This window comes from Camelus dromedarius, chromosome 28 (assembly GCF_036321535.1).
Source record: "Camelus dromedarius isolate mCamDro1 chromosome 28, mCamDro1.pat, whole genome shotgun sequence".
NCBI classification, from domain to species: Eukaryota; Metazoa; Chordata; class Mammalia; order Artiodactyla; family Camelidae; genus Camelus; species Camelus dromedarius.
This window is the reverse complement of record NC_087463.1, coordinates 27159664-27362275: the sequence shown is the minus strand read 5'-3', so window position 1 is coordinate 27362275 and position 202612 is coordinate 27159664. Positions and strand designations below refer to the sequence as shown.

General features: G+C 48.8%; 2 protein-coding genes across 9 annotated transcripts in view; both read right to left on the bottom strand.

Moving 5' to 3' along the window:
• Positions 1 to 13044: 13044 nt before the first annotated feature.
• Positions 13045 to 168742, bottom strand: ATP9B (ATPase phospholipid transporting 9B (putative)). Of its 8 annotated transcripts, none has more exons than XM_031441712.2 (29): positions 168488 to 168742; positions 156476 to 156649; positions 147376 to 147526; positions 144597 to 144710; positions 137914 to 138022; positions 127821 to 127879; positions 121182 to 121233; positions 112539 to 112633; positions 105423 to 105503; positions 98412 to 98487; positions 96946 to 97022; positions 73777 to 73937; positions 62200 to 62342; positions 54689 to 54801; positions 52104 to 52352; positions 37929 to 38090; positions 37128 to 37220; positions 33931 to 34014; positions 33569 to 33739; positions 30930 to 31028; positions 29124 to 29213; positions 26446 to 26590; positions 26268 to 26332; positions 25583 to 25738; positions 25432 to 25496; positions 20958 to 21066; positions 16957 to 17014; positions 16029 to 16232; positions 13045 to 13438 (listed from the first exon to the last, which is right to left on the bottom strand). In XM_031441712.2, the coding sequence occupies exons 1-29, from the start codon at positions 168610 to 168612 to the stop codon at positions 13302 to 13304; spliced, it is 3417 nt and encodes a 1138-aa protein (XP_031297572.2). In that variant the 5' UTR covers positions 168613 to 168742; the 3' UTR covers positions 13045 to 13301. The 8 variants fall into 8 exon arrangements, with proteins under 8 accessions (XP_031297572.2, XP_031297573.2, XP_031297575.2 ...); XM_031441713.2 differs by having other exon boundaries at positions 25583 to 25693; XM_031441715.2 differs by lacking the exon at positions 144597 to 144710 and having other exon boundaries at positions 168488 to 168694.
• A 28688-nt stretch (positions 168743 to 197430) lies between these two features.
• Positions 197431 to 202612, bottom strand: part of SALL3 (spalt like transcription factor 3) — a 19495-nt gene continuing 14313 nt past the window's right edge. The window contains exons 2-3 of the mRNA XM_064480457.1: positions 201569 to 202612; positions 197431 to 200445 (exon numbers count right to left, since the gene is read on the bottom strand). The exon at positions 201569 to 202612 is cut by the window's right edge and continues 2420 nt beyond it. Of these exons, the coding sequence (XP_064336527.1) occupies positions 200014 to 200445; positions 201569 to 202612 (1476 nt within the window). The 3' untranslated portion in view covers positions 197431 to 200013. The remainder of the gene's footprint in view (positions 200446 to 201568) is intronic.

Here is a 202612-nt window from a genome sequence, read left to right as displayed (position 1 = left end):
GCTGAAGTCATTATGTAAAATCGCAGGCTTCCCCCGCTGTGGAAATTTGGAAAAGCGCTTCCACTGGCAGGCCGGAGAAAGGAAATTCCCATCCCGCTAAATTACTAACAGATTGCATGGCAGTCCCGGGACGTGGAGTTATTGTCATTTTTATTCTGTAAATATCTGAACGACCCAGATTGCCTGTTGCATGGCTGGCATAGCGTGTGTGGGGAGGTGGGGGGGGCGTGGAGAACCGCGATCCCCACCACGGGCTTTCAGCCGCCGGCCAGTGGCCCGCCCCAGGGGGTCAGGGGCCTTTGGGGGTGCGCGATTTTCGGGTTTCTAACCAATGAGGGGTGGGGGCTGGTCTGCGAGCCGAAAGCTGGTGCTTGGGGAAGCCGCTCCAACGCCGGGCTGTTTCACTTTACACTTTACGCTTTCAAACTCTCCTGCTTTTCCTCGGCGCAGTTCAGTGGCCAAAACAGGACCATATTTGTGTGTTGGCCTTGGATGGAAGGGACTGGAGTGTTAGGGCGGCTAAAATGTATGGTGTACAAAATCATAAATCTATTGCACGACACCCTATGTGGTTTAAAATAAACCTAAAGCAAAAGACTTGTCTGCCGCGCGGACCAGGAGGCCCGCAGGACGCGCGGGTGGGTGCTCGAAACGACTCCATGCCCGGGACCCGGGGAAAGGGGTGGGGGTGAGACATTTGACCCAACAGTGGTTTCGCTGGCTCCTCGGGGTGCGATATTAAATAATAGGAAGGGGCCCAGAGGGAGCGATGCCCACGTCACCTCCGCCGTTTATCGGTTCCTCCCAGCGGCGTCGACTCAACAAGGCTGAAATTTCTTGTTTCAGGCACAGGTCTCCCCTGCGGGTGTCTTGTGGGTGTCAGAACACTTTTCTGGTGCCACCACCTATAGATCTGCTCCCACACCAAGAGCGGGGCCTGGCACGCGCCTCGTGCCCAAGGCGCAATGAGTGGGAACCCAGAGTGGATACTGTGGCTGGGGGCGGGGGACCCCGCGAGGACTCTGAGGCTGAGGAGACCCCGCGAGGATGCCCGACTGCGGGGGTGGGGGGCGTGCATCCAGCGCTGGAGGCCGCCAGGGGGCGCCAGGGCTGCGCCGCCCACGCCCCTCCCTCGCCCCTCCCTTTGAAAAGATCTTTCTGCCGGGATCCTGGCGTCCGCAGACCCGGGTGCCAGGATTTTGCGTGGAGAGTTCCCGCCCCACTGCCCGCCCCCCTCCCACCTCAGGACCGGCCAAGACGAGGCGGCCGAGTCGTAGGGGGGGTTGCTAAGGGAGGTCTGGAAAGTTGTATTAAAATAAAGACTGACCCCCACACCCTCCCGTCCCCCCTCTCGCGCTTTCACACGCGCGGGGCCGCCCCCCCCCGACCCAGAGCCCGCGAGACCCCCTCGGCCCGGGGCGCCCCTTGGCTGTGGAGGGGCCGAGCTGGGGGCTGTTGGCCGCCGCTGCTCCTCCATCTCATCCTCTTCCTCCTCCTCCTCCAATAAATAATTTTCACTCCATCCAGAAAAGCTCTTTTCCTGTCTGCTCTCAATGCGCGCCTTATTCCCCCGCCCGGGTGACGGAATCCCCGTCTGTTTCCCTCTGTTTAATGCCGTTGCCGGGACCACGGTGGCCGCGCGCCAGGGCGCAGGGAGTTCCGGAGGCGGCGGCGCAGCTCCGCGGCCAGCGCGCCCCCGGGTCTGCCTCCGGCCGGTCCTGTGGCCACCGCGGGGCCAGCGGCCTCCATCCCCGCGGCCGCAGCCCCCCGCGCTCCTCTTCCTCCTCTCTGGGTCCTCCGGCCTCCTTTCGAGGTGTGTTTATAGCTGCTACTAGGAGAGACGTTACACGGATTTTATTTTAAGAATTGGTGATGACTAACGAAGTTAAAAGGAGCTTAGGACAGAAAACAAGACTATTTTTAGATTACTGTTGTTTCTGTGGATTATTGGGGCAAATACACCCAAAGAAGCTTACCATTTTCAAAGTCCCTTTGGATGCCAGGTCCTTTCTCCTGGAGCACACTTGAATCCATCCACCCTGCCGAATTATTTTCTCGAGACTCGGCAGTCGCGTGGCTGGGTTCTTGTGTTTAAGCACAACTGCTGTGGCGACGCGGTCCTCTGAGCTGTGGGCGGGCCGGGCCGGGTCAGCAGGACCTGGGAAGCTCGCCCCGGCCGGAGCTGCCCTGAGGCGGGCGCTCTGTCCCTGGGCCTAGGCGCTCTGCTGGGGACCGGCTTGGCCCGCCTGGTCTGGGGCTTCCAGTCGTCTCCTGTGGCGCCTTCTGCAGACTCGGGCCACAGGCTGTCCTCAGCAGGTGCGGCTCCCCGGCCCACCCTTTCTTCCTGTTACTCAGCCGCGCCCCAGGTGCCATTTCTTGCTCATGGAAATGCCTCAGACATCTGCAGGGTGAATGTAAATGCTGTGTTCTTGCCGGACCCACAGCCCAGCCACGCGGAGCCCGACTTACACTTTCCCACTGACAAGCACTTTGCACATCGGACTCCACTGAAGCACAGGTGTGCGTCCTTCCTGCGGCGCCTCCTGACCGGCGGGCAGGAAGCACACAGGTTGAACAGAGGTGCTGGGGGTAGGCTTGGGGACACTGGCATTTAGCCAGAGTGTGGACATTGGCATTAAGAAATCAAACTTGGGGAGAAGTTATTTACTTTGAAGTAAACTTAGCTGAGGTTTTATAAAAAGTCAGTGCAAGTAAATCTCCTGGCTGTGGCTGGAGTTGAGGCAGGAGCTGTACCCCTGTGCCAGCACCTTCAGGCTTTCCTTTTCAGTCTGGCGTGTCCTTAGTGGTCCACGCATTTAGCCATTTGGCTTTTACCTGTGAAAGCTCTGTCACCCACTCCCTCTTACCTGGAACATTGCAGAGGCCTTCTCTTCCTGCCTAAACTCACCTGACCACCCATTCCAAGCTCCACCACCAAGTCTAGAACTGTAATTGTTAATCAATCAATCAACCAACCAACCAACTTCCCTCCCCTAAGCACATGGCCAGGGCGTCAGGATCCAGGCCCAATACTCAGCACGGCAACGGACGTCCTTCCCCCCCCCCCCCCCCCCGGAGCACAACCCGCCCGTTACTGCTACCCACCTGAGTCAGTCCCCCCTCTGCCTGGGTCCTCCTCACCCCTCTGAGAGGTCGTTGCCCACCGCCACAGCCCCTTCCCACTGCCTGCTCGTGTGGTGGCCTTGGACAGCTTGCATTTGCTTTATGGCCTGGAACACAGCCTAGGATATTCTCTCTGGAGAACGTTCCATGTGACCTTGAGAAGAAGGTCTGTTCGGCTGCTGTTGGGCGGAGTGCCCCATGGATGTCCAGGAGGCCTGGCTGGGGCGCCAGTCTTCTGGTTTCTTGTTGGTCTCTTGTCTGGTTGGTACATCCGTTACTCAAAGTGCAGTACCGGCAGCTCCCTCTACGGCTGTGGAGCTGTCTGTTTTTCTCTTCCTTCCATCAGCTTGTGCTTCGTGTACTTGGGGGCTCTGTTGTGGGGCACACGTATGTTTGTGATTGCTATGTCCTCCGGGAGGACTGGCTCTGTTATCATGATTAGATATCCCTCTTCATCTTTGATAGCACGTTCTGTGTTAAAATCTGTTTTGTCTGACATTAGCGCAGCAATTCCAGCTCCCTGTACTTGTTCTTTGCATAATGTTTTCCACCCTTTTAGTCCGTTTGTACTTTGAATCTCAAGTGTGCTTCCTGTAGCCTGCTCTTTGCCCAGGCTGACAGTCTCTGCCTTGTGGTCAGCTTGGTAAGTGCGTCCACACTCAGTGTCATTATTGACGTGGTTAGCTCTGTTGCTCCCATTTCTCTGTTTGTTTCCTATTTTCCCATGTCTGTTTTATTCCTCTATTCCTCCTTTATTGCTTTCTTTCATGCTGAGTGAATATTTCCTAATGCAGCATTACGAACTCTTTAATGACTTTTTACTTTTCGTTGTTGTTGCTATTTCCTTAGTAGTTGTCCCAGGGTTTATCACATACATTTTAACATCAGAATCGGCTTCAGATTTACACTGGCTTAATTCCAGTGATACGTATGAACATCAGTCCCACGTGGGTTTATTCCCTTTCCCCTTCGAGCGGTCTTATGTTATAGAAACGACAATTAGTAACACTACAAGCCCAGCGGCACACTGGAGTCATGACCCCTTTGCCACCTGGAGTCATTTCCTCAGTCCAGTCCAGCTCTGCTCCACCCACTTCCTTTATACTGTTATTGGCACAAATATTGCACGTATATTTCATTTCCACTAATTACAGGCCTTACAGTGCATTAGATCTATATTACTTTATACAATTGCTTTTTAAGTCAGTTATGAGAAGAAAGAAGAAAAGGTACATTTGTATTGCCTTATAAAATGACATAGTTACCTTTACCAGCACTCTGTTTCTTCATGTGGATTCAATTTCTGTCTAGGGCCACTTGGTTTCAGCCTGAAGAACTTCCTTTATTTTTTTAAGGTGGTTCTACCAGCAGCAAATTCTCAGTTTTTGTTTATCTTGAAAAATCTGCATTTCACCATTTTCTTTCTTTCTTTCTTTCTTTCTTTTGAAAGATAGCTTTGCTGAGTATAGGATTCCTGGTTGACAGTTTTTTTTCCTTTGAGCACTTTGCGTATATCACCTGCTGCCTCCTGGCCTGCACTGCCTCTGCCTTAGGGGGTCCGTCACAGTGGGGTCCCCTTGTGAGCGACACATCAGTTTCCTCTCAGTTACTTTCAAGATTTTCTCCTTGTCTTTGTTTTCAGTGTTTTCACTGTGATGTGGCAGTTGGCAGGTCTTTCCGCATTTATCATCAATCAAGCTTCCTGGGAAGGTAGGTGATGGTTTTTCCATAAATTTGTGACGTTTCTGGCCGTTATATCTCTGGATACTTTTCCTTTTCCTCCCTCGCTCCCGCTTCCCTCTGGCGTCCCCATCTGCGGGCTGGCGCCCTGGGCTGGACGCTGTCCCCCGTGTCCTCATCTGTTTCCTCCATCCTCAGCTTCCACAATCTCCGCCGATCTGTCTTCAAGTCCACTAGCTCTTTCTTCCGCCAGGTCAGACCTGCTGTTCAGGTGAGTCTGAAGACCCCCTGGTGAGTCTTTTCCATCAGTTGTTGTAGCTTTGACTCCAGAGTTCCCATTTGGTTCTCTTTTATGGTTTCCGTCTCTTCACTGACGGTCTCAGTTGATGGGATGCTGTCGTCGCACATCCCATTGCTTCTCCAGTCAAGCTTTCCTTTAGTTATGTGAGTACACTTGTTGCAGCCTTTTTCTGTTAAATCCAGCATCTGTTCATTTGCACAGGCAGCTTCTGTTGCCTGATTTTTTTTTTTTTTTTCTGTTTGGATCATGCTCTCCTGCTTCTTGGCATGCCTTGTAATTTTTTGTTGGAGACCGGACATTTTAGATGATGTGTTGTAGCAAATGTGGGTCCTGGTACCCTCCCCACCTGGGGCTTGTTGTTAATATTTGCTTATTTATTTGTTCAGGAAGGGGCTGGATTAGTTTAGTGCCATCTACTCCCCCTCCGAGTGTTCAGCCTCTGCTCCTGTTCCTCAGGGGACACAGCTTGGTGCTCAGTCTCCTCGCGGGAGGGGGCAGTGGTGCTGGCCGGTCCTTCTTTACCTGACTTTGGGTGGAACCGTCATTTCTGAGGTCAGTGCTGATGTGCGTTCTGACCCCAGGACGGCTCCTCTGGCTGACCTGCGTCAGTCCTCCCCTGCGCGCTGGCCAGCCCACAGCCCAGGCCGTGTCTTCACTCAGTCCCTGCATCCCCTCCCTTTCCTTCAGTGCAACCTCCGCTGCTCTTCAGACACCCTTGGGTTTGAACTTCACCGCCTTCTGTTGCAAATGAAGTCAGTTCCTCTGGGAATTGATGGGGGCGTCTGTTTTACAGTCTGCTCCCCCCGCCCTGCCCCCCAGGGCTGTGCCAGGGCTGTTGACCTGGGGGTGGGGCAGTGGCAAGCCCGTCTTTGGTGACCCCCATTCTCAGCTGAGGCTCTGCAGGGGCGGGGCAGCATGCTGAGGTCCTCTCTGCTGCCACTCCTGGCATGCGACCACCCTCTGAAGCCCGGGCAAGGGTGACGGGGCTCCCAGTGTTCTCAAGGTGCCTCCACTCCCCTGCGTGAGGTGGCGCTGGGCGGAGAAGGTGCCCCTTTTCTCAACTGCGCCCCCTGGGACTCAGCCCACTGGGGGCAGGGAGCCCCTAGTTCGTGGCTGCAGCCTCTGGGGTGGAGCCCCCTCCTCGCTGAGTGGGGGGCTGGGGAAGGCCTGGGGCAGGGGGAGTTTTGGTTCAAATACCAGGCTGTCCTTTTCTAACACATTTTCATAGATTTTCTTGAATGGACGTTTCATTTGATGTTGTCCTAGGACCCCTTCCAGGGGCTTCCAATGGCTGTTTTCAGTTTTTCTCAGGTTTCACTGTGAAGCAGGTCAGCTGAGTTCCTCATGGTCCCACGCCGGGGTGGATCTCAACAGCCTGAGTGTGAATTCCCGCCCCGCCCTGCACCCTGGGAGCCCACCGTGAAGGGCCCTCCTCTAAGGCTGGCTGTGAGGGTTCAGTGAGGTGACGCCCGCTCACCTCAGTGACTACCCCCTACTAATTGCTCAACAGATGTCCCCATTATTTCAGAGCAGTCCTGTCATGGGGTGAATTGTGTCTGCCCAAAAGAGGTGTTGGAGTAACCCTGCCACCTGTGAGTGTGACCTCATGTGGAAATGGAGCCTTTGCAGGTGGAGTTCGTGAACAGGAGGTCACTAGGGTGGCCACTGTCCTCGTAGGAAGAGGAGGTGACAGGGACAGAGACGGGCCACTAGAAGGCGGGAGAGGCAGGAAGGACCCTCTCCTCCAGCTTTCAGAGGGAGCACAGCCCTGTGGTACCTCGATTCCAAGCTTCTGGGACTGCGAGGGGACACGTCCATACGTTTCTCTTGGCTTAAGGCCTCCAGGGTGTGGTACTTTGTGTGGTGGCCCCGGGAACCCACACAAATGCCAGGGGATGTTTCCTTCCTTCCTTCCTTCCAGGACGCCCGGCCGCATCACACGACACTGTCCCCTTCCCCCAGTGCCTGTGGCCCAGGAAGTGCCCTCCCCACAAAGGACCTGCTGTGGAGCCCAGCCGACAGCCTGGGGGGCACCTCTGACCCCCCAAGATGTCCACCTCCAGGCAGCCCCCGTGGTGCCACCCCAGGCCCCTCTTCTCCAACAAGGCACCACCATCAGACGACACGGCCCAGGGACCCCTCCATGTGGGTCACAGGCCGCCCCCCCGGGGCTCAGGTCTGGTGTTTCCTGAAGCTTCGGGGGTCATGGGAGATAAGGCCCCCTCCAGGGAAGCTACGCCCACTGGGGCTGAGGAGGAAAGTGAATCCAGAGGCAGGTCCATGAACTGTTTGGTCACCAGGACGCAGAGGCACCTGAATGCCCGCCCGGAGCCCCTCACGTGGGTGGGGAGACAGTGCCCCTTTCTGGGGAGCCGGTTTAAGGTGGGATTCTGCGGCCGCTGTGGGAGTCCCCGACCACACGGCAGCTGTGCCAGGAGACGAGGACGGCAGGTGAACACGGCCTGTCCGGTCAGGAGGCTGTGGGGGCCCAGGCGAGCCCTGCGCCCAGCGAGGTCCTCACCTGCACCTGATCCTCGGGGGTCCTGCAGGAGCCCCTGCCCTGGGGCCCCCGTCAGCCTCCTTCAGCCCTGGGTAGTCGGGGGCCTGCAGGAGAGACGCGCACCCAGCCACCCCGTGTGGCCGCGCAGGGCCGGGCGTCGTCCCCTCGGCACCCGGGGCAAAGCTGGGCTCAGGCCCTTTCCTGGCGCTGCAGCAGCTGCTCTGGCCGCCAACCTGGCCGGTGGACGGTCGCTTCCACCTTTTGTTTCTGGCAAGATGTGGGGTTCGCACCTGTGAACTCACAATGCTTTCCTTTTGCAAAGTTAACAGTAGTAATAACAATGGTTTCTGATGGTAACATGGAGACTGTTCTCTCAAATCCACTTAATTAAGCAGAAACCCGAGGCGTTCTCACCCCCAGCCCTGACGCGGCGGCTGCCCTTGCATCTGTTGTCTGTCTGTCTGTGGTAAATGACTTTTCCCTCACACGCGGTGTGGTTTCCTGCGGGGGACCGCACAGGCACCCCCTGCCCGGCCCCAGGCTCCGACCCAGCGTCGGGATGGAATCCGCCCAGGGCTTGGGTCGGCTGAGTTTCCCAAACTATTTTTAAAGTGTTTTTGGTTCAATAAAGCCCTAAACAAGTTTTGCCAGGCACTTTTTCCATTAATTTTTAAGCCGGAGTGAATTTCAAGGGAAATTTAATCCATGTGCCCCTGATTCATTCACACTTAACTCATCGAGAGGCTGTGTCGGACCCTTTGATGTCCAAGCAGAAGGCAGCGCTTTACAAGCCCGCTCAGCCTTTTTCCTTCTTGGAAACAGGAAGTGGCATCTCGCCAAAGTGTAAGTGCATGTGAACCCTCAGCGGTGATGCTGTTTCAAACCCACACCCGAGAGCCTGGGGCTACCACTGGGCCGGGGCAGGTGGGCTCCCAGAGCCAAGGGGCCGACACCCCAGCACAGCCCACCAGGCTCCCCAACTGGGCCCTGGTGCCCAGGCAGTAGGAGAGCCTTTACCGTAATTTTCTTTTTGAAAATTGTGATCAATATGCAGAACAGAAATTCACCATCTCAACGTCTTTAAGTGACAGCTCACTGGATCCAGCTCATCCACATTGTGCAACCATCACCACCATCTGTCTCCAGGACCTTCTCTTCTTCCCAAACCGAGACTCTGTTCCTAATAAACACTAACCCCCAGCCCCGCCCCTGCCCGTCACTCTCCGACGGTGCGCTGCCCCTCGTGGGGCGGCGTCCGGCAGGGCTCACCCCCTATGACGGCGGGTCTCACAGAGTAGTGTCCTCCAGGCTCACCCAGGGCGGGGGCCGGGCAGCCCTTCCTTCCTCTTCCAGGCGAATCATATTCCATTGCGTGCGTGCCCCGCACTTCCCTCAGCGGCTCGTCCGGGGCGGGCGTTGGGGTGGTGTCCTCCTTTTGGCTGCACTGAGCAGGGTGCAGAGCTCTCGGCGATGCGCCCGCAGCCGGGCTTCCAGGGCCACCCCGGGGTTCTGTGCAGCTCCGGGAGCGACCACTCGTGCTCCCTGGTGGGGGTGACATCCGTTCCTCTGGGGAGGGTCTCACGAACTCCGCTGGAGGCTCCGTGCCCTGGGCGAGACCTTTGTGACCTCGTGGGCCCGATGCAGGGGGAGCGACCTCAGGGGCCCAAGGCTGCTGCCCTGGGTGGGGTCAGCTCAAGTCCCAGGTGCCACTCCAGAGGCTCCACAGTGCCCGCAGCCCGGCCAAGAGAACAGGCCCTCCTGGGGCCCGAGGGCAAAGGTCAGCGCTGCGTCTTCGGAGGCTCAGGGAGCAGCACAGGGAGTCACTAGGGAGCAGCAGCTGGCTGCCTCGTCCTGGGCAGGAGTCATTCTGTGGTCAGGCCCTCTGTCTCCCAGTCCCTCTGTCCCTCTGTCCATCTCATCATTTCTGCTTAATGACCCACATCACTGGGCCCTCACATTCGGTCCTCACAGAGGTGTCCTCCAGATCTACAGTCGGTCAGGCTGGGCAGGGAGCTCGGGGTAGGCTGGAGCAGGCCTCGGTGGCCCCGATGGGGGTGGGGATGCCCAGGGGGTCCCAGGGCAGTGGTGGTGGTGGTGGTGGTGGTGCTGGGGTCTGCAGCTGAGGGGCTCACCCACCAGCCCAGGGGAAGTCATTGATGAAAAGGCTGCAGGTTCCCACCAAGCACACCAGCTGGGTGTCCACTGCCTGCCCACCTTTCCCTTGTCACTGGGACCCCTGTTTTCCTCCGGAGCCTGTGTGGCTGCCCTGAGTTGGAGGCTCTGGGACGGGGTCCCTGGCTGAGGCCAGCACATCCTGCAGACCATAAAGCTGTCTTGGTGCTTGACTGACAGTGTCTCTCTACCTTCAGGGCAAGATGTCCGGCCATCACCCACTGTGTCCAGCCCCCGTTCACATCCACCCAGAATCTCGGGATTTGGAAACAGTCTTTGCAGATGGGATTAGTTAAGATGAGGCCGTCCTGGAGGGTGGCCAGTGCCCGTTGTCCTCACGGAACCTGGGAATTTGGACACAGACGCGCAGGGAGCCCCCAGCACCCCTCCCCTGGGGCCCGGACACTGTCGTCTCTGACTCCTGGCTCTGGGGCTGAGAGGGAATCTGTCTTTCTGCTGGGTCAGAGAGAGCAGACACCGCGTGCGTACAAACGCCTCCGGGCGAAGGCGAAAACCCCCAGGTCCCTCAGGGAGTCACACTCTCTGGGACTTGGCTGTTCCCGCCCAGGGAGACAGCCAGCTTCTAAGGGCCGCGCTGTTAGCCTGGTCCCGCCGTGGCTGCGGGCGCGTTTCTTAGCTTCCAGCGCCACCTTCTGGAAGCTCCTGAAATTACAGCCGCTCCCAGTGGCCTCTGGCTTCCTGCTTACCCAGAGCCGCCCCGTCAGGGACTCACGTGCCCGCCGGGCCCAAGGTGCCCGGAGATTCTGGGTCTTAGGAGAGCAGCTGCCAGACCTGCTTCCTAAGGACACAAATCGTTGCCAGCTGCCCAGCGGGGCCTGGGCCCTTGCAGTCTTGCCCAGAAGCGCCGGCACCTGGGGGGCAGCACACACTCCCCGACCTGCGCTTCCCACGGTCAGGACACAGGGACCTTCCGGCCCACAGGGACTGGCACACTGGGAGGGACGGATAAGGACATAATGAGAAGCTGGGGAGCCTGGCACAGTCCTTCCTGTGTGACGGCCAACTCCCTGGGTCTGAAATTATCCCGAGATGAGACTCAGAACAGAACAGGCAGGAAGGTCCCCCCTACAAGTGAGGACCTGCAGGGGGGGATTGGGGGGGCCTCCCTGGCACCCCAAGGTCTGGCCTGTTTAGGGGACACAGGGTCATTTCCCAGGCAGAGTGAGGTGAGTGGAGGGGCTTGGTGGCTGCAGGCCTTGACTGTGGGGTCCCAGTCGGGGAACCGGGTGGAGTCGGTGAAGGACCCTTCCTGCCCGAGCCCAAGGTCCTGCGGTCGAGGACAGGCCAGGCCTGCCCTGCTGTCCATGGTCTCCCCAGCCAGCCCCCAAGCCAGGGAGCGGGTGTGTGGCCCCCATGGAGAGGAGGTGGCTCTGGGGAAACAAAGCCTGACCCTGTGCCTGACATCACCAGGGTGACCCGTCCCCCCCCAGCTGTGTCACCCACGTTCCAATGCCCCCGTCCCCCACGCCCATGTCCTGCCACGGGGTGGGGATGTAGCCATGGGCCAGGTGGGGAAAATCTGGGGAAGTCACTTTAACTTCCCGGAGCCTCCCTCCTCCACTGTCTGCCAAGTGTTCTGTGAGGCGTCAGGCAGCTGGTGGTGTCCTGGGATGGGGACAAGGACTCGGGGGCACGGGGATAGGTCTGAGCTCTTGGGCCTGGGCACTGAGGTCATGCAGGTGGGTCATCTTGGGTCGTGAGACCTTCTGGAAGGTCTTGCACCTCTTGGAAAACTGGGGGCCCACGTGACACTGATCCCTGAGGTCCAGCACTGCCAGGCCGCGCAGGCCGGACCGAGGTCGCGTCCCTGGGGTCAGTACCACCTATGTCCTTCCACGGAGAAAACCACCAATCCTGGGCGGGAGGCCCGAGAGCCCTGGGCGCAGAGGTGACCCGCCAGTCACTGCTGTGGGCTGTGGGCGCATCTGGGTGGACACACCCTGGCGTTGAGGGAGGTGGCCACGTCCCAGGGCCCAGGGTGGCCCCTCGCGGGTTCTGCACACTCGGAGCCTGGGGGAGGCAGAGGGCGCCGCGCCCGTTCGGGGTCCAGCCCTGGTGGGACGTGGTATGAGGGGGCAGAGCTGTGGGCCTGGGGCCCGGGGTAGGGGGCAGCAGGCCCTGACCAGGAGTGTGGACGCGCCCCTAGTCTGGACAGGGGGGACTACCTGCGGAGGGGAACAGAAGAGCCTCCCACCCACTACCCACCCGCCCACCCACCGCCCTCTCCCAGGAACGCGCCGCCGCCAGCGACTGGCTTCACCTGACATCCGCTGAAGGGCGCTCCCCTCTCCCGCAAATGCTCGCACCCCTTCCCGCTCCTGAGAACCTGCGCCCAACCCACCGGCCTGCCGACCCCAGACACCCCGTCCAGGTGCCTCCACGCGTGTCCTGACCTCCAGTCCAGCCCCGCAGGTGAGCGCCGCCCACCGGCCGTCCACACAGCCAGACCCTCCGTGAGGGCCCTTCTTCCCGTGCCCCCCCCTCGTGGCCCCGCCCCCTTCCCGCGGCCCCGCCCCCTTCCCGCGGCGGGCCCGCTGCGCTAGTTCTCCCTCCTCCTCAGGGCACTCGGGCGCACAGCCCGTGGGCCCCCTTCACCTGCTGCCTTTCTGGCCTCACCTGTCACCTCTCTGCCCTCACGTCCCTCCAGCTCCCCTCCCGGGGCCGGAGCATCAGCAGCTCCGGTGAATCCAGGTCCACGCTGACCAGTGACCAGCGAGCGACCCGCGGGGCTGCCATCACAGGAGGCGGAGAAACCCGGCGGCTAAGAGGAGCGGGAACAGCGCCGCCTTGTGGGGAGCGGGGGACCGGCCGCGGGAGGGAGCCCGGAGCCGCCGGGGGCGGGCGCGCGGGCGGGCCGGCCCAGGAAGGCGAGCGGGGCCGGATCCCGGAGCCGCCCTTGCCGAGACCCCCGCTGGTCAGGCCAGGTCGCAGCGCCGCCCCCGGCCGGGAGCCCATTTAACAAAGGACGCCGCCGCCCGGGGAGGCCGGGTCAGCCTGGAGGACCAGGCGCTTCGCCCGCAGGCCAGCGCGGCGCCGGGCGGCGGCGTCCGGGCGGGACCCGGCCGGAGCTTCGGCGACTTGACAAACACCAAGGGGACAGGTGTTGGGCTCCGCCCGAGGCCCTGTGCGCGCAGAGCGCCCATCGCGAGCAGCACACCCGCCTTCACAGCCTCGAGGTTTCATGCCAGTTGCGCAGGACGGCTTCCCCTGTCATGACAGCAAAGAACGAACGTGAACCCCAGGAAACTGCGGAATGTTAAGTAAACTTTAATTCACTCCTCCGGACACCAGAGTCAGATCAGTGCTTTACAGTAAAGGTGAAATAATGACGGCTCATTTTCGATTTGGAAATTAAGTTCTGGAAAATAAGGAAGGAAGGAAGGGAAACCTGCGCCCAGCAGATAAGGCATGTCGTCCGGGTGCCCGCTCCTCCAGGCCGCCCTCCCGACCCACTCAGCGGCCCTGCACCCCGAGCGTCCACTGAGCCGGGCGGGCAGCGCGGCCCTAGGAGGTGAGCTTGGAGTAGCTGGGAGGGGACAGCTTCCGCCGCAGGAACTTGAGGGTGTAGAGGGGAAGACAGCTGACGACCGTGATCGCTGACACTTTCCACACGAAGGTCACGGTTGTGATGAAGGCCACATCTGCAGAGAGAACCCGGGACAGTGTGAGAGGCGGCGGGGCCACGGCCCTCCGCCGCCCAGGGGCTCTCTCCTGCGCCCTGACCAGAGGGCCCCACGGAGGCACCGCCTTCCCTGGACGCCACGTACAACCGATTCCTTTAATACGACGATGAATTCCTTTAATGTAACAATGAATGCCTTTGATATATAATGAAATAAAACAATTAGATTAAGACACATGAAACCAAAGTACTCACACCAAACGCTATTTGCTGGCTATTCAGGGCAGACACCACACAGCTCGTGGGGCTGGTCCCGGAGGTCACACCACGGGGCGTGGCCTCTGTGGCTCATTCACACTGTCCAGGCCACCCACGTCCTCCTGAGGTGCACGTGCCATCTTGCCATCACAGGGGACGCGTTCTCCAGTCGCCCTCAAAGTGCCCCTGGGGCAGATCTCTATTCTCCATGCAACAGGCCAATATAACCCTCACAGTGGGAGGAGCCCCAAGAAAAGCCGACCCAGTGTCTGATCCTGACCCGAGGATCCCAGCCTGGCAGGAGTCGTGGGCTCAGACACGCGGGGCGTGGGCTGCACTTAAACCCTCCAAGTGTCTTCCAGTGGCTCAAGCCTAAAACTTCAAAGGCAAAGTGTCGTGGGGACGACACCTGGTGGACACTGGATGCCCAGCAACCCCCCCACCCCCACCCCCACCCTAAGGGGCCACAGAACTAAACGGGGCCCAGGGCCTCCGGGCTGCCGCTATGGGAAGAGCCCACGGCAAACGGCAGGAGAGACGGTGACTTTCATCCGTCACGCGAGCTCTGCTGACTTCCACACCCCGGGGAGAAGGGGCCCCTGCGCGCAGCTAAGAAAGCACCCAGAGAACCCTGCCTCCCCCCTCTCAGAAACAAAACAGGAACAGACCGCACAGGGCAGGCTGGGGGGAGTCAGGCATTTCAGGCGCCCGGCTGGTGAGGACAGACAGACACGATCACAGGAACCACAGCGGGGGAGGCACCGTCACCGCGGCGCGGGCCCAGTGTGGGTCACACACACCTTCTGAGCACAACTGGACCAGCCGCGACCCCAGCAGGACTGCAAAGCACGGGCACCAACACTCCATCTTGGACCTGCACCTGGAAAGCTCCAGCTGGTCCCCAAATGCAAACATGCTTGCTCCCGGGCACCGAGATACCACGGCCCCTGGCCGCCCGGTTCCCACACCGAACTCGACACGTGAGCGTGTCCCTGTGGCAACCCCCACGCCTCCAGCTCCGGCCAGTTCTGTCGCTGGTCCACACCACCGCCCACAGCGGCGCTGCACCCCCCACCCCATTGGTGGCTCTGGCTCCAGGCCTACACGTCGGTGCCGGAGTGGGGGCCTGGGTCCAAGTGAGAGGCCCCGAGGTCGGAGCATCGCTCACATGCTGACCACACTAACTCACGTTCACACAGGAAAACAAACGTTTACCCTTAAAACAAAATAACTGAGCGATGACCATGTGAAAATAACCATTTCTTACGTGCCAGAGCTATTTTTTTGGTGACTGTGTCTTTTAACACAAAAATACGCATTTTTAATATTTTCCCCATCTCTTCGCCCAACTTCTACTTTAATGACCATCTTACGTCTCTCCCATTTATAATGTTAAAGTTACGGAAAAGGAACAAAATTCATAAATCCCTACGTTAAACTCGCCTGAACAGACACCAGCTAACCAGCAACCCGGAGTGAAGGAGGAGATGGTTCATAATCCGTGGCTGTTGTTACAATGACGCTGACCACAGGACCACGGGACACTGCTTCCCCCCCTGACGGGCCTGGAGGCTCACCTCTCTGTCCAGGAAGTCTGCCTGCCCTAGACGGCTGGTGTCCGGAACAGAGGGAGCTACCCACTTTGCCTCAGGATGGCCTCTCTGATGAGGGAGGGGAAGAGCTGGGTCTGATCAGGGTCAGGTGCGGGGGGCCAGGAGAGGTGGGTCTTGGGAAGGGGCTGAGCACGTCTTGCAGGGGACAGGCGACGTTGGTCCCCTGAGGGGCAAGGTTGGGGTAACTCCTCGGCTGTCAGGGAGTGAGTCTGACCACCCCATCCTCCGTCTGCGGGGCCGGGGGAGGCCATGGTCACCAGCCTGTGCCCAGTGCACACACAGTGGACAGGCTGCTTCCTTGTGGTTGCATGGCCCCGACTCCGCTGCGGTCTGCCGGGCAGCTGGGCTGCCCAGGGTGGAGCCTCAGGCACAGTGCCCGCGGCCTGGGGGGAACAGGGCGGCAGGGAGGGTGGCCCCTGGGGTTCTGGGCTCCGTCCCTCTCCCCTGCAGCCTCAGCTGCTTCTATCAGGAAAAGGGACAAACAACATGGCTCTTTTGGGAGAACCAGCACAACTTCAGTATCATTTTAAAGCCAGCCAAGAGTGAAAACCTGAGTTTTACGTGTCCCTGCAGGAAGTTTAGTCCTTCACAAAAATAAGAGTCTGTGTTGTGAGGCTGTCTGATGTGGGTTTTATTCAGATCCACAGTCTAAGATAATGTCTTAAGAAGTGATAACAAGAAAATGTTTAGAAAGCAGTAACAGACAATTATTCAAAAAAGAATTCCATGGCAACTTACCAAAATATTCATTTAGAAAAGCAAGCGAGGCCACGTAGCAGCCGAGGCTGAGGAACTGGGCCACAACCATCAGCCAGTGCCACGTCCTGACGGTCAGGGCCACCATCAGCAGTTCCGTGAGGATGAGGGCCGTAAAGGAGATGGCTACGACGTGCACAAATTCAGACTCGAAGAGCACCAGGGCCCCATACATGAGGATGCCGCCTGGAAAACAGCGAGGGTGGGCAGGGCTTCTGACGCCACGCTTTTCACCTGGGTGGACACTCTGTTACCGGGCAAGTGGCGGGAGGGTGCCCAGGGAGGGAGCTGACACCAGCAACACTGAGGGTCTGGGGCTGCGTGCGTCCATGGTCAGCGATGTGCTTAAACTCTGCATTAGGAATAGGACAGACGTGGACTGGCTGGATCAGCCAGAGACATCAAACAGAGGCTTCCGAGCGCTGACACCTGGAGGGGAGCATGCCCGCACTTGTACTACCGCAGCGGCTACACGCTCAGTGGGACCCGGTGGGCCCGCCTGCCAGTCACACAGCAGCCGTCTCTGGTTTGTCTGGGACACCGAGTGAGCGCAGCGGACTGCTTCTGACTACATAATTCAGATGTCTCCAAGTCCTCCTGTCACGTCAGAAAGCAAGCCACTGTGTGGGGCAGACAGCGTGATAAGTGCTTATTAAATTTTGGGGACTGTCATTTATTTAAAAACAGGTCAGTTTTTAGGTGACAAGCACCAGGAGAAGCTGCCAACCCACGTCTCCTGTGAAGCGGTCGGCAGCACCAGCTGCTGGAGGGTCGGTTTACGAGATCAGCAGAAGGCAACGCTCAACTGCTGATGACATTCCAAGCTTTTGAACGTCAGCCAGGAGGGGAACACAATGCTGCGACTGGAGGACAAGAAACCTTCAGTCCAGGAGGGCAGGGCCCGTCTTACCTTGGTAGACACTGATTAAAACCCAGACGAGGAAGGTCTTAAAGGATAAGGATCTCCCCTGGGGAAACAGTGGAAGAGCTTGGTTACTGGAGCCGAATGCACTCTCAAGCCGCTGGGGGCAACTTCTAGAAAGACCCAGGCCCCCAGGCAGGGAGGGCAGCTGTGACCCAGGGCCCCAGCAGTTTCCCTGTGAGGGATGGACCACCTGCCGCCCAGGCTGGCGTGCGGGTCCTTCTGCCTCCAGCCTCCTGGGGGCTCCCAGACGCTCCCCCAAGTCACCTGGGGCCGTTCCCCCTCCCGTGTGGTTACATGACTCACGGCCCACGTCTGCGGTCAGGGCCTGCAGCACAGTCTGCACCTAGCTCCTGGGTGGGCGGTTCTGTGGGTCCTGACACGCAGTCATGCTCCCACCACGGTGCCGACGGGCCGTCCTTCACCCCCAAGCTTCCCCACGCTGCACCCTTGCAGGCACCCCTCACCCCCCGTCTCTGGCAGCCATTCATCTGTTGTTCCCTGTTCCCGCAGTTCTGCTTCCCAGGGGGCATCGCACCGGCCGCGGAGTCTGGTTCTCAGGTTCTCTGAAGGCTCGCCCGTGGTTCCTCCTCTGTTGGCCAACCGGACCCTGCTTAGCGCTGCTCCCGCCCCCCAACCCCCACCGCGTGAAGGGCGCCTGGTGGCTTCAGCCTCTGGCAGGTAGACCAAGCTGCCGTGATTCTGTGTGAACACGTGTTCTCCTGAGTGTGATGGCCGGGCCGTGAGTGTGACCTTGACAGGAGTCCGTGGACTGTCTTCCAAGTGGCTGTGTTCCCAGCGGCACGAGGAGGCCCCAGGGCTCCGGCACCGGCGCTTCTAGGAGCCGTGGTGCCTCGCACTTACTCCCCGATGAGAAACAGTGCTGAGCATTTTCCCACAAAGTCGGTAACTGCCGTCACGTTTGGTGTGGTGTCACTTCAGGTCTTGGCCCATTTAAAACCTTGGGTTGTCTTCTTTTTGAGTTTTGAGGGTTCTTTATATATTCTGGGTACAAGTCCTTTGTCAAAAGTGTGATTTGCAAATATTTTCTACTGGTCTGTGGGGTTTTTTTTCATTTTTTTAAGTGTCACTCACAGAAAAAAAAAGTTTTTAATTATGGCAAAGTCCAATTTATCAGTTTTCCCCTTTGTGAATTATGCTTCTGACTGCGCACCTGAACACGCGTTGCCTAACCTAAAGTCATGCACATCTCCTTCTGAATTTTCTTCTAGGAAGTTTATAGTTTTCCATTTTCCACTTAGGTCTGTGGCCCACTTTGGTGAATTTCTGCGTGGGACCTGAGGTGTGGGTGAGGTTCTGCTTTTGCCGATGGGTGACTAGTGGTCTGAACCCTCCACTGGGTCCGGCCAGGCTGGCCAAGGATCTGGCTCCCGAGGCTGTGTTTCAGGGCCCTCTCCTACTCCACTGGCCTATGTGTCTGTCCTTTGCCAGTGAACAGGGCACTGTGAGTCTTCCAACTTTGTTCCTCTTTTTCAAAACTGTTTTGGTCATTCTAGTCCCCTTGCCTTTCCACATAAACTCTAGGACCAGCTTGTCAACATTCAGCAACACTGAGCCTTCCGATCCACAAACATGCATTTATACCTTTTAAAGACTTCTTTCAGTGGTTTTATAGTTTCAGCACAGAGATCCTGCAAGTACCTTATATCTCACTTTTCTGTGCTATTATAAAGTGTTTTAAGATTTTTTTTCAAACCTTAATTGTTCAGAGGGGAGGCTTCAGCTCAGCGGTAGAGTGCCCGCCTAGCAAACACAAGGTCCTGGGTTCAATCCCCAGTACCTCCAACAAAAAAATAAACAAATCTAATTACCTCCCACCACAAAACTCAACTGTTCACTGCTACTATATAGACTTAGAAATAATTAAAAATATTTCCTCTTGTATCCTGCAACTTTACTAAATTTACTAGTCTAGGATGGTTTTTTGTGGATCATTTGGGATTTTCTACATAGAAAACTATGACATGTGCAAACGCATTTTTATTCCTTCCTTTTCAATTTCTATGCCTTTAATTTCCTTTTCTTGCCTTGTCACTTTTTTAATTACGTAAGGATACAAACATATACGTCAAAAGTTAAAACCTTTCTGAGAATATTCAACAGAAAATACAAGTAGTGAAGTAGTTCTAGCAGCTCAAGGTCTAGGGCTTCAAGGACTCGGACGCAGGACTGCTATCTGCTGGCTGTCTCGACAGTTGGTCCAGCTGTAGCTCACATGTCTCTGCAGTGAGTGAGCAGTTCCATTCATCACGACTACGCCACGACGCACTGGCAACTGAATTCACAGCTTACAAGTCCGAACTATCTCAGGGCCACACAGGCTGGCTCAGCTGACCAGGGGTCACCGAAGTCCTGACCCCTGGATCTCATGTGCAGGTGGCTTTTCCTAAGAGGCCACAGACCATTTAGGGTAAAGTCAGTCATCTGCAGATTTAGGAAGGATGAGGCCCTAAGCTTCCTGCCATGCTGGCAATCCCCAGGAAACCAGAAGTGACTGTACTCATCATGAGAAAAGCTTAATAATTCAAAGCCAAACTTGACCTCCAAAAGAGGAACACCAAGGCATTGTTACCAACAAACCCTTCTCTGTAAGGGAGGAAAACCACGTGGTTTTAGGAAGAGGAAGGAAAAGTGGCCTTTGTTTAATTGATTCATTTCTTCCCTGTGAATCCACCAAACAGTCAGCGAACAGATACTGTGTGCGGGTGAGGTTTAGGTCCTGGGAGAGGACTGGCTGATCTTCTAGAGCAGTAAGTCAGATCTGCGATGCCTGGAGTATATACACTCTTAGTACAAAAAGTAAGTGTTAAAAAAGGGCATTTTACTGCACACTGGCGTGCCTTCCCCTGTTGCACCTGGGTCGCCCTGCCCACCTCTGAGGTATAGTCCGTGAATTTGCTGAGACCTCAGGTTTCTGCCCGGAACCCACCAGATAAGCTATTTCGGGATGAGCGCCTTGCGCCCTGTGGCCGCTCTCGGCTGGCGTCCTACGCGGCTGCTCGACTGTCAGTTCGTTTGTCCTGAACTCCTGCTTTCTCTCCCTGGCTGAGCGTAGGCGTGGTGAGACCAGCGCGACGTCCCCTGAGTCTGAAGCCCCCAGCGCAGCCCCGCACGGCGCCGCCCGCCGAGGCGGCACAGGGACTGCTTGGGCCAGCGGGCGCAGGGGGCTGTGCTCAGAAGCAAAGTGAAGCTGCCAAGGGTGCCTGTCACTTCAGTGAGAGACACACTCCCTTCGATCAGGTCAGCTTGCTGAGCTCCCTAGCGCTACCCTGCTTTTTAAAGATGCACCAAAAAGACAAAAAGTACAGGTTTGGGGTCTTGAAGGAGAAGAACCTGGAGAAGACGAGTGACTGAGCTCTTGTCACAACAACGTGGGCCGGCGTCCCGCCTCCAGGGAACTGACACGTTCAAACTGCTGGTCATCTGCACAGAAACGGACGCCGGGGCCCGCGGGGAGGCCGGCTCACTCAGGGCGCTGGGCACGCCCTCCATCTTGCTGTGAAAACAAGCTTTCATAAAGCACGCAGCACATTTAAAGCTTCTTTGGGAACACCCAGTCCTAACAAGTGCGTCTCTGGGCCGCTGCGCCCGGGACTTTTTCTTTAGCAGTATCATTGCAAAGGCAGCACTGGTCTCAGGGACAGAAACGTGTCGCTGACTATTCTCCAGTTCCGAAATCTACACCCAGAGAGGATCAGAGGGAGCAGGGCTGAGGCTGCGGGTCCTGCGTGCTGCGTCCTGTGCCCGGCGGGCCTGACCTGGGGCAGCAACGCGGCCCAGCTGGAGCCACAGGTTGGAGGCTCCCTTACACAGAAAGAGGCGAGAGCTCCCTCAGCCACTGGGCCCTCACTCCCAAAAGTCACACGAGGGGCAAGGCACACCCTTTAAAACGACCACTGTACACATGACGTCAGAACTGGACTGCACCAGCGTGAGAAAACACCGTCCCCCCGGGTCACTGGGCACACCTTGGTGAGGTCCTTGTAGAGTTCAGGATAGAGCATCGCCGTGTCCGGCCTCACGTCCTCGTCCAGCACCAGGGAGAACACCGGGAACATGGTGTAGACAGTTGCATACCTGGGAGGGAGAGCAGAGGCAGGTTACGAGAGGGACCCGGCACCACGAGCACACACCTCTGGAACCAGAGGCCAAAGGCGTGAACACCAGACAGAACAGAAACAAGCCGGCAACCTGTGACACGCATGGACCCACAGCTCAGGCCCAGGCCCACAGGCCACAGAGGCCCAAAGGCAGTGGCATCTGCTTTTTCCTAATTAAACCTTCTATTCTGAGGTCGCTGCAGACTTGCGTACAGTGATTAGCAGTAACAGAGACCCCGGCCCCTTGTCTGGGGCCCCTTCTCCCACCCTCCTCAGCCGGCAGCCCCCGAGCTGTGCTCCATCCTGTAGCTCCTGTTACTCCAGGGGACCCAACCTGGTCCCCTGGGGGCATCCAGGTCACGCGCTCAGGCTGTGGGCACACAGGTCGTGCACCCAGGTCACTCACTGAAGGGCTTCAGGTCATTACACGTCTAAGTGCTATGAACATTCACTGCACAGGCTTTTTCATTTACTTCAGGCAGGAGTGCTGGCCGGACCGCGTGGTGGGCATATCCAGTCTCAGAAGAAACTGCCGACTGTCTTCCAGGCCTCCTGTCCCACCGCAGGCACGAGGGTGCAGACCCTGAACTCTCACCGTCGCTGGGCACAGGTACTCCCTGCCACTGTCATCCTGGTTTACACCTGCACTTCCCGGCGGCCGGTGGTGCCGAAGCCTCTGTGTGGGCTCCTGGGCCGCCCCACGCCCTCTGCTCAAGCCCTCTGCTCACCTCCCGGCTGGCCCCTGACTGAGGAGGACTGAGCTCTCCCCCGGGGCTCGGCTGAGTGCTGTCCAGGCCCCGGGATCCCCAGGGCGCCCCCTCGCCCCTCTCAGGCCGTCGTCCGAGTGCTCCGTGTGGCAGCCAGGATCTGCAGCGGCCTTAGCGGGAGGAATGAGGACAGGACATCTATCCCATCTCCCTGCAAGTGGGACTGGGTTTTTTCCAACAAGCTCACTGCAAGGGAGCGTCCAGGCTGGGACGGAACCAGTGGCAGAGGACCAGGAAGGAGAATCTAACGGCGCTGTCTCACCTGCCAGCGCCGTGACACGTGAGACCCGGGCACTTCTGTCTGCCATGTCGGGTTCCTCGGTCACCAGCGCAACTGCTCTGACTCTCAGACCACCGTGGGTCCCGGGCAGCACGCTCTCCAGGGGGAGACATCGGTATCTGCTCTCAGAAGGTGGACGTTGCTAGGGGCACAACTCCGGGCCTGAGTTCTTTACCAGAGTCAACCTGTAATTTCTTCATCAGGTTGACCAGAGTACTTTCTAACTCCTCCACATCTTCAACTACTCTTGTTAGTCTCAGAATGCAGGGACTCAGGGTGCCCGGTGTTCAGGAGCCCCCGACGACCCGGCAGTGCCGACGGCCGTGCAGGGAAGAAGCCCCGCGCACAAGGCCCGACCCACGACCCTCGCGCAGGTCCCGTCTTTGTAAAGTGCGCCGACAAGGCCTTCCATTCTTACTATGCCAGAAGTTTCTCCAGCTTCTCAATCAAATTAAAAAAAAAAAAATCACCACTTTTATAAATGAACTCACCTGACTGTAACTTCCAGCCTGCCGCCAGGTCACAGGGCAGAGCTCCCACCACCCAAAAGGCCTGCTGACCCGCCCCCGCCCCGTCCAGTCTCTTAACTCGGCCTCCGAGCAGGACCTCACAGGGCTGAAGTTTGCATTTCCCGTAACTAACGACATTGATATATTTTCATGTGCTTCCTGATCATTCTTACATCTTCTTTCGTAACGTACGCTCAAATCTTTTGCCTTTTCTTAAAAAAATGAGTTGTCTGGACATCACTGAATAGTTGGGATACAAAGTTCTTATCAGATACACGTACTGAAAACAGTTTTTCCCAGTCTGCATTCTTATTTGGTTAATAGTGTCTTCAGAAGAGTGAAGACTTCTCGTTTTGATGAAGTCCTCTGTCAGTTTTTTCTTTATCAGTTCATGTATCTTGTGCCTCAGACGTCTTTGCCCCCAAGGTCCCGAGGGCTTCAGGGACTGTTCTACCAACGTCCCTTCTCCCGGCCGTCAGTCCCTACTGCCTGCTGTCCACTGTCTGAATAGTTTTCCCCATATTTTGTCCTGTCTCCCAGTGTGAGCTGGAGGGTGAGGTGCCCAGTGGCCGCGGTTGTGCCCTTGGTGACAGGCCTGAGCGCACAGCCCCCGGCGCATGCCCGTCCTCCCCGCCTACAGCCAGGTCTCCCCTCTGCGGCCACTCACCCACCTGGGCTCCCCGCTGAGACGGCATCTGGTAGTTTAACAAGTGCACCCTCACTGCGCTTCTCCATCCCAGCCCCTTGCAGGGACCCACACCCTGGCTGGCTGCTGCCTTCCCCTAGGGACACCTTGGCTGGAGTGGACCGTGTGTCCCTTGGGGTACTGCCTGAACGTGGGCGTCAGTAGGTGTTGGCGAAGACGGGGTCTGGTTTGATGATGTCGAGCAGGTCTTTTGGAACCTTCGACGCGCTGACAGGCAGCCTGAATTCTAAGGGGCCATGATACACACGCGGGGCTTCCGTGAAGGACCTTGACAAGGGGAGGCTTTTTGGGGGGCAGGCAAGGCCTCTCCCAGGACCTCAGTGAGGCGGGCAGAAGCGAGTGTGGGGAGTGGGCCGCATGCCGCCAGGTGGGCTCGAGGGGGCCGCAGGGCTGCCTCTGCACGAGCCCCAAAGTCACCACCAGCCCAGGCGGGGCCTCAATGGGGCCATCAATTCCTACAGAGCTAGCAACATGAACGAGGATAAAGACAGTGGGACAGGAGCAGCTGAACCCTAACAACTGCCCTGCAGGTTTTCCACCACAGAAGGACGTTAATTTGCTCTGGTTGGATTTAATTGGTTAGATTTTATTTGATAAAAATATCATCTTGCTTCCTGACCCGTTCTTTATATTTGTTTTCCAGGCAGGCAAACCGTTGTATTGTTTATTTGTGAAGAAGCTTAACTTGAAAGCATCCCCCTCCATTCCTACCAAAGCCAGGGTCTGAGAGCTCAAGAGAATTTACAGGTGCCTTATTTAAGTGACAGACATGCAGAGAAACTTCTTTAAAGTTTCAGTAAAAGCCAATAAAATAGGAGCTTTAAAAACGCAGGTGCTCACAGTGAACTATATTCAACATCTTGTAGTAACTTACGGTTGAAAGGACTATGAAAACTAATATGTGTATCTTCCTACGTGACTGAAGCGCTGAGCTGGGCACCAGAAACTGACACAACACCGTAAACTGACTATATCGCAACTAAAATATATTTAAAAAACAGAAACAAAAATAAAAATAAAAAAAATAAGAACACAGGTGCCGATGCGGACAAGGCTGCAGAGGGAAGCACGGCAGGTGCCTGGCGCTGTAACCCCGTCGCCCAGGGCACTGCTTCAGAGTACTCACCACTGTCCCTTAAACTTCCCTTCACAGTTTCAGGTCCACACTTTCAAAAACAGAAACAAAGTGAGGAGGTGATGCTTCCGTTTGGCCTCCAAGGAAGACACGCACCTGACAGACTCCAGCTGTGCTCGGCGCCACTGCGCACATCCTGCACGGTTTCAGGTCGTCAGTGCGATCGTTATGACAGAGACTTAAGCCCCGGGAAAATGTGGAAAAACGCCGGAGCTTTCTGTACCTTTGGGCCTCTCCTTCTCTCGGGGTAATCTACGAAACAGCGCTGCGATGAGCAGCAGGCGGCTGGGGCCTGCAGGTGGCCGGGCGCAGCGCCCAGCGTGGGGGGACTTGGGAAGAGCCAGCGTGTGTTCTCTGGGGGAGGGTACACTCCAGTCCTTCTAAGAACTTGACTTGTTCAGTAACTCAAGGCACACAGGTGTGGGGGGGCTGCACCCCAGACCCCACACCACTCTCCGAGGTACCTTCTGAGCTGCTCGGCAGTGTCTCTGAGGCTTCGTCACCCTAGGGAGACCCCATGGTGCCTGTTCTGGAGCATCACGTCCCATCCCAGCACTTCCTGACCATGGGGGTCTTTGCTGCTAACTTCCTGTCCCGTCCTGAGGAGGAGGCAGGCTTCAGGGGGCCTCCTCTGTGCTGGGATGTGACGGTGTCGTCACCAGCCCCCCTCATCATGCCCTGGAATGCTTTAAAAACCCTCGGATCCGACATAGTCCCTGACACCAACGTGGCTTCCCCGGGAAGGTGAAATTCCATGAGAAAACTCAACAGCAGGATGGAGGAGGGACAGGCAGACAGGGGCTGCCTCCAAGGTCCCCCAGTGAGTGGACACGGGCTTCTTGCATCCCTGAGGGCTGAGCGGGTGAGCTACTTGAGTGAACCCTGCGGGTTTTTCCAAACCCCACGTTCCCAACATGGCTTGGAGTCCGCGGTGACGTCACTTACCCAACCATGAGGAAGCCCTGGTACAGGGGGACGGACGCAAAATAGAAGACGGAGGAGAACACAGCCTTGGAGAGAAGAGAGCAGCCCCTGAGTCCCGGCGGCCGGCACGCGGCCCAGACCCGGCTCCCGCCGCCGCGCAGACCCCGCGCACCTGCATGGTGGAGATGATGAGGCCGCGGTGCATGACGAACTGGCCCAGCGCCGCTGACCGCTTGTAGCTGCTGCGTCCATGCACCACCAGCAGCCGGCCGACGTGCCTGAACTGTGTAATGGAGAAGTCGGCCGCCAGTGAGGCCTGCCTGCCCTCCTGGAACCACAGAAGCGCTGTCAGGATGCTGGCACCCCCACTTCCCGCAGCAGCGGGCCACGAGGACTGAGCCCTCTCACACACGCTGAAGGGGCTGGCAGCCTGCGCGGGGCAGAGGGCCAGCAGGGTGGTGCGCCCACCCTCGGAGGCTGCCCGCCAGGACAGCACAGAAATCAGCTCCGGCATCGTCGGGGCCATGGGAACTAAGCAGAGACCTTCAGGACAATTCTCCCAGCCAGGCACCTCACAGCTGAAACCGCCACACCGCTCCCCTGCCCAGCTGCTGAGGGTTAGACGCCGTGACCTGATCCATGACCGCCAGGTGCCAGGCTGGGGTCAGGCTTGTGTCCGGTCCCTCTGGGTGTGTTTCCGGAGCTCGGAGGACAGACCCCAGCCCCCAGTTGGTCAGAAGACATGAAATCCGCACAGGGGGCCGTGGGTGAGATGCAGGCAAGGAGCTGGAGGGGCCGAGAGGTCTGCGGAGCCCAGGGAGGGGCCGCGAGGACCCGTGGGTCCCAGACAAACGCACCTTTCCCTCAATGCCGATCCCACAGTCGGCCGCCTGGATCATGCTCACGTCATTCCCGCCGTCACCTGGGAGCAGGGAGAGTGCGGGAGATGGGAGCCTGGACGAGCTCGCCCCGCTGACTGGCAGACGACACCCACCCTGCCCTCACTCCCAGGCCTGCATCTCCCCCAGCGCTCACCAATGGCGCAGGTGCGCCTCCCCGTGTGCTGCCGCAGCAGGGACACGATGCGGGCCTTCTGCGTGGGTGAGCAGCGGCAGCAGACCACGGCCGGGCACTGGCAGGCCAGCTCCATGAACTCATGCTCGTAATACTTCAGACACACCTGCAAAACACAGCGTGACCCCTCCGTGGCAGGCCTGGGACTGGAGGAGCGAGGCCTGGAGAAAAGCCTGCGGCCCCTGCCGGCTGGCGAGGCTCACGCGATGGGCGGACAGGAGGCTGGCGCCCAGGGCCTCGGCGGGAAGGGAGCGGTGGGCGTGTGGCAGTCGGGGACACAGAGCTCTCCTGGTTCTCTGTCTCCTGCAGGTGCTTCAGCCCCGCCGTTCCGGTGGCCGGCTAAAAAGAGCTCTGATCTCTACCACAGAACAGTCTCAGCATGTCAGCTCGACCGCCTGCCTTCGGGGAAACAAACTTCCCCACAGCTGCCTGGAGCGTGGGTCCGCTCGCTGGGCTGGAGGCCCGAAAGTCACCTGGCGAGGTGGACGGGCCATCAGAGGGGAGGGTTCGGAGCCCCCGCAGCGCCAACCACCATGGTTGCACGTTTGCCTGCGGGGACCCTGTGCCCCGGTGACGGGCCGAGAGGTGATTCCAAGCAGTTTGCCGCTTAAAACCCAGGAGGTGAGCTAAACCCACGTTTATGGCAGGTGCTCAGCGAGAAGCAGGGACCAAGAAGGAAGGGCAGCGGCCGCTGCTCCGGGAGCAGGACCAGGGAGGCAGGCGGGGGGCTCACGCGCTCTCCACCTCCGTCTTCTCCAGTGCCCACCGGCTGCCACGTACAACACGTGAATTTAGGGACTAGATACAGCAAAACACACTCGTAAAGGCTGGTCCCCCCCCAGCTCCCGTGAGGGCAGCGGCAGAGACAGAGAGCTGTGAGGCAGGCAGGAAGAGTGGAGGCAGCAGCACAGTGCCTGGACCCCAGGGGGCGGGCAGACAGGTGGTGGGGGCTCGGCAGTGCAGAGGAGCCTGGGCTGGGGAACGCAGGCCCAGGCCTGCAGGTGTGGAGCCGAGACCCACCTTCACCCTCCAGCTGAGGGGCGGGAGGTGGAGGGAAGGCAGGAAGGCAGGAAAGTGAGGGGCCCAGGCCCCGCTCCGTGAGGCGGGGCCAGGCGGGGGGACGGCCATCGCTCCTCCCCCAGACCCGGAGACACGAGTTAGGAGGAAGCAGCAGAACCACGGCACATTATTGCGAACTGGAGGGCACTGGAGCTGGGATGCAGCTCGGGAATCCCAGGGGGACAGCAGGGCACCCCTGCACCAGCACGGCCCAGCCCCCAGGAGCAACCCCCCAGCAGGAGCAGCGGCTGGGCAGGACCGGGGGACCGGAGGTACAGACACCTGCAGGCCGGGGGACACAGGCCCTGCAGCACCAGGCCCAGCGCCTGAGGCACCGCCAGAGACAGGCCTACCGCCTGGTGAGGCGGGGCGCTGGGAGAGAGAGAACAGAGGGGCCTAGTCCTTCAGGGGAGCAGGGGGCACACGAGCAGCAGGCAGTGGGGGATAAATGCCAAACAGGAGCTCCGTGGCCATGTCGGCGGGAGTCGGGGGACAGAGCACATGTCAGATATTGAACGGGGTGCGCAGCTCTGGTAACCCCCACCACGCAGTAAACACCGGCAACGCCGGCACTGCAGAGCGGAGACAAGCTGAGGGGGAAGCTCGGTCAGGCCCGGGAGAGTAGGGGGAGCACCTCCAAGTCCTCCACCCCCAGACACAGGCCACAGGGCGGCAGCTGGGGGCGGCGGGGCAGGGGCAGCAGCCCCAGACGCACGATGCAGGGAACCCACAGCAGTGTGGAGGGGCTTGCTGTGTGACGCGGGGCCCCCCCACCGGCCCCCGGGGGAGAAGCTGCTCAGGGAACCAGCCTCTGCACTGCACAACCTGTGCGGCGCGTGGCCTTGTGAAACTGGTGTGGCTCACGGGGGCATGGCCATCATGCCCCTTCTCCGGGGGAGGTGTGGTCTGTCCCCTCCCTCAAGCCCGGCTGGCCTCAGTGGCCTGCTTGACCACCTGAGCGTGACCAGAGGGACAAAGGCCGGGCCTGCTAGGTGCAGACCTGAAGCAGAGCGGGGAGAGAAAGGGCGGGAAGAGAGGACTGGCCTGGACGCCCCAGCTGCCTAGGCCCCCGCCGGAGCCTCCAGGCTCCTGTTTCCTGTGTCCCAGGCACAGCTCTGGAGACTCAGGTTTGGACAAATCAGGACCAGGACTGTGGGCACCAGAGTCAAGACCAAGGCCCGCCGAGCGATCAGCAGGGAGTGCAGCTCTGAGTACCCGAGCAGAGCTCTGATGAGCCTGAAACAAGCCAGCGCCGAAGCACCGAGGGCCAGCTTCTCACCCTGACCTCGTGTGATGCTGCTGCAGGCAGCCGCTGGTCCCCGCGGGGGCACAGACCTCTGCCACCAGGGCACTGGGGCTGGCAGAGGCTGCTGAAAGCGCACCTGACTCGGGAGCCCAGAGTCAGCCAGCAGGGGGAGCAGGCAGGGGCCTGGCCGAGACAGACACAGACAGACAGACCCATGCTTGGTCGAGACCAGCTTCACTTCCAGGGAGATGGACAGACATGTGCTTGGTTGAGACAGACAGACAAGTGCTTGGTCCAGACAGACAGACACCTGCTTGGTTGAGACCAGCCTCACCTCCAGGGAGTCCCCGGATATGACCAGCGCACAGTCATGCTTCCTTCGAAAAGCATTCAGCTCCAGGTGGGCCTCTCCCCGACTGGTTACCTGCAGGAAGGGGGAAAGGACCCAAATTACAACGTTTCCAAATCAGAGGCACCAACAGGTAGGCCCTGATTTACAAATCACAAGAGACATTCAGACACTTCCAGGACAGAAAGGTGTTTACACATGAAACTGACAAACAGCTCTTTCCAGCTTCCTCTACAGCTCCGGGAATAAACGCCTACTTAACACGGAGTATTTTCCAATGCACAGCAGCTCAACGGGAACCTTATGTGGCAAAGTGCAGGGCAAGCACCACAATTACAGCAAGAGAAAGTGGACAGAGAAGCTGGCTTGTCCACAGAGACACCCCCTCGCCCCCGCCCCCACCACGGGCTAACAGCTGTCTCTGTGCAGCTGGGGAAGACACGGCTTTCATCAGCGTATTTCAGTAAGAGAGCAGGATCACTATTAGTTGAACGTTTCTGTACTTTCAAAGGGGTAGCGGGTGGGGGACTTCCAACGCGAGGGACGCCGGTCTTTGGAGTCACAGTCCCACTGCGGTGCACGTCAGCCAGGAAGCTGAGTGCCTCACGGCACAGGGGGTGGGGCAGGACACCGAAATCCTCAAGGTTCGTTTAAAGATGTCCTCACAAGGCGCCAAGTGACACACACGGCTTATAAAGCTATCCCTGTTGTCTCTGCCATGGGTCTCAACTTACTGTTAGTTCAAGCAAATAAATGTCTGAGGATTTAAGGATTTAAAGGAGTGAAATCAGGTCATAATCTCGAAATATCATTAATTTTAGAATGAAAACATTTCAGAAACCAACATACCAGTTTCTGACATTCTTCCTGTGGAGATTTTCTGGGACATAAAAGAAATGACATATGACAAGACTGAAATAAATCAGAAGTTTCACGTGGTCCAAATTAATCCCAGACTCATCTTTAAATAGGCAGGTTTTACTATGGAAATGCTATCGAGGTTTTATTTGTGGTGCTGCAACACTGGAAAGTCAACAAAAACTGATCTGAAGTTTTATCAGAATCATTAATAATTTAATTGCAAGTAGTAGTCTGCAGGGCCTAATTTGTGATTCCGATGCTTGGAAATGAACTACATTTACATGTAAATTATATTCACATCGCAATTTCTGTAGGTGCACAGGCTCCATTTGGAGGAACAAACACACACAATGTCTGTTAGGCTGCCATCAATCAAGACCCAAGAAACTTTTATTTTTTGTTTGAATCAAATTTCATCATAACTAACAGATACAGTAAACACATAAATTTAGACAATTTCAACTAATTTTCTTTGGTCCATTTATGGAAGAGCATTTAATCTGAAAATGGTGGTACACTGAAAATACATTTCTACTTTGTATTTAGAGCCGGTTTCACACAAGCAGCCCCCGGACTATGTGTGTGTGTCCTCACACTTCCACAAACTGAACCGAAAATGCCTGTGGTGTGTCTGTTTTAAAAGCGATATTTAGCTGTTAATAAATAATTCCAATAGTACAACAGAAAAATACTTTTGAATTTAGAACTTATTCCACACTATCAAAAGCAGCTTTTTGTTCACATTTAATATATGTAACTAATAGCAATCTACTTCATCATGTTTTTATAAATTGAGTAAGAAAATTATTTCTCTTTTAAAACAGACTTTTAATAATCGATCAATAACTGCATATACATTTTCACAAAACGAGTAATTTTAATTGTGAGAGAAAACATTCAAATCTGGACGTCACCGAGGCGGGCACTTACCGGTCTGAAGATGTGAGTGTCCTGCGTTCGAGACACCAGGTGGGAGCTCTTGGCAATGCAGGTGGCCGTCTCCAGTTTGTCCCCGGTCAGCATCCAGATCTGGGAGGAGTTTACGCTGGTGAGCTCCAGCTCGTCACACCGCCACCCTTTGGAACAGTCTACCCCTGAGCAGGTCTGCACATCCACATTTACCACGCCACGACTCACAACCGCCAAAGCGCCCATCGGTGGACGACAGGTAACCCAAACGCAGTCCGTCCACACGGGAATACCGAAGGGCAGGAGGTCCTGACACCTGCTACCACATTATGCTGAGTGAAATGAACCTGTCACAAAAGGTTCATTTTGGACAAACCCTGCACCCAAGTGAGGTCCCCAGAGGAGCCAGAGTCCCAGGGACAGAAGGCGGGACAGTGGTTGTCAGAGCTGGGGGAGGGGTGGGGCGGTAAGTGTTTAATGGGGACTGAGTTTCGATTTTACAAGATAAAAAGAGTGAAGGCAGACGGATGGGGTGACGGTTGTGCAACAGCGTGAATGCATGTGATGCCCATGAGCTGTGCACTCAGGTGGTGAAGATGGTAAGTCTTCTGTTGTACTCATTTTACCCACAATAAAAACGGCCCCACCAACTTGCTTAACTGACACACACGAGAGAGCAAAGTGAGGTGTGGAGGCAGCTGAGGCCTGGAGGCCTGGATGGCTGGGGCCTAGGAGCCTCATGGCTGAGCCAGCGAGGACACCTGTGCACGTCAAAAGGTGGCGTGTGCACGGCCCTGCAGGCCAAGCAAGCAGGCTGGAAAGGCCACAGGGCTGGGCTCGCAGGGCTGGGCTCGCAGAGCTGGGAAGACCCTGAGATCCTGGCTCTGACTTGCGAATTTTCAGTTGAAAAGTGAGGTTTAAAATGGGTAAGTGGGCAATGGTTAAGCCGAAAGTCATTTGTAGCAAATAAGTCATGCAAATAACACCACGTTACTTTAAAAAAGCACAAACGTGCACATATTATGTATATAAACATGCCTAGGCCCAAAAGAGAGCAGAATCCGGACGTTTAATACACAGCAGGACGGTTTATCTGTACTTCACGTATCAGCAGGGAATGCTCAGTAATGTCTCACTATCAGCCAGATCATTCAGACGTCTTACGTAAATGTGCATTTTTTGGAAACAGGAAACAGAAACCTTACATGGTACACTGACCATCTGCTTAGGCATGACCTACTTGTGGCTCCTTCAGAGTCTGAGGATTTGTGTTTTGTATTTATTTTGCATTTATATTCACTCTACTGAGCCTGGATCTAAGATTCTGACACATCATAACAACACAGTTGGGAGCAGTCAACACAGAGGACAAGAACTCCGGCTGCTGACGAATCGGGGTGTGACTCAGGAACAGTGTGATCTGGCCGGGGCGCCTCATGCAAGTGTCAGAGGACTGTCTGAAATCCCTACACTACAATGAGATGAAGGAGTCTGTTTCTTCACAGAAAAGGTACAGGAAAAAGAGCAGAACTCCAGAAAGTCCTCGAGTTTAGCAGTCAATAGATTCCCAAATCTTCACACAAGAAACCTTTACCACTCAGCCATGCTGACAGTCAAGACCTAGGAGACTGGAAGCTGATGAAAAACTGCAGGAAAATGAGCAGGTCGCCTGCCTCTAATTAACCACTTCCTGGCTGTACAGTCAGTCAGGCTGAGATCGTTCAAGTGTTCTGAGTCTGAGCGGCTCTGATTTGAACTCCCAGCCAAACGGTAAAGCAGAAACCAGAGGTCACCCCGACACCCCGCCGGGGCCACCTGAGCTGGCGGACAGTCTCGGGGTCCCTGCTGCCCACACCCTTCCTGGCACGGCACTGTCTGCATTGGGACTGGGTGCAGTTTGACTTGACGCCGGCCCAGTGCCGCCTCTCCGGTCCAGCCGGTACCAGTAACCAGCCTGCAGTCCTCTTCTCCATCTCAAAGAGGACGGCCGGTGCTCAAGGCAGCACTAAAATTAGTTTTCTCACCTATCCCTAAGTAATGGACCTCTCAGCTTCCATGAGAGCATGTAAGGTAGGAAAGTAGTTCCCTGAAAACGGACCCGCGGCACCCGCGCTGATTCCCATCATCAGGAGAGGACCACAGGACAGCGAGTGGCAGGCGGGGGCACGGGCCTCGTGCAGTTTACGGGGAAGACCACCAAACACTGATAAAGTGAGTGGGTGCAGTGGTCTCTGTGTGACCTCGCCTTAACACCTGGTTCTGCCAGACAGAAAGTTCTGGAGGGTGAACGCGGAGCATCCTCAGGGAGGGGACCGGTGCCCATGCCAGACCCACGCACTCTCGCCCTCGCTCATGGAGGCTCCAAGGACGAGGAGGCTGCTGTGGGGAGAAGCTGAGCTGGGAGGCCGGCTTGCGGACGGGCCACTGGGAGGGCAGCAGAGGAGCCGGACTCGCCCAGGAGATGGGAGGCGGCCAGTAAGGGGCGGGGTGGAGCGCCCGAGGGACCGCTGTGTCTGAGGGACAGTGGGAGGGGCTCGGGGTTCTGCAAGGGCAGGTATGGGAGCAGGCAGCAACCTCTGCTCAAGGAGCCCCCACACCTGCGGCCTCGTCTGATGGCACAGGATGCCCTTCGGGGAGCGGAGGCTGGCCCGGGTCATTACCTTGATGCCGGCGTTCCGCAGCATCTCCAGGGTGGGCCGCACGCCCGCCTGCAGCTGGTCCTCCACCCCTGTCAGGCACAGCAGCTCCATCTCGCGCTCCAGGCTCTCCACCACCGCGGCCACCTTGAGCGCCCTGTCGTGCAGGCTCAGCCTGGCCTGGTTGTATCGACTCTGTGGACGGACGGGCCTTGCTGTCGGCCGCACAGGGCCCGCCCGCCCTGGAGGAATGTACACTTTGTGCCTCGCTGGCGCCCCTTCCCCAAGGAAGGAGGCTGTGGCCGCACGGGCGGTCCGAGCTCTCGAGACAGGGACGCCAGGCCTCTCACGGGCAGGTGACCTTGGGGGAGGGGGAACGGGCTCACCTCGAAGTCCTGGTACTGCTCCTCCGTCAGCGACTTCTTGGCCACCACGAGGGTGCGCAGGCCTTCGCGAGCCATGTTCCCACACTGCAGGAGGAGATGCGGGTCGCACGCAGCCCAGCCCACCGCGACCACGACAGGGTCCCACGGCTGCGTCCGCCCCTTGCCGCGGGCGACCTCTCTCATCCCCACGCCCCGGCCAGTCCCAGTGGGAGTGGCCCTGCTCTTCCTGACTCGGGAGGGGACGCAGGGGGACTAGCCAAGAAGGCACACAGTGCCAGCCCCAGATAACGCTTCTCTTCCACCTCAGACCAGGCCTTCTGAAAGCCAGCGCCGCGAGCGCTGGGTGAACCGCAGGGCTCCCTGCGCGGCCCCGGCTGCAAGAGCAGCACAGGACAAGGCGGGGCCTGGCGCTGGGGCGGCAGCACCCACGTGGCCAAGCCCCGGCCCTCAGACCTTTCCACACACTTGCTTGCGTGCTTGGAAACGACCCACTTCTCTGTGCCTGTTCCCTCGGGGGCAATGCCGCTGGCAGGGCAGCTCCTCGCCACAGGCGGGGGTCCTCGTGCCAGTTCCCACTGCGCTGCTACTTGAATTTGTAATAAAACGCCTGTTGGTCGGGTGAGCGTGTGGGCAGCTGCAGTGTCTGGTGGACACTGGGCAGAGCTCGGGGAGCAGGGGGAGCAGAGGCCAGTGGGTGAGCCAGCTGGACCCAGAGGGGCGGTGGGGGTTCACCTTGGGGTCGAGGCCCCGTCCTGCAGGTAAGGGAGAGTCAGCAGGCCCACGTCTGCACTTAGAACAAGCAACGGGAACGCATTCGACAGGCACGAGAGGGATGTCCGCTCCGCTCAGGCACAGAGGCCGCCCCAGCTGCCAGGGGAAAGCGGGGCAGCTGTGCTGCTGCTGAAGAGCGGACGGGCTTGTCTGAAGCGAGTGGGCTTCTCTCCAAATCCTCACAGCAAACACCCCTGACAGACAATTCCACAGCGAGACATTCAAGCCGCCCTTGCAGACGCAAACCGCGGTGCTCTGCACGGTCGGCCGGGACGAGCCCGTGCTCGCTGGGACGGTCCAGGCTTCAGAGTGCGCGGAGGGGCAGGGGCGTGAACCGGGGGTGCTGCAGAACCCTCCCTGGCTGAGGATGCTCTCGGGCGGGGGCAGTGATGGGGGTCCCACGAGGGTGTTTCCTGCAACCACCAGGCCCGTGTATGGCACCCCCGCAAGGCTGGGGATGACTGCTCAGAAACGGTGCCTCCAGCGCATGCTTAGGGACTTGCTTGTGTGCTGAAGCAAACAAGCCCCAGACAAACCAGGAAGCTGCGTCCCTCAGTGAACAGAAAATCAAGCTCTAGGCAACGTGGGCTTGTGCAGGAAGAGGAGGGCCGCACAGACAGGGCCGCGCACGGAGGGGAGCCGGGCCCCAGGGTCGGCGGGGCCCCCGGAAAGCCCGCCTGGCCCAGGGACACTCCCCACGCCCTGCCCGCCCACGTGGAGACCCCAGCATCCTGTCCTCCAGCGACCCCTGGTGCAGAAGCCGCCTCTGCGGTAATTGCCCCCCTAACAAAGCTCACTCACTACACCAGGAGAAGCTGACACCTGCAGAAACACAAAGCAGAGACCACCCGGGGCCCTGAAACTCCCTCCTACTCCATCGGTGACCAGATCTGGTGCCCGCCCACCCGCCCATGAACACGCAGACCGTGACCCGCAGGAGGGGCTGGCAGGGGTCCCAGCTCGTGGGGCCCCACCTCGGACGCGCTCGGCCCGGGGGAGCCAGGGCACGCCGGGGGGAGGGGGTCACGGTGCCCCTTCTAGCTGCCCCACCCGTTCGAACTTCCTGTTTCATTCGCGACAAACAGCATGTCGGGGCGGGGGGCAGAGAGCAGGAGGCCGACCCGCAGCACCTCCCCTGCGGGACACGGTGCCATCAGACCCTGCGCATGGGACAAAGCTGGGCCTTTCCATTGTATGAGTGAAAGTGTGGGTTAGGGTTAGTCTTTTAGTATTTGAGGAACACAAGTTTATAGCCAAGAATCCAACGTGGGCGTTGTCCTGACACGGAGCAGCCCCCGCGAACGCAGGCCCCAAGAACCTGCTGGCTTTGAAACAGAGCGAAAGGCCTGCAGACGGTAACAGTGTTACAACAGAGACACGGGTGGAGGGCCAGATTTATCTACGGGAGAAAATACAATGTTGGAAATAAAGGGACAAAGGATTTTTAATAAAGTTATCTTTGTGAAAAACAATCTGACATTATCTGTCTGTTGCAAGACATTTATCGATTTGACCTCATAAAGCTAAATAAATTAAACAAGTATTTTATAATTAATTGCACATCATTATGACCAAAAGTAATTTTTATGGCATGTCACTAGGTCTTCAGGGAGTTTAATTTATTCATGGCTCTGATTAAATCCAGCGCCTGAAGGAGCTATTGACTCATATTGCCAATAACCGCCGAGGACGCGGGGTGCGGCCACTGGGCTGCCAGGCCGTCTCGGGGCCGGGGGGACATGAGGCCCGTCAACAGCACACAAGTGAAGAGCGCTGTTTGTAACTTCAATAATTTAGTTTTACTCTGAAATCTAACTTCTTCTTAACACATCGATGTAAACAACAAACAATATAACCTCGTGAAGCTGAACATGTTACGTTTGCTCAGGGAGAACTTGAGGAAATACAGGATCGGCTACACTTGCATCTTATTTTCTGTGTTTAAGGTGAATCCTATGCACAAATCAGAGTGAGATTAAAATCCTAACTAAAATCTCCCTGCAAATAACTTAGGTTATAAAATAAACTTCATATTAAAATATAATCTGGACTATGCACACAGTATTATTTCAGAATTTTTTAGTGAGTGATCAGTAACGCCGTTTTTTCACTAATAAAAGCAAAGTATCTGCCGTAAGGGCCCACCTGCACATATGTGCACGCACTCACACAAAACCCAAATGTTTACATGGAAAGTAAACTGTGAGTGAACAGCACTCCTGTCCTTTCTGCTTTTCAAAATCGAGAGGGACTGAAATCTCAGATGATGTGTCCCTCCCTGACAGCTGTTGTGTCTGGCTGGCAAGCGGGGCCTCAGCTTATCCCGGCGACACCAGGGAGCGTCAACACCCAAGAAGGTGCTGCGTTCCTGCCTTGGCCCCCGCGTCGCGCAAAGACATGCTGCTCGGTGGACAGACAGCTCTTACCTCCTCCTCCAGCCAGTCGTTGTACTGGACAATGGTGGACATGGCAGTGTCCGCACCTTTCATATAGAAGGTGATCTCAGCTGTGGACTCGTCCTGCAAGCAGACGGAGGAGACAGGGTAGAGGCCACGCTGTTCCTGGCAGGTTTCAGCTGCTCCAGCAGAACCGTGCCAGGAAAAGCAGTTCTCCGAGCAAACCCCGCGGGGCGTACTCCCCAAACACCCTTCCACGCAGGGCTATGTCCTCCCTGGATGCTCGGGCACTCAACAACCCAAGAACATAACTGAACATAACCACGGATCTCGAGACACTGTGCGGAGGTTTTTGCAATAAAATTTGTAAGTGAATAGATGCCTTGGACTGCAAGGTAAACATTAATTCTCTCAAATTTTCATGGTTTGATTCAATAAGCTTCCTCACTTAGCCAACTGCCAAGATGTATTTGTGGCATTTGCTAAAAAAAAATTTAATAGGGGTATATTTAAGCAACTTTATGGCCATAAATCATCCTTCAGTTGAACTCTGTGACACGTCACTGCTGCGGGAAACGAGACAAAGCAGGCTGAGCCGATGTCAAAAGTTCGTAAACAACCCCGCCTGCTCTCCGCTTTAGTCTCAGGGGGTGGATTTAAGTCACTACCACCAGAGCCACACCGGCTTTCCAGCATAAATGATCAGCCTGGACTTTTTTTTTAAAAAAAACCCGTAACAAGCGTAAAGCACTGAAGCGAGTCCCGGGGACCCAGTGCGGCATCCTCCCGGTGACCGTGGCTGAGGGCCAGCTGGGGACAGGCCAGGCCTACCCTGACGATGACCCCCATCCGCTTGCTCTCCGAGGTGAATGGGAAGGTCTGGAGGAGGCAGTAGGTCAGGACCTGGCCGCTGGGCGTCCTCAGCTGCATGGAGGTCAGGTCCCTGTTGACCAGCGTGAGGCCGACACTCTCCGTCCACTGCACCAGGGCCACCTGGGGGAGACCAGCGAGAGGTGAGGCTACCAGGAGGCAAACTCGGCTGCGTCCAGGGCCTGACTGTCTCTGTGGCCGTGTCTAGTGTCACCTCTGCGGGGAAGCCATTCGCAGCATGATGGAGTGCCTTGGCCTCGCTTTCGAGTGATCACACCTCTGTGGCAGTTTGTGTTGACCAGCTGCCCAGAGCCAGGGCTTAACATCTACATGGAGCACACCTGCCAGGCTGGGGGCTTGGAGCGGGTGGGGCTGGGTCCGGGCACACCACGCGAGAGGGAGCAATCAGAATCCCTGGTGTACCTCGACCAGCGGTGAACAGGCGAACGGTCAGCTCCAGGGCCAGCATGTCTACCGGGGGGTGGGGCCTGGGGTCCAAGGCCGACCCAGCAGTAGGGAACCGGGAGCTCGGCCTTTGCTGCTGTGCTGAGGCTCCCGAGAAGGAGTGCCTGCAAACTGCTCCAAATGGAAACGGCCCGAGTAACCCCCTGGTGTACAGCAGGCACTCAAACACAGAAGCGACTCTTACGTGTGATCACTATGAAATGCGAAAACATCATTGGAAAATAACTTTCAAAGTTAACAGTTTATGAAAAGTATTTTTTATGTCAACAAGTATTTTCTGAAAAAAAAAAAAAAAAAAAAAAAACCTCAATGCTTTTTTAAACCTCATTGCCAGAAATTCACGATGGAAACAGGATGTGTGGCCCCTCCTGTGAGGTAAGGAGCAGGCAGGGACCCTGTGGCTCCGCCGGCTCCCTCCCTCCGCTGGGCGGCGCTCTCCTGACCCACGGCCTCCCCCACCACCTCTCTTGACCGGGCTGCTCATCAGAGCCTGGAAACAGGACATGAGGGGGCTGCCTTCTACTTCCTAGGGAGGTACAGCCAGTCCCAGAGACAGACGGAGCCAAGTCGACCACCACGGACAAGACGCCTGGGAGCCCTGCTCCTCTGCAGACCCGGGCCCCTCGGAGGGTGTCCTATCCAGGCGGCTGCTCTGCAGCAGATGGAAGGACGGACAAGGCCCCTCCCCCGTCCTCCAACAGAACCCTCTGAGCCCACGTCCCATGTCCACCCCACCAGCCTGTCACTGGACACAGAAGTCTGCCTTCTGAGGCCACACGTGGTGTGTAAGTTTCTCCTCAGCCCCAATTTCTCATCTAGAAACATAAATTTCATTCAAATGAATAAAACCATACAGCTAGCTGATTTGTAAATTCAGGAAGCAAGACATCACAAGTTAAGACTGCCAACTGCAGAATGGTGTCATCTCGCCAGGAGCAGCACCGCAGGGCCAGCGCCAAGGGCCCGGAGCGGGGCGGCGCCCAGCAGTGGGCCACGCGGGGGCAGCCGTGCACCTGGGCTGGGGAGGCCCGGCTCAGCGACTCCGCGGCGGCTGGGAGGAGCTGCCCTCGCAGGAGGAAGCGCTGCCCGTGAGCTCCTCCTGCTGGTTCTCCTTGACCCCCTCTGCCTGTAGCCGGACTGAAAGACTGAGAGGCGTCCTTAAACAGGGAGACCTGCTTGGCGCTAAAACCACTGATCAAATTTGAACACTCAGGCGCTCAACGGCGCAGAATACGGAACGTAAAGAGAAGACAAAACATAAAACTAGAAAACGCCCTGAGCCGGTGCCCAGCCTGGGCTGCTCGGCCCCTCGTACCCCTAGTGCTGGGCCGAGCTGCGCTGCGTCTGCTGAGAGACGCCGGACCTTAGCTTTAAGGACCTGAGCTCCCGCCTGCACCGTCGTCCAGGATTCTCCCAGTTTTGTGGGAAACACATGAAATGGGCAGATTTTCCTTCTGTCTGTCCTGACTGACCGTCACAGTGAGACTGCCGCGCTCCCTTCCAGAGGATGAATCACACAGCCACAGACCAAACGCTTAATGCTTGTCAAGTTCTGTGAGGAACCGCTGTCTTGAAATTTTTTACTCACAATTTTCATGTTCTGACAGGAAACAGTGAAGGACCTGCCCACTGAAGATGCCCAGGAGGTGACCTCGGAGCGCGGGAGGGGCGCTGGGGGCGTGCGGGCCGCACCGCAGGGTCCATGTGCACGCTGCGCTTTCCGGAGGGGCTCAGCCCCCGCGGGGCTGGGGACTGAGGTCGGCCGCGTGGGCTTCAGTTGGGTCCACACAAACGACCTCCGGCGGAAAGCCCGGGACTGCGGGGGTCTGGTGGGCCTCCAGGCTGTCTGCTGGGAGAAGCAGGCACTGTCCTCACCCCCGTGGGGAGAGACAGCTGGAAGCCATGATGGTCTCGGGGACCTTGGCCCAGGCATCTCTCCTACTGGCTGATTTCCATCATAACCCTGACTCTGCACGCAGCAGCCGTGCAGAGTTCCCTGCGTCCTGGGGGGGGGGGGGTCAAACCTGAAAAGGTCTTGGGGCCCTGGACCTGCAGCGGTGTCTGAGGCCAGCCCTGCGCTGACCTGGCTCAGAGTACGTGTCCATCACCTGCCAGCCCTGAGCCTCCCCGACGAGACCAGGTGCCCCACGGAGACAATATGGGCCAGGCCAGCTCAGAGTGAGAACCCCACCCTGGACCAAGAAGGAAGTGGCTAAGCGGTGACCCTGAGCGCTACCGGCACTGCCCTGGCAGAGTCAAGGAAGCAGCCTTTTAACTGGGTCAGGACCTCCTGTCGCTTTCTAGAAATACCCAAGTAAGGCCATCTAGAAAGGAGGCGTCTCTTACTCCGGGAAGGATCCCAGTGATGGAATCGGGTGACCTGGAGGCACTGCAGAGCTGAAGGAGGGCCGTTCTCCCCACACAGTGCAGACCACGGCGGGGCACTCGCACACGGGAGGCTCCAACACAGGAGAGGGACAGAAGGACGTCACAGCCAACGCGCCCCCTCTGCCGGCCGCCGAGCACCAGGAGACGTTCGCTGGGCTGGCTGTCCCGCCCAGACATGGCGCACCCACAGCTGCCACCTTTCCACGCATGTCTCCGACATGGCCACTCCTCCATGAGGCCCCAGGCAACAGCCAGCGTCTCCCTGCGACACCCCGCACCGGGGTGGGGGGTGAGCCAGTCCTGGGTGGTTTGTCAGCAGCAACTGCTCTGCTCCGGGGGCTGAGCTGCTGGCTTAGAGGAACAAGGACAACCCTGGGCCCTGAAAAGCGTGCTCAGCGTCACGGTGAGTCACTGAGGAGCTCGAGCTGGAACCCGTGCCTGCTGGCTGTCAGGTGTGCCCCCCCGGGACGCTGCAGGGCGCCGGGGCCCGCCACGCCCGAGGCTGCAGCGCTACATTCGGGCGCCAGCACCGCGCTCCGACGACGGCTCCAAGAAACCGCAGGCGGACGCTGGCACAGCGAGAGCACACCTGGGGGCCGAGCGACAATTCTGCAAGCCCACTGTGAGCGCAAAATGAAAGTGAAACTCCACGTGCTTTCCCCACACAACTTCTCTGTAACCGGCAAACGGGCCAATACCCAAGTTAATTTTTGGCTTGCACAGTGAAAGGTTACTATTACAGCCTGACCTGTGAATTGTATCTTCTTGCAAGCGCCCCTCACCTGGCTGTGCCCCGCCGCAGGCAGGACGTGCGCCTTCTATATTTGGTGACTCACATCTCTCTTATCTAGTCTACGCTTCACTTCACAGCCCACGTGAGGCAGCGGCTTATCACGGAAGTCAGTTTGGTTCTGACACCAAGCCTGGCACCCGTCCAGCTGTCTTTAGTCAGCGATCACTTTGGGGAGTAAGCATCGACGCCCACCAGAAGGAGGATCCAAAGTCCTCACGCGACAGACGCTTTCTTTATAGTGCGACGCAGGCTGCTTAGTGCTGGGCAGAATTCTGAGAATATAAAATTAAACATTTCTGAAGAGGCCCTTAAACAAACAGCCCAGAAGGACGGGCATGAACCCGGGGAACGTCGGCGCACCTGCCGCTGCCTCCTGCCCGGGCTCAGCACCCCCACCCCGCCGCCCACGCCAGCGGGAGGGTCTCCCAGCTTCCAGCTCCACCGTCATGTCGCAGAGCTCAGGACCCTGCTCTCTGTACAACTGAAATAAATACACTAGTGGCGCTCTTTTCCGAAGGCTCTTAGGAGTAACTTACGTAAAACCAGTGATAGTAAGTGTAGAAATTAAAGGAAAGAACAATTCTAAGGTATTGACAGTTTGACTCTGTTTTCTTCCTAAAGATGTTTCAGCAATGAAAGCAAACACCTTCCGAAAGCACATAAGCCGCCTGCTAACGCAGAACGAACAGCATTGCCACGAGGCGTGAAGCGCTCCCTCGAGTGATCAGAGCAGACGGCTGGGAGTTCAGGCGCTCCAGCCAAGTACTTCCCTGGAAGCCCGCACACACGGATCCGGGGAAGCAGTCTACGCCGGCGAAGCCGCCGCCCCCACCCCACGACCCCCGCTGCCCTCCTGCCCCCTCCGCGGGCCAGCTCCTCCCGGGTCACCCCCACGTCACACTCGCACATCGAGGCCAGCAGCCTTAGCACCCCTGTGTCCCGAGGCCCCCACGTCTGCGTGTTCACTGCTCTACACCCAGGACCAGCACTGAGGACGCTCCTGGAACCAGCGAGAACTCAGTGTCTTGTGTGAGGGACGTGGCCGCGGGAGGCCCAACGGGACGCGTCAGACAGGAGTGCACCTGTAACCACAGCAGCGCTGGAGCGTGTGCGCTGGAGCGCGTGCGCCGTCCTGGGCCCGGGGAGGGCCCGGGGGTGAAGAGCTGGCCCAGCGTACTCTGGGTCTCTCCCTGGAGCTACGCGCACTCCCAGTGTCATTTCTCCACGTCAAGTGCCAGGCACCCGCGGGAAGCAGAAAGGCCCCCTGCACCCCGGCCGGTCGGGCTGTGTTCACAGCTGCTGGGGCGGTACAGCGGCTCACATCTGCTGCTGCTGGTTAAGCTGGTGGTTACTGTCCCATTCCTGGGTTTGGGGAGTTCTTTATACACGCTGGTTACCAGTCATTTACCAGATGTGAATTTTGCAAACGTATCCTACACATCTGTGTTTTGTCTTCATTTTCTTAACAATGTCTTTTGAGGAACATACGATTTTTACCCTGGAGTCCAATTTATCAACTTTTCCTTTTACAATTTGTACTGCTTGTGTCCTACAAAATTACTGCCTAGCTGGAGCCTACAAAGACTGACTTCTATGTTTTCTTTTAGAAATTCCATGCTTCTCAGTTTTTCATGTGGGTCTATGACAAGTCTGAGTTAGTTCTGTAATGGGGAGAGAGTGTTACTGGCTGGGAGTGGTACTACACACGGCTGTTCAGTTGTTCCCCGCTTATTTACAGATAATCCTTCCTGTTTTGGATCTCCATGGCATCTTTATAAGAAAGCCAATTGACGTCTTGGTAACAGAAAGTCTTCCAACCCATGAACACAAGGTACTTCCCGTACACAGACCGTCTTTGATTTTTCTTCACTGTCTTACACTTGTCAGCATACAAATCATATACATATTTTGCTAGGTGTGTCCTTACTTATTTCATGTTTTTCGGCGCTTTATAAACAATCTGTCTTAAAGTTTCAATCTGTAACTGTTCTTTGCTAGTGTATATAAATACAAGTAATTTCTGTATACGGCTATCATAACGCACAGCCGTGGTAAATTTACTTAGTAAATTTTAGTGGGGTTTTTTTGATGGAGACTTTGGGATTTTCTGCAGAGACAATCATATCATCTGTTAAAAAAAGAGACAGTTTTGTTTCTTCCTTTCTGATCTGTATGCCTTTTACTTCTCTTTCCTCAGCGCACAGCTCTGGCCAGGAACTCTGGGTGAGACTGAGCAGGTGTGGCCAGAGGGCGCGTCTCGCCTCGTTCTAAACACTAGGAGCCCGACCACGTCTCCTCTAAGCAGCACGTTAAGTGTGGGGTTTTCACAGCTGCTCCTGAAGATGTTCTCTTTTACTCCTAGTTCACTGAGAGACTGTATCAAGGATGAGTGTTGAGTTGGTCAGGCGCCCCCTCTCCCAAAGCTGCTGAAATGACCCGTGGGTTTCCCCTTCAGTCCGCCTGCTTTGCTCGTAATTACAATGCTAGGGGGCCCACAACTGCCAAGCTGCACCTGCGCTCCTGGGATCAGACCCCGGACTTCGTTGGGTTTTATCTGCTTATATTTTTAAACAGACTTTTGTGCCTGTGTCCATAAGTGATTTTGGTTTGTAATTTTCTTGTAATGCCTTGGTCTGATTATGGCATCAGTTTAGCATCAACATCCCAAACTGAGCTGAGAAGTGCTTCTTCCCCTTTTATTCTTCGGAAGAGTTTGTACAGAGTTGGTGTTACTCCTCCTAGATGTTTGGTAGAATTCCCACTCGAGACACTTGGACCTGGAGATTCCTGTGGGAAGGGTTCTAGCTACAAACCAAATTTCTTTAAGAGATATAAGACCACTGAGATGTTCTGGTGACTGTTAAAGAGCTGGCCGGTGGGAAGACCTGAAATCACTGCTGCACAGAAACACGCACCCCCTTCTCCGTGGGCGGGCACACCCAGGTCTGCAGAAGCAGGTCTGCGGGCTCCTGCCCGGCACTCTCACGGGGGTCTCTGTGCTGGTAAAGTGTGGCTCACAGGAGGGTCTAGTGTGAGAATGTGGGCCTGCTCCTTTCTGTGTGTGTTTTTTGTCTGTTCATGGGGGAGGTAATTAAGTGTTTATTTATTTATTTATTTAATGGCAGTACTGGGATTCCAACCCAGGACCTTGTGCGTGCTAAGCACGCGCTCTACCACTGGGCTGTACCCTCCCCCTGGACCTGTTCTTTAACCTAGAAAACAACGTATGCTACACCATACACTTTTAGGAAAAAAACTGTAATACAAATGAACTGTTCTAAAAACAGACCCATTATTTAGGAATAATATAATCAATTGGAAGGGGATTTTTAATTCTACAGATTCTTCAGTAGGTTTCAGAGAAATCCAGGCATCACAGGATTTCTGCAGGGTGGCCAGGGTTGACCATTACCTGAACAACTGTTCTGGCATAAAAACAAAACTAAACAGAACTTTCCTTGCCCTTACTTTATGATATAATTGCATTTTCTGTCTTGCTTTGCTCGTAATTAAAATGCAGGTGAGGCAGAACAGCGCTCGAGTCCCAGCAGGAAGAGACCAGCGTTTGCTGCTACTGATCACACGACAAGCTTCCCCGTAAGTGCACGGCAAGTGTCTTTACTGCTGAGGCTCTGCGAACGGGGTACGTGTGGTCCTCAGGGCAATAGGCTGTCGTCACCGTGGAAGGGAGCTGCCGACTCTCGCTGTCCCCAGGGCCGCCTGCTCAGGTCCCGCGCGGCCCAGTGGCTCTGCAGAGGGTCTGTGAGCGCTCGGGGTGCAGCCTCATCACGGGCAGGTGGTTACTTCCTCTTAACAGCTGTGTTGATTTTTCCTGAAACATGTCTTGGATGGAACTTTCAGGCAACGTGAAGTGGCAGAGGTGACGGCAGGCAGGCTTGCTCGCGTGTCGCCTGGCCGACTGCAGCACACCTGCTGTGAGCGAGCCCTGGTTTAGGGCTGGTGTCAGGAACCGTGGTGAGAAAGCACCTTCCTATTTTAAATCCACTACTATTGGATGGGGGGGCACTCTGTTTAGGTCAGGAAAGGGTATTGAATTTTTACCTTAAATGCTTTTAAAGCCTCTAATGGAAGTGAGATTATCATGTGACCTCCAACTTACAGACATAAAGCCATACTAATGTATTTTCCAATAATGAATCATTCTTGTATACCTAGAATAAATGCCACTTGGTCATGTTCTTTCGACACACCATAAGTTTGATTTATTTGCATTATGTTTTAGAATTTCTGTATCTCTAGTTCGTAAGATTCATCCATAAATTTCTTTTTTATTGTGGGTATATTTGTGTTATTTTGGTCAGATTGTAGAATTTAGCATTAAGTTAGATTCATAAAATGATTGAAAAGGCTCTGGAATTCTCTCCTTGTTTCAGAAAAGTTTTTATAGTGTAGGACTTATGACTTACGTGTGGGTCAAAATAACTGACCTATAAAACTGGTCCAATATTAGCATTTAATATTCTTACAAAACTTTAAGCTCATTTGTCTATTAATATGCATAATTTTATCTGTGCATACTTAGTTTACACTGTTTTGTATTATTTACTATTTTTGCCAGTAGTTTTTTCATTTTATTTACCTTTCAAAGGATCAGCTTTTGAATTTACTGTTTTCTCAATCATTACTTTTATGTTTTCCTTTATCTTTTCTTTCTCCTCCTTTGCTTGGTTTTATCTTTTTCTTCTAAACTTTGTAGTTGGATGCCAACTTCGTTTATTTCATTTATTCTTACCAGACAGAGCCTTGGTTTGGTTTCGAAGACAGTGCCTACAATGTCAGCTGGTGAAGGTGGAGTTTCTGTCTCGTGACTGCCCCCGGTAGGTGATGCCTGAGTGGGAGCTGCCCAGTGCTCACATGGAGACCTCTTCTGACCTCTGACCTCCCCAACCACGGCTCCTCTCAGGATCTCATCCTCCACACTGGGTCAGGTTGACACTAAGCATGGTGCTTCTAACAGGACACACACAGAAAGAAAGCTGCCGAGGGTGGGTGGCATTTCTAGGTCTTTGGCTCAGAATTCATCTCGGGAGCAATTAACACACTGCTGCCTGCTTTCCCCACCGGTGCGGACCTCACGGGCGGGGGGGCATCTTCTCTTGCTTCCTTTGGATGCTTTCAGTGATGGCACAGGCCATGTAAGAATGACTGTTTCTCTCACTTAGCTTTGGAAATTTCTAACGATGTGATTATTGACAATAATACAAAGGCCAAAATAATTAAAATGTAAATGTAAAAAATATATTTAAGTGGGAGCCTGAGCCTCATCTCACCCACAGGTCACACTGTAGCAGCTGAGGTTGACCTCTGTCACAGGAAGTCTGTTCACGCTCACACTTCTCCAGGCTAAGTGCCCAGGACGGGAAGATATTTCCACGAGTCCTAACAAGTGACAGGAAATATAATGCGGGGCAAGATTCCATTATTAATTTTTCTATATAATTCCACTGTTCAGAAATTTCTGTGCTATTACTCTTGAAGCGCTTGGGGGAAACTTCTCTGTTGTATCCGCAGCTGTACGCACAGCACTGTCAGCTGTGCTGAGGGACACGTTTTCTACCACGCACTTCATAAGTCACAATCCATCACCGACACGTCTTCACTCTCAGTTGTGGTACTACCATCACTGCTATAATTTAATAGAATTACGAACATAAAATGCAGTCTGACCGCCTGGAAAACTGCCAATCAATCCCCACACTGGCTGAGTGGATGCTTTTTGCCCTTCTCCTAAGGGCCACGGAGGAGGGCTCACGTCACCGACGGGGATCTACTCCCCACAAACATGTTGACGACACACCACAATTAGTCCTGCTTCAATAAACACACACGATACGGTGAGTTTAAGGCTACAGCATGCTGCATACATTAGAGCGCACTTCTTACTTCGGTAAATCCAAAAGCAATGCTGTTAAGGAAGGGATGTTCTTCTGCTTTTAAATAATCTGCTTATGATTCGTCATAAGTTTTAGCTGCTGCTGGCACACGAAGGCCCACGTGGCAACAGGTACGCCCTGAAATAATATTAATGCAGAACTTAACGGATGTGAGACGATGTGGCCAGAGGAGAAAAAGCGTTACCTACAAACAGCAAATTAACAAGTGTCAGCAGTTGTCACACATCACAGCCAATCAGTCTCTCGGGACCAAAGGGGCCAGCGGTCGAGGAGGCTGTGTGGCCCTGGGCCTCGCTCCCCTGCCCAAGGCCCGGCCTCCTGAGCTGACACGGGGCCAGTGCCGGTGGGGATGCTGGCTGGCTCAGCTTCCTGCACTGGCGGGACACACGGCTCGCGAGGGCTGGGTTTTCACTTGCCCGGGAGCTCCCGGGAACACTGCACGTGGCCAAGCTGGAGTTTGCTTTGCTGAGGCTGCAGACACAAAGCGACAGGCGAGCAAGCCTTCCTGCTCTCCTGGAGAAAATGAAAGATCGATCACTTATCAGAAGAAACAGTGATCAGGGCCTAAGTAGGCGCCACACGCTGAATGTGAAATCACCGACTCGCTCGGACCAGCACTCCCTGCATGTGAAGAACCAGAAGTCCTCAGCACCGCGGGTCCTTGGCGCCTGGCTCCCCGCGACTCCGCCATCGGTACAGTTCACGGTGCGCACGCACAGGCCGGGCAGAAGAGCCTCTCCGTCTTCGGGGAAGGGGAGGTGGAGAATGGCAGCAGCACAGCAACAACCCCTCGCACGCTCCCTCCACAGACCGAGAGACCCAGCGCCACAGACAGGCAGGCGCGACCGAGGGGGTGCTGGGCGGAACCGACGGCCCCGGTTACGCCTCCCGCGCAGCAGGGCTGCTTCTGAGCTGCATTCGCTGCGACAGGTCAGGGTTGGGGGGCGAACAGACAGCACCAGCCAGCTCCCTGAATGCAGCTCCAGGGTGCAGTGGTCTGAGCACCTTATTTAATCAAAAATGCTTCTAAAACAGTACTTCAGTGACGGGGCGACAATGCCATCATCTGTCAGTCGACTGCAGCAAAGTTCAGTAAGCCAAGTAGCGAGCGTTCAGATGTCCCCATAGCCTCCGGGGACCTGCAAACGCTGTGCCAGAGGTGGCTACGGTGACGTCTGCTCTCCTCGCTTTCAGGGTTGGGGACTTCTCACAGGTTATTCAACGGCTGCCACTTTTGATCACTGTCCAATTTTCAAAGCAGGAAGAAACTTTAAACTAAAAAATTTTAAATACAAGATTAGCACCTCCAACTTAGTTCTGGAAATCTTCTAACCAATGAACCCCCTCTCTGTCGTGAATTCTTAACAGATCAAAAGTGTTATCACTTTGAAAAAGCCCATGTACTTTCAACAAAATTTGCTTTTATTTTTGGCAAGTAATAAGGCAAATAATGTAATGCAGTATTTAAAACTTTCAGTAAAATTTTCCTTGGGAAATATCTGTGGTCTGTTTCCCATCCTCAGGACTGGGAAACAACATGTTTCCAACATGCAATCACATGGAGCTAGAAAGACTTTCTATAATGTTAGGGTACGAAAAACAACCCTTTCTTGCAAGAAAAAGGGGGTGGTGTGTCCCCTTCTGAGGAGCATCCTGTCCCTGGTGACCTGTACCCCAAGGTCGTGGCAGGAGTGACACAGGGAGCGAGGAGGTGGCAGGTTCGTAGACACGTCTCTGTTGGGATGGATGACCCAACAGGAGTGGGGAGCTGTTCTCAGCTTTCCTTGTTTTATAAAAGCAAGCTTTCATCTTTCTGGCTGTTTTTTCACCACCTTTAAGCTCTTCTATGACTAACAACGTATCGTAATCTCTAAATTGGTTTATTTCAGTTAGAGTCAGACAATTTCTTGTAAAAAGTCAAGAGCTGGGAAAACCGGACAGTTCTGTGTAAAAGACTGAAATCAGATCATTCTCTAACACCACACGCAAAAATAAACTCAAACTGGATTAAAGACCTAAACACAACACCAGAAACCATGAAACTAGCGGAAAACACAGGTAGAACTCTCTCTGACATAAATTATAGCAGTATTTTTTGGAATCTGTCTCCTAAAGCAAAGGACATAAAAGCAAAAAAACTGGGACCTAATTAAACTTAAAAGCTTTTGCACAGCAGAAGAAACCATTGACATAAATAGCTTGTACAACCCAACATCAAAGAAACCCGACAACACTATTAAAAAATGGGCAGAAGACCTGCATAGACATTTTTCCAAAAAGGACAGGCAGAATGGCCTACGGGCACATGAAAAGAACCTCACCAACACCAATCCTAGAGAAATTCAAATCAAAACCACGAGGTATGACCTCACACCTATCAGATGGCGGTTATCAAAAAGAACAGGAAGAGTAAGTGTTGGTGAGAATGTGGAGAAAAGAGAGCCCCGTGCACTGTTGGCGGGGATGTGAGCTGGTGCAGCCACTATGGAAAACAGGATGGAGGTTCCTCAGAAAGCTAGCACTGCCAAATGGCCCAGCAAGTCTACTCCTGGGTATGTATCTAAAAAATCAGAAAAGATACAGGCCCCCCAATGTTCACAGCAACATTATTTACAATTGCTAAAATGTGGAAGCAACTCAAGTGTCCATCAGCAGATGACTGGATAAAGAAGATGTGGTGTAATTGTACAATGGAATACTACTCAGCCATAAAAAAGGATGAATTTTGCAATTTGCAACAACATGGATGGACCTGGAGGGCATTATGCTAAGTCAAGTAAGCCAGACAGAGACATATAGTGTATGACGGCACTTATGTGGAATCTAAAAAATACTCCAGTGACTATAATGAAACAGAAAGAGACTCACAGATATAGAGAACAAACCAAAGGTGACTGGTGGGGAGTGGGATGGGGGAGGGTCAACATGGGGCATAAGGCGTACAAACTACTGTGTGAAAATAAATAAGCTTCAAGGACGTACTGGAGGCCACGGGGAACGCAGCCCATATTTTATAATAACCGCAAGCGGGGCATAACCTTTAAACACCGTGAATCACTACACTGTACTCGGTAGCTCATATAATGTTGTAAATCAACTATACTTTAATCAAAAAAAATAAGGTAAAACTTATATCACTGAAGTTTCAGAAATAAATCTGGCTTCAAAACAAACAGTGGCAGGAGCTCCGTGCAGCCGAGCCTGCAGGTCCCCAGGGCGTCTCCTGGTGCTCTGGTGTCAGGGAGGCAGACACGGCACCCGGGCCCCGGGGCTTCACCTGGGCCGGGGGTGGTGCACAGCCGAGAGCTCACCTGCTTCTGTCACACGGCAACGTTTGTCTTTTACCCAGAAAGGACGTCAAAAGGAGGGATTCACAAGATGCAGGGGTTCTCGGCTGTGGGTGCGACTTACTGGGTTTTCAGATTTTGAGAATGGAGAGATGTCCAGCCCCACACAGGCCGACTGCATAATCAGCGTTTCCAGAACTGAGCATGGATGTAGAAAATGACAAACACAAAACTGAAACAAAACTCGTGGAGTGGACAAGATTAAGAACCCTGGGCCCGCGGATGAGGGCGCGAGGGCACCTTGGGAACGGGACCCGCTGGCACGCAGGCGGCAGGCTTCGTGGTGACAGGAGGGTGTCACTGCCGAGTGTGCGCTGCTCGGCCCGGGGCACAAGCGGGGACTGGCCCGTGCGCGGGGCCTCCGCTCTCGGCACGACCGCGGCCCTCCCGGGGCGGCGCTGTTACCCAGAGGCTGTTCTCTTTGGAAATGAACTTGTTAATGGGGATCAACAGGCTCTTCTCTTTAAAACATGAGGCCAGATTTTTAAGACTACGATTAGCAGTACTTTCTTGAGGGGTTATTTACTTACAGGAGCCAGTTTTATCAAGTACTTGAAGAAGTCTGTCGGCGTACACCCCGGGCGTGCTTGGTTGGATTACTTTACAGAAATGTCTGCTGAACTTTGAGAGCAAAGAGCACACAGGGAAACTATATAAAGTACACTAAGACTGTACAGGAACTGGACAAATTAACTTAATAGTAACTCTTATCAGCCTAAAAAGCAAAGGATGACTGATGTCGAGTTGGAAATGACTGACTTACCACATGTAGGATTTTACCATTTCTGTCGTCTGCAGATTTTTGAAATATTTACATCCAATTCCCTTTCAAAGTAGATACACTGTATCTAAACTCTGCAAAAATAACTGGAAATTCAACCTGCAAACCCGATGATTCATTTGGAGATAAGAAAGTACTGGGTGACGTAGCCCATGGATTTTATTAAAACCGGACTTGGTTACAAATCAGTTTATGGAATCAGTAAGCTGCCTGATTTCTCTTGTGGTTCCTCCTGTGCCTAAGACGCTCTGAGATGCGTGGACACACGTCCGAAAGGCGTCGGTCAGGCCGGAGGTCACGCCAGGAGAACGGGACGACCTCCTGCGCTACGTCTAGAGCATCAACACTACGGCGCAGCCCCTCCCCACCCCACGAAAATCTGCTCCCCGGGCCTCGAGCCCAAGGCATCCACACTTGGAGGACGACACCGGCCGGGCCCCGACTGACCTCATCGGGGCTGGAGGCCTGGTAGGTGCGGTTCTCGTCACTGAAGTCCTGGTCCACCTCGGCGAACTCGGCGTCCGTGGCCGCGCCCGCTCGGGACTCATACACGGGGGTAACATTGTGGCATAGGGCCACGGCCTTCACCGCCTCGTGTACCCGGCTGCTCACGCTCTTCCGAACCTTGGGAGCCGAAGACTGGGCTTTTCTCGGTGGAGTCGAGCTGGTGGTGTTTCCACCGGCTTGAGAATGCGTCTGTCAGAGAGAGAGAGACCAAGCAGCAGAGCTGGTGTCGGAATTATTAACAAACGTGACTCCTAACTAGTGAGGGCTAAAAGAGGCGGCTCAGGTGACACTTCCCAGTGGGCGGGCAGTGGGACAAGTCGCTCTTTTGTCCTCATACCTACGAAGCGCTCTGATACGTCCTGGTTGTCAAGTACACCAAAATACTTGTTTCGGATTCAAAGTCTGACCGCCTCCTTTTACCAGATGCACCTCAGGCGTGGCACTGATCTGCTAAGCCCTTAATAATTTCAGTTTATTCATTGCTTCTAGAAGCACGGTTAACAGAATGGAATGGAATGCTCACAACTGCTTTCATTTTCCTTTAAAAAGAGCCGTGCACAAAATGGTATAATGTGCATAAAATGTGCATAAAAGCAGGGGGAAAATGTTTCTGAAAGTCCCCTTAAAACCGTGACTTCACGCAGCCCGCAGTAGCAGTCACTGGTTGTTTTTCAGACGCAGGAACCGCTGCATCCTGGGGAAACAGCCCTCCGCTCAGCCTGGCCCGTCGGCCTGGCCTCCGCCCGCGAAGGGGTTGACTCCATGCCGCCTCCTCCGCGGGGGAGGGTTGGGGGCCCCCAACTCCGAGGCCTGGCGAACACCTCCCCCTGAACTCAGGGAAACGCACAACAGTCCCCAGAAAGCCTGTCGCGCTTCTGGGCGGCTGTGCAGCCACCAAACTGCGCCTGCTCTGCCCGCCAGAATGCAGCGCTGGCTAACGAGGGGGTCACTCTCTGCTCAGCTGGTCCCCGTGACCCCACACCGGCCTCAGCCCGCACCGCCAGGCAGAGCCTCCGTGGTTACGTTCAGCGCTGGCTGTGACTTCATCTCCCACTGAGTTCTTTCAACCCACTGGAGATCATGCCCTGTGCCACCAAACGCTTCCAGTGGGGAAGCATTGGGTGCTACAGACCCGTGAACGCCGGCGGAACTAGCAGACTGCTGCCACCTCAATAACAAGACAGAACAGAAGGAATAAACTCGGTTTCACAGGAAAAGTGCCGTCTAACCAGCTAACCACCACATCGCTTTTAGTGAAGAAGATTATTACAATTCTCCTTAGATGGAATATTACTTCCTGTATTTGTAACAATGGCTCATCTCTTCTGCCTTTAGTTTTTTTTCCTAGTAAAGTAACTTATTTGGAGCTATTGAAATCGTATTTGTGGAAAACGTAAGTTAAGGTTTTAAACACCGGACGTTACTTGGTACTGCATAACGCAGACACAGATGACAAGAAGGAGTCTTACTCCTGCTCCTCTGAATCTCGTCTTCCGTTAATAAATATTCCAAGTTACAAAACACTCTGTGTTAAAACGAATGACGTCCAAACTAGTAAAGTGCTTGGTTTTGAATGCCTGTGCGTGGCAGTGGGCTGGGGGTGTCCAGTCACAAGTGCAACAAACATACACACCAATCAGACTTTTTCACTAGACGGCATCTCACAGGCGCAGTGAGTACACGCCCGGCCGCGTGTTACAGACCAAAGGGGTGGTGAGCACGAGGCTGACCGGCCCCGGAGATGTGTCGGGGAAGAACCGTGAGGGTGAGTGTGATTCCGGCCAGTCTGCGCAAAGTCGGGCTGGAAACCAGAGACCGCGGGCACCGGCCTCCGTGCGCAGGTCGTCCAGGGGCCTGAGCTGTCACCCCCGTGGGCACCCTGCACTTTCCACCTGATACACCCTGACATCATCACGGGGGTGGCAGCTCCACAAGTCCCCAGGGAGGTGGAGAGACTCAACAGGATGGCAGCCCACACGCCGTCACTCAGACTCTTTCCCTTGGGTTGCGGGGTTTGCACAGAATTGGTGGTTCCAGGCTATGTGACAAGCAGGAGGAAATCCAGGTGAGTGGAACACGAGCTCCACTTGGGGACGGGGCCGCGGAAACCACAAGGCCTGAGATAAACGGGAAACCGCCCATGCCGCCAACCCACCGCTCATCTCAAGGGGACCTGTGCACACGGGGCCCTGGGACGAAGGACGTCAGGAGAGCCTGGAGGGAGGAGGACTCCAGACGCCCTCGCCAAGAACTCCTGCTGCAAAGTGTCCGCCAGGTGCTGGGCTGCTAGGCTGCGCCCTTACGGGAAAGAAAGGAGTCCTGTTCTGTACCCTTGGGGGCACCTCCAAGGCTCCGGTGGAAAACACAAGATTCAGCTTTTGTTAAAAAGAAAAAAAACCTATTGGAGACATGGACAAAGCGTTTACAGATGAAATAATGTGAAAGCATGTTCGAATCTGACTTCAGAACATCAGGAGGACAGGGCGGGGACGGATCACGGACAGGACCGACCGGAGCCTGCTCACCTGCGAGTAGGAATCCACCACGTGGTTCTGGATCTCGTCCATCGTGTCTGGCCCGTACGACACGGTGCCCAGGTGCAGCCGCTTAAACACCATCTCGTTCTGGGTGAGGGTTCCTGTGACAGAAGTGACCAGGACGCGGTCAGCATGGGCGGCCTGGCCGCGGGTGAGGGTGCAGCCCGCTGGGCCTCTGTCCAGCTGGACGTCCTCCCGCCCCAGCCATGCGCTCCTGCAGGCGTTCTCTGCACCGCCTCCACGTTCATTCCACTAGTGAGACCAGAACTTTCCTCCCAGAACGTCAGGCTCCCTTTCTGGTAACTCTTGAGAACGGGATGGGCTCTAGTCTGTGAGGAAAGTCTGCCTTTCAGTTCAGTCTGTTATTTGTACAGATGCAAGTCCTGCCCGGTCTGAGAGAGACGGGTGGGAACCACGTGTCCACACTCCAGACCGTGGACCCACCCAGCCCAAATCAGCGCATCTGACCCTTCCAAATAAACCTATTTTGAAAAATGAAGTATTTCTCATTGAACAAAACAATGCGTTTAACGCCTGGCGTCCGCTTGTACGCAGGCAGAGGAGGTGAGAAAGGAAAGGCACCTTCTCTTGAGCTGGTTTCCAACCGGTGAGGCCCTACTCCTCTGTCCTCAGGCCCCGGCGCCCCCGGCCAGACCCCAGGGGAGCGGGAGCTGGGACGCCCTCTCTCCTGGGGTGAATCAAGGCACCCTGAGGAGCACAGCAGGTCAATTTTATGAGGTTTCCTGGTTTCAGCTTCACGTGTATCAAAAAGACACACAACCAATGCGGTGAAGTGCCATCATGAACAGAAAGAAGGGGAGGCAGATATGACGTCACACATTTAAAAACTCGGTGAATTTTCATTAAAAGTGGCACATAAACTCAGAGTCATTCACCTCCTGGCTCTGAAGGAGACCTGAACGCTCCACGTGCATCCCCTCACCTGGAAATAATCGCACAACACAGGTTCTTGCTTCCCAGGTTTCACAGCAGGAGGGCGACGGGGCAAGTGCCCCGCGGACCTGCAGGTCCGGGGCCTCCCTGGGGTCTCTGCGCTTGTTTCAAAGCACAGAGAAGGACTGTCCACTGACACTGACGAAGTTGTAAGTGTGAACACAGACAGATGAGCGATCACAGCACGAGCTGGACTTTTCACGTGGCTACAAAACATTCGAAAATACTAATTCTTGTTTTCTTTGGCTCACGTGATGCAGAAAGTACAATACGGAGTGTTTACACACCCCTCTCCGACTCCACACACGCCTGTGAGGACTCACGTTCACAGCAAAACAGCTCATCTGACAGAACCCCCATCAGGCACAGAGGTCGTTTCAAAGTCAAAGGAGAGTCTACAATTTACAGTGATTATTTTAGAGGCTGTTTGATAAGCCCTGTCAAAAGAATGTACAAAATGTATCAGAGTTCCTTAAATCTCAAAGAGCAGCTCCCGTCAGGGACACACGTTAGCTTCACAAATTTTGCCTTTTACAAAACTCTATGCAGCCCCTCTACCGCCCTGAACAAATGGCTCCTTTGATTAACATAATCAAAGCTACATGAGAAATGCATTTAAAGGGTTTTCTGGTTATGCCAGTTTCATTAAATAAAGAATAATTAACTTAAACTTGAGGTTATATTACATAATGTCACCAGCAACAAGTCGTCTATCTTATAACAGACTTTTAGGGGATTCCTTAGGAGTTTCTACACAGAGACCATGTCACACAGATAGCTCCACTTTCCTTCACAATACGGATGTCTTTTTCTTTTTCTTGCCCAATTGCTTTGGCTAGCACCTTGAATAATTCATTGTAGACAAAGAGCAGAAACAGCTCTAATGTCCACCAACGGATGCATGGATAAATAAAATATGGTACATCCGTGCAGTGCAATGTTATTCTGCAATAAGAAGAGCCCAGGCACTGACACAGGCTACCACGTGGATGAACCTCGAAATGCTGTGCTGAGTGAAGGAAGCCGGTCGGAAGAGGCCACACAACGTACGGCTGTGTTTCTGTGATGCATCCAGAACAGGCAAATCCCTGGCGGTCAACTCAGGCTGGGCAGGGGGAGGGAGAGCCTGAGTCCGCTCTCCGGCTGTGGTGGAGGCAGCACCATGGCTGTGCCGAGTGCTTGAGTGACAGCCAACTGACCCAGACGCTGTCGTGATACCCGCTGTATCGCTGAAATGTCTAAGTTGCTGAAAAACCATGTTTCACGTGGCTCAAAATGACGTATCTAAAGAAATGACTAGCATTTCCCATCAAATAAACAAGAAAAGATTTGTCATTTTACCCTTTAAACAAGTATGCTCACATTCTGTTGGGTCACAGAAACTGGAATATTTATGCTAACATTCCTTTATGCGTCTCGTACAACTACTTAACGTATTAAGATGAATCATAAAAATATTTTCTAAAATTTCAGTGATGTTTTTACTGTGCAGCTGACTCTGCAAAGTGCTGAGGGGGACAGTCAGTGCTAGTCCCCGACCTTCCGGGCCCTCTTGGACAGCAGAGAAGTGTAAGGTTAAACCAGGTATTAAAAGAGTCAGTAATGCAAAATTTTTTCAAGTCTTATCTTAAATGATTCTTGTGATTTGTCATTTGATGGTTTCTACAACATGTGTCTTCTTAAATCAGCAGAAGTTGGTACGTCCCAAATTGGAAACACTGTGAAGGGCAGGGCCAGCTGCGGCAGGGGGGCTGGTAGGCCGCCACGTCACAGAGCCTCACACCCCACTGGGCACCACGACAGCTCCACGCACAGGTGCCTTTCAACAAAAGGCTTGTTTTGGATTTCTGGAAAAAAGAAAAAGCTGTAGTTCTTTAATGAAGCAGGGTTTTGTGAACTACAACGAGCCAAGCAGGCAAAGAGGAAATTAGTTTCCAGGGAAAAACTCCCCCAGGGACCATTCTCAGGGTGGTGACAGAGGTGACTCCCAGACACATGGAGCAGACGTCCGAGCAGCAGATGCAAGCTTTCTGATCAGATCTCCCGAGACTGTGATTTGGCTTCAGACCCCAATGTGACCTCGTCACAGGAGAGGACCTTCATCACAGGGCAGGCAGCTTGCCTGGACGGCACAGACCTCCTGTGAAGACTCTAGTCAAGCAAAGTGGTGACCATGCAGATCAGCGGCCATGGGGAGGGCACAGCTCAGCGGTGGAGCACGTGCCTAGCATGCGTGAGGTCCTGGGCTCCATCCCCAGGGCTACCCTTAAAAAATAATAAATAAATAAATAAACCTGATCACCACCCCCCACCAACCAACCAACCAACAAAAACCCCACAGCTACTTAGACCTTAAGATGAAGGAATGGAAACAAAACTTCTAAGTGACTAAGACTGATTTACCAAACTGTAAAGGTCATATCCAAATAAAACATATCTGACATCGTTTAATGAGAAGTCACATGTCTTCTCTGCTGTGTGTGAGGCTTTCTCGGAAGATCGCGTGTGTGGATGTCCCAGCTGGAGCACGACGTCCATCTCGCGTCCGAGCACACGGCTCAGCAGCAACTGCCCCAGCAGGACGGCTTGTGCTCTTGTAACTGGAGACATTGTGGGGAGAGGCTGCAGGACACTCCGAACCCCCGAGAGGCGGCAGCTCTGGGGCCCTGGAAACCATGGAAGCGACGCTTCCCCCACGATGATGCCAGCCCACGAGGCTTCCGTGTGATTCGAGTCTAAACAACATGGCATGATGGGTAATGGATGCTACAATTAACACGAGTCCTAAAACCTGTTGTTTCAGTGGGTGTTTCAGTAATGGCTTCGTTCCACGTGAAGATAAAAACTCTGAACAAAGGAATTAATATATTGCTTTAATAGGCTGCACCTGAGTTAAGTTTTAAAATTTATGAGTTCTCTGAGGCATTGTTCTTTAAACAATGGCTTTGTCAGCGCGACCAGGGGGAAGATGAAAGTTCTCCGGCAGATGAAGCACAAATGATCTGTCCTCCAGTTTCAGCATCGTTTGCTCGTTCATCACAGAACGTCTCGTATTTCTGGTCAGCGTCAATACGCTCCGCGCCCTGGCAGCTAACAGACGCCGGCTCTTGTTGAGTGAATTACTTTATGTTTCACGCACTGGTGGCTGCAGATGTGTCACTATAGCAACATCATTAATTTCAGATCTTACCGGAAGCGTGCGCTCCAATCACACCTAATTATACCACATCGCTTCCTCATCCACACAAGGAAACTGTAAGGCAGTCACTGGGCTGCTTCGTTCTCTGTCCCGCTGTGGCCAACGCCAGCGTGCCGCCATGGACACGACTCGTCACAAAGCTCGTTGTGAACCGAAGGGTTTTCCGTCGGATGGGGGCCGCCTCACTCTGTGCAGCAACGGCCGGAGCCCCACAACAGCTCCCTCTTAGCCAGCCCGGCTAACGCCCGGCCACTGAGATGTCCGCACACCGCCCCCCTCCCCCCCGCCCAGGCGCCCACCCGCCGTGGGATCACTGAGAAAGGGCCTGAAAAACTCCAGGTCAGAACATTTTAAAAATAGTGTAAATGACTCCACTCGGCTTCAACATCAGAAAGTGATGGTGAGAATTTCCCCAGTGACCCCAGCACAAAACGGCCATTCAGAAATCAAGATGCAAATACTTTAATATATTTTACACATTTTTTTTGTGATTCTTTTTAAATCTCAGGAACCAAGATACTTTATTAAGCTAAAAACCATAAGAAGCACTGTTTTTGCCTTTTAAAAGCAGCAGAGTAAACGTGGGGAAAAGGAGGTTTTGCCTTTATGACTCCGGGCAAAATCCACTTCTCCTCGCCCCAGTGTCATGAAAATTCAACAAAGAAAAATGGAAGAGCCCAGAGCAGAGTACTAATCTCAGCTTTGTTTAAAATGCAAAATAAAAAATCAGTCTTCTGAGGATGGATGAAGGTCACAAAACCTTTACTTTCTGATTTCAAACAGCCAGAGACGCAGAGACTCCGGTTTACACTGCTCTCGGGCGTGTGCTTTCTGCTCATAAATGAAGATGAAATAAGAGTCGGTCTCCTTCCAGGAGCGTTACATGCACACGTCAAACGGCCACAAAAGCACTCATGATCCAGACAAGACCTGCTCCTCCTGGACAAGCACGACCGTCCTGCGACCACAGGAGGCCTCTGAAAGGTGGTGCAGGAAGGCGGCTGGTGTGGGCGCCGAGGCCGGGGGCAGCACAGCGCCCCCTGCCCCGCAGAGGAAGGCCCCCCCCAACACCCGTGGAGCTCGGGGCTTTCCTCGGCATCAACCCCAGGGGAGGCAAAGCTCTGCACTTGGTGGTCACTGCTGCTCAGTGCTCTCGTAAGGACAGCGCAGTCTATCCACTGCCCTGGGGGGGCTTTTTGTGTGATACACTCAGTTCGTCTTTGTAGCCAGAACAAGTCTCATGTGTCTCCTGGTGCAGATGTTTCCTTAGGGGGTAGATGCTGGCGTGAGGAGGCGGCACTGACTGATAAAGCCAAAATCTGCTTTACAAGGGGGGCCAGGTAACATGCCCACCAGCTCTGAACAAAAGTTCCTGATGCACCCTGTGCTTGCAAACATGTCAGGTCTTTGTAATGTGGGGAGGAATGATCCTTTATCACATTAAGATGCCCTACTCATGAAAACAGCGAACCTCTCCATTCAATGAGCTCCCTGTAAGGTCTTTCAAACTTTAACAGCATACAGCCAGACAGGTCTGACATATTCTGTGTTAAAATTTATGTTTGATTACTTGGAACTTTTTTTTGCTGTTGTAATTGGCATCTGCAGAATTAAGTGTCCTGACTGGTGTACAGAAATGTGGTTTAATTCTGGTACTGAGTTTATATATCATAAAACTCTTACAATTCTAAAAGTTTTCCTGGTGCTCCGCTAGGGTTTCTAGGGGGGACAACCACTGAATTTGGTTTCTTGGGGACAGTTCTCCTGTCCCTCTAGACTTCACGTGTGGCCCCTGGTCTCGGTTACACGTGTCAGGGGAGACCAGGCCGGGTCTCCTCAGCTGGCAACCCTGTTGGCTTTAAATTCAGGATTTCTTCAGGACTCTGTTCTGGAGACACTTCCCTGCATTTCTCTAGAATCTCTGTAGGAGCCATTCCGAGTTTGAGTTGGCTGTCCTCTGGCTTCTCCAGCTGTTTTCCAGAAATAACTCAATTTCTGCACCCTCAAACGGTACTGTTCTCCAGTATTGGTGGAGACTTAGTCTGTAAATTTCCCCATCAGCGCAGCGAGGTGGGAAGGGAGGCTGTGAAGGCGTTTTCTTCGTCTACCCCTGACCCTGAGCCCTGAGGCTGTCATTTCTGACTCCCCCTGACGTCCGAGCGTTACTTACAGGGCAACTCCTCAGCGTCCCAGGAAGACAAGTCCCAACCAAAGCCAAACACAGCTGGACAGGGTCCTGACTGGACTGGAGCAGATGTACAAATTCCTGGGAACACAGTGCGCTAGGGACCACAGCACGGGCCCCCTGATTCCGGCCCTTTCCTCACAGACACCCCGCTGCTCCCCAAGGCCGTGTCCGTCCACACGCTGCACGGGGCCCTGGTGCTGTGGACAGGTCTCCCTCCTCCAGTCTACTCCGCACATAAGGGAGCTGCTTCTACTGCTTTGCTGTTTTAACCTGTGACCGGCCACTGCAGATTTCTTGATTTCAGCAGTCGATCTCCTTGGTTGGTCATTATCTGTGAAATATTTGCTCTCCTGGCTGCGTGTCTCATTTCTACTTCCCATCTCACTGCGGTGGCTGGAGTGACAAATACTAAACAAAAATGTGGCTGCAGGTGTGTCTTCTTCCAAAAGAGGACATTTTTAATGGTTTATTAAAAATAATATTGAATTTACCATTTACACAAATATTATTTTATTTCTAGTTTGCTAAGAGTTACTGGGAATTTAAACCATGACTCAGTCAGTCAAGAAGAGTTTTAACCTTAGATGTGGCTTTTCCTACAGTACTGGTTTCAATTAGTCTTTTATTTGGTATGTTAGAACTGACAAAAATTCTTTGATGAAAAAAAGGAAGTAAAGACAGAGAACTTGGGGCACGGAATCTCACGGTGGTTAGGTCATCTGTAGGAAGAATCTCTCGGAGAACGTTACTGTTAAAATACCAAGTTCACGTGGCTTATTAATTGTTGTTTTCTTCTAACTGCTCACAACCATCATTCTGTGATGAACAAGCCATTTTTGCCCTTAGGAATCCACTAGAGAGGTGTAATAAAGGCAGTTAAACGGAAAAACCACCGTAAGGCTGTGGAAAACTCAAAATGCAGAAACACATGTTTTAAGTCTCCAAGAATGTAACATTTTGCTAATTCTGATGATCCCGGAATGCTGGAAGAGGAAGAGGAGTGGGAGGCCAGGGTCAAGGGCAGAGCCTGGGACATTCCAACTGTGACTTCAGCACTGTCTTGCACACACACACGCACGTGCACACACACGCGCACACCCCCCCAGACACACACGGGCACGCGCTGGGGCTGCCCCTGCTGAGGAGCTGGCAGCGTACCTGTCTTGTCTGTCAGCAGGTACACCAGGCGCCCCAGCTCCTCCGGGATCGTGCTGGTCCGGACGACGGTGCCGGGGATGCTCTCGTCCCTCATGATCATCCAGCCGTATGCGGCTTTGCCCATGTCCAGGTTCACGCGCAAGCTGCCAGACAAAACCCACCGTGGTCGTTAGGGAGCCCAATACTTCACATTCACTGTTTCCGTACAGACTTGTTCACTTACATGCGGTGTCTTTAATTTTATGTGAAGTAGGTCATACCGAGTTTTAGACTAAAATAAAGCAATGTGTAGACATTTAAGTCAACAGACCTTTTTACAGCCCAGAGCATGTTCGCAGGGGACAGCAGGTGGGTTACCAGGCTGCCCTTCAGCCTTGTGGGTGACCTCAGTCGTACTGGGGAAGGTGGACTGTGGCCAGGGGACGGGAGGGGAGAAGGCCACATCAAAGGAGATCGGCTGTGTCTTGCTGGGAATAAATATTTGAAATGGGTCTTAATATCCATCCGCCGCTTTACAAGAACTGACAGGATGCTTTCCCATGGAGACCACTGCCCTGCCGCGGAGGACCAGACAGGCTCTGGGGGCAGGACTGGCCGGGAGGTCCTCCAAGCATGCAGCTTCCGAGCCAGGCGGGTGCCCTGGCTAGAGGGGCAGAAAGGCAGTGTGGACGTGACGGTGGGAGCAGGTGGGTCAGACCGCCTCAAAGAGCTTGGGTTTCAGGGTCAGAGCCATGGAGTCCTGAGCTGGCGCAGCCAGGGCCCCTCCATCACCCCACATACCCTGTCTGCTGGGGCGATGGTATGCTCGGCCCCGTGGACAACCACAGGATGCCCGGCACGGAGTACCTGTTTGGAGAGCGCTGTCCTTCCAGAGGCCCCCGCCCCCGGGCACCAGACCCGCCGGTGCCAGGCGGACACACCACGTGTTACGTAACCCGAGGAAACGTGATCAATAACCACAATCGAGACACCGTTTCTCCACTTAAGTGAGATAGAATGTTCCTGAAAGGCTGGGTAGTGATGAATTGTTTCAAAAACCATTGCTGATGAGGTGTGAGTGAGGCACAAAAGATGAGAAGGAACTTAACTCCTCTGGAAGCTTCTCACTCAACAGACCTGTGAACATCTTTTTCTCTGAACCTTAAGGAAATCCAAAGTGGACACGACAACCAAGGCACCCGGGCTGCCTTCATACAAGACACACCAGGGCCTTCAAACCGTGCTAGGAGAGGCCAGGGCCCGACACCGAGGCTGCCGGATGAGCGTACGTCCCTGTGAATCAAGTGGATGTAAAATGTCTGAAGTACACGTGCATAATTCTTTAAAATCTGCTTTTCTCGCTGGGCTATTTTGAAGTGGTCGGGGTGGAAGAGGGAGGCTGCCCCCATGCGGGCAGGTGACCCGGGAGGAGAGCCTGCAGGCAAGTCTCCAACAAAGGTTAGGACGACAATTTGCTATTTACTGTTGAAACTTTCTGGAAGCTCAAACTTCAAACACTAGGTTGACAGAGTCATCACCAGCACCGTACTGAACTTGCTTTTTAGTCATGTTCCAATTTTAGGGGATTTTAAATCCTAGGCCTCTATTCGACTAGTACTTTATGGTGACGTGATCTGTGAACAACAAAATATAGCAAGCCTACGACCCTGAGCGTCACGCTAACACACTGTCATGCAACCAACGCGTACACAGTTTAGGCGCGTCACACTGCTCGCTAAACAGCTGTGACACTACCTGGACCCATCCCGAGCGAGCGGAGAAGCCGCCCGCGCTGTCGGGCACTCCCTGCACCAGAGGCGGCTGCGGCCTTGGCTGCTATGAAACAAGAAAAGTGAAATAAACTATCTGATCTGATCGAGCTAGCGTGCTCAGGAGCGTCACCGAGAAGAACCTGTGTGAAGCTGGTCCACACTATGGTAAGAAGACACAGGTTAATTTTAGAACGTAAGGCTGTCTGAACAGCAGTGCTTTCTTGCCCAAATAATTCATCTTGCAGCTTCAAAAATGTCTGAGGAGGTAACTTGGATCCTGAATCAGTCTGAGGTGCACCTTCTTGAAACATGCAACGCGGCGCCAGCAGCGCCCCCGGCGGGCGGCCGCACTCGGTCTGTGCCGATCAACCTGCAGCGTTCAACAGGGCAGGCGAACCCGGCCCCAGCGCACACCAGGCTCCCCGCGGCATGAAGCTGCCTGAAATCATTCACACGTGTTCCCCCACGAGTGAGATTTAGCTTCAGACCCAGAGCCAAGCAAAAGAAAAGGCATTTAAATTTAAACGGCACGTTTTATCAAAAGTAATCAAAACCTTTTCCTGTAAATTGTCATTTAAAGGAAAAAGCACATTTCCTACTTTCCCTGCATCCCCCTCAATTTTTTCATTCTGTGAGTAAGTTTTCTATGACACACCACGGGTGGCACAGGACAGTTCCAAATGTCTTCACGAGGTGGATTCACCGGCCGCTGCGCGCTGTGAAGGCAGCATTCCAGCCTCTGCTACTGGTTTGAGCCTTTCTCCTGGGCTTCAGGTGGTATACTCTGTTGCCTGCAGGTGCCTCACTCTACATTTCACAGACACCTCTAAGTGACTATACACACCATGGAGGTTAGCTTTCCTACCTCCTCCTCCCCCAGTGCCAAACAAAGAAAAAACAAATTTATTCTCGCTCAAGGAGGAGGAGCGTCCTCTGACGTCAGTGAATGGCATGGTCCACCCATCAGCCCAGGCCAGAAACTGGGAATTATCCCAGGCCCCTTTTCCGAATAATCGGCTCCTGTCAGTTCAACTCCCTGAATGCTCTTCAGTCAGCCCCATGGGAGGAAGCGTGGGTAACAGAATTTCACGGGTTTGATCTGACGGATGACTTGCATGGATTCCTAGCTTCCAAATTTACTAGCTCCATGACCTTGGACTAAAACAGACGATCATTCTGAGCCTTGGTAGCAGCACCTGTAAAACGCCGCGTGTTAGCATCACAGTGGGTGACTGAAGGTTACGTTGGTGGAGCAGATAATCTGCTGCCTGTGAACAGTCACAGAAGGTTTTACAGACAAGGCAGAGCCAAAGTGGAGAGCACAGCGTGGGCAGCATGTTAGGACCCCTCTGGGAAGGCAGGCTGGCCCCCAGGCTCGAAGAGCAAAAGGTGTGGCTGTTAAGTAAGGGGAAAACAGCGGATAAAGACTCAGACGTGCCAAGAGCCCTTCGATTTGTATCCACCGCAACACGTACAGGACGAGCAAAGTGCAGTCTGGGGTCCTCAGGAGCAGAAATCTATTAAGCATGGGAAGTACCAAAGTTGGTATAAGCAAAATTCCAAATCACATCATTACACTTCTGAGTGGGTATGGGTGGACTGGGGATTTGAAATAATGTGGTGTTTCAGGAGAGCTGAACTGAGCACCCATGGTGAAGGGTTAGGGTTAGGGTAACACCTTGCAGGACCACAGCGCACTCTCCAAACACAGACCGGATGTTACAACACAATGAACTCCCACACAGACTGACCCAGGTTTTGCCAGTTTTCACTTGCACTCTCTGCTGTGTGTCCCTCAGACAAACTCCCGCCAGCATCACGCCCACCAGTCTCCACCGGGATGCAGACAGCCCCATCACGCAGACACTCCTCCTGTTACCCCCGACAGTCGTCCCTGCCCCCACCCTTCCCCCGGCAACCAGAGATCTGTTCTCCATCATGCTCCTTTGGTAGCTTCCAGAACGCTACAAATGCCCAAGTTAACTGTGTGTGTCAACAGTTTATTCCTTTTTATTGATAAACAGTACTCACTGTATAGATATACCATAGTTTGTTTATCCAAGTGATATTTTTTAAAAGCTTGCACTTCCCAAGTGTTCCACAACTATGATATAGTTGTACTTGGTTGTTAAAAGAAAGCTTGATACATTTTCAAGAATAAGATTTATCACAGCTGGGGCCTCAAAATGTTACCCCTGGAAGTACTGCCCTGGAGGTTAACCACTTAATCACAGTTGTCTGACTTCCTTTATATAAAATCTGCAAAAAACTTCCGTGCTCTTGGGTAATGGGAGGTATCTTATTTGAACCAACGTTCCCACTGAAAACAGTAAGAAATACTGCATAATTTTTTAAAAAAAATTCTTAAAAGAAATAAGGCAGAGGTCCAGCAAGAGGTCCTCCTTCCCATGACTGGCAGGGCTGTGAAGGGTGATGCCCTCAAACTCTGGAGAACCAGGAACCACGCACCCACGTGCAGAAGGGGAGACTGAGTAACTCGAACTTGGATTAAGACATTCCAGGGCAGGAGGTACCTCCAAGTACACAGTTCAGGAGCAAGTGTGTTTGTCTTGGAAAAACATACTTTCACTTTTATCTCAAATGATTCCCATAACTAGTTTTTCAAATACAGTTACAAACAAAACCCAAATAAACCAAAACACAGCATGTGGTGAGACAACACACCATGATCAAGAGACGGAAACAAAAAACACGAGAAAAAGACCGAGACAGGTGTCCGACAGACACAGTGTGAACAGCTGGATACACAAGAAAAGTCAGAGAAGTATCTGCATGGACTAGGCAAACATAAAAATGAAACCACAAATGTGATAGAGAATCAAATAAAATTTCTGGAACTAAAAAATACCAGTAACCAAAATTAAGCATTTGACTAGTTTGGTGGCTAATCAGACACAGCAGAAGGTGAAATTAGTGACTTGGAAGGCAGGTCACTAGGAATGATCAGAATGAAGCACAGAGACAAAAAGGTGAAAAAAAACAACATAGGAACGAGAGAAACAAAGGGCACACGAGGATCCGACGAGCCTTGGCAGAGAGGCAACAGAACAGGGCAAAGGCAGCATCGGAGGAGACACACTGGGAGCTTCCTAGGATGAACGAAAGAAACCTCCCTACAGGTTCACGAATAACGCTGTCCAGACGCGACAGCAGAGAGCAGAGCACAACAGTGCAGAGTAAGGGGGGAGGGGGAGGAGGGGAGGAGGAGGGGGAGGGGAGGAGGGGAGGGAATGGCGATTACTGAACACGGAAGCCATGAGACTGAAATGAGCGTGACAGCTGAGAACCCGCACGTGGCGAAACTACTTCTCAAGAAGCAAAGCCAAACAAAAACCGAGAGCGTTCCCAACAAAGACCAGCACTGACCAACAGCGAAAAATAAACCTGACAGAAGGAAAATTATCCTACATGGAAGGCCTGAAAGGCAAGAAGAAGAAGGAAAATACGGGTGAACCAAAATAAACAGGAAACCTAACAGATAAAAAGTCCATACCGTACAGCACAGGGATCTCTACTCAGTATCTTGCAGTCACGGTGAAAAAGAACGTGAAAACGAATGTATGTGTGTTCACGTATGACCGGAGCACCGTGCTGTGTGCCAGAAACTGACACAACGTGGTAAGCTGACTCTACTTCAATTTAAACAAAAAGAGGAAATGTGTAAAACAGTAAACCTTAGGGTTGAAGAATAACTAGAGTCAGTGACAAAATGGCATTAGGCCAGAAGGGCTGAATCGAGTTAAACAATCCTCAGGTGACAAGCAAAGGAAATGATTAAGTTTAGACTCTGAGAAATTAAAAATGCTGTTAACATAACCATAAAAAGAACAGAAACTGCTTGTGAAGCTTACAAACTACTAGAGAAAAGAGTAGAATCATCAAAAGTAATAGATGAAACAGTAAGAAAGGAGAAAACTATACAACAGTTAAATCTTATTAAAAGCACAAAACGATAGATTTAAACTAAAAATGTAACCGTGCTACAATAATCGCATATGCACTAAATAGTCAAAAATTATGAGTCAATAAAAATTAAACTTTATGCTACTTAAAAGAGACACATATAAATATAAATACACAGAGACGTTGAAAGTACAAAGATGGAAAAAGACATGCCAAGCAAATTACAGCCAGCTGGCATTACCATATTAACATAAAACAAAGTAGAATTTAATGCAAAAAGCGTTAGCAGAAATAAAGAAAGTCACTTTATCATGAGAAAATGCCTAATTCAGCAGAAATCTGTAACAGTTTGATTCTGTACGTCACCAATACCAAAGCTACAAAACACATAATACCAGAAACAGAATTCCAAGGAAAAACAGACCCATTCACAATACTAGTGGGAGCTCTTAACATGACTCTCAGTAACTGTTAGAAAAGGCAGAGGAAAGGAAAATCAGGGATATAGGGAAAAAAACAGGATGAACAGTCTTGATCCAATGGGCGCAGACGAAACATTCTTTTTAACCAACAACTCAGATTCCACATTCTTTTTAAAGGACACAGCGAATGTTTATAAAAATCAACTAAATATCAGACCCTGTAACTAGTTTCAACAAATCTCACAGATCTGAAATAAGGAAAAGTATGTGTTCTGACAGCAATGCAAGTAAGCCAAACAGGAACAAAGACATTAATCAGAAAACTCAAATACGCTTGTAAATTCAGAAATAACCTTGCAATAACCATGAGTCAAAACAGAAACCACAGTGGAAATTAAAAAGTATTCTGTCGTCAGGAACAAAAATACTACATATGGAAACTTCCAGGAAGCAGCCAAAGTAGTTCTTACTGAGACACTTACAGCCTCAACTGCGTATGTTCACAAAGGGGGAGAAGGTGGGAACTACTGCGTCAAGCCTGTATCTGAAGAAAGGATAATACAAACCACAGAAGGCAGGAGGAAAGAGACAAAGCAACATCAATAAAACAGGAAAACACCCGCACGGAGTCAATACAGACAGCACCGAGCCAGCGAGGACCGACCAGGAGAAGAACAGGGGAGGGCAGAAAAGGCACCTAGAATGAGAAGAGCAAGACCACAGAGTCGACATAGAAAAAGGGGGAACAGGAAAACATTGTGGCAAGTTTAAGTGGATAAATCTGAATATCCAGGTACAGTTTTTGAAACCAAGTTTTCTACCTATTTAAACTAACTATTTAAGAAATATATTTAAATTCGTAAAGAAATCCACTGTCAAACATCCTTCCACAACAAAAGGTTCAGCCTGACGTGGCCTCCTTGATGTGCAAATGTCCAAGGAATAAATAACTAAAACTGTAAATCAAACATGTTAGAGAAGAGAGAAGACCTGTTGATGTATTTCATGAGACTAGCACAATCTTGATACCGGACACCAGAAGACAGACCCGCGAAGCAAAGTGACAAGTCGGTCTCTCTCACGTAAACCAGTGCAAGAATTTCACAAGAAATACAAGCAAGTGGAACCTAGGAACACATGGAAGACCAGTGCACCACGATCGAGTTCTGCTTTTCTCCCCAAAGACTACAAAGTAGGTATGGCATTAGGAAAGGCAATCAATATAATTTCTCCTATTAATACATTAAAAAAAATTTAAAGATAAAAAAATCATCTCAATAGATTTGGTAGAAATATTTTAAATAATACATTCATGATTTAAAAACAGCTTTTAGCAAAACAGGAATAGAAAAAACTCCCACTGTTTATTACAGTAAAGGGCTCCATAAAAAGCACAGCACCCTTGTGGGTGAAATGGTGAGTCTGCCTCTCACTCGGGGAACAAAGGAAGACGGCCCATTATCATTGCTTCTCCTTAACATTATACCAGAAATCGTTGCCACAGTGACAAGGAGAAGAAATAAATGGTGCAAAAAATTGAAAGGAACAAAGCTGTCATTATCTATTGATTACATGATTACCTACAGAGAAAATCCAATAGATTCCAGACCAATAATTAGAATCAATAAAGGCTTACGAAAATTGATGGGATTCAATCGTTTTACAGAAATCCATTTTATTTCTCCATAGCAGCAACAAATATGTAGGAAACAGTTCTTTCAAAAAACAGTATTTACAACAGCATTTTAAAACTACCAAGTACCTAAGAATAGCTCTAAAGAAAGTTGTGCAAGATTTTCATGGAATTTTTTAAAAATTCTGACATAATAGAGAAGACCTAAAAAAATTAAGAGATGTGCCCAATTCATGGTTTGGGAGATTCAACATTAGATGCAAACGACCGAGGAAAGCAGAGGCACTCTTAACACAGACAAGGACGAAAGACTTGTTTTCATCAAATACTGACTTACGATGAAGGCGTGGGAATGAAGGCAGTTTGCTACTAGGTCAGGAACAGACAAACAGACCAAGGGAACGGAACAGGGGACCCCAAGCAGACCTGCACACATGTGAACACTCAGCACTTGACAGGGGCCCAGACTGCTGGGGAAAGTCCTTCCTGTGAAGGGCGCTGAGACAACCGGTTGGTGAAAAACTGGTGAAAATACTTCACACCATTGAAAAAACAACAAACAGCAACAAAAACACTGCCGGTGGTCAAAGATAAGATGGATTACCTTTCAGAAGTCAACACAGGAGGACAGCTCCACAGTCCTGGAGCAGAGGAGGGTCCCTAAGCGCGAGGCTGTCAGCAAAACACAACTGGAAACGACCTCACATCCAGACACGAACAGCGGCTGACCACCCGGCAGGACAGACTCCACAAGGGCTCCAGAGCTGAGGGGCTCCTCTGCGACCCTCTGCATGGCCCAGGCCAGCTCTGCCTCAGAGCTGTTCTTCCTTTCTCCTGCGAAGCAGCACATGTCTGCAGCCAGAGCTCTGTCAGCTCCCTTCCTGCCTGGAGACATCTGCGAGTCGGACAGGCTCCTCTAGTCTTGTCCTGTCTCTGCTCCTTCCAGTCCAAGCCAGCAGTGTTGCTACTAATACCACATTCTCAGAAACTCTGTGGGTCTCCTGTGAGTGACAGGAGGCTCCTCCACACAGCTCTCTCGGATAACCCCATCTACTCCTGGCTTCTGCAGAGAGGGCTGAATGGCTCCGTAAGTCACACATCTAATCTCTTCAGCAAAAGGCTGAAGGCACACCCTCGGGCTTCTCTCCCGCGCCTGCTTCCAGACGCCGAATGTTCTAATGAATGTTCTAATGCTAGCGTGTTTTGCATACTGGACCAGCTGCCAATTTCCCAAACCATCAGTACCTGAATGTCAATCCTGGGTCTAAGTAAGGCTGCATACACTCCTCTCCCCGAGCGTTCTACCTGGAAAATGAGGCCTTACTAAAAATGTCTGGTAGGTTAGCGCTAGCCTGTAAAACGCTACAGAAAGGGTACCTGACCTGTAAACAACTTGATAAAAAGCTCCTAAGAACTTTCCTTCAATAAAACTTCAGAAAGTGAATTTCTAAATTCTGAAGCAAATTTTGTACCTGCTTTATCTAACATTTTCTATGTTCCATTTTTTGTGTGCTGATGCTCTGAGCAGAGCACTTGGGGCATCTCCCGGGCCCGCCTCCTCCGCACTCACTGCCGTGGCTGCCTGCCTCCCAGGCCACACAAAGCCCTCACTTCAGTGCTTTACACACAGCGCTGTAGCAGCAAGAGGGTCTCACGTGTTTCTAGGAAGGAACACAGTTACCACCTCTTCAGACACCATTTTGCTTCTGTCGCCCACATTTGCCTCCTATCTCCCTGCCCCTGCACTGACAAGAGTTTTTTTGGGATTATCCACCAGACTGTGATGTAGCGTTTTAAAGCATACGAGCAAAAGAAGTAGAAACTGAGACAAGCAGCTGTTAGCCCCCGAGCTGACAGGACTTTACGTGTAGCATCAAGAATTCTGATGGTCTGTTTTCTGCCACGAGTGACACAAGTAACGTAAGGAACATACATTAGTTTTAGAGTTCAATCTTGTAACATTTTCCTTCAAAGGCAAAGTATATCAAGTGACTCAAAATCTTTAATTCTGTGGAGAACTTCTTTCAGCTTTACTTTCTTAACTGGACAAGCCTCTTAAGAGTATGAGGTCAGTAGTGGAAAAAGCACCTTCCCTTTCAGAATTGTGCACTGCTTTGCAAAACAAAAGAATATTTAAAAGTCTATCCTTTATTAAATTCAGAAGCATATTTAGTAAATACTAAACTGTATCATTAGTCACAATTCAATGGAAACCTTGCAACAGGAAAGCAAACTTGGTTGAATCAGATGTAAACCATAAGTCCCTAAGTCAAGTGTCCTCTATAATTTTTACATTTTACGGTTTTCACCTTCTGCTAAATCTGTATAATTGCATTCTCAGATTGTGAAAAACGAGGAAAAGCAGCATTGTGAAGCAGGCATGAGATATTCTGGAGCTAAACAGGGGTGCAGCCATAACTCTGACTACTAGTCTCTCCAAGCTTGACTGAACATGTTAAATTCAAAAATGCTGACGGAAAAACTAGAACAGGTCAGCCTTGGTAGAAAGTCTGTACCTTCCTCAGTCTGTAACCAGACTTTTTAAAAGGATATACAGAATTTAAAAAAAAAAAAAGATATGTGTGTGAATGTTGGTGTATTTATGTATACATAAATATGCACATTCATTCTTCTAAGTCTGTATGTATCCCCACATCTGAAAGGCTTCTCAGAATTTATCAAAAGTTACTGAGATTACAGATAATGCTTTTTCCTTCTCTTGTTATTCGGTATTATCTAATTTTTCTATAAATAAATATAACCAAAATATGAAAAACAATAATTATTTTAGCTTAAAAATGCTTACAATGCATTAACTTTCATGACCATAATTAACATTTCCTGTTAATTTGATAAGGGGAAAGAGTGTCAAGGCTCTCTGCATTGTCAGTTTACTAAAGAAATAAAGACAGTCCACATAAATAATACATTGAAGAGCTGTAATAAAATGTAAATACTGTTCAATGAATTCTATCAGTTAAAGACAGAAGAGCCCTAGAAAAAAGAAGGAACAGCACTCTTACCAGGCCTTTAGCATCACACAACAGAAGCGGTCGTGAAATGTCACCGCACATTTGAGAACTCATAAAAGCAACAGAAGTGGAGAAAAACAAGATTAGCGAGAAAGCAAAGAAAACAAACTCGGGAATTCCCAAGAAAAGATGTGTTTGCTTGAGAGATGGGAGTAGGTGACATCTAATGGCAGCTGCGGAAGGACAGCAGAGAGGGAGTGGAAGGGCTAAGACGTGCAGGGGGACCCGGGCGGCTGAGCTCGACAGGGCAGGGGGCGGGGCTGACACTGGGCGCCCCCGGGACATGTGCAGCGCCCTCGGCTGTCGGGGGTGCAGGGCCTGGACACCCACCCCGCTGAGACGCGCAGTCTGGGGGGCACGTCCTGCCCCCGGTGCACCTGTTTCACAGAGCGGGTGAGGGACGAGTGTTAGGACTCTACTGTTGCTCCTGGAGTTGCTGCTAGTGGAGACCCCAGACCACCGATGGGACCCGCAGCGGCCCCCACCCCACCACGCGCAGCCCCGCCGCGCGCGGGCTCGCCGTCGCTGTGTCCTCGGCCTGGAGCTCGGCTTCCGATGCTCAGACAGGCCTCGCGCCTGCTCAGTCACTGCCCACCGCCCCACCTGCTGACGATTGCATTACCAACACATTTCTATGAGGAAAAGCATCCGATTTCCAGGTTAGTCTAACAAAAATAATTTTGCCCCCTCAAATACTGTTTTCTAATACAGGCTAAAGAAGGCTCCCTGAAGCTTCAAGGAAGCCATTTCTTCCACATGGAGAAAAACACATTTCCATAAAATCACATTCAGTAAAACCCAAAACTCAGACCTACCTTATGGGAATGATGTAGGAAAAGAGGAGGAGAAACCGGAGAAGATTGCGGTACCAGGGGCCCACGAACCCTTGTAAGGTCACCATGACAACCGAGAGGGCAACTAAAGCCAAAAACAGCGCTTTGGTCAGCTGGTTGAGTTCAAGGTCCAACAGGCCAGCCTGAAAGAGAAGCACGGAATTAGGACAAACCACAGGGTCCCTAAGGCCGCGCGTCTGAACACACGATAGGGTGGCGTTCTTCAGCCTTCTGCATGAGCCTTCATTACCGCGAAACACAAACATGTGTGAGCTTTCCACTTTCTCCCGCAAACTTCTCCTTGTATTTACAATTTCTCCTGAAAAGCCTCTTAGAGATTCAGGCAGGATTTCTGAAAACAAGTCACGGTCCCAGAGTGTTTCCAGAAAGGGTCCACTGAGAAAACACGAGTCCAGAGTATCCGACCACAGACAATGCAGGCCCTTCCCCTACGTGCAGAGGCTGCGACCACCCGCTGGACACGGGGACGCGAGGGGGCAGACGCCAACAAGGCCTGGAGGTCCGGACGGCTCTTCTGAGCACACGCACATCTTCCTCCGCCCGGGCCACGTCAGGGCACCACTTAAGATTTTACTCGGGACAGGACAGTGTGTCTGTCGTCACTCTGCCAGGAGCCTCTCTGAAGAGAATTCTCTTCATTAAGGAGAAAAGCAGCGGCGGGAGCAGTTGAGCAGTGACTGACGACAGGCAGCACAGGAGCGGCGGAGAGGAAACCGGCGACGATGCTGTTAATCCTCTCCCTGTTGCTGCTGCTGAACATCTGGCTCTGACTCGCTGCCCCTCACTAACTGCGGGGCCCTAGGGAATGTTCTCACACTCTTCAAGCCTCACTTTCCTCACGTGCCAACTGCGAATAACAGAGGTGCCCGGAGGAGCCCAGACACGGCGGCTCCCGGGGGCCCTGGGCACTGGTGGGGCTCGCTGTCACTCCTGGTCCCCCCAGGCCAGGGCCCAGCACGCGGCTCACAGAACTGCCTGTTCACACTGTATGCGACGCTAACGGAAGACCGAGCCCCACCAGGTTATCCACCTGCCATCTGAGTTTCTCCTGAATCTGGTACAAATTTTGAGAGTAATTTAAAAAGAAAACAGGATTACCAAAATTTTGATAAAATAATAATTTTGATAAAATAAGTACTATAATTCCCAAATTTAAAACTTTTAGAATTACTGAGCTCATTAATAACAGTTCATTTTGTAGTGCCTTTTGAAATACCATTATCTTTGGCCAATAAAAAGCTAGCCTTTTCCACATGTCACATATTTAGTTTACATCTGGTTTTGATTCATATTTGCCACAAACTCTCATGAGAACATTAGAATATGTAGGTAAAAAGAAAACACAAAACTTTGTCAGAAAACCCATTAAGTGCAGCTGTGAAGAAAATTCATTCATTAAAGAAATAAGTTTAAATGTCTACTATGTTTTTTGCTAAACTCGAAGGTTATAAAAAATGAGTAAGCTATGAGCTTTTACATGCAAGAAACAGACAACCTAGTAGGAAAAATAAGACGAATGTTATACCAGTAACATACGCCATAACATAGAAATCTGCTCTAACTGGGCCTGTGGATGAAGCCACTGCTCACAGCTGACAATCTGCTGCTGTCGGCTGGCACCTCACGGCCTTCAATGAGGGCGCAGAAACCACGGGACCGACAACATGGGCCAGAGCAACACGACCCGAGTCTGTCGAGAGCAGGCATTGTGCTTCCACGCCAGACACTGCAGGGTCTGCGTGGGAGGCCAGGGGCCACTGGGCCCCGCTGCAAAGACCCGTGGGGACCACGTGCGCGGCGGCTCTGCAGCCCCGCCCCACAGGCCCCCCTCGCCAGGCCCTGCCCCCTCACGGGTGGCCCAAACCCCGGGAAGGGAAGCCCCAGGCCTGTGCACCGCGCTCTCCGCATCACTCGCTATTTGGCCTCCTGACCCGGAGGCTGAGCACGTCCCGGCGATGCGCTATCGGGGACGATTGTCCCCGTGTCCGTGGCCGCAGGTGAGCCCCTCCTGGGCCGGGCGGGCACGTGGCCCCGTGGTCCCTGCAGCCCAGCGTGCGAAATGGGGTCCGGGGCCGGCCCGGCAGTGGCGTGGAGCCGATCCGATCCAGTCCCGGTCCTGGTCAGTGGCACAAGGGGGCCTGGAAGCCACAGCTCTGGAAGCTTCGGCCGCGCAGCCAGCAGCCGGGCCCACGGCGCCTGATCTATCAACTCCATTTACAAACCAGCACGAGGGGGACAATTCCCTCGCAATTTCCACTCCTCCAACTCCTACATAGTTTATGCTTGAATTATTGAGAAAAATAGGGTTTTGGATTAAAATGAAGAAAAATTAAGCCAGGGAAGTGGAGCATGTTTCAAAGCCCAGATCCCTCTGCTGTGACAAAGGCAGTCTAGGATTCCGGCCTCGCTGAGGGTCGGATGAAGTCATTACTCATTCAGTCAGGGAAAAAGGACTCAATTACCTCAACGTAAAGATGCTATCAACGAATGCAAAGTGCATATTTTACTCTATTCATCCAAATCCCATTAAAAAGTGAAAGGGATGATTTAATCCGGCCTTCCAGAGTCGGTCCTTTTTTGTAACAAAATAAAGAATCACCGTCTGGCAAAAACGCACAACCACTTCCTCACGCTTTCCCCGGCATCAGCAGCGAAGGGCTGTAAAAGCGGGGACAAAAACAGTCAGGAACGAGTACAAAGTTTCCTTTGAAAACAGGCCACGCATAGGATGGAAACACTGAAAGCAGCCCACTGCACACTGATCCGCAGCGAATTCAAAGTGTTAACACCTTTCCAGTTTCCAGTTGACAAGGACACGCGGTCAACCGCCTGATGATGAACACGCCCGAACGCTGTCTTCTCCAAGTCCCTCTAATCGGAAGGACGCAATAAAAACTTTAGCAGAGAAAACACAGCTTCTCAGTGAAGAGCCGTCCCCTGCTTTCTTTCAGGAGCCTTTTCTAAACTTCGACCATTCTTCCTGGAACATAACTGCTACCATGCTAGAGCACATACTATGAGCCTAATTTTTTTTTTTTTCCGGTCGATTCTAACAAAACGCAGTGAGAAGAAAAGAGACATTTCAACTATTTTTTAAAGTCCACTTTCAATTACTATTTATACCCATCTCTCCAGAACACCCTTAAAAGTTTCTTCAACTTGTCTAAAATGCAATCTGAACTCTTAAAAACTATTTAACATAAAACAGGTTAACTTATAAAGTTACAGATTCTATAAAGAAGGCAGTAACTTGAATTTTGATGTGAATCTCTTGCTTCTTTAAAACATTTCTTAAAACACCTGAATGGGCCAGATGCCTTTTACTGTGACTTCAAAAGCGTTTCACCCTCAAAATATATTATTAATCACTTGAAGTAATTATGACTGTATAAGAAAAGGTAAATTAAGCACACTAGCAAGTAGTTTTCAACATTTATTGTAATTTCCTGTACTAGTAAAGCAAATTTTCTTCTACTTGTCATAATATTTGCTTTATTTGAAACAACTGTGATAACAAAATTAAATACGCTACTGGAAATTTTAATCTCCAAGGGGAAATCTGTGCATAACGTCTAAGACACCACAATGGCTCTGCAAAGGGGCTGCTCCTGGGTAATGAGCACAGTAATTGCCCGGATAATCTAAAACGCTACTAATGGCACCATCACAAACCCACTTAGCGCCTTTTTAATTTATGTACCAGGTTTTAAACAGCTAATGGTTCTCAGTAAAATAATGGTTGATACCAACAATGAAGGATAAATACGGTATTCTCCTGCTTAATCAAGAAAAAGATCAGTCGGGTTTTTTTTTTTTTTTTTTTTAAGGAACCTGTGAATGAGTGAGACTCCACCTTATCGCAGTAACGGAGCACGGTCCAGCCCACCTCAGTCCACCTCCCATCCTGCGCCTCAGTCCCTGAGAAATCAACATAAAAGTCTCATGTTAGAAAGACTTGGTAACCGAGAAAACAAAAGGCAGAAATAAGCATCCCCAACTGCTCAGCACGTGCTGTTACCCCTGGCTTCAGTCACGTGAACACTGAAGTGCTTTAGCCTTTCTTCTCAAACTCATATTCACTTATTTGCTACACGAAGGTATTTTAGAACAGCAAAATAAGATGAAACCTGTCAAAAAGCCAATTTAAACTCTTGCAGAAAGCTAAGTATCGTTTAAATTTGTCCTGTATTTTCCCTGTAAATACATCTCAATTTGAAAAACAGAAAAGCCTCCCATCTAACCGCAGATTCACTCAACATGGCTCCACACGGGCAGAAGTGCGGCGTCACGCGGGAAGGCCCACTCGGGGGAAGTGAGAACCTTACTGTCAGCGCTGCTCCTCCTTTGGCAGCTGCGCGGCTCTGGGACCAGCCCCCCGGCCCCCTCACCCCGAGTGCGCACTGCAACTGCAGAACCGACACGGGGCCACAGCTGCACCACAACTGAAACTCCTACAAAAAGCATATTCCTTGTAAGTGTCTTTGAAACAAATCAGCCCTGTATTTTCCACTTGTAGAAGAATCTTAAGAAATAAGAAAAGAATAATTTTCAGACGTTCACTTGTACTTCTGTATTTCAAGTAACTGAAACACAGACACTAAGTCTGCTCAATCGTGACAGCAATAACTTTTTCCAGTTTGGAGTTTTTAAATTAAAAGGTTTCGTTTTTTTAAAAAAGAGCTACTCTAAGCTCCTTTTCCTTCTTCTCCAGGTTATCCACTTGGCTCTTTCTGCGCGGGGATGCCTCGTCCTGCCTGCCCGCGCGCAGGCGCCGCCCGCTCCGGACATGTCTGAGCCATTGTCGTTTGCGGCCCCGTGAGCTGCGAAATAAGCAGCATTTCTTCCAACCGACCCAGTCTGTTGGCTCAACAATCTGTGCTTCAAAAGCTCCCTAAGTAAGTGTCAGCAAGATAATCCTCAATGTTGCAATATATCACTTTAATTTTTAAAAGTCAGAATCTATATTTACACAAGAACCCTGCAACAGTCTACTCTAAAAGAATATTTCATATTCTACATTTTTATCGACAAATTTTGCCTATTTTATATTCAGCATTTAAGATTTTTTTCCTTGCTTACCAGAGTTATTACAGAAGACATTTTTTTCCTTGAATATTTAACATTTAAAAAGAAAATGGGGTTGCTATATTTTTTATATAAACAAAAAAGCCTTCGTGCAAAGCTCAGGTACTTAGCAAGGAAGCGAAACCACTGCCCACACTGACGTGAGAAGCCTGGAGATGAGGGACCCGATGTGAGCCCCCGAGTCACATAAGCTTGGTGCCAATCGGCCCCAAGTCCAGGACGACACAGGCTGTGTGGTCACCCCGTCAGCAAGACCACAGTAAACACGCTGGTGGGGTGAAGTTATCCCTAAAACCTGCTTAGCAAGTACTATTATCTGCTAAGCTTGAAGGGGCTTCGTGCATGCTGAGCGAGGCTACCTCCTGCACCTGTGACCCTCCAGATCGTCAGAGAAACGTCAGCACTGGCTCTGGCATTTGCTGTGACACACGTCCACTCACAGAGCACTTCTAATAACTGTCAAAAACGCAAGAACACAGCACACTCTCTATGGACATGCGCACAGACACACGCATGTCAGGTCTGTTTCTGCGCATGCCAGCTTACGTTCACACTCACGCCTGGCCACCTGGTCCAGCCAGTTCGTCTGACAGCTGGTCACAGCAGAACCTTTATTAAAGGATAACCACAGTATCAAAAGCCACCAAGTTCAAGCAATATAGTGACTCAAAAATAAATGGTAAGTTAAATTTTGGGGTTTTAGTAATTACTGTAAATTATTTCAAATAGTCTCAACTTGTGACACCTCAAAGCCATATTTAAGACAAAAATATGTAGGCATAAATATGCGAAAAAGTCTGGAAACTATTTGGAAATTTAATTTGCACTCTTTGTACACAGACTACATTAAAATTCAGCACTGAATATTTTTAAAAAACCCATACTTTTTCTAGTGTGCAGTACCCCTGGTTTTATTTTACAATAGTCCGTGCAGTTTACTGAAAACCAGGGCTGTGAGCAGACTCAGCCGGACGGACCACGGCCACCACGAACCACAGGGAACACAGCTTGAGCGTGGCCAACTGTCCCCTTCCCCCCAAGGCTGTCCCTGCTCATTCATGACACGCCCCGACTAGGGGAGAGAATGGAGAGGAAGGGCTGCACTCCCTGGCTTCGCCAGCAGAGGGCACTCAAGTTTGATGCTTTTTTTTCCCCTGAAGGCCAGAAGCCTGCTTTTGGTGAGAACAGAACTTCAGTCTTAAATTCAGCGAATTCAGTATATTTAATATATGTTATCTTAGTTTTCTTAACAAAAAAAGTCACCCTAAATATCTCTGTTGTCATGAAGAATCCAAGACAGAATTCATAGACTTTTAATATGCCGAATTACACATGGGTGGAAATTTCCTAAGTATCTCCTGTCATACAGGGAACCCTGCGTACAGACACAGCGTCCAGTCAGCACAGTGGCACAGGGCTGACACCTTTTAAAAAAAGATTCAGACCCACAAACCAAGTCAATAAAACTGTAACAACAGCTTACGTTCATGGTTTTGAGATCTTGCGGATTTTTACCTTATTTTTGCCTTAACGATGTAGGAAGCTATCAATTTTAAACTGTTTTGCCAAGACCACCCACCAATTCAAAATAATTACTTCAATAACCAAAGCTATCCACTGACGCCAGAAACCTCAACATTCAACACCAGTCACACAAGCGAAACTTGAGGTCAGGCGTTTGATTTCAATTTAACCTAATTGAATAAGCAGTTGATTTTGGTAATTTTATATTTATTTCAACAGATATTTTACAAATAGCCTTAACCTACTCTCTAATTCTTACAATCTGAAAACACAGTACGCATGAGTTTAGAGATTAGGGATGCTCTCATTGTGTTAAAAGAAGAAAAAGTCTGGAACAAACCCAGTAAGGGCAGATTATGTGCGTGGTCACTGGCAGGCCTAGGAATTCTGGCTGTTTTATGCCGCTTCAAAGACTTTACGAGACCCCACACCCTCTGGAATTCTTTTTCCCCTAGGAACGTGAAAAACAGATTTTTCTAACAATAACTCTAAACGGCTCTGATATTTTCAAAGAAAGGCTTTTACTAGGAGTCTTAAAATTTTAACAGACTCAGTAAGAAAGGGAAGACCGCGGCGTCTTGCAAACCTGCTGAGGTGTGGGGCATCACTGCTTCTCACTCTCCGGTCTGTCTCTCAGTCCACGCTGAAGGGACTGCACCACTCAGCACGCTTTTCTTCTGGGAGGCGCGTGCATGTGGGTGTCTTTATTATCTCCTGAATGTGGCGAGTCCCTTGTCTTAAATACCGTGTGTGTGTGTGTGTGTGTGTGTGTGTGTGTGTGTGTGTGTGTGTGTGCCTTTTAGAAACACCCTTAAAATATACTCAAATATTTACTTAAATACAATTGAGAAAATATATTATTGAATAGAAAATAACCTTGTATTTTAAGCACATTAATAATAACATCATTAAAATCTGGGCTCTGTTCATGCTCGCTAAGGTAAGGACTGAACACATAGCCAGGGGCATCGAATGTTCCACACCCCAAAAGCCCCACCACAGCGTCCCTTCAGGGAACCCTCTGAACTCTTCCGAGAGCTGAAAAAAATTATCTGATATCTTTCTAACATCCAGAAAGTGAGGAACTGAAGGAATTATTCCTGTCGGTGGCTTGGAATTGTTGGGCCACAGATGATGGGAAAGGCTGGGGCTTCACAGAGGGACACAGAGCAGAACGTCCTTTCCCGAGCAGAGCGAGCACCTGGCAGCCGTGGCTGTGGGGCACAGACCCACCCGTCTCCCTGAAGCCCTCCTGGGACGTGGCCAGAAGCACTGCTGGGTTTTTAAAGAAACTGCACGGAATGGGGGAAAACACCCTTTCACTTGCTTAGTTACTTCCTGATAAAATCTGGGGAAAGGGAGTGGGTAAATTTTTAACAGTAAACAAGGACATTAATTTACAGTGAAATTTTAATTTCTAGTCCTGATTTTCTTCATTAAGAGGTCATGAGACAGATGAATTTCTGAAATAAAGTCTGAGATTCGTTTGGTGATTAATTTTGGAATGGGAGCATTTAAATCCTTCCTTTGGCAGACCAACAGGTACGACACATTTAACGGCTTGTGCAAGGGAAGCTACCAGACGTTAGTCAACGGTGCTTTTACATAACAGATTCCAGGAAGTCTAGTTTCATTAAGGACTACTCGAGTCCCAGAGACAGTATTATGAAGTTGTTCTTTCTAAGTAACAGTATGTCAGGGGGAAAGATGACAGCAGGAGAGACCCGGTGCCTGGGTGCTGTGTGGGGCAGTTCAGCCCAGCACGTCTGGCGTGCTGGCTGTGTGCGGCGTCTGCCGCCGTGTCCACTGAACCACGAGGCCGAGACACACGCAACCTGCGATGGTGTCACTACCTCCTTCAACGCATCTTGGTTTATTGTGTAAATATGCAGGAATTTATGGACCACTTAAGGTCTCCACCCCAATCTCCAGATATCTGGCACCCATCACTACGTAAAACCACTCAATAGTGTTTTTAAATCAAGAGTCCTTAGCTGAGTTGACAAGATGTGTCTACGGTATTTACTGGAAGCAGAACTCTGACCGCTGTTTCACTGAACTCATGAAATTCTGTCAATGAAATGCACATCGCCTCTTTGTGATTCTATGACAAAAGAGAGGGAAAAAAATGAAAGAAAAGTTCTCACACTGGTCAAACACCTAACTGTGAATCAATGTTACTTAGTTTTCAAAATCCATGGTTTTCATGATTTGCTTACTTTGGAAAGGGAGATGGAATTGAGCAGATTTGCTGAAATTTTTAAACGAGAAGCATAATACGGTTAAATAAACTTTTCATCTTAATCACCCTTTTTATTATTAAAACTGTTTATTTAAGATGTTGATTACTGGTATGTTGGCAAACTGTAACACTATTTCTAACCATCTAAAATTTTGGTGTTACTTTATGTCTTCAAAGACATTTTATGAACCATTTCATACTTAACGGCTTGTAAGCAATCCCAAGAGTTGGGAATTGTGTGAAAAGTTGCCCAGATCGACAGATGAAGTGAAAAGGTCTGTATTAATTTCCAAATAAAGCAGTGCATGGCGTGGCATCGCACGATGATCACACTCTAAAGTACCAATTAGAGCGCATCAGAAACCAGAGCAACTTGACACTCCACAATAAAGCAAATGATTTCCAGTTGGAGGGGCAGAAAATGCTAACATGCAATGTTCAAGACTACAAGAATCTTCGTAAAAGGAAGTAGCTAATGAGGGTTAATGATGCATGCCAGGAAGCCACAGTATGTAGGGAAACACAGCTGGCTTCCTTTTGTAAACTGTTTGATACACACATCTCTCTAGTCCACGGGTGTCAGCTGCGCCCGTGCCACAGGGGACTTTCTAGCCCACGGGTGTCAGCTGTGCCCGTGCCACAGGGGACAGCTCAGCCCTCACTTCAGGGCACTCTCCCTGCTCTTTAAACTACCAGTGAAATACATCAGTGCGACACGGTGCTGCAGGCCAGCGCCCCGCCTGAGAAAGGGGATGAAAGAAGTCTTCCGTGGAATGTCGTGGAAACAATCTCCCCAGCCTAACAGGCTACTCGGCACCAGAACCGTTGAAACAAATCATAAAACAGGCAACACACTTGGACTGAGCGAATTAATAACCTTACAAAGACGGTCACCATCTTTCATACCTGTGTATTAAAATGCAAATTGACTTAAAACCGCTCCTACCTAGAAAGCCCCGTCCCCACCGTGCTCTCCCGGGGGCACAGGTGCGCGTGCCCGGGGGACCCCAGCACCAGGGCCACGTGCGGCCCCTCCCGCCACCTCCGCCAAGGCCTGCAAGGCAGGTGACAGCAGTTAGCAGCAGATGACAGGGCACTTAGAGTCGCACCAGATGGCCGCTCAGGGTCACTGGAAACGAGCGAACCTTCCCCAAGGAGACCCTGTGTTAGGCGCCTATCAAACCTGAGAGCCCTCAGACCCAAATCAATTATGCGGCCACCAGAGGACAGCTGCGAGGTCACAACTCCAACCCCAAAATGCTGTTAAACCACTCGGAGCGCACTTACCTTAAACGTAATTACACGTATTAGCTGTTAAAAACAAGCAGCCACCGAACAATGAGGTTGCCCCGAACTAAAAGAACTAAAATTCCAGTAACAGGTGAGCCGTCTTGTGGCAAAACATCCCCAACAGGCTCTCACTTTGAGGCCACGTCAGCCGCCGAGGTAGGGTCGGCACCCCTAGGACCCCCTGGGCACCTCGGCTGCCCGTGGAGCAAAGGCCACAGGAATGCGGGACACGCGTCAAGGTGGAGTGGCGTGTGGCTCAGGCGCCCCAGGCTGCCAGTGAGCTGAGAAAAGAGGCCTTCGCGCTCAAAAGTGAAGAGTTCTGACACTGCCGCTGGGCGGGCCGCCCGGAGACGGGAGGCAGGAGGCAGGAGACAGGAGGAATTCGGACAATTCTGGCATCTTGATGGGGGGCGCCCAACATGCACCACTTCTGCATGGGAGTCACCTGTCTGTGTTCTACGTGAAAAATGCAGGCAAAAGATGCTTCAAACAAAAACTGCAGAACTCATTAACTTTAACAAGATTAATTCCACACTAATAACCAGCACATAAAATGGCTTCATCTTGGTTTACCTCGTTTATAACTCATTGCTGACCTCTTATGACCTTAGCTATTTCCAACCCGATGGCCTTGACAATGCACGAAGTGCTCTTGAGCGACATCTGTCACCCGAGCTTCACTCCGTCAGCCACGATTCCCAGCTCCCGTGCAAGGGGCTCACAGCCTGGCCGTCCCTGCAGGCTGGCCTCCCTGGCGGACGCGCCCGCTGGGGGCTTCCTGGGCTGTGATGTGAACCAGAGACGCTTCTTTCCTTCTCGTGGTCAGACCTCTGGGTCTACGTCCCACCAACCACCCAGACTTCCCTGAGGGCCACGAGATGAAGACTGGTCAGATCTTGCTTATCAAAATGTTCTTCTTGACTATTTCCATTTCAATGGTAAATGGTAAAACTTGCCCAACTGGCATCCATTACCATACTTCGGGGAAAGAACAAACTGAATCAAAAGATTAAATGTGTAACCAAAACAACTCCCACAGAAGTGAATACTCCACTGAGGGAGTCGTCTGTCCGGTGCAGCAACCAAAGGACAACCCGCCTCACCTTACCCACTCATTCTACCGAGGCTCTCCTGAGGGGCTTTCTCCCGGGGCCACAAGTAGGTTCTACTGGGACCGTCCCTATTCACTGGCTGGGCCTGGGTCTTGAGCCCGGGGCAGAGGGGGACAGCGGGGAGCCCCGAGGCTCTGGGCTGCACAGGAGGCCGTGCTCTGCTGGTCTCAAAGTCGCCAGGGCCAGGGGCCAGGGGGGGCGAGCAGGCCTCCTCCCCTGCGCAGCAACACCAGGCCCCAAAGGACTCTCTCCTGGGCCCCAGACTCTCAGCGACACAATCTTCACCCCAGGCGTCATCTAGTGTCTCTCAGAGAGGTGACGTTTACCTGATGCGGAACTGCCCTCAGGAAATAAGCCTCTCAAGGAAATGGCACCTTCCTCCTCAGCGATCATCGTGTCAGTTGTGTGAAGAGAATCAAGTGGTAAGAGGAGCTGCTGGAAGTGGCTTCGTGGTCAGACCCTCTTCAGTGATGATGCACTGCAGGTCAGGCACCTCTTCTTCACTTTTCTTTCAGAACAGGCGACATGGTGTTCAGAACGGCAGTGTCACCACCAGAACTCAGGTGCATTATTCTCACACGACCGTGTGATGTCCTGAAACACCGGAGCCCACGCGGGCGCTCCGTCTTCCCGTCGCAGCCACAACACACCCTGGAGGGGAGGGAGGCCTCACGTGCGTGTGTGGCCGTCTGGTGGCCCCCGACACCAAGGCCCAGCCCATCGGGCCACCTGCAGCGAGCTGACCACAGCCTTGAAGCCGGCGTGGGGCCGCGACCATACTCATCGTCTCGACTGCTCGGCCAGTGGGAGGCTCTGCGCAGGAGGCACATTCTCCTGAAGAGCACGGCCATCTGGGTCAGGTGGGCCACCAGCAGGGCCCCGTGGCACCGCTGAGAGCCCGGCTCGGTGCGCCCAGCGCCCACCCTTCCTGCCCACAACAGCTCCTCCGGCCTCGGCGGGAGGCCGGCCCTCCTCCGCCCCGCGTGTGACCCTCCCGGGAGGCTGGGCCTGCGGCCCGACTTCTGTGTGTACATGGCAACATTATTTTACAAGAAACATAATGCCATTTTATTTGTGTGGATTAAACTTACGAATGCTTAAAACATTAAATATATAATAGGTTCACCCACGATGGCAGCACCAAAGTGCTGACGAGCCCCACACACAGGGCTCAGTTCTTCCGCTGACGACAGACCACGCCACCAGGGGACGGCCCGCCGCCCATGCCAGCGGCCCCCACGCCAGCGGCCCAGGGAGCACCTGCCTGTGCCCCACGCCTCTCTGCTCCTGCCTCTTGCTGGGCCGGGGAGAAGGCGGAGGTGAGGGAGTCCAGCGTCCAGCTTCTTCAACTGCTGGCATGTGTTGAGTCCCTTTCCCTTCTGGATTCTGGAAGCCTCAAGCGAGTCCCTTCAGTCCCCTCGGGTCATCAGGAACCCCCTGCCCCATCCAGTGACTGGACGGAACCCCCAGGGCCTCCCCCTGCGCCGGTTTGTGCAGCCACATTGAGGGGTCCTAGCCAACCCCACATGCGGGAAGGACTGTGTGCCTTTTTCAGGCCAGCGCTTTAGTTTTTCCGGCTTCTTTCGGGTTTGCTGCAGTTGGAACGATCTACAGCTGCGTTTAGACTTTTCGACGTTTACCCAGCGTGGCGTCTCCGAGCGGCCCAGGTCTGTGGTCAGGTGTCCGCCCGAGTCAGAAAGCCCCCGCCACTTCCAGCTGGAGTACTTCTGCCCCCTCCTCTCCGGCTGGTCCTCCCATCACAGGTGCGCCCCACCTGCCGGGGCTGCCACACTTCCTGGATGCCCTGCCCCAGTTTCCGTCTCCCTTTTTCATTCCTCTTTCTTTCTGCTTCTCAGCTTGGGAAGTTGCTGCTGGGGCACCCACGAGCTCTCCGCTTCCTTCCGGGGCCGCGTCCGCCCACCGCAGGGCTCGCACAGGCTCCCCGCACGCTGATGCTGGTTCTGCCTTTCCTTCCGATGCTTCCTCAGAAGCCCCACATCCCGGTCACACTGTCCCACCTCTTCTCGCACAGCGTGTGCTTTCCCTCCTGACGCCCTGAGCCTGTCGGCAGTCCTTTTACACCCTCACGTGATCATTTCAAAAGCTGTGCCACACCCGGTCTGGGTCTGAGGCCCGCTTTGCTTCTCTAGATGTGTCCCCACCTTTCTGTGTGGCTTGAAATGTCTGTTTACAGCTGGACGTGGTCTGGTTTCACCCCCCACCCCGGGCAGGAGCTGGGGTGTCAGCTGTAGCCGCAGGTGATGGAGGTGGCCGCGGCGCCGGTGCCCTCATTTGTGCTCCTGCTGACTCACCTTCGAAGTGCCACTGCTCACAGTCTCCTGGCTCCTTCAGCCAGAGGGCAGGCCCCCCAGAGCCCTGGATGTGGAGGTCCGGCCTGCGGGGCCTTCCACTCTCTCATGATTCTTCCAGGTCACCTTCACAACGTCCCTGACTCCCCTCCCCACCCCGCTGGGTGAAGCGGGCAGACGAGGCGGGACTGAGGGAGAAGAGCCCCCCCAGGTGGGGCAGGTGGGGCAGACTTTTCACCTGCCCACAACGGGCCTCTGCTGCGAGGACCTGCTCCTGGCTCCGCCTCCCCCTCCAGAGCCAGGAGGGGCTCCCGCGTGCATCTTCACCTTGACACCTGGCGGGTCCTTGCAGGCAGAGCCCAGTGTGCCCCCACCCAGCTACTCTGAACCCACCAGCGTCCGCTGGTTCACGAGACGTGACGTCCCTCCCAGAGTTGGTGCCACCCCTCCTCTTGGCTGAAGACACCCCCTGCTTCCTCTGGGATTCATTCCAGCCACTTCATCTTCGGGACCTTCTGCCTCTTCCTTGCTACTGGCCTGGCCTTGAAACAGGACCACGTTCTCTGTCCGGTGCCTCAGAGCACCCGTGAACCTCATCCACCGTGCCCCTCCTCGGCATGCCACAGCTGGTCGCACTTCCTGGAAGTCCCGCTTGTCGAAGTCCTCCTGCCAGCTCCACCACCATCTTGCAGTCCAAATCTTACCAGTTCACGGCACTTGACACCTGTGGTTATTTCCTGTCCTGAAGCTTTCCTCTGCTGCACATCCAACTCTGCCTTACTTGCGGTCCTCCTCTGACCAGACCCCCATTCTTGGAGGCACAGAGAACCCACCTTGGCCCGAGCTCACCCAGTTTTCACTGGTGTGGGATCCACCCCTGTGACTCCAACTAATCCTCGAGTCTCCATCTTGACCGGGAGATACCGATCATACCTCACTGCACCTAGAATTCTACCGGCAAGTGTCAAAAGCACCTCGACACAGCAGCATTCGGCAAGTTTTAGGGAGCGGATGTCATTTTTATAGGATGTAGGCTTGGATGTACAAAGGTTTTTACTTTCCCAAAACAAATTTCTTAACATTTACTCTGACGGGATATAATCTGGTCACATCCCAGTTAACTCATTAAGGTTAGTAATTAGTGTTTCAGATTTAAGTTAAGTTGCTTTCAGGTCTTTGCCAGGCTGTTTCCCCACCCCCAACATCTAGGCTCCCGGATGGGAGACGGCAGCTGAGTGGCCCCCAGGAGTGGGCAGGCCCTGGTGACCTCCCGTGCCAGCTGCCAGCAAGCTGCCAGCACCACGGTGGTCAGAAGCCATGCAGGTAACTTCGAGCTCCTGCCTTCCTCTCTCCAGCCTGCACCCTCCCTCCTGGGGGCACGGCCCTGCTCCACACCCCACTCCGGGGTGCTGCTTTCCCGGGGCAGGCGGGACGAGGCGTTGCGGTGGGAGCATGTGCACTGTCTTCTCCACAATCGTGCCTTAACCTCCGCTCCAATTCCCTGAAGACCTGGCCTCCCGAGTCCCCAAAGCACCAGATCCTGCCAACTACAGCCGTGTCTGCAGGACGGTGGAGTTTGTTTAAACCTGCAGGCACACCTCGCCTGTCGCCCTTCACAGAGTCTGTGATTTCTACAAACAAGGTCCGTGGCAACCATGTGTCCAGCAAGTCTGTCGGTGCCCTTTTTCCAACAGCATTTGCTCACTTCATGTCTGTCACATTTTGGAAATTCTTACAATATTGCAAGCTTCTTCATCATTGCTCTACTTGTTACAGTGATCTCTGATGTCACTCCCATGACTCGACAAAGGCTCAGACAATGGTAGCATCTCCTGGCAGTGAAGTATTTTAGTGAAGGTGTGTGCACTGCCTGCACACCGACCACAGGGAGCGCAAACATCGCTCTGTGTGCACTGTGAACAAAGCATCTGCGGGGCTCGCTTTACTGTGGTGTCTGGAACCAACCGGCAACACCCCAGGGTCCGCCTGCGGTGAGGAACTCGAAAGCTGAGCACCGGACCACTGTGCTTTTTCTTTATATTCATATTTAATTTTTTTAAAGATTCACTTGTTTATTTGATGGAGGTGCTGGGGACCGAACCCAGGGCCCCGCACACGCAAAGCAGGCACTCTACCCCGAGCTCCACGAGCCGTTTAAACCCCGGGGGCTCGTGCACCTCTGCCTACGTTTCTGAGCATCGACGATGTCTCCCGCTATGTGTCTGGACCCCGTGCTGCAGAGACGTCAACGCGAAATGGTCTGAAGCAGGTGTGGCCACACCTAGCAGGTTTTCTGTCTCGTCTTTTAAGTCAGCCCTCTGCAGAGCTGTCAGAGCGATCTAAGCGTGTGTTCCCGCCCCGTGTCATGTCCCTGGCTCCAGGACGCGGTTCCATCAGTGTCAGGGAAGAGCCTGAGATCAACCCCTCGACAGGTACTCGCCCTCGGCCCCCGTCATGCCTTCCACCACGCACATGCCCACGACACTGGGTGTATCCCCTCCTCTCAGGTCTGAACCCCCCGGGGGCATGCCTCCCCAACACGCCCAGGTTCTTAGGGTCAATTTTCAGTGCTCCCCAAGCATCCTAGGAACACGAAGACCACCGAGGTCAAGTCACTTTCTTATCTGTTGCTGCGTCTCCCACATCAGCAGGTGCTGACTTCTTGAGGGAAGGATGAACCTGTGTCTCCTGCTCGGCACGAAGCACCACACAGGAAGCGCTCGCTGTGCGGGTGGAGGAGCTCAGCATCCAGGAACCCGGGAGAGGGTGACACACCAAAGGACCCCAGGGGCTGTGCTCAGTTTATCAGCAGGAACCATAATGCACGTGGTTGAGTTGGTCTCACAGAGTATAAACAGGAAGAGGCCCTTTACACGAATCAGTAACAGGAGCTCACGGCCGGACCAGCACAACCCCCAGAACCAGCAGGAATGCAATCAGACAACAGCCAGACGTGGGCTGGGCCAGCAAGCGAAGGACCCCACCGCCCTGGCAGCACGACAGCCGGAAACTTCCACTTCAGCTTGAAAACTAACCGTGTTGCGTTGACAAGACAACACGCTGAACGTTTTCATTCTTCAACTACTCGCAGGCATTTTAAGGGGGCAGTAGTTAAACCACCTGCATCCACCTACAGAGCATGCACGGACGGCCTGTCCTGGCGCCAGTCTAGCTCTGGGAGCTCTTCCACGTCCTTCCTTCCTTCCTTCAAGGTGCCAGCTCGGAGTTAGGGCAGGACAGACGAGGAGCTGCTGTCTAGCACGTGACATGTCCTCACAACGATGCAAAATGTGTATTAAATGCGACTGCACACGCGACATGAGCTTTAAAATGTCTGAGAGCCTATTTATTTATTTTTTGTTTTATTTAATTAGCAACCATGAGCTCCCTTCAGAACTGTTGTGATTCCTTATCCAGAAAGCCCCCACGCTTCAGGCGCGCGCCTCGGGCGAGGGCTGCTGACCAAACAGCTGGGGGCCATGCTTTGGTCTCATCTCCTCTGGAGTCCAGGTGCGCTCCACAGTGACCGCGCCAACGGCCGCCGCGGGGAAGCGCGCCCTCCCCCCGAAGCAGTGCCGCCGCAATGTCATCACGCTCGTCTGAAGTTCCGGCAAACGCAGCAGCTCAGACTGAAATTAAACCTTGGAAGGGGCAATTTTTCTTTATATTGTTTGGAATTAAAAACGTCTTAAATTGATCCATTATGAAAATTCTGTTCTCTTATCTTGTGTGTTTCAGACCATGTCTGTATCTTAAGGCTGTGAAACAATTTTTCTAATTGTAATAAAAAAAACAAATTATTGACTTTAACTTAAGAACCCTGTTGCTTGAATGGCTAAACACTCACCCCAAACAAAACAAACCCTTCTCTGAACGATACGGCGCACAAGCTGCTCATCTCCACAGGTTAACGAACTGGATGTGGCAACGTTACACGTGCCTTTTCCCCACTTACTTCTGCGTCCGTCCCGCGGCAGCGCAGCAGTCAGGCGGCTGTCTGCAGCACGGCGTCAGCTGTCAGCGCCGCGCCGCGAAGAAAAGTGCTTTATATTCGCGTCAGTACTGACAGCAGGGTTAACAGAAGTCTAGCTATGACTTCTAGCTAGAAGGCACAAATTTGAGCTCTAGGCCTAGCTTCCTAAACCTGCTCATTAACTTTGAAGTCACTTTAAGTATTAAAAAAACACACACACACACAACTATCCTTAATGCCAGCGGAGCAAGTCACACTCCAAGTTAAGTTATTTATTAAGGGTTTACTACGTAGAAAGTGAGGGGAAAGAGACAGGAGACAAACGTCTCTATGACAGAACCCCCCCCCCGCCCCAATATAATCTCTTTACAGACTGTGTTTATCCCCCGCCCCGAGGCCACACGGACTCAGGAGACCCGCGGCGGCGGTGGCCAGGGCAGAAGGTGCACATGGAGTCAGGCTTCAGCACCCAAGCCCTCCCGAGGCTCCTGGGGACCAGCACGCCTGCCACCTGGCCACAGACGTGTGGAAAGCACAAACCACCACTCACCAATGGGAATGTTACATCAACGCTCAGACTCAGAGCCCTTCTCATCACATCTCCTCTTCAGTCACAGGCAGAAGCTGTCCTAGACTCAGCTCTGGGTGATGACTGAAGTAGCCACTGCGTCCTGGAAGGGGCACGCTGGGCGGACTCTGCAGCGCCCGGTCTGCGTGACCCAGGGCTCTTCTCAAGGTGTCACCAGGACACCACAGTTTAAAAATATTAAACTTCAACTAATTTATTTCACTGAAGCTTTCTAATTTGAAGGCTCTGTTCACTGGTGGAGGGAACAAATTAACCTTCACTAATATGCTTTAGGCTCATTTTTCTACTGTCTCTTGAAAATATTACAAAGAAATACCTTGGGACACCAATTACAATTTACCTTGTAATTAATTTATCCCACAGGTAAATAACATTTACTACGCCATCGTAATTTATCCCATAGAAGTTTCGTGTTCTAATTATGTTCAAATAATAGTTCAAAAATTTTTTTCTGAACTCAAGGCCTCAAAAAAAATGATTTTGATGGTATTAAGCAGTTTAAAAACTAGTTTTTCAGAAATATTTGATGTGGATAACTGCCCCTCAAAAAGAAATCTCAGGCAGTTAACAGCTTATTATAGTGGGAAAACAAACTCACACGATACATTTTAAAGTTTTGCAAAAGGTAATTATTAGCTGACAGCACTAATTACACAGACGAAGAGAGCAGTTCAATTTCATGTTAAATTTATCATACACGTTTAGTTAATGCAGTTATAAAAAAAGAAGGTATGGTACAGTTGCTGCTCTAACGTCAGTAAATCAAATCTTAAAAAAGCCGTTAGTATCCAGAACGTATTTCAGATGCACGAAGACAATTAAGTTGGACCCAGATGTGGTCAAGGTTTGTTTCTGAGGAATGTATGTATTTGTAAATTATTGCTCAGAAGAAAGTAATCCTGCGGGGAAAACAGCATGAGCTGCTCCCAAGAAAAGAACGTAATTCCTCAACCCGGGCAGGCCCACCGCCAGCGGCTCAGAGAAACGGCGGCCAGGACGGACCAGCCCCGCGCCCTGGGCCCGCCCCGCACTGGGGCCGCTGGTGCTGGCCGTGCGCTGGGGGCTCCCGCACAAGGAGCCGGCGGGCACGGGGCTCGGCTGCCCTCCCCGGTGAAGGGCTGTGCTTGGATCAGCCGCCCACTCTGCCGGGTGTCCTCGCCGGGCGGCGGCCCCGAGGACAGGCACCCCATGTGGCCTGCCAGGGGCAGCAGTGCCTTCCCTGACGGGCTTCTCTGTCCAAGAAGGAGGACCACGGTGGGGGCCCGAAAGCCCTGCCCTCACAGGCTTTCCCAGGGCACAGTAAGACCAAGTGACCTCCCCTTCCAGCTGACTTCTTGACATTTTCCCCAGCAAAGTCTCTTGGAACCCACACCACGCACACAACCTGTTTCCGATTCACCGTGATCATGAAGGGACCCAGTTCGCACAGTGACACAGGCCGTCTACACCACAGACCCAGCACAGCCCCAGGAACGGTGACACTCACTCCGAGAACCTGGAACAACAGCAAGTCTCATCACCTCCCCCTTCCGCCTCCGTCACAACGTCAGCACCCCCCCCCCCCCCCGTGTCCACCGCCCGCCAGGACCGCTCACAAGTTGCAGTGCTTGCTCATTTTCACCTCACTGGACACTTCAGGCCACGCTTAACTCACCCACAAAGGCTTTCACCAGAAATGCTTCAGGACAATCCGGGAGAAACAAATACTTAGCTCTGCAAGTTCATAGAAATTAAGATGGAGACGTCATGAAAAGAAAGTCATCACAAGTCGCACAAATTTCTAACAGGCTTAATGGCCTCAGGACAAGGAAGCAAGGGTTAAAGAAAACAAAGGCAATTACAAAAATACGGGTCTGCTTCCTAAATAAACCATGCTTCTCTGTTAAGAATCTGATGACGGAATTCAGGCGTACAGCTCAGAAACGATGACATACTACCATTCAGCTACATAACACACAAATATCAGCAAGCCCGTCTCGTTCAGACCTGTGTGTAAAACTAAGTCTCCCCAGGGATTCAGAGTATTTACCTTACATAACGTATACTCCGTGTTTCCTATCTGGAACACCTGCTTCATAAGCAAATTCATATTTAAAGGCATTTGGAGACTGAGTCCAGGGTTTCCGGTTTCAGTCTCTGCTGACACCCTGGTGGCACATCCTGTCCCAGAGGTTATCTCTAGGCCTGCTTCTTCATTCAGCACCTCACCTCTTCACTGCTTCCCTGAAGCTACGAGTTTACTGATCTCCACACTGCTGTCGCAGAGCCACGCCTGCAACTGAGCAGCTGCCAGACAGAAGCGTGCGGCGGCACACCCGAGGGCCACGCCTGGTCCGGTCTACATGCTACTCCATTACTTCATTGTCAGTTTATTTCCTGACTTAATCTTTTCCTGACGAGATTTGAAGCACAATGACTTGTTAATATTAGTAACAGTTATCCAAAAGCAGCACCCCCAGGGTCTTTCCTACCTGTGTAGACTGTAATACTATCTTCTACACAATGTAGCTCTTCTATAAAATACACAATCACACCTATAAACAAGCATTTAAATCCAAAACCATTTTACTACTCAAGAAGGCAACTATTATAATTAAGGGGTGCTATGACTGAATGCAACCACAAGAAGAGAGGATAAGTCTTTTTACTGTAATATTTTAATATAAATCAACACAACCTTTAAAATATTAATAAACTCCCCCTTTCAAAATAAGAGCTATTCTCCAAGAGAGCTCTGAGGCTTCAACGTGCAAACTGCACCACAGCTGGCTCTACTTTGCTCTGTTATCTGAAAATGCCTTTACGGCAACTCAGACAAGAGCAGCAGCTCTAATGCACATAATGGCACGTGTCACCTGTCTGTCTGTCAGCAAGACATCTGATGAAAGCAAGTTTCTATTAGAAACTCAAATCAATACGCCCGAAGGGTTACAATAACTGCGCGAAGCAATTTGTGTTATCATTTCATCCTGACGTTCTTGCTCTGAGCAACTTATTATTATGAATGGCGTGAAAATGGTAACCTGTCACAACTGATTTTTCTTAACCTCCTGTAAGAATGTTTTTTCACTCTTAAATGTAATCAAGTATCATCTTATTAAATATATCTCAAGCTCGGTTTTTTATAAAGCAGTCCGTTACTCAAGTTACATTCCTTATAATTTAAACTTCCACCAAATATTATTATAAAAGTAACTGCTTAGTAATAAAAACTTTTGATTTGTTCAAAGTTTTAAAATAGAATTTTCAAATTTGAGTTGACCCCGCCACGCTGCCTCACCTGTCCCCAGGGAGACTGAGGGGAAGCCCTCTAACCTGGAAAGCAGCCTTCAGGATGTCTCTCTACTCAGAATGTTCCTCCATCTAACAATATTTTAGTGTTTAATCTTGGTCCCCATAGACATTCTAGGCACAGGATGGCCCTCAGAATGGGGTGTTAGGAACAGTGCTGCCTCCCTGAAGACATCCAGTGAAACTCGGGCAAATGATTCCAAACATCTTATATATTTACTGTTGGTTCTTCGGTCCAGCAGCCCGCCAGTTTGGTAAGCTACAGCAGACAGACACTGCTGTCCCACAGACGGTGAGCCATCACTTGTCTTCCCTGCCGCTGAGGGCTGAGCTGTCACACACCTTCCAACCAACAGGTGCCAGACGTCCCCCGGATAAGCTGCATCTGCAGCTTTCTGCCCACTGTAGCATGCCTGTAACCTTCTCCTGGATTTTGTTCTTATACAGCTGGCATTTAACACTTAGAAAGATTTAATGATATGCACAAACTTAGAGGTTTTATTTCTCTCCTTAGGTGCCCCCTGATGGACACGTAGGCCTCCATATCGAGCTGGAGCCCGCCTGAGAGGGAAGCAGGCCCACGTCGAGGGGCCCCATCCCTGGCACCGCGGGCTGCCGGCTCGAGCTCCAGGCGGCCCCGGCTCCGCTGAGGGCTGCTGCTCACGGCACAAAGAACGCAGAGGTGTGAATTTCCATCAGGCCCACTGGGACAGCTCGCGCACCCGTGGAAGGCGAGCCAGAACGCTCTCCGGACAGCGAGCACGGGCAGTGCTATCGGCGGCCCTGCAGACGGCCCGGGCCGTCACGGGTCAGGGATGCTTTCCTAGTTTCTGAAGGTTGACTATTTTTTTAAATAGTATTTAGCCCCCAAAATGGAATACATCTTGTCCTAAACAGCATCTTTTCAAAGAATTATTTCATTTCTGTTGCTTTGGTATAAAATCTCCTGCAGAAGACAACTTTCCCCATTGATTATGCACAAAGCAAGGTGGGCCTCCGTGAGAGGATGTTCTGCTCGCTCAGATACACTCAGACTGTGTTTCAAATAAAGCCGAGTGCGTGCTCAGTCAGAAAGAGCGTCTCATTCAGTGGACATCAGCATGCATCATGACGCGATCATACAAAATGTGCTATTCAAAAAATAACTACTGAGAATTCAAGCTAACTTTTTGTCTGATTTAACTTGCACACACGTTGACTGCATAAATAACAATCTAGGACCATAACAGGAGCATAATCAAGCAGTTTTTAAACCAAAATCTGGTTTCCAATATGCTTCTGAAACAGAAATAACTTCAATAAAACTAGTTTAACAATATAATACTATCAAATTAAATACCACAAAACATTAATATAGATTCCCTTACTTTAAAAATGAACCATCAACGTAAAAATAAAGAGTGCAAATTGTAAAATAAATAGATTGAAGAGAAATTAAAGGACCCATAATTGACTGCTGAATTGTGGACAAATTACATATACAACAATAAAAATTTAAGAGACATATAAAGCTCTGATTAACCAAGAAAAAATACTTTTGGAAATCCTTCAGTACCAGCATGCTGTTACACAGAGAATTCACAGCCTAAACCAGCAGCATTTCTGACACTCTGTTACACAGAAGCTGATGTGAACGAGCCCTCAGAACCACACCCACTTTCTCACCGAAAGGCAGAGCAAGTCCATTAAAGCAGCCGATGCTCAGTCCAGCCTACCTTGCTTTTTGGATTGGATGTGTTCATTACACTTCGGGTCTCTTTTCCAGTGTAAATGACAACACCTATTACAGTACCTGCAAAACACAAAAGTGGGCCTTACACAGATACTTGAAGGGTAAGCACAGAGGTAACACTTTCTAACTAATGATTGTGACGGAAAGTATTATTACATCATTTAACTTTATATAAAATTATCCAACAGCACATTTAACTTGGATAGTTCAAGAAAATGTAATCTCAACTTACGACTGACTTCTTAAGCGATACTAATTTACCTACTTACAACATGAGACAATGTGCTAACATCCTTTTCAGTGAGGACAGAAATCGCGACATTGTTTACTACTGTCTGTTGAAGTGGTAACTCTAACCCTGAAGTCACATGACGAGATCTACACACTTGACTGACCAAACTCCTCCTCTAATCTCAAGCCAAGAGGTACCAGGTGGGCCGGCTCCTCTGCACAAGTCTGAGACGCCCTTGCCCTGTGCGGAGTCAGCACGATCAGGCCTAAGAGCCTGCGCTGACACCTCAGCACACGTGCAATTCACACACACGAGAAATACTGTAAAAACAATATTTAATTTTGAATTTAGTAAGTTTCTTTTATTCATGTCTCCTGAAAGCATGGTCTTCTAACTGTACACGTCAAGAAGAAATGATCATTTTGCGGTCTATCAAGCGTCAGAGAAAAGAACAGGAAAACACCCTACAGCGACCTGCAGGCGGCAGAGGCCCAGCCCGGAGCCACTCGCCTTCGGGCATCAGCTGTCACACTGGGGCTCTGTCTGCAGCTGCTCCTCTGCGGAACTGCTCTCCCCAATTTTTGCAATTACAATTACAATTACAAATTTCGCAATACAATTAAGAGAAGGAAGAATACTGTATCTACAGTATTCACTGAAATCAACCACTGCAGAATTAACTCTAGTGACTACAAAAACTCTGCTGTCGCACTGACTTAACGTGTGGGACTGAGTGAGGCCTAAGTCAGGATCCGTGGCGCAAGAGCAACCTCAGTGATCAGCGGGGCTGTGCGACAACGAGGCCGCGCACTGCACACCCCACCCCACCACGCCCAGGAGACAGAAGGCGCCAAGCACTGCTCAGCACTGACATCTGCAGGGTCACACATCTGTCTTGTCCAGAACAAGCATTTCCTTTCCCCCCTTCCTAGTGTGTCCCAGGGAAAGCTGTGAGGCTCACATTCACTGCGCTCCTGAAAGCAGGGCAAGCCCCAGTCGGCACCAAAGCTGACACGAAGGGCACGAATGCCACCTTCACATACCGTCCAAGCCCACTGCCCAGACGACGCATGTGCTCAGCACACAGACCACTACTACATGCATGACAACACTATGTAAAGCAAAGCATCTGGAGAAACGCTTGTCTGGAGTCACTGAAAACACAAAGCATCACCTACATGTGAGAATTCATGCCAGGAATCGAGCTTATTTCTTACCCGAGGCGACGACCGTGCCTGCCCACAGGGTATTTTCTATGCTGAGACTCTCATGAATCGGGGGGTCACTATCTTCCTGTTTAGGGAGAGAAATGGGAAAAAAAACACAGATTAGCAACTTTTTAGTTACTCATACCTCAGATATCTACAGTGTAAAAAACAAGTCCACAAGCTGGATCCAACTGACGAGCAGCGAAAAGGCGACACGGGGCAAAGACAGGGGTGTGGACAGAGGACTCTGGGGCGACGGCAGAGCAGGCAGCCCCCCGGACGGCTCCTCACCCGGACAGAATCTGTGCTGTAACTAACTCTGGGGTCGCCTGCAGGCTTGCAAGTTCCAGGGGAAGAACAGTCGACTTTGGTCCATGTCGGGTCTCAGCACAGGGACACCTACACACCCACCCCAGCCGCACAGCAGGAGGCTGTGCATGTGGGTCTGGAGCAGCCTGCAGGAACCAGGGGGGCAGAAAGGACCCTGTCCTCCAAATATCAGGACTCTGTGCTCTGATGCTGATTGTGGCTTCTGACCACAGAGGTGCAGCCAAAGGGGCAGGCGCCCACTGCTGCTACACCTCCCCCCACTGTTCCGACCCCTCCCCAACAAGCGGAAGTGCCTTTCTATACCCTCTTCCCCCCTTTTCCCCTGTCATGACCAGACATTAAAGACTGTGACACTCAAAAATAACTGCATATATGTGAAAAAATAGAAAATGACCACACATGCCCAAGGAATGGCTCAGAAAAGATATAAGACATTAAGTTTACACCTCAGGCTGATCCTCAACACAGACAGAGCTTACAACAGCCAAAAAACAATAAAGAAAAACAATGACAAAAACCCATCAAATCCTAGTTTTAACTTCTAGAGCCACCACATTATTATATTCAAAAGTACTGTGTTCAACAAAAAAATAAGGCACTAAAAACAGAAAGTACAATCCTTCAAAGGAAAAATATAAACCAACAGAAACTACCCCCGAAAAACACCTGATGAAACTGACAGACTTTAAAAGAAAAATGTTAAAGATGTTCAAAGACATAAAGATGTGTTGCAAGTAAATAAAATGATGCATGAACAGAATGGAAATGTGAATGAAGAGACAGAAAACCTGAACAGAAACCAAAAGGAATTTAAGAGCTGAAGAGCACAATGACTGAAATGCAAAATTCACAAAAGGGATTCAAGGCAGTTTTGAGCAGGCAGAAGTTACTGAACTTGAAAGCAGGACGTTACTATGGAAGTTACTAAGTCTGAGAAATAGGAAGAAAGGAAAAGAAAGGAAGGAAGGAAGGAAGAAAGAGAAAGAAAGAAAACTGAAAGGACCTAAGGGATCCACAGGACAGCACAAGCCAAACCAATATATGCATTGTGAAAATCTCAGAAGAAAGAAAAGAAAGGGGGCAGAGAGAATATTAGAAAAAATAATGGCTGAAAAGTCCCCAAAGTTAATGAAAGACATGAATGTAAACATCCAAGAAGCTCAATCACATCCAAGTAAAATGAACTGAGAGACCCACACCGAGACACATTACAATTACACTTTCAAAGTCAAGAACAAAGAAAGAATCTTGAAAGCAGCAAGAAAGAAACAAATCATCACGTACAAGGATCCTCAATAAAACCGTCAGCAGATTCTCATCAGAGACTCTGAGGCCAGAAGACAGTGCACCAGCACAGCCAAGTGCTAAAAGGAAAAGAACTGATCAACCGAGAACCCTGAACCCAGAAAAACCGTCCTTCAAAGGTAAGGGAGAAATCAGGACGTTCCCAGATGAACTCAAGTTGAGAGCTGGGGACCACGGGAGCGTCCCTGCAGGAAGTGCTCAGGGGGTCCCGCAGGTCGAGATAAAAGGCTACTGGATCGTCCTCAGAGCCACGTGGAGAAACAAAGATTTCAATGAAGATAAATCACCATAAATAAATTCCCTCCTCACTTCCTTCTATGTATATTCTATAGCTGTTTCCTTTCTGGTCACCATGGGGTGCAATTTCTTAAAAAACAATGGATTTCAAGACTGGTGTTTCTTTTAACTGTGCCTTCACTGTACCATCTGTAAATAGGAGAATTCACCCAATTAATTCAAACATGCATTTGGTATCTAAATACACACCAAGCCCTGTGTTAGAAGCTGTAGCTCTGAGAAGAATTAAGACAGCCTTTCAGCTAAGCAGTTCCTGGCTCAGTGTGGGAGTGAAGATGCACGCAGAAATGACGGATGTACAGGCAGGTAGCAGTGCAACGGTGCCCAAGAAAAGGACACACCAGCAAGTCTTGTAAATGACAGCACGTAAACCGGGTCTGAAACGCAGGAGCCGCACGGGTGGCCCTTGAATAAAGGTTCTGTCTGCTCCCCACGCTGACACCAGCACGTGGCCCATCTCTGCCCATGGAGACAGACGCACACTTGTCTTCACTTTAAATTCCCTTAGGAGTTACTTCTTCCAATTACAGTTTGTCAAGTAAAATATGTTTTACTTTGCTGCATTCAGTAGTTTTAGCTTAAAAAAATCTAATGATAATTATATAGCTGCATTAATATACAAAACACTGAGGAAATATATAATGTAAGTGGGAAAAATAAGGCTTATATTATCCCAATGTAAATATGTATGTAGATGGGAAACAATTTGAAGATGAAAAGCCAAGAGACTATACCACTGTTCACATTTAGGATGAGAGGCTGTACAATTCGCAGTACCTTTAACCATTTTAATCGTACGTATTTTCAAATTTCCAAACGCAGGCGGCATCAATCAAGCTCTTGCTCCGCGGCCCCCGCACCACCGCCGGTCGTTGCGGTACGCCAGCTCACTCCAGCCCTCGCCTTGGGCTCCCTGTGCTCACAGCCAAAGTAGCTGCTCAAGGGCAAGGCACAGAACTGCCCGACTCAGAACCAGATAATCCAGGAAAACTGAGTATTCCCTTTGCCTTTAATGGTTTTACAGGACAAAGCATCGACTTTTAGAAGAGAGAAGTTGGTGATCTCTCTGCATTAACTATTTTGTACTTCAATTTACGACTGAAATGAAATGATCAATTTCTGACTCATCACAGAGGTGGTCTTAGAACCTACCTTGGATAAGCACTGCTGGAGAGAGAAGGCTGAAACACCCTCATGCTTAGCTCCTAAATAGAGTCCAGACGGCACATGCTGTAACTGTACATCAATGCAGGAGTTTAAGCCGCGACCCAGCAAACTGAGTGCGTAACTGGGATAAGTCCCGCCAAACTGCTGGGTTTGTCGTTTAAGGCACAAAACAAATAAAATCCTTCCCTAATATGAATTCTGAATTACTCTCACTGCATCACAGCCCTTCCTGTCTTCAGCTGTCCCTGCAGACTGTGGGCTGTCTGACCATGGCACTGACCCTGACCTGAGCACCTGGCACAGCACAGGCACTGCCTCTGTCCAGGAAGAGAACACACGTGAGAACAGCAGAGAGGGGCCCGCTCCTCCGCGTCTAACGGCCCTGCGCGGGCCCAAGCACGGAGGCAGTGGCCTGCTAGTGCTCCGGGTGCCCTTTCCTTCAGGAGCTCCTTTGGGCCGCCCTGCCTGCAGCGCCAGTGATCCCCTGACCACAAGAGAGCAAACCAGCATCATTCCACTAGTTTATTTTTTTTCTTAACTTTGTACTAAAGTACAGTTGACTCACAATGTCATGTTAGTTTCTGGTGTACAGCAAAGTGATTTAGTTGTATATATACATACATTATATATATACATCCACATATATATACACATACATATATATTCTTTTCCATGTTCTTTTCACTATGGTTTATTACAGGATACTGAATATAGCTCCCTGCTCTACACAGTAGGTCCTTGTTGTTTACCTGCTTTATGGACAGTAGTTTGTATCTGCTAATCCCAAACTCCTAATCTACCCCTCCCCCACTCCCTTTCCCCTTTGGTGATCACATGTCTAGAGCGTTTTTCTGATCCATAAGTAAGTTCATTTGCATCATATTTTAGATTCTACATATAAGCGGAATCATACGAGGTGATTTTCCTAGTTTTAAACCCTCCCTACAGTTCCCTTAATATGGAAATTTAAAAATTAACACATGCATGTCTTTTAGTTTATTGTTTCCCCATTGTGTCGAACTCCAGGAGGAATAATGGCATTAAAGAACATGAATTTTTTTACGGCTTTCTGAACTACAAGTGAGAGATTCTGTAGTTTAGTTTCAGAAATCTAAGCTGGTTCTGCCACTACTTCTAATAGAACTATTTCACCACATGACTGCGTTCTGTAATTCTAGCACAATGACTTGTTGAAGAATACACAGGATCTATGCAGCTCCCTTTTCATTCTGTGATAATAATAATGGACTTTAAACACTAAACGTTTTTTTAATATTGAGAAAATTATTGTAAAAGTTCTTTACCAATCTCATATAGTACAGAATAAAGACTGGGAAGATGGAAAATTACCTCTAAATACCTTTCTCTCTGCATTTCTTTCTCCTTAATGTTATATAGTTTGAAAAGATAAAATTTGCTTCGAGGAGGGAGAATGCAAAATGTTACCATTTCAAGCTGCTTTCTCAGTAGTGTACCCTAGTTAACAAACAACAGGGATACGTTTTATAAAGGGGAGTATTTTGACTGGAAAAGACATGAACAATGATAAGTGTGCTATGGTTTACAGAAGACATTACAGTACAAAATGCATCATAAAAAGATTAAATGGGAATATGATGTTAAATGACCACGAATACTGCCAGTATTTCAGAAGTGGCTATAGTTATGAACTCCAAGCTTTAGAGAGAATAGCTCTGTCTTGAAGAATAAGCAAAATTAATGATACCAAGAATAATAATGTGAATCATATAACACAAAATGTCATACAGTCAACAATTTAGGTAGCCGTGACATTGTTTTAAGGTAAGTAGGAGCAGATATTAATCACAATGTGCTTGTGCATTCAATTCTGCATGGACAATAAAATAAACAGTACATTTACTGCCACAGGACATCTGAATTAATTTGCTCTGATTCTTACTTAATTACATAGGCTAAATCAAAAGAAACATTTGTTTTCTCCTCTGCATATCACAGTACAAAAAAGGAATATAAGCAAGTATCACTTTTTTAAATGTTCAGTTGATATTTTGGTAATTAAAGTAAATTCTATTTTCCAGTTACAAAACTAGTTATTTAGCATGGTTTTTTCTTTCCTCCTTTTTGAAAAAGGTACAGAAAACAAAGATTTTCCATCTGAAATAATCTAGAACTCAAGATTGATGTAAAATGAGTGAATCAAAACAGTGTTAGGAATATCAAATGAAGGCAAAGAATTATTAAGAACTTGCAATAATTCATACAAGGCGAATGTGTCTGAAATGAACTAAGAAGCCCTGATGAAGTCAGGACCCCCACGAACCCCTTTCTCCTCTGCTGTCCCGTCTCTAGAGCAGACTGCCCATCTGGAGACGTCTCCGCCCGCACTGAACGGAAGTCTGCAGTATCTCCCTTCTCACCCGTGCTGCCCGCACGAGCCACAGGTGACCCCGGCTGCCACCGCAGCTGGCCTGTGCACTCTGGGGAGGCCGTGAGGACGTAAATTCAGGTGGCTGCCACTATCCCATGGGGACCAGGGATCCAGGGGAATCTTTCACAAACACCAGTATTATCATTTCTCTCCTAGGCTGAAAATCTGTAAATGGCTTCTTCCTTCTTTTGAAAAGACCTCCAGGATCAAGTCCAGCCGTCCGTCCCGTCCTCCCTCCCCACCCCTGCACACTCGCTCACACAACCGTCACACAGCCGGCCAGCCACACACAGTCACACACACCTGGTCTCACACCCAGTCAGACAGCCACACAGTCACACACACGTGCAGCCACACACCCTCCATGTCACTGTGCTCTACAGTCTGGGTGTTTCCAGCCCCATTTCTCGTTTGCTCTCACCCTCTGACACCCTGTCCAGCAAACATTTCCAAAACTTTAAGCAAATAACAGGCAATATAAATCTGGGGAACAGAAAGGAAGAAGCAAATAGAATTCCAAAGTACTAACAGCGGTTAGTAACTCTGAATTTACTGTACTAAAGGTGCTCCCTCTTTTGTAAGACTTTTTCTCTCATATGCCCTTTTTTTTTTTCAAAAATACTTTTGCAAAAGCACAAAAAGATCTGAGTTTTCCAGAGCCCATTACAAGGCACTTACCGCCAGGACCCCGCCCTCCCGCAGGCTCCCGCGGCCGTCCTGCGCATATACCATCACTGCAGCCCCCGAGGGAACGCTTACAGAGCAGTGCCCGTGCCCACAGCCCGTGGCCCACAGCCCGCAGCCCACACGTCACCTGGCACACAGCGTGCCCCTTGGTGAAGTTCTCCCAAGTGGTGACAGCTGCTCACCAAGCCTTGTATGAGACCAGGAGGGAGACAAAGCTGACTGGATCACCGGAAATCTTTTTAAAATAAATGCAGCAATTAGAAATAAACTATACCATGTATTAAACCCCCTTAAGTATTGTAAGTCACTTACACTATCAGCATAGGCTGTGAAAATCGAAAGTTACTGAGTGCTCCAAATCCTATGAAATACTCAGGGTGGGGGGACTTCAAGCTGCAGCCAAACACCCTAACAGTGAGAAGAACGCAGAAGGAAACGGACTTGTGTTACAAGGAAACAGACACGCACACACGCACGTCCACCCGACCAGGCGACACAGACCAGGACATGACGTGGACGCGCGAGTGCACCAAGTATCACCAAGACCAAGACCAAGACCGCCGAATTACGTCATCTCACCACCCATAAGAGTGTAACAAGAGCAAAAGTGCTAAAAAACAGGAAAACTGTACTGAACGGAGCCCAGAGAGATACCTGATGTTGGAAAATTTAAGAACTTGACACATTCTCTAGGTTTTCACTTTTTAGTTCAAAACTTGTTGAAGCGGATTCTTGATTTAATTACTCTTTCAAAATAAAGATTTATTACTTTTAACTTAACACACACAAGGCATATGGTTATGTTAACAAAAGATGAGACTCACCCTGGTGAACGTGCCTTCAAAACTATGAATATCCAGTTGCGGCTTCTGAGCATAAACGTAAGCGTTGATAGAAAACAGGTCCTGGAACACAAAATACCCAAATTAGTCACATCATAACCAAACAACATCCCTTGGAAATGTCCCAGTTACCAACTAGTATTTTTCATATATTACTTATCAAAAGTAATAGTTGAGTTTCTTATAGTTTGTGCCCAACACTATGACAATTTTTAAGCTCAACAGAGGTGCAGGGACTTTTGATTCCAGTGGACAACCGCCACCCCGTAACAGGCTGTGTCAAAAGCAACTGGGAGATGCTTATAAAATACACAGCACTTGGGCTGCCCCATGATTATAAATACATTTTTCATTTAACATAACTTCTATTGTTTTAATAAAATTATATATAGTTTTAAAAACTCAACTAGCTGGACCAGCAAACATACTCTCATAATTAAAATAAGGCACTTAAGAACTCATCTCTGGAGACCTGTTTAAACTGTTACATGCTGCCAATTAATGAAGTAACCGAAAGCATGTCTTTCCTGCTTCAAAATTAATTCTATGAAAGCAGCCGTGATGTGTGAACAGTCGAGTCCTCCCGTGCAAGGGTACAAACACAGGTTATGGGGACACGGCTCGGGTGCGTGGGAGGAAGGCACCGTCCTCCTGGCCTTAAGGAGCGCAGACCGCTAGTTTACAGCAAAGGCAGTAGCTGCCGAAATAAAAACATACCCACCAAATCTAGGGACTTACTCAATGGCTTCATAAAACATATGTGGAGTTGTGACGGTTACTCAGATCCCGCTGCATACTTCTAAATACGGCTGACCCTGGAACAACGCAGGCTGAGTGCTGATCCATTTCTACAGGGATTTTTTCCAGAAGTAAACACCACGCGTACAAAGGAGGGCCAAGCCTAAGTTACACGTGCCCCAGCCCTTCACTGCTCAAGGGAAGGGTTCACTGTACTCGCTCCCAGCCTCCACCGTCAGAGCTGGAAGCGTGGGGCAGCCCCAGATGCGCCCTGGGGGACACCACTCCGCACGTGTTCCTGCTCGTTGCTGGGGGAATTCAACGTGTCCTGTGTGAGTCCCTCAGGAGTAAAGTCTGGCCGCTCGGTCTGGTTTCCTGAGACTTCACCCCACGCACCTGCTCTCTCTGCTGACTGCGCTCTGCACCCTTCCACTGGAGAAAGTCGAGGCTGAGAGCAGGACTGCATGCCGAGTCCTAGGAGCCCCCTTGAGGCCCATCAAAAGTGGGTGTGGTCCTGAGGACCCTGATACAGAGAGTTTGCCATTTTCATACGTTTTGTTTTAGTTATTCATTTTGTTTTGGTTCTGTCTCAAGGCTGCTAACTCAGAAAAGCAGACTTCCAGACGTGGAAAACAGAGGCCAGAGACTGGGGCGACCACAGCAGCCAAAGAGTAAGCGGGGAGACGGGGACCCAGCAAGGAGAGCCTCCGGAGGGGCCCGAGGCTCTGTGTCCCCTCTCTTTCTGAGCCCCAGACATCCCGCGCACAGGCAGCGGTCACGCAGTCAAGCTGAGCTGGAAGAAACGAACAAGACCTGCACCGCTCCCCACTGCAGGGGAGACGGGGCCGGGCATCTGACTTCAGCCAGGTTAACTACAGTGAAAACAAAACCAAACAGAAACCAATGCTCTTCAGAAGAACATCATAAAATCCAGAGTCTCTACAATTATCAGTGATGTTGAAGATACAGTCCACACTTCCAGACACATGAAGAAACAAGAACACAAGACCCATATTCACGTGGAAGACGAATTCTTACAATAGACAGAGCTGCGCTGCTGTTTCATGGGTCCTGCCGGGGGAAGGCAGGGTGGCTGCGGGCTCCCGGGCGGCCCCCAGAGGCCCCCTCGTCAGCGCCCCTCCACCCGGGGGCCCGGACTGCTGGGCAGTATGTCCAGCTCCAGCACTTACCGAAAACAGTCTCAACAGGAAACAGGCCACAGGCTAACCATGACACGGCCTCCCTCACTCCTGGAAGACACGTCTGCTGTTCTGAGTGTACATTTCACTTACTCCCTGCTTTAAATCCTGGTAGGGAACACGCAAGTCTTCAAGCTGCTTCAAGTCCCTTGAAGAGCAAATGGGAAAGAACTGACTCCTACAGCAACAGCTCTAAACAGCACAGCGCTGACGGCCATAAAGTCCTCAGGAGGACCGACTGAAGAGCCTTCGAGCCCGCCACCCGCTGCGAAGTGCAGGACGGTCAGAGGTACTCGGAGGGAAACCCAGTGCAGAAGCGGCGTGACAGGCTCCCCTCCACCACCTCTTAAAAACAGAACTGCCCGGCTGGAGAGGGGCACGCGGCCCCTAAGGAACACCACCCTCTGCCCTCCGCACAGCCACCCCTCCCCACGCGGCTCACTTTAGGGGGGAGTAGGACAGGGCCGTGGCCCCCATGCTGGCAAGGGTTCGGCAGCGTTGAAGGTCACTTGGGGACAAGGACAGAGCTGCCCCCTCGGCATGGACCGCCCACCTCTGCACTGTTAGGTGAGGGAGCAGAGCTTCTCTCCTGATTGGGAGGTGTCCGCAAGGAGTCAGAAACCACTCGAGAGCTCAGAGCAGAAAGGGACTTAACACATGGAGTGAGACGCTCCCAAATCACAGGGAGCAGGGGCTCGTGAGAGAGCCTCCAAGAGTCACTCTAGGAACGACCCTCCGTGGAAAACACCGCCGCATCTTTCAAGTTCAAGGCATGGCAGGGCCCCGTGACTCCAGGGCATGAGGCAGGCCGCCGTCTCCCCAGCGACTGCCACCAAGCACCTGAAGTCGAAGACAGCACCTGCCAGCGGGGACCCTCCAGCTGGGACGTGCCAGCCAGGCAGACAGATGACTCACGCTCATTTTCATGCCTTGAAAATTCCCGGAGAGCTCAGTAAACTCGGGAACGCTCATTCACACACCTCCAGGTGGGCCTGGAAGATGCACGCAGATTTGTCTCCAAGGTTCTGAAGAGCAGACGCTGCACCGGACTAAGGGTGAACACACCGGCTCACCACAGCAAGTCTGCTACTACAGCTCAGATGACACGCTGACAACAATTTATTTTCAAGTTAATTAAGTCAAGCTAGTTTACACAAGAGGAAATACAACGTATAATAATTTCAGGCTGATGGAAAGACTAGCATGTTTAATAAGCAGCCAGCCAACCCCTGGGGTAAGGAAACGCTGAGGCTCACTCATCAGCCACGCACCACACAGTCACAGGAACTTTCAAACAGCGAAGTTCTTGTACAACAGATCGCCCTTCAATGCGTGGACGTAAAGGGCCGTCTGAGCAGCCCCCACACCTCCACGCGCACATGCACATTCAGAGGGAGGCATCTCATCCAGCACATTAGACATCAAACGGCTGAATAACGGCACAATAATGAGAATGTCATTCGAAGCTTTTCATGATAATTTAAAAATCATTCCCAAGTTTTCAATAATGTAGGAAATCCTCTGCTATTAGGTCAAGGGCAACATTTGTTCGCATTACTTAAAGGTCATTAAAATACATCCTTAATCATAACATGTGGCTCATTACAAATAAAACTGCCTCTCGTTCAATAAAACTAATTAAATGTAAATGGTATTGTTTACTGCTATATGGATCTTTTGAAATAAATCAGCAAGTCATGATTTATTGAGAACTACTGTGACCTCCTTGCTGTTAACAAATCTGCCTGATCACAAAAGCCAGAAACGCGCGTCCCGAACGTCTCCAGTGCTGGAAGTGCGCGCCTTCCAGCTGCCTGTGCAGCAGCAGGAAGCCCGACCTGTGCCATCGACCTGCAGCTCGGCACCCGCCGCGTGGCTGCCTGGAGCCCAGGTCTCCGCTCACGTGAGGTGCCCTGGAACCCAGCAGAGCTGGGGAGGTTGTGCTTGGTGGCATCCTCGACTCTTTGAGAAAAGCTCTAGGACTGCAGGTTTACTTATTTACTCTTGGTGTCACGGTGGGCACAGTGCTCCACTGATGAAGCGACAAGCAGCGAATGACACCCAGTATTCCCCAAATCCACTGCACGAGAGACAGAAAGTCCAGATGAGCGACAGTTACGGGCAGTGTGAGCTTTTAAATGAAAAAAACAAACTGCCTTGCTTAAACCCATAAGAAATTAGGGCTTTCCTCTCTATGAAAAAAAATCAATACCTAATATGACAAATTATTCCTTAAGACATAATTTATATGCAATAAATCACGCATGTTTAAATTGTACTATCGTCTGCATTTTAATACAAGTCATGCCTATGACATCACCACGATCTAGGCGGGGACAGTTCTACCCACCCTCTGCAGGCCCCTCCCCACACATCTATGAAAAACCTACAGCTGTCATCACACAGAATTTTAAACGGCTGAGTGTTCCCCAAGATTGAAAACAAAGACAAGAAAGGCTTCAGCACTTCCATCCAACACTGCGTTAGCGATCTCAGCCGGCGTCATACCACAAGTGAAAGAAAGAGAAGGCTGCGTACACAGACTGGAATCAAAGAGGCAGACTGTCTTCTCCGCATGTGACGTGATCATGTAGTGAGAACATTCTAAGAAATCACATTAGCGACACTAAGAAGACACGAACAGGCATTTCACCTGGAAGGACACACAGATGGAAAACAAGCACGTAACACAGGATCCAGCGCCGTCAGCCGCCTCAGAAGCACAGACTAAGACGAGCGCCCGCTGCGCACTTACCAAGCACTGGCGCGCCCGCACGCCACTGGCGCGAACGGTCCAGTCACTGGACAGCAGCTTGGCGGCTTCTGCACACCCACTTCCCCCACACCCCCGACCGGCAGCCTAGCGATTTACTAGCGGCCCGTCGTCCCGGCCCGCTGGTCAGTGGAAAATAGCCAACGCCAACTTCAGCTCCTCTACTCCCTTCAACACCAGTCCAGCAGAAAATGCCTTCCCCCGTTCACCACCACCAACAAAAAGCTGCATTAACTCAGAACATACCAACTATACAAATACCCTGCAGACTGTAAATAAACCATCACAGAACACTGAGAATTTACAGCTCCCAGAGCACTGAGAACAGAGCATCTGACTGCTGTGCTACCTGGCTCTGACTGAGAAACTTTGATCCTGAAGAGCGTCTTGGACAGTTTTCAAAAACCACTCTGCCCTGGGGACTGACAGAGACCACAAGACGTACGGAGGCAGAACCGGAGACATGGAAGTGTCTGTGCCTAAGAGGGGTGCACATCTGCAGATACATACCTGCTTTTATCAGTTTGTCACTATGCACATACCTGAGCACCGATGTAGCTTTAAATGGGCAAACACCAACACAGAAACGGACCCAGGAGAGGGGCAGACCACCAAGTAGGAGGTACACCCCTCACCGAGATCTGGTGGAAGCTTTCAACAGTACTAGGAACGAAAGGAATACAATTAAAAAATAAACTGTCCCAAATTTTCTCTATCAAGCTGAGATTTCTCTCTTCAATACCTGTTTCAAGTGTTTTGAAACATACTTACCTAATAATCATACATTAATGGCTATAAGATGTTTAGGCACAACTCTTCTATGATAATTTTTAAATATCAGAAACCTGAAATCGTGAATATTCTTTTACTCCCCAATTCTACTTTCAAGAATTGACATTAAGGAAGAAAACTTGCTATTTACATGCCTTCTCTTAATGTTGATATATTTTAAAAAACAAAAACTAGGAGCTGCCTGCTGGTCCCCACCCATGACAGAGGGGCGTGGGGGCTGGCTGATCAGCTGAGAAGAAAGATTCTCCAGCTCAGGGTTAGAAACAGGACCTGGGAATCGAATCCAGCAACCTGCACCCTGTTCTGTGCGGTCCCTGGAGGAAGAAGTGATCTTCTTTTCTCTAATCTTTAAAGGGTTGCAAAAAAAAAGAGGAGGAGCAGAAGACGACAGTGACTCCAGCAGACACACCTGGTGAACCACATTACAATGTGACGATGAATAAACAGACAAAGAAAGACTGCGCACACTCTCATTAGTGACCAGAATGTTTTGGAAAAGATACATGACACACATAAAGGAATGAATTTCAACCTGGGGGCTACCTAAAGGATAGGCAACTGAAAAAACCTAGAGTCAAAAGTATTGCCAAGTCTTACACACGTCAAACATACTTAGTTTCCGAAAAGTCCAGTACCTACAAGCACGAGGGAGGCTCCTGCTGGCACAGCAGCTCACTGTGCGCACGACGAGCAGCCAGTCCTCTCCGAACCCGACCAACCCAAGTGAAGCGGCCAAGTCTAGCTCAACTCCCACAGCTGCTCGGGTCAAAGGTCATTCTTAAGACAATCTCCATCTTTCTTTACTCTCCAATGAGTATCAGCAAATCACGTATGATGAAGCTTCTCTCGTGCACATCAATAGTACAAATAACACAAAATACTAAATGACCACAACTGCGGTTTTGCTAAAGTAAAAAGAAATTTAATCAAAAAAAATTATACCACTAGGAGATCCTTAGCACTAGTGAGAGACCTGTTTTAGAGATCCCGAAAACACTGAAATCCGCAAGACCTGTTCCCGCTCATCCCACCTCCTGCCGGCTCCCCAGGCAGCAAGGGCCAGGTAGGAAGCCCGGAGGCGTCTTTCTCCTTCTCTCTGTTGACAGACACAGGAACACTTCGCTTCCTCCCGACCAGCGAGGACACTCCACCTTCAGAGGGAAAGCTGAGGTGGACAGCCTGGCCTCCCAGGCTCAGCTAAGCCATCTGAGTTCTGCCGTCCACCAAAGCAGGGTCTGAACTGCCTCCTGGGAGTAGGTCCGTTACCAACGGCAGACTCATCAAACCGCTACCACGAGCTCCCAGTTTCAGAGGTCACCCAGATGAGTGGGAGTTTAAACACACAAACAAGGAGAAAATAAAGGAAACCTAAGAGTCAAGCCAACAGGAACATTCAAAACTACACCTCAAACAGGTGACATGCTGAGACACCGTGGAAATTACGTGGGCATAACTGTCAATGATCCTTCATTAGTAACGAAGAAATTATTTTTTAAAAATTATCAAGGCATCAAGGTAGCTGGTATAAATCGAACCAGACTCACTGCACAGAACAGTCACTGTAAGAAACGAGGGAATAACGACGACAGCGCTCACCCCCAGGGCCGGGAGCCTCTGCGTGCAGCTCACAGCCACTTTCAGCTTCCAGTCCGTCTCACCGTCGAGCTGATCAGTGCGGATAAAGCACGAGCCTTGGAACAAGAGAAGAAGAATTTCTGAGTTACAGCACTCTGAAGTCGCAATTCACGGCACAGTGGGGTATAGAAATGATAGACCTAGAGATTCCCGTGAACAGAAATCCTTAAAAGTCTTTATTTATGCAACGAACAACATGAGTTTGCTGAAACAATACAGGCCATTAACTGTTTCATCACTTATTTCCTATTTGGCGCTCCTGACTACGAAGGCTTAATGTTAATTAAGTGTTTTATTTTAGAAAGACTACGTTGATCGTTTCTACCTTTAATTCATGTTCTGTTAATAAAACAATAATTAAATATTCAAAAATGCCCAAGAAAGTGCGATATAACTTTGCTAATAAAATACATGATGCACCACTTTAGTGTACGTATTCAGTAACAAAAGCCCAGCTGAAAAGCTAAAGCCCTGCTGACAGCCAGTCACACTCACAACGCTAACACATTTACAGCATGAAGTATTTAGTCACAAACCCATTCACCCTTTGCCCATGCTGTATTCTCATGACCTATCCTACAACAGAGCAGCACACCACAGAACACACCACACACGACAACCGGGCAGTATTACTGATCACAACCAAAGTGGTGGGAATACAGTGAGAGAGCCAGCTGAGCGCAAGGGAGCACGAGGCAGTGGGGAGGAACAGAAAGAAAGGAAAAGGAAAAACAGAAAAAGAAAGCAGAAGAAAAAAGAAAAAGAAATGAGAAAGACCTGCATTTCCACTGAGAAGTCTCTCCAGGATACATACTGTCGTGGGAACAGAGACACCAGCGACTGAAGAACAAGGAGGGGGAGTGTGAGTGTGTGTGCACGCGTGCACGTGTGTGCAGAGACACCACCCACAGAGGGCGGATGGGAACAGAGAAGGCACTGGACAGAAGCAGCACCCTTCTGAGTGCACCCTGCTTCACACCGTTCACCCTGAAATCACACACAATTCACATAATTAAAAAGCCAAATTACCTCAAACTTTAAAAAAGGATCCCTTAAAAATAAAAGAAAGCATATAAAACACAGAATGAATTCAAGTGACTTGACTTCTCAAAAATTTAATGGTAAAATAAGGCAGTCACAGGAAGCCACAAAAGCATATGTATGACACATCGGACAAAGGATGCTATCCAAAATACAAAAAGTCCTCTTAAAACACAGCAATGAGAAAACAGCCCAATTAAAAATGAGCCAAATCAGAACAAAGAAGACACACCAATGGCAAAGGAGCACATGAGAAGTGGCTCCACAAAGGTGAATCACGGAGACACCACCGCACACTTACTAGAACACCCCAAATCCAGAGCACTGACAACACCAACTGCTGGTGAGGACGTGGAGCCGCAGGAACGCCCATCCCTGCTCGGGGGAATGCCGAATGCTGCAGCCACTTTGGAAGACAGCTTGGGGGTCTCATAACAGCAAACACATTCCCACCATGTGGTCCAGCGATCGCACTCCTTGGCATTTACCCAAAAGAGCTGGGAACTTATGTCCACACAAAATCCTGCAGGCAGATCTTACCCCTGCTTTATTTGTAATTGCCAAAACTTGGAAGGGACCAAGATGTCCTTCAGCAGGTGAGTGGACCAACTGTGGTGCATCCAGACAACGGAGAATCACTCAGCACGAAAACAAGAAGAGCTCTCAAGATGTGAAAAGAATGGAGGCAGTTAGTCTACTGCTAAGTGAAAGAAACCAGTCTGCAAAGGCTGTGTGCTGTGTGATTCCAGCTACACGGCATTCTGGAAAGGCAATAAAAAGATCAGTGGTCGCTCGGGATGGAGGAGGGGGTGGAGGCAAACGGGCAGAGCACAGAGGACCTCGGGACAGTGAAGATACTCTGCATGACATTCTATGATCGACAGACGTCCTCGCACATTTGCCCAAACACACAGGATGCACTTCACCAAGAGTGAGCCCCAGTGTAAACCACGGACTCTGGGTGATCATCAGGTGTCAGTGCAGATCCATCAGTTGTGACAAGTGTACAGCTCTGGTGGGGGATCTGATAATGAGGAAGCTATACACGTGTGAGTGGGTGTGTTGGAAATCTCTGCACCTCCTCATTTTTTGTGAACCTAAAATTGCTCTAAAAACATAAAGATTAAAATTAAAGAATTTTTTAAGAAACACATTCAGATTAACATAGAAAATGTAAACCCAAAGTATTCCACAAACATTTGATCTCAGCAGGAAAGGAACTGCAAGTAACTGGAACTGCACCACAGAAGACGTACACTTATTTGTATGAGTTACACTTAAATTTACACTTGAACACCTGCAAAAACGGGGCCTCCTATCAATGTACCTTTCTCATATTCAGGTTTCCCAGCCCCCGCCCTGTCTGTCAGGCTGGCTCCGACCCACCACTTCCATGCAGAATTACGCTATTGATCGGAGCGGTTCAGCACAGGGTAGCTCTGGTGAACGCAGACCGCACACACGGCCATTTAACAGAGCTCACACCATGACAGCTACTGGCTGCCTGCATTCTCTCCCCACTTCAGCAGCTGATTTCACCCATCAGTCATCTCCCGGCCCATTCCCTTTATCTGCCAGGTCAGCTTTCAGTAGTGATCACCACGGGTAAACAGAAACATTAAATAAAACGTTTTTACACTATTTTCAAATAGCTGTGTTTTAGTACTGAAAATACAACTTTAAGTGTCCTGTGTGAAACGGGTTTTACAAACATTGTAAGATTACTCAGTAACACGTCAGAGGGAAGAAGAGGTGAACAGCCCTACAGAGTCACAGCTGCCAAGGGCTGCAGTCATCTGGGAAAGAAAGAGCCTAAACGTCACACTGCAGCAGTTTCTGACCTGTTCAGGATTCAGAAAACATCTTCCTACAGAAATGGTATCAGTCAAGTCTTTTTATATCGGATAGAATCTGTTCAAGACTCCTTATCCCCAAACCAGCTGAAATAATGTGGTTATATAATTGTAAAATGGTTAATTAAAAATTTTAAGCTCCAGGCCAAGGCACTGGAGGTGGCTGCGACACAGAAGCCAGCTTTACAGAGGGTGACACCTTCCTCTAAGTGGGCACTGAGGTGGGGCGAGGGGTTGTGGCAGCCCCTCCAGGCATGCTACTTCTGCCCTACAAGCCAGCTGGTAGCAGGGGGTTGGGTGTGGGGGGACACTAGCTGGGGCCCCAGTGTTCCTGGCCTGTCAAGACTGGGGCAGAGCTCTCGCCTCTGAGGGCCAGCTGGGCAGTAGAGGGAGGCCCAGGGAACTGGGCAAGCCCACGCAGCCTGGGGAAAACAAGCCTGGGGGGCACCCTCCAGGGAGAGGCCCTGCCGTAGCCTGGGCGCCGCGGGAGACGGAGCCCGGGAGACGGAGCCCCCAGCCGCCCGGTTGCACTGGCTTGGAGAAGAAGCTTCCTGCACAGGGAGCTGGGGTCATGCATGGCTCAAATTCCACAGAAGCAATCTCTTTTTACCAAGGAAGATCTCTGGAAAATATTAAAAGAATGACTCTCAAAAGATATGCATCTGAATACTTAGGATTTATTTCAGGGATTTTCTTCAGTGAAAAAAGTCCTCTAGTGGTTTTCAACCAGGGCTGATTTTGCCCCCCAGGAAACTTCTGGAGACTTCGCTGGTTTTCACAGCAGGACTGGTGTGGGGCGCGGGGAGGGGCACTGATATCTAGTGAGTCGAGGCCAAGGACGCGGCTCCGCAACCTGCAGTGCGTGAGACAGGCCACCGCAGAGAAGCGCTGCCCAGAGAGCAGGAGCTCGGAGGGCGAGGCCGCTCCAGGCGCCTGTGTGTAAAGTCACAGCTGGCTGACACGGAGGGAAGAGCCGGCCTCGGGCTGAGAACCAGCTCCGTGACTCACCCTCTGCTGCTCCCTGTCTAGTTACTCCGCCTTGCTAGGTTTTTCATGTGCACAATGGGAAAGATAAGACTTACTTGGAGTCACGTTGTAAATCTTAGAGGAGAATCTACTCAAGTCTGCCAGGGCATGGTATACACCAAGAACTTATTAATTATTTAGCTAATTATTCCTCAAATTTGGGGATCTAGTTAAGGCGGGATGTACATTTTACACAGCTTAGTCCAGTACACCTTTGGAACAAAGTTCTAAAACTAAACAGGTCCTTGCAAACCCACATCCACACCGGCCTCCCGGGCCTTGAACTCCCCAGGGGACACACGCTCCTGCGCACCGGTGAGCACTGCCTCGCTCTTCCCCGGCGTAAACCGCATGCGCCCGGTGCGGCCCGTGCACTTTCACCCATCACAGCAGTTCAGCACCTGGAATGTACCCCACTGACCCTTCACGTTTCATTCTTTCAATTGCCTACACCACAGGCATTAGAGTTGCCATCACAGATCTAGGAGCTTCGCAGCGGTGAAGTCACTTTGGTGAGATACCGTGAGATCAAGAGCTATGAGAAGATTCTTCCATCATGTATTGTATCAGCTGAAGACACACCTATGAGACCTTCGTCTGATTTCACGCACTCTAAAAAGTACACCTAATTACATAAACATCACTCGTTACGTATCGTCTGCCCAAAGATTTATGATAAGGAAAATAACAGGCTGGTTTCCAATGAAAAGGAGTGCAAGAAAACTCGCAGTGCCAATTATTTTATAGTTAAACCCTTTCTCACAAGATTGATGGCTTTCCTCCTAAACATGTGCGTGTTTATCCATGTCTTTGAGTGTGTGCTTTGTAAAGTACAAAAACAACTTAAGGACTGGATCCCAGACTCCGTTAGACACACACTGCGGGACGTCAACGCCAACGGCTCTGGTCCGGGTTTGCTTCTAACATACAAAATAAGAAAAGCTGAGACTCTCTAGAGTCTCTTACATTTCAAACACTGGTGTTTCTAAAAGTGAAATCAATGACTTAACTAGATGTCTGCCAACTTATTAAACACTGGAGACCACACGCTTGCCTTTCTTTAAAGTAAAAGGATACGCCTCATGCTAAATATGCGCTACTTTTTAAATTAGGGGGAAGTGACATATTATTTATCTTCAAGCACAGTTGACATTAGTAGGCTCGCAGTAATTGACATGATTTAGAGAGAGAACGAACTGCAGCAAAGTCAGAGACGGCCAACTGGACTTCTCTTGCACGAACTATACCTAATGATTTTTTAACAGCAAGCACGAGCTACAACTGATGCCGTCTAAAGGCTCAGTAAAAATGTATGACTAAATCGGTCTGCTTATATCCTATTACTGACTTCTTATGAATACTTGATTTTATTTGGTATAATTGACATGAGTTGACAGCAAAGGACAGGTTTAATGACAATCAAAGGAAGATCAGCTAGTGTGCATGCCACCCGGGAGACGGCATCGAGTGGGGATGCAGTAACTGTCAGGGCACCGTGAGACAGCGCCCGTGAGCGTGTCACAGAGCATACTAAGTCCCCCTGGAATGCTAGCGGACTGCCCCGACAGCTCACAGACCCCACAGCTCTGCAAGAGACAGGCTACAGTTCACGCCCGACAGTAGAGAAACAGACATCGACTTTGCATATGAAATACCAGATCGTTTGCCGTTAAACTTAATTTCTAAATCATTTATATGACTTAATGACTCTGCATGAAATTTTTAAGCTGCTGGCAAGATGAATAGCACCACAGAGAGAATGTGGGTGAGTACAGTGTCATTTACCTACCGCTCGCCCACTAACAAGTGACAGCTGAGCTATTGTAATATGTCCCAAACACTTAAACTATAATGTCATCACTTAGGAGACAAGTGAAAAAGATATTGGCATTTATAAGAGATTGATGAAAATTAGTTCTAAAGCATTAATTTCTCTTAATACCACTAAAAGAACTGTGTGCATTCAGGAGATATTTGATCTGAATTAAGAAACTGATGAAGCCACTGATTAATTGGAATTTAAGCCATCAGTCACCAGATCCATCAAGAGCTTCATTTACATTCTAAACAATCAGCTGACGGCCCAACAGAACACCCTGTATTAATACACAGTCAATACGATGCTGCAAAGAGACTCCCAGAGCTGTACTGACAAACACCCAGTGGCCATTGTCCAAACCCAAACACGGCACAGATTTCAGACTTTTGCACCTTCCAGAGTTCAAAGATTCTCATTGTAACAGACAATGTATTATCAGGGTTTTTCTGAACAGAAACTGAAAAATAAAAAAATAATATTAACAGTGTTAGCAGATACACAAACAATTCTGAGGATATGTACCTTTAAAAACGAGGCTAAGTAAAAACCTTACATCATCACATAAAGTCACACTAACTGAATGTCTAACACTGAGAACCCTTGACTGAAAGCAGTCGTGTGACACAAACTTTACACAGCTGGGACGCTGTGTGGTCCATTGTATAAAGAGAAGAAAAATTCCATAGAACAGTAATCTGACATTTTAACATTTCCACGTGAGTAGTTAGTAATTGTTTTAACCATTTAAATTTGATAGAAAAATAATAAAACTGAGGACTATAATAAAACCATAGTTTAAAACAGACCACAGTAAGGTCCTAAACTCAGATCCATTAATAACCTTCCAGGAATATGTAAAATAATCAAAAATTCAAGACACATGTGTATTATGCACATTTTTTCTGAGGAACGAAGTGATAATTCTTAAGAGTCTCAAAAAGATCCATGACCTCCAAAATATAAAATATCATTAAACTAGAGAGAAACTGTGCCCACAACGTAGGAAACAAAACAAAACCAGAGAAAAAGAAAACATTTTAGAGCATAATCAATTTGGATGTAATACCATCCACCTGAAGCTAGCACAATGAAGCGTTCTCATCTTCCTGATGCTCTGATACTCTACCGTGTTCTGCTCTCTTAACAACACCAGTAACAATGGCACAGCAGCCGAAGAACTTCCAGAACCTCAGCACGGCACTTATGTTCTCCAGCCCTCAGATCCTGCCTCTGAAAAACGGACATTTCTGACCCTCTTCCAGTTTTTAAGTGATAGATTTTGTTCATATTTTATCTCCTATACAGTAATAGATCTGTATAATCTACTTCTTTTAAGTTAATTACCTAAAGCCATTTCCACATTTAGGATAATAATCTTACATATATTTCTACCACAATCACTATAAGGGCAATTAATATAAAAGCATCTCCCAAACGCAGATATTTTTGTTATTCATTATGCTGAATACCTTTAGAAACAAAGACAAACAAATCATAAAATAAGTAGGAATGTCAATGGGGTTGGCAGTGTAAAAGTCTCTGAAAACCCATTGCTCCATAACTGTAATGAGAATATTAGCAAAAATTGTCAAAAGCAACTTTTTCAGAACTCTGGAAACTAATCAAAGACTTGCAGCAACCCCAGGTGCATTTATGCAAGAAACACAGCTAAACCTAGCAAAGAGTGAGCTGTATGGTGTTTTGACTTGTCCCATTTTCAACACCCACCCCCAAGCCAAGCTCCATAGCAGCTAAGTAAACCTACGGTCTCACAGCCCCTGAGGGAAGCAAACCGGGGCCAGGACTCCCCAAACCCCCTGCCTAGGGAGCTGTGATCACCTGACCAGGTAGGGCTTGTCTGGACTTGACCCCACCCCTAGATTGTTCACTGTGAAAAGTGCTTCCCCAGGAATGTTTGCCAAAAACAATCAGTGGCAATTGTTTACTATCACAGCTACCTCCAGTGGTGATAAAGCTGGAGTAAACAATAAGCCGACGAAAAAATTTGAAAGAAAAGCTGAAAAATCAGATGACTAACGGGGATTTTCAAAAGTGCTAACATATTCCTGAGAGTCTGGAAGGCCACCTGCCAGTGCACACATGCCCATGAAAACCTGAGAGGCCGAATCGCTCACGCCTGGCCGCTCTTGAGCTCCGCACAAGCAAGCGAGGGGGAAGGCAGAGTCCTTAACTGCTGCCACGGCTCTGCTGGTGTTAAGGGAACACCAGCTGTTCTAACAGACACCCTACAACTTTGGTACTTAGCAGACAGTATTTCTCTAACATAGAGAGGCCATCTGGTAACGGAAGAGGAGGGGGCTCTGTTCCAGTCATTCAGGAACCGAGGCTGAGGGGAGCTCTGCCATCTTCAACAGGCGGCTTCCAAGGTTACTGGTGGCGGACACTTGGCTAGTGCAGTGAAGAAAAGAGCAGACGGCTGCAAAAGAAGTTACAGCCAGGGCTCGAGTGGTTACACATGACCTTCAGCCATCCTCTGTCAGCCATACCTCAGGGCGTGGCCCCATCTAACTGGGCAGGAAAGGGAAATGGACTGGAAGAGTAGCTCTCCAGCCTCTGACCCGGAGGGAAAACAAACCTCCCGTTAAACAGCACACAGTGAAGTAAACGTAGCACATGTACAGGGGTCACTTAGTTATTAGGTATAAACTTTTTAAACAAGCATATTATACAGTAAAATCATTGCTTTAAATATCAACAGTTAAATGCGATTTAGACATTAATGAATTCAATATATTATCATCCAAAGAAAAATTCTTATAAGAATAAATTTAAATTTTACCTTTCAAAATGAAAATAAAACTGCCAAAACAGCAATTATCAGCAATGTAAATAAAAATAAAATACCTGCTTTTTCTGAAGTCCTAAGAAACACCATGTCTGATGGAACTCTTTGATTCTGCAGAGTAATATAAAATATTAATTATCTACATGCAAGTTTATAAATTAACACAATTCCCTTCCAAAGGAGGAATAGCTACTAAAAACAACTAAAATGTTATAATTCAAGTTTATGCTGAAACAATTAACATTCATAATTTGTATAACAAAACTGAAAATTTTACTTCATATTTTAGTTAAGCCTCAAAGATTTTTTCCCATTAATGAACCACGTAAACAGTACTTATCGATCACTTGAAAACTGTTCCATTTATGAAACATGTTAAATATTGCCACTTTTGTAGCCTCTGTTGTACCTTAACTCATACATACAATATACTAGTTATTATCTTATGAAAAAATTATATGCTCCTTACTAGACTAAATGACGCTGGAAAGTGAGGATAGCATTCTTCCAACTCTTAACACAAGACAAAGCGTATCAAAAACAAACACTTAATCAATGTTGAACGTATGAATAAAGATACAACTGCGCAAACAAACAAAACCCTCACAAATTTGAGGATATTCTTTTAAAAAGTAGAAAAGGAGACAAACTCAAAGATAACTATTCACATATTTATTTAATCGTTATTACTAACAATGATTAGTATTACTAGTAAGCAGCATTAATTAATTAGTTGGGAAAGCTGTATCAAACTGAAGAAAAAATGTGTAATTATAATAAGAACACCTCACATAATTTCATGGTTTATATTTTTTGAGACCTAAGTAAAGATTTATCTCCACATAATAAAAAGAAATGAATTACTTGTCAGTCAGCAAGCAACATAAACAAATGTCGTTAAAGCTGAAAAAAGATACGTTGTAGAAAAGAGCCACTTATTTGTAACATAAAGAAGGTGATTACTAAGATCTGAAGAGCCCTCAGATTAAGGGAGAAATCAGAACAGAAATTAGAAAAAATTTTTTAACAGGATGGTAATAAAAAACATATCAAAATGTGTGGAACACAAAGTCAGGAAATCTTAAGAGGAAATACACACAATGAAATGTATAAACAGAAAACGGAGGCTAAAAACACACAGAACTAAATACCCACTTGAAAGCAGAAAAAAAAAAACTGCCAATGAATCCCAAAGATAGTAAAAGGATGTAAGCAAATATGAGAACAAAATTAATGACACAGAAAACAGACACATGTAACAGTAACAAACAGCAAGAAAGTAAACGTTTTCTTAAATACGCCCATTTCGAGAATAGGAAAAAAACTGCATTAGAATAAAACTGATAAAAGATGGGCAAGTCCTCTCAAAAGAAAACTGTAAAACATTACTAAAAGAAATTACGTAAGACCCAAGTAAACAGAAGATACCAGATTCTGAAATTAGAATATACAGTTCTGCAAAGGTGCCAAGTGTCCATACGCTGGCCTACACACTCAACACAAACCCAACCAAAACCTTAACATGTTTTTGGTGGGAACTGACGAGATATTGCTAAAATTTACAGGAAACTGCAAAGGCCAAGAATGACTAAGATAAGAGTGACAAACAACATGGAGGAGTAAGGCTACAATATAACAGAACTAGACACTAACTAAACTGGAGTAATTAAGACACGATCATATCCACCAAGACAGAGAATCTATCAGTGTAAAAGGAGAGAATCCAGAAGTCGCCCCACACATGTGTGGACGATAGATTCATGTGAATCTTGGCACTGCAGACCAATGAGGAAATAAATGGTGGTCTTGTCAATAAACAGTGCTGAGAAAATTAGACATCCATGGGGGAATAAGAGGAGACGATGTCTGACCTCTTCAACTGAAACACAAAAATCTATTCCAAAGGAATTATACTTCTAAATGTCAAGTCAAAACAATAAGACCTAAGAGATAACACAGAATAATATTTCCACTACTTTTTGGCAGAAGAGATTTCTTAAACAAGATTCCTTCCCACCACCACCAAAAATTTCAAAAAAAAAGAGAAACTTCCTGTAAGTGAAAAGATTATTAAGGCAGACTTCACTAAAATTAAGAATCTCTGTTCCACAAAGCACACCAGAAAGGAAAAGATATTTCTAACATAGAACTAGTAAAGGACTCCCACCCAGGGTCCCTGACGGCTGGCAAATTGATAAGAAAAGGATAACTCAGAAGAAAAACAGCAAGAGATTCTCACAGGCTATTTCCAATGAGAAAGACATCCAAAATCATATGAAAAGGTGTCCAACTTTGTCAGTCTTCACAGAAATGCACATGAAAACCACAACTACCATATAAATACTAGAAATGGTCATTCTAAAAGGCTGGCAATGCCAAGTGCTGGCAAACCTGGAGGATGGGGAACTCCTACTGTGGATCTGAGTATAATTTGATATGTCACTTTGCAAAATTATTGGCAGTAAGTACAAAGTAAAACACACACACCTCCAAACCCAACACGTCCCCTGCTCAGCATGTATATACAGCAGCAGCGGGTGCCCGCGTGAGCCGGAAGGCATGGTCAGGCACCACAGAGAAGAATCCCTCCTAAAGGGCAAGAATTAGGGCGACCCCAACACTGCCAACAGCAGAGCGGGCAACAGGTGTGCTGTGTCGCAACCAAGTGAATGAGTCACAGCTGCACACAGCCGAGTGGAAGACCCTCACAACTAGTGCTGGGCCAGAGACAAGCTCCCACCCGAACAAAGCCCCGTCCCGCTGAATTGTCTAGGCATCCTTGTTGCAAATCAATTAACCATACATTTAAGGCTTTGGTTCTGGACTCTAAACTAAAAGCTAAATTAAAATTAAAGTCAATTAAAATTCATGCCAGTTCCATACTGTTCTGATTACTGTAATTGTATAAAGCTCTGAAACGGAGAAGTGTGACTACTCCAATTTTGGTCATATTTTTAAACTTTTAAAAATTGCTTTAGCTACTATTAATGTCTTGTATTTAGACATGAATTTTAGAATCAGCTTGTCAGTTTCTGCAAAGTTAGCTGGGATGCTGAGAGGAAGCAATGAATCTGTAGATCGATTTGGGAGGACTGTCATTTAAACAGTATGAGTACTTCTAACCCATGAACATGGGACGTCTTCCTATTTATTTAGGCCTTCTTTACTGTTTCAACAATGCTTTGTAGTTTTCAAAGTACAAGTTTCCTATTTCTTCTGTTAAGTTTATTGCTAGCAATGATCTTATTTGATACTAGTAAACAGAATCTGTCTAATTTCATTTTTAGATGATTACCTTTTATTCTCTTATCCTGTTTTATTTCCTATGAGGCGTTAATGAACAAACTACAAACTTCAAAACAATTATTGGATCCTTCTGATCTGTGCTTTCTTAACATGATATATCACGGTATGATGTACAACAGTTTCCCTGACCATCATCCATTCAGGATATCTGGACTGTTTCTGATTTTTTGCCTACCGTGAATAATGTAAGCATAAACATTCATGTGCGGGCTTTTGTGCCAACTTAATTATTCATCTGTGATAAAGGCCCAAAAGTTCAACTGGGTCATATGACAGTTGTACATCCAGTTTTTTAAGAGGCTAATAAATCATTTTCCAGAATAACTATAACATTTCATATTCCCACAGGAATTGTGTGAGCGATCCACTGGCTTCACTCACTGCTAGCATCTGCGGTCATTTTTCATTGCAGCCATTCTGCTCTATGCATAGTGTATTTCATTGTGTTTTAATTTGCATTTCCAGGTAACTAATGATGTTGAATAGCTTTTCATATGCTTATTTTCTATCTGTATGTCTTCTTTGGCTAAAGGTTTCTTTATAACTTTAACCCATTTTCTATTTTGATTTTATCTCACTGTTGAGTATTAAGAGTTTTTACATATTCTAGATATAAATTTTTGTGGATATATGGCTTACAAATATTTTCTCCTAGTCTGTAGTTTGTTTTCCATCATATTCACGTGTTCTTCGACAAAGATCAAGTGTTTAACTTTAATGAGATGCAACTTATGCCTTTATACACTGTGCTTCTGGTGTCGGGTCTAAGAACTGTTTTCCTACCTTAGATCCGGAATATTTTCTATTTTTTTTTTCTAAAAGTTTCACAGTTCACATTTAAATCCCTGGTCCATTTTGATTTAATATCTATATGAAGTGTTACATTTACATTATGGTTCATTTTTCACTCATGGACGTCCAATAGTTCCAGCCTTATTTGTTGAAAGGCATCCTTCCTCCACTTTAATTGCTTCTGCACTTTGTCAACGATCACCTGGGCATGTCTGGGTGGGTCCAGCTCTGGGTTCTCTGTAATGTTTCACTGGTCTCAGTTTCCCTCCTTCTTCTGCCTGTGTTAATTAACACAGCTGGGAAGTGCGCCTTAACAGTAGAAGACTGATTCTTCTCACTTCACTCCTCTTGTCAAGATTGTTTTTGCCATCTTAGGGCCTGTGCCTTGCCAAATTAAGTTTTAGGAAAAAACTTATTTTGTCTTATAAAAAAAAATTCTGCTGAGATTGGGACATGTGTGTCTAAACATTCAGATACTGCTCAGGTTTCCTTATTAAGCCAGGAGACAACCAGTCTTTGGCATTTCTTTCTTCACCCTGTATGTATAAAGGTACGTAGTCTAACCTCAGCTCTGCGACCAAACCCATAAAGTTCATAGGGCAGGACACCACACACGTGCTCGTCTGTGGTACTAATCTAACAGTAGGGAGTCGTCTACAACGTGCCACCCGCTGGACACTGAGATCACACACACACACACACACACACACAAAGATGTGCAACTACCACATCAAATGGAGACCTTCATCTGGACGTCTACGAGGCCTGGGTCACCCGCCAACCTTTCCTATTGACAGAGAGCACACCTGTGAGGGCAGAGAGGCGCTGAAGAGGAACACCCAGACACGTGCAAACTTCTTTCTCACATCTACCTGCATGACTAGCAAGATGGCCAAGAAGGGACCCTGTGTCAGCAGGAAAACAAGGTGCGCTGCCACACCAAACTCAACAGCAAAGGCAAGAAAAAAAGAGTAAATAGGGAAGTAAAGAAGGAAATAAGAGATGAAAGAATGCGAAGGCCAACAGTACTCAACTGATTCACAAAGAGAAATTTCCATATCTTAACCTTCAAATCCTTCAAACACTACACATCCTCTCAAAAGTCAAGAGGAAAACAGAAGGTGGTGGGTGTCACTTCAAGACTGTGCGTCCATCTGCTGGCACTGCACTCTCTCCCCTCCTGCTGGCACGCCAGCAGCAAGCTGCAGGTGGAGAGGCTGGTGTGGCCAGCAATGAGGGCAGCTCAAGCCAAAAGCTCCTGGAATGCAGGCCCTGAATGCAAAGAGGAACCAAGTCCTGCCAACAACTCCAAGAGCGAGACTGGCATCAGCTCCACCACAGTGGAGCCTGGAAGTGACGGCCACTGGGCTGACACCTTGACACACCTATACTGTAGCCCTGAGAGGGACCTGGAACCGGGAGACGCAGCAAGGCTGCCCTCAGATTCCTGACCAGAGCAACTGGGAGATAACAAATGCCGGTGTTTTTTAAAAATCACATCAGCGTTTACATGGCTTAGCCATCTTTCTCGTCAGCATTTATGCTGTAGAAACCTGCAAAGATATAGGTAGAAGGATGTTCATTATAGCATTTTTCAATAGCAGAAAAGCGGAACCATCCAAAATCTAACAATGGATCAAAAGTCAGTAACTTACAGTACCCATATAACTAACACTATGCAAAGAAGTTGCACATCAATGTTTAAATGTATCCCATTCTGTAAAATCAAACAAACACGCCCAGAAACATTCTCTGTGTACAGACTAATGTAACAACATGAAGACTACTTTAGTCTTGAGGAAGAAGACTGTTTTACTGTTTTAACATCTCCACAGGCGCTCAGACTGGGTAAGCTCCCACGTGGCTCCCCTGTGGATGTCAGCTGGTACCAAGGGCTCAAACTACTTTGGAAGAGGTCTTACTAAAACCTGTCATTTAAAAAAAAATTTTTTTAAATGTTGTTCTAAAGCCCTAAAAAAAAAAAAAAAAAAAAAAAAAAAAAGGCCTCTGCATTGAACCACTGTTACTTAGGAAGCCCGTGTCTCCTCCTTGAGTGCAGACAGCCCAGTCACACTCCAGGCTTGACCACTGCCACCTCCGGCCGTTGTGGGCGTTTCTAATGGCTCTTTCCTACACTAACCTCAACTTGCTCTTTCTAACCCTCTTTCACTTCCATTTACCTTAGCCTTATTTAATTGTTTAAGCCATAAGAATTAATATCCAATAATCATGTATAGTGTATCTATCTGTAAAAAGAAGCTCTAGAAAATGAACATATTCTATTATAAACATGTTCTAACTAACACAATTCTTTATAGTCAAAAGATGTAATTCCAATAATGCAACATTAAACAGTTAACACATGTCTTATTTTAGATAAAATATGACTTTACCTACACACATTGAAATGTACTTTAGCAAAACAGACTATATATAAAAATCTACATTTTTCTTCATGTATATCAAATCTCACACAAAGATGTTAAGATTTAAAATAAATGTCTCAAACAATTTCGTTCAGATTCATAAGTTACTTGCAATCAGGCTAAATGTTAATAACTAGCATATACATGTCTAAAATATATTAAAAATGCATCAACCTTTTCCACTATGATGAGGTCTCCAACTTGTATGTCTGAACTCTTAACTTGCACTTTACCTTAAAAAAAAGAAGAAGTAAAGTCAACTCAAGGAAACAGCAGCACAGCAGAGTTAGACTTGCAGTTGACAAATACAGAACCATCAACAACACAGTGTTTATTGCGTGGGCATTGTAATTTGAATGGTTTTAGAGCTACCCCTGACAGAAGCAAGTTCTAAAAACAGTAATAAAGATACCTGCATTTGTATGCCAGTATTTAAGCCTAATGAGTTTTCTTTCAAAACATCCCATTCCATTTACTGTCAAGGGCACACTCAGGACACCACACCTTGCAGGCCTTTTTCTTTTTGATCAGTTACTAGTGAACGTTACCGAGTAAGGTAACAGCCGTCCCCTCCCCTCGCTGAGCCACTGCGTTAAGCCTTCCGCTAAGTCTTCCCCCGACGACACGCACCCCCTGCCGACACGCACCCCCTGCCGCCGCGTTGGAAGCCTGAGGGCGGATGCGCGACCTTCTCACGGGAGGAAAGCGTTCCTCTAAGTTGCTCCACGGCCCGCGTTTTACCAAAGGTCAGAAATCACTCAGAGCTACCAATCCTGCTCCCAAGTGTCCCAGCCGTGCGCCCTGCCGCCAGCCAGTCGCCACTCTCACCTGCAGAGAGAGGGTGCGACCAAGGCTCTGCTGCGTCTCCGCCCTAATTTAACACCAACTCCAAGTGAGCGGGCTGGAAACGCGAAGGGGTTCACCTCACCCCAAACCCTCCCTTACCCGCCAACTACTCAGAAGACAACCAAGCTCGCAGCACGTGCGCGCGCTCTGCGCAGCTTCCGGCCCGGCCCAGCGCCCCGCCCTCTGCTCCTGCTGCACCTGGGTCCGGCCCTCGCCGACAGCCAGCTCCTTCTCATAGGCTCTCTGCCTGGCTCCTCCTTTCGACTGCAACCCCTCTCCCTAGCCCGCCTCACTCACACAGCAAATGGGACCTCACAAAGCCTCCGTCACCTGTGTTTTCTACACACAATGTACTTGACGTGCTATAAATACTCAAGCATCTGACTGTCTACCCAACTTCAGAACCTGTACCCTTTTAAGACATTTAGTCTGTTCTTCACAAATGCATCCAAACATAACACATTTTAAAAGAACAGAAGGAGTTTATAATCATTCTATTCCTAATCAGTTAAAATGGGTCAAACATCACAATGGATTAAAGAGAACATAACCGCATAAGCCACATCTAACTAGACATAGATATTATCAAATAAGGATAAAATGTATTAATTACTTATTTCCCAACAAAACACACACAAAGGGACAGGGTAAGAGTGGGAGATAATTAAGCAACTTTTAAAGGAAAGACTCTGAGCACAGGTAAGGCACACTCCAGAGGGCCGACACCAGATCAACAGGTACTGCTTCCCGGGCAGACGCCCGCCTGCTTCACCAGAGGCCGTCCCGTCCGGCTCATCTTCATGCCTGAGTGGGCATCGCACTCTCCCCCACTCTCCTGACACTTTAAGTGAGTTTGGAGGGAGGAGACTGTTTACAACAGACTTTGAAGCCAAGTGGGTAGTTAGGAAACAAGTTTTGTATTACATTATAGTAGTAAGTATTATAGTATATTGTATTTTAAGAGAAACATATACTCTAAAAAAAAATACTGCTGAGAGAAATTTTGAAACACCTAAATAAAGGAAGAGATGTATTTCATTCATGGATCAGAAGAATTAATGTTATTAAGATGTCAATTCTCCCCCAAATTTATCTATAGATTCAATGCAATTCCAATCAAAATCCCAGGAGGCTTTTTAGAACAGAAATTGACAAACTGATTCTAAAAGTCATGGAAACACAAAGGCTCTAGACCGGCCAAAACAACTCTGAACATGGAAAACAAAGTTGGAGGGCAAATACTACCTGACTTCAAGAATTATTGCAAAGCAACAGTAATCACAAGAGCCGGTATTAGCAAGAAGAGAGCAAACAGACCAACAGAGTGAAGAGAGTCCAGAAATAAACCCACTCAGGACAGACAACTGATTGTTGACAAAAGTGTAAGGCAATGTGGTGGGAAAAGGATCACTTTTTTCAAAAAATGGTGCTAGGAACAACACTGACACCTTGTACCAATACAAAAACTTTACTCAAAAGAGAGATGTACCAAAAAATGTAAATCCTAAAACCAAGGAACTAGAAGAAGAAACATCGGAGAAAGTTAACAAAATCTCTGTGAGCTTGAGTTAGGCAAAGAGGTCTCAGATAGGAGATCAAAAGCAAAAAATTAAGGAAAAAACTGATAAACTGGACGTCATCAACCAGAACATCAAAGGGGCAAGAACAGCAGGAAGATTTGACATCAATGAACTCGCGGCTGAAAAACAGCTGGAGTCATGTACAAAAGGGAATAAGCTAAAAAGAGAGGAAGGGACTCTAATTCCAGGTCAAGTGGCCCTAAGGCCACAGGAGAAAAACAATGACCATTTAAGAGGGCTGCAGGGGCACCGCTTACAGCAGCCAAGACAGGGGAGCAACCTGCACACCCACCGACCGACCGACGGCTGGATGAAGCAGCTGTGGGTATTCAGACATGGAGTACTGCTCAGCCACAAAAAAGAATAAAATAAGGCCATTTGCAGCAACCTGGATGGAGCTGGAGATCGTCATTCCAGGTGAAGCAAGCCAGAAAGAGAAAGACCATATATCCACTCATGTGGAATCTAAAAAAAAAAAAAAGAAAGAAAGAAAAAAGAGGACACGAATGAACTCATCTACAAAACAGAAACAGACTCACATAATAAACAATCTTACAGTTACCAGGGGGAAGGGGGTGGGAAAAAGATAAATTTGGGAGTTTGAGATTCACAAATGTTAACCACTATATATAAAAATCGACAAAACACAAATTTCTTCTGTATAGAACAGGGAACTATATTCAATATCTTGTAATGACCTTTAATGAAAAAGAATATGAAACAAATATATGTATGTATATGCATTACTGGGACATTACGCTGTGCACCAGAAATCAACACATGTAACGACTGCACTTCAATTAAAGAAAAAAAAAAAGAGGGCTGCAGAGGAGGCAGGACCTCAGAGAAGAGCCACGTTTTAATGAAAGCAAGAAGGAGCACTCAGAGGGGTCTACTGATAGAAAGGTTCAGATGACAAAGGGACCTGAATTCCAGAGGCACAGTGGGAAAAGGGCAGGGGTAAGAATGAAGATGTACCGTAACTCGTGGTAATTAAAATGCCGAAGGTGAAGAGTGACAGAGTCCGTGACATGAACAAAGACCAAGGTCCCCGAGGCCAGTCCCGGGATATGCAGGGCTGGACTGCACTCAGGCTGGGAGGCCAGAGGGCTCAGGGCTTCACTGTGACCCTGGCTGAGGGTGGGAGGGCATAGGCTACCCCTGACCTCTGAGGGTGAAGCTGAGGTCGCCAGGATTTTCTCGAGGGACATGGACACCCTCCCAGATACCTGCTGGGGACAAAGTGGGACAGGACAGGCTGAGGTCTACCCTCATGGAACTTATATCCTAATAAGATTCCATAAGGCAACATGGCATAAACCACACCAACAAAGGGACTAGGAAATAAAAGAAGTACCACAGCCTAGAGGGGAAGGACCATAGAGTACCCTGCCCAAAGTAACCGGTTTCACTCTCAAACATCTACTGCCAATGACCAGTGTTTTTTTTTAAAACATTCTCCAGCAATAACAAAAAAATTAAGACGCTCAAATTAAACACCATCAATATTTTTCCTTTTCTATCAGTAAAAAAGAGTTGGACAGCTTTAGAAAAAATACTGCAATAATGAAATATTACATTGTGATAAGAAATATGTAAAGGTAAAACACTGAATGTTGTTCACTAGATAAATCACATTAGCCAACCAGTCCCCTCTGAACGACCTCACGGGCCAACGCAGTCGGCACCATCGGTGTCATTACCAACAGAGGTCAGTAGCTGCCCGAGGAGGCTGCCCCTGCGGACTTCACAGCCCACCAGCGCACGCACCTTTCGCCTAAAGCTTTACGCAGCACTAAGCACTGGAATAAGTATCAACAGTAATTCACTGCATTCACCAGATAAGGATTTTGCTGAAAATTACAATGGTTCAAAGCTTTTAATAAGTATCTCAAATATTAAATATGTTATCAACTAACAGATACAAATGGAAATTATATGGTATTATTAGGGAAAGGATACCCTTCAAAGTCTTCATTAAATCCTTTCTTATTTGCATAAAAGTAATTTCTAATCTGTCTTTTCTGTAGTCACACAGACTTCTTAAATATCTACCAACAGTTAAGATACAAAATACTGTTAATTTAAATGGTTCGTAATCAAATTCTAAGACTCTGAATCACTAACATCAGAAGTACAAAAAAGGCAGTCTTACTCTCATGTGCTTACAAATGTATAAAAATCCAAACGTCCTGCTTGAGTGTATACAGTTATGTTAGAATTGAGAGAGGTAGGAGCCAAACACAGTTCAAAACTGCCCCCAGTCTCCTGTGTCCCCTAGTTCTGCAATAACCCACGTGACAGCGGCTTCCTTCTCAAATGCTCCTGCAGGGAAGCTGATCTAACGCTCGGGAAGACGGGAGACCAGCAGATGGAGATGCAAGACAGCTGTGCGGGCCGAACGCAGGAGTGGAAGGGAAAGCTCCCAGTGACCGCATATTTATAGTGTGTCAAGAGAACACAAGAGAAAAATGAAAAATACAAACAACTGGTATCAGGAGGGAAGAAGGGAGGAAAGGAGAGGTTTCCCACGACAGCAGAGTGTACCACACAGAGACACCGTTTAAAACTGGTGAGGAACTGGCAGGGAAATTTGGATGAATCAGTGGAGCAGAACAGAACGCAGAGGACAGGGCCCACACAAATCCAACATATTTCTCAACGATCTGAGGGAAGAAATTGAGTAACTTCAGTAACTGGTTTTAAAGTAACTGAGCATTTGAGGGAAAAAAAGTAGATCCCTTCTCCACATAAAACATAGTTTACATGGAAAATTGCAAAAGGAGTAAAACTAGAAACGCCATGAGGAGGTTAAAACATCCACCTGCACTGGGACTGAATGGGCTCTCTAAAATGAAAATAAAACCATAAACGAAAAGATCATTAGATCCGCCTACATAAAAATTACAAATTTATCTACATCTCAAAAAAATTAATCAAACAAGATAAAAATATTTGCCACATGTGATAAATTTATCTGAGCACAGAAATAATTGGTAAAGATGACCATAGGAACAAAGGGTGAATAAATTTTCATAAAAGTTAAGAAACGAACAGTGAAGTGTTACAGGTGAGAAGCAAGCAAACACAGTGAGAGCATTTTCCACCTCACTGGCAAGTTAAACCCGCTCCATCCCAGGGGGGCAGGACTCTAGGAGCCGGGGAGGGGCGGCCACTGGAGCCGAGGGCCAGAGCCCCCCCCCCCCCCCCCGGGCAGCACCCGTCAGGCTGACACTCTTCCCACCTGGTCCAGAGGCTCCACGTGCACTCACTCCTCACTCACTCACTCACTCACTCACTCACTCACGCGGCAAGCTGAGCGCCTGCCATGGGCCTCAGAGACAGCGCAAGAGCGCGGGGCGGGGCGTCCAGTCACTAAGGGCAACCAGCGGAGCAATTAACGCCGACCATGGAGGGACGTGGAGGGCACTACCAGACACAGACGTACATGCAGCGCCCAGCTGTGGGACAAGGTACCGGTGCTAGCCACCAATTTTTAAAGTTAGGTCACACAGGTTCCAGGCCCTAAAATCCAAACAATGTATTAAAAAATGTTAAAAGTTTAATATCATGGAGAAATGAATTCATACACGTCTTCCCAGGGTGACCTAAGAAAATGTTGACTATGTGCTTAATGAGGGTACGTATCTGCTCCCGCATACACACGTCCAGACTGAGGAGACATACCCACCCCCCCCCCCCCACAGCCTCAGAGAACTCAGCCCATGAGACAATAACTCCGAAGCGTCTGTGCCTGGCAAACACCACTGCAGAGCAAAAATGCAGTAATGTATGCTGGATGTTCCTCAACGAATACTGGGATGGATGACTTTAACATGCTGCTCAGACCAGGCGAGAGGGAGGTTAGTGTAAATGACAAAATGCACAGACAAGATGTAAAAGGCACTCAAGAGGGATTTTAAAATCTCTCGATTTTCAAGGAATAATTATGACTCACAAATGGAGTAAATTTCAATGAAAGATGACAAAATTTCATTGAGACATTTCATAAAAATCTTTTTAATGTAAAAAAACAGTAAGAACATTAGCAAGTGCAGGACAACACAGTGTGGATGACATGAATCAAAGATGCTAAAATACACAGGAGTAAAGAAGGTCGTCTCTTCCTGCGCTCCGCACAGGTCCACAAGAAACATGTAAATACACAAATGTTCTCTCCCACGTTCACACACACACGTAATTAACATAAGGCTCGAGGCACGGACACTCTCCTCTCTGTCCTGTGTTTGAATACCTGAAGGCATGTTAAACAACGCACGGCCAGAACTAGTAAAGGTAGCCAAGACACACGGGGAAGCAGGAAAACAACCGCCACCAGCTGGATGAAGCTTCGTGTTAACTTCGGGCCTACACTTGGGAAATGTGCGAACGGTGAGTGACATGACGTAGTCCAGCTGAGGTCTGGCGGCTGACTAAAACACAAACAGAGCAACGAAGACCTCTGAACGTGTCCTATCTGCTAAAGCACTGAGTACATGCGCATTCTGAGAATGATCACCCGGTAACTCAGGAAACGAGGCGTCTCCCCTCTTCGGGGCTTGTTTTGTTGATTGGTGTATGCTGCAGCCACGTACATTTAGCAACTTTTCTAAACTATTTTTGTGAAGCATGTGTACTCTTTGTCCTGTATGGTCTCTCAAGGCTTTCTGATGCTAGCCTGTGTTCAGCCAGTGTTTGAAAGAGATTTCCTTGCAGGTGAGGAGAAAGGGAGGGCGTGAAGGGAGGGAGGGAGGGGGGAGGGGAGAAGGGGGGAGGGGGAAGGGGGGGAGAGAGGGAAGGGGACGAAGGGAAGGGAGATCATCTCCCAGCCTTTGCAGACGGAGGCTCTGGGCTGGGATTCTGACACTTGGTCAGGATGTCTACAACTCTGCCTCAGCCTTCACTTCTGCTGGCACTGAGCCTAGAGATTGGTCAGAGGGCCTTCGCAGGTCTTTTCTGAGTGGGCACCCAGCTCTGGCCTTGAATGTGGCTTTCAAAATTCCCCAGTTAACAGGAGCACCTTTTTCTCTCACTCGTGTTTCCTGCCTGGATTTGACACTACAGTGTGTGTGTCCCAGCTGTAACCTTCCCTGGCTACTGCGGCTACTCCTCAGCCTCACAGAAGAAGAAATGCCTGCAGCATCTTAGCTTTTCTGCCCTGAGCTCCAAGTTAGGTGAAAGACAGACGAGTAAACTGGGTCAGTCCTTCAAGCAGCCCCAGACAGGCTGGACAGACAAACGCAGTTCTCTGCAAGTGAGCTCTGCTCCATGTCCTTCAGAGCCAGGGTCCAGGGGCCCAAACCCAGAGCGAGGCTGCTGCTGTGTTCAAGACGGTGCCACGATGGGGAGGCGGGCAAGGGCAAGTGAGAGCACCAAACACTTTCCTACTACTTTTAGGTCACCTCTTCCTGGAGGCAACAGTCACGTCGAAGCTGTGGAGCTCTGACTGAGCTAGTTTCGCCAGTTTCTGCTCCATCTGTGGAGCTGCCTACTCCGTCACGTTTGCTGACGCCGCCACACCATTTATTTCTGAATGAAAAGTCAGTACACAGAAACAAGTCTCTGCTCAGCCCAAGTGCCACAATACAAAACAACTTAAAATACATGCCAGGGTCTAAAGCATATTCTAAAAAAGACAAACCAAAATGACACCTAGCTGACCAGGTCATTCTCGGGATTCTTCTCCCCAAAACTAAAGCTCACCTATTTTCTGCAACATATCTTTCCTCTACTGCGCCACTGTCTTAAGCATCGAAGCTTGTGAATAGTTAATTTTTCAACTCAATTGAAAAAGACTAATGTTTTCAACAAATGATACTGGGACAACCTGGCATTCACAGCAGAAGACTGTGAAGCCACACCACACACCATACACAAAATATGAAATGAAAGTGGACCACAGATCTGAATGTAAGGGCTAAAACTATAAAACTCTCAGAAGAAAATACAGAAGTAGATTTCTGTAACCTTGGGCTGGCAGACTGTTTCTTAGCTACAACCCCAAAACATAAGCAACAAAAGAAAAAATAGAAAAGTTGAACTTCATGAAAACTAAAACCTTTTCTGCATCAGATGACACCATCAAGAAAGAGAAAATACAGCCCACAGAATGAGACAATATATTTCCAGATCATGATCTAACAAGGGACTCAAAGCTACAATATATAAAGAACTCCTACAAATCAGTAATTAAAACAACTAACCCAGTTAAGAAGTAGGCAAAGAATCTGAATAAACGTTTCTCCAAAGAAGATATACAAACTGCCAACAAGCACCCAAAAAGATGTTCAGCATCATTAGTCATCAGGGAAGTGAGATACTGCTCCGCACCCACTAGGACGGCTGCAATCAAAAAGTCAGACAAGAACAAGTGTTGTTAAGATGTGGAGAGACTACAACTCTCACATGTTGCTGGTGAGAACGTAAAACGGTGTAGCCAATTATGAAAATACTTTGGCAATTCCTTAAAAACACGGAATTACCATAAAATCCAGTAGCTTCATGCTTAGATACATATACAAAAGAAATGAAAACAATATTCACACAGAACTTGTACACAAATGTTCGTAACAGCATTATTTACTATAGCCTAACAGTAGGAACACCCTAACTGTTCATCCACGCGGTGTGTCACATTATCTGGCAACTACAGAAGCCACGTGCGGTACAAGCTCCACCGTGAGTGACCTTGCAAACAGGATGCCGAGCGCAGGAAGCCAGTGGCAACAGTGCACACACTGCGTGACTGCCCACACGACTGTCTAGAGGAGGCGACTCCACAGAGACACAGCACATCAGTGGTGGCCGGGGGCTGCAGTGGGGTGGGGAAGGGGCAAGAGCGGGAAGCAACTGCTACACAGATTCAGAGCCTCTCTCTACACAGTTACAAATGTTCTGAAATTAGATGGTGACAGTTTCACAACTCCATGGCTCTAACAAGACCAACGAAACTGTATACTTTAAATGGATAAATTTTATGTTATGTGAAAAATATTCCAATAAATTGTAAAAAAATTTTTTCAACAAGATTGTTTCAAATAAATAATTCATTGTACAAACGTCCATGCACAAACAAAATACAAAATCCACTCTACAATTCTCCATTTTCAAACAGGCTCCGAGTTATTATGAGTATCCATTTAGTCTGTCAACACCTCCCTCATTGTCAAGGTTCCACTGTCACTCTCTACTGTCACCGATTGACTGCAACAGCTTCACCTACTCTCTTCCTACTATACTGCTCCTTTTCTACAATGGACTGAAAACCAAATAAACAACTCTCAAAAGCATGAACTAAGCAAGGGTTAAAGCCCTGAAAGGTTGCGGGGAAACTGGCATACGTCATTCATCACTTTGAATCACAACATTTGTTTTAGGGGCTCAAAGACCTTTTCCTAAAGTGTAGTTTAAGGCCATGGCACCAGATGTCCGACCTTGATGACTGTGTCCAAAACACAATGCACAGAGACTAGAAGAAGGGCTATTATGCTTCACAGAAAATGTGCACACACCAGCTGGGCTTCACGTGTGTCTGAGCACACATGCATTATACACAAACTGTAACAGAGCACAATCTATAATTATTAGTGTATGTGTGTGTGTGCGTGGGTGTGTTTAAGTGTGTGTGTACATGTTTATATTCATACACACATACGTCCAAGCATCTAGAGAATGAATAAAAATCTATCCTGAAGTTGTATGCATTATAACGTTATAAGGAAATTAGATAACAGTCACTTAAAATTATTTTCAAAATTAAGACGTTTTCTTGCATTTAGTTTTACTCTGAAATGATGACTACATTAAACGATGATAAACTGGATTAAAAGTGTCTTGCTAACCTCTTATTGTAAGCTTGCTGTATAGCTGTGAATTCACTTCCTTGTCTCGCTGAAAACGCCGAAATTCATCAATTGCTTCCCTTGTGATAGTAACAGCCAAGACAAACCCCTATGAAACAAGGAAAAACACCATATTTGAGGAAGTAAGGGAAAATTTTACTATTTAGTTTTATTTTTTTCTTCAATTTATATTAGTTCTAAAATATAAAATAAATGAGAAAAAAGATAAAAAGTAACAAATACTACAAAAGGAACATAGCAATGCACAGTAAAAGATTTACAATTTTTACTAAACCCGAGAAAATTTTAAAAATTCACATCTTAAAATGTACTTCAAGCTAAACATCAGAAAATACTTAGTAAACCCCCAAGAAATTATTTTCAATAAACCCATGAATTACATTTAGAGCACTCAGGTGTTCTAACATCAAATTAATAAAACTACCAGAAAAATCGTGTGCTATCTGCACTTAACTCTTTCCGACAGAATGAAAGCACTTAGGGACACAAGACAGCACCCCGGTGTGACACTTGCACGCGGTTCATCCACCACGTGCACCGTGCACCACGCCGCCGCTGCCCCGGAGGGCACAGATGCGGTGCTCTTTTTCACTCACTGTTTAAGTAAAACCTGAATAGGTTTGTCTGATGCTACTGAAATAAACTTTGGTACGCTTATAATCCATTGCGAAATCTGTTACACCACTAGCACATGGCTAAAGCCCACCTTCTTAAAAGGCTACAAGTGTATCTTCTGACACATAATACAATAATGTTCTTCACATCAATCTCCCTATGATTACAGAGACCCCTTCAGTAGGCTTCACATCACTGACAAACGTGCTCCAGTCGGCTTCGTAAATGATACAACACTGGATGAACTTCCATTGAAAATACAATAATCTGTTATTCTAGGGTTTGGGTTTTTCCTGTATAACCAACAGGCTAGATAAAGTGGGTCGTTGGAGGGTGTTCCTGATGTCTACTGAATGCAGTCTCTCCTGAAGTCCGATGGGGCTCTGGCCTCCGTCCACACACCCATCAGCCGTCTCCCTTGACCTGTGCGGCGCAGCCACCACCTGTGACGGGTGTCCCAACTCCTCCCTGACCTTCATCGCTCCGTCACTCATCACCAGTGCTGACTGTGCTGCCCAAACACGTCTCAGGCACGTTTCCTCCATCTGCACCTCCACCATCACTCCTGCGCCTGCCTCGCGCCTCCAGCCTCGCTCCCCTTCAAGTCATCCAACCACAGTCACCGGAGTATCCTCTACAATTTGAATGTGACAAACATGTGGCCCAGGGATGAGCCCCAGCCACTCCCAGTCTGGAACTTCCAACAGCCCCCATTTATGCTCCTCTCACTGATGCACAGCCTTAAGAGCAGACAGACCTCAGCCTCACCACCCGCTTAACGATGCTTTCACTCTCCTGCGGCTTAAAGTCAGCAAAAGTCAACGCTGAATTTAGTAACTTATGAACCACAAAACTGTGCCAGCCCCTAACGCTTCTAAGACCTCAGGGAGTGAAAGTAAGCTCCCCCTTCCAACGCACTCAGAGCAGAGCAGACCTGCCCAAGAGGGGCCGGTCCCAGCGTTGAACACAGGAGCGACAAGCCCCTAAGAGGAAAGAGCCCTGGTTACAGGCAAGGACTGCTGACAAGTACGAGCTGCTCCAGGCCACGTTCAAGTCTAAGGGTTGTCTGGACATGTAACAGACAGCAGGACCAGCAGCAGCACGAGGGGTCAGCCCCGCCCCACCACGCCCCTCTCCAGCACACCAGTCTCGAGGAAAGGCCCCATGGCTGGCCAGGAACATAAAGCAGATCCAAGCAGAGGTGAGTCGATGCCACCATCTCCCTCTTAGCCATGGGCATCTACAACAAAGGGCCTCTACTTTCAAATGCAGACCTTCTGAGGTCTTACAGGCTGGTGGTTCATGGGAGATCTGGGTACACAAGGCTTCCTGCAGGAGCCTCTGGGCCTTCCCACGACTTCAGCACCAGCCGGTTGGGGTGTGAGCTGGAGCACAAGCCTCAGACTGGATGACGAGACCGTCCAGCGTGGCCTACCCCGAGCCTGCGCTGAAGTCTTGTGTCAGAGGGCAGGGAATTCTTGCTTCTCTCTCCCCAGATAACCCAGGAGCCATGTGGAGTAAGTGCCCAAACAATACAGAATTTAGTAAAGAGAAAAAAATACTCTAGTTTACCTTTGAGGGATTGTAAGACGCCAGACACTCCTACCCATGTTAAATGAGCTGTATCTTAAATGTCACAAAAGCCTTATAAGATGTGTCCCCTTAGCTCTGATTTACAGATAAGGAAACCCAAACACAAAGAGAAAAGGGAACCCTGCCAGGTCACACGGCTCACGGCACAGGGGCACAGGGGCCGTCTCTGGGAGGTGGGAGTCTGCTGTTTGTGCTTTCCCCACACCCCCGGTGCACAGAGACGTTCACAGAAAGCGCGAACAGAGAAGGAGTCTTAAAATCAAGTCTTCATTAGACTGATTTCTCACCTACCCAGCCTATTTGGTTTTCAATTCTGTATTAACACAGAACCAGGAATATATTTCACGTGGAAGATGTAGAGATTAAAAATCCGTGTTTTCTGCATCTAAAAATTTTTTGTAAGGATATATCTATTCCACCTTATTAATTCTGATGAAGCATTAAATCTGGTTTGGTTCTCTGATTACTCTAGCTTTGCCTTGAAAAGCTGCTCCAAAACCTGAATAATATGAAAGGTAATCTTCACTCGGATACAACAATGTAATGAGATCACTTTATTTTCATTTACTCTTCCATGATACAGGAAAACATAACAGAAATTAGTTTAGGACTGAAGCCAGTGAATAACACTGCCAGGAGTAAATGAAAAAGAAAGATTATTAATTAAGCTATCACTGTTTCCAGAAACATCCCAATTCTAGACAGAGAGCAGAGGGATGAAGTTTGAAGTAACCTGTTTTTTTGTTTAAATTAATGGACATCGGACATAAGATTTTACGTTTTACCGGCAGGTTTTAGCCAGGAGAAATCTGGAAATGCTAACTGATTCCTTTTCTGAGAAAAATTACAGAACCTTAGAGAGCATGCAGAGAACAGAGGTCGAAACCGTAAGCGTGTGTACAGGACACGCACTGTCACAGGCCCGGGCACGGCGGGCACAGAGGGAGAAGCCACCAACACTCCCTCTGGTTAAAAATACACACGCCTTAGGTTGAAGGTTCTTTACCTTGGCCTAGATTAATTTCAAAAAGACATTCTGTAGATAGTATCTAAATTCTCAGAAATTTAAAAGGTTTCTGAGGTGAGCCTGGATCAAAGAACCAATATACCCTAAGTCTGCTTGGTGGATCTGAAGGTGGGCCTAATGTGCGCAGCAACTTTTTGAGATTTTTTTGCTAAATCGAAGGTTAAAATGTTTACAAAGAACACAAGCACAGACACTAACAAATCTTCACTATTTATTATATGAGCGAAGGCTTCAATTGTGGCCTCCACCAAACCAAGGAACAAAAGGAAACCGTTTAAAAAAGCAGACTGATTTTGAGGTCTGCGGGCGCGATGTCAGAGCAGGAGGGAAGCGGGCCGGGACGTCAGAAGGCCACAGTAAGCACGCCTCACATGGAAGACCTTGGGCTTCCCACTTCTCTTCGGAGCACTAACACAATCACAGCAGAGCAGCAGGATCCCTTACGGGAACACTGAGGTTCTTACTGAGGTACTCATCTAGACACAAGAAAGTTTATTTTCACATGTCAGACAAATGATAACGTACTACAAAAAGCCTGCGGCTAACAATTCAAGTGAAAGGACTTAAAATCCAAGCCAGAGCTGGAAGCGAGCACCCCTCAGAGCACAGAGGACATGGAGAGGGCGACGTGGGCATGTGCACTCAGCCCAGGCCTGGCCGACGGATCAGCTCTGTCACCAGACAGTGTGGAGTTCTTCACAAAGAATCCATCTAAAGACAGCATTGTCTTTGGTTAAAAGATACCTAAATCAGAGTTAGTACAGGCAAAAGACAAAAGCAAAATACAAATGACCGTGTTTTACTTTAGATTTTTAAGAAGACTTTGTGTTCTCAGATACTCATTCTTTAAGTTAGAATGAATTTAATCCAAGGTAGAAATAATATTTAACTGCGTACAGTTGGGGATAGAAAAGGGGGGCCAGATATAACACATGAAAAGCACCAATAAGCTGTGTTTTCAGCACTAGCAAGTTGTTGCTATGTTCTAAAACTTCGGTAATGCTAGGCTGCTTTTATTAGAAAACGGAAGAAATAAGCAGCACTCTTTAAAGGAGGGCACACGCAGCAACAGGGCCTTGGGCACGTGCACGGCAGGGTGGCCTCGCAGGCAGACTGACAGCGCAGCAGTCTGCGACCAGGACAGTCAGAAACCACCTCAAAGTCTCCTTTCCCAGGAGGACAGGCGAGTCCACTGCAATAACTTCATACAGCGGAGTACTTCAGAGAAGTGACAAACGGAACAACAGTTACATGCATGTCCACCTGGAACAACGTCCTAAACCAGCGTAAAGCCAAAAAGGCTGCAGAAGGGCGTGTAAATAGTAGCAGGACAGCCGTCACGTAAAATGTCACAGAGCGCAAAACGCTGCGCCTTGTTTTAATGATGCAAACGTAAGCAGCAAAATTGTTCAGAGACGCAGTAGCAGTTTAATCTCCAATTCAGAACAGAGGTTACCACCAGTGACAAGAAAGGAAGAGAAAAGAAAGAAAAGTCCCCGACATTCCCTCTCCGTGGCTACGTGGCTTTTACGTCAACTTCGAAACTGGTTCAAGTTTCAATGTTCTCTCTCCTGCGGCATGCACTACACACGCCCCGAACCCACTCAGGGTGACAGCTGAGAGCCGCCGCCCTCCCGGCCTCTCTCCAAGCACCGCCCCACGCCCACACGCTCCAGCAGCACGCCTGGCACCTGCAGCCCCAGCCCCTCTGCCTGCAGCAGCTGTCCCAGACCCGGCCCACTCCCTCTCCTTCATCCAGATGCCCCCACCGCGGGGACTCCCCGACCACGCTGCTACAATATCCCCGTCATTCTCGACCCTCCGTCCTGCTTCCCGTTTTCTCTTCACAGCTCGTAGCAGGCTTCCTGTCACCGCAGCACCATTTACACTGCCTTGCTCCCCAAAGAAAAGCTCCGTCAGGACGGGGCTTTGTCCTACTCACCACTTACTCACTCGCAGCACTGCTGGACACAGACGGACTCAATGCTGGTGACCAAAGAATGGAGTGTTTCATTCTATACAAATTTTAACCCATTCTTTCCTGTTTATTTTAATATATATACCTTCAGTGTTATTAAATACCTTTCCTAAACACCATTTTCAGAGTGACACAGTGACACAGTATTCCAACATATGCATGACATATACAGCATGGTTAATTCACTGCCTGACTTGACTTTTCAAATAATTCTTGTCATCAAAAGTAGTAACAGACATTAGTAAACACATTGTTTAGACTTTGTGACCGGCCATTATTTGAGATAAATTCCTCAAATAAAAATGCTGAATCCATTTTATGGTATTTATATATATATATATATATATGTATCACCACACTATCCTCCACCAAGGCTCCATGGAGTCATGTTTACACAACAATGGATGATCATCGCAGCTTTACATCATCACCAACGTCTCTTTCAATCTGGCTCGTAAGGGGAAAAGGTACTCGTTTATGCAGTAGGTTTGTATTTATATTACACGAAGTCGCTTTCATTGCTCAGATCCACGCTACCCTGCAGTCTGTGTGAACAGGAACAGGAGAGGGAGAGGCTGGCTCAACCTGTCCTGTAAACTTGACTTCTACCTAGTCTCCTAGTCCTCCCTGCGGTGTCTGTGAGGACAGCCCCTGTGGACGCAGAGCTGCACAAACCACAACAGGTCAGCTCAAGAGCACGCGGCTCCGGCGCCCAGCTCTGAGGGCAGAGCCTGGTGGGAAACCTGGGTGCTGCACTGCTCTCTTGCTATGGCAGTAATTTCACTCACTACGTTTCCTTGCCCAGATGATGCTGGTAATCTGCCCAGAAGGGAGCAAATCAAAGGAAGCAGCACCTTTTTTCAGGTGAAAGGAAGGAAGGAGACATACACTTTACCTCTATAAACACAAAATTAATGAAAACTATCAGTAAATAGCATAAAACCTTCAAGAAAGCATGTTTGAAATGGAAATATTCAATGACCAACATTATCTGCTCTTCAAAAAAATGTTACACATCAAGCTGTCCACCAGAAACTGTCAGAATGTCAGTGAGATACTTTAGAACTGTCACCAGCAAAGCCTGCCATTAGTCAGCATGTCAGAGAGTCACTGAGCAGACCCTGCGGACTCACACCATCAATTCCCAACAATCAGCACAGCAGGGAGCTGGGCTGGGGACCCAGGCCTGCCACCCTAAGGCAAAACAGGAACCCCTGGCCCGCCGCCAGCAGAAGTGCTCTGGAACTTCCCCGGCGCACCTAGAGCAGCGGCTGCCCTCACACGCCTGCAGAGGACTCCGGAAAACCTCCTGACAAAAGCTCAGTGACACACAGTGACAACATCACATTTTAAAAATCTGATCAATTTATCTTTTAACTATCTCAACTCTTAAAACTGTATCTTAAATATTTAACAATTTAACTTAATTTCAAAAATCTTTTCTTTTACCAGAGGAGCCCAGTAGGTGTAGAGATAGCCTATTTTCAATGCTGGTACAAACTGTGAGCAGGATACTACCAGAAAATAGAGATTCAAGAAAAACTTGAATTGTTCATGTAAAACCTAAAAAGAAAAAGAAAAAATTAACATAATCTCTTCCAGGAAAATCTTTAAAACCTTAATTAAATAATTAAAATCAGCATAATATCTAACTACTTTTCCATCGAACAGTGAGACTATGCCCTGAGTCACAACAAATTTATTAACTTTGATGGTGGCTTTCTAATAGCTAAATTACAAAAAAAAAAGAGGTAAGATTATCCCCAAATTATATTTAAAATAAACTAAAAAAAAAAAGACATTTAGAACTTTCAACTACATCTGAAAGTTTTTTCCTTTCTTGAATACAATTTTCCAGCTTTCCACACTCACCTTCTGTAGATCTTTATATGAACGTCAACAAATGAGACAGGAAAACCTTCCCAATGTTAGTAAGTCAGTAAACATACATATACAAATGTATCTCTTCATACCAAATCAGAAATATCTAAACAAGTGGTCCTAACCTTATATTTATGAAATGGTAAACAATCAAGTATGAAAGCCATGTTTTTGACAATGGACATCCAGGCAGCTTTACAGAAGACTGCCTAAACAAGCAAATCACATACAGGCAAAAATTCACAAACTACTTTAACCTCCTGTATTTACTTCCCTCAAAGTATAAGAGATGATAAAATATAAAAATGTGTAAATTACAGACCAATTTTCAGGAAGACAGTTACCTGCATATTCTTTAGAATCTCTTGGTAATGGATCTTCAGTATTTTCAAATATAACATAAATAAAAATAGTCATTCAATAAAATCTTCTAGAAATGCAAATCCAGTAACTTTTTGGTTTTGTTTCTTAATTCAAATAGAATTATCATTAAGAAAGAAAACCCAAGATCTAGTATATTAATAGACTTCTATTCACAAATGCCTCAAATTAGATTTAAGTTGAAAATCAAAATGGAACAAAACTCATGTTTATAGATGAGAATAACTCAAATAGCATACTGTAATTACAATAAATTTACAAACTTGCAAATTGCAAATCAAAATCTCCTGGGATGCCATTTTTAATGCAACTTGGAAGCATGGAAACTTTAACAAGAGCAGAGCAATGGGTTAAGTACTTATTGTTGACTTAGAGGGTCTGGAACTGTAGTTTGTATATAATGAAGTTATCTGCATCATCACAAAGTCATGTGTGCGACTGAAAAATCAGTTACATTGATAATACATTTATATTCATAATCACATTCAATTGCTGTCTAAAACTGTTTTGAATCATTTCATAAATTAATCTCAGCAGGAAAGAAGGTTCTCTTTTTCCTCAGTGATTTCTTTAAAATCTCAGTTAGCATAAATTATATCTATTAGCAATTCAGAAATTGCCATTCGTGCTAAAAATGGCATAGATTCCTACTGTGCAATTACCAAATGTTTCTAAAATACTACGTTTTAGATGAAAAGACTAATTTAAGAGACAATCTAAGAAAAAAGTCATTCCTACGGTAACAGTTGTACAGACACACCAACAGGTCTCTTCAGGACAGCCATCCTGGCAGGCTGTGTGAACTAACTCGGATCAAAACTCAGCTGCACTGCCCACTTTTAGACCACCGCAATCAAGACTGCCGTCTGCTGAGTGAACTCTGTGGCCTTTAGGAAAATGTACAGCACATAGCCAATCTGTGAGTATTTAATAATTTAAACCTAACGAGAAAACAGTAGCTTCACTCAATAAAGGTAAGAATGTTCACCCGTCTGATGGACAGTTTACACCTGCCTGTCCTGACAGAAGGTCAGTCTTTCAGTTATGGAGCCACGTTGTGTGTTCTAATAAAGGCGCAGGCTAGATACCAAGCATCTGCCGATACTGGATGTGTGGGGCAGGCGGTGAGGGGTAATCAATGCCCAACATAAAGTCAGCATAATTATTAAAATAAACACAGCAAAGACAAAGCAGCCCCCATTTCACGTAATCAAGTGATCTTTCTGCAAAACAGCAGAACAGCTAATCCCTAGGACGTGTCAAAAACTTAGATATGGAAATACAATCAGTACCAGCTTTCTTTTGCCTTCAGAAAAATAAATATATCTACTAAAATGGGCAATGATGCACAACAAGCAAAAATTATTCAACTACTCTAAACACACATAATCTGTTTTATCATTTAAGCCAGAAATATCATTGGAACAAAAAAAATCAAAATACTTAAACTTGAGAATTTAAATTCAGCATAATACCTAATCAAAGACAACTTCTGCTGTAACAGCACAGCAAGGGCTGGAACGTACGATGCTGAGGAGAAGAGACGTCTGTGACTGCCTGTAGGCACTGCTGCTGACTCACACTTGTGTAAAGCCACTTTCACGGTGAAAGGCTGGACAGGCTTCAACCATCATACGCATTCCACTTTTCCCTCCAAACAGATTCCCAGGCAAACAACATTTATGACTTATTTTCTGTTCATTTGATTTAGTTTTACTTGGTTATTTCTACAATATAAATGTGATGTTTACCTGGAATTGAAGGCAATAATCTAACTGTAAATTTTCTTAAGCTGAATTCTATGATGTGGCTATTAAAATGTATATTTAACAATTACACGAAACACCATGGTTCAGAAGCAAAAGGACCTGGTTTGGCTACGACAGAATGAGCAAGAGGAAAACGAAAGCAGAGGAATCAGCAATCTCTGATCGGTAACTCGTTTTTAAGAACTTGGTGGTCTTACCCCAGGTATAAAGGTAAATACATTGTATTTTTGATTTTTTATAGAATTTCTGGGATGTTTTTCTTCACACTTTTCCGGATATCCAAGCCACACTGTGCGAGCTTTCAGTTCTCTCTTTCTTTGACAAATATTTATCAGCCAATCACAGCAACTGCATGAAACAAAAAATACACATTGTGCTTTTTTAAAAGGTTTTAATCAATTCTGCATATCTAGAGCCCACAGTGATCGTTTCTGCGTTTACCAGACTCCAACAGCACATCTACTGCTCATCTCCAGGAGTTTTCTTAAAACAGGTCGGCTGTACTAACCTAAGTTTGACATAGAAACACTGGAAGGCTTGAGTGAGCGTACAGTGACTTCTAGAACCTCAAGGAAATTACCTTCCCTGGTGAGACCCTCTGCTTGGCAAAACCTAACCTTTAGCATTCTGCAGCAGTCAAAGCTTTACATTCTGAGGGAAGAATCGCCACATATATGTTATTGGCAATTCTCAATACACACTCAGTGATCTGATGACAAAGGCTCTCAGATGTCAATTAATTAGGATGCGACCCTCTCTTCTCTCAGGTAGTCACTTTTTTCCTTCCTTAAAAGATGACTTTTCTAGTAGCGTTAATATAAAATGAAGACTTAAGCTCCATTCAATATTTAGAAAGGATCCTAATGTTTAATGGAATATTCTAATGGTAATAAAAGCTTGATTGCATTTTCATACAGCTATCTTCATCTATGCAATAAACATTTTAATTATAAATCTACCCTTGTTCCAATAGTGCCAGGTTCCAGGAGCACAAACTCTTCCCCTTCCTGGACTTACAAACCACTACTTTTGAGCAGAGAGGATAAAGTTTCTAGGAGGATAACTTGCCTCAAAATACTTCAGAAAATGATGAAAAGACATTAAATTTACCTCTATTAAGCTTAAAGTAATCATGAATTTAAACTTCAGTATTAATAATTCAGTTTAATTAAAATTTCTAAAATGCAGAGGCTCAGAATGGTTTATCAAGGGAAGAGAAGTTGTTAAACATTACCTTCTAGACGTAGTCAAGGCTAGAACAGCAAACCAGAAGGATAAGGCAGACAATCCTAACTTTGTGACAAGTAAGCTCAAAAGTTAACATGAAGTTCTGCATGACAAGGACAGTCTTAGAACGTATGATTACAAAATGAGTTGACATATCAGGACTTACATCGTAGTATCACTGCATGTCTTCTCTTTACTCCAGTCATTCTGACATGATTCTTTAGAAATCACCTTACACTCAGACCTGTTACTTTATAAGTCACTCCCAGTAGCATCCTGTACGAGGGATGCATGTGTTTAAACTGAAGTCTGCATCACCCTACTGAATATCCACCTAACTCTTGGCTGTGCTCAAAAGATCCTCAGTCTGGAAGGAGGGGGTCTGCCCTCTGGAAGCTCCCAGTCCTCCCAGTGGGCATACGCCTTGTCGCCTGAAGGAGCCTCAAGCATTGCTCCCTTGCGGCCCTATCCAACCCACGTGGGGCTGAGGAAAGCCACATGAATGCGGCGCAGGTCAGCTCTGCAACTTCCCCAAACTCTGCCTCCTGCTTCGACCAGAGCAGATAAGACCCAACTCTGTAAGAACAGAAATTTCTCATCACCGCTTGCCCTCACTGTTAAAAAAATAAATCAAAACGAACAGCATCTCCACACATAAAGTATACTTATAAATTTCCAACAGTTGTGAACCACAGTACTATCAAATGATTTAAGACTGTCAAAATAAGTATTCCCACCCTTACTAGGCTTTGGTGTGGGGGAAGGGGGCTGGTCAAGTTGACCTCGGTAAATGTTGGTAATATCTGACCTTGTTTCTGCTCAAATGAAACAAAATTGAGTCTTCAAATACAAGATAATAAGCTTCAGAGTACTATTTCTCACTTTCCTGTTGCTTTTACACTTTTACAGTAGGACCTGAACCCCCTTACAAGGATGCTTCCCTCCAGCCCAACCCACCTTAACCCGCGGATGCAAAACCATACTGCTCAACGTCTGCCTCTACCAGAGTCACAGCCCCAAACAGCCCAGCGTCCACGAGGGCCCTTCCCCCAGCGCTCTCAGCAGCAGCTCTGAAGGGCCCATCTCCACCCTGCCACACCAGGCACTCCCGGTCTTGGACACCTGCAACCCCACGCCACAGATGCCAAGCTCCCACGTCTCACGTGAGAGAAGATCAGAGGCCAGAGAGCTGAGTGATTCCCCAAGTGAAACAACTCAGCAGAGCTGAGACCAGAGCCCGAGCCCGAGCCCCGCCTCCCTCTGGTGCTCTCCCCGCAACAACGCCAGGCTTCCAAGGTGTAACTGAATTATTTGCAACACTTTGCTACTAATAACTACAAACAAATCAAAGTCTTCTTACTATTTCCTCATGTAAAGACAGAACCACATAGTAGTTAGGGAGCCACCATCAAATCACACACTACTTCGCAAAACTAAATGAATACAGAGGCTTGAAGTTTTAAAAGCCTGGGGCTCCACCAGAACTGCCACTGGATTATGCAGACAGAAACTAACTACCAGAAAGAGAAGGCAAGTGACTTTAGGGCTAAGAGCAAAGGACAAAAACCCCAAAATAAAGAAGATACTTGTAACCAAAAAAGCCGTACGTGTAAGCCTGACTGAACTGCAGAGCTAAGGAGGAGAACCAAAGTATAGGCGATTGTTGAGGGCAAAGTAATACGAGTAAAACATGCTGGTAAACACCAGTGAGTGAGAGGGAGAACCAGAGAAGGCCCTGGAGGAGAGGAACCCGGAGCTTTACCTAAGGACGTTTCTATGCACACTGAACATTTTCCACAGCACTGATTATTCAGAATCAGTATATAAACCACCTTACAATGTCAAGTCAAACTGAAACTAAATCCAATAGTGCATAAAATACACTTTTCTCTTAAAACATTTTAGGATTGGTAGCTTTTCACGAATGCATCCATAATCAAAGTAGCACTCTAAAATTAAATAAAGCATCTTTACATGCCAAGATCCCGTCTTCTAAAATTTTAAGTTGCCACAATAACTCCCAAAATCTAGACAGCACCCTTCCAAAAACAAAAATGATCATATCCAACAGGCACCTTTGGTCACCAAGCCAAGAACAACACAGCACTGATGTCCCCTCATAAGACGAGCGTTTGCCCACGCTTCTGCACGCCAAGTGTGCAGCGGGTAACTGCAAGTGCAGAGGCCCTTCAGAACCGGGGTAATCCCAGCACCTGATACTCCCCGCCCTTCACATGGAAATGCCATTCGGGGGCTCCACTTGGGAAAGGACAGAGTGATTTCTGACAGCGAGTGAAATGTAAATCTCGCAAGAAAGGCATAACCGCTCCGCCCCCTGAGAGAACTCCCTATCAGTACACGTCACAGTAAGTCACATGAAGGACATCTACAGTTTTAGAAGACAGGTGACAGGAAAGTATTTTCAACGTATCAGAGTTGGAATTTTTGCCATATGATAAAAACGAGAAAGCAGTTCTTCAGCCGTGAAGAAATTATAGCCTACTCAACCCCTGAAATTAAGAATAATTTTAAAATAAGCCTTACTTTTCACAGAATCTATAAATAGAAACACACTGAAATATTTACAACTCATTAATATTATTTGCTATCTACCTTTACCACAACATTCACTAACATTCTCCTCCTGCAATTAAACCAATTTTATATCTCTTCTACTCTTCGATCCATCATCTAACAATCTTAGTAACACAATTTTATAATAGCTGGTATCCAGAAAATAGGTTGGCAAATATTCAAAACTGGAAATTTATAAGAAATAAAGAAAAGAAGACCAATCTAAGTTGCTAAATGTACTGTTTGTTCTGTAAGGGGAAGTTTTTAATTTCCATGAGAGTTTCTTGGCAGAGCAGGTGCCCAGTGCACAAGAGAGGAGCGTGGCAGCACCTTGAGCCGCGGAAAAGGAGACGTCCACTGGCGAGCGCCACGCCAATGGGGAGAAGCCCATCACGACAGGCCAGTGAGCTGCTCCAAAGGGTCACAGCTCACTGAGCCGAAGACTTCATGCATGTGTCTAGTATATTACTGAGTGGTTTTAATGTTCCCAAAACATGGGAGCTTTTGCTGCCAACATCTACATTTTCAAATATGTTCTTGATATTTTCCTTAAGAAAAGGAATATTACAAACAAAATCCGAAATTTGGCTATGTTGCATTTGGTAGAAACAAAATCCTGTAAAAGACCAAAAGTAATTAATTCAAAGAAGTACTCAGCATTCAACGTCCACGCTCCTCGGCAGTATCTGACTGTTACAGGGAAGTGCCACTTCCAAGCACACTAGGCCCCCGGGAAGCCCACACACTGACATGAGACCGTCCACGTCCTCACCGCTCCGTGCCCAGCAGTAGTCACCTCCTCAGGGTTCTCAGCGACTTTCTGTTATCCAGGAATTCTCTTCACCCGTCAGATACAGATCCTGGGCCTTCTCGTCCCAGTGACCTGCAGGTGGTTCCCTTCAGGATGGTGAGCACAGGCGTTCACACAGCCGGGAGCCAGGCCCCATCCCGTCGGGGCACACCTCCTGTCCTAGCATCACTCCCAGCCCAGGGAGCAAAGAGCGAGGGCCCTGGCTTGTCAAGCCCGACTCAGGCGCAGGCCCTCCACTACCACGAGAGGGGCTCTGCAGTCCTTGGCTGTAACAGTGTTGAGACAGTTCATCTCAAAGAGCACCCCCCCTCCACCCCTACTCAGGAACACGCACCTCTGACCTGCATACCACAGCCATCACACCGTAACCGCGGCACCACCCGAGCTCCTCTGCTGCACCTGCGTCCTCAGCCACACACCGGCCACCATCCCACCGCAGCGACCACCCCCACCCCCCCACAGCCGCTTTTGTAACTGCTCAGGTCTTTCCCTGATGGACAAACAGTAATAACATTATGCCAGGCTCAATACAAATGCATGATTATTGATTCTTCCCTTTGTTGATTATGGATGATCTCCACCTAAGCATGACCAATTCTCTAATTTTTTCAGCCCTCATCTGCACCCTGGACACCTCCTCACTTACAGGAACCCATGTTCCCGGTTAAGGATGAAAGTCGTCTTCACTACCTCACCCTTCCTCCCTGTTTCTTCTGCCACCTGAGAAGCCGGATCACTAGTCTTCCTTTCCAAACTGCCCTTTCCCCAGACGCCCCTCCCTTCACTCTCCACAGACCCAAACCACACATCCACTGACATTTTTAGGGACGCCATCCTTCCCAGTGGCCTCCACTGTCACAACAATAACGGCTCTCAAGCTTACTCTCCAGGTGGATCTGACAGAACTGTTTGTATTAGATCCACTACAGGTAGATTTTTAAAAAGAAAACTGAATAGTTTTAATGAAGCAATCAGTTAAAAAAAAGAACCTACAGTTCACATCACACTTACTGGTGAAATACTGAAAGCTCTCTCCCTAGACTGGGAACCAGGCAAGGAGGGTGTGCACTCTCACCACCACCTCCCCTAAGTAGTGTAGTGGTGTGTACTCCAACCATTCCCCTAAGGCAAAAAAAAGAAAAAGAAAAGAAAAGACAAACGGATTGTAAAGGAAGAAACAGAACTATCCCTATTTGGAAATGACATGGCTATCTATACAGGGAACGCCAAGAAATCTACAAAAACACTCTTAGCACTAACAAGTGAGTTCGGCAAGGTTGTAGGATAAAAAATATACGAAAATCAACTATAGATCCATACACTAGCAATGAACACGTGGGAACCAAAATTTAAAATACCATACCAATTATAATCACCGGAAAAAAAAAAGAAAGAAAAAAATACTTAGGAGCAAATTCAATAGATACAGGACTTACGTGCTGAAAACTACAAAATGCTGATTAAAAAAGATCAAAGTATCTAAAGAAATGGTGAGACATAGCATGTTCATGATCTAAAAGATTCAAAGCAGTAAAGATGTCAATCCCTCGCAATTAGCATATACAAGTTAAACACAATTCCTACCAAAATCCCAGAAAGGTTTTTGTAAGTATGGCCAAGATTACTCCAAAACTTCTACAGAAAGGCAGTGGAACTGAAGCTAAGAAAATCGTGAAAGAGAAAAATAAAATAGGAGGGATCAGTCTTCCCAATTTTCAGACTTAACAAAGGGACGTGCTGCAGACGGAGCGGCACTAGCAGGGCAGACGCACAGACAACCAAGTGCAGCAGCGACCCTGGAGAGGGCCCAGAGAGCCCCACTCGTGCGCAGCCGACTGCCTGCTGCCACAGGCGCTAACAGAATCAGCAAGGAAGAGGGTCTCTCCAACCAGCAGTGCTGGAGCCAGAAATGAACCCCAAACTAAACCTCCTACCTTATAAGAAAATTAACAACAACAAAATGCAGAACTATAAAACTTTTAGGAAAAAACTGCCAAGACACAGTGCTTAGTGAAAAGTTTAGACATGCCACCAAAAGCACAATATACACAAACAAAAAAAGAAAAAGGAACTCTCAAAATTCAACATAAAAAAAAAAAAAACGATCTAATTAGAAACTGGAATAGACAAGAAGTGACATTTACGAAGATACACAAATGGCAAACACGATGTACAACCTCACTAGTCATTTGGAAAATGCAGAAGACCGCAATGAGCCATCACTACACACATATCGTAACAGCTAAAAAAAACAACAGTGACAACAACAAATGATGGCAAAGATGAAGAGATGCTGGGTTTCTCACAAGCAGCCGGTGGGAATGTAAAATGGCACAGCCACCATGGGCAGCAGTTTGCTAAGAAACAAACATACATCTAACATCTAATCCAGCAATCGTACTCCTTGGCATTTATTTATCCCAGGGAAGTGAAAATGCATGTCCACACACACAAACTTGTACATGATTGTTCACAGCATGTTTACAGGATGTTAACCTGAATCTAACAGTGAGAAAAGATCAGACAAACCAAAATCTGAAACAGTCCATGAATACTCCCTCTGTAGCCCTCAAAAATGTCAATGACAAACACTAAGAACAACTCCAGATTAAAGGAGACTAACAGGGGTGTCACCTCAAGGCCACATCCAGTAGCAGAGAAAATATGTGCTACCATGGGCATTACTGGGACAAGGGACAAGACTGAATATGGACTTAAAGTAGGTGTAAAGAATGTAACGATGTTAAATTTCCTGAGTTTGGTAACTGTACGATGGTTATGTAAGAAAACAACTTCTTCCTAAGAAATACACAAGGAAGTATTAAGATGTAAAGCAACCTAGTCTGAAATGACTCAGAAAATCACAGTGAGATATAAACAGAATGATAAAATAAATCAAAAACATTAAAAATTGGTGAATCTGTAGGAGGGACAGACAGGAATTCTCTGCACCATTCTACACTTTTCTGTAAGGTTGAATTTATTTCAAAATAAAAGTGAATTTATTTCAAGTTTGAACTTATTTCAAGGTAAAAGTTTAAAATTTCAAAAGAGAAGAAAACACCAGAAGTTTGGCTCTCTGAAAAGAATAAAACTGGTAATAATAAGATAATAATCTCCTATCAAGATAACTGAAAAAAGGGAGAGGGACACATCGTCAGCATCAGGGGTTTGGAAGACGCCGCCCCTGCAGAGCCTCACACACTAGCGAGACCATGGAGATTTAAATATAAACTTGAAAACAGATAAATCCCTTGAAAAGCACAAAGCATCACAACTGAAACAAGAAAACCAAAAACAAAGAAAATCTGTGTAATCCAATACCTGTTAAAGAAATTACCTCCAGAATTATGTGTGTACCCACAAGGAACACTTCAGGAATATTGGCTATTTAACCTAGAAAAAAACTTTTAAAGCCACTGACACACTATTAGTATCACAAGTCAGCAATTTCTAAAACATTGTTTAGCCATGAAATCCCCTCTTCATGTGAAAGCTTACACCAGATACGAAAGACGAAGCAGAGGCAACTCTGACCGCAAGCTGAAAGGGGCTGGTGAACCCACGTAGACCTGCCTTGAGACTCTATGCCTCCAACCACTGAGGGGTTCCTCGGAGTCCCTGGGAGTCCGCATCTGAATACCACCCCACAAGCTGACCCAGAATTCAAATCAGTTGTAAGAACATACTTCTGCAAATGAAGGAACTGACTATAAACCCTGAACGCAGGAAGACTGTAGAAGCTGTAACTTGCTGGACACAGGCCGCTCGTGACAGCACTGGTCAGCTGTAGTGTCGCCTGCCTGTCCCCGGGCTGGCAGGACGCCAGTGGCAAAGTGTCCCAGGCTCCAAAGCCAAACGTGAACACACAGCATTAATCTATCTCAACCACCAGTGAACGTGCATAAAGGATGAGAGATTCTTATCTTCGTGGCTTTCTGGTTAAATTAACAGTAGAATGTTATTCCACTTGAAGAATCAAAGTCAAACAGCACTCACAGCTGCAGTGTTATTACACTGCATTTTATAGGTCCACATCTACCTTTCTGGAAGAGAGGAGCCAGCTCTCCATATCTGGTTCTGCATCTGCAGATTCAACTAACCATGGGTCAAAAATATTCAGAAAAAAATTCCAGAAAGTTCCAAAAAAGCAAAATTGAATTTGCCACATACCGGCAACTATTTACACAGCATTTACACTGTATTAGATATTGTAAGTAATCTAGAGACGATCTAAAGTAAACAGGAGGATGTGTGCAGGCAACGTGCAAATACAAGGCCATTTTACACACGGGCTTGAGCATCCACATTTGGTACCTGCAGGGGTCCCAGAACCAACCCCCCAGATACCAAGTGACCACTATATAATTACAGGTGGAAAAGAAAAGAACACAGTTTATCAATGTCAACACAGTGACCAGAATTAATTCTACCATGCATTAATTACAATATCACTAACCTTCCCCATCTTTTAAACATTAAAGCATCTCACAAAAAACTGAATTTAGTTTCCTGTCTCTTTCAGATGAGCGCTGTTTGGTTTTAACTAATGATACAAATATTCTTCATGTTATTTAGAGAGTAGCTTCCTTAGTTTGAGTAGAAATAAATGTGTTTAGAAGTGAAGCTTATAAGTAACTAATAACCTCACAACGTAGGAAATTAGGCAGCAACAGATAACAAACCTGGTGCAGAGGAACTTCCATCCTCCGCAGACAAACCACTCCAGTCCTCTTTTTCGCTGTGTGACCCTGGCTCGCGGTAACGTGTGGTAATCACTTTCGTCATTCTCAAAGCCTTCTTCAGACATCATTAATGGCATTTCATCCAAATGGGCAGACTCATCTTCCAGTTGGTACCTGGATAAAGGTAAGAACAGAATGCTGAGGCCGGCCAAGCGGTCTTCAGTCTACATGAAGGCTTTCGTTTAGGACAGGCGCTGGAGAAGCTAGAACGAAGCAGAGCCCTGAGGGGACACCCCCCAGCACAAAGGCCTTCTACGTCCTCTGCCTCTTGTCTGTAGAAAAGCTGAAGTCTCCCAGGCCCCAGAGTCACAAAAGAGCAGGCGCAAGCAGCTAATGACTAGGACAACAGAGTCAGGCTCAGTGTCGACACACACTCCTGAGTCGTTTTCCAGACACTGTAACTGCCAGCAGAGGGAAAAGCTACCTGCATGACAACCAGACTGCAGCCATGACGTCGGCTGCTCCATCTTGGGCGGGACTGACTGGCCAGCACAAGCCCAGGAACTGGCTCAAGAGAACAGGGTTTGCACTACTGCTCAGATCTTTATCTTTATGGACGTCAAAGCACCTGGAGCTGGCTCTGTCCGTATATGGAAGCGGGCAACCCAAACTGTCAGCAGAGAGCTGCTTTCACCCTAAGACCTCGATCCCCTTTCTCAGCACGAAGCAGGAAGACGGACCCTCATCACCTCACCCCACAGAAATGGACTGATAGCTGATGGCGGGGGTGGGGGTGTGAATCTGCAAGCAGCTCTTTGCGGGAAACCGCCCTGAGAAGTCCCTTTTCTTGTCACTTCAGCACGGCTATGCTGTAACCAACCTTAAACCGGCGCCCCAAGCCCTATCATCTCCCGTCCAGGCACACTTGTCAGGTCTTTTGATCACATGATACCTCGCCTAACCTGCTGGTTCTTTCCATAGAGCAGAGGTAGACGTGGAGAAGAAGTAACTAACGGATGACCGCGTCTCTTCCCTAGCCTCCCCTTCAGTAGCCTCGGAGCAAACTGTATGAACAAGACAGCATCTAGAGACAGACGACGAGGAGCTGACGAGCCCACGCACAGGGGAGATGGCAGCGAGCCTGGGCCTCTGCCTCAGTGATGAGCTGAGATTACTTCCCTTTTCCTGTAAGACCTTCATGGCCAAGCAGAATCCCGGGAGCTGGCTTTGGAGGACACGAGTCCACCTTCTCCCCAGACCGCCAGCTTTCTGAACAAAGGCAACTTCCCTTCCTACCAACAACTGCCCTGCGGGCACTGATCTTCAAGCGGGGAGCAGCCGGACCTGGGTTTGGTACCACAGTTTGCAGGGAAAGGAATGTGTCACCCTGCCTCGCCAGCCCACAGTCTGCAGGGAAGGGAATGTGTCGCCAGCCCCCTCTCCAGCCCCCTCTTCCTGGGGACGCCCCACCCTAGCCCAGCAGGACTGCTGTCCACCTGCTGGGAAGCAGGCAGAGCCAGGAAAACGGGGTCTGGAGCCGGCAGTGAGGGAATGAGGGACCAGGGACGGAGCCTCAGGGCCCGGGAGGGCTGGGGACCGGCAGCTCCAGGCACCTGTGAGGGCTCTGAAGGGGTGCTGAAACAGGAATGGACTGAAAGCTACGAAAAAAACACACCGCTCCCCGCCAAGACCTTGGAAGCTCATCCTCTGGGGAAGGGAGGCTGTGCTGAAAGCAGAAGACTGAACAAAGCAAACGGAGTTAACGTGTGAGCCACCACCCTCTCCCTCCCACTCCCTGCTTATCAATAATTCAGTGCTGAAGGGTTGCTGCTGAGGAGACGGACCCAGCATTGGACAGTCACCGAAAGCTCAGACGGTCAGGCACTAATCTACTCTATTCACACGCATTCACTTAATTCCTAGACAATTAACAGAAAATGTTACTACAAGAAAAGAAGCTCAAATGTCCACAAAGGTGAAACATACATATGATGGGATATTACTCGGCTTTAAAAACGAAGGAAATTCTGACACAAGCCTCGAAGACATTATGCTCAGTGAAATAAGCCAGGCATAGAAGACAAATTTTGAATGATTCCACTTGGATGAGGTCCCTGGAGCAGTCAAATTCATAGACAGAAGGCAGACAGAGGTTACCAGGGAATGGGGAGGGTGGGAGTTAGTGTTTAATGGACACAGAGTTTCAGTTTGGAAAGGTGGTGAGTTGTGTGGGTGACTGGTGGTGACGGTTGCACAACAATGTTAGTGTACATAATGCCCTTGTATTGTACACTTAAAAATGGCCGAGATGGAGGGGGGAGGGTACAGCTCGGTGCTGAAGTGCATGGCACTCACAGGTGCTGGGTTCAAGTCCCAGTACCTCTGTGTAAAAAAATAAAAAAACAAATAAACTTGAAATTACCCGGCCCCCCATGAAAAAGAAATTTAAAAAAAATGGCTAAGATGGTAACTCTTATGTATATTTTACCATAATGCTTTTAAAAGAAAAAAATTCTCCAAGTATTGTTGATGATACCCTGCTCCCCAGCAGCCAAGTCACCCCGGACATGGATACTCTCTCATCTCGACCCACATCCCCGCCGTGCCAGGCTTTACTGGTACTCACCACGGAGGCCCCTCCTCAGTCAACACGCTGCACTAGATACAGGTACCCTGGAGAAGCCAGATCCTTACACGTAGGGCAAGTTCACTCAAGAGAGCCGTGCTTCTGGGAACAGGTCTGTCAAGCAGACAACAAACCAGAAAGAAAAAGAACCCTGAAGGCTTCTTAGACTGAGAAGCCCTGGAAAACGGATGGCTGAAGTCTACTGAGTCCTTACTATGGCCTGGCCCTCCGGAGGCCTGTATTCTGCATCATCAAAGAAGAAAATTTCAAAGCAAATGAGAAACTGGAGGAAATATTTGCAGCACATGACAGAAAAACGATTCTTCATAAGCGTTCTCACAAATCAATAAAAATCCATAAAGAAGCAAACACCTCAAATGATAGATGAACAAAGACAATTCACTAAGGAAGAAATACAGCTATACTTAACAAAATTATGTTCAACCATGTTAGGATTTCAATAAACATCTGAGTGCCTACTGTGTGCCAGCACTGTCCCAAGCCCTGCAGGGACAGCAGCAAAGAGGAACACAAGCCCCTACTCACGTGCAGCTTAAGTACCTACAGGACAAAAACAAGAAGTGAACAGGCTATTTTCAAAAGGAGACGTGCTCGGAAGACGATAAAGGAAGCAGAAGAGGAGAAGTGGCAGGTGGGGGCTTCCTTTGACCACCAAGGAAGCCGAGTCTCAAGAAGCCGACACCTGAATGAAGGTCTAGGAAGGCCCAGTCAGGGCTGCCGAGCCTGGAGGGCTCCAGGGGCAGAGAAAGCCCGACCAAGACAAAGAGTATGACTTGAATGCTAAGTGGAAGGGGATGTCAATGGAAGGCTGTAAACCTGGGGACAATTTTTGTTTTCAAAGCATGCAAATTAAAACAACTGAAAAAAAAATTTAACATTTGGCATGGTCAACAGTCTCCAATAACCAGGCACTGTTAATTGCTGGTAAGAATGTGGCAACTTTTTTGGAGAACAATTTGGGATGATTCATCAAAAGCTCTTTTTTTTTGTAATGTAATTAAACTTTAACCACAGGTCCTACTTACCTGTATACAAGATACAGCTCTGTGGATGACCATCACAGTGCTGCGCTGGTCACCCAAAAAGCATGGAAAACCCTCAATAGCAATGATGAGTGTTGCTTAGCATATGATGGAATACTGTATAGTCACCAAAAGTAAGAAAGTGAAGAACTCTAGCTGAAAGCAAATGTTAAGAGAAGCAGCAGTCACTGTGTTTGCCCCTCTCTGGAACACCTTCCTCCACTAAGCAAAAGCACACCCGTTTTAAGCTCTCCATTTAATCCTCTACAAACCACTCCAACCACTGTCGATACCACCATACAACACCCTACAGCCAAGGGACTAATCATTTTAGATGGTTCAGGCAAAAATTTACATGATCTAAAACAGAATTAATGTTTTTCCTCTCAAAACTTCCTTTTTCTTACTTCTGTCTTTTAAAACAGTCAACTAGAAATGACTATTTATACAAAATGCAATTAAAATTCAAAACACTACTTAAAAATATTACAATACTGTACAACAAAATGAGATTTTTAGTCTTTTCCATTAAGTTTTCAGCAACTGTGTTGCATTTTAGCACAAGTCACAATCATACGGAGTTTAGTGCTGGAAAAGCAGGACAGTGAGTCTGAGAGACGATGAACACAGGCGGCACCGAGCTTGGTAACCTCGCCTTCATGAACGGAGCCTTTGAACCGGCAAGCAACTCACTCCACTTCCAAGGCAATTTTCCTATTGTACTGAAAAATTTATCTCAGTATTTAAAAACAATGAGATGATGAATAATGGATTTTTTCAGACAGGGTAAGCAGGGAATCTTAAGTGTCTTTGTTGCCTGGTGTCATACACATTTAATTGGTTTGTCACTCAAGAAAAATCAACGTTTCCAGCAATTAAGTATAATTCTGGAAACATATTTTTAAAATGAGTAAAAACAATGTGAACAAAGACGACAGAATGGATGATACTGAACCCAAGAGGACTGCGGAGCTAAGAACTGCACACAACCACCTCAGCTGCTGCCGAAGGTTTAAAACAAATGAGGAACTTTCAACAAGACGCTGAAGTACTGGAAGGTGCGTAATTCACACGTATCTAAGTGAAAGTAGTCAATACAGTAACTATCTTAAACTCACGTTTTTAAGTTAAGCACCTAACAGCCTTATCGTTTCTATTTTGATGATACTAAAGGGCGAAAATGCTTAAACCTTCTTTAGGAAAAATAAATGCTCCCTCTTTGCTTGTATGTTAATAAAATAGAAAAACAAAGCAACAAAATGCTATAAAGAAATTGTGTATTTCCTTCATCAAATACAGCTTCCAAGTTCAACTGTGTCACTGATGAGTCATTAATAAGCAGGAGACCTGTCTGAACTACTGAGAAATCGTAACCCCTTCCCTCCTACAGCAGTAGAGGAGATAAACAATGGAATAGTTTAAAAAAAAAATTAAAGGAACAGTGCCTGAGAAGCGTGTCTTCACCTTAGTGGCAAAAGCAAGCAATAAGGACAAAGATCAGTCAGTCCCTCAGGCTGAGCGGTGCCGCCACTGTGGACCGGGAACACAGTAAGCTCCAAGCTACTGACTCCTCTTATGTTTTATAAGAAACCTGAATATCAACTTCTCAACATAAGAAATTACACTAACGCTACACATAAACTGAGACAAATGCCTGAGTGAGAGTTAGTGGTACAATACTGAACACCATGAGAGCACCGCCCGGAAATTTAGAGACGAGCGGGCCAGGCAGCCAGGACACAGACTCCAGGTGCCCCAACGCGCTGCTCCCAGTCACCAGCCCCACCTGCACACCAATGCAGACAGCCGCAGAGAAGTAAGTGGCCCTTCCTGTTCGGGGAGGTGTGAAGAACCCTGTAGACTCGAGTGACACTACAGAATCCTTTCAAAGGAAAGTCTACAAATCTTAAGAATATGTTTCTGATTCCAAGGAATCACTCTGAAAAATGCTCTTAAGAATCATTCTGTACTTTAAAAAAGCTTTCCAATCGCAAACCATCACAGCAAAGGAAAAGTTTTATCTTTAAAACTCATAAAATACTTTTAGGATCATCATAATTGTAAAATTTTTAAGACTCAGGGAAAATTGTGTAGAGACACTCAGAATGAGAAAACCAACACTAAAAAATACTGTGTTGCCTCTACCAAGAAACATATTAATATTTTATTCTGTTCTCAGCATGAGTCTCTTTTTAAAAGAGACTGATAAAATGCAAGACTTAACTAAGGTCCAGAGCCCCACAGAATAACACCAAAACGTCCAGGATACTATCAAAAAATCATTCGCTACACCAAAACCCAGAAACATCTCAACTTAAATGAGAAAAGAGAATCTAGAGATGCTAATATCAAAATGACACAGATGCTGAAATTATCTGGTAAGAGTTTCAAAACATTCATCATAAAAATGTTTCAATAAGCAATTATAAACATGCTTGAATCATACCAAAAAAATTGACTCAGCAAAGAAATAGCTAATCTGAATTAGAGTCAAATGAAAATGTTGAAACTAGAAAGTGTAACAGCAGAGATTTAAAATGGAATGGACAGGCTGAGCAGCAGAATGGAGGAGACAGAGGAAAAATCAACGAACCTGAAGACAGAACAAAAATAACCCAATCATTACAGAAAACACAGACTTAAAACAAATGAAGAGAAGTCATAACCACATGAGATAAGGAATAGAGCTCACAAGGGGTCACTAGAGCATCCAAACATGTAATAGCTGAAAACTTGTAATTTGATAAAAGATTCAAGAAACCAAGTGAAACAGTATAAACTCAAAGAAATCTCTGCTAAGACCATAATAATCAAACTACTGAAAACTAAAGACAACCCTTGAAAGAAGTGAGAAATGATAACTTACTGACAAAGGCAAAATCATTCAAATGACAGATTTCTTATCAGAAATCATGGAGGCCAAACAGAAGTCACATATTTTCCAAGTGCTAAAAGAAAAGAACTATCAGCCCCAAATTGTGTATCTGGTGAAATTATCCTTCAGGAATGAAGGATGAAGGAAAACTAAGAGATTGGTTTCCATTAGACCTACCCTCAAAAAACAGCTAAGGAATTCTAACACAGAACAGAAATAATAAAAGAATTTCTGAACATCAGGGAAGAGAACAACAGAAATAGCAGAAGTATAGGTCGATATAACAGGCCTTCCTCCTCCTCAAGTTTTCTAGACTATGTTTGAGAGATAAAGCAAAAATTATGGCACTTTCTGATGTGCGATTCTGTGTACATGGGGAACATTTAAGTACTTTTACATATGTAAAATTTACATATAATTTTACAAGACACAGGCATACCTCAGAGATATTGTGGGTTTGACCCCAGACCACCACAGTAAAGCAAATATGGCAAAAAGAGAGTCACACAAATTTTTGGTGTCCTGATGCACATAAAAGTTATGTTTACACTACACTGTAGTCTATTAGGTGTGCAACAGCATTATGTCTGAAAAAATGTACATGCCTTGAGAAATATTTTATTGCTAAAAAATGCTAAACATCATCTGACAATGCAGGATTGCCACAAATCTTCAAGTTGTAAAAAACACAATAATGTGATACACAATAAAATGTGCTATGCCTACAATTACACTACCCATAGGGAAAATATAATGGGATGGAAAGAGGTAAGAATTCTATACTTTAGTCAAACTGATAAAATTATCAACACAACTATACTGTGATGAATTATGTATGTACAATATAATACATGGAACTATTGCTAAATAATATTTATACAAAGATATCACTGTAAAACACCATAGGTAGATCAATACGGAATTCTAAAAACTGTTCAAGTAACCCACAAGAAGGCAGGGAAAAGAAACCAGAAAAAAAAAAAAAAAACCAGAAAACAAAAAGTAAAATGGCAGACATAAGCCCTAATGTATCAATCACTACACTGAATATAAATGTTCTAAATAAATCAATCCTAAGAAAGAGACTGGCAAAGTAGATAAAAAATAAACCAACCATACACCGACTAAAAGAAACTCACTCTAAATATGAGTAGGTTGAAAGTAAAGGGATGGAAAATTATATGCCAGGGAAACATTCATCAAAAGAAAGCAGGAGTGGCCATATTAATCCCAATTAAAGGAAACTTCCGAGCAAAAAACTACTAGAGACAGACAGGGAAATTACATAACGATAAAACTGTCAGTCCATCAGGAGCACAAAGCAATCCCAAACGTGAACACACCAAACAACAGATGTGCAAAATATGTGAAGCAAAAATTGTTGAAACTAAAAGGAGAAATAGACAAACCCATGATTACAGATAAGAGACTTCAACTAAGCACTCTCAAAGCTGATGCAACTACTAGGCAGCAACCCAGCAAGGACAGAGGACTCAACACCGTCAACTGGCAGGTCTCCTCGCACTTCAGAACACCGCACCCAACAGCTGCACAATACTCTTTCTTTCCAAGAGCCCTGGGACTTCTTACTAACAGAGAACATATATCCTCAGCCACAAAACAAGCTGCACCAAATTGGAAAAAACTGAAATCACACAAATGTTCTCTCTGTCCACAAAACAATCATGCTCGGTATCAGTAACACGGAGACAGCAGTAAATCTGCCAAACACACTTCTAATAATCCTTTGGGAAGAAAGGATCCTGGCATCACCTAACTCCCAATCGAGCAAGAAAAGACAGCCCAGGAAGGCCATCACTCCCTTGGACAGAACAGAGTCCACCACCTGACAAGCGGCCACAGGAAGAAGTGCCTGTCCCCATGCGCCTGAGACTCCCCTATCCCACTAGGGGGCACTAGGGCTCCAGGCAGCACCAGTTAGGGTCCCCGCCACCACGAGAGGTTAAAGGCCTCAAGAAGCCTCCATGTACCAGTGAGCCTGAGACAACCCCTCATCTCATGTGCAGGAGGGCAGTCAGGTAGCACCAATAAGTGCGACCTCACTGCAGAAGGAGTCAGCTTAAGAAACAGTGTCTACCACAGCCTGAAACACCCCTCCTCTACCCCAAGATGCCAGAGCAGCCAGGGCCAGCAGCAAAAAGGATGTGACCACAGAAAGCCTCTTGGCCACAGGGGTGCTGAGTCCCCTCTCCAACCAAGACATGCCAGGGAAGCAGGGGGCACACATGGAGGGGGTACAGCCACAACCACTGCCCAGTCAACAAAGCCTCCTCATGCACATGGAATGACACTTCCATGTCTCCCCAAGAGACACAGAGCCTGGGGAAATCCCTTCTGCTCTTCAGCACGTAAGTAGGGATTAAGAGCTCCAGAAGCACGACATAAACCAAGCAGACCAAAAATCACAGGAGAGGCCCTGAAAATTAAACTGTCATTGGAACCGCAGCCCACAAAGGTATGCCAGGACTCATGTGCTAAACCTAAATAGGGTAATCACCTGCTGAAACCAAAGGTATCAATAGGACCCACAGTCTCCTAATATAATAGACAAAATATCCAATCAAAACCATCCATCATACAAAGAATCAAAACATTCAAAAGGTGAATCAGAAAAGACAACAAACTAACACTAAAACTAAGATTAACTCAGTGGAATTATATGACAGGCATTTCAAACAGCAAATGTAAAAATGCTTCAACAATCATTTCAAATTCTCTTGAAACAAACAAATTATAAAACTCAAGATTGCAATTGCAGAAATAAAACCTCGCTGGATGAGATCAACAGTAGAGTGAAAATGATAGGACAGAATTAGGAACTTGAGAACAAATCAAAAGAATTTACACAATCTGAACTACACAGAGAAAAGAGACTGCGAAGAGGGGAGGAAAAGAGCCTAAGGGAATTACTGAATCCTAACAAAAGATCCAACATTTGTATCACTGTAGTCCCGATACAAGAGGAGAAAGAGGTGGAAATTAGAGTACTTGAAAAAAATAATGGCTGGGGGGAGGGGACAGCTCAAGTGGTAGAGCACAAGCTTAGCATGCAGGAGCTCCTGGGTTCAATCCCCAGTGCCTCCTCTAAAAATAAATAAATAAGTAAACCTAATTACTTTCCCCCTCTAAAAATAAATAATTTTAAATGGAAAAAAAAGAAATAATGGTTTAAAAACTCCCTATATGTGGTGAAACAAAACACAACAGATTCAAAAAGCTTAGCGAATACCAAGCAAGATAAACTGAAAGAAATCATACCAAGATATATCATAATTAAACTTCCAAAAACTAAAGACAAAGAAAAAATGTAAAAGCAGCCAGCTAGAAATGATATATTACCTATAGGGGAAAACCAAGCCAAGTAACAGTGGACTCCTAATCAGAAACCATGAAGGCTGGAAGGAAGTGGTAGAAGAATTTTCAAGTACTAAGAAAAGAAGCGTCACCCAGGAATTCTATACCCAATAAAACTATCCTTCAGGGATAAAGGGGAAATAAAAACATTCTATGATGAAATCTGAAGACTGGCTATCAGAAGGTCTTCAAATGAAAAGGAAACTAAAAGAGAGACTCCTGGAACATCAGGAAGGAAGGAAGAACAAACAAAAAGAACAAAAATATGTGTACATACCATACACTATCCTATCATCATGAATTTTACAAATCATATTTGATGACAAACAAAAAGTTTAACACCATATGATACTCAGGACATGGTGTTTAAATTACAGAGGGGAGAAGGTAAGTAAAGGAACCTAAGTGGAGTAGATTTCCACTTCACATCGTAAAATACTGATACCAATACACTATGGTGATTAGTCACATATATGTATTGCAATACACAAAGAAAACACAACAAAAACTATATAAAGACCTACACTAAAAAACACTGTAGATATCAAAAAAGTATTCTAGTAAAAGGAAGGCAAGAAGAGAAAGAGGAATGAGAATCTGAAGAATCAGATTAGTTAAGTGACACACAAACTAATGTACAATAATTACCTTAAATGTGCTTGTCTAAATAAATCAATCAAAAGACAAGAGATTGACAGACTGCATGATGGAAACATGCGATCCAACAAAGAAACACTCTTCAAATTCAACAACATACATAGAGTGAACAGTATCACCACGCAAACATTAATCCACAAAAAGCAGGAGAGGCTGCACTAAAGTCCAGCAAGGAAAATTACCAGAGCCAAAGAGAAACACTGCATAACAACAAACGAAACAATCTACCCTGAAGACAGAGGGATCCTACATGTATACACACCAAGTGACTGAGCCTAAAAATAAATGAAGCAGAAACTGACAGACGCGAACTTGGATGGAAACCTACTGTGAAATAGTTCCAAATAATACCTCCTAAAATCAACAACTTAGAGTATTATTAATGCAATTACTTATAGGTAAGGTTAGGAAAGAAAGGAGAAATGGTACTTCTGAAGAATCCACTTTGGGCCACACACTAAAAATGGGCACCTTGCTAACTTCCCACAATCCTCAACAATCCTGTAAGAAAAAATACTACCCCCCATTTTACAGCGGAGGAAACCAGGACTCATAGTTTAATTATCTAAGCTCAAACAGCTAGTATGTAAATAAACCAAGAGTGAACCCAGGTCTATCACATTGTAATACGTCCGCTTCTGACTATGTCACAGCCTCTCAGGCCAAACCAAAAATTATCCTAAAACTTGAACCCTGAAGCACTGGATATTGAAAGCTGTATGTTTCCCCTCTGTGTGAAGGCTGTTTCCACAATTCCTCAGGATTAAATTTTAATAACTATAAAAGGCAATATTTCCCCTTTTTCTAAGTTTCTTTTTCTAACTTCTCTACCATTTATAAAGGTAGCATTCTTCCCTTAGGGTGACAAGTTAAATACGAGCTGAAACAAAGTAGGGTATGAGGCCTTCATTTTAAATCAAAGGTCTTAACTTTTTAACTCTACCACTTAACTGGGGTCACATCAAACAATTTAACATTTCTGAATCTCTCTCCCAGTCTTAAAAGCAAAAATTCTTGTCAACAAAAGTACTTTGTAAACACGTTTAAGTAAAAACTGTACTCAGTAAACAAACTGAAATGTCTTCACTTGCTATTCACGTTTGTGACAGTGACTCCCAAGCGGGTTCGTACTTCTAAGGCTAAGGGGACGCTGTATCTGCGGTCTTCACAACTTCCGCGGACACGCGGTAAATTTCGAAGACCGACAGCTCCGTGCCCAGCGCCGTCGGACCGGCGGCACCAGTACCGCCTGACCAAGCAGCGCCCCGAGAGCAGGCTGCTCCTTCCCTCCGCTCAGCCGGGCGGCCCGGGCCCTCCGGGAGCGAGGACGCCCTCCGGGGCCCTGCGCACCGGCGGCCCTCCGGGGGCGGCCCCGGGCAGACCCACCGGCAGGCGAGGGAGGGGCGCCGGGGAGGGGGCAGCGGCCCGGGCGTTACCTGCTGGGGCGCTCGGCCCCCGACCCGGGCCCTGCCGCGCTGTAGTAGGCCGCGCGTTTGCGGTTGGCTGCGGCCGCCGCCGCCGCCGCGCTGCGCACCGGGTACAGAGGGATCTGGTCCGCCATGTTCCAGCCGCCACCTTCCCGCCCCTCCCCGCTCCCCCTCGGTTCGCAGCCTCTCCCCGTCCTTTCCCCTCAGCTCCAACCCGGCTGAGGCGCCGCCCGCGCGCCCTGCCCTCCCACCGTGCGTCGGGGCCCGATGGCGTCACCACGCGACGGAGCCCGATGACGACACTGTTGTCGACGTAGGTGCGGCGCAGGAGGCGGAGGCTTCCGAGGCCCCGCCCCGCTCGTCGGGTACCGATGACGTCACCCGTGGCGAGGGCGCGAGCGGGAGGCGGTTGCGTTCCGAGGTCCCGCTCCCGCCAGTGGGCGGCCCATGCGTCACCGCGCAGCCGGGGCGCGGGCCGAGGCCCCGAGGTCCGGCGCAGGGCGGGAGCGTGCGCGCATGCGCCGCCGGCTCTCCTGGACGCCCGGGGCTCCGGCCCCGCCGGGGAGGGCCTCTCTGAGGGCCGGGGGCGGGCGCCGAGGGCGTCTTCCCCGCCGCTCCAGCCCCGGAACTGCCCGCAGAGCCCCGCCCTCGGCCCCCGCGCGCTTGCTCTGGGGTCTATGTCGTCCCTCCGAGCGCCGCGCCGGTGGGCGCGTTTCCGCGGGGGCTTCCTTCCCGCCGGGCCTGCGACGGCCGCCCGCGTCCTGGGACCCGCCGTCCCCTCGGCGCGTCCCTCACCTGCCGCTGCGTCCTTCCCCCCGGGGCCGGTCCCTGCGCTCCTTCCTCCGCCCCTGCTTTGAGTTTCTGCCGTTTCTCGTGATTGCTTCCTCGCTCAGTCTTCTACACGCGGATATGTTAGGTTTCTCGTTTACTTTCTACATCCCTGTGTTTTATTATTTCTCAAGATTTCATTTTTCCCATAAATTGCTTCCAGGAGTGGTCCGACAGTCAAGTCTTCAGCGCCTTGAACTTTGCTATTAAATTGTTAGTTACGTTTGTTGTTAATTTATAGCTTGGGAATTTGGTCTGAACTCTTTCCATTTTTTAAATTTGAGGTTTCCCTCCGGGCCAGTAATGTGATCAGATTTCTAAACTATGTATACTAAATGATTAGGTTTTATAGTCCAAGGTCCAAAATGCTGAGAGTCCAGTATGGTTCATCGTCTTCCCTCCGCCCGCCCCCCGTAGGTGGTCGTTTTGGTAACGTTCCGTGGGAACACGAAGGAGACACTGCTTGCCCCGTGCAGTCGTCTCCCTTGAGAACTGTAGTTCAAAAAGCGCCCAGATGTTCTGCAGAACACAGAGCACCCGCCACCCCAACACCTGGCAATCCCCCTATTTTGGAATGGCCGCAGACTGCTGGCTTCCCCGTCAGACAACAGTACGTTCACCATGAAATTCTAGATTCTAGACTCATCTTTTTTCTATGGAAAAACTTAACGCATTAAAAAAAACTCTTAAGTAGTTGCTCCTACTTTCTGGTTGCCAGTTTGCTACTTAGGTGCTATTTATGTGGCATGGATTCAGGCCACTCCGTGAACACTGCTCTCAAAAGTAGGTGACCTCCTAATTGCTAAACGACGGCACTCATCCTGCCCCTTCCCTGGACCCCCAGCAGAAGCTGACACCGTTACACCAGGGGCTCAAACACATCGGCAAGTGGCATTGTTACACCAGCGATAACCACTCTTAACAGCGGACAGTGTTAACACGAGCCAGCTAGATAACCGCTCCCCACAACCGAGCCTGTAACACAGCTCCTCACCTCAAAAGCTGGCGTGTTAACGCCAGGCCCTTGGCCGATGCTTCGGTGGGGGGGGTGCACAACCAAAGCCCTGTTAACAGCACAGAACCTCCCTAGAGCGGTCACTAGAGGAACAGGGGAAGAATTAGTAACTTGCAAGTTAGAGAGGGAGGAAATGGAATAATAAAAAATACTGTATTACTCCAGAAGAAGGCACGGAAGGAGTTTTAAAATGAACAACAGATGAAAGAAATAGGAAACAGATAAGATGATCGTTACACCCAAAAGTCTAAATGTAAGCGGACTAAATATCCCAGTAAGAAGTCAGATTGTCAGACTGGATTAAAAACCAAATCCCACCATATGCCCGAGGTCTGAGATCCCTCACGTTAAATATAGACACAGAAAAGTAGGAAATAATACCGTGCAATGGCTGGTTAGTCCCCAGGAGCTGAGATCTCCCGTATTTCTGCCTTCTCCAGCGAGGGGCCTGAGGCACAGCGCTCTACCAGCAGAATTCAAATCCACATGCCAAAGTCCATGTCTTAGCCTCTAACCCAAGGTCGCCCACCCAGCACCTAGGAGAGTGTGCTTTGTCCAACTCACTGTTTACTGTTTATAAATCCCACCTTAGTGAAATTACATGTTAACCTGAAGATTTTTGCTGGTAGAGATACAGATAATTTCTGTCCAGTAGGAAAATGTAACCCCAAAGAATATGGTTTATTGGGCTTTAGGCTACTAGCTAGTTTTGTATATAACCCAACAGTCTCACCGTAACGTTCTACATTAAATCGCCTCTAAATACCAACATCTTGAAATACTCTTTGCACCGATCTTAATATCTTACTCATTATATCTTCCCTCTTAATAAGTTAAATCACATTTTGCCACATATTCATTACATAATCTGCATGAGGGTGATTTTTACCTCTTTAAAAATTATTCCTTAGCAAAAAGAAAGGCAAATTTTCCAATATTGAAGAAGACCTTCCCTATGTATTTTTTAAGTGGATAACTGGGTGTCACATCATGGAATTTAAATGTCATTCAATACATTTGAAAGAGTGATGTCACAGTTCTGTTTTTAAATGTGAATACTTACTAACTGCCAAAAATGCATCATTGATCACTATTTACACTAATAATGAAAACTTTGAGCTGTCTATATAAAATGTGTGAAGGAATACATATTTTTCCAAAATTCTTTTAGGGGGTCGATCAATGAGCAAAAGAAGCTTGAAGACTGATATTGTAAGCAAAGTTAAAAAAAACACCATGAAAGGTGAATCTTATAAAAAAGTGTCTCTAAATATATCTTTTTTTTTAATTTTGTATCATTTATTGGAAATTGCTTTATTGTCCAGCATATGGTCAATTTTGGTAAACTTTCCATGTACATTTGAAAACATTCTGTAGTTACTGAATGCATGATTGTTTTTGTTTGTTTTATTTTTGTTTTTATTTTTTTAACTTTTTTTTATTGGGTTATAGTCATTTTACAATGTTGTGTCAAATTTCAGTATAGAGCACAATTTTTCAGTTATATATGAACATATATTCATTGTCACATTTTTTTCACTGTGATCTAAATGTATCTTTTAAAGGCCAGTTTTAGCATTTATGATTTGTTACTGATGCTCTCATGGAACTCTCTCTTGAGAGAAATGCATTCTTTCCCAAAGCAGGTGGGGCTTGGGAGGTGTTAAGTGAAACCAAAATTATCTTTACTCCCACCCCCCTAACATACACCTGGGTTCAGAAGATCCCAACATGGACCAAAGCACAGGATTTCCAACATCATATTTCACTCCTTGAGTAGACTCTCTTTGAAAGGGGAAAGACGAAGTACCCTGCAGATTTATAATGCCTTGTTTCCTTATAAAGGAGAAAAGTGTGCCTACAATAGAATAAGGTTTTTATTCAATTCACCACACAATGCTCTCACATTGACTGGAACAGGTTCATAATTAAAAACTAAAATATTTTTGTGCAGTCATTTCTTATAGTTTCTCATTTTTGAAAAGAAGAGTTTAAGTCTACCACAAAAATATGTGTGAGCACGTGTGCCTGTGTGTGCGTGTGCAAGCAGGTGCATGCGTGAGCATGTGTGTCTGTGCGTGTGTGAGCAGGTGCATGTGTGTGTGAGCACGTACGGGAGGAGGTGTGTGCACATGTAGCATTTACTGGGCGCCTGCAGCTTCAGCCACACCCTAGGAAGCCTGAAAACTTGAGAAAGAACCTCTGGTTGTTTAGGGTCAGGCTGAAGTGCACTTCCATCAGCGTACTTAGAGGGTTCGTAGTTTCCTTTAAGCCATTCATTCAATTACTGCTTTGTAATGAACCGTAGATGTTTCACCTATTCTATCAAAATGGGAAAAAATGTAATTACTGGCTTCTCGTGGAGAGCTTCAAAGTGTTGGCTAAAGGATAAATAAACTGGAATCAGGCTGCACTCTTTGGAGTCTCGTTATGGCTGGTTGGGATTTGGAATCAATAAGGCTCTTCCGTATCAACAGCTCTGTGGCTGACAAGGTCTTTCCACCTTTCATTGTAAGGCTTGAGAATCTTTCTAGGCTCAAAACCATAGTCTCAATGATGACAGAAAAGGAAAGTCTTTTAACGTGGCTCTAGAAGTAGGGTGTCTTTTGCTGAAGTTTCATTTTTGTCTCTACCACTTCAGGCAGATGAGGCTAATCACTTCAGAATTCTTAAAATGAAATTGTTCGCATAGTCTGTATTTATTGCAAACTATGGAAGCCCACAAGATACCACATAGGGTGTTCTCAATAGTGACGCAAAATTCTCTTGAAAATTTGGAAGACAGCTACCACCACATTATCATTTTATGTTCAGAAAAGTCCATATATAACATTTTATATACTGAATGTATACACAGAACAATGTACATTATTTGTATAAAACATTTTATGTTAGAATTTGGAAATCAGTCTGCTCATTTTCTAAAACTAGCATATCTATTAACAGGATCATATCAATGAGATTTTACTATGCATTTATACATACAGACACATATTTTTGGAGAGAGAGATTAAGGCATATGTACCTTCCGGAATTTTCTTAGACGAAGCAGAAACGGCCGTGAGTGGCTTTCGTACGCTGCTGTGGAGCAGAGAACTACAGCAGGTGTTGCCAGGTCGTTCCATCTGTGTGAGGTTTGGAGGAATCTGCCTCTGACCTGCCTCTCACCATTTAAGTAGAAGTCACCAAAGTCCTCCTTAGGCCGGCGGCGGGGGCGCAACCTCGGCTCAGCCTTTGAATCACAAGGCGTGTGAGTGAGGCCACAGTGTTTGTCTCCGCCCGGTGCATTGCACTCAGCATCCTCCCTCAAGGAGGCTGTTCCACGTTGTTGCAAATGGGTCTCCTTCTTTGTTAAGGCTGGGTTGCATCACGTTTTCCTTGTCCATTCACTGTCGACAGACACGGAGGTTGTTTCCACGTCTTGGCTCTTGTGGAGAACACTGCAGTGAACAGGGGAACAGAAATTCCTTCAAGATACTGACTTCTTATCCTTCAGATACATACTCGGTTGTGGGATCCTGGGTCAGGAGACAGCGCGATTTTTAATTTGTTGAAGAGCCTCTGTGCTGTTTCCCATGATGGCCGTATCAGCTTGCATTTCACCACAGGTGTGCAAGGGCTCCCTTGGCTCCGTGTCCTCTCCAGCTCTTGTTGCCTCTCGCCTTTCCAGTAACGGGTAACGCTGTCCTAGTAGGTGGGACGTGACATCCCACTGTGGTTTTGAATTGCATTTCCTTTAAGGCTACTGAGGTTGAGCATGTTTTCATATGCCTGTTGGCTACTCATGTATCTTAGGGAAAACGTCTATTCCACTTTTTTGCCCATTTTCAAAATGGGTTACTATCATTCAACTTTCACTATTGAGTTAGGTATGAGTTCCCTGTATAGTCTGGATATTAACCCCCGTCAGGTTTGTGGCTTGCTCACATTTCCCCCATTCCATAGTTGCCTTTTCATTCTGCTGATTGTTTCGTTTGCCGTGCGCAAGCATCCTAGCTCCACCTGTGTCTTTTTGCTTTGGTTGCCTTTGCTTTTGGTGTCGTACCCAGTAAGTCACAACTAGGAGCAATGGCAGAGAGCTTTTCCCGGTGTTTTCTTCATAGAGTTTTATGGTTTCAGGCCTTGCATTCAAGTCTTTAATTCATTTTGAGTTGATTTCTGCCTATGGTGTAGGGTAAGTTTCCAGTTTCATTCTTTTGCATGTGGATATCCAGTGTTCCCAGCACTGTTCACTGAAAAGACTCTCTTTTCCCCATTGTGTGTTCTGGACACTCTTGCCAAAGCTTAGTTGACCATATGTGTGCGGGTTTATCTCTGGGCTCTCTATTTTGCTCCATTGATCCATGTCTGTTTTTGTGCCAATACCACAGTCTTGATTACTACAACTCTGTAGTATTGTTTGAAATCACGAAGTGTGATGCCTCCAGCTTTGTTCTTCTTTTTTGAGACTACTTTGGCTATTTGGGGTTTTCTGTGGTGCTATGTGAATTTTGGGATTTTTTTTTCCTATTTCTGTGAAAAATGCCATTGGAATTTTGATAGGGACTGCATCGAATCTATAGAAGGCTTTGGGTGGTACGGACATTTTAACAGTATTAATTCTTCCAATCCATGAACATGAGATACCTTTCCATTTCCTGGGTCTTCTGTCATTTCCCACCTGCCACCTGGCCTTCATCACCAGCCACAGCAGCAGGGGTCTCCGTTGTGGCATGTCCGCTACTGGGCTCCCAACAAGCACTATTGGAGTGACTAGGCCTCCCACCTGATCCTGAGATATTGTACCCAAAACGTTGTAGACCCCCTCTGTCCTCTCCATCACCCAGGGTCACCTCTGTTTCTAGCCATCATCATGTGAGAGCAAGCACCTTCCCCACCTCCTGCAAGATGCCAGCGTGTGAGGGAGGATGTGAAGGTCTTGAAGATGTGCTGAAGGCTGCGTTTCTCACCTTCCCAGCTGACCTGAGGCGACTGCACCTCAGATTTCATAACTGACATCACCCGCCTCTGACTCAGTGGCGATTAGGAGCGCTGCTTCGGATGTCTGTGAGTTCTGAATTTACAGCATCCCTCATTCATGGCTGCCTGTTCTCCCACCCGACACTCACGGGACGTGCAGGCGAGAAGCCGCAATTATTTATAATAACTTTATTAGCTGTAATTTGCATCTCCCTCTGAAAAGATGCAGTGACGTTTCTGGAGGCTGCATATTAAACTCAAGTGCTTCTCCATGACCCTGCCCTCATCCACTCCGAGCACAGCAGTGTCCCTTTCTTCCCGAGAAGGACAGGAACAATTTGTCACCACACAAATTATACTGTACTTGCTGTTGACATTCTTTTATCAGATAAATTACCTGTACTGATTATGCTGAAGGCAGTTTCCATGAAAATTTCATATTGTGAAAAATCTTAGTTCAAGTTGAGAAGAAAAGGATTGGATGTCTTTTGACAGTGGACGCAGAAATGTGGGTCCTGATTACAGGTGTCCACCACTGTTTTCTAGAATAAAAGCCAGGACTTCCAGCGCCCAGTCACAGACATCTCTGTTCAAAGCCCCACGCCTCCGCCGCCGTCCCGTGGGGCGGCCAGTGCACCGTGGAGACCCGAACACAGGCACCCAGCTCTGCGTCTCTGCTGGGCAAAGCAAGGACCTGGAAGGGTTACTTTCAACGTTTAGAACTTAGCCATTAAAAGCTTTATAAAATGTGCTAAGGGGATCATGCATCCACCTCTGAAAGTCCCACACTCAGTGAGAAAAAAACACGTAATATGAAGGCACTTGTTCGTGTTTTCCTTTAAAAAAGAAAAACAAGGAGAACTTCCTTCCCTCACAAGAGCAGTACACGTTCCCTGTGCGGGCAGGATGCTGGCATGTTCAAGGGCCTGGGTGTAGGGCGGGGCCTCACCTTGAACCTCGGCACCTATGTCCCAAGCGTGCCGGCCTTTCGAAGCCTGGCTCCTCATCTGTTTGATGGGTCAGGAGCACCTGCCCCATTGGGCTTTTATGGGATGGTCATAGGATCAGGTACTGTAAGCATTTGGCCAGTGCCTGGGACAAGTAAGTCATTTTAAGGTGGGGCTGTTACCTTTTTGTAATTATCCAAAAGCAAAAATGTCCCCCTCACCCAAAAACTATCATTAGAAAACGCTGCCGCGGCCCAATGGGTGGTTATTTACAATGATGCTGAAGAGCAGTGTCAAGAGGAAGGTCTCGGTTGAGCCTGCCTCTGCTCCGCCAACCACGCGCGGGGAGCCAGAGAGGCAGGCGGCTCCCGCCTTCGCCTTCACTGGAGAGAGGGTGGTGGTGTGTGACCTCCTGGGCCGGCACCAGGGGAGGCCTGGCTGGGCCCGTGTTTCCTTGGTGCTTCTGTGACCTGCTGGGCAAGAGACACTCACAGGCAGCACATCACAGGTTACTACGGAGTCACCTGCTGGTGTTCGCCAGTCGTCTCGTTTGCCATAGCAATTTGGATTCAGCAGACTTGGAAATGTTCTCTTTCCTAAAACAAACAAACTTTTCCCAAATTGGATGGTTGACAAGTTGGTATATTATCTATGAAACCAACTCCAGACGTGGGGTTGCAGAGTAAGTAGTTGGGGAAAGGTGTTACCAAGGAAATGAGTTATTGCCGTAATTCAGTAACTTTCCACGTGGATGATAAACTGACTGTGTGTAAAGCCACCTTTGAGCAAAATTTCTGCTCTGAACTGTGAGAACAGAGAGCGTATTGAATAAGCAGTGGTGACTGTTCTCTTAGATGATGCGTTAGAGGAGTTCAGTAGTCCTAAAAAAGGGAAATGATAGCAAAATACATATGAAATAAAGATTGCTAATTAAAATTAACTGTCAAGGAAAACTGTAAGCTGATCAGAATATGTGATTTTCTTGATTTTCCCCCCCAAGATTGGTTAGGATTTCTTTGACTTTAAACTCTAAGGAGTAGAAGAGACAGTCTTTGAAATGGGACCAATGCAGTAAGTTCCGTGAAGGGCTGCCCTTTAACAGCTGCAGGGTCACTGTGTAGGGGAGACCATGACACTGAAGGGTGTGCGTGTGGTGAGTGTGCTCAACGTAACTGAAGAGACAGGCCAGTCCCCAGGGCACGAATAATGTTTGATGGTGGAAATTGTGGAGGCCGACTGAGTGGATGAGGGGCCCGTCTCTCGGTCTGGGTGGGCAGTGGGGACAGCGTGGCCAGAAGCATCGTTCACAACTGAACTGCTGGAGACACAGCAGAGGCGGAGTGTCCTCCCTGCCCTCATCCAGGCATCTCGACAACAGTAACCAGCTTCTCTTCCATTGCTTGTCGTTCAGAAGAGCCATCTAGGCTGTAATATAAAAACTTCTTACTGTGGGCAGATAGCTACTAAAATTACAATAAAAATAGTATTTATTGGACCACGTGTTCTATGATTCCATTGGTGTGAAATGTCCAGAATTAGCCAATCCTTGGAGACACGCAAGGTTAGTGATCCCTGGGGCTGGGCTGTGGGTCAAGTGAGGGGTGGGATGCTACTGTACATGGGGTCCCTTTGGGGGTGAAGGAAACTTCTAGAACTAGATAGTGGTGATGGCTGCGTGACTCTGAGTACATTAAGACCACCGAGTTGTACACTCGAAATGGGCGGATCTTCTGGTACGTAATTTAAACCTCAGTAAAGATGTAAAGCGAACCCTCCTTCTGTCTGACATCTGTGGGGCTCTGATTTCCTCTGATGTCATTATTTACTCGGCGTCCCGTCAGTGAGCTCAGTGTCCGGTCCAGTCTCCACGACGCTTTGTTCACAGCTGCGCAAGTTTACATGGGACAGAGTTTAACGCTCGTCTTGTGTCCAAGAGCGCACAGATGCGTCCACTGTCTCCTTTATGTCGATGCTCAAATGCTGACCGGCTTTCATTTCGTAAATCTAAAAGGTCTGGTGCGTGGCTTTCGCGTATTTCATGAGCGAGCGTGTACTGTCTGCGCAGCCCAGATGCTGTGCGACTCGGCGGTGTTGGCGTCAGTCAGGAGGAAGCCAGGCCGGGGCCCAGGCCCGCCTCCGCGGGTCGGACCGCACACCGCCGCGCGCCCCCGCTCCCGGCCTCCGGCCGGCTGGTTGCACGTGTTCTCAACTCTTCCCGGAGACCCTCCTCTGTTACAGTAGCGCTGGGGCCCCTAGCGGGTCCAGACGAGCCGGCTGTGTTGGGGCCCAGGGTTTGAGGGTCCAGGGTCGTGGGTGGGCGTCCGAGCCTCCGTCCCCTGCTGCCTGCGGCCTCACATCATCCGCGCAGTGACTGGACCTTCCTACGAGAAGGCGGAGCACGCCCCTTGGGTGTGAAATGTTTCCCTAGGACGCGGGGTGTGTCGGAGTTCCTGGTGCTGCTGACAAGCCCCTTCGCGCTCTTCGGGCTTGTCCTCCTGCCCTTCCGTTCCTCCAGGGCCGGAGCTCAGAGCTCGCTCTCAAAGGGAGGCAGGGTCCCCGGACCGGGACCAGCTTGCATGTCTGCATCCCACCCCTCTGCCACTGACCCCACGCCCCTTCCTCCAGGCGGCCCTCAGGGATGCTTGAGCTCCTACAGGATGGCGCCCTCACCTCTGCGCCTCCCGCTTGCTCGCCCCTCCTTGTTTATTTCTGCTGCCCCCCAACGCGTGATGCTCCTTGAGAAGAGGGAACCGGGACTAACCCATCACGACATTGTCTGGGCCCAGAAGGGGCCTGACAGTGACCCAAAGGGAGAGCATGGGGTACACCGTCAGGGAGGTGCCGGGGCCAGCTGAGCAGCATTCAGGCCTGCCTCCCGTCTCTGCTGAGTTTCCTTTCAAATGCCGTCACATTCGTGAATGTCTTGTGCACTGGGCTGCATGTTTGTGTTGCCCCGAAAATTCACATCTTGAAACCTGGCCACCAAGGTGGCGCTGTACAGCTGGGGGCTTTGCCAGTGACCAGGTCACGAGGCTGGAGCCCCCGCAGTGGGACTCGCGCCCTCGTCAAGAGACCCCCGAGCTCCCTCCACCCTCCTGCCACGGGAGGTCACAGTGGGAGCACGTAATCCGTGAGCCAAGAGGGGTCCCCACCGACACCAGCTGCAGGGGCCCAGGTCTCAGGTTCCAGCCTCCAGACCCCTGAAACCCCCACCTCCATACCCCTGAAACCTCCATCTCCATTGATACGCCCCAGTTGGTAGAATCTCCAGCAGCCGCATTGCCGGGGACGCCTCAGGTGACCCTCTCAGGCAGACAGTTGTTTGTCCTCTGAACCCCAGAGCCTCTGGGGGATGTCTCTCACTCACCACGCAGTTGGATCTGCATTTTGCTGTCTGTACAGTTGGCTTACTCTGCAGAAAGGAAGCGTATCTCGTTTCCTATAGTGAGTCATGGAAGAAGCTCACAGGCACTGCTGTTAAACTGAAACTCTCCCCTCTTCCTCCTGACTCCCCACAGCGCCGCGCCCGGGCGGGCAGCAGAAACGGAGTTTGGCCCTGCTCGTGTTCTCCGTGTTCTCAGGTATGCTGCTGCTGTTTCGTGGATGCTACTTTTTCCCCTATTAATTTCCTACATTAGTTTTTAATGTTTTCCTAGATTAGACTTCGAGTATTTCTAATTTTATTTTAATGGTCAAATAGAATAAACCAAGTGCTTAAGCCCTTTGGAGTTTTCAGATAGCCTAAACTTACCAAGTCATTGTAAGTGAGTTTTCGGATAAAGTTGGTACACTTACGAAAGCAGAAGGGGGCCTAGAATGAATACCCCAGGACCCAAACCCAGGGGGCAGTCGGCTGGTGACACCCCAGCCTGAAGACCAGCAGGAGAACAGCCTGTCAGATTCCGTCAACGTTGCCTTCCAGTGGCCAGCCACTCTTGATGCCAGGCACTTCTGACATTTAAGCAGAGGCCTCACAGCATTTTCCATCCTCCAGGTGTCCCTCGTTTGGGGGGAGAAAAGCAGCTGGTGCCAGAGGCCACCCCCAACCCAAGCTCCACCCCCTCTCTGTCCTCTGTCCTCTCCTCTCTGGAAGAAGCAGCTCCAGTGACTACTTTTTCTAACAATTTTGTTTGTTTTCTGAAAGCACACTATACAGATGTTTATTATTTTTAAATGTATTTTTTTTATTAATACTATCTACTCTTCCTACTGAAAACTTGGCAAACATTTTTGTAGAAACTGAACACCCATTTAAGAGTATGACAGACCTTTTTTCAAACATATTTTAAGGCAGGTGATGCCTTATTAAATTTTAGGAATTAACATAGCTCATCGTGTAAGAGCGAATGTTCGAGAGTGAACCATCTGGGTTTTAATCTCTTCTCTCCCGCTTACCTGCCCGTGGACTTGAGCAAGTTTTAAGTGAGTATGAGCATCTGAGTAACAGCGTCCTTACCTGAAGGATGGGAATGACGACAGAACCGACTTCAAAAGACCTGAGTGAGAATGAAGCGCCAGACCCTGCACCAGGCACTCGGCACACGTGCGGTGACTCCGGCAACGTGCACGAGTCCTTCCTGCCCGAGGCCTCCGGCGGCACCGCCGGCCCTTCGTTTCTTGGCTCAGATATTTGTAGGCGAGTGTCATGCCCACGTCAGCCTGCCTAATGGGAGAGGATTGCAGGACAGGGCATCACACTGCCATTACAGTCACTGGACTGGGTTGCTGTTCCGTCAGAGCCTTGGAATTACAAGAACGTCCACTCTTCCTGGAGAACCACCACACCCTCCCGCCTCGCCCCTTCATAAAAAGTTGCTAATACACTTTGCGAGCATTTTGTTACTTACGGTTCGATAATGCTCCACACTCGAGAAAGCAGGGAAGCAGAGATCCCTCCATTAAAAAAAAAATCTCAAGATAAAAAAATCCGTATTAAAGAATATTAATACTCATGAATTAAGAAAAACAAAAGGAGAAATTGCCTGGAACAAATTCAGATGCCCTTTTGATTCTGTCCAATGAAACGTATAAACGCCCGCTGTGTTACACGGAGGCAGCGTGCACCAGAATGGAGGCTGTTGGCCACCCACCCCAGCTCAGACCCCCAGCCAGGTGAGCTTCGCCCTGCTGCCTGTTGGCCTCCAGTCAGGTGCCCACTTGTTCTCGATCAAAACCAAGATGATGGTGGAATATGGGTTAGCACCCGAAGGATCTTCAGTGTAATACTGAACTGTAATATCATGTTAACAGCTCTCTCCTTCCCAAGAGAAAAGAAATGATGGTGTGAGAAGTTCAAGGTCAACAAAATAAAACTGCAGGCACTGGGAAAGTTGGGTGAATAGCTTCTGTCGCAAGAGGCCATACTGGTTCAAAACGATGTCCCATGTAAATAGCAGGCAAGGTGTGCCCATACGACGCATGTTTGCAAGTGTCGACTCAGCTGCCAATGGACAGAAACGCTGTCATTAAACATATTTATAAAATTTGAAAAAAAAAAAAAACCTATGGACAGAGATGCAGTTTCCTTTTAAATATCTGAGCTTCAGTATTTCATCCTGAAAGAGTAGGGACATTAGAAGCGTGTTCCAAGGAACGCAGCAGACCACTGCTCTCTGATTTTATTTTCTTTCATTTAATTTAATTTTGTTTTGTTTTATTTTATTCATTGTCTGGCCAGCCCCGTGGGAGCCACACAAGCATATTTTCCACCTCCCTGGGAGAGTCACCTTGTCTTGGAACCCACACAAAATGACAACCTGCATGGCGGTGGTGCAACCCTGGGGATACCAGTGCTGCGAAGGCCCCACAGATCAGCCAGTACGCAGCCAGCCAGGCAGAACCCCATGTCTCCAAACTACAGTCCTCAAGCAAGACACAAAACCTCAGGGCCAGCACGGTGTCATCCTCACCCCCCAGGTGTGTCTGAGTCCATCCAGAAAGGCTGGAACGAGACGCACAAACATGTCAGCAGGAAACATCAACAGCAGTGGGGCCCCGGGCGACCTTCACATGTCGTATTTATTGACATTTGCCACATTTTCTACAATGAAAAGGAATAACATCGAAATTGGAAGGAAAAAACTTTTTTTTACATTTTTTTTATTGAGTTATAGTCAGTTTACAGTGTTGTGTCAATTTCCAGTGTAGAGCACAATTTTTCAGTTCTACACGAACATACATATATTCATTGTCACATTCTTTTTTGCTGTGAGTTAACACAAGATCTTGTATACATGTTCCTGTGCTGTACAGTATAATCTTGTTTATCTATTCTGCATATGCCTGTCAGTATCTACAAATCTCGAACTCCCCATCTGTCCCTTCCCACCCCCTCCCCCTTGGCAACCACAAGTTTGTATTCTGTCTGTGAGTCTGTTTCTGTTTTGTATTTGTTCATTTTTTATCTTTAGATTCAGAAGGAATAAACTTTTAAAAATAAAACTTCATTGAGGAAAACTTTTCTCTTTTAAATTTCACTGTAAAGAATAAAACTGAAAATGCATAAACCCTGTGCGGCAACGGTACTTAGTGGAAAGAGGCTGCAGAGTGAGGCAGCCACAGCGCGTCCCCCGGGGGAGAGGCCAAGCAGGAGGCGGAGACCGCCCCCGCCGAGCCCGGGCGGAGGCCCACGCTCACAGGAAACTGTATTTGCCTGAGACAGAAACGTCAGCCTTTACCGAATCTGTGGCCAAGACAGAATTTTGGACCGTACGGGAAACATCAGATTTGTCCTCGGTCCATTTACCTGCTTTCCCGCGGTTACCTCCACGCAGTTAAAGAGTAAATGAGTAATGATGACTCAACGGGCAACAAGGAGACCAGGGGCTGGCGACCGTGCTCACGTCGGTGTGATGAAAACGTGAGCTTCCCCACGACGTCCATCAGCAGTGGCCCAGAATGTAGCGTGTGCCGTGTACGCACGCTCCCTCTTCACCTGGCCACTGAGGCATCTGGAGACACGTAGGCACGCAGCTGTTGGAGTTCACAAAGAAGCATTCGCAAAGAAGCGCATCTTTGGGCAGAGGGACTCACCAAGTTCTTAGGCATCTTATTTTACGATTATTTCAAAAAAGTTTTTTTTTAATTCAGTAAGCGGAGGCGAGGCATGAAGTGAGGAGGGCACTAACCACCCGTCACTTAGGTCACAAGCATCTGCCCACGACCCTAGCAGCCTGGCGAGGGGCTGGCCACACTGCGCACCTGCTCCTTGTGTTGCTCCCCAGACCAGCACCTTCAGAAGGAGGGGCGCACAGGAGACCACACCCACCAGCGCTCAGTGTCGGGGCCAGAGACACTCCTGAGCACACAGCTCATCTTTCTGAATTGTTCTAAGTCCCAGTTTGCTTTCTCTCAGGCCTGTTACCTGTGAGTCTTTACTAACGTGCGAAGGATCTACAGGATGGGAAAGAAGAAACATGAGAGAAATTCAAGATTTATGGTTTTCACAGAAAAATTGGATTATATCAAAATTAAAAACATTTGTGCTTCAGCAGTTTCAGATTTACGGAGAAGCTGGGAGCAGAGATGGCAGAGAGCACAAGCTTCCCCATGCAGCGCCCTTTCTCAGTAACGTTCTGTGTTGTTATGACGTATTTGTTACAGTTAATGCGCCGGTGTTGATACACCAATGTAAACAGAGGCCCGTGGTTTGTTAGTTTCCCTCGTTTTTTCCACATCCTTTTCCCACTCCAGGACCCCACCGCATTTAGTCACCTGGCAGCTTAGAGCCTTTCCCTTTGTTCCACGATTCTGAGAACCCACAGCTTAAGCCCATGCCTGTTTTCAAGCAATGGCCTGGTGATGTGGATTCGACTAGAAAAGGCGGCTAGCCGGGGAAGCAGCAGAGTGGGAATGCGCCAGGGCTCGCAGCGCGTTACTGTCGGTGCTGCCTTCGTCACTCCTCAGACGTGAGCCCACGGGGTTAGCGGCGTCTCAGTGTCCCCAGAGACCCAGCAAAGGACTGTCTGGCTCCGTCCTCTAACTCGGCTCAGAGATGCCTTCCACTCAGTTTCCGTATGAAGGAGAGGCCTCCTCCACTCCCTCTTACGAGAGAATAACCTGCAGACCTGTGGTTAGTGCCTGTCATAATCACCCACCTCGTGCAGTCCCACAAAGTCAGTCACCGAGTGAGTGGTTAACTGTGGAGCTACTGGGAGCCGAGCTCAAATCCTGCAGCACCCTGGCCTCCACGTGCCCGCCCTCCCTGCCGAGGGCTGGCAGAGGCCAACACTGTGGCTGGACGCAGGCAGACACTAGGGAGCCGTGGAGGCCGCGGCTGGACGGCGTTTCCCGGGCACATGGTGCTCTGAGGGCCCGGCTCAGAAGTTGGCTGAAAATAAGACAGTTTCATCATCGAAACTTGTGCTTCTCAGTGAAAACAGCCAGGTGATTAACCACTTAGTTACTGACTTCGGTGGTACTGTGCCGGGCCTGTGATTATGACAAGACTAACCACTGGCTGAAACCAGGAAGCAAACAGGGAACCTTTGCTTCCAAAGGCTTTGGCTTCAGGGCACATTGGAGGGCCAGTCCGCAGGCCCCCGCCCAGTGGCAGGGGTGGGGCTGGAGGGGACCCCAGAGGAGCAGGACGGCGGGGGGACCCTGAGCCCCAAGGGGCGGGAGGTGGGGGGCCACTTGGCCCGTGGGCATGGGCGATGCTCCGACAACTCTGGCTGGTCTTTCTTGCGAGTGAGACAGTCACTATAACTCACAAAGAAACGCATCTTCGGGCAGAAAATTTTCTCAATAATAGAAATGGGAGCAACAGGGAGGAACATTTTCTAAATAGTGATGCTCTTGGCAAAGCTGCTTCATCCAGCTGTCGGATTGCATTTCTTTTTCTTACAAACCAAATTGATTCAGCATAAAAAGCCATCCATTTGAAAGGAATTTTCCATCAACGTCACTCTGAGAAGGTGAATCAGGCAACGGGCAGGGTGAGAATCGCCCTGGATGCCACTGTGATATCAGTTTTAGCCAAGCGAGCCATGAGGTTACGGCGGCTGCACTGCTTCTGCTTTGTTTTATTTTCTATGTTATGTTTCAAGACAGAAAATCAAAAGGAGAAAATGAGTCTGACGATGACATTTGGCTTATGTGCTGGGGAAGAAGAGCCGTAAGTCTGGGCATTTATTCAGATTTTTAGATATGAGGCCAATACCTTTCTGTCTAATAAGAGTCAGAGTGTATGAATACGTAGACCACTGGGCAGCGTCAGAAATGCTCGTGTACATAGCCGTTTTTATAAGTGGCTTTCCTGTCTCCCTAAGGCGACAGCGTGTGAGGGGCCAGGCTGAGGAAGTCGGCATCGGGAAACAAAGCTTGGTGGATTTCTCATGTTTCTGCCCATATGTGAGTAGCGGACGGGTGCCCTCTGCTCGAGACCAGCTTTCCAAGAATGTCTGCAGAGTGGGCAGGAAGGGGGCCCCTGCGGGGCAGGGGCAGGCAAAGGGCTGGCCTGACTCGTGCCCAGCTCCTGACAGGTGGCCCTGGAATGTGACACCAGCAACCACTTTGAAAGCACGGATTTTTAACCTTAGAACCAACAGATGATGAGATGTCGTTATTTCTTGAATTACCAGAGGTCTGATGACTTGGAATAATCTGAGAAGTAGAAGCTGGTGGATTTTTAATGTACCCTCTGACACAGCTTCCTTGGTTGGGGGTGTGTGTGTGTGGGGCATTCCCAAATCACACCAATGACGTTACCTTTCAAAAGTGACCTTTGAGCAGCCTGCCACTCAGGTCCATGCCAGGAGGGACCTTCCCGCATAACGCAGGGCCTGGCAAACTCTGTCCTGGTGCTTCTTGGCATCTCTGTTCCCAATATAGAGACCCTTCTGTTTTGGCTACCTTGGAAGCGTGTTCCTTTTGTCTAAACTCGTGTTCCCTGGTGTAGTTTCAGCTCCTGCAGCGGGTCCCGCAGGCTGGGGAGACTGATCTGTGCTGTCGGAACCATGGGTGTGAAACTAACTTCGCGTGTACAGAGAGGGCACTGGTTCTGCTGTTATTGCTGTGATCCAGACCACATCCAAGTGCTTCAGAGGTGCAAACTCCTAGTGTATTTTTCCCAACAAAACTCACAGCATCTTTTTCACGAGGACTGGTTGCACCCACTCCGCTGAAGATGAGGGCTTCAGATTGCTGGGTAGGCTTCCTTTCCACTGCCGGCTAGACTCACGGCACCAGAGGGAAGAGAGCCTTGCGGGGCAAATTCCATCCACACAGGCAGAGAGCACATTCACTCCCTCATAATTCACAGACAGTGAGTGCTTCTCTCGGACTGTCAGAAAAATAGAAAGTATCTATTTGCCAAGACAGTTGTTAGGGTTGGGGCTATGCCTTGTATTCTTCGGGAGATGAATCAATGTTGTATCTCCTTCTGAGTTTCCTGTTTATAACTCTTTGGCCACCAAATTATGCTACCCTCCTCTTTACACATCTAGAAAGACAGTTTCGGAAGTCAGAGGACACATTGATTAGCACGGAACCCTTGCCTATTAGTATTAAATACAGTCTTCTCAGGGGCTGGTTTGGATAAAGCCAGAAAACTAAGATTCTGATGGTTTTTATCTATTGCAAGTTTAAACATTTTGCAGGACAGAACTACTATAAACAACAGCTCTCTCTTTTATTTTAACTTTCTTAAAATCTGTGATTTATTTCTAAATCTTGCATCAGCCCTGGTTGGACAGTTAGCTACCTCTTGCCTTTCCACCTTTGGTATAGCTAGACCTACTCTTCTTAATTTCCTATATGAATTACAAATAATCTCTCAAAAACGTCAAGAAAAGATCCTAGTTTTTATTTGTAAGTGTATCTCACCTTAAATATCGTTGCATTTCATCATTTTGTTACCAAATAACAGATGACCTTTCTTCATGTATATTCATAATCCAAAACCAACGTTATTAAAATTTTTCACCATTATACCATCCTTCAGTGATAATTCCCATAATCGAAAATCTCATTAAATTTATTCCAACATATTTAAGTTCAAATAGGAATGACTCATTTTAATATCTCATAAAGTTCCTATCTCAGCAACTGCAAAAAATTTAATATATAAACAATTTTAATTATAAAGGGATATGTATCATCATCTAGAAATGTTGGAAGAATAATATACAATTAATGGATGTAGCGTATGGGACAATAGTAATAAGGGAAAAAGCAATTTTGTGAACATTGAAGCAGAAGATCACTCAACAGTTGTAGCAAATGCTTGTGTGGCACTCACCACGTGCCGAGGCCTGGTCGCAGCTCTTTAGGAACTCGCACAGGAGCTCAGGGGACTCTACAAAGAGCCTACGAAGCAGGCGCTTTTGTTATGCATGGTTTACAGTTGCAGAAACAGGCGTCAAGGTTACATAACTTGCCTACGATGCATAGCTCGCAAATGATGGAGCCCAAATCCGAATCTTGACAGACTTCAGATTTCATAGCCTTAGACTTTAATCCTTTTTAAGTGAACTAATGATGAGTGAAGAAAGAAAGTAAAAGAAAGAAAGAAAGAAAGAAAGGAAGGCAAGGGAAGAAAGGAAGAAAAGGAACAGAGGAAAGGGGACAATGTGCCCACACAGCAGTGACTTTTGAATGCCTGGTGTGGCCCCTGCACCCGGAGCCCGCCTGCACACACGTGGGTGTGAGCTGGGGCTCGCCGTTTCAGCTTGCTGTGCTGTCGGACATTTTCTACTCTATTTTCTTTCATAAAAAACGCTTATTTAGAGCCACTAAATTGATTTCATGACCCACAGACAGGTTATGAGTTGCATGGTGCCGACTGCCGCTAGGTGGAAACCCGTAAATCTCTTTTCACACAAAGGTAACAGGATGAGTGTGCAGTTTCCGTGTGAAAAAGGAGAGACAGCTGCACAACTGCCTGTTTGAGGATGACAGGTAAAAACATCAGAGCCCACTATTCCAGCATTAAAGTCAATGTGGAACAACAGAGTGGATTAAACTTGAAGTCTGACGGGTTCACGTGAACAAAATACCTCTGCTATATTTTTGATATGGGCAACAAATAAACAAACAAAACTCTACATCCTAGAATTTATAATTATTTCTCAAATTATTGTCACTATACAACCTGTGAGCAATTTAGTTCTTGATTTATTTCTGTTACATTTAAAAGCACTTCTAGGCAATAGAGATAAAATATTCCACAGACAACTATTTTTGCAAAAGACAAAATAATCTCAGATGATCCGCTTAGGAAGAAAATGATATTTAAGGATACTTAGTATTTTCCTCACATTCAGCTACATAATGTTACATAATGGAAGTATATAAATGCAAAGGAAAATACAATCTCAGCTGATGAATGGGGATGACGCTCGCCCAGGGCAGCAAATTAAAGCCATTGAGGCAAATTGTATTTAAACCAATTGACAGTGGTATCAGTGGGAATAGTTGATAATTGTCATAGAAATAAAGGTCACTTGTGTGGTTCAAAGTGTATGAAAGGTTCATCCCTGAGAGCAAGCATTTTGGAGTCAAATAGATGAGTGTGGCTCTGTTAGGTCCATAGCAGTTACTGCAATGAACGTAAATTCAAATTTGATGCTAAGACTTAAGCCCAAGAATCAAATTCAACGTTTTTAATAATCACTGGGTTATAAACTCTTTGAACCAGCAACAATTTCAAAGATACGGTGCATTTGTCTCAAAATTTAATTTTCAGCTTAGATGGGGAAGGTGCAAAGAATTCACTTCTTTTTGACGCTAAGTCCACTGATGGTTCCAGAGTATCTACCTTTGGGCTCAATAAAGCTCTGAACAGACCATCAGTTGCAGTAAAAATAATACACAGGTTACAATGCATGAAAGAAACAACGTAATTTTAACAAATGGAAACACACCATCTACCTTGGCTGTTTATTTATTCCAGGGCCAAAACAGCTACAAAATTTCTAAGTTTCTAATTTAGAAAGTCTTAAATAGGGAGAGAACAGTTTGGACAAGGCTGGCTAACAGTTTTCAAAAACTCATTAGTCCTGTAAAATTTCAATTTATCCTCTCAAATTTGCAAGGCTTCCAGCGCATTTACCAATAATACCCTTTTCTTTTCAAGTTATCCTCACTTGCATCTGCAGTTCCCATGTCATTAAGCTGCACACAGAGATGTGACCGCAGAAAAGCTATTCAGCATTGCCTGTCAATAATCACCACTGTAATGCAAGGGGGGAAGCAGAAAATATTAAAGTTTTTTGGCAGATTGGTTTTCCTCCTGGTTTACCCAAACTTTGTCAAAGTTCTGAGGATTTTCTGCATGTATAATGCTAATTTCAGTGCACCAACATGAGTTTATTGGATGTAGTATGTGCAGGACTTTGGGCTCAGCCATGAAAGAGAGTTGGAATCAGGAATGTAAATGCGAGATTAATCCTGGGGTTACAATCACCCGCAGAAACATCCCTTACATGCAGAGCCTGTGCCTTCATCTCTGCTCACAGCACTACTCTGCACTTAGCAGGTGCCAGGGTAGGTCACTGGCTGTGGGCCATGAGGCCTTTGACATGGATGCCACACGTGCCAACATACGGAGCATGAGGAGCATGAGTGCGATACCTGGGCAGCAGCAGCCATTTTGTGGTCATGAGGCAGCAGCAAGAGGATGCACCAACATGTTAATGCCTCTAGGGGCACCAATGGGCAAGCTCCTGGCCTTTGGGTTGTATGAGAAAAGTCAGCCTCTACTGAAGCTGTTAGATGGAGTATCTGTTACTTGCACCAAATGCAAACTTAACTGAGTGAAGGGCTCCGGGGAAAAGAAGGACATACCAACTCTTGGCGCCCCGGGGGGGGGGGGGGTTGAACTTCTGTCTTTAAGCAGCATCCAGAGCTTCTTTTTCCATCGTTGCTGAGCGTGGTCCCAGGACCAGCAGCACACACCTCCCCTGGGAGCCTGGTAGGAACACAGAATCCCAGGCCCCACCCCAGACCCATCATCAGAATCTGCATTTTAACAACATCCTCAGGGGGTCTGGATGTTATCGTTTTGCAAAGCCTGGTACATTTTAAATCCTGTTGACACCACCTGGGATTTACCCTCTGTGATTCTGACTCACCTGGTCTGGAGAGAGGCCGGCTGGGTTTGGAAACTCGCAGCAACTCTGACGAGCAGCTCGGGCTGAGAGCCCTGCTCTGGTAACTACGCCAGTGGCTTCACAAAGTGCAGTCCCTGGACAGCAGCATCCACAGCCCCTGGGAACCCACAGAAATGCAAAACCTCCAGCCCCTCCCCAGACCTGCTGGATCAGAGCCTCCGGTGGGCACAGGAATCAGTGGTTTAAGCAGCCCCCAGGTGATCTGGTGCACGCCCCGGCTCTAAGGTGACAAAACACCCACTGGCTGAAGAGGGGGGGAGGTGTAAGCTGCTGAGGGTGAAATAGCGGGGCATCCGGGGAGTCTCAGCGGGGGGGTGTCTCCTGGCTAAGCACTGCTTCCTGAGGGCAGGTGTTGAATTTCACTGTCTTCTGCTCCCACCAACAGTACAGGAAACAGTGATCACCCACCCTCTATCTATCTATCCATCCATCCATCCATCCACCCGTCATTGTTATCAGCCTCTCACCTCGAATGGTCAGCACTGTTACAGGACTTGACACATTCTCACTGTGTTTGTCACCCTAAGTGTGCCAGGCACAGACCTTTCTTGTTTGAGTCCTGCCTTCTCCACCGTGGGGACGCTCCCCTCCCGGAAGCTGAGCGGTCACCGGGCACAGTTGTACTTGGTCCCCAGGGAGCCTGTTTAAAAGAAAACAGTGGCCCCACAGGGCAACATGTGGGATGAAAAAGGAAATGGTGTGGATTTCCACTTCATAAAAGGACGTCCCATGGAAGCCCTCGGCCCTGGGTGGGGGTGGGCAGAGGGCTGAGGGCCGCAGGGAATCTCAGTGTGTGGGGCGTGAGAGCGGGGTGTGAAACGTGGGGGTGCCGCACACCGTCTCCTGCCGGAGTTCACGGAAGTGGGGCCTTGGAGACAGCACAGCCACTCTGAGGCCTCATGCTGATGTCCACGTGTCCTCCTAAGATTTCAGTCTGGACTCAGCAGTGCGGGCCGGGGCCCCAGGACACCCTGGCCAGCAGAGGTCCCCCCAAGCCACCGCTGTCCCTGCACAAGTCACTCGCCATCTGGGGCACTCTGGATGCCAGGAGACAGAAGACCGCCTTCAGGAGACGGGCTCACGTTGCAGCTGCGGGTGACGGAGGTGCCGTCCCAGGATGGGGTCCTGGCTAGTCGGGCAGGCGCTTCTGGAGCCGAGAGCCAGGGCGCCGTGGGCCGGGAGCCCACTTACAAGCCGCCCTCTAGAGCCTGCGGGAACCCCAGGGATGCTCAGGCCAGGGAGGCAAACGCAGCCTGCCTCACCAGGGGCACTGCCGGCAGCAGCCCTGGGGAGGGGCAGCGCAGCACCCCGCCTGCAGGCATCTGGGCTGCAGATGGGCTGTGGGGTCCACCTGACCCTGGGCCCCAGTCACCGCCAGGCAGCTGGGGGTCTGACGCTTCCTGCGTGCTCAGGGCTGCCTTCCCCACGACCCTCTTCTGTCCCGAGTCCCCAGACTCTCGTGCTCTGTCCATTCCCGGGGGCAGATGCCGACAGCACCCGGATGCCCGCAGGTCGAGTCGCTGGGATCCGGTCCTTCTGGCCCCACAGCCCGGGGGTTGGGACTGGGAACGCAGAGGCTGCCCTGGGCCTACTTCCAGTGACCCAGGCCTGTCCCATCCACAGATGCAGACACACGCAGGAGGGGCACCTGCGTTTCTTACCTGTAGCTTCAGGTACCCGTGGGCATCCTTGCATTCAAGGGCCAGAGAACGTGTTTTGCACCACATTTTATTTTTAATTTTGCAAAGTACTTTATATGTTTAGAAAGGTCGAAGTCTTTTAAGATGTGTACCATGATTCTCCAGGAAACGGACTCTAGCTTAAAAAATCAAAGGCCACCGTAGGCGCAGGTATGGGAAGCACCCACCAACAGGTCTTAGAGGAGCAGCGGCAGGGAGGCGGCGTCACTGCTGGGGAAAGAGAAGTTTCCTGCATGTTTGTGCAACGAGAGGGCTGGTGTCACTCACGTGGGACACGCCAACGTTCTGCTAATGGAATAAAGAAGAGCTCCAATCTCCTCACTTACAGAAGCAGGGAAAATACAAATCATACTGAATATGCACATTTTAAGTGCATATTGACTGTTTTCCAACATAACAGCCAAACTACCCCTGCAAACATACGCCTCCTGTTTTCTCTGCTTGTGAAGTTTAGGGAAACGAGCATTCCTTATCTCGGGGAGTAAGCGTTAATACAATAACTAAGTCCAGCTTAATTTTCTGCTCAAAAAGCTTAATTTACTAATCTGGACAACCAGAAACCTGCTAGGCTGAATTAAATGCACCTCCTTAAAAAGTTGATTCTTAAAGAGTTAATTTTCCAGGTACACACAGTCACAATAAAGTAGAAACTTCTACTAAACACTGAAGATCAAAACAATTTAAACCAGTTCTTTTCAGACTTGTCAGATACACACTGAGGTTTAAGTACGTTTTAGAAAGTGGGCTTCTTAAGAGCCGGGCAGTGTCATTTCTCCGCAAGATCTTGTACTTCCGTTCTCTCGCAGCCCATTCCCTAAGATCAGGTTTGGGGCATGGCGGTGCTTCCCCCTGCGATTACAAGCACTATTTTCATGCACTCGTAATTTTAAGCAGCCTACACGTATTCCCTTAATGTTCCCCAAATGAAGCAGGTCAGACACCACCAACCACACAGGACCAGCAAGAGCCCCTGGGCCACCGGGCCACCCTTCTCCATCAAGTCAGTCCCATGGGAGCAAAAGGCAGGGTCTCCAGGCAGCAGCAGACACACTGGCCCCGCAGTGGACGGTCCTGTCTCTCACGCCACTCCCCACCCAGACAGCCGGCCTGACCACCACGGAGGATGCTTTGGGCCAAATCAAAGCCAGCAGACAAGGAGGGTGTCAAGACACAAACTCATCTCTTGCGTTTCCTTCTCAGGGTTTGTGAGAAAACTGCGAACTTGTCTTCAGTTAAATGCCAAGTCCAGTCATGACTTTTCATCCCTTGGAAGACCACTGAGTCTGTATTTCTAAAACTGAGTATCTAATTCAGTTCACTGGAGGAGAAAGATGACTGGGTTCAGAACTTTGCCTCAGGGACCATCTCTGAAAATAACCAAATTATGATTTTAGTGTATGTGCTGCCGAAGCAGCACTCAAATTATGATTTTAATTTAAACAGCCAGGCAGGAGATAAACTCCGGGTAAGTGACGGCAGGCAAAGAGAACACACACAGAGGGAGGGGCATGTGGACAAGGAATTCGTCGTGGACGAGGGAGCTGGGAGACTCGCTGAAACAACGTGCCAGGATTTTTTTCAAGTCCTATAAAATGTACTGAGATTATGAAAAATATGGAGTTTTCCTCAGGAAAAACTAATCATTTACAAATAGTTATTGATAAAGTTCATTTCCCCAAATTGCCTGTAGCTCCTAATTGGAAATCCGTGAGGTGAGTGCAGCTATAAAACTCTCTGAGATGTTGGCGAGTTTTATGTTCTTTTTGTCTCCGTTAGTCTTTAGTCCCATTGGCGCTACCATTTCCAAATTGGCTTGTTTGATAAGTTGGCGGCCTTTTCTCAACATGCCGTAAATAGAGATCTTGTCATTTTTTAGGGTGAAATTATAGGCCAGTTGGACTGCTCATTCAGCCTAAGTGTGTGTGGACAGAGGTCACGCAACCGAACCGCTCGCCTTTAGAGGAGAGCGTCTTTGCAGCACCTACCTCTTGAGGTATCAGCACAGGTTTTCCAGGTCCCACATGTGAAACGTCTGGGTGACAGAACTCTGTTCTCCAGGACCCCAAGCCCAGCGGTTCGGGACGTGCTCGCCTGTCCTGCCTCTGCGTTTAGGCAGCACCTGGAGCCGTTACTGAATATCACAAACAGAGCAAAACAGAAAGCTCCGGACAAAACACCAAGCGAAGCGTGAAAATCAAAAAACAAGGAAAAAAGAAAACCCCGGAAGAGGAAATACAAGGGAGGCGCTCACGCCTCTGGCTCCCCGCACGTGTGCCGTCATCATCCCGAGAACTGTCTTCAGACCAGCGGGTTTCCTGGGAGAAACAGGACGGCGAGGCCTGTTTGTGAGGGGGACGGATTCACATGTGAAAATCTAGCTTCTCCTTAGGTTATCTGACTGTGTGGGGAGCTCCGCTGTGCCCTTCCCACTGCGCAGCCCTAGAACTCGTGCCTTTGAAGGGCGGGAAATATCATTTGTACGGCTGCTTGGTTTTCCTCCTCGGTGGTGTTTGTGGGAGGGTGAGAGGTTTTCCTTCTGGGTAAATTTAGGTCCTCACGAGAGCTGTTCCTAAATTGTCCTGATACTGCAAATAGAAAAAGTAAAATAGAAATGTTTTATATCATACTTATAATCGAAGGCTACAGCAGTTATAAAAGAAGTGTGATGGCTTTTTCCATTTACATATTTATGTCCCAACTTGTAAAAAGCTATGAAAATTCTAGGTTAAGCTAGAGAGACAATAAATAAATGGAACCACTGAGCACCGAGAGCCGCAGACAGAGCGTGAAGGAGGTCAGGCAGTCCCGCCTGGGCAGCTGTCCTAGCTTACAGAACATACTGCAACTTAACAGCACGTGCACCAGGCCAACGTAGACAGGATTTGGGGGAGTTCGCAAAGTCACATTTGGGACCACAGCAGTCAGACCTTTATTTCCACGTCTGCGTCAGACACAGCGAATGAGTCACACGGGCACACAGATCCCTGCACTGGGGGCTTGCGAGCCGTGTCTCCCGTCTTGTGACCTGGAGAACTTTGGATGGAACCGAACACAAATGTACTCTCACGTCCATCGCAACCCCTTCTCCTCTGTCCTGTCTCCACAGCTCTCTGACTATCTCCCGCTGGGTTAGTCCAGTGCTCAGTGAAAGCTGGTTCAGCCAGAAGAGGGCGAAGCAGAGGCAGAGCTGCCCAAATACAACCCGTGGGACCCAGCGGTGAGACCGACCAACGCGCGTGCGGCTCCGAGGCAGAACAGGACCCCCAACGTGAGCAGGGAGGTTCTGCAGCCTTTCACTCAAGAGAGCAGTGAGAATCACTGCTTTGATTGGCACGCTTTTCTGAGTGTCTGTACCACACGCAGGATACACATGCGCACCACTTGGACGAGGAGCTGCGTGTCCTGCGTGTGGACACGCAGGGCAACAGCCGAACCGCTCTTAAAAGTCTCTTTTCTGATAGAAAATGCATGACGCATAATGTTCACAGAGATTGACTTTATTTTACCTTAAATATAGTTGCATTTTAAAAGCTTCAACAAATTTAATGATTAAAAAAAATCAAAGATACCAACACATTTTTCATGGTCCAAATATGATTCCACATATTTGCTTTAACGAAGTCATTTGTAATAGATTTTTCATATTTATATTCTTAGGTAATTGCTTGTATTTTTTCTCTCTAAATATACTGCCCATTAGTCTGTCCAGTGAATTTTTTGGGGAAAAAGAAAGATGCACGTTATTTGTAGTTCTTTAAAAAAAACAAACAAATAACAATACTGGATTTTAGAAGTGGAAATTTTATTATCATCAAATTCTGCCCCGTTCTCACAGATAAGGGAGCAGGGTGAGGACGGAGGGGACACCTCTCACACGGCACAGCCGGAGCGAGGAGGCAGCCTGGCCCTGTCCCCGTCTGAGCCCTGCCACAGAGCACGCCCACCTGGGCCACCCGGCGGCCGCTGCCACCCCCACGCCCGTCCACCTGCATGGGAAACACTGCCAGGACAGCAGAGAAGGTTTCTATGGTGATTTCATTTTACACTTTTCCCTTCATAAAAAATGCTGAAATAACACACAGTATTTCCCACTTCTGGGAAAAAGAAGAGGGGGATTTAATTTTCTCCCTAGTATTGTACAGAGTATTTTGCAGACCCAATTTTAACAGAGCTAAAAATCAGCAAACAGACCTGCTAGGAGAAATGCTTTGCAGCCTGTTTTTCAAAGCAGCACTGTGTCCCTCAAAACTTTCCAAAGGAACGAACTTGTGCTCAGCCCCTGCTCCAGCACCAGCGGTCAGCGAACGAGCACAGGGCTCTGAACACAAAGGGGCGAACCTGAGGCCCACAGTGGGCTGGTGAGCTTGCAAGGGGACAGGCTGGACACAGAGTGACGCGAGGGTGACAGGACCGCTCCAAGGCAAGCATCATCGGAGAGACAAAGTGAGGGGGTGGACCCTGGGCTTAGACGGACAGAGATTTGAGGGTGAGGGGCTGGAAGTGGACCTGCAGCTCAGTAATGACGGAGCGCCGCGGTGCTGGCGCGGCTGGGGGCTCACAGAGGACCTGGGCAGCGTCTGCCGAGCCTGGAGGGGACGCAGGCAGGGGACCCAAGCGGCTGGAGAGCCTCCTCAGGACGGAATGAAAGCTTGAAAACAATTGCTTTTTAGCCTTTAAGCAGTACTTCTTGATTAGTTTTCAACATTAATGGTTCCTGTAACAAACTTAGAATAGAAATACATTTAAATAAATACTTTTTAGGGAGTCTTGGCATTTATGATTCTTTGATGTTTGGTCTGAGCAGCTGGGGCTGGTGTCAGGAAGGAGTACGTATCTGGGTGGTTGTGCCAGAATACCTCTGGTCTTGGTTGGAGATGGTTTCGAGACGAGAAGGAACCCCCCCTTTCCCCTGCATTTTAATTCACAAGAATTATTTTAAACGGTTGTTGGAATCTTTGCTATTTCCTTACCGTATTTAAAAAAATTGAATTTACTATCTGATTTAGTCAGTTTATAGCTCATAATTTCTATTCTAGCTCTGAAATTAATGGGGTTTATGCCTGAAGCCCAGGAGGAATGACGCTGCCGGGAACCTGGCCGGGTGGGCAGCGTAGTGGTTAGTGCGGTCTTCGCCCCTTCAAGGCCACTCAGCAGGTCCCTCGTGACATTTACTGTGGCCTCTAGGCATCAGTAGTTACTTTTTAAAAGAAATGGATTATGTACCTTGAAACCCAGGAGCTATTAAATTATTTAAAGTTTTAAAATCTGATCAGATGTTACCAGCAAAGCAAAGCTTCTCCTAGAGTGAAGGGTGTGCTCCGCACGGAACCCACGTGCATGGCGCTGACGGCGGAGACCCCGCGGCTCCCGCCTCTCCTCCCTCAGCGTGGCTGGAGGCGCAGCTACTTCGTCTCCAAGGGACCCGACAAGGGGGAGGCGGCTCAGGAGGCGGTCACTTGGGGCCCTGCCAACAGTCTCTAGTAATTAGGCATTTTCTACTAACGCCTTCTTCTATCACAGATGTAAATTTTAAAAAATCCACAATTAGGAGGCTGCATTTTTATTTTAGAAGAAAGTGAAAAATGAAAATTTCAAGACCAGTGGAGACACACCCAGACGGGGTTCCATCTGGGCTGCCCGCCCTCCCTGACCTTCCCGGGAGAAGCACCACGGGAACACAGCCACCGTCAGTGGCCGCCACTCCAAGGTCCACTTTGTCCATTAGAATAATCAATGAACGCCATTCAGAAATAATAGTACATCCTGCATTTTATTCAGTTCCATGTGACAAAAATAGTAACCTAGACTAAGACATCCATTTCAATCAGTAGATGTGTCAAGCCACAGATTTCATCATAAAAAATAGTGGATCTGGGAAGCGGTTCCCCGCTGGTTCAGGGAGGCCCCTGGCCCTACATGGTGTTGCAATAGAAAAATAGTGTCTCTTCCCCACGGGGAGGGCGGCCGCGCCCTGCCCGCGGCGGGCCCGCCACGCTGCCCACCGCGAGCCGTCTTATTTACAGCACTTTACATTCCTCTTCTCTTAAGTTATATACACATCCTGTCGGGAGGAGAGAACACCACATGGTACCAAATACTAAGCCAAAAAAACCAAAAAAAAGATCATCACACCAAAAAGGACACAGATAAATAAGAACATTCACTGCTGAAACACAGCAACACTGAGCACCTCAGTTTTCTGTTCCCGATGCTGGGACAGGCCTCACCCACCCGCTCCGTGGAAAACAGAGCTGTGGAGTTCAGTGTTCATTTCCCACGGAAATGACCCCTAGGTCTGCTTATCTGCGAGTCTCTGAAACTCTCTGTTCAGTGACACGGCGTGATTTGCTGTGGCTGTGTTGGAAAGATTGTCCTGTTTTTCTGTTTCTACACCTTCCTCACCTCCTCGCGCGGCCCCCGCCCCACGAAGAGCCTGGGGCGCCGCTCCTGGCGGAGGGTCCTGGCTTCAGACTCCAGCACGCCTGCCATGCACGGGATGAGGTAGAACACGCGACACTTCCGTGCAGCCCACGCCCGGCCCCGCGCCCGGGCCCTCCTCACTCGGAGCGGCCCGCACAGTCACCAGCACGAGGCTGGATTTTGAGTGATCAGAGGCCAGTGTGCTTCGTTTTCATCTGAGACGATAATAAATCAATCAGGAACGCGGCAAATTTCCCAGTTATGCCTGATTACACCGCCTGACGCCCGGAACTCTCTCCAGTTCCTTGAGCACAACCCCAGTGCTCCCAGCAGGCAGACTCTCCGCCGGGGGTGGGTGAGAAACGGACGGCAGAGACCACAGTCAAGTTAAACCTGCGCAACGTTCTCGAAGTGACTTCCTGGCTTGTATCAGTGTCAACAGTCCTAAGATTAATTCATCAAAGTTTTGCTAAGGGTGGTCAAGTTTTAGATGGGCTTTGTAGAAAAGTTAAATAGATCATTTAATTCAAGAAATGCAGGCCCTAGTTTGCTGAGGAGCTGACAAGTCTTGGGGGCTTTTCTGTTTAAGGAGTACAAATTCCTCATATCTGTCTGGCCTAAGACTGTGACAGCTTTTTTTTTTTTTTTCATTTTCCTTCAAAGTACTATTTATAAAATACTTTACATCTTTTAAAATTTTCAAATTATAGACAAACCTCCCTAATACAAAATACTAAAAGTGCAATAGTATAAATTAAGAGTTTGCAACCACATCATACAAACATTACCTTTTTTATTGTACAGCTGTGATCATGTGAACTATTTCCTCACAACTGCTACCGTGTTGTGAATAATTTATGACGTCTGTCTGCAACTTGTTCCCACACTAGAGACCACTGTCCACAAAGCAGCTAAACATTTAAATAATAATAAAAAAAGGCTTGTTACTGACAGGTGCTCGCACACAAAACGCATGCTCTTTCCCAACAGAACTTCACAATTTTGCCTGCATGGAAATAAACCACTTATTTATAGCAAAACAAATCTTGCTTAAAAAAAAAAAAAAACTCACATAGCCAGATGTATTCTGCAGTACAAAAGCTTCCATTAAAGTTGGGCTGTATTGTCTGTTACCCGCATAATCTCAACATCATAAATACTACAGACACAGACAAGACGCTGCCGTGAGACTGAGCCGGCAGGACTAGACCACGTCTTCAAGATAAGAGTTCAAGAAGCAGAGTTCAAGTTTCTAACTAATTCGAACAAAACCACTGAAGGAGTTTGACTGGAACAGGGCGGGGAGCCCTTCCCTCTGGGGACTGGCAGGGTTTAGGAGGAACAGGATGCATGTGGTCTGAGCCCTTTCTGTTCCCAAGGCGGCTTTCCAAGGACTTCTTTCTGACTTAAATTTATTTAAAAGGTTACAGAGTTCTCGAGAGCCGTCAGGCTCACCGGGGCTTACAGGCCCCCTTTCCACACCACGTGGTGATATTTTTTCAGCTCTGGGTAAACCGTCAGGGAGGCCGGCCTCGCCCCGGCGCACGCAGGTTAGCTAGTTAATACCGACCTCCTTGTCGTCCTGGATGAACGTTGTGAACGGACGGCCGGCCCCCGTTTCCGAGCTGGCTTTGTCCAAACCCACGATGGGTGGGCTGCTGCCGGTGCGCGCTTTGTCCAGCCCGGCGGTCAGGGAGCCCAGGGTGGGGAGGGCGCTCCCGCCGAGACTCACGGGGAGCTGGGGGATGCCTCCGTTCTGGATGACGGAGATCTCATTGTTCTTCATGGCCAGACCGTTGGTGATGGCGGCGGCGTACTGGTTCCAAAAACTGGGGTCAACGTTCATGGCTCGTGCGGCCAGATCCTTCTGGAACATCTCCGAGAACTTCAGGGCATCACCACCCAGCAGGGCCATGGGGTTTTCCACCGAAAGGCGGCGGCCGCGCCTCGCGGGGGCGTTGTTCCACATGTGCGTGCCCATGTGCACCTGCGTGGGGACATGAGATAAGCCCGAGTCAGCCGGCCCCGCCGGGCAGGCGCTCCAGTCCTCGCCGCCGTTCAGAGGCACCCGGAGACCCAGGGTCTCCCTCATGTGTTTCCTTTCCCTCCACCCAGCCAGAGCGTCAGTTTGGGACCACAAAACTTGCTGGGTGAGATTTTCTGGGCATCTTATACTTTAATACGCAACACTTTCTTAAGTCCAAAAAACCAGCCAGCCAACTAGCTTATGAATGTTTCTTCCAGTTCACAAACTTGAGAGAAAAATTTCCCCCTGTGCTTTAAGACCCACAGGCCACCCAGAGGGCCCCAGAGCTCAGCAGACACAGGGCCTGGCGCCTCGTGCTCCTCTGAGCCCTGCCCCCCAGGGCGTCTTAGACTCGGAACTCCTGGCTCCACCGTGCCTCTCTCTGGCTCCCTACCAAGCACAGTCTGGGCATCCACGGTTGGCAGAGAACTGAGGGAGCTTTCATCCTGCCAGTATGTGGCAGCTACTGATCTTTCCACGGTCTCTGAAGGGGTCACTGAGGCCCAAACTGGCACCTGCCTGAGGGTGTGAGCACAGCCCGGCCACGGCACCAGCGCCTGGTCACACACTGCCTCCCGGGCACGTGCACCGTGGTCGTATCTCAAAGACGGATGTGACGCTGCTGCGCTGCCTTCCTGACCCTCGTGCTGGGAGTCTTCCCACAAATGCCCCCACCCCTGCAGCCACATGGACAAAACCACAGAACTGACCCCGGGCCTCCAGACGGGACTTGCATGGGTGTCGTCCGCAAGTGTTTAAAGGCCCGGTTATCTCGGTATCAGCAAACCTCAAGAGGCGGGGCAGTGCTGGCCTCGGGCTTCACACGGTAGCAAGTGTGCCACCCCAACATGCTGTGGCCACGCAGGCCGCATGAGCCCCTCGAGGGGAGGCCACTGGACAGGTGTGAGAGCACAGGCATGCACGCTCACGGGCGTGTGTGCGCACACCACACGCAACACGCACACGGGCACATGCACAGTGCAGACTCTCCCATGACACAGGCATGCACGCACATGCATGCACTCACCCACCACACACGTACACAGGCTGCACGGGCATGTGCCAGGGGCGTCCACGCCCTCACCTTGAGGTTGCCCTTGGTGGTGAAGGCTCTCCCACAGACGCTGCAGCCGAATGGCTTCTCCCCGGTGTGGGTGCGCTCGTGGATCTGCAGGGCGCTGGCCGACGAGAAGGTCTTCCCACACGACTGGCAGTTGTGCTGCTTGGGCGTCCGGCGCGGCGGGGGGGCCAGCATGGGCGCGAGGCCGGGGCTCATCACCGCCTGGGGCCCCGCGGGCACCTGGACCGCAGCGGGCAGCGTTGGGCCCTCACCCAGCGGGATGGCCTTGCTGTGCCCGTTCACTTCCATTTTGATCATGGTGGGTGCGGAGCCAGGGACCAGGCTGGGGGTGCTTTGGCTGGGACCTAGAGCAAAGTTGGGGTCAAGTAACTGAGAAGGCAGCTCCCTCAATCTGTGGGTCAGTAAGTGCTGTTTTAAATTACCCAGGGTGGAGCAGCCGCGTCCGCAGACCGCGCAGACGAACGGCCGCTCCTTTGTGTGGCTGCGGTGGTGGATCTCCAACGCGCTCCTGCAAGCAAAAGGCTTGGCACAGACACGACACACAGTGCTCGCACACTTACCCCGTTCTCTGCCCAGGAACAGCAGGCTAAAGGGGGCCTCCTCCTTGACGGCCGGCCGGCTGGGGTGCATGGCCGTCAGGTCCAGCGCCCCTCCGTTCTCGGGGGCAGGGGGCGGGCTGTCCGGCCGCTCCGTCTTCAACGGAGTCTCCTGGGGCTCGTCCTGGGCGCTGAGGCCCGGGGACTTGGAGTGCGGGCTCTCGCTGGCACTGTGCAGGGGCGACAGGGCCTGCATGGAAGAGGACGACTCGGACGGGGCTGGGCTGCCCGCGCTGCGGCTCTCCAGGTCGCCCACGGCGGATGAAGAGTCGTTGCTCAGTCGGTCGCTCTCCCCAGACCCGTTCTCCATGGACTTCAGGGCGGTCAGCTGCGGACAGCTCATGACGGAGTCCATCATCTTCATCTGGTTCTCCAGCGCCGCGATGCTGGAGATGACAGAGGGTGGTGAGGGTGGGCAGGAGCCCGAGAAGGCCAGCAGGGGCTTGGACGG

Excerpts from the sequence above, each read along its gene's own strand:
- ATP9B (XM_031441712.2), bottom strand. The coding sequence starts at position 168,612 with ATGGCGGACCAGATCCCTCTGTACCCGGTGCGCAGCGCGGCGGCGGCG. Across the intron at positions 97,023-98,411 it reads AGGCACGGTCGTCGCCTCGG|GTACTGTAATAGGTGTTGTC; the intron begins GTAAGAAATAAG and ends TGTGTTTTGCAG. Across the intron at positions 37,221-37,928 it reads GGATGGGGGTCATCGTCAGG|GACGAGTCCACAGCTGAGAT; the intron begins GTAGGCCTGGCC and ends GTCTGCTTGCAG.